At 44.2% G+C, this 288,358-nt stretch overlaps 4 protein-coding genes across 7 annotated transcripts; 2 read left to right on the forward strand and 2 right to left on the reverse strand.

The window, feature by feature from the left end:
• Positions 1-53,511: 53,511 nt before the first annotated feature.
• PDXK (pyridoxal kinase) lies at positions 53,512-98,395 on the reverse strand. Its single transcript, XM_066314106.1, has 11 exons — positions 98,259-98,395; positions 79,994-80,048; positions 73,503-73,607; positions 70,690-70,773; positions 68,913-68,959; positions 67,970-68,055; positions 67,093-67,138; positions 64,688-64,799; positions 63,567-63,703; positions 62,947-63,013; positions 53,512-62,213 (listed from the first exon to the last, which is right to left on the reverse strand). The coding sequence occupies exons 1-11, from the start codon at positions 98,343-98,345 to the stop codon at positions 62,101-62,103; spliced, it is 939 nt and encodes a 312-aa protein (XP_066170203.1). The 5' UTR covers positions 98,346-98,395; the 3' UTR covers positions 53,512-62,100.
• An 11,984-nt stretch (positions 98,396-110,379) lies between these two features.
• RRP1B (ribosomal RNA processing 1B) lies at positions 110,380-133,261 on the reverse strand. Of its 3 annotated transcripts, none has more exons than XM_066314107.1 (16): positions 133,080-133,261; positions 128,889-128,971; positions 127,905-127,962; positions 127,130-127,215; positions 125,796-125,857; positions 124,294-124,423; positions 122,828-122,892; positions 122,166-122,329; positions 121,847-121,944; positions 120,947-121,044; positions 120,500-120,519; positions 119,973-120,098; positions 118,563-119,299; positions 115,637-115,783; positions 114,833-114,899; positions 110,380-113,711 (listed from the first exon to the last, which is right to left on the reverse strand). In XM_066314107.1, exons 1-16 carry the CDS (start codon positions 133,210-133,212, stop codon positions 113,521-113,523), a joined length of 2,265 nt encoding a protein of 754 aa, XP_066170204.1. In that variant the 5' UTR covers positions 133,213-133,261; the 3' UTR covers positions 110,380-113,520. The 3 variants fall into 3 exon arrangements, with proteins under 3 accessions (XP_066170204.1, XP_066170206.1, XP_066170205.1); XM_066314109.1 differs by having other exon boundaries at positions 121,847-121,938; positions 133,080-133,260; XM_066314108.1 differs by having other exon boundaries at positions 121,847-121,941; positions 133,080-133,260.
• Positions 133,262-136,160: 2,899 nt separating this feature from the next.
• On the forward strand, positions 136,161-165,079 carry HSF2BP (heat shock transcription factor 2 binding protein). 2 transcript variants are annotated; one of them, XM_066314110.1, is made up of 7 exons: positions 136,161-136,525; positions 140,953-141,056; positions 144,830-144,979; positions 148,871-149,009; positions 150,342-150,459; positions 154,953-155,056; positions 164,860-165,079. In XM_066314110.1, the coding sequence occupies exons 1-7, from the start codon at positions 136,444-136,446 to the stop codon at positions 165,066-165,068; spliced, it is 906 nt and encodes a 301-aa protein (XP_066170207.1). In that variant the 5' UTR covers positions 136,161-136,443; the 3' UTR covers positions 165,069-165,079. The 2 variants fall into 2 exon arrangements, with proteins under 2 accessions (XP_066170207.1, XP_066170208.1); XM_066314111.1 differs by lacking the exon at positions 164,860-165,079 and adding an exon at positions 157,091-157,405.
• An 86,351-nt stretch (positions 165,080-251,430) lies between these two features.
• SIK1 (salt inducible kinase 1) lies at positions 251,431-264,787 on the forward strand. Its single transcript, XM_066314112.1, has 13 exons — positions 251,431-251,711; positions 252,490-252,606; positions 255,349-255,412; positions 255,614-255,775; positions 256,065-256,189; positions 256,305-256,428; positions 257,369-257,592; positions 257,825-257,974; positions 258,570-258,692; positions 258,941-259,166; positions 259,820-260,095; positions 260,627-260,858; positions 261,639-264,787. Exons 1-13 carry the CDS (start codon positions 251,559-251,561, stop codon positions 262,117-262,119), a joined length of 2,457 nt encoding a protein of 818 aa, XP_066170209.1. The 5' UTR covers positions 251,431-251,558; the 3' UTR covers positions 262,120-264,787.
• The last annotated feature ends 23,571 nt before the right edge of the window (positions 264,788-288,358 follow it).

The following is a 288,358-nucleotide window of genomic DNA, read 5'->3' on the forward strand; positions in this document are numbered from 1 at the left end:
TCATAACTCCATCTACTTTAAAAAAGTACACACAAGGAATATCTAAATATTTACGTTCTGTGTTTACCTGAAGTGCCATTAAATCCCTTTATTGCTGTGCTTTTAGTGCCATCACAGAACTCTCAACTGGCTCCCAGTTGCAGTAGGAGGCAGAGATTCTGCCCTGAGGTCAGGTGGGTGTGGTGCTTTTCCTTCCCTCTCTCTCCTCCAGCACAGCCTCCTCCTGGCAGTTCCTCAGCCTCATCTGATGCTCAGCCCACACCACCGTGGCCAACCACAAACCCTTTGGCTGATCTCCTGTGCTTGGTGCAGCTTTACAGGAGGCTGCCATAAATCCCAGCAGCTTCCCTGGCGAATATCACACGCGTATTTCAGTTCTCCCATGGAATGGAGACAGGACAAAGGCAATTCCTCTGAGATTCCTCTGAAGTGCTGAGCCTCCTCTTTGTCTTCGCTCTCCACACAAGTATTTGCAGCTCATTTTTTTTTTTCTGCAACTTTTGTGTTTGGACAAGGATGCTCATAGAGCTGTGCTTCATTTTTATTTATTTTTTCTTTGTGTGAACTTTAGTGTACCTCACAAGTCCTTTTCCAGATAAGAAATAGCTCATTCAGAGAAATGTTCTCATAGAAGTAGCTCATGGCAGTTTAACTGCAGAAACAAAGCATGATGTCATTCTTCAGTCAGAAAATACTCAGATTTTATCACCAACAGGATGACAGTTAACCTGCCTGACCTGTTTCTGGTCTTCCCAAATTTTAACTACAGCAAGGTATAAATTCCCTACATTTTTATATACTGGCAGTCCTACTTTGCAGTGCTTATTGTGTCCAGTGAGAGTGTTGTGCACATAAAAATCAAATTATCAAAACTAAAATCTGAAAGGATGATGCATTCATGGGATATTTTAGCATGAGACAGATAAATTTAAAAAAAAGAAAACAAAACCCAAAAAAAAAAAAAAAAAAAAAAAAAAAAAAAAAAGCCAAAGCTATGCACTTTTAAAGTTTAGAAATAAAAATGGTGAATACAGAAACAGCATTTAAAAAATGCTCCAAAGGTAGCCCTTACAAAGTTTGTCAAGGACTGAGTTTCCATATTCCTGCTCTGCTGTGTTCTGACATCTTCTGGCAAATGATATCTTCTCTTTCTCAGCACTTAAAGAGCTCTCTGAAGTTCTGGCCATTACCTCTGGGGTGAAACTGAGAGCAACTGTGCTGATATGTATCCATTATCATCCCCGGGATTAAAATAAACTCTTCCACAGAGGAGTTTGCTGTGTGCATGAAGCAAGATTTCGAATAAAGCACTACTAACCTTTTCAATTGAGCAAAATCCACTTAACATATCAAAGCAGCTGGAATCTACTCAAGAGCATGAGTGAAACAGTTATTTCAGAGAACCTCAACAGGTCTACAGAGTATCCTGGAAAGAAAGTCTCCTGCACTGATCTTCACACATCAATTTTTTCTGAAAGTGAGAGTATAATCAGAAATAGATTTTCTCTCCACCTGAAGAGACTCTTAGTGCCCATTTCACGTGTTAAAAGCCCCTCCCTCCCCAGATCTCATTCTGGCTTCTCAAACCATTGGTTAGAGATCACTTGGGAACATTTTCATTTTAGTTTTCAGTTCTGAGCTGTGTCTAAGGCATGTTCAACACCCCGGTGCAAAGGCAGCTCCTCGTTGTTTCCAATCAAGTGCAGAGAGGCCCCAATTCCCTTCCTGAGTGAGCAGAATCCAGGCAACCACTTGGATATTGGTACAGCAGGTGCTGCATGAGCTGCTGAAGGCTCAAGGGGACTTGAAGCTGACACTGAGCTGGGGCTCATCTCTTCTTAAAAATTCAGGGGTGCTCCAGCAAGAGCAGATACACGGCTTTGGTCACATGTGTGAAGCACAACAGCAACAACACTCATTTTCTGGTCTTGACACGTCCTCTTCTAAATTTAAGCTCTAATTGGTTTGAGGTCTCAAGAAAAGACACGTGCTGGCACAATGCATTAACGTGCATGTGATCCAAAAGATGGAGAAAGCCAGAATTCATCTCCTGAAGTGGTTAATGCTTTAAATCCAACATGACTGAATATCCGCTTAGCTTACCAAATGTTCAGCATTGCCTTCTACTCATTACTGCAATATTCCCTGTTTTGCTGTGCTCCTGGCAGCGTTGTGCTGTTGTTAATGACAAATGAACAGAAACCTGTACTGTGAGCACAGCTTTCTACCAGTTACCTGAAAACTAATTGCTGTTTGAGGTGAAATTGCTTAGTGCATATAACTTTTTTTTTTTTAATTTTTTTATTTGGGAAAGTGTAGTCAGCTTTCATTTGGCCATTTTTGAGTTACACAAGCATTAAAAAAAGTCCTATCACCATATTTACAAAGGTTTCCAGTATGGTAGAAGAAATGACAAGAAATAAAGTAGCTGCAAGCTAAAAATACATACATAGAGGGCATTTCAGAAGGGACTGCTGATTTGGAGTGCCTGTGTGTACTTCAAGAGCCCAGCTTTTCAAAAGCTGTTGAGTTTATATAAACAGTTCCCTTCCAGCTGTCTCTGTTATATATATATGCTCGTTATTTTTCTCTCTCTCTCCTCTCAGATTTAGCGTTAGCTCAATTAGGAATGAACTCAGAAAGTCTGGTAGAGTTGCTTATGAGACTGGAACACAGGAATTCCTGTTTTAGGAATGCCAGATGATTTTAGCCAGAGGTGACATCCCTAGATTTTCACCTCTATGCAGAGTTTAAAAAACTTCAGGCAAGAATTTAAGCAGAATTTAGGCAGGAAACTTAGGCACCTCTGTGAGGTGGGAGGTATGGAAGGCAGCTTAAATTCCTTTTGTGCACTTTAAACACCTAAGTGCTTAGCTGCTGTTGTGGTTGGAAATGGACTTTAAATCATATTAAATCCTAGTGTAGTTTAATTTGGATTTTCCTGATGCCTTGTACATTTCTTTGAATGAAATCTTAAAGAAACTACATACTGCCAGCAACAGATAGGTATGGGCATATGCTTTACTTGTCTGTATCTTTTGAAAAGGTGGTGACATTTAGAAACATAAATAAAAAGTAATGTAATGCTAAACTCTTTCATTGGGCAGAACTAAGGAAAATCAGTATTGTCTCTTTTCCACTGGAGAATTAATTCTACTTCTTTACAGAAGAGTCTTCCAATACAAAAGTCACATGATGCTGGGAAATAGGTCATGCTGCTCAGCAAAGAACAAAAACCTTGCACAATGCAAACACAAAATACACATTTTGCTGTAACTACAACCCCTGCACTTTCTCTCCAAATTTAATTTGTTGTCTTTGGATGCCTTGAGGTGAATTTTAGTTCTGTTCTTCTCACACGGCACTTGGAGCTGAACCAAACACTCTTGATTTATACTGAAATTGCATCTTTTTGCCCACAGTCTAGGGGCTGCGCTTTGTACATCTTTTTAAGGAAAAAAAAGGTACCCATTAATGTTAGTGGGAGCTTTTCTGTACAAAGGAAGCAGAATCACAGTCCTACACGTAATTGAATCTGAGGAAACACTGGAAAAACACTATTTTGGTTTAACCCCTCTCAGCAGTATTTACTCAGCCCCTCTCTTTGCAGTTTATTTTCAGCCTCAGGAGCCTGAGCAAGGCTCGCTGTCCCAGCCAGGCCTGTTTCCCACTGATAACACAGGCAGCCCAGGGAGTCTAAACATCTGTGCTTTAGATGCTGAGTGGGAAATGAATCCAGCACATGCTGTGTTGTGTGGCTGCAGAAACGTGGAAAGGATCCTGGAGATCACATAGCCCAGTGCCCGTTTATCTGGTCCAAATGCTACAATAACCACTTCAGATAAAATTAAGGGGTCCTGTAATGCACCCATAAAGGTTTTAATTTACCAATAGAAAGCCTTGGGTTCAGCTTTGAGTGACTCTTTACTTGGTTTCCTTTAATGATTTTCTTGTTTGCAGGCATGTAGGTTTGGTCTTGAGTTTTAGTGTCCTGTTCCATCACCCACCCTCTGACAGATTGCGAGCTGTGCACAGCCCCCAGATCACAGAGTGAAGAAAGAGTTAATCTATAGAAAATATCTATACAGAGAAGTAGGATGGGGTAATGAAAACCCTACTAAACACATGTGGTCAAGGAAACAGAGTGGAGTTCACTGGGGATTCTTAATTCTGAATTTCCTGGTGTTTGCCACAGACACAGGAAATTGGTTTGACACTGTTTGAGTCTCTAAAGTAATTCTGGAAGCTTAGTCAATTGATTTCCCTTCTCATTGCCGGAGTGGTGGACCTGGGCCAAAATGTGAATGCAAATTAGGTCCCTCAGCTTTGGGAATGCATCAGGAGATGTCCTCTGCCAACCACAGTGCCTTGCTCTCTAGAGGCACTCTCACACTGCTCGGTTTTGCTGTGTTTACAGTGGTGGTCAGCACTGCAGGCTGATTTACAGCTGAGTCCTGAGAGACCAGCACACCTATTTCATGCACTGCTCCAGTAAAAACTTCATCACTCAGAGCTAAGCTGTCTCTTCTGGTTTTGGCCAGAGCTGCTGGCAGGCTGCCCTGTTATGTATAAACATGTAAACCACAAAAAGATAAAAGACTGCAGCATGCCAGATCCCTAATATAGATGAACACTTGACTTCTTACCTCTGTGAGGAAGAAGTTGCTTTTTTCCTGGTTTTGGAAGCACTTGCAGTTCAGTAAGCTGCTGTTACATGGAAGGGAATGTGCTTTCCCATCATGGTTTTGATTTACTTCAAAATGCTTTTTCTGGAGTAATCGATTGCTTTGCCAGCCTGAAACTCAATAAACATGGCTTTAAAAGGGCAAAGACTTAGTGGTGCTGCAGTCTGCACCATAAATCTCCTTTGATTTATTAATGAATGAATGAAGCCAGAGATGATTGTCCAATATTATCTGCCACCATTGTTTAGAATCCCTGATTTATGGGCCTGACTCTTTTGTTTTCTCAGGTGTGGTTTTGGTGATGCTCGTGGAGTCAGACTGGCATTGTGACAATACACCCAAAAGGAAAACCAACCCCTACTTCTGCCATCAGTTAATGTAGGTGCAGATACTAGATAAATCCCCACAATACACCCAAGAGGAAAACCAACCCTTATTTCTGCCATCAGTTAATGTAGGTACAGATACTAGATAAACCCCCAAGCTCAGGTGGGAACAAGTAACCAGTTTGTGGCAACATTTCTCTTAGTCAGGCTCATTTGTATGGTTTTCTCTATGTGGTAATCTCTAGCATGACTAATTTTCCCCTCACAATGAAATGAAAATTGAATGTCACACTATCTGTTTGGTCTGTACATCTGTTACTGGTGCTCTGTTTTGCAGAATGGTGAATTTTTCTGCAGTTTTGAGTACATACATATTTTATTGCAGATTTCAGTGCCATTGTCACATTTCTGAGGCTGAGTGGAGAGGAGGAAGGAGCCAGTGGACATCCCTCCCTGCAAGAGCATGAAAGGCATTTGTAATTCACGCAGCCTTAGAAATCCCATGACTGATGTATTGCTGCTTCAAAGTCTACATTCACAAAATGCAAGTTTGGAGAAATGCCAGCTCCACAGTCATGTTACAACCTGGACTTGTCAGAGCTGGGAATGGTAGCAGGGAATGGCAGATTTGGTGTCATCAGCAGTGCTTCAGCACATCTACAGTTGGGAAGAAATGTTTGGGTGTATTTGTGTCAGAAGGGAAAAGCAGCAATTACTGATAGGGAGCCTCTGAGGCACATCCAAGTGCATCATCACATAAAGCAGACTGTCTCCTCTCAGATCAAAAAAAAAGATATAAAAATCAAAAACCCCAAAGTAACCATATTTGAAAGAACCAGGGATTCTTCAAGTTCTGGTATCTGTAATGCACAGTGACCAAATGCCTAAGTAAAAGAATCTCCTGGAAAGGAAGTGAACAATTGGTGCTTCCCAAGTTTCCTGTGAGAGATTGGGGCTGTAAAAGCCTGTTGTGATTGTACTCACTCCCATCTGTACACTGAGAATGAAGAGGTCATTAAAGCAAACTAAAAGTGAGACTGTTAGTCTGGAGTCTAGATTAGAATATGCTCCTTAATGGAAATATTTTCTGGTCAGAAATAGGATATTGATTCATCCAAGTATAAGAACCATGACTGAATTCGTGAGACTTATACCTCTGTGGAATCATAGATATGTCAGTATTTGGAGGATTCATGGAAGAAACACTTCCCATTATAAATGAAAGAATGGATTTGAGGAACTGCCAAACACCCTTGTTAAGACAGAAAAAAAAGTTACTTTTAGGTAACTTGTTTGGAAAATGTTTTCTATAGATAATCTGTTGGTTAAAACATAGCTGACATTTCAGAGCTCAAACCAAGCAAATACAAAGCAAGACAGAGGCAATAGATTCTGAGCAAAGCAGCATCATGGCAAAGAGCTGACTTCTCTAGTAACGCCCTGTGAATCACTGTGAGGAAAAGGACAGGCAGAAGAGAACAGGAGGCCAGCTGAATCCATCCCAGGAAATAACTGTGCAGTACAAACTGAATCAAATCAAAAGGATGAGTGGATATGTGCAGACCTTCCAGAAGTGTATTAGCACTCCAGAAGGGAAGTGGTAGATTTCACATGGCATTTGATATCTGCCAGGAGATACCAATAAAGGCACTGCAAGAAGCAAAGGAAATTCCTCTTCCCACAACACACCCTCAAGACACACAATCTAAGAACAGAGATCTTTTTTTTTGTATAGCTCTGTTTACAATCCAGGATTCAACAAATTATCACTTGAGGATAGAGAATATTCTTGTGAGAAGCTGCATGGCAAAGATCACTGAGATTCCAGACCTGGAACCTCAATCAGCCTCACCAAAAACCACTGAAAGGAAACTGAGCTTCTGAAATCAGCACAGGAGACACACACAGATGTGCTGCTTCCCACGTTTTCCAGGATGAGGGACCAAATCAACCCTCACTAAAGGCACAGAAGCCTTGGATTCAGCAATGCTGTGCTGCACTGGAATATTGAGAAACTATTGCTGCTTTCTTCGTGTTTTTCTGAAACAGTCTTGGGCAAGACTGGCTGACAACAATAATAACAACAACAAAAATACATGTTCTATGATGAGTGACTTTTGGGATGAGGCACAGCTTGCGGGTGTTTCTGCAGTCAGCAGAGCCTCAGGAGCCCTGCTACTGACAGACTTCTTGCAGGCTGGGATATCAGGGGAGTTCCCACTAGGAGCTGTGGCATTCCCACGTCACAGTGCAAAGTGCAGTGGCTGGTGCCTCTGGGCACTGCAAGACTCTGTGCTAAAAGTGGGTAGAAGTAAAGCTACATCTTGGGTTGCAATATGTAACCAAAAGTGTGTATTCTATTTGCATCTGTTGAAACTGGTTGGGGAGGTGTTTTTCTTTATGTCTTCTATGACCCCCTCCCCATAACTCCGGGAGGAGAGTGTGGGTGTCTTCTGTTCATGGTTCAGCTGTTAAACCAGATGGAGCAGTGTTCTTTCTCTCTTCCACCACTCATCCTCCCTCAGGGGATATCTGCTGTTAATGGGCCATCCAGGCTCACTGCAGGGCTGAGACAATTACATCATCCCATTGGGAGATGCTCCACCCAGGCGGAGGACCAAACATTCCTACCTGGATCAAACCTGGGATTCAGAACACCAGCACAGCCTGTTTGCACTGGATTCCCAGAGGAAAACTGGACCCATCTCACCACCACTGGACCTTTCTCCAGGATCCTCTCTGCTCCAACAGAACCACATCTGTCATTCCAGGAGGACTTGATTGGACTGCTGCCAACACCCTGACCAACAGGGTGTCAGCCTGTATTCTGGCTCTGTCAGGGTTTCTGGGATTTTTTTTTTTTGTACTAGTACATTTGTATTTTTTAATACTCCTAGTAAAGAACTGTTATTCCTATTCCCATATTTTTTCCTGAAAGCCACCGCAATTTCAAAAATCATTATAATTCGGAGGGAGGGGGTTTACATTCTCCATTCCAAGGGAAGATCCAGCTTTTCCCTGGAACATACCTGTCTTTCTAAACCAAGACAAGTCAGGAGAAAGGGATTAACTCCAGGCACTTATTGTCACACAGCAGTCACCACTGTGCCTGGAATGGGTGCTTGGAAGTGAGGATCTGGAGACAGCTGTGTACTGTGTGCACTGTTTATTTTCAATTAAGGTTTGGAGAAGAAGAAAAACAACAATATTGATGGAATTATGCATCTCACATCATAGCAGTGTCTTGCAGTGTACATTATGGGCATTCATCAAGAAAGAGTAATATTCCATTTGTTTGTGGTGCACTCAAGCAATGAATATTGGTATTTGTATTGAAACTTTATCTTCTAACTATAACTATGTGAAGTTCAAGCATTTTTGCACCAAATACATCTGTCAGTGACGGGAGGAGGTTGCCATAAATACATTTATTACTAACTGATAGACTGCTACAAAGAGAAGGTGGTTATATCTAAAAACAAGCCTAAAAATATAGATATCTCCAACAAAGCATCTTTAGAATTTGCTGCCTTCAGTGATTCCAAGAGCTGATATTTCCAAACTCACCTCACTGGCTGCATGACCCTTAAAGAGAGAAAGAAGCAGTGTGCTCTGGCTTTGCTGCAATTGTATTGTCATCTCAACACAATTCCATATCATCAAAACATGAAACAGGTAAAAAAAGTGAATACCTGCAAAAATATTAAAATCAGCAGCTGTTCAGTACTAGAATAAGTGTAGTTGAAAGATTTTCTTACCCAGTGACTGAATAAAGTCTTGGGAAATTTTAAAAATATTAAAAAGCCCAATTACTTGAGAAATCAGAATATCTGAAAAATACTTTCTGAAGCTTTTCAGTTAGAGGAAAGGAGTGAGTAATCATTTGTTTGTCTAATAGTTTAAATGCAGACAGGTACCACAGAAGGTTCTAGGAAAATAAATCACAGATGAGAAATACTGACTTCCCACATATTTTTCAGTTTCATTCTTCATCAAAAGTGCTTGGCATGAATTCATATCAAAATAAATTTCTTTTTTTTTTTTTTTTTACTGTCATTATATCAATCAGCACATTAGGAATGCAAAAATTAGGCATTTGGATAAATGTATGTTAGAGCAGGTAATTAATTTACTAAGTATATACACAGATCTTGTTTGCAAGAAAAATATCTGACAGTGTAAAATTAGATATGATTGCAAAGCGACCTGTTTTAATGGCTTCAGTGCAATAATAACCAACTTCTCCAAATGAAAATAGCAAAAGGATGAAGGAAAAAAAAAGTTTAAGATTGAGTATATAAATCATTGAATATCCAACCACTTAAATGATGATTGAAGTCACTGTGGATTCAAAATTTAAATTCTTGGGTACTACACTTTCTAATGCATGAAAAAAAAAATTGACTATAAGAAGAGGCTTTTTTTTCCTCACACAGAAATTGAAATGGGAATATTCCTCACAGCAGAGCTTTTAAAAACTCTCTAGCTGTTGAAATGTAAAGATAGGATGCAGGAACACACACAGCCCTGAAAATATGCAGGTACATTTTGCCTGACTCACAGCTGCCCAATTACTGTTCAAGAGAGAAAAAATATGCATTCAAGTGGCAACGAAATACAAAGGAGAAGCATATCCTTCTGGTTGGAACCTGAAGCAAACAAACAAACAAAAAAACCCACCATCAAAACAAAACAACAACCACCAAAAAAAATACCTCCTAATGTCATAGATCAGCATGCATTTGTTTCCTGAGTGTACAGACCATCTTTCCAGTCATAGGGCTGACTGAAAAGTCTGAGAAAGGAAGAGAGCAGAAATTAGAGAGCAAAAAGAGAGCAAAAAATTGGTTTTTCCTTTTTTCCAATCAAGATATTACCTCCTTACAATATATTCCATCCACCACACAGCTTACAGAACAAGTACTGGTGATTAGAGTGTTTCATAAGACAGTCTGAGCATGGCTTTTTGGGAAAAACTATAAAAGTTGCCATTTCCAACTGGGAGACAGCTCATTAGAAGGCATGAGATCAGCTCAAATTATGCCAAGAGGGAGAAAGAAGAAGGCAAAAAGATCCCAAGGTAGGCTGTTATAAGTATGGATTATTTGCCTTGCTTTAAATTTAAGACATATTTAACAAAGGGGATGTTTTCTGTTACTCCTTGGAGACTTCAAAAATAAATCTGCTCTGCTTTCTGTAATTTTTCCTTGGTTTTAATTGCTCGGGACTCTGGGGTTCTGCTGTGGTAGTCTTTAAATCAACGACTGATGCACACCAACCTCTCTGTGTTTATTTACCTACCTCTGAACTTGGTTAGAGGAAGGCAAACAGCCTTTCGAGGTTTTAGTGGGTGTTAATTATTCGATTGTAAAGCACAGTGAGGCATCTGTGCCTGAAAAAAAAAAAATGCCTCCTGTGCCTTTGGAGTGGCTTCTGAGTAAATCCTCCCACTTCTCCCTGGTGGGGCAGCCTCACTGGTTAAATGGAAAGGCAATCCTAAATTCACTCAAGGATGTTCAGTGTGCTCAACCCCTCCTGCCTTTCATTCCTAGCTGCTGCCAGCTGTCTTGTCTCACCAAGCAGTGCTTCCAGCCCATACAGACAGCCCTTGTTCACTGGGGGATAAAGACATTCTAACCATGGATGTCTGCATGGAAGGGTTTTTGTTTTTTTTAACCTTCCTTTACCTTTTTTTAGCTGCTTTTTACTCAATTTGCTCCTTGGCATTGACTGTGATCAGGAGTGCAGCAGGCTTGAGTGGCTTGGGTTTGGGTTTTTATTAGGTTTTCAAGGCTTCAGCAGCAATGTTGGACTATCAAGTGTTGCACCTGTGTTGAGAGTTTCTGGCCATCATCATCAGATGACACAGAGGACAGGAGTTTTCTTCCTTAAGTTATGCTTTTAAATGTCACGAAGATAAGGGAAAATTCCTGCAATCTTGAATTAGAGGTTTTTTTACACTCACTGTCTCAAGATCATAAGCATTTATGATCACCATAGATAGACACACTTAACTATTGCCTTTGCAGCATTAAATTTTACAGCTGCTGCTTGCAAAATCTGCTGTTCAAGGAGGTCTGAATTTATTAAGTCAAGGGTTTAAGGGCATCTTCTCTCCAGAAAAGAAAAAAAAAATCAAAACAACAAAACAAACCATCTAAAACCCAGCAATAGAGCCAGAAAATGATTAAGACAGGTCTTAAGAAAGCTTAATTCAGCGTAATTGCCTTGTCAGAGAGAGGAAGGGAATGTCATGTTCATGCTGCTTCCTCTTCCCCTAAATCAAGAAATGGAATTAAGTGAAACTGATGCAATCAGGGCTCCGATTTGGCCGTGTTTGTGCAGCTGTGTCAAGCAGTGGCAGCTCTGATCTCTGCCTTGCCATGACACAGCACAGGCTGTGCAGGAGGCAGCTCCAAGGAGCTCTCCAGTTCAACTCTCTGCACAGAAAATATTCCCCCTTCTCCTTTTCCTTCTTCTCCGTTTTGCCCACATGAAGGGCTTTGCATGGTGGTGTTATAGCCTATAACATGCCAGAGAATATGTAAAAGTATTTGCAGCAAATCTACACAGTGTATGGCAGTTTTGTTGCCATTTCCCTAAATTCACCCACTAGTTACAATCAAGATAAAGTTCCCTTTAAATGGAAGGGCAGAGGATGATTTCTAAGCACCAATGTCCTCCTGGATTCAAGGTGCAGAGGAATGAATCACAAAGAGAGGAGAGCAGGGAGGTGGCCTTGGCAGCCAAGGAGACAAGGTAGAGTTTTGATTGAGTTTTGAGCAGACCCCACACATTCTGAGGTGGTCTGGGGAATTCTGCACAGCCAGAAGTCATTATTAGGAAGCAGATAATAACTGGATGATACATTTGATCAAGAAGAGGGGAAGAGGGGTATGGGAATAAAACTGTTGATTGCTCAAGGAAAACCTTGAGACAGTCATGGCTCCTTTCAAAACAGCAATCTGACCACCCAGGAGAGGTGGTTGGAGTTCTCTCTGTGAATAAAGAAACCAGTTTTCTTCTCAAGACTAACACAGGTGTGATGGTTCTGGCTCCTTTTTCTCTGCCAAGGGATTAATTTGGGAGAGCTAAAAATTGTGTTTGGACTTGGATGTTTATTATTTCTTATCTATTTACAGACTCAGAAGCTGTGAGCTCTAACAAGTTAGAGAAACGAGATAAAATGGAGAGCTTCTCTATCATCACTACCAAGTCTTTTCAAGGACAACATGTCCAATTATGAAATGCCATCTAATTTTTTTTTATTTTAAACCCAATAACTAATTACTTGAAATCTGCAATGTGGACTCCATCAACCAGTTACAGAAAACCACCCAAACCCATGAAGAAGAAAGATGAAGAAGGTGAAGAAGAAGGACTCAGACAACACCCAAAATCCTCCATCTTTACTCACATGTATTACTACATACTAAAATCCCAAAATTTAAGTTTGCAGAATTCCAACACTCAGGGACCACAGAAGTCCTGCTCTCCCTCCCCTGGGGCTGAGCCCGTGGTCTAAGTCTTCCATACAACCTGAAAAGTTGCACTGGTACACACCAACAGTAGTCACACGTGACATGTACAAAATTTCAGGGCTTTTGAGGAATTTGGAGGGTACAGAATGAAAATAATTTCTGGATCAGGAACAGGAGTGCAGACAGCCACAAGCTCTGGAAGCCATGCACACCCAGCAAGTGAGGGATTCAGTTTTGATGCTCCAGCTTCATGCAGTCAGAAACCTGTGCAGAGTGGCTTTGTTGCAGCTGAAGGAGAACCTGTCCCCAGAGGAGGTAAACCTGACTGAATTGTTCAGGAGGGCAACACGGTATCAACAAATGGCAAAGAAGAACCACCAAATAAGCATTGGTTTAGCATAAATTCATATCTGAAGAGAAATTTAATCAAGGCACCAAGGACATGACAGGAAGAATGTCTCGTTTTCTACAAATCATCACTCGATGACTGGATAATAAATGAGATTTGGGATTTTTTAAGTAGCTCAGCCTGTTTAGCTTAATAAGGAGAGTAATAATTCTATGATAGGCTGTAAATATCTACCTACAAGGGAGCAGAAATCTGATTAGTGAGGGCTCTTCCACCTACCAAACAAAAAAATCCAGTTGTCTAGATGAAAGTGTAAACCCAAACTAAAAAGGACATACAAAGACTGAAATGTGAGGATAGGTAACAATTACCAATTACAAGGTGTACTGATGCTGAATTCCCATTTCTTGAATCCATTAGAAAGCTGTAGCAATGGAGTAATGGATTTCCTACTTCTGATAATCTTAAAACTAAAAAACCCCAAATATTATATTTCTTTGTTGTTTTGTTAGGATTTTTAAGTAGGTTCCCCCCCCAAATAGGTGATTTTAACAAGATTTTTGGGAAGGTGGGTTGTGTTGCAAAGATGATCATCCTACATAAGCAAAACTCCACATTATTTGCAATCTGCAAATCCTTTTTTGTTTTTTTGGGGGGGCAAACTCATCTTTTCAAGGATGCTTAGGAGGGTGTATCACAAGTTAAAGGAGTAAATTCTGGTGGGAACTGCTTGTCAGAACATTGGTAGCCCCTCAGCATGGCATCCTCATGGAATCCTCACTTTGAAATCACAAATGTGTGTGAGAAAAAGACCCAGAGCTGTGCAGAACAGCACCAGTAAAATTACAAGGTTCTGGAGAGATTTTTCTCAAGTGTATCTAAACAGACAGAAACTGAAGTGATTCACATGACAAAGGGAAATATCTGCAGTTGAAATTAACTGTCACATCCATCAAATGTTGGATTTAAGCCTGGCACTTTACACTAAGCGAGAATTGCTTCCAGATTTCCACCAGTCACGAATCGACAGTCTGGGCTAAACAGACCATAATGTGAGCACTAAGAGAATTTTGATGAAATTGGACAAAGGGTGAAGAGAATTCTAAAAGCTCCACATCTTGTGGTTTATGAAAATAAGAGTTTCAGCAGAGAGTAGCTTGATCCAGTCCTGTTGAACACATCCTTGGTCTCCTGTGGAAGATGCAGTCACACTCTGGGAGAGACCAATAGCACTGCCCAGCCAAAGTGTGAACCCATCTGGGATCTGCCTTAATTTTTAAAAATCAGGACAGAGATCCAATAAAAGAGCATTTCTGCTCCTATTCTCCCTCTCCATCTGTAGGCGAATCCGTGGATGGATGGGACAAGGAATTCTGCTGACCTGTTTATTCTAGAACACGTGGGTTTATTGCAAGGGCCGTGGGTAAAAGGGCCTGGCCTTCAGCCACCAGCCTCAGCTGGAGGGAAGTCCCAAAGAGAGAGGGAGAAAGAACAGCAGGGAGAGAGCTGAGAGAGAAGGGAGAGAGAGAGCAACGGGCGGGGGAAGAGAGCAGGAGAGAGAGAGAGTAGGGGGAAGAGGAAGGGTAAGTGATAAGAGGAGAGGTAAGAGTAAGAGTTAAGAGAGTTAAGAGAGTTAAGAGAGTTAAGAGAGTGAGGTCCTTGTTACAATACATTATATCTCCTTTTGTGATGAATATTCTAATTTACAGTGACCAACCAACACAAGACACAAAATCCTATAGAATCTACATACAGCCTGTAAGAACTACCACATTACCATACTGTGTTATGTTTTAAACTCTAAAAACTACTCTTTAGACTTTTCTGTTTTGCTGCATTGACCTTTGTATCCCTCAGCCAGCACAAAGGTATTGTTCAATCAAAAGGGATTCTCCTTCAGCTGGCTAGACTATTGTTTTTGGGTTATATAGTAACTAAGACTCAGTATCCTACAACTCAAAGTCAGCTTTCTTTTCTATTTCAATTATAGGTTTCATATTTTCAGAATCTTTTGCTAAGCAAACATATTTATAAGGTTTCCCTGATTCATCTTCCCCAACACCACCCAAGGCAGGCAGCAGAACTTTTCTACAGAGTCTGGAGCCCAAGGGTTTGGGCAAACACGAGTGACCATCACTGGGACACGAATTATATGTCCACATATAAAATAGACTACCAAGACATGGTGAGAATTCCTTGGGTTATTTCCACACCTTATTTTTGCAGCTTTTCAGAACAGCAGCAGAGTTTAATCACTTCCAACTAACATGAATAGCTTTCTTCTTAACATGGTTTAGGTCAAAAGAAAACTGCTTTTATTTGGGCTTTTTTGGGGGGGTGAGGAGGATTTCACATCTGAATTTTAGGGAAACTGATCTGAAGTCTCAGATTAAAGTCATCCTCTATGAGATTTGCTTCCAGACTTGAGGTATTATTGATTGTGTAGCTAGGTTTAAAATCAAATTAAATGCAGTAATTTGCCCCCAGGAAAACTGTGTACAAAAGATGTTTCTCCGAGCAAATCTCCTAGAGTAAAAAAAAAAAAAAAAGGTGTAAAAAAAAGAGGAAACAAAACAAAATAAATCCCCATTGCTTAATAAAATCTCTTCTTATGGGACAACATCTTTTTCTCTTTTGAGAGAATTATTTTTAGCTTTGATTGTGAGGAACACTGGTGGAAGAGCTCTCGTGTGAGCCTCAGCAAGCAGCAGCAGTGCCAAAAGCATAGCTAGGATTTTGCAGGGTTGCTGGGACAGCAGTGAAACTGCTGTTGTGACACCTAGGAAGATAAAAATGATGCATTTTTCACAAATTCAGACAAAAATGTGATTACAGTCAGATTTTGAGAAGGGACATTTTATCTGACTGAAGCTCATTTTCTACCCCAGTATACTCTGATGTATTTTGGGGCATTTTCTATTGTATCTTTTTCCCTCATGTCCCAGAATTGCATCAAACCAGCCAGCTTACAGCATTATACATCAACAGCCAAGGAGAAAAGAGGGAATAAGACATTTCTACCAGCTCCATTTGCAAAGCTCACACGAATCAAAATCAAACATTGTGGTACTTCTAAGCAGCCCTTGACTGCTGAACCCTGGAGCTTTAACTTGTCATTTAAACACTGGGGAGACTGCTTCTGTTAGCAATCATGTCTGGAATTTGAGGTGGGGGGAAAACAAAGTGAAGTCAAACTCCCCTTTTTCCTGTCTCAGTTTAAAAATGCTGTGATTCCCAGGGTGAGAGGCTGTTGGGCAATACCTTCCTTGTATTCGCTTTGTATTCATGGCAATTTGCTTTTCATTCGGCACAATTAAAAGTTAATTTACCTTCTATCAGTCATCTGTGCTGATGAGGGCAAGTTCTCCCTTGCTCAATGCCCCAGATCTTTCCCCGGGCACCATCCCTGTCTCTTGGGTGCTGAGCAGGCTGCTGTGGGGGTAAGAGCCATTCTTTCTCAGGGATATGGGAACATCTGCTCCAGCTGCCAGAAAAATCCCAGCTGGAAGGAGCTCTGGTGGGAAAGGGATGGGCTGGAGAGGGTTCCCACTGTGGGCAGGGCACAGAGAACTTTTTGGAGGAGACCTTGGTAGGAGAGCTTGTGATACAGTTTTTACAGGTGGTGAGAGTGTTATGAGACCCGTGTAAATGTATCAGTCTTTGAGAGTGTCCTGTGCTTCTCAGAATGGCTTAAAATAATAGCGAGAAGGCTCTTTCAGGGATGTTTTGTAAAGCAAAATGTTTAACAAAGATAAAATAACAAACAGTACGGAAACAAAAGGAAAAGCCGAGCATAGGTGTCAGAGAAGCCCCTGGCACCTTGCTAAAACACCTCAAAAAGCCCAGAGCATCTCTGTGCTCATCCTTAAGTGAGCCAGGAGAACCCTTAAGGAGGGTTCTGTTGGCAAACTGCTAATAGAAACAGCTACAGGTTTTGAGAAACATCCTAAAGATCCAACCAGCCCCCCTGTGCTGGCACTGGACCAACCACAGTGAGAGTACCACAGAAGACTCTAGTCCATTTTCCTTTTAAATTCAAAGGTGAACTGAAACCCTTTTCCTCCTATAAAAACACCAGCTTGGGTGGAGCAGTGCATCACTACAAGCTTCCATTTGGGAGCTGATGGATAAGGAGAGGGCAGGTGAACACACGAGGGGCAGATGCAGAATCACAGAGAAGTTTGGGTTGGAAGGCACCTTTAAAGGTCAGCCCAGGAGGGAGGTTCAGGGAGGACACAGGGGAATGGGTGGCTGATGTGGGACGAGATTGCTGTGGCATATTAGAAAGGATGGGGGAATGCACATGGTTTGTGCCCAGAGGCTGCCCAAGCCCTTGGCATTTATCCCTGCTCTGTCCCAACTCCTCTGGGCTGTGCCCTCAGCAGGGACAGTGCAGCACACCCAAACAGAAGGCAATTAAACTTCTGTACAGCAGCAGGGACTCTCTTTGTAGCTTTAGAAAGCTGCTCTCCAGGGCTTAAATTGAACTTCAGTCTACAATTGAGCAGCACTATGGGGGCTCTGCTCTCGACTGGAGTACCTGGGAATTACTGCAGTGTAAATAGTAATTTCATAATATGCATGTAAGCCTGTTGTTGGATTGCAGAGTCACATATCAGAGTTTAACATGCTCACGCATATTCTTGCAGAGGGTGTACTGAGAGGGCTAAATAGCTATGAAGGGGTTACTCTGACATTTCTGCTGAGGGTAATACAGGTTTCACTGCCTACAACTCAGTAGATCCATATGGAGGGTTCTGCTTTTAACTGGCTTTTATTCAAGGCCCTTCAGAGAATTTCCCTGCTTTGCTTCTCAAATGAAGTCACAAGAGGAAAGGAAAAATAGATCTGAAAAATATCACGTTGTGGGATTTTTTTTTTCTTTCGTTTTGCTATAGCTGCATATTATTTCCCTCCTTTGCAAAGTAGCTTTGAAATACACAGGCTAAAAGGGACAGGGAACATGTATTTTTATTTAGTATTACTATTTACTGCAGAGAGCTTGTAACTTGGATAATATTCCAGGTGCAACCATAGCCTTACAGAAGATAACAATATCTCTCCACTGCCTTTGTGGGACTGAGTGAAGGGAAAGCAATCCAATGGTGGGATACTGTTGGTGTCCTCTTTTCCAGATACACTACCCAACCCAAATCTAAACAAATCTTGGCTTGACTTTTGGTTTTATGCTTGAAGGTCACAAGTCTCAGTTTTGTTTAGGCTGCACATGGACCTGCTTCTAGAAAGAGTGGACTCTTCCCACATGTACATCTGGTGCCTTATCTCTGATGTCCAGGAAATGAGCCTCCCCCCTGCTATCACACTGCTGTGTTGAGAAGGAGGTTTTGTCATATATTGAGAGTAAAAACCATACAGGACTCCATTAATTCAAAAAGAAGATCTTGCACTGGGACTATGAATAAAATACTCCAACAGGGTATAGCTCATCCTCATGCCAAGAGATACTGAAGGACTGTTGAAATCAGAGGACTCCAGAGGGCACCAAAGTTATCAAACTGCAAATCTGATGGATGTCAGGATGATACAGGTTGGTCTTTTGCTTACCTGTGATGATGACTTTATGGTGGCAGATATTCCCAAATCTGAGTAATAAACTACAAAACCTTCCTGAACTGCAAGGACTGCAGCTGTAATTAGTAAAGATTATATTTCTACACTTTGCCTGTTTTGCATGGAAATAATTTTGCATTAATTTCTCTGACTAGTTAACTGCTTTTTTTAATTCTTTTTTCTAATAAGTTAATTCACCTAGTTTGGCAAAACACCCATGCACATTCCAATTTCTCCTTATTTACAGCACTGATCGTATAACTCCAAAAATGTCCAGCTTAATTTTGTGGTGAGTTATATGTGGTGGAGGCCACCACGAGAATTTCATTAGCCTCAGCTCTAAAGCAGTGACAGTAATTGCTGTAAGGCTATAAAGATTGAGCAGGATGTCATAAAAACACAGCAGTGGCAATAAGAAATGTAAATATTTTTGATACCTGGAGACCAGTTAATCTGTGCAGGCAATGTATCATGCTCTATATATTTGTAATATTTCTCTCTGTGCATCCTGTTGGCAGCAAGAAACTTTAAACTGCAGAAAACTTGACTCTAACTCTCAGCAGGCCACTCATCTCCAAAACTGCAGCATTAATTTTTGCTGCTAATAGTAAATGAATAACTCATGGAAGGAAACAACTGTCAACAGTGGAAATGCTTGAGTGGAGGCTGGGTAACAGCCCACAGCGACACCTTCTTTGCAATAATGACCTGTCCAGAACCTCTCTGGGCAGCGTGGGCCAGGGCCTCACCACCCTCACAGCAAAGAATTTCTTCTAAATACCTGATCTACACTTGCCTCTTTCACCTTCAGGTCATTCCCATTTGTCCTATCACTCCATACTCTTGTGAAAAATGGCTCTCCACCTTTCTTGGAAGGCTCTAAGGCTGCTGTCCTTAATGTAATTTGTGCTCTTCAACAGACACCAGAATCTCATCACTCCCTTTTTTATGAAGGTGTGTCAGTGGTAGTTCTAGACCCACACTGTCCTGCACAAGCCCTGACAAGTCAGTCTCTTTTTCGCAATGTGGAAAAGTGTCCTAAGAAAGGTGAAAATCCAGAAACTTGTTTCTAGTTCCAAACCTGCCATCCTACTGCAAGCAAGAGAAGCACTCCTCTGCAAGAGCTCTAGTGGTGCCTGCACGCATGTAGACAAACCTTGGTGCTAGAGACCAAACACGTCCATTTCAATGTGCCTCTGAGTCATTATCCTTGATGAGGCACAGGCTGTGTGGCTGCAGTTCCCTGAGCTGACATTGAGGAAAATAAACACTGCTCTGAGAGAAGCAGAGCGGAGGAAGCTCAGTTTTCTATGGTCCTGCATCTTACATCTTCTCTCTCTGCTCTTCACACAGTATCCCCTTCCACCATCCTTTGTCTCCTGCAATTCACCCTTTTTCTCTGATTTCTCCAGCATCCCTCACATCTCCTCATCACTGCATCCCATTGCTCATCCTGCCTCCAACCTCTTCCCATGGACTAGGTCAGGGGCAGTTTCTGCTGTGGCCAGGCCCAAGTCACAGATGTGCTGATTGTTTGGACATCTGATCTGTTTTGGGTTCAACGCAAGATATATTCTACTTCCCATCTGTTGAAACCAGTTGGGGAGGTGTTTTCTTTTGTTTTGTTTTCTTTATCTCTCCCATGACCCATTCCTCATAACTCCAGGGGTGAAGAGGCAGGTGCCCTCTGTTACTGGGCCAGCTGTTAAACCAGCTGGGGCAGTGTTCTTTATCCCTTCCACACCCATCCTCCCTCAGGGGATATCTGCTGTTAATGGGCCATCGAAGCTCACTGCAGGGCTGATACAATTACATCATCCCATTGGGAGATGCTCCACCCAGTGGGAGGGGCCAAGCATTCCTACCTGGATAAAACCTGAGATCCAGAACACCAGCACAGCCTGTTTGCACTGGATTCCCAGAGGAAAACTGGACCCATCTCACCACCACTGGACCTTCAGAGAAAACTACACCCTTCTGCAGGACCATTTCTGCTCTGACAGAACCACATCTGTCACTGCAGGAGGACTTGACTGGACTGCTGCCAACACCCTGACCAACAGGGTATCAGGTGTATTCTGGCTCTGTCAGTGGGGTTTTTTTCTGGTTTTTTTTTCTGTTTGCTGTTTTTTTTTTTTTTTGTACTACTACATTTTTAATATTCCTAGTAAATAACTGTTATTCCTATTCCCATATTTTTGCCTGAAAGCCCCTCAGTTTCAAAATCATAATAGTTTAGAGGGAGGAGGTTTACATTCTCCATTCCAAGGGAAGCTCTGGCTTTTCCCAGGCAGACTCTGTCTTTCCAAACTAAGACATGACCACAGGCTGACCTTCTCTCAGGTCGAACAGACCCAGTGACTGCCAGTGAAGGCTGCAGTCTTTCCCAGAGGAGGACACATATGGGAATTTCACTGTCTGTATCTTCAGCTCACCTCTCGAACTTGGGTGAAACTGGTTGGTTGTGAGTGGGCCATTGGCAGACAAGTGTGATCTCATGGTCTTTGGGAGATCTGTGGAGGGTTATAGGGTTTTTTGTTGTTATGGTGGTACAACTGGGCAACACGAAGGCCCAAGGCTGTGGGACATCACGTGGCCAACCTCTCTGGCTTTATTTTGCCTCTCTTGCTCTCCTTTTTACTATAAAACTCCAGTGTCCATACCAAAACTCCCCAGCCTCTGAGGACATGGTTGCAGAAGCTGCCCTTGATGCGATGTCTGTCCTTTTGTAACACCCCTCAGGCAGGGCTGACTCAAGTGTCCTCACAGCCTTGTAAGAGACAGAAACTGGAAACTGATTTGATGCAGGGGAAAAAAAAAAAAAAAAAAAGGCAAAAGGGGGGGGGTAGGCATTAGAGTTCATGGCAGTAATGCTTAAACCAGCACTGTTTCTAGGGAGTCCTTTGATACATCCTGAATTTAGGGTAGGGGCCACTGCAATCACTGCTTGAAACTGAGGTGATAACCCTTGACCAGGGGCAAAAAAAATCAACCAACCAACAACCCAAACAAACAAAAAAACCAACAGCAAATTCCCCCCAAAAATACAAGCCCAGGGACATTTTAATACATCTGCTGGGAAGTGGTAGGGAATAAAGTGTACACAGCATGTCTGCCACCAAGGAGAAGTTATTCCTACATGGAGATTTGTAGCAGAAATAAGCCTGGTTGGAATGAACACGAATGGAAATGTGTTTCTGAAATCACCAGTAAAAACCCCATCAAAACAAAGGTTGAAAGAGCAGCCTCTGCCAGTAGCCAAGGTCAGACAGACAGCTATGATAGACTAATGAAGGTGTTTATGCCAAGACCAGAAGGTCTGTGCTCAGATAAAAGCAGAGCTGGGAGGGTTCCTCAACAGCAGATCCCACAGGAGGAGGGCAACAAGATTACAGGTACCTCTAAGAATCCCAAAATAGGGAAGCACAAAGCAGGTTTTGCTAACAATCATGATGGGTGAAATGAGCAAAATTCTGAGGCAAATAATTGGTGGACATAATTGCTGGCTTCTGAAAGGAGTTAAAGGCCCATCCAAACCCAACTGGCCATCACCAGTGAAGAAGAGCTGCCTGTGTCTCTATTCTCCACACTACACAGGAGTGGTCCTTGGTCAAACTTGAGCTCACGCCTCTGCCTGCCTGTGTGTGACTGTGACAGGCTGTGGGTGTAGAGGGCCAAACCTGCCGAGCAGAAATCCCTTACATCTCCCTCAAACATCACTCTGAGCTCTGCTGCTCTGGCTTCCTGCGCCTGAAAGCACAGAGACAAACCAATAAAAAGGTTCATAGCTCTGAGACCTGATCTGTTCACAGATATGTTCATCCCCGCCCCTCACTCATGGTTTTATGAGCTCCTGAAAGGATTGCACTTACCAGCTGATTTTTTTTCATTAGCACTTATCTTTATCTGAAGTAGCTGAGCAGGTGGAAAGGGTTTAACAGCTGGCAGCTTTCCAAATCCATCTCGATCATCTTCCAGGTCTTCTCTTCTTCCTCCTCCTCCTGCTGCTTGACTGGAATGGGTGAGCTGTGTCCCTTGTTCCTGCTGCTCCTCCCTGATCCCAGCTACAGACCACTGTGTTTGGGAAGTGTCACAGCTATGAGGTAACTGATCCTTTTCTCCCAAGCACTTCTCATTCCTGCCTTCATCTGCTGACAGCAGTAAAATATGGAGCATCAAGAAGCCAGAATTCCATCAAGATGACTGAAGCATCAGGCTGTGACCTGTCCAGTGCTTCTGGAACCTTCTTTTATTGTCTTCAAGGGAAGCACTTCTCCAGAGTCCCTTCTTATGTTCAGTACCTTCCCTGTTTTCACCTGACTCTTATTAATGCTTAATGTCATTTCCAATAATCCATTCATATAAGACATGAATCTCATTTATTTAGTTATTGGCCTTTTTTTCTCCACTTAATGGGCACAGAGTAATCATAGATTCAGGGGCTTTTCTCTGTTCTTCAGGAAGTTGAAATTCAGAGCCATTAGTGACACAACTGCCACCTTGCTGGGCATCTTCCTATATTTTAATGCAAGGTATGAAAGGGATTTTACAATGAAGGAGTTATAGCATAAATGGCATAGCTGGAGCAGGGCAAAGGTATTTCAGAGCTCAGAACTGTCAAAATCCACTGTGCTGTGCCCTGCTGCTCACCAGAGTGACCCACAGCTCCCTGGGTCCTTCATGACTCTTTTTCTCCTCCCTCCTGCCTTTGAATGATCCAGAATTAACTATCTTTCTCCTCTTTTTGCTGGAGCTATGCCATCTCCCCATCCCTCCCTGCCCTCTTGAAGACTCCCATGACTAATTTGGGACCTTGCAGTTTCCTGCCCTACCTGTAAAGTTAAGCTGAGGGTTCCTCTTGCAGCTCAGGGGAGTACAACAGCGAGGAGAGGAGCCAAAGTCCAGGCAGAAAATCACACGTGCAAATCCTTGTTTGTGTACCTGCTGGGGGATATTAAGCTTTATATCTGTCTGCAGCTTCATTAAAATATAAATACTAGGAACAGGGGGAAAGGCTCCTGATTTGATCCCACCTTTTTCCCAGGTTTACTTTGTGTAGAATCACACCCATCTGCCACCCCTTTAGTAAGAAGAGAGATAATTCAGCTGCTTTTTGGTCTGCAACCAGCATGAGCTTGCAGAAATGTGAGCAGCCTGGTTAAGGGAAAGGTTGTGTAAGTGCAGACTTATGGTTCACAGTAGTCAGCCAGAAATGGTTTACGGCTTTACTTGCCAGGGGCTCTGTAGAAACAAGTTCTGGCCTTGAAGATTCCTGTCTCTGCTCAGAAGAAGAGGAGTGTTTCTATTACAATGATGAGAGATGGTCCTGAAAAAAATGGTAACTTTCATGTTTCATCTCAAGTATTTATATGCGTGTGTGAGAATACATCACTTCAGAAGAAAAGGTTGATAAATATAAAACCAAGGTATAGCCAGAGCTCAACTTTGCCTCAGCAAACTGAAGGCACTTCTACCTCCTTTTGTCTGAAGCTGGGTAAATTGTGGAATAGTTCAGCTACATAATAGAGTTACTGAGTTCTCATCAGCCCTATTATCACTCTGGTCCAGGCAATCATCTGTGTAGCTCTTATGCTTCTGGCTAAACTGAGATCTTTTTCCTTCACATATTATTCATGTTGTAGGAAGGGAAAAAAAAAAAATCTTCGTACTTCTCCAATAATTTTTAGAAGGTGAGAACTCCTCCAAACCACAAAAGAGAGAATCATCCTTTCAGCCCTCCCATTTCTGGAATAATAGCACTGATATTTTATTTCTTACAACTGTTTTACACCATGTGTTAGCAAACCCACACAAGTGGAAGCTGCTTGTTCAAAATATCAGAGACACGATGTGGGCTTGCTGATACAATGAGAGACATCTTCTGTGTCTGAGGGGTTGTTTTTTCTTTCTTTCTTTCAGTTTATTTTTTTTAACTGCCAAGCAACATTTGTATGCTAAATGGGAGACATCTTTACAGAGTGTTTTCTGCAGCTGAGTTGTTGGTGGCTTTGCTATTGTAGAAACCACAGGTGACCTGCAGGAAAATCTGTGTGGCAGAGGGTCAGTGACATTAAAAATCCTGAACACAGACATGCTCTGCCTCTCTCCTCTCCATGTGTTACACAGAGCAACAGAATATCCCACATTAATTTGCAACCCAAAGCAGTTTTCTCTCACTGGAGATTCACACTGGTGTTGCTCAATATTTTTTAATTAAAAGGCTTCTTCACTTTCTGGGAAGAAAAAACCCAACCCAACAACAAAGAACCAAACAAGCACCTGGGGCAGGATCTTTCATTTCCAGCAAAAATAAAATGCACCAATTTCTCTTTTCCCCACTGATTTTGTCCACTTACTGAAAGATATTAGTGTATGCATGTTTTATTTTACTTTAAATAAACCAAACCCATTCAATCCCAGCACCTTTTAACACCAACCAGTGGCTTGGTCTGAAACCACTGATTTATAGAATTTGGCCATTTCACAGTTTGAACATTGAGAATATCAGAGTGTTTCTGAGAATAAATCTGTGCAAGCCACACACAGTTCTCCAAAGAAAATGAGTACTTGGCTGCTCCAGCTCCCATCACCATCACAGAAAACTTCCCCTTTTACTAGCTGGGTTTCATCTGTGATCAGTCAAACTGGCATCTCAGAAAAGTCATTATTTTTTGCAAAAATTATATCCTCTGTAGAGAAGATAAGGTTTGGTTGGTTTTTTTTTTTTCAGGTGAAGAAAAAATTAAGAGAGACTCATTACATAACCTCTGAGCGTTTTCTCCATTACAGATAATTTTATCTTTTTTAAAATGCATCAGGAATTAATTAAAGCCTAGAAAAATGAACATCTTTGGCAAGGGACAGAGGAGCAAGCCTTATCATTTAGATTTAAAAAAAAAAAAAACGCAAACAACAAGCAGAGGCAAATCATGTGTGGTATTGCTGCGTATTATGGAAAAGCAGAACCACTTCAAGATCCTGCTGAGCTGGGTAAGAGAGACACCAGGCAGGGACCTTGAGAGCCAGCAGGATCAGCCTGACACAGTCAGCTAAGCAAAACACTGGCACTGCTTTCCTTTCTTCTGGGAAAGAAAAAAGCTGTGTTATCACATTTGCCAACATGTGAATGCAAAGCATAAAGCCTCGTGCTGTAAATGCTCTAAGGGGTTGGTGGTGACCCCTGTGATGTGGCCCCTGTTCTGACAGCTATTTATTCTCCAGAGCTGTCTCCAACTGGTGGAAAAAAAAAAGTCAAACGTGAAAGAATGGTAAAACATTTCTGCCAAGTTTTTATAGACTTGGATAGAGGATTCCTGAAGCACTATGCTCTCAAACCCTATGGCTCTTGGAAGAAATTCTTCCAGCCTTCTAAAATCCCTTCTAAAATCTTCAGTTTCCCCTTCAATCCATTGCTGGATTGAATCACTTTAAGTGCTGTGCACTGTAAGGTCAGATAACTCCTTTTTGCTTTGCCTTTGCCTTGAGGTGGGATGTTCAGAGTTTGTGTAATTTCTTCACCTACCTTGAACACTATGTTCCCAATATTTCCTGGAAAGTAGAAGTTGAGCAACTTCTAATTGCCTTTCATCTGAGAAATGACAGTCTTCTGCTCCCATTCCCACCAGTCACCCTGCTTGATTCTTCTTTTTATACCTCATTGGTTCTTCTGAGAACAAAAGAAAAATATTTGTATCATTCTGGTGACAAAGTGACTGTCATCTTTTCCATCCTGCCCTCACCATGTGACAGACCCACTTCTTCACTTTCCTGATGCCAAAAGTATTTAATATTGGGGGGTTTTCTGGGTTTTGTTTGGTTGGTTTGTTCTTTGTTTGGGTGTTTTCTTTCACTGTTTCTATTAAGATCCTTTGCAACATCTATCTCAGCTTGATTCTTGGCCATTTATTTAGCTGTTATTCTCTCCTGCTCACCTTAGCCTTTTCCTAAACACCCTTCCCTGTTTATTTAGATGCAAACTTCCCATTGTCAAGATGCAAAAACTTTCAAAGCCCACTCTTCAACTGAGCTTTTAAGCACACCATTACAGCCAACTTCACAAAGATTTGCTCTTTAAAATCAAAAGCATGGTTGATAAGCCTGCTATTCCTTTCATTTAGTTTGAAGAAATCACTCCATCCAAAGTTCATTTCTAAAACAGATGTATTATAATATTCTTATTTTTTACTAAATCAAAAATTTCAATGTATCCACATAATTTGTTCAGTAGCTGTGTGGGGAATAGTAGATTGATTTTTGCTTCCCAGAATATTTGGATCCTACTAAAATCACCAACATGTGCCTTAATCTGTCAGATTAGCAACAGTTCTTAGTAGTATTAATCCATACAGTGTTAGAGATAATTAGCATCATCCAGGTCTGAACCTGATGATATTTATTCCTTGGAACTTCTCTAGCAAAGCCCCAGAAGTTATTCTAACACTTCCCTCCATCCTTAGAGTGATATAGCTTAATCTGAAATTGAATTTTTCTTTACAACTACTTTTTGTTGAGAGTTCTTTATGTTTTACATATTAGATTTAAGACCCTCTAGTCCTATTTCTTATCATATTAATAAATTAGATCCATAACTTCTCTGAGAGAAAATAATACAAACAACAAAAATCAGCGTGGCAACAAACACTCACAGAATTATTGGAGGAAAATCTATTTGTCAGACTTATTTTTGATTCTGGGCATCCCACAGTTTTCACCCTGGCTACATCTGAAGTCACAGAGCTCTCAAGAGGCAGCACTGAATTTTGAGAATTCAAACCAAACTTGGTTAAAACGATAATCTGCAGTGTATCTTGGGAACCCATCTGTTTCTGACTGCCTTTTAGTCCTCTCATCATGCACACAGCACTCCGTGTGCCCAAGATTAGCCTCAATCAGAAAGCGTGAGCATCACTCAGTGCCTGAAAATCTGAGTTTGGACCTGGACATGACTTCTAAGAGGCACAAATCTGCCTTTCCTTGAGCTGAACTGAGTCTCAACCCCCACAGAGTCGTGCTGATCTGAAGAGAGTTCTGAATGAGTAAGGCACTTCTCAGAATAAAGGGAAGTAAGGACTGAAAGGAGATGAATTAGGTTAAAAAGGACCTTAAAAATCATCTTGTTCCAATGCCCCTGCCATGGGCAGGGACACCTTCCAGTAGACCAGGTTGCTCAAATCTCTGTTTTGTTCACACAACAATGCTTCATCCCTTCCAGCTATGGAAATCTTTATCTGATTTCAGGAGGTTGAAGCAGCACAAATAAAATGTTACTGAAAAAAACAAAACAAAACCAAACCACACAGCATAAAAACAAACCCCCTCGAACTGTCAAAAAAGAAACATTGGTTTCAAGACTACACAAGATAGCATCTAATGACCACAAATGCCATCAGACACTCTGCTTAAACAGGATTTCAGATTGCTGTTCTTGCTTAATAGGAGTCATAAACCACTGAACCTTAACAGAACAAACAAAAAGATCTATTCTGGAGACAACCTGCAGCAAATATTGTAATGGAAATACTTTGAGCAGTTGAAATCTTTTCCTTAGAAAACATGTTCTCTCCTCACTGAGTAGAAATCACACTGAAAATATGCAGGAAAATCAGTGGTGACCCTGTGAACCATGACTTTGTGGTGGTCACAGTGCCCTTCACAACTCAACAGCCTCAGTGAAAGCACCACTGAATTGCAAGAAGAGGGAAAAAAAAGAAGAGAGGAGAAAAAAAAGACCTTTGTGGTGCTGCTGAGAATGATGGTGTAGATCTGTCGGGGTGGGATGCTCTGAGTGCAGGGACATGAGTGGCTCTGATGCCTCATGGCCCCCAGAAACTGATGCTTCTGACCTGAAACAGAGATTGGACAGAGCTAGAAAATTTATTAAAAAGCCTTCAGTATCCACCCTGAGCAGGACAGGAGCCTGACCCAGCCTGAGCACCCAGGGTCGCCTGCAAATAGTCACAAAAAACGGCTGACTGGTCACAAGATCTTTCATTTTTATAAGTTTTGGTCCATTTGCATATTGGGATTTAATTGTCCAATTATAGCTTTGGGTTTTGAGGTCCCATCCTTCTTGTTTTCTTTCTTCAGTTCTTCCCCTGTTGTTTGTGCTGTTGGGCAGAAAGTTGTCCTTGGTTCTCAGCAGGAGAAGGACTTGTTTTTTCTCCCTACTCTATGAAGAGAGCTGACTGACACTTAATATGAGGCTCAGAAGTGCACCCCTGGGCAGCCCAGAATCTACAAATATAAAAGCTAAAGCTTAAGGCATCAGCTTCAGGGCAAAGGACTGGCAAACCCACCCACGCCTCTGGCAAGGGGCAGCATCACTGAATGATTCAGCTTCCAAGTACAGGCAGAGCAAGTAATCACTCCTTATCACTTCCTCTGTGGTGTGTTTGATTTCACGACCCCTGTCACACCTTCTCTCTCCAGCTCTCTCTATCAGACTGAATTCTCCCTGACTTTTTCATTTCTACTCGTACAGCAATTGCTTCAAAGCTCTGGGCAGCCCTGCCCCTTTTTTCTCTGGTTTTTCTGGTTCTCCTGACATCTCTCCTGTAGTGCCATAAACAACCCAACGCGAACCTTTCAAAAGGATAGAGCACTATGGGCCTACAGCATGGCAAAACATCCCACTTTATTCCCTCATTTCTTTCCAGCTGGTTTTTAATTATCCATTTACCTTTTTGACAGCTGCTGTGGGTTTAGCTGAGACTTTCTTGAACACCAAGATAGTTTCCTTCAGTGAAAATTCTTCAGGGCCCACCACTGTGCATGTAGAGTTATGTGCACTAAATTAGGTGTACTCCTCTGCACTTGGTAACACTGTCATCCATTATTTTATTCTCAAGCTATTCAGCCCTGTGAGACCTTTCTTTAACTCTTTACAATTAGTTTACATTTTGATTACTCCCAATCGCTGAAAGTTTTGGGCAAGTTTTGTCACCACCAACAATTTTTCGGGTGTTGTGGTTTGAAAACAAACCAAGTGAGAGGCTCTAAGTCAGAAATAAAATTTAATGAGAAGAAAAGAGAAAAAATAAAATAAAATAAAATAAAATAAAATAAAATAAAATAAAATAAAATAAAATAAAGGCAACAATACAAAAAGAAAAACCGCTGACAGAGTCAGAATACAACCTGATCAGGGTGATGGAAGCAGTCCAGACGAGGTGGTCTTCCTGAAGCAGTGATCCCATAGAAAGGTCTGGTAGCTCCAATCCTCTGAGAATCCAGTGGCTAAGGGCTGCCTGCACTGTCCCAAATCCCATCTTATATCCAGGTGAGAATGCTTGGCTCCTCCCCATGGGCGGAGCATCTCACAGTGGGATGATGAGTGATACAGGAGGTCCTTGATGGCCCATTAAAGAGAGATAACTCCAGGAGGGAGTTCTCTATGAGTCATGCAAAAGGCATTGATGGGCCATTAACTGAAGATGGTGATAGAATACATCCTAAACTACAACCCAGGACATCAGGTCACTTATGAGTACATGGAGCTGCCATGTGGCCACCACACATCCCTGAGTGACCCCAGGTGGTGACCATGTCCTGTTGTGCAGGCTGACAGGTCTTCTTGCTCTTAGTTCCTTTAAACTAGTTGCTAGTCCACAAGACAACCTTTATCCTAATGAAAACTTGGTTTATTTTAGGATGAGACTTCACCAGAAGCTTTGAGGAATCCAGGTACACGGAGTTTACTGGGTCAACTTCATCTATGTGCATGCTGATTCTCAGAACACCCCCTTAAAACAGGTTTATGAGCTGTGGTTTCCAGGCTGTGCTGACTCTTCTCCATTATTTCGTATTTCTCCATATGCCCACTAATTTTAATTTTCATAGTCCTTCTCACAGATCCCTCTAAAATGAAAACCAAAGTTACGTGTATGAAGTTGTTTGGGTTCTTCTGGGGACCTTTTCAGGAGTGGGCATCACGTGTCCCACTTCCTCTGACCTTGAGGCTAATTTAAGCAAAGCCAATTTCAGCAGTAGGTTATTCACCACAGTTAATAGTTTGGCAATTTCATATCAGAGCTGCTCTGAAGCTCCTGTGTGAGTGCCATCTGGTCCTGTTGATCTGTTGTTATCTGTTTTAGTGGTTTGTTTTAAAAAGGCTTTTAATGTCACTTCAGTTTGAGACCTTTCATCAGACTTGCCCAATTAAAGTTTTCAGTATGGCAGCTCCACTGACCTTCTAAATGGGAACAAACACCAGGACAAATTATCCATTTGGCATTCCTGCTCTTTCTTTGCCTTTCTTTTACACTTTGATCATTTAACAGCTATACTGAGTTTCTGACTGTGACCTTCTGTTTCTGACATGTTTGAAAATTTTCTTATTATTACTTATATGCATTTCGGGTGCCGATAGCAAGAACCTTTTCATTATCCATGGCTTTTTTATGGGTTTATATTTCCTTTCTCAGAAGGTGTAGTCTCTTCTATTTCAGCCATTTGTACCTTCCCCTCTATTTTGTAAAGTAACTCTTTTATTGTGGTTTCTTTTACTTTGATTTTTTATGTATTCTAACTTTGAAAGTATTTTTTGAACACAAAATACATCCCTACTCTGAACTTCCAACATCAGTAAGTGTGTCCATGACACCTGCATGTGTTTTACCTTTCTTAACTGTGCTGTTGATCTCTATAATATTTTCTCATTTGCACAGTTTGATCATTTCTGAATCTGTGCACTGGGGTCTTCGTGGGGTTTTTTGTTTTCCTGTGGACATGCTGCATTTGAGTGTGCTGTGGTCACCTTGCTAAGACATTTGGATGACACTTGTCCACAGCAATTCTCTGCTCATGGCTCTGTCAGAACAGGCATTGTTTTGTTGTTTTTTTGGTTTTTTGTTTTTGGTTTTTTTTTTTTTTCTCAGCTGTGTTCTCTGTTCAGGTGCTGCAAAAAGCATTTTTTTATGGCATCTGCCAATATAATCTCTGCCTCATCCTTTCTCATAACCTTCACCCACTCTGCAGGGCATCACTGACACCTCCAATCTCCTTTGTTTTCTGCCATTTCCCACTTTCTCTTTGCCCTTGCCATTTCCCAGTCAAGGTCACCAGCCTGGTCAGGTGGCTGAGGCATCCCTCTGTCCTCCCTCTTAGGCACAGTATTTCAAACCACAGGCATTCTCCATTACCTGTGTGCCACTCATGACTTATTTACCTGGTTTGATGCCAAGCTTTTGTCAAACACAGAGTAGCACAATGTAATCTGCAATTTCTTTATCAGTTACAGCTTGAATGTGCTATCCCCAGCCCCAGCTTATTTTCTAAGTTTCTGTTATGTCCATTGCATCAATAACTTAATTTAAAAGTCTGCCCATTTTAATTTTGAGCCTCTAGCCATTTAAATTTTGCACTCCCAGCTTTCAGAAAACCCAGCTCTTATCTGTTCCTGGCTTCAATAATCAAGATTTGGGTTTTTTTTAATTCATGGCTGCTCCTTCCTCTGGCCTTCATTAAATTAATCAGCTTCAGCCCCATCTTTTTGAGTTGCTGCTGGGGGTATTTTTTGTTTGTTTGTTTTCTTGTTTGGGTTTTTTTGCAAATAAGAATGTTATTGAGCACTGTATATGGTCAGGAAAGATCTTCAAGTAAATCGAGAGAGCTACAGGATGTTTGGTGATGGGTATCTAAAATAAAAGCCTGGCTCCTGCAGAGTGAGCTGTTACACTTTAGTGCTGTTACTTATTAATTAGTAACACAAAACCGGGCAAAATCAGTCACATCAAGAAGAAACCAAGCAAATCAAAGATACAGCTCATGCTTTAGCCTTAAAATGGGCTGCTAATGAAAAGCTGCTCACAAAGTAGAGCTGTACCCCCGAGGCCTCTGCTCCCAGCAGCAGAGCCTTGGAGAGCTGGCAGATGCATGACAGGGACATGAGCAGAGCTGGAGAGCTGATGGTTTGACAGGTCATCATCCTAAACAGGAGTCAGAGTGCTTGCTCAGTCAGAAAATCTCTCCGGAGTTGGGTCACTGGAAAATAAAAAGGATTAAACATCCAAGGAACCCCGACTTAGCACCAGAGACATGATCACAGAGCATTTGCTGCCCTGCCAGATCTCATTGCCCCAAGGTAAAAACATATTATTTACCCTTAGACGACGAACCCTACAGATTTTAACAGATTACTCTCTCTCCAGCAGCAGGAACTTGTTCTGAGCACCATCTGTCGCCTCCCGCCCGTGTGTCAGCCTGCTCACCCTGTCACATTACCAATTATTCATCTTCCATGTCACCACCACAGCAGTGACCCTCCCTCTGACCCAAAGCCCTCCACAATGGGGGCTGGATAAACACAAAATTATAATGACAGCCTCCCCCTTCTCCTCCCCCTGGCAAGTTTGCAAACTGTGAAGGATTCAGGCTTTTTTTTACGGGTCAGCAGCACGGAACGCCCTTTAAATTACACAGCTTCTCAGCTGGCCTTGACCAAACTCAGCTTGGGATGCTGAAGGCCCTGAGAAACTCAGCAAGAGCTCAGGGTGGTTGAACTGCACGAGTGATGTGGTTGTTCTGCTCAGGAGGAGCAGAACCAGCAGCTCAGAGCTGCCCCTGCTGTGGTCACATCACACCCAGCTGAGAGCACAACGTCCCTCCAGGCAGATGGTGCTCCATGGTCACACACAGGAGGAGAGAAGGCCACCAAACACATCTGACAGTCATCCCTGAGGTCCAGTTATCTGCTCGTTGTCCAGTCCACTTTTGGCTGAAGACACTTTGCAAAACACAGAATGCATTTGTGTGTGTTTTCTTATTGTGAGGAGAGTTATGGGGAAAAAGCCACATGAAGTGTGTTTATAAACTACTGAGATTAGGTAATGTCTACCAGCAAGTATCATGACGCATAAAATTTCATTAAAAATCTCAGAAGTTGGCAATAAGACAGTTTTCTATGGAGACAGAGAAGCTGAACCTGCACCTTAACAGGTTTTTCACCCTCCAATAATGAAACGATTCCTCCTTCAGGTCCAGACACTTGTGTGACCTCCACAGCTTGTGGAGTCTTTTTATGAAATTAATGACTTTTATAGAGTAAAAAAAGACAGGGGAGAAAGAGGGAAGAAGGGGGAGAGTTAAAGGAGCTGACCTTTTCTCATCCCACCCATCCTATAACAGAAATACCTCTGTGAAGAAAAACCACTCCCTGGGAGGATTCCAGCTCAGAGCTCTGGTGGGTGAGTGTTACCCACAGCCCAGCCATGGCTTTGGTGTGGAGGGACTTTCTGTCAGCACAGAATGAATCTGCTAAGGGACTCCTGGAGACCAGGACAAGCAGGACTTGCTCCAGGCTTTGGAGCTGCTCTCTCTCCTGTGGTGAAATTTCAGCCCCAGAGAGGGGCTTGTCCCAGCTCTGGTGCTGAGGGAGTTGTTTAATTGTAGGAAGATGTTTAACTTCCCTCCCCAAGCCATCATCCTCCCAAGTGCCTTGTAAAGGGACTGCTTCACATTTTCGTTTTTATGGCCAGACGTAAGCACAGATAATTTAGAGCCTTCCAGTTATCATTTCTCATTAGCTTTTAATTCAGGAGAAGAAGCTCATAGAATCTGTTAAATGCTTTACTCACCGCCTTGCTGAGACTCTCATCTGATTTACTGATGGGTTGTGAAGCCCTTCTCATTGATTTTTCTTTGCCCTTTCACTGTATTACTCTAACACAGGAGTAAAAAGATTAACTGGGATTGGTGGGTGGCAGGATGGATGTGCTGGCAGAGGAAAGAGAAGCCAGGCAAGGAGAAGACAAAGCAGCTCTGGGGCCACCAAGGGAATTGTCTGAGGCACCTCATGGCTCATATCATGTATTCCTGAGAGTCTATCAACGAGAGGTAGGAGACACCATGAAAAGAAAAAATCCTTACCTATTGGTAACAAAAAAAGGGAAAGAGAGAAGTCAGGGACTGGCCAAACCTTCAATTTACTGAAATGAATGATAAAAGCCTGGAAAAAAAATAAATCTGACAACCCTTTGAGGAAATAAAAAATTAATTAAATAAATTAAATAAAATTAATAAATAAAATAAAATAATTAAATAAAAGTACACCTCCACACACACCCCCCAAAATGTGTATATATATATATATATATTTAAGTCTCACAGCTTTGCATCATAGCTGTGGTTGTGAGGGGAGCATAAACCCTTGAAATCACCCCAAGTGACCCAAGGGTCAGAGCAGCAACAAAGGAGGAGGCGAGGGAAGGACCCACTTGGGGCACAGAAGGTAAACCTGAGCCAGTTAAAATAGACTTTTCCTCTACCTGGAACGGGCAGCTGATCCATAGCAACAAACCAGGAAAGCAGAGAAAAGAGGGAGAAAGCTTTTAGATGGAGGTAAATAAAAGTAAGGCAGTACTCTGCAGCTGTTGAACTCTCTGACCAAATAATGTTGTTTTTCCAGACTAATTAGTATTCTATTCATCACAACTAGCACTTAAAAAAAAAACACAACCCAACTCTGACATGCCCTCCACTTCAAGCTCTGTTTGGCTATTTATAGCCTCTCCATTTTCAAGAGTGCACCAATTACAGCAGTTCTGCCACAGCCTTGGAGTTTCAGCAGAGCAGTGAGGGGAAGCTGGCCAAAACACAAATCCTGCAGCTTTTGCTCTGCCTGACCCTTTTAGTGGGGGGCATATTTCATCCCAACGCTTCCTTGAGATAAAAAGTGCTTTGTCCCAACTCCGCAAGGCAAAGAAGGAGACCTGTCCCCTTGGTTTTGGCTCAGACTCTGCTCTCCAGCTCTTGCTCTCCATGGCTCAGCCCATCTGAAGGCTGCCAAGAGCAGCTGATGGGGAGCCAGGCCAAGGCAGCTGCTCCAGAAATCTCCTTTTACTCCCCTTTTCCCTCTTCACTTCCTTGCACAGCCCTAGAGATGGTGCACAGGGCCAGGGCAGCTGCTTGAAGCTTCATTGTTAAAATAAAACTAAAGAGAGCTCTGAGAAAGGCAGGAATTCTTTCCTATCCCCAGCCCCGGGCCAGAAGTTGGAAAGCATCTTGAGACACAACTGAAAGCAGTACAGAGCTTTGTAAATAAAAGTCTGGTAGACAGCTTCATTTTATGAGCATCTTGGACCTCAGAGAAAAGCAGCAGATACTGATATGGGGCAGTAACATTTCCCAGGGAGAAACAGAACTTGTTACATCTGACTTTTTCATCTATAGAACTGACCCCTATCTCAAAGGCAATGAGTTTTGCTGTAGACTCTGTGATTTAGGGTATATTTTTTTGTTTTGTTGTTTTGTTTTTTGTTTTTTGTTTTTCAGTGGTAATCTTTTCTAGGGTGGACAATGTGCACATAAACAGCCCCAGTCTGCAGACCTGTGAAAACCAGTTGCTCAGCAGCACCATATCCAGCACACCTTGGAGGATTAATACAGCCATGCCTTGACTGTGAGGGTAGCTACTGTTTTTCTCCTACTTTCAGTGGCCAGAGCACCCCAAAACCAGACTGTGAGTACTGGTGTTCATCTTTTTTTAGTCAGTTTTTGGGGTAGAATCCCAGGAGGCAACTTGATTCTACCCCTGGGGTAGAATCCCAGGAGGCAACTTGCCACGGAACCTTAGTAAAGATCACCATAAAATATGCAGCAGCAGTTCTCCTGCAGATGTAATATTTGGCAACAGGCTTTTTCAGCATTCCAGCTCACTCCAGCCCAGAAAAATCTGACTCCTTTCACCAAATAATTGTTAATTTGAGAGAGCCTCTTATGCTCACTTCATTCAGCATTTTGTGTGCTATTCACTTTGGAAAGACATTTTTCTTCTTTCTGCAGATGGAGAACCCTGTAGCCAAAGAGTTCTGGATGTTATCCCAGGCCTTTTCTTCTCCCTTCCTCATTCCCCTGCTTCCCTACATCTTCCCCAGATTGAAGCAGACTTTGCACAGTTTTGGGGTTTTTTTTATTTCATGGTGTGTTTGAAAAATAAGAGTGACTCAGGGGATATAAAACATATGCAAAGTTGTGATGATTTCAACCATAAAATTTTGAAATCCAATGCCTCCTTAGTCCATGCCTGCATTAATTTGGTTAAACAAATTACCAGCATTATCTGTATTCCAGCTATTCCTCCAAATGCCTCCCCATCTCAATTCCCAAGAAAGAGCACAAACAAGAATACATTTTCATTTGTTATTGAATCTACCTGTGCCCATCTCAAATTTCCCAAGGTCATTTCCTGAGACATCCCTTTGGAATCTTTGTATTCCAGGTGCATTTTAATATTTAAAAAGAAAAAGAAGTGAGAAATCATTTATCCATCACCTCCACATACCTCACTTAATGCCCTCCTCACTCAATTCTTTAAATATTGTATTCAACCTTGCTAAAGAATAGAGACAAACAAATTTTTGTCCAGTTAACTGACTCTGAAACAAAACAGCTTTTGCTTTCAACTTCTTCCTCTCTCTCTCTTTTTTTTTTTTTTTTAAACAGAAAATTGGCAAATCAGCCAATCTACAGGGAAAAATGAGACAAAGTGAAGGGGAGGGGGAAGTCTCAGAAGGACAAAGAGCCAAGAAAATACTTTTTACTAGAGCAGAGATGATTTTTAAAAACATGTTGCTGACATTGTCCAGCTCTGATTGGAAGACTGACACACAGGAACTGAGGGAGATCCTCCAAGGAATGCAATTAGACATGTCCAGCATCTGCAGCAGGAATCTGGAGTCTTTCTTGGTCAGTCTCTGAGTGCCTGCCTTGCATGCCATGACCATAATGCTGTCCTTGCCTGTTGAAAATAACACAGTGCAGATATTGAAAACCAAACCTCTCAGCACACAGAACACACCTCTTCCTCCTCCCTCCCAAAATTCCTAAAATTTAAAAGGTTTATCAAATGAAATCAGTATTACTTCTGGAGGTAGTTACTCCCACACACCTGTACAGTTTCCCCTGTAGGCGAATCCGCGGACGGCTGGGACAAGGAATTCTGCTGACCTGTTTATTCTAGAACACGTGGGTTTATTGCAAGGGTAAAAGGGCCTGGCCTTCAGCCACCAGCCTCAGCTGGAGGGAAGTCCCAAAGAGAGAGGGAGAAAGAACAGCAGGGAGAGAGCTGAGAGAGAAGGGAGAGAGAGAGCAACGGGCAGGGGGAGAGAGCAGGGGAGAGCAAGAGTAGGGGAAGAGGAAGGGTGAGAGTTCAGAGAGTAAGAGTTAAGAGAGTTAAGAGAGTTAAGAAGTCTTTGTTACATTATATCTCGTTTTGTGATGAATATTCTAATTTACAGAGACCAACCAACACAAGACACAAAATCCTATAGAATCTACATGCAGCCTGTAAGAACTACTACATTACCATACTGTGTTATATTTTAAACTCTAAAAACTACTCTTTAGACTTTTCTGTTTTGCTGCATTGACCTTTGGATCCTTTAGCCAGCAGAAAGGTATTGTTCAATCAAAAGGGATTCTCCTTCAGCTAGCTAGACTATTGTTTTTGGGTTATATAGTAACTAAGACTCAGTATCCTACAACTCAAAGTCAGCTTTCATTTCTATTTCGATTATAGGTTTCATATTTTCAGAATCTTTTGCTAAGCAATCATATCTATAAGGTTTCCCTGATTCATCTTCCCCAACATCCCCCTTTCAAAAACAGCTTTCCCCTGAAAGGACATTCCCAGATGCCCAAAATCCAGGACAATCAAAGCTCCAGTCTGTGCTTTCCTTATTTGTCTTCTTCCCTTATTTTCAGCAACTGGATAAATTCCTTTCCTTCTTGTTGCAAAAGCCCTGTCACAAAGGCAAGTTATGAACAGCAGGAGATGGAGATTGAATTGTGGCTGGTCTCTGTCCCAGGCCCCCTGTGCTGAATAAGGAGATAGAAAAGAGGGCAGAATGAAAAGAAAAAACAATGATTTTGAATTTACCAGTGACCACTACCTGAGGGAGAAGAGGGAAATGCAGACAAGCAGGTTGCTCTTTAGGAACACACCTTTTAAAAGTTGGTCGTGGTGGGAACCCTGCCTAAATGCCTCAAAATTTAGATAGGAAAAGAGGACCTGAAAAAAAGGTGATACTTCTATGTGTTCATCCTTATTTGTAAGTGTTGTAGTCGGCATTCAGTAATTTAAAATAGAGTGTGAGCTGCACTGTAAGGGCTTGCAGTGTGTGCCAGGCACTCCCTGCTTCTGGGATTTAAATGTCAAGAGTGGGTTCATTGTGCCTTACCAGGGACAAAAGTCACAGTGAGGAGGAGTTGTGGATTCTGTTGCAACCCCAAAACAGGCACCTGCTCACTCCCCTCGAGATGAGATGGGGAAGAGAACAGAAAGGTTACAGTGAGAAAACTCCTGGGTTGAGATAAAGACAGTTCAACAGGAAAAGTTGGTCATGGAAACAAAGCAAAACACAGAATTCATTCCCCACTTGTCATGGGCAGGTGTTCAGCCATCCCCAGGCCAGCAGGGTTTCGTCACAGGTAACAGTGACTTGGGAAGACAAATTATTACTCCAAACATCTCCCCCCAGTTCTCTATGCTGGGCACAGCCCCATGTGGTGTGGGACATCCCTGGGGTCCTGGCTGTGTCCCCTCCCCTCTCCTTGTGCCCCTGCAGCTCCCTCTCTGGGCTGAGGGGCAGAAAAGGCCTTGGCTCTGTGTGAGAGCTGCTCAGCCACAGCTAAAACACCCCTGTGCTGGTTTAGGGGAAATTTATGAGAAAAAACCTGAATAGGATCTCTCTGGGAAGCAAACCCAAATAGTCCCTCTCCTCAACTGGTCCAGGAAAATAATTTCCTCAGAAAAAAAGTGGAAAAAACTATTTATTTAAACAAACCAAGTGTCCACAAGCATAAAGAACAAATAATATGAAACAATAAAACCTTTTGTTGTTCTGAAGTGACATTAAATTCAGAAAGTCTTTGCTGTGGGTAGTTCAGCTCATACAGTCTCTTATCAGTCCCCCCAGAGGTCCAGGCTCTGGTGTGAGCTCCTAGTGCTCCTCTGGGTTTTTCAGTCCAGGGCAGGTTTAAACAGAAAAAGAAAAAGAAAAAAACAAAACAAAACAAAACAAAAAACAACACACCAGTCCAGAGAGCTTTTCTGCCTCAGCTAAAACTAAGAGCAAAGCAGGTATCTGTGCCTCAGATGAGCACAGTCCAGGAGCAGGAATGCAGAGGAGTGAATGTTGTTTTCAAAACTAACTCCACACATCTTTCTCCCACTTCACTCTTGGAACAAGCCTCCCAGCACTGATTCTCTCTCTCTCTCTCCAGAATCCTGCTTCATGAGTCTCTGCCTCGTGCTCCCCAAGATTGCTCCTCATGATGATCCTCCCCTCTACCAGCCAATTCCCTCTTCTAGCTCACTCATCCTTCTTGGATGTTAACATCCTTGGAGCTGTTACTCATCAGGGGCAAGGCTGTACTGGTTAATTCACACAAGTGTTACTTACCAAGGGTTACTTTCAAAGATACAGAACTTAACATGCAGCATAAACAGAACAGACAATTGGGGATATGAACAGGAAAATGCCACCCCAGGACAACACCCCTGTGCTATCAGCACTGCTTCCAGCACCAACCTAAAACACAGCCCCACACCAGCCACTGCAGAGAAAATTAACTCTGCCCCAGCCCAAAGCAGCGCAGTCACAGGAAATGTGTTGTTGTTGTTATCATGAGATAGCATTTCCCAAGGAAGCAGGACCAATCCTGGCAGTCCCAGATGAGTAAAAGCCCTGACTCCCTGTGTGCAGCTGTGGCCTCCTGGTGTGGTGTTGGGACCCTGGGCACTGAGAATTTTAGACTCTCTGTGCTGACAGGCACTGACCTCCAAGCAAACACTGCATTGACCTGAGGCTGTGGAGAAGGCTTCTAAAATTGAGTCATAGAACTGGAATTATGGGTGTGGAGTTTGAATAGAAGTGTGTGATATCACAGGGTGGAAAACTTAGAGTTTGAGGTTTTTAAATATAGTAATATATGTATAAAGCAAGATGGAGGATTTAGGGTGTAGGCTCAGTCCTTCTTTTTCACCTTCTTCTTCATGGGTTTGGGTGGTATTTTGTAATTGGGTAGAAAATTCTGCATTGCAAGCCACAGGTTGTTGGTTATTGGGTTAAAAGTAAAAATAATTTAGGTGTCATTTCTTAATTGGACAGTTTATCCTTAAAAGGTCTTGTAGAAAGAGAGAGATAGGAAGACATTTTTTAGTTTCTTAGATAGAAGTGCTGTAGAACTCATAGTTGTGAGACTTAATGTAGGTAAGAATTCATAAACATCTGAGTCCAAACAAGAAATACCATCTCAAACATTTAATCCAGACCCTGGCAAAAAGAAGATGAAAATCAACAGTGCAGGACAGAGAGAATAATTCATCCGTTTACAGGAAGCCAGTGTGGGTCCAAGCCTGGAGAAAGGATCTGTGTGGAAAATAACTCGCAGCTATTTTAATAAAAGCTTGGTCCAACACTTGCTGAGCTCTATGCTGATGGGAAAACAACCTTGTTCCCCCTGCATGCTGCCCACCAAAGAGCACAGCAAGGAAACACAGGATACCAAATAATTGTTTCCTTGATCTCGAGGTTTAATAGCAAAAAAAGAGCTTCTTTAAATGTATTATGCAGCCCTCTTCTGTTTTCCTGCCTTTTAAATTTTTTCAGGAATATTTATCTGCATCTACTCCATGGATTTCAATGCTGGGGAAAGGTGTCAGAGGAACAGCTCCAGAAAATTGGAGGGCAGTAGCTGTGTTGCCTTTCCCTTAGTGCGAGATCAATAAGTACCCCAAAGAATGGGTGAGAACCATCAGTGTCAACGAGGGGGACTCACTGCCCCTGCTCACATCTTCCTTGCCTTCCTACTTCAGATAAAAAAGAAGAATCTCAGAGAAAATCTGGCAACCAGGTTATTTTCTCAGGCCTGGTTTGCTGCTGGCTGCTGGAGTTTGCTGTTTGCTCAGGGGGTCAAGCCCTGGGTTTGCTTTTGGCAGTCACAGAACCTTCACGGGTTTTATCCAACAGCAGCACAGGAATTTTCAGGAAGTCACTTGAAATTCAAATGGCTTCCATTCCCCTTCCTAAATATTGTAGTAATGGAAAGGAGTATCAGAAAATAGTTCCTTCTGATGACTTGTCGTTTTTCTCAGTTAATTATACCAAGATTCCTGTACCTGATCAGTCAGTTTTGATCTTTCATTGTTTAGACAAGCATCCATTGAAACGAGTCAGTTTTGTGCAGTTGTGGCCACAGACACTCATGCAGAGCTTCCTGATCAAGTCAGGAGAGAGAAAAATCCTCTCCCTCACAAAACAAGAAAGTGCTGCTATTGAATCAGAAATTAGGAAATGTTTTTGAAATGGTAATTTGGTAATGATTTTACATTTTGTTTTGACATTCCTTTTTTTTCCCCTTCTTTTAAATGTGTTGCAAAAACCTCTCCTGAGATACACATTTTTAATCTTAGGAGAACAGTTACCTTTTGTTCTGGTGATCCTTCAGGAGAGCCAAAGGTGAATTTATAAGAATAGTTTATAACATATATAAAATCAGCTTGTAGTTACAGCACATCTAAAAGACCAAAGCCATCCGATATGCACCACATATTCACACAGGATCACATCACTTTTTAAAGTACATGATTTGTTTTGTTTCACTTAGCTAGCTCTCCTCCAAAAGCCAAATAATTTCCCACATTAAAATACAGCTCAACATTCCGGCCCCACTGAATCCAAATGGCAGATTTCCACTCCATATCATAATAGCATCAATATTTCATTTTCAGGTAAGGAAAAAAAAAAATCCAGCCAGCCTTTTAGTGAGCTAAAAGCACTTCTGTTTTAAGTCAGATGCTTTTAGGGACCCAGAAGTTTGGGGGGAAAAAAAGAAAAAAAAAAAAAACGAAAAAAAAAGTGACTACCAGTGCATCAGGTTTATGCCATGTGGCAAAGGTGATGAACAGAGCCTGTTGTGTCTGAGGCTGGTGCTTGAACTGCTGTGAACTCTGCTCATTCACATCTGCTGGAGATGCTCTGCAGGGGCATTCCCTGGGAAAAGGGGAGGGGAGTGTGTCCCTGTGGGACTGGCCTGATGATGGTATCTCCAGAGAGACCAGTTTATTAGGAAGGCAGACAGTGTGAAAATGCAGAAATAAGCAAAGAAAGGTCAGAGGAGCAGGCAGGGGTTGATGAGGAGAGACAAAACCTCTCCCAGGTCTCTAGCCTGGCCAAGCAGAGATGTAAAACCCCACAGATGTTTAAGGTATGGCCTGGCAGTGAGAGAAGGGAATTGTCCCTTTCGCTCCAGAGGACAGAATGATGTTGGCTGGTGACCAGGTGAAATGCAGTGAAGTGCACTGGAGGCTCCTGGGGAGGTTTTTGGAATTGCCAGACTTTGGGAGTTATTTACAGCAGGTCTGGGCACAGCCTTGAGCATTGGCAGCCTCAGTAGCCCCTGGGGCACAGAAGGGGAGAAGGGTGGGTTGAGGAGGGGATGGGGGCAGAAGCAGAAGCAGTTTGGATTAACCCTTTGCATTCCCTAGTGAGCAGCCATCCATTTATATAAACATAAATCATTTTGGTTTGCTCTGAGAGCAAACACCGCGGCTGAGCTTATAAAAAAAAAAAAAAAAAAAAAAAGGGAGAAAACCCCATATTTGGGCACACTGAAGAGAAGACCAGTTATTAAACATAGCAGAGGTCACAGGAAAAGGCATCTTGAAGCTGCTCAGGCTGTCCTGTTGTAAAAGCTGCCAGGTTTTTGCAGCGCTGCTTCTGCGACTGTGCCCGAGGCACCACTGGCTGAGCCTCCGAAGCTCATTTTGGGCAACTTGGCAGTGACAGGAGGTTTCTGGCAGGTCAACAAAGCTCTGGTGGTTGGCAGGCCTCTGTGGAGACTGTGGAAGCAGGGGATGTGAAAAGAAGGCTGATTTTGGATCATCTGAAGTCCCAGGTCTGAGCTGCAGGTCACCCTGCGGTGGGGGAGAGCTGCTCCCAGGGGTGCCAGCAGGAGCAGGGTGAGACATCCACTCTCCATGGAGCCTGGGCTGGGTCCCCAAGGGTCCTTACTAGGCAAAATAAAGAGAGAGAAGTCCAACATGCTTCTTCCAAAGTAGCTGATGTACCTTGAAATCAAGTTACGAAAGCACTCTCCATTTTATGTAACAAAACCTTTTACTTTAATCTCTTCATTTCAAAATGCCCGGGGTATAAAAGAATGAGCTTTTCGAAATTCTGATAAATGTGTCAGATTTCATGGCAGCTTCATTGGGTGTTTAAGTCCAGTTAATTTCTTACAAGGTAAGAAAATTTCCAGTGGCCCTGGATTCCCTTTGTTCCCCTGCAGGCACACAGTGCCCAGTCTGTGCTCTCTCAGTAAGAGTTTAGAGCACGTGTAAAAAAAAAAAAAAAAATCTCCTGCAGACTTGTGGGGGAGGAGGCAAACTTTGGTTTGAAATGATAATTTTTTTGTAAAAGGCAGCTTTTCCACCAGCTGAACCCTGAATCAGTTAGTGGTAGTCACCATCCCCAGCTGGCTGAAGAATCCCTCCTGGATGTGGGTGTATCATTGCCTCTGCATTATTTCTCTGATTGATATCACAGGAGAGGCTTGGAGTTTCATCACTGAGTAAAGCACACTGCTGTTAGCCTCCTGGATACCCAACACTCCAGTTTTTTTCCTTTTTCAGACCCTCATTTTATTCTAGTTGTGAGAAGAGAAGCAGACCAGCATCAGATGACTTTGATACCAATTTACTTGTTAACAAAACCACACAAAGTCCTGCATTGATGGAGAAATCATCAAGTTTTCCTGCTACCCATCTTAAATACCCTCGAGCTGGCATTCCTGCCCCTCTCAGGTCACAAAAGCTTGTTCAACCCCTTTTCACGTCCTCATGTACATGCACACCCCTACCCCCAAAAAAATACTCAGCTAAAAAAAAAAAACATCTGCATGAAGCAGGTAAGAATCCTCAACATTTACCTTAATGAAGCCCATCAATAAAACCAAACCCAGTTTGGCCAGTAAAGGCTGGATAACAGAGTGGGTTGAATTCCAAGTCAGGAAGCCACCCAGCCTGTAACAACACTGAATACCAAAGCTCTCCCCTGTTAATGAGCATATGCATCAATATCATACCTGCTACACTGCTGCTAATGAACGGATTAAAAGCTGTTCTCCTCTCTTCTGTCCATATTAACATTCTGAAGGAAGTTCCTCTAGTAAATTAAATCTCAAGTGAAATGATCGTTGGAGGGTGGAGGTCGTTAAAGTTTATTGGAAATCCGCTAAAATGGGGCTAGAGTTGAAAGTACTGTTAATTAATTGAGGGTCAGGTTGTCCCTGGGATGTCAGAATGGTCTCTCACTGCAACCCCCCCCGAAACTACACTTGCAGGAGATGGGTGAGAAAGGTGTCAGGATTTACAGGGTAACAAGTGGCAGGAGGTAATTAGCAGCTCCACTTGTGAAGATGGAGCAGGGAGAGCAGCACACAAACAGTGTCACCAGCACAAGGTGAGCCAGCACTGACAGCTGGGCTCTGTCTGCTCAGGTTGCCACAGGCTTCTTGCTTCAAAGCCTGTCAGTAACACTCAGGGTGCCAGAAGCTTCCCAGAGCTGCTTTGGGCTCACAGCACTCACCAGCCCCTTGGAGTGACCACAGCAATACAAAACAGGAGCCTTGAAATGGTAAAGAGCTGCAGACCTGACACAGTCTGCAGCCACGGGGCTCTCAGTATGTCAGGGGATGTGGCTGAGAAAGGGCCTTTTTCTTGCAAGAAAACCAGCTGAAATGATGGAAAAGCAGGAACTAAACCTGACCTTTCACCCCCCAATACAACCAACACTGCCTCATCTTCTCCAGGTATTAAAGTGATGAGGTGAGCTGGTACAGACTGCAGAAATTAAGCTCATCAATGATGCACGTTTGAGATCTGACGGAAAGATGATTAAAACGCCCAGACTTTTAGAGATTTGATGAAAGTAGCTGATCTTACATTGCAGGATAGAGTCTGGGTTACCCTGGGAACCTGCCTGAGTGAAGCCCAGTGTTATCTTAAGGAGCAAACAGCAATTTCTGTCCCAGGGCAGGCAGGGAGTGCTCCCATCCTGTGGTCCTTTACCCAGGTAACATATTAATCATTCAGGCTTTACACAACAGAAGGAATTGACTTGCCTTGCACTGATTATTGGGATATGCTAATGAGTTCTCAGGCATAGCTAGATAATTGCAGGAAGCATCTGAGACCTTAAGAATTGCATCTCTAAAACCAGATGTTTAGATAATGAGGTCCTCAAGAATCCCAGCTAACAGTAATTAAACAGATAACAAATTTAACATTTAACAGCATCAATTACTCTTTTTTTTCCCCTTAGCAAATTACCACTAAATTAGAAATCGCCATTTCTTTGCCCTGTGGCTATTTTTTAACTCAGAATGACAACGGGGGGGAAAAATACAGCATCTCACAGAGCCTTTACTCCTCTCTGTTTTCACCGTGGGTCCAAAGCAGGGGAAAGAGGGAAGGTAAATAAATGTCACTGAATTAGAAGTGAAGTGATGAGTACTGGGACACAGAGAGGAGTGTGTGGAGAAGATCAAATCAGGAATTTCAGGAACGTATTAAAGAATTGCAATAAATCAGCTGGTGGTGACTCAAGGAGAACCAGATCTAAATGTTCCTTATAGGAATTACCAGTGCCTGACAAGAAATGCATCCTCAACAGGCAAAGATGATTGCACAGAGGATCCCTCTGAGGCTGGAGAGAAGCTGCAATACACATCACCTGCTTGGCAGCAGGGTTTCAAATCCCTGCCCCAAAATACACACACTTGCCCTGGTAAAGCTGGGGGGTGGCCACAGGAGAGCAGGAATATAAGAATTCAGATTTAAATTCAGAATATATCACCATTACAAGGACAAAGAACAGCATTAACACTGCTCTCTATCGACAGATGAAAGCAAAACTCAGGGAACATGACTTGCATTTTTTTTTCCCCATTTCTGTAACTGTCTAATACTCTTGGGACCCCTCTGGGATGTTATTATATCATTGGAGGCTCTTACTGGAGAAGGTAACAAAGCTAGGGAATTTCAGGAATGAGGGAAAGGCTGTGCTGAACAATGGATTGGAGTTTTTTGCTGCTAAGTATCCCACAGAGGATGAGAAAGAAGCAAACACAAGCCCCTGAGTTAAGGTTTGAGTACAGCAGGGGCTGTTAATTAATGCCTTCAGCATGTTGTGATCCACATTTGCTGAAATGGGAATATCAAGAGGGAATATCATGCACAGGCTGCACACAGGCAGCATTTATACCAGCTGTGGAGAGCTCACTCAAGGATTTAATGTGCATGGACAGAGGCTCTCTCCTCTCCAGTTTATCTGTTCCACCAGCCCAGGATGTCACCCTGCTTGTTATCAGATTTCATGGGGTGAGGTTTGGGGTACAATTCTCCCACTCCACCCCAAGGTCCTGTAGATTCTTCTGGTTTTTTACTGAGTTTGGCTTCCTAATCAGTCTTTCCCCATTTCACTATTGTCAGGGTCACCCTGTGTGTTTCCATCCATTCTTCAGGGGATGTTATTTCTCTAATCTGTGCAGTGTCTGAGGGGTCAGGACACTGCAGGTTCATCACCTCAAACTTTCCTTGCAACTTTTCATTTCTTCTCCTTTTCTTCCTGTTTCTGCAGCTGCCCAATTTTTAAAGACAATGATAACTCTTACTCTTAGCTGCTTTCCTGCCTCTATTTCTTCCTTTAGGTGCTGTTCCCTTTTATTATCATTCTTCAGGAATTCACAGGCAGCTGTTGGGTGGCTGCCTAACATTTTACAAATAATTCCATTCTCCTCCTTGGCGACCTTTAGGTATTCTTCCACAGCTTTCCAGCTTTTCCAGCCATCACAAGTGCACTCTTCTGAGGGTTCAGGACTTGGATTCCTTCCCTGTTTTTTTTAAGGAATCAGGGACATCATCTGCCATCCTGCCCACTCTGCTTTGTCATGCATTAGTGGTTTCAGGTTGCTCGAAGTTTCACCATCAAAGGTATTAGCAGAGGTGGGTTAAACATGAATTTGTAAAAGTGGGACTTAACAAAATTTGATGGCAAGGGTCACTCTATTACTTACTGCACTGATGAAGCACACAAAGGAAAATTGAGTTGGAATTGATTCAGAATGATTTACACACAGAATGAAGATGCAAAAGGTTAAGGGCAACCCTCCCACTGATCAGAGAGAACTCTCTTGCTTTCTTAAATCCCTGATAAAGCTCAGGTGAGCCAGGTCCAATCTTACTCTCAGGCTTCATCAAGAGTTTTTATCTAAAAAACTTTATTTAGCAGCACTTAATCATCGACTAAACATTTATGGGGTGAATCAATAGGATTTACTACAGTCACAACAATGATTTAATTACAGATCTGAGATCCCAGTGTTTATACTATACTTGCTATAGGGATTTAAATCAATTAATACATGCAAACACACAAGGGAAAAAAACCAAAGAGAAATAAATGGATGAAGGATTAAATATATAAAGGCATTCCTGTTAAAATCTCCCCTTAAGTTCAGTGAAATACCTCAAATGACTTGGTATTTCTCAATGGGCAAGGGTGGAGCCTTGAGGAGTCAGGAATTCCATCCCAGGCCTTGTCAGCTTTTGATAACCATCCTCTGAGTATGGAAATTCTGAGGGTTGGAGAACGCCAAGAGGTGTCCTAATCTCTTGCTCTTCATGCTAATCCAGCCCACATTCCTTAGTCCTTTTATCACCTTTCTAACAGGGAGTTCCCATCTTTCCAGGCCTTTATCTCCTCTCTATCTTCTGGTTACTCCACCATTCTTGAAGGGTCATAAATTTAAGGTCCCAGATATCCAATTTGGGTCCCTTTGGCTTTGTTTATTGAAGCTTGTCAGGGTTAGTTTCAGGGTTAAGGTTTGGGGGATCTCATGACCAAAGTAAAGATAAAGATCTGTGAAGAAACTCCCAAGTGCTCACACAAGCACTGGCAAGATAATGTAAATTGGGATGAGCTCTGGCTGCTCCATCTTCCCTCCCCAGGGCTTATAAATGATTTCCCCAGGCTGACCTCACAGTTCTGAGGTGGGGTAAGAGCCTTCAAGAAAAATGATGAAAACCTCAGTCATTGAATAATAAATCAAGGCCAAAATCAATTTATAATCATTGAGGTCATGAGTTAATGCTTTGGATTGAGTCTCCTAATTTTAGAATGGGAACCACTTTGCAGATCTTTTCTCTCAGCCTTTCCTTGGCCTTTTGCAAGCCCCCACGGGCAGTGTAACAGCTAATCAAAAATGTCACTTAGGGATGCAAAAAGGATAAAAGGGCTTTCCAAGAGCCAGCTGCTCTCTTCCTCCCCAGAACTCTGGTTCTGTGCTGCAGCTCCTGTGCTCAGGACAGCACCCAGGACTGTCCTGTGTCCTCCAAATCAGCACTTCAGGGTAAGGCCCATTAATTGCTGAAGCACAACCTGAAATTCTTGACTACCCAGCACCCTGGGGAGAGATTCCAGTGCATTCCCAGCCTGCCACAGCAGCACCACCCAGGAATTGGGATGTCCCATGGGGGCTGAAGCTTTAGACAACTTCGTGCAAGGCTTTGCACAGCAAGGTCATGTTTGACAGACAGACTGGAGGGAGCTTTCTCAAAAGGAGGGGAGCCTTTTACTTTGTTCTGATTTGTCCTGCGTTTCTGCATCTCTATTATAGTGACAATTGGCCATTTTGAGATTAATTTCGTTTAGTCTGGGACAATTTCCTCTTATGGCTGGGAAGAGTCATTAACTTCTCAGGGGAAAACTCACCAGCTTCAGTTCAAATGTTTGTGAGAGACTTTGGGAGGAAGGAGAAGGGGTAGGTGGGGATGGCCTGGACACACCATTTTTAGCAAGGAGGGACAAACTCCATTGTCCTGCTCTGCTTTGGGAGAGTTGCCCAGCTGGGGTGCCTGGGATAGGAGCTCAGAGCCCAGGTCTGAGCGCAGCACTACCATGACAGACCAGGAAAATGCAAATAACTCCCCTGCTACATTTTCTACACCTATTAAATACACCACAATAAAGCTAATTTCATTTGGAACATTTGGAAACAAAACTCAGAGTTTTCTTTCCATTTAAAACTGCCTTTTTTTTTCCCTCTTTGCATTTTTGTCTAGTTGATACCGTTGATATTTTCCTGCTCGTTTCCAGTGCACCATGCCCTTGTTTCAAAAGGTTTTTCCTCACTCATCTTCAATAATTCTGAGTTTCCAAGTAGGCACCTCTTGGGGTTATCCAGAACCCTCCATCTCAGGCAGGGAGGAGCACCCCTCACCTCAGAGAGGGGAAGAGCAGTCCAGTATTTGGGGGGTTCTGGGGGGTCTCTGGGAAGGGGGAAACAAGGAGAAGTTCCTTCTCCCTGGAGCACTGAGAGCAAAAGAGGGAATCCATTCACCTGCCAGGGCTGGTTAGCCCAGGTTTGGCCACCAGCAGAACACTTCAGCTGGGCAAAGGTGGAGCCAAACATTTCCTACTGATATAATAAATCAGCAGCTGCACTATTTCCCAGCTATTGCATCATTATTACTTCATGCCTTCCTCTGCTCTGCAGGAAGCCTTTTGACAGGCAATGAAACAGCCCCTGTGGATTGTGCTGGGATAAATCAGCTCCACCCAGACCCTCTCAGAATATTCCCCAAAGGCAGGGCCTGGGGGACAAGTCACCTCCCTCCTCCAGGATCATTCCAAAATCACCATGTCCCTGCTCCTAAGAGAAAGGCGGGATTAACCCACTCCTTAATCTCATTTATCTGTCTGTGTCAAGTGAGGATCTCACTATCTGTCTTTACAAGGTCCCAAGCAATTTTTTAAATACCTGTGCCCTCCTTCCAGCCCTTTGCCCCTGCACTATTCCTGGCACCCTCGTGGCTCAGGGAACTGGTCCAGGTGAAAAGCAATCCCATTTTTGGCTAGCTGTGGTTTCCAGCAGGATCAGCTCCTTGGAACAGCTCACACTGGGCTTCCTTGGCAGCTGAAGGGAGACCTCTGGAATGCCCTGCCCTGAACCCACCCCCTCAGGAGCTCTGAACCCTGTGTATTTAACCAGCAGCACGTGGAAATTTCACCACACACCTGGAAACCTCATCTCTCCCTGTCACTCTGACCCATCCAAGGCACCTCTGTTGCAGCCAGTGCTGCTTCACTGTCTGCTAGGAGAACCTGAATTATGTCAAGGGAGTTAAAAAGCCTCAAGAACACTGAAGAATTACTCAGATACAGGGAATAACACAGATGACCTCTAGAAGTGTGCCTTTGATTATTTTGGGTGTGTTTGTTCTTACTGACAAGGACACCTGGGTTTTTTTATAGTAGTGACTGAGCAAACGAAATGTTTTAAATATTAAACAGCTCAGTCTTTTACTAGCATTAATAAAGTTGGTTTTTTACACTCAAACAGCTTTGTTGGTCAACAGCACAGCCCAAAAACCCCAGCTGGAAGAGCCCAGGCTGAAGAAGGCACCTGAATATGTTGATGCTGCATCATCACCGAGGACTCAGCTGTGAAATGCTGGATGCTGGTACCAGTGAAGGGAGATGTCAAATCCCTCCCTGCTTTCCCTGCAGCTGAGGAATTGCTGACAGCAGATTTAACTGCCTTTGTCCTAGCAGGCAGCTAATGAGCATCATGAATAATGCCAGTGGCTTTCCAGCCCTCCTGAAGCCATTTGTGGGACCTGACTCATAATTCAGCTGGAATCAAAAGGCTGCCAGCTTTGTGTATTACCCTTCTGTTCCTACTTTATGCTTATTATTCAGGCTAGTCTTTGGAATCCAGTGGGATAGGGAGGTGGTAGTGGCTTTTATTATTTCCCTAAAATTCGTCTTGGTTATGTGGCCTGGAATCATCTTCTGCTGTGTTTGCAACTAAACTTATTTGTCAAAGGAGAAGAAGGGTGAAAAAAAGCCCACCAGGGGTATCCAGCCTGCTCCATGGAGAGGGCTGGGCGTGGGGCAGTCACAGTCCATGGCTGGGACAGGAATGTGAGGACCCCAGCTCCTTTCATGCTCAGCAGCACTCCTGGGGCATGAACAGGGCAAGCAGAGCTCAAAGGCAGAACGTGGCCTTTCTGCAGCAGCTAAACTCCCTGTTCAGAAGCTGAGTTACATCCAGAAATTCTCCCCGGAGTCACACCCACCTCCTCAATCTTTTCCTCCTCACATTTTGTTGCCCCTGGCTGGCTGGTCTCTGCACACCACAGCAGCATTCAAACCTGAATGGGGCCAGCAAGAGCAGTGGTTTTCAGCCAGTTCCAGATTCTCAGCTCTCCTGGCTGACTCAGGGAAAGACCTGGCTGCTCCAGTGGCCTTTTTCTTTAAGGAGACACTCCCTTTTTTTTTTAGGACAGGTGAGTGCCAAGTGTCTCAGATCTCCTGGGGTATGTAGATAAATACAGATATAGATAGATACCATAGAATGGTTTGGGTTGGAAGGGAACACAAAGATAATCCTGTTCCAACCCCCTGCCATGGGCAGGGACATGTTTCACTGCACCAGGTTGCTCAGAGCCACATCCAGCCTGGTCTTGGTCACTTCCAGACTGGATGGAGCCCTGAGCATCACATATAGACGGATGGAGGTGGATTGAGCTCTGTACACATCTCTGTACAAACACTGACTGATGTGTGCATCCCTTTGTCTGAGTGCACCCATGTGAATTGATTGTGGTATCATTCTTAACGTGAATCTGTAATTAAGTCACCGTTATAATTGTAGCTAATCTTGAGTCACTTTTAAAATGTTAAATTAGGATTGATGGTTAGGAGTTTCTAACCTCTTCTGCACCCTTATCTTTTCATATCAATATCTTTTACCCCCTTACCCTCTGCATCTCTGGTCTCTGTGTAAATCATCCTAAATTGACTCAAATCTGATTTCCTTATGTGTGCTTCATCCATGTCCTAAGTAATAGAGTCACCTTTGCCACTGAGCTCTAATAAAAGTTGCACTCTCATAAATTCATATTAAAACCCACTTCTTGCCAACACCTTTGACAGTGGTTCTTTGAGTGGCTGAACTGCTCATTCTCACAGGGAAGAGGGAGCAGCTCCAGCACTTTCCCCTAAAATATTCACATCTTTTCAGACCCTTCCCCAGCTGCCGCTTGCTTGTATGAGAAATGGAAGAAACAAACAGGTGAAGTGGACGCATTGTGAGGCTCCCAGAGCTCTGATAATCTGGTTTTGGTGAGACCTGGCATGCATCCCACATTGGGAGTGCTGGGATGGAGGGTACAGACTCAGGAGAGGCAGGTGAGGTGTAAAGGAAGAGGTTGGATTGTACAGCCCTTGCAGTTAGTGATGATGTGGTTCAGAGCCTTGGAGTGAGGACTGAGGAGGATGGAAAAGACAGGAAATTTGGAGTGGCTGTGCATTACTGATGGCCCAGCATCAGCGAGTTACTCTACAGTCTCTGAGGAGAAATTTCTGGACCTTCATCCCTGTGGAAGATGATTTCAACTTCCCAGACACCAGCTGGGAATGTCATTCTCCTAAGATGAGCAGATCTCAGAAATTCCTGACTTTCCTTAGGAGATAACTTCTCATCACAGACACTCAGTGAGACAACTCACAAAGATGCCCTCCTAGACTTGCTCTTTGTGGGCAGCAGAGGACTTCTGTGGGATGTGGTGGTTTGTGGCTGCCTTGGCCCCTGGATTATGAAATGGCAGAGTATAAAATTTTCAGTGTAATGAGAAAAAAGGACAGCAGAGTTGCTATCCAGGACTGCAGGAGAGCAAATTTTGGGATATGCAGGGAGTTGTTTTAATGGATTACACTCGGAATCTGCCTCTGAGGGTTTAGGGAGCCCCCAAGTGTAGGTGAGACTTTAAGAAACACCTTTTAGAACCACTGGGGCAGACGATTTCACTGTGGTTTGAGTCAAGCACGTGGAGCAGAAGGCCAGCTTGGCTGAACAGGGAACTCCTCATGGAGCTCAAGAGGGGAAAAAAAAATTATGCAATCTCTGGAAGCAAGGTCAGGCTCCACAGGAAGAGCACAGAGCTGTGGTTCACATATGTAGGGAGAAGACACAAAAAGCCAAAGCTCCATTAGAGTTGAAAGAGAAACACCACCAAGTGAAAAAACAGACCCATGTTTAGGAAAGGAAATGTATTTTATTGAAAAAAAAAAAAAAGTTACATTTCACTTATACACCATGAAAATACTGAGTTGTGTGTTATTTTCATAAGAAGAGGTCAAGACTTGCACAATAAAACCACATTCTTTATTACAGCATTACTCCACGAGATGAGGCTCTGGTGGCATCTGCACTGGGCATTTTCACTAAACAGTAGAGCAGGGCTAAATGTGCTTTGGGCAAAAACCCTAAATATTGGCCTCTTCCAGGTGCTACTGCCCATTGAAGACATGGCACTCATTTGGTCAATACTGAATTATTTCTGAATTACAGACAAATCTCATCGTTTCTCTACTCACATAAGTCCTAGGCAAATTCATAGCTATCCCTCCCCTCCATTTTTTACAATCTTGGTTCGTTTTTCACATTCAGCCAGATAAAAGTGTGTTAAAGCAGTGTATGGGCTGCTAATCCCCCATCTCCCAGAAAAAAAAAAATCCCAGAAAGGGGATGCATTGCACTGACAACCACTGACAGCACATGGCAGGATCACTGGATGGCGCTGAATTCTCCAGGGTTTCCTCCCATCACTGAACTCCAGCAATAAGCCCAGGTTTCCTCCCTACTAAGGCATGGATTCACATCTAGCACATATCACGCATTTGCTGCACCAAATGCAGGACAGCAGTGCCTGCAGGTGGCATCCCAATGCCATCTGTCATAGCTGTGTCCCAAGGACTGTGCTCCAAGGCGGCTCTGTCACACCTCTGAAAACCCCTTGTGAACTAGAGACCTCTGGTGTGGAAAGTCTTACCAACCTGTCAATGAAAATGAATACTAATGCCACATCAATTCCCAGGTAACTGCCCTTATTTATTGATTGATTTATTGATATCATTTTTTCTTTGCTTAAAGGGAGCAGGAAGGAAATGAGCCAGACCTGGACAGCTCTCACACCATGCAAGTGCTATGAAAACAAACTTGACATTTTCTCCACCTGGATCTCCCTGTTACAGTCCCTATTTAGAGCACTGATTTATTCAATGCTATTTTCTGCTCTGCTAGGCACAAGCATCACACAGATCATTAAGAACAGCCACACCGAATTTTTTTACTACTGTAGTATTTTTGTGACACAGGGGATGGGATGGATTGAGAACACCAAACTCTGATTACTGAATTGCCAGCTCTTCTTTCAAGTACGTTGCTCACAAAGATTTCTTTTCTTTCCCATTAACTGTACAACTCTGCAATTAGGTCCTGCTCACCCAGCATCTGGCTGCCAGGGAGAGAGGCAACTCCACTCTCGCCCATTTTGAGCAGCTGCATTGTCCCACACCCTCTCTAGCAGCAGCACGGGCACTGATCTGTTCCCAGGACGAGGAGGGTAAGGGAACTAAAGAGTAAAACTTCAGGGGTTTTGACTGGATGAATTCCCCATCGATTTTAGCTCCTTCATGTCCCTTTTTATGGGGACAGGCAAATCAAGGACAGCAGAGATGATGGGAGAGGAAGATTAGGGCACAGTTTTATGGTGTAGCTGAGATGGACAAGTTAGATCTACCACAGCTGCTGATAATTCTCCACCTTTCTTTTCAAAAGCACAAAGGCCAAGCCTGAAGCATCTGAATAATCCTTTCCAGAGTCTGTTGGCTCTCCATGACATGCAGAAGAAATCTAAGGGAATTAATTACGCCATGGTCAGGAAAGCAGAGGGCTGTACACCAGGAGCTTTTGGGTGCACAAAGAGTTGTGCTGAACCCCAGCCTTGGTCCAGCACTGCCCAACAAACCCGACAGCTTCCCACCCACCTCAGCTCTCACTTGAGCAGAGTAACTCCCCCAGATTTCCCCCACGGGAGGATGCAGGCAAAACACTCACTCTGCCACCACCACGGGGATGCTGCACCCACAGATTCCCAGGAGAAGGAAAGCCAGGCACAACATATCCCCAGCACTGCTGTTCCCTGCCAGTCTCCCTCCTCAGCAATACATTATTCATCCCAGTGACATTTCTCCTGCTAACTTAGCAAAGCAGAAGTGCTTCTTTTTTAACACATCCAGAAATCAGGAACTGTGGGAAGAAAAACTCATGATAAAATCTCCTCTACTTTTTGCAGTGGTGATTTTTTACAAGAGTGGGGAGGATGCTGCCACATCATTTAAAAGGGACATAAACCACCAACTGCTCTGGTAGGTAATGACATTTACCATAGGACAATGCCCCAAAAACTTCTTTATGATGCAGACCCTTGTGCTTTTTACAGACACCCTGAAGTTCAACCAAAAAAATTAATCAGTATCTGGACAGTTGTGCTTTAGCCCTGGTCTCCCAGACATAAGAAACAAAGACTCAAGTGTGTTTTGCAAGATGAAAAAATCCTGCTTTGATTCTGAACCCTGTGAACTGCTTTGCCTTTTGGCTGAATGGGATTTTATCAGTAACTCTGCTCTCCTGAAAGATATTTATGAATTTGAATTCAGAACAAATAACTAAAATTCTTCGTGCTATTACAGCTGACAAATTACAAGGAAAAAAAAATCTTTACTTTCCCCATTTGTCTCTTCACATGTCTGGGCACAGGTTTAGCACAAGCTATGGATCAGCTTGATCAGGTCCTACAACGGGAACGAGCCATTTCTGTTCCATCTATTGGCTTGTCCATGTATATATTGCTATTAAACACTTTTAAGATCTCTCTGTCTTATTTAATTAAATAAACAAACCCATCCCCAATCTTTAACCTAACCTAGATGTATTTGAAACTTCGTTCCAATGCCAAATTTCAGGCTTATGCCACAAAGCTTACCTGATTTGAAAATGGACAAGGTAGCAATATTTAGGGTTTTCTTTTTAGACAATGGTTATCTACCATCCTATTGCCTCTCTCTACAATCAAGCGTACAAGCCTTACTGCAGGAAGGATACAACTTGTAATGGCCAACCAGAAAAATACACAAACACTAGAAAGCCTACAGTTTCATCAGAAATTAAAATCATTTGCTATTACACAGAACTTCATTGTTTTTCTGGCATAGAAGTCGTTGAATTACTACACACACCTCAAGGACAATCATTTAAGATGTGTAAACAGGTAACAGGTCCACCTAGTCAGTACAAAGCACCACACAAACTTTAAGTACATAGAAATTTTGCTCATAAATATTTCTTTGTTTAACAATTCAGCACTAAAAAAATATTACTTAAAAAGGCATCTTTTATTAAGTTATTCAGTTTGTCCAGGGCTGGTGGGGTTGTACTATCCCTACTATATTACAGCCACCTGACTCTCTTTCCAAACCATTTTACTTCTCTGGAAGAAAAGGCTATGTGTGGCTGGGACCCACAGCTTCAGCACAATCTATAAAAATAGAATTCTTTAAGACCTTCTGCTCACATCCTGAAGGCCTACTCAGCCAGCCCCCCAAATTCTGTTTCCCACCCCTACCACATTGCAAATAAAGCTTCAACATACACACACACACACACAGAGTACATAAATTACACTCTTCTACACACAGATTTTTTTTTCTAAACAGCAATGCAACCACGAGGGCAATAGGTGTGATTTTCAGTGGTAACATATGGCACAGCCTTCTCATATTGCTGGTTTTCTCTCTCTGAATAATGTGCTGCCTTATTCACTGCCCTGCACGTTGGGGGATTTATTACCATTATTTACACTGTAGGGGCACTGAGTCAGGGGTGCATGCACACTTAGGATCACCCCATCTGCCTCAAGGTCCTCTGCTACTAGAGCAGTAAAAGCACCAAACTGGTGGCACTGGAGCTGTCACCTGGCACTGGTTTCCTGGTGAAGCAGATGGGAGTTTTCCTTGGGTGTTGAATGCCACACCACATTCCTCCCTTCTGGGAAATGGTGAGAACTAGCTGGGTCTTCCCTGAAGCAGTGCCCTGACAGCAGCAGCCCTTTGCTCAGGGCACACTCCTCCAGTGGCTGAGTGAACCTCGGGGATTTACCTGAAATCTGCTCCTGCATGCATATATGAACTCCCTGGTTTACTCGTTTATTGACAACAACGCACTTTCAAGAGTGGTCATTTATTTGAAAGAACTGTTTTTGGGCTGTGATTGAACATCTCAAAGCTTGGTTTCCATGACTGACAAATGTCTTTAATGAACATGTTTTAGGAAGCTAAAGAACTGCTCAGTAGGCTCTCACTTAGCAGGAACATGAAGAACATGCTGCTTTCAAGAAGAACAGCTCTCTGGTTATCTAATCCTGGGATTCTGAACAGGAGTGGAATGACTACAGTCAATAAGCCAGCAAGGAGATGTAAAAGGGATGTATTTCCATTTATGAAGTATTTTAGTACCTGACTGATCAAAATATGCAACATGTATCAACTTTTAAAAGCATTCTTTAACTGGGCGAAGACCTTTACTTGGGAGAGGTGCTTTTCCTCAGTATAAATATAAACCAAACCTCTCCAGTGGACACAAGTGTAATGACACAGACACTTTCTGCTTCCTTAACCTGGATCCCTGCTCTCCTCCTCCTGCAAAGCATCAGGCTGGCAGGGACACTGCTGAGTGCTGGCAGAAGCTCTTGTTTCCCACTCCACAGCCCTGTGTGCTCTACCCTACACAGTGAAGGTAAAAATTCAGGGAGTGGAGTGCAGTTAAACGCTGCACAAAAGAGAGATCTCAAAATGAGTTATGGTTCTTATTCCAAGCCCTTCTTCTCAACCTTGTCTGCAGGAAAAAAGAGCACAACACAATGTGGTCCTGCACATACAAGTAAGAGGAATGCAAGGGAGTGGTGCAGAATGCCAGCAATTTTCTTCCCATTAAATATCTTAAAAACAGTAAAAATTAAGACAAGAAGGATGTTACTCACTTCCACACCCATATCTTACAGTAAGATGATTACAGGGCATAAATGTGCTCTCTTCTATTAATAACTACCCTTTCTCTATCCTAGGACATAACTAAGGAAACATTTAATTACATCCATTTTATTCAGCAAGACTATCAAACCATTCTTGTGCTGTTTAATTCTGAAATGATTAACATATTTAAAAATAGGATCTAACAATTTGTGTGTGCACAGTATAATAAACATAGATGCTTTTATTACAATCTTCCTTGCCACATATTTTAAAATAAAATTAATCAATACAATCACCGTAACAGTCTCAGACAAAAAAAAATTAACACCATCCAATCAAGACACAATTAAGATACTCAAAAGGCAGTATGAGTAGCTGGAAACCTTGGTCCTCCAATCTTTTTGTATAAACACACGGATTATAGATTTCTCCCCACTTGAGATAAAAATCAGCACACAAACATTAACAATTCATACTGCAGGTTTCTGAAGTGTTTCTATTGAGTGTGAATAGCACTGATTTTAGCACAATGTCTTTATGCACATCTCAATTCTCAGCATGTAGAGACTAATCCAGGCCCAGAGCAGAAGGTCTGCAAACAACTTTTGGTCTCTCCTGCTCCAAAAATGAATGGGTGGACTTAAGCAGTGGCCACAGGCCCTGCAAATCACTCCAGGAAAAGGGGATCCAACACTAATTCCAGAATGGAGAAAGAATGTGAGGGCAGTCAAATGGACACAAACACAAAGCATTCACCTCTCCCATGCCTCCATGTGCTGCAGCATGAGAAGCCTCTGACCTCACACACGTGGCAGTGAAGCCACCAGTCCCCAGCTGGTGAGTGCTGGACCACTGGGTTACACCTTCCATGCTCTCAGGATGGTCAGGGAAGATTATCCCTTATTACAGACTCCCCTCTCTGGGCTAAAGTGCTTGTTCTCCTGTCATCAATTAGGTCCTAAGCTAGTTTAGATTATTAACCTTTTATCTTTAACTAAAGATGTGCAAGTGAATCAGTCAATGCTATTCAGTGTCCTCCAAGCCCCTAAATAAACAGAGGGCATTGCCTGACACTGAGACACTTTCCAGCTCTGACAGACAGACAGCAGGAACTCAGGAAAAGATACAGGAAAAGATATATGCAGGAGGAGAGGAGGGAATGAAATATTAGACAGGACTGTGCTGAGTCTTTGAATTTTGTTCTGCACGTGAGCTTTGTGTAACTCTAAACAAATAAAAATGTGTACCTTGACATTCAAAAATAGCTGTCAGCCTGCTGTGGCTACAAAACATTAACTACAGAATATATTTACAGATAATTTCTGATGTTTGTTCCTGGCAAGAGATGTTAAGCCCAATTCTTCACTGAAGACATAAACCTGACCTAATTTAGATCAGGTCAGTGGGAGTTTAAAACAGGTATCACATGAGCAACCCTCAGGGACTCAAGCAGATGAAGTCAGCAGCCCATTGCTACAGGATCCAGCCACTGTGAAATAGGAACTTCTGCAAACTGAGCACATTAGTATGAATATTCTTTTTTTTTTTTTTTTTTTTTTTTTTTAACATGAGTATGTCACAGATTCCAAGGAAGGTGTGAATTACTGAACAGATCCATCCCCTGAAGAAGTGGGAAAAGATTACACCTGACAGATATAAACTGCTCCAACAAACGTATCACTTTGTCTTTTATGTCAAGATCATGGCTCATCATGGTTTACAATTAAAACCTTGTTTGCAAGGTAGCTCCAAGCTTCCCAAATTCCAGGCTTCTTTATTTCAGAGAAAACAGCTCTTGCCTTTCTCTCAATCCTCTTGTGAAGTCTGTTTACTCTAATGGCAAAAGAAAATTGTGCTGTCTCACACTTACTAAAAGGGCTTTGACCATTGTCTGTACAGGCAGTGAAGTTCAGGAAGAGACCTCTGGAGATCCTCTGGTCCAACCTCTGAGCAAACAGGGCCAAGCACAGCAGGTTGCTCAGGGCCATGTTCAGTCAGCATCTGAGTATCTCCAAGAACAGAGACTCCACAACCTCTCTGGGCAGCCTGTGCCAGGGTTTGATCATCTTCACAGTGAATTAGAGTTTTCTAATGTTTAAATGGATTTTCCCGTATTTCAATTTGTGCTACTGTCTATTTATCACTTCCTTGGGCACCACTGAGAAGTGCCTCTTCACTGCTTCCCATCAGACACCTGTACCCACTGTCAAGGTAGTTCACATCTTTTTACAGGTTGGGTATCAGCCATGAGCTCATAGCACTGTTACTGACTGCTAATTTTAGCAACTGTTCACACCAAATTATTATTCCCAGAAAGTTATTTCATGACAGTAGTTACTAAAAACTGTGGCAGTTGAGTCACATTTTGTAGATAAATTCCTGCTGGTTTTTTTTTCCCTAAAATTCTCAAGTAACATGATATTTTTTTTCACTTTCAACGCCAAACACACAGAAGGAAATCAATCAGAAATGCAATTTCCATCCTCTTACGCAATCTGAGACAAGAAAAGTTTATCAACTGGATCTGGATTTAACACCACACTAGACTTTATCTCGGGACAAGCAAGAACAGGGATGCCATACTGAAATCCTATGGAGGTGTGAGTGGTCAATACCTGTCAGCAGACCCACCCTGCTGCTTTAGTATGTGCCTGTGATCCACAGGACACTGAAATTATTAAAATTTCCATTTTGAAGCCTTATCAAGCAGAATTGTGCATTAATAATAATAATATAATGTATTTCTGTAATGTCTAATTGGTGTTGCTGGCAGAGACATTATGAATAAGTTAATTCTTCTGTTTCATTGCATTTGGTAAACACATGTAAATGACCAGATGCTACTAAACAAAAAAAAAAAAAACTTCCCCCCCATTGCTTCACTGTGAAGGCTGCCAGCAGTGCTCACTGATGTTAAGTGAAGTGCCCATGGAGTTTGTAACTACATCCACCCACAATGAACAAACCAAGGCAGCCAAATTCCAGGGTAAGAGCTTTCTCTTTTGCCTTTCGCTAAAAGAGAATCAAATCTGGCCTCAGAGGCCACACTTCCAACGAGTGCTACTGAATAAAGGCATGATCTTGCTAATGAAGATGTTTCTGGAGCAGCTTTTGGAGGAAAATCATATGGACATGAGAAGTCAGCAGCCAGAACCTGTGACAACTGAAACCGTGCAGCTGTTCATGGATAAGAGACAGGAGCAGAGATCAGCAACATGAATGACATCTCAAGGTCACTTCAGAGTAGTGAACATGCCAAACATCTTCAAAGTACTCCTACACACAACCAGAACTGTGTGTGTAGCTTTAACCCTGCTTAGTTTCATAGCAGCTGAGATACTGAATACCAGAGTAGGTAACCAGGTACCTCCAGGAAAAGGGAGCATGGAGCCAGCTCCATTGGCACTAGATGCCATCTTGAAATACATTTTCCAGTCAAGCATTCCATTAGCAAATTCACATCTACAGTCTTTGGCAAGGCAGGAACATTGCTCTCTTGCCCTGGGTAATCACACAGACTAAGTGAATCTGACAGACATGGGGATACCTGGGAATATGCTTCAATGCACACTAACTGTTCTGTTTTTAAAACTGAGCAAGGCCAGCACATATGTTTGAGAGTGGGTATCTGCCTATGCTGGGCACTATTTCATGAAAGTCAGGTTTCTGTCACAGATCTAAGGCAAATATTACAATTTACAGGAAAGAAATGAGGACATCGATACATTGTGCGTTATTGGAGACGTGGAGCCTTTATAACACGGTGGCTTTCACTATGATCTCTGGGTTTTCTATGTCCTTTTTGCTTTGGACCATTCTCAGTTCCAGGTGGGCTGAGTTTGGTTTGTTTCCTTCTCCAGCTTGCACTAAAAAGATGACATCAGAACGTCATTAAAAACAGCAGTATAAAAAGAAACAAGTCACATCATTCTGTTACCCCAGGATCTTCTCTACCTTCCTCCCTTCCCCATTCTCCCCTACTGCTCCCTGGTAAAGGCTCCCAAGGTGGAAAATCCAGGTCAGCACTGTGATTTCTTATCACCACTGGTCCACACCTCTCTCCAGGAAAGAAACATAGCTCTGCTGTTCATTAGGAAGTCACGCAGACATGCTCAGAGCACCCACGGACTCCCTTAAAACCGAAAGATGGGAACTCCAAGGGGAGAGAAGCTGAAAAAAATTGCTCCTCACACGGGCTAACACAGCAAAGAAACTATTATTGGTTGATGAACCCCTCTCAGTGCTAAACACACACTCAGAGGGACAGTGGGTGAGCTCCACTGAAGCAGGAGTTCTTTGGCACACCAAACTCAGCATCTCCTCACGTTGTGCTGGATTTGCAGAGCTGAGTCAGGCACAGTCAGCACGACTGTCACCCACCACAAGCTAAACAGTGACACCTGCAGTCGGCTCTCGTCAAAAACGGGCTTGCAGGACACAGTAGGAACATGCAGACAAAACTAAAAAGCTCTCATTCTGTAAATTCTCTGCTTCTGCAGTGAGAGGATGCCTTTAGTCAGGAAACCCAGAAAGCTCCTTGACTATTTCTTCTGATGCCAATCCAGACACAACATGGGAACGAGGTCTGGATGAATTTACCTTTTGCACTCTTAATGGTCCTTTGCAGAACATGCTGCATGGCTGACACTGTCTTTTCACACGCCACCTGCATCAACACAACATATTCAGGGTTTAGTAAAACTTCAGCTACCAAATATTACTTAATATTAATTAATTATATTTCAATAACACTGCTATTAAGAGGAAAACATGACTGACAAAACAAGCATGATGACAACTATGCAATACCGAGTTTGGAAATTATTTTTTTTTTACTTAATTCTCCCCAAACAGGTATTAGAAATCAACTGTATTGAGGACTCTCTGTCCTTAAGGGAAATAAACAGAAAAATGGATTTGAGAAATTATTTTCAGTGCTTATTATGAAGTGAGGATAAAAAATGTAACTATAAACATGCATGCAGTCTGCCTCTTTAGAAAGAAATTCTTATTTGGCAAAATTACAAAATCAATCTAACTGAAATATGATTGTTTAATGCCCCTTTTGGCTAAAGGGAAATTCTGTGGCTTTTTCTCTGAGGTGAGGAAAAAAAATCCAGAACAGAACACAGTATTGAAGTAATGTCACAGGTTTTTTTAAAAAAACTCAAGAGAAACGAGGTCCAAACTTGCAGAGAGATGAATAACTTCTCCCCCACCTTCAAATTGTTTGGGTGCTTGTGTGTCCATGCCAGAAGCATAGCAGCAAACAAATCTCCTGTTCCAACAAAGACAGCATCCACTTTTGGAGACTCCATTCGAATTCTTTGTGTTATCCTGGTACCATCTGCTTTAGCTACAACACAGATCCACAGTTAAGTGACACACTCGGAAACTAATAGCAGTGACTAGAATTTAAAAAGAAGTCTTTTCAAAAGTCATCATCAGATTTGAATTCCTTTGCTGTTTGGAACATAAAGGAGTATTGTAAACTTTGTACCAGCTCTTTTAAAAGGCACAGCTTGGGATAGCATTTACAACTTCTGTACTGTATTGTACATACTTCACTTAAGAGGGAGGAGGGAGCTACCACCTTCATTTTTCATCCCTCAGAACTGTGGCCTTCTCAGGTGGAAACATTGTGTGACAGTCTGAACACACAGTGAATCCTGGTGACAATACAGAAGGGGATACAGAGAAGAAGCAGGAGGGTATTTTATAACCTATCAACAGAGGAATGATCTGCTAACAGGACAGTGTGACTCTTCAAAAAAGCATTCAAACATGCCAAATTCCTTTTTTATATCCTTACTACCAGGTCACTGACAGGGGCTATAACAGTCCCAGTAAACCTTGCCTAGGACACTCTCCTCCTCCTCTGCCCAGGAGCTGCACAGAAGCTCAGGCCTGAGCACAAGCATCTCTGCCTGAGATATGGTCCAGATATTCCTGTGTACAGCCCTGCTGTCCTGATGTACTTACTGAATTTTCCAGCTTCATCTCAGCCCTGCCTTGTCTTCCCAACTCTGGGCTGTCACTGGGACCTGTCTGCCATCATCCCTCCGTCCTGCTCACCTTATTCAGGTCCTGTGGGTCTGTGCCCAGTGGTGGGGACAGAGTCCTGCCTGTGCTGTGACCACACTCAGCTCTTGTCTTCCCTCATGGAGCAGCCCCAGTCTTACCACTCCTGACATTAGTGTAGGACAAGGTGCTCCCTTAGGGAATCTATGCTCCTTCCATGCACTACAGATGGGCCTGATGAAACTACTTCTTCAAGGAGTAACTGCAAGCACAGACAGGTTAGAAGAGAGCACAGGTAAGGAAGGAGTTCCTGACTTACTTTTTCTGTGGCTTCCCAGAGCGATCAGGTAGTCGTTTCCTAGAGGTGCCTGCAGATCTGAGCTTGTGATCACCACAGTCTCTGGTCCCATGGCATGGAGCATATCCATGACCTTTCAGTGTGCAAAAAGGCAGGAATCAGTGACTGCAATATGTGTTGATTTAACTTGCATTCATAGTACTGAGAATTTTTAACCAACACCTTATTTTGGGATCTTTTGTAAGGAGGAAAAAACATTCTCTATTCAAATAATCCACTTGAATTAAGGGCATTACTTTAAAATAGGGGAATCAAAACATCCACATTTAAATGAAAACACTTGTTAAAATATACAAGCATTTCTGTTTGTGTTATCTTTGGATGCTTCTCTGGAAAGAACACTCTGTTTCAGCTGTGATCAGAATTTTTGCCTGCATCATGTTCTCAAAACATATTATCAAAAGAATAAGAGAATAAAAATACAGACATGTGTACCTGACCTGGCATCTTGAAGCATTTACTAGAAAACCAACAACTCCAGGTTATGAAATCTTACTTAGCTATTACATTTAGAGTTACCAAAAATAAAGAAACCTAAATCAGAGGCAAAAGTGTGTCTATCTCAATCCTCTTTCCTCATTAGGTTTCAACCTCTAAACTACAGCTGTAAATTATATACCTTTGCAGATGTATTTCCACTCTGTGTGTTCCTCACTTAAACTCATTAATACTCTATTTCTGACATCACAATTGGTTGTTACAGACAGAAGTGATTTTGATTTCACAGAAAAAAGAATGACTTCAATAATGAGTTTAGTATAAAACATGGATAAAATATTAATTCTCCCAAAAGAGTTGAACTAAAACCCCTCTCAGGCTAGCTATGACTCATGAGCAGCTGAATGATAAGGATTTATTTCTGCTATTTTTAATACTTTATTGCTTTTTCTTCTGGTCTAAGCCTCCAAGTTTCTTCAGCTGTTACACCTCTTTGCACAGACATCATCTGGGTTTGGAAGAAGCAGTAAATCCACCAGCATACACTTGACACAATCAGTCTGTGCAGTAATATTAAACTAATTTCTCAGTCACAATTCACCAAGATTCTAACCTCCTCTGTTTCTAGTTGTAGGACTTAGTCCTTCCTATGTTCATATTACATCATACCTAATTTTATTTTAGAAGACACTACTGTCATCACAGGTCTTGTTAAGAAAAGGAAAGCAAACATGAAATCATGGAAATCAATGCCAGAATTCCTGCCACCTTTTAAGGGGACAAATTCCAGCATGGATTATTACTCAGACCCATATATGACATGCACCTGGAATGACAGACAGATTAAAATATTATATCCTGCAAACAACTTCTTTAAAAATGTTTCTATTTCTATGTATAATTCCATCTCTTTGGCAGAGTTTTTTTTAAGCCCATCACAAATCAGAGCTATGGCATGAATCAGAAGACTAACTGGCAAAATAGTTTAGCACACTCAACTCGTGTTTGCAGCTGAAATATGCAAATTTAAAACTAATGGCTGCTCAGCTAATTATGTACATCTCAAGACTGATTCCACTGGTGAGGACGAGAACAGAAGAAGTGAGTTGCAGACTGCAGCCACTGGCATGAAGCACAGCTCATCACCCTCACCCAGCACAGTGGGGTAATGTAAAACTGGGGGCACTGGAAATTCAAAGAGATGAGATCTCTGTAGCTGTTTCCTGCTGTGGTGTTGGTCATGGGGATGACCAACTTATGTTGTTTCACGTTGCTACAGCAAAAAAAACCAAACATTTGGGCTGACAGACCCCCAGCTACTCTCCAGGGTGCCACTGCAGCTGCTGCTTGTTTAAAGATTTTGTGTTCTTTTGAAGTTCAAAGCCAAACTGGAGGGAATAACATCAGTCCATTATGAAAGCACTTGATTAGCCAACAAAACAAAGAGCTCAGCCCTTCTCAAGACATCAAGAAAATCGTATTTCTATTTTGTCCTTCACCACCAAGCCCTAGAGCTTTTTATTTTCTTCACTTTGTGTGAAAGAGCAAATCTTTACACCTCGATACAATATATTTGTAGGCCATCTATCAGCTCTATATGGCAATGACAGCAGCTGTCAATTATCTGGGAGAAGGAGGAAAAGCTGTTCTCACACTTAGCATCGCTGAATGTGGACAGCAGAGCCCCAGACAGGTTCCTAACACCCAGGATAATCCCTTTATCTGGAGCTCCTTTGGGTAGTTTTGGTAGTTTTTGGGTAGTTAAACAGGAAATCTTTTGTGCCTGAAGTGTACAAGCTTTAATGATAAACAGATGGAAAGGACAGAGGCCAAAGTGACTCCAAGGTTGAAGGCAAACTGCAAACTGCAGCACTGCAGGCAGGAATGCAGGAAGAGAGGTCACGCATCCCACCCTTTTGTCTACTTACCTCCAGTGCATCTTTTTCCGTGTAAATCTTCTTGCCTGTGAGTAACCTGAGAATGAAACAGAAACCTTCAAAGAGCAAAAGTTCTCCAGGCAGTGACTGTTTGTTGGCTCTTTCAAAGGAGGAAAGCTGGGACTGCACCAAACAGGCCAAACCCATCTGCAGCTCCACGGTCTGCTGGACCAGACCTGTGTGTTTAAAGGCTACGTGCACAGACACACAGTGCTGCTGGAGTGATCTCACACCAGTCCTACCCTGCCTCCTCCACAGATCTCTGCATCACAAAAATCCCCTCACAATTGTGTTCTCTCCCTCTCCTATGTAGCTGCTCCTTCCCCTCAAGGGGACAGCCTGTGCTGTACCACCACAGATTATCTCCTGACTGAAGAGTCACAACAATGCAGACAGGACAGGCAGGAGGTATTAAAATTCTTAGCTCCTATGAGATGTTGCCATGGTGGTATTTCTGAATCAAATTTTGGGGTTGGAGGGGGTTAAACCAAACTATTTCAGTTCTGATATTCTGGCATGTAATAAACATTTTCATAGTAATGGATAAGGATGGGGAAGGTACTTTTAAACCTGTCCTAGAAACAGGCTTCTGGTGATAACAAGGAATAATCATGAAAATGAGACACTGAAGAAAACAAGACTAATCTTTTCCTCACATAACTCCTGCATTTTTTATTGGTTTCAACATGCAGTGGTAAGGTTATCTGAAAAACATCACTTGAAACTAGCAGCTAAACATCAAACCCCAACACAAACATACAATAAGGCACTATTATATTGAGAAAATAAAATTAAGTGGTATCATTTAATCTTCTCTGCTTTTTTTCCCCACAAGTTTATTTGGCTAGAAAAGAAAATAAGCACTTACTCAGCTTCAAACTGGTTAGGAGTGATTATATCTGCAACAGGTACGACTTTGTCCCTGTAGACTGGAAGGAGATCCTTGGGCACGTACTGGGGAGAAAAAACAGTGTCAGAAGTTGTCAGCAGTGTCTGAGATGTGGGACTGCAACTCTCCTTCCCTCAATCACCACTCCTGCTGCCAGAGTCACCTGACAGCTCCAAGCTCTGCAACTGCAGTGGCAGAGCATCCTCCAGCTGGGGACACTGTCACCAACAGCTCTTTCTTCCCTGGAGGTGATGGGAAGCACCATTTTTAATCAGATGGACCTAAACTGGCAGCATGAAAAGGAAATGATGGCTGGGTGAAGAACTTTCAAGTTCTCTCCAAGGTGACACAGCAGCATGAGGAAATACAGTGTCTCCAGCTCACTCATGTCCTTACTTCCAAACCAAACTATTTTGTTCAAAAAGGAATGGTTTTTTGTCAGTGTGAAGCCTGGTACTGGCACACAGGACCTTTCTGTCACTGATCACAGCCCTGTGCCCAACAGCTGTCAGCTCCCACACGAAATGAATCATCCGCATTTAGGTTCCAGGGCTGTGTCAATTCCCAGGATGACTGACAATGGCAGCCAAGCCAGAACACAGCTCTAAACAGATGATGAGAGAACTCCAGAGGGACAAGGATGGGGAGCACAGGGATATTTTCCTGTGGACAGGGTCTGTCTACCCTCTGTTGTCTCAGGAGAGAGACAGAAAGAATCCCAGAGCTGGGCAGCTGGCATTCTTTCCAGATACCGATTTCATTCCAAACCAAGAAATTTAAGTACAAACTTCCTTGATGATAGGATCTAGAGCCACACTTAAGTAAAGCACCTTAGTTTTATTGTTTAAAAATAATAAATCTTTATACAACTTTATATAACAAACATGCACTACACAGAGAATCCAAACAGAAGAGTACTCACCATAGAGCCTTCTCCATTCCACTTGTCACCCATCACTGGATCACACACTGTAAAGAAACTTAGGTTTAGAAATAGGGTACAGTTATAAAGGATATGGTGGGAGGGAAAAATTTTAGGTAACAGTAGTGGCTACAGAACGAGCACCTCAAAGCTTGCACAAGAGCTCTCATAGCTCTTGTAGCACTCTGAATTTTGAAAGAGTAGGTCATGTGAATTAAAAAATTTGTCTGGAATGGTACTATGGAGGGGAGAAACATGGGAGAAGATAACAGCTCTAAGGAATCCTATTTTTACTTAAGTGTAAAAAAAATACATGCCAAATGTTCACACCAAAATGCTGTGTGTATATTAAATAAAGAAAGTATTATAATGAAACAATAAGAAAATTCATGCCAAAGTACTTGTTGTAATGATATTAACACATGTTTGGCACAGCTTCTGGATCACCAGCAGTACTAACAACACATTCCAAGTCCTCAGCGAGGATGGAAACAGCCTAGCACTGCACTTCTAAAAGGAACATTGTTCATTGTATTAAAAGATCTTTAAGCAAGATCAAAAAGAAACACAAATCCAAAGATACCAAATCAATGTCTGTATTTCAGGAAGTTTCTATGAGTAAAAAGCGGGCAATTTGTTTGACATTTAAAAAATGTTTTCTTTATAATATAATCTATTTATTAAACATGAAGGATCTTAGAAGCCTTGCTGTGATCTCACCACCTGACCACTTCCTTCCTGTTCTACACAGTGAGATGTCTCTTTCTGTTCATATTCCAGAAGACTCTTTAGCTTTCACACAAGGCTATGAAGAACTTGACAATCCAGTAGTGTAAAAAAAGGCCAAAAAGCAACAAAACTCAAACAAGATTTCTCTGCTACATTTTGCTAATTAAGACCTATGCTTTGTTAATTTGAAGCCAGATATCACTGCTCAACACCTTGCAAGTCCTGCCAATCATTCTAGATGTTTCTTGGCCACACTGTTTACTGGGTCTGAAGATGACAGCTCAAACCATCATTCTCAGCTTTTTATCCCACTAAATCCTCACTGACTTTACTCCATCACTCTGAAAGCTTTGCTCAATTCAAGCCCATGTTGGTTTATGTTCAAAATTCCAGAAACCCTCGGGAGAGGAAGAAAGGGAAGAGAACAAATCTCTTCTCACAAGCTAAAGCCTGATGTGACATATTAGTGACAACAGCTGCTGGAGCCTCTTGCTCCCTGGACAAGAGGAATATTATTCTAATAGTAATATAATAATATTATAATATTCCTTTCTAGGGAATATTAGAAAGCACCAGAGCTAAAAAAGCCCTGGAGTTCAAGGTAAACCATGAAACTTATGAGGCAAAGCAGGACATTTCTGGGATGTTACACAGAACCACGGAAGGACAACATGGGACAGCCTGTCCTGCTTTGGCTGACTTGGAAATCAAGGAGAGGCTTCATCTGTCAGCACACACAGCCTCTGAACTATCAACAGCAGCAGCTGGCTGGAATTTTTATCTTTTCCTGGATACAGACAACCAGTCCTCAAGGCACACTGTCCTTTGGACAGCAATGCCAGAAACACACTGAAAGGGAGCAAATAGAGAGCTAAAAACCCAACTCCTTCAACACCTAAAACTGAAATGAAACATCACTGAAGGCCCAGTTGCTTCAGACAGACCAGAAATGTTGTATAACACCAGGAACAGTGTTTCCATCCTAAAATGTGAAAATGATCAGCACACTCAACGAGGAAGCAGAAAGGATTATAATGCACATCCTTACCATACACAAGGTTAGGATTCTGTTGCTTCAACTCCTGGACAATATCCACCACCATTGCAAGAAATGACGTGTCTCTTGTATACCCTTTCAGGAAAAAAAAAAAAAGAAAAAGACACCTTTGAAGTCCAATTTCATGAACATTTTTGCTGGTTTTAGTTTTGGATAGGAATGCTGCATACTTCTTATTCTTTGGATAAAGGCATTTTTAGAACAAAGGCATTTCAGCAGTTGACTCAGGAATAATAGGTTGGAACACAAATTCAGACAGTGCTTGCAGAACTACAAGTATAACCTTAAAAATCCATTTACTAAGAGTGTTATATATGAAAGGCTCATATAACTTCAAAATAGTTGAACGTATATAAACAAAGGTCAGGCTAGAAGGAAAAAACATTCCTTTTAATAAAAACAGTATTTTGATCAGTATTATTTTTCATGCAGTAAATAGGAATCTTTTTAAATTTCATATGCTTTTCTCTGTCTTGAAGCAATTTTTTATTGACAGTGTTTATGCTGATAGAGTCCAACACATTAATTCAAAAGAGACTTAACCTTGATAATTTTAGAGCAATTTCCAAAATACCAATAAAGTTCTTATTTTTCAGGCTTAGCAGTGAAATAAGCTGGAAATAAGTTTTTCAAGGCCCAAATCACAAGCACCACAATATTCTTATTTAATAATTTTTAAATTTTATAGATGTTCCTTAATTTATGTATTTATGTATTAACTTTAGTTACAACATTTATGAATTACAATTCAATTTTAATTAATTGTAGTTCATTTCTTGGGGATGGAGATGTGCAGGGCCAGGAGCTGATATTTGTGGGTCCCTTCCAACTCAGCATATTTTGTGATTCTGTGATTGAACACTATTATTTTTAGCAAGGTAGCATCTTTCAATGTCCTTGGAAACTGCACTCTAATAAAATATTTTAAAGTACATTTAAAAAGTAGATTTTGGAGATTTTTCTTTTTTTTTTTAAACTTGAAAAATTGATCACTTCTTGGGTGCTGCAGAGAAATGGAAAAGATTTTTTACCCAAATGCTGGATTTTATCCATGACATGCTGATAAATCAGTCACAAGAGTCAAGCAAAGATTTTTTAGAATTACTAACAGCCACAACAGTCCATGCAATCTTACTCTGTTTAACTGGCCTAAAGATAGCAATTTTAATCTCAGCTATCTACAGTCATCAGACAATTAACAATCAAATCCCACCCGCTGATAAATTGCTTTTCAGTGTTTAAATAATCATACCCAGGTTGTTTGAGGTACAAGGTAGTTGTGCACTATAGTGAATGTCTGTTTGAAGAGAAAAATCTGACTTTTGGCCCTGAATGAAAACCAAAATGGGTTCAAAGTTCAGCCACAGTGCAGCTGAAGACTAAAACAGAGAAAGTGTTACAAGACTGTAAAACTAACTTGAACACACAAAAAATCCTATTTTAAAAGACTTCTATTAATAAATATTCCCTTTTTCTGCAAAATTCCTTTTTACTGAAGATTTCTATTTTCCTTCTGCTATTTTTAATCTCTTACACCCATTTTGCTACTGATAGGAAAGGAGTAGAGGTCTTTTCCAAGTGTTGGAAGGGAAATAAAAAAGGAACATTTCAGCTAAAAAATACTCAAATATTATTTATAAATTTTGCACACTAACATCTCCTGAAAATTCCTACAATACAGTGTGTTTTTTCTGGAAATGTCCTCTGTCTAAGTTCCTTCCAGGAAAGAAAGGTTATTTATCTATTTCTCAATAACAAAGAACCCATTTAGGCCAAAATTAATTTCTTAACTTTAGTTCAATCTATTTGCTATTCAGTGTCCTTTATCTTGGAGATATTTCTTGAAAAAACCCTGACAATAACCCTTTGGACATGCTACATCCTTTAAGCCAAAACAACTGCTTTGGAGTTATAACCCATGCACTTAAAATTTCCAGTTTTCCCTGTGTATAAAGAACTTTCCTACATGTGGAAGCTATGAAATCAATCAAATCTGCTGATGTATTTCTGCTTAGCTTTAAAAAGTCCCTGTTCACTGCTGTAAGAAATTGATACTGTCACCCAAACCAGATGCACAGCTCTTACTTAGGTGAAATCTGATCAGTAACCTACTTCTGAGAAGTAGGAATTGGGTGAGAAGAAATTTTTAATACAAACTTTTTGTAGAATCTTTATGAAGTATTCTACAAGAAGTTTTCTTTGCCTGTATTTATAGACATTTAGTACATGGTGCAAGCACAGGAAAACACTGCAAAACTGTATTCACTCAGATGACCTACACAGTGACAAGAGCAAAAAATCAAGATATATGACAGTCAAAACCAAAACCCAACTCTATTCATACTTTGCTCACTGACCAAAGCACTAAGCCTTAAAGATCAAGTAAAAAAAATCAAGGACAGACAACTGTTTATAAAATCATACTGCAATACCACAGAGTGGTACTGCAGACTTAGGAGAAAGGGTTAAACTCATGTCTTCCTGATAAATTTAAAAATAATACTCTGACACTCCTCATCCATTCTTCCAAGTAGAGGCACTCCCAAAATATGAAATGTACCTATACATGGCTGGCCTGAACAAGCCTGCAAATTATAATTTACAAGGGATCAATTTACCTACCCAGTTACAACCTCCCACCTGGAGAACTCTGGCTGTTCCAAATTAAACAGCATGAGCCAGTTCAGACTATAATATCCAGGCGACATTTGAATTTTTTTGTTTGCAACAAGGAGGGCTATGTGTTACATTTCTTTACCCCTGTTTACATCTCCAGGGAACTCCAGGGAACGAGCTCTTCTTACCTGTGAGCACATAATCGTACCGGTTGACCTTGTTCAGCTTAAGTCCTTCATAAAGTTCATGAAGCTCATCTGAATTCAACACCTGACCCTTCCAGTGGGCATAGCCTGCAAAGCAAACACCAGGTCATTATTCAAGAGATGGATTTTCTGTTTCAGATCACACAGATGATGCACATGGAGGGATCACATCAAACATCAGCATCAGGAAGCATTTTCATCTCCTCTCCTGTGAAATGCTGGTGCAGAATGAAAGCTGCTGTCAGCAGAACAGTTTATGTGCTCAACTTCTCCTTAGCACCTCTGCCTCCCAAAGGAGCTGGAAGGACTATACTGCAGTCTGAGAGTGTCTGTTTACAAACTGAGCACACACAAGCTCCTGCAAGATTTCCCATGGAGCTTTTGCAACTATCCCTTTCCTGTGTGGAGGAGGAAAAACATGTTTTAGACTTTACTGGAGGAGGGTGTCACTAGAATCTATTTTTGTTATTTTATAGTATATATATTTAAAAAAGGAAATATTGACAGTAAGATGACAATCTTAAGAGGCTTATAGATGTGTTTGGACACAGGTCTGCACCCATCAGACACAGCATCCACTGGGACCTGCACACCACAAACAGAGTGACCACAGCAGAACACTGCCATAGATGTTCTTTAAATGTACAGCGTCACCTGACAGACTCTCTTCCAAAAATAGCACACCTTCAGTGCTGAGGATCCTGGAGGAGGAAATGAGTAGCAGCAAGTCATTACAAACAGATAAATAATATCCATATACTCTCATCCTTGAATGATCTCTAACAATTGCAAGCAAATATGCTCAGCTGAGAGAAGCAGATGGAAGGTGGAAGTTACTTGGGACAAACTCAACTGATTTCAGCAAACAGTGGACCAAGATCCATGGCAGCCAACCCCAAAGAAAAACAAACAAACACACAAAAGAAATGTATTTCCCTTAACAGAATCTAAACATTTGTTGAAAAATGTAAATGCACCTTGCACCTTGTCATCAAAGCCTGCCCACCTAGATGGCACCCACCACTCCTTTGTATGTAGGAACGGGGCTTCCTCCAGGATATTAGATGAGCATCCACAATTTAACTCTTTCAATCTCCATAAATTCAGAGTTTGTTAAAAAGCTTATTTTTTTATTAACTGGAATTAGGAAATGTGAAAGGTTAAGTGAAGTATCTTCTCCTATATTTCCCCTGTGTAAAGACAGTGGCATTCTGTTTGTTTTAACTTCTGCTCTTGCAGTTAGAAAATTCTGTGATGAAAACTGTTGGCTTTGATTATCACTCTAAACTCACTTATTAGAGTGACTGCCAAAAGGTGCCTAGAGCCTGGGATAAGCACATTTTTCAGTTTTCCTTCTTATGAATGCAAATACACCCACGGTATGGTGAGCAGATGGATCATTTTGCTCTCCTCAGCTCACAAAGGCCAAGCCTCTAAAACACGAGGCGCTGCCAGCTGGCTGGGGGCCTGGCTCACATCAGCCACCACCACTCCTTCCCAGGAAAATGCTTTTCACAAAGTGAAGAAAGGCACAAAGTAAGGGATTTCTGTAGTTTCACTGCCCACCTCAGCACAGGCCCAGCCCCAAGTGTATGAAGAACTCCTGAGTGCACATAAATCCAGTATTTGGTTAACACAAATGCAGGTATCTGCTCTGTCACATCTGCAGCATCACAGAGAAATAATCTGCCTTCTCCTCTCCCCCAGCCTCTGTAGCACTGAAAAGCCATAAAGGGACACAACAGAGTCCTTCCATTGTGGCCACCAAGGAAACTCTTTTTCACTCCAAATCAAGGCTAAAAATGCTGACATTTATCTTACACATGGCCATAAAAATAACTATGATAGACTGCCCACGCAACCTGGATACTTTCAGGAGCCATTCCTAGCCAGACCCTGTAAATTCACTACTTAACCAAAAGTTCACCTTCCCACATCAAGCTGTCTTAAATGGTCAGTGCACAGGGTTCACATTACACTGATCCTCCACAGAGGGAGAGAAATAAATACAAAAACTCAACTTTAGGCAGCAGCCCAGCCTATCTCTGGAGCTGGTGTCACCCAGATGGGCTAGGGACATTGTCTGAACTCTGCAGCCATGACTTGTAACTTGAGGATCCTTTTAATTACCTGGTAACATGTAACACAACCTAAAGTCTAACTACACCACTGCCAGAGTTAAAAACAAAGCCCAAGGGAAGCTCTCAGGGAAGCCCCAGATATTGATAGATGTTTAAAAAAGGGAATGCCTTCACTGGAGCTGCAGAGGACTGTGATGTCACTAGGAACTGAATTCTGTTCACATAATAACCAAATCAAATCAAAACTGGCAGCAAGATGGGACCTCACTATGCCCTTTCCTCAGGGTAAATTCATGTGACTTGACAAACAAAAGGGGCAAATCCCGTGATCCTGCATTTATCCTACCTTCCTGGCAGAATATAACACCAAAAAGCAGAAAGGCAGAAGAAAAAGCCAGTTACTCATGCTCAAAAAGGTTTCATGAACTGGAGGATGGGGTCACAGGAAGAGAGATTATCTTGAAATGAGAAAGGCAAAAAGGAAGAAAACTGAGTGTTCCTCGTTTTGGGTACAAAACCACCAATTAATTCCCCCCAGTGCTGGTCTGAGAGAGCAGAGAGAACACTGCAAATCACGACACAGCTCTTCAAAACTCCCCTTGGCTCAGGCTGCATTAGTCTCCCATATCTGTAATAATTTTAAACACACAGATGAACATAAACACTTGAACAACCTTATAGCCCTTCTGCCTGTCTGTGTTACGGTCTTTTATTGCAATTACATGTTATCTATTTGCTTTTAGCAGATAAGGCAATGATAAACAACTAAGATAACAATGCCTCATGTCATTAAAATGATGAACATATTCATCAGTCTCAAAGGAAATGTCTTGGTTAATTCATATGAAAAATAAATAAAATAAATAAATTAAAAAACACAACCAAGAGGGATAGCTAATACTTCACACAAGATGAATTTACATATTTGCCCTTCTTTGCCTTTTTTTTTTTTTTTTTTTTACTTTGGGATGTATTTATAATCCTCTTAATTACTTACTTTCAAAAACAAGGATGACAGAAAATCAAAGTACCAGGCATATCAGAAGGAAAAATAAAACCAACTGACCAACACAGCAGAACAAAAACAAGCTACCATTTTAGTAAAGCAAATCACGTAAGATTCTTTTATTTTCCAACCCAGAACATTCTGTTCTGAGGTTTGAGTTCCTCCTGTGGTGCTCCCTGCAAAACTATTCCAAGTGGCTTCAGTAACAAAGAATTTCACATGGGAAAAAGGAAGAAAGTTGTAGTGTTTAAGGCTCGTGATGGGCAGGCAAGCTGGGCCCAGCTGTGTCACAAAATTCACATTGCAAACTCCAGCAGACAACCTGCTCTGAGCACATGACTCATCTGTATCTGCCAGGAGGCCTTCAACAAGACCACAAATTAAGCACCAAATTCCCCACTGGATTTTTTTACAGCTGGTCACAGAGTGGGAGTAAAATGCTACTGGTGTCAGGCACAAGTGGAGATCTTTTCTTTCTGCCCTGCACACACAGGGGTGAATGAATCACCTGGGTGGGCAGACTGTGCAGAATCTCATCAAGACATAATTGTCATTTTTCATGTGTTAGACCTACCAGCCAACCCAACCACCTACTACACACCCACTAAGTGGAAGTCAAACGTGCTCAAGAATAAAAGGAAAAGTAAAAGAAAAAAAACCCCAGGCTATTTGTTCCAGAGATGTTTCAAAGGTAGGATTTGGGGGCAGAGTAAGGACATTATTGCTTAAAATTAACCTAACAATGAAAAACAAAACTGGAAATCACCGAAGAATTAAAAAGACACCCCCGAAAAAAATCAACTATATCATTAAAAATAAATCTAGATTTCTGATTTTGCACATCATATGAGGAGATGCTTCTGCTTACAGTATGTTAATATAGGATAAAGAGCACAGTTAATAGGCTGCACGACAGCTTCTTTCATTTGTATGGGAAGCATGATGCCACTCAAGTGTGAGTCACTCTAATCACTAAAGTTCCTCACGAAGCAACATGACAAACTGTTCTCCCAGGGGCACTGATTCAAAGCACATTTTCCAAATTTCAGGATTATCAGAGACTAAAGAAAGCTGAATTTTCTGAGCAGGAGTCAGCAGAAAGAGGCCTGTGGTGTCTTACTAATTTGTGGACAGGGCAAAAAAAAGAGCAATAATGATTCACCAAAGTCTGTTAGTCATAAATTCTCTCTGCACTTCATTTGCTGCTAACTCCAAATTTAAAAACAAGGAAAGAAGGAAAGAAACTATACCATGTCCAAAACTCCACACATTCTTCCACCTGTGCTCATCTGGCATTCATTCAGAAACTAAAGTTCACAGCTAGATTTTGAAGGAGTTTGTCCTCCAGCTTTAATGCTGATGACAGAAATGGTTCTTGTAAAATTTTGTTTTTCCAGCAAACTCAAGTTACCTTCATCCATTCACCCAGCACACAATGCAGGACAGTGCCAGACACAAGCTCTGCTTCCCAAAATCGTGAGGTTGTGCAGCAAACTTTGGGATTTTTTAATAGATTTTTTTAAAAAAAAAAAAAAAAAAAAAAAAAAACCAACCAACCAACCAACCAACCAACCAAAAACCCACAAAACAAAAACAAAAAAAACCCCAACACCCCAAAAGACCCAAACCAACCAACCAACCAACCAACCAACCAAAACACAAACAAAATCACCACAACAAACCTCCCAAAAATGTGACTTGTAAACATCAGGAGTAGTTCCAGCATTTTAAAGAACTGTGATATTTGAGATCTTTTGGGGTTTGGGATGCTTATTTTGGTCTTCTTGTGGGAGGAGGAATCACTAATTTATTGTTCCTTCCACTGTCTGCCAAACCTTGAATGAAACACTGGCAACCTTCCCTTGGCTGTGATACTAATAAAAACAAATTTAAAATCTTCTCTCTTTTTTTGTTTTAAGAACCTGGTCACCCTACTGGTAATGTAATTTTCCCACCTTTAGACACATTCAGTTTATGGTCAATAAAACCTCTATTAAGCTCTTTCAGTGCCCTCTAAAGCTGATTTAATCTTGAAACAGAAAGCCAACAAACAACAGGTGTTCATGTATTTCAAGCACCGAATAATCTGACACGAAAAAATTGCTTAATTTCTGGAAGATTGCAACAGTTTTACCCAGCTACTGAAACTAAACAACAGAAAATCCCAAACTCCAAAACCAAATACATTCTTTAAATAAACAGAAGTCACACCTATGTATCTTTAAAAACCACAAGAGAACCTTTGTACTGTGCCAAAGCGTACAAGCAAAATAAGCAGATTTTTGCCTAAGCCAGGAAAGGCCTCATTCCCTTGTTTAATTATTACCTCTTTTTGTGCCTTTCCTCAACAAGTTTTCAAGCCACCTTTGAAACATTAATTTTTTGTTCCCAAAGTGACACTAAATTCCCTCCATGATGGGCACCTTACAACCTTTTGAAAGCTGCATGAAGTTCAGCAGAGTAAGAGTCTGATCTCTGTTCCAAAAGTTAGTACTTTATTAATAGAGCTGTACGTGTAGAGATACTAGAAAAGTACCTCAAGTTCTGTCTTCTTTTTCCTTTGTCAGAAACAACTTTTGCTCTTCTCCAAGATGTTAAAGCCAGAATTTGCTCCCAGACTATTTTCTGAAGACACCTGTAGATTTTCTCTGTCTGGAGTAGCTCTCCTCTCAAACAACCTGCCACCACTGAGACAGCATGGTGTGTCTCCAGTGATTCAAAAATAGCAAGTCACTTGGAGCTCCTTTATGGGTGAAAGGTATTGCTAAAATAAATTTCAGCTTTCTTTTAAAAAATCAACTCCTCTAGCACTGTTAGTATTAGGAAGTTTCAATATCTTAGGTGAGCACATTGAGTTCAGGCTTAGAGCTTAAATAAAAATACACCCAAATGTATTAACACCCTTCTTCCCATTAAAGTGAGATTTTGGGATATTAGATAGTACCTGGATGGGCACAAAGTGAGGAAACCTTCCATCTACCTCAGTATTTTTCTGAGGCTTGGGTTGGTGATGTGACAATGACTCTCATAGAGCCATAATTCACAGAAAAACATTTTGAAGACTCCCTTATTCACACGCCTGGCTGTGTAAGTGGCTGTATTTGTGTTATTTCACTATCTGACTTAATTAGACTACTGCCTAACAAAAGAAATTCACACTCTGAAGGGCAGAAGGAGGCATCACCACATCCATCATATCAACGCCCTACTGCCATATTCAGGCTTTCGAGAGATTTGAATCAAAACATGAAAATTACATTTCCACACGATACTGTGAAAATGTGAGTGAAAACACAAGACCAATGTCCTCTGGACTATCATGGGATGAGGTGAGCCCCATGCTGAGTGAGTTCAGTGACTGTGGAGTAGTATCTGTAAAATTTTACCTGTGTGGTTTGAAAACTGGACAGAGTTCACCGTATCAACTTCAAATCCCAAAACCTGTAATAGAACACAGGAATATTTCCTTTACTAACACGACTTCGTTAATACATTACCCACATCACAAAACACAGGGAGGAACTCCTTGCTTCCCAGTGCATACTTAAAAATTTTGGGAGCTGAGTCAACAAACACGCAACATAAACAAAGAGCACAGTGCTCTACTACAGGAACAAACAGGGAACAGAAGTGCAGCTGGCAACAGCACCAGAAAAACACAGCTCAGGATCCTTGGGCTGGAGTTCATCTGGGGAAAAGGACAGAGATCTGGTCCAGCAGCAAGCATTGAAACCCTGAAGAAAGCCTTGGCTGGCGTTTCTTGGCAAGAAAAGAAGTACAAGGTACTAAATTAATGCACAATATGGAGGGACGGTCCCATCGGCATTCCAGAAAATCAATTTTTCTTGAAGTTTTCTAAAAGGATCTTTAAAAGGATCAATATTACAAGCCATACTTGGATGTCACAATCAGTTCCCTTAAAACTAAAAGAGAAGAGAAAGAAGTCACGGAGAATTAATTTGGAGTATGATTGGGCAATAAAAGGGAGAAAAACCCACAGAATAAAAAAAGCATAAAGCATGCTCTGAAAGCCACCTGCTATATTGCATTACCAGCAATCCAAATACTGAAATACCCAATAATTTCCTAGTGCAATCAACAGATATTCTTGTTGCCCAAAAATACACAAATAATATGAAAATAAGAGCATCCAATCAGGAGAAAACTAATGAGTATTTTTAGCCTGACAATACCTGTTTAATACAGATAGGCACTGCTAGTCAAGCTGTTTTTAGACATTTTTATGTGTCACACAAGGAATTCTAATGCAAAAAGTGACATTAACAGTCTGACTCCGAGTCTTTGTTTCCACATCCAGCTTGCTCTGAGTAAGAAATCTCCTCAAAAGAAGTGCTGCTATGTATGGCTCAGTGAGTCATGCTGGGAGATAAGAGGAATGATGCACCAGTGTGTATGATGCTCTTGCAGGCAATTTGCTGGGAGGGGGGAGCGAGCGAACAAAGCTTTCCCAGTCTCGTTTTCCAGCAAGACTCACGCCTCTCCCTTTTTTGTCGTGAAGGCGACTCCTTCGCATAGATTAAAACCCTTTTGGGTGTCTGGTGCCACACATCAGGCTTTCCCTGTGCCTGTACTTTCCCTGTGATAAGCCCTTTATTCCAATACCTGGCTATAAGATGAAGCTACGTGCTGTGACAGGTCGTTCCTTCTGCCTGCAGGTGCTACTCTTCTGTTGTTTCACAGCTCACGTCCACACAGGTCTTCATAGACTGAATCTCCTATTTCAGTATTTAATAAAGGTTTCTGTTCCTTCCTCACCAGAAAGCAAAGCAATTTTGGATTAATGGGACACAGAATGGTGCGTTACCCCAACCTGACCTGGTTCAAATTAAACTCAGCGCCTACGCTCCCCCCAGGTTCTTGCTTCACCTTGGTGGGTTTTGTTTTAAAGTCCCAGGAACTGAATGGTTTGGGAACATGACAATCCTGTTATGACCTTAACCTTGATGTCTGGACGTGCTCTTCAAGGAAATAAATGGGAATATGGCCTCTAACCAGACTGCCACCTCATAGTCAATTCCCTTCTCTGTAATGAACAGACCTAAGTCATTACTTCCTTAAAGTATCTTGGCAATAACTGTGAATTAATCAATTTCTCTGCAATATTCAGATCACGTCTCTCCAACTACTTAACCCCTGAGACTACAGAACACAATTACTGTGATTTACTGACTAATCAGGTTTGCACTCAGTGCTTTAGGGAAGCAGAGCAGGCACAACTGCTGCAGGCAGGGCAGTACTGCTACAGTGGTCAGCTCTGTCCCAGATGATGGCCACCAAAACGAGCAGCCCTTCTTTTGCGCCTTCCCCAGCATTAGTTAGCATCTGATTTCTCAAACAGGTTTTCCACAGGACTAGGGATTTTTGGTTTGTTTAGGCCAGTTAATCTGCTTCAACCAAAAGATGGAAAAGTACAAAGGAGACCACCTCTCTTGGAGATAGACAGGTGCCAGGTTAGCTTGGCTGTACACTTGGTAAAACAGTAAATGAAGTGCTTTGGAGAGTGGATGAAAAGCCACAGACAGCTCAAATTCTGCAAAGGACCTCGATGTTCTCACTTTTCTCATCAGTCCAAAACAGGCTAAAAAAATCCTTTAAAGGTCTCCACAAAAATCACTTACTGGTGTTAGTCTACTCTGTCACAGTTTCCAATTTCCTTCCAAGTTTTGTTTTGAATAAACAGGTTTGACTGAAATCTAACACATCTAATTTTGAAACCTGATTCAACCCTCAAAATAACTGACAGTTACTCCAAAGCATTTCCTTTCATAAAGGTGCTTACCAAGGCCTAGGCTTAGCATCAGTAGCAGAATTATCAAAAAGAATGCTGAAGCCATGTTAAGCCAGGTTGCATTTAAGGCAAACTGCATTGAAAAGTCTATAGAATTGAGTCACCAGAAGACAACCTGAAAACAGGATTGAGGTGACAAAAGCAGCTTTTCACAGCAATCACCTCTTCTAGGACTAGAGAAAAAACTGTGTCTTTATTTTGGTTGGCATAATTCATTTTAACAACTTGATCATTTCTAGTGGATAAGGAAGTGTTGTTTTCTTCCTCTAACCAACAATTAAAAATCAGTGTTAGTGACTGTCATTCTTCACACCTAAAGGACATCAGAGACAGTTTCTGATGCACTGAATGATGGACACTTTCCTTGCTTACAAAGGGAATTTTGTTCAAAAGATATCTTGTTAAACCTTTTTCATACATACTCATACTTCTAATTCCTTGGGCAAAGCAAACTAAAACCACTAATTTTGAAGTCTTTTATAATGAATTAAACATTCAAAACAGGACTCAACTCAATATATAAAATTTCTTGCTTGTGTACATACACGTGTTCCTTGTACCTCTGTGTAAATAAACTGCAGGACTCACCTCACTTGGATTTTGCCTGTGGCAGAACGAGTCATATTTGATCAGCATCAGGACTGAGCTTACAAAGAAATGAACTTACAATGCTAAATTTTTGCTTTAGTCCATACCTGTGCTGCCTCCCCTTCTCCTTAGAACAAGGGTCCTGTGGTGATATTGCTGCCTCTGGTTTGAGAAATGTAGGTGACATCAGACACTCTGCAAGTGTCCAAGAGCTCCAGCTGCCAGGGACACACATCCCCTATGCTGCCACCATCCCCTGATCTGGATGATCTGCTCTCCTACAGGCCCTCCAGGAGATAGCAATTCCAAGTTTCCACGCTCTGCTGTCACCTTGTGTAAGTATCATTTGCTCACAGAACTGGAAACCTTGGGCAAATCTAAACCCAGACCAGTGTGGGTAAGGATGATAAGTGCTCTCCCAAGGAAAAAGATGACTGAGTCCATTCCTAAATCTCTCAGCCTGCAGTCTAAGCATATGTCAAGTGTTGTTTCTTGTAAGACCCAAACCATAAGACCCAAACCACAGTTGCCTGGATCACATCATACAGTGATATTTGCAACTGAAATCTTAAAGGAAAATGGGCAAATTCAATGTGTTTTTCAAGTATCTTCAAATGAAAGAGGCAGAACTGTTATACTTCTAAAATTAAATCACAAAACGTTAAAACTGGAGGAGCCCCTGTGCTTTGAAACCATGGCTGGCAGATCGGAGTGACACATTTCAGAAAAATATTTGCAAGACTTAATCCTAGTACACACAGCAGAGCAGAACACATCAGAAGAAACAATCAGCATGAAGCACATCATGCATGGCATCAAATTCAGCCGAGTTCTTCATCACAGGTAACTGAAGGAAAGGAACAAATGTCATCCAGTTCTTCCCCCAAGTGCTTTCCCAACCTTGCAAAGAGAAAATGGGACCAGGGCAGGGATGTGGTCTAGAGAACTATCCAAATGCACCTCTTCAAAATAGCAAATACTCAAGGGAAAAATCAACAAACAAGAAAGGAAGAGGCTTCAAAATACATGGACAACCTCTAAAGGTGTTGGCTCTTTTGGAAAAGATGATAGACAGCCTAGTTTTCCTAAAAGCACAGAAGTAATTTAAACTTATATCCAGCCATTATGCCCTAAATAAAAAGCCAAAAAATGAGTCTTCCTTCAGGATTAAAGTTTTACAAGAGATACCAGTTGTTTCACTAGTAGAGCAAACTAAATGCCCAGAGAGACAGAAAATGTCTTGAATTGGGTAAGTTACATAAAGAACTGGATCTCAGTTATGGTTCACCTCTAATCATGCAACCCTTTGGACTTTGCCACTGTGTTAATTACAGCTTTGTTTAAAATTTACAGTTTCTCTTCCCATTCCTTCCAGAAAACAGTTTAACCACACTAAAATGTGTTACTTCATCACCATGATGAACCATTGCCTAAGATTGTTAGAAATCAAATATTACAAACATACATTCCACAGGAGAGTCTCAGTTGATATGATAAGAGAAGGCTGAAAAACAAGAAGAAAAACATTTCACAGTATGAAAAATTGTCAGTGTAGCAACAGAGAAATGAGCAGGAAGATTTTGAAGCAAATGCAACATCTGAAATCCAGTTTTAATGATTGCCAACCTTTATATTTGTGTAATTTACATTATGTACCAATGGCCTGGAGGCAAATAAAGGTATTCATTTTTACCTCCTAATCCTATTTGGTATCTGATTATTAACACCACTTGAGTCAGAAAACTGTTAACTTCGAAGATTAGCTCTGCCTCAGAGTAAATATTAATATAATTTCTCATTTAATAATTTTATTTACTCTGAGAAATGTGAAAAGCTGTTATTGAACTGCTTCTGTTTAAATTTGTATTGCAGCTTTACTATGCTCCTGTGGGGGAAAAAGATATATTTCCAAAAGTGTCACACACTTTGTAGTACTCAAGAAATTCTCCTTTTTCCATTGTTTGTATCCAGTTTGGGGAGGAAAAAAAAATTATTTTTTTTAAGAGACAAATATCTAACCTCTCCCAAGTGGGTGAAAAAAAACCACACTTGAATTACAGAAACGTCAGAACTGAACGAAGTTTTAGTGGTTTCCCGGGTATTAAACATTAGAAAAAACAAATAAAAAGTCCCAATTTCCAATGCATTATATGTACATATTCAGAGAAAGGGGGCTGAGATGATCTGGGAATTGCTGTCATTGGAGGTTTTCAAGATCCAGAGAGGATAAACCCCTGAGTAGCCTGGACTGAACTTAAGTGCTGCCCAAGCTTTGAGCCAGAGGCACCTGAGGTTCCTTCCAGCCTGGGTCACTCCATCAGCCAGTGACACAATTATCTACAAAAAACTCAGTTTTATCCATTGTAGAACTCCATGTGTAAAATCACACAAAATACCACCACCAGCTCCTCAACCTAAAGTTCTGGTTCTAAGGATAAAGCCCAGGGTACTCTGTTTATACTATTAACTATGCCAGCTTTGACAGTAAAGATAATAACATCCTTTATTGTTAAATGATCAGTGGGCCAATTTAACTAGAATGCTTTAGTTTGTACTTAATTTAAACAACCTTAGAGAACAATGACCTAGTTCTGCAAGAATGAAATTCAATTAAAACCACCTCTCCATTCTGCAACACGACCAGTATATATTGCCCTCTTAGGGCACTGGCTTTGTGCCTCCAGTGGCATTTCATTTTAAGGTCTGAAATTAAAATCACAAAGCAGTAATGCAGCTCAAGCTAGAGGAAAAAAATGGAACGAGCAAAAGGCAGAAGGAAAAAAACCCCAACCAAAACACTGTAAGAAAAGAAAAAACCCGAAGTTTGTTTAAAGCCACACTGCATGCATGTTTCTTCCATGGTATTTATGTTCCTGATACATTTAAGCATAGTATTTACATTCCTGATACATGTTCACAGGTTGCTATCTACATTCCAGGGAATAAAGGCAAAACCTCCATCCAAACTCTCCAGTTCTTTCGAAGTTCTTAATTTTGGAAAAAGTTAACTTTACCATACCAGAACACATCAAAATCAATTTTCTCATGCAAGTCCCCAAACAAAACAGTTTGTAAACCTCAAATCCAGGGAAATTATTGGTACTGGAAATTGTTAAACAAGCTCAGCCAGTCATTCATGCAAATTGTTTTATTGTGAACACAAGGCACCTTGGGTTTTTTTATGATCTGAGCTACAAATGTGCCACAGATAAAAATCTCACAAAGATGAGTTTAAGGGAAACACAGACAGGACAAGGACACAGAAAAATCTTTAAAAGGTAAGAATGAACAAGGCTCTGCTAATCAGGAGAGGAGAACCTTTGAGACTCCACTTCTAAAAGAAGGATTTGACTTTCATGCACGCAGTTCTCCCCAAAATAAACACAGCTTTGTATTTATTTTAACACCTGAATTCCTTGCATCTCAACTCTTCAGCTTTGTATCAAGATACCTTTTTTGCAAGTAAAACTTTTATGAAAATAGGATAACTCTTCCTCTAATTAATATTCAAATGATGAAACATCCAAGCCAGGCATGTCCCGTCCTTTGTGCCAACAAATGGTAACAGACTGATGAGTTAGAGCACAGTAGGAGTAAATCCTAAAAAAAGCAAAAAGTAGTACAACAGATATCATCAAATGAACCAAAACCACTCAGCTCTCTCAGCCTGTCCTTGTAAGAGATGATCCAGTCCTCTAATCATCACACTGTCAATTTGTCTCTCATTTTCAAAAATGAATGGCAGCACATGACAAGCCACGGGGTTCCACAGAAAGAAAAACTCTTCAGGTTCAAAAGCCAGTCAAACTTTCCAAGCACTGGAGAGTACTTTGATTTATATCATTTAAAGAACACAGCAGTATTTTTTAAAAAAAGTGACTATTTAAGAGCAAATACTACATCTTAAATACATACAAAATAAAAATCTTCTCCTCCAGCCCAATTGTTAATTCCTAACACCCTATGAGGTTTATCCCAACTGTGGCATCAAAGGACAAATTTTTATAGCACAAAGATGTACATAAACCAAGGAGGTTACCAAGACTTAACTAGACATATATGAGGAATTTTCAAGAAATCTTGTGGTAAGACTCCAAATTGCTGACTTTTAGCAGAGCATGTGTACTGTTCACAAACTGAATTAGCCAGGAATGCCTGTATTTGTGGAAAAAAAAAAACCTGTTATATCACATAAACCAAATCCATTCTATTTTTTCCAACATTTTAATATATATTAAACCAAATCTTAATTGAAAGGCATTAACAGAATTAACTTTACTACTACCGTTAAAATTACCCTGTCAAACAAGGTAATTGAGGTTTGGGGTGATTTTTGCCAAGTAATGGCAGCAATACTTTCCAGTAAGAAAGTCTCTGTGTCAGGGCATAAATTGCTCTATGAATCCATTGTATTACAATCTGTTTGCATTAATGTCCTACAGTTTGGAACTTCATCTCACACAGCCATGACTGCAGCTCCAGTGAACACTGCTCCACTGTATTCCTCTGGAGATGGCATAGAAACATGTCTTAAAAGGCTGGATTTCTGTAATCAAACTAATTTGGAATGGGAGAAAAATTTCCCAGTTGCAGCTTGTGCCTCTTGCTGTGTGCCTGCTCTTTCACTTAATTGCATCTCCTTCCATTTGCTGCTGAATCAAAAAACATACATTGTGCTGGGTGCAGAAGAATAAAAACACTAATTCAGTTTGAGAAATAGGAACTAGGGAAAAAGAAAAGGCATGTCCTGACAATTAGAGAAGCAGTAATAATTGCTGGCGTGGGCTGATAAACTGAACTGAAACTGCTATTGGCTAACCAATATCTTTTTTCTCTGAGCTTTTAATAAGGCACATCAAATATCTAAAGAGAACCCTGTACTTATAATATTGTTGTATTTTAGTGCAGCATCTGACAAGGCACTGCAAAGAAAAATCATTATGATATTGGGGATTTTGTGCCAGGATAAAAAAACTAGACCAAATAAACTGGAGACGGGGATGCTGGACACATTATTGATGATTTATGAACAGACCACTTCAAATTCTGAGGTTAGAAATAGACAATTACAAAACAGACAGTAAAAATATACACCGGGTGACCTTGAGAAAAAAGGCACCATAATGGAAAAAGGATATTAAGCTATTAGTGAGCATCCAAAGAAGGGCTTCAAAGATGGTGAAGGGTGTGGAGGGGAAGCCTTGTGAGGAGCATCTGAAGGGACTGGGGTTGTTCAGCCTGGAGAAGACAGAGGGGAGACCTCACTGCAGGGAGGGGAAGAGGGGCAGGCACTGATCTCTGTGGTGACACTGACAAAACCCAAGGGAATGGCCTGAAGCTGTGTCAGGGGAGGTTTAGGCTGGATATTAGGAAAGGATTCTTCCCCCAGAGGGTGATTGGGCACTGGAACAAGACTTGTTTTTTTACTTGTGATCAACTGCATATCCATTTTCAGGATTTATAAGGTGACTTGAGCACTTGACACCACAGAGGACATTGTAAAGACTGGAGCAGAAAACAAATCCTCTCTCTTCTGCCAAAGCAGGCTACAGTTTTTGTCATAGTGCTCTGGCAAAATTGGTACTCACTGAGAATTTGCTGATGGGCTGATGTAGCTGTAATATCATGACCGACTGAAAAGACTAGAACAGCCTGAGACTGCAGTCAGTCTGCTCTCAAATAATTTCTTGATTTTTCTGAAAAGGCTTGCAGCAATGCAAGTACTTATCTGAATTGTAATTAGGCCAAATTCAAGATTATCCAGAAATGCCTTAAGGATGCTATTCCAAAGGAGCCTTGGAGACACAGGAATACTTCAGAGCAAACAGCACAATGTCACTAATTTTTCTCTGCACCTGGACAGACAGATTGGCATGCCCTACTAACTGTTCAATGCAACATACTCAGATGATATAAAATAGATCCCTTTATCAAAATTCCCCTCAGCCATTTTATTCAGTACTAAGAAATTCTTTGTTCTACATCATGACCATTTCCATAGGCTACTCAAACAAGCAGCCTCTTGTGCCTGCAAGATACACACCCTCCTCAGCACTACTCCCCACATCACAACAGTTCTAGTTTGGCACTGAGATGACTGCAGGCTCGAAAGATGTGTGGTAGAGCTGCTCTATTGACTTTCCTACAGACAGGAGGCTACTCCTGCCATCTGGAGTGATATTAAGTGATGGATCTGCAAGACACTCATTTATAAAGGTTAAGGCCACTGAAAGACAAGAAAAAACATGTTTCCGCTGCTATTTTCCCCTTCATTCTTCCCACTAAAGGACAAACATAAAAATAGCAGAATAAGGTGGTGCTGGGGGTCTCTGCCTGCCTTCCACCCAAGAAACACATTTCACCTGAGACTTTTTACTGTTAGTGACTTCAGATGCTGATTTCAGATGGAGAAGTAGGTTCACTGCAGATTTCAGATTCATCGTCCTCATGCTGCTTCCTTCTACACTTGGATGTAATTTGACAAAACACCATACTGTCACTGCAAACTCCTGCCAGCTGGAATCCTGCAGTGCTACATGAGGAAGTTTGCAAACACTGATAAGGAGAGGCAGACACAGACAGCAGCAATAGGTCCAACAGGCGTGGAAATTATCTCTTTTATTTTAGTGAATGAAATGGTGGAGGAGGATCCAACAGCACATTCTTTTCCTCTGATTTTTACTTTATTTTTAGCCCTGCTGTTCATATTTTGGCTAGCCAGGTCCCTAACCATCAGTCCAGTAGCAAGGTGTGGGCAAGCACATTTTGTACACCTAAGGTGGAGTTATCCTACAAGAGAGGTTTGTTTTATCCAGCACATGCTTTATGTGGACTTCTACCAAAGGTTTAGACATTATATTGCATGGTAAGAGATACTTTAAGAAATAGAACAGCAAACAGGTCCCTCAAGGAGGTGCCACATCATGTCAAGATCAGACCAAGGCCACACAAGGAAGAATCTGACACAAAAGAAGGAGGGTGGATGTCTCACCACTTCATTCAGAATAAGCAGATGTCTTAGAGAACAGTTTCCTTCAGCAGACACCAGCTGCAGGAGCTTGGGGCGTGCTCCTGCCCTGGGACCTCAGCTATGCCAAAAGAGCTGTCTGTGGGGCTGTTTTATAGAACTGGATCAGGAAACTGGCTCACAAAATAAACTCTCACTTTCTTCTTTTCCATTTTTGCCAAGTCATTTTTAACCTGGATGGTTTCTCAGAGCAGTTTAACCACATGGCCTCACAAAATGACTTTCCTTGGAGCATTGAAGTGGACACAAAATAGTACAGGTGGAAGGACCAGCTGGCAGCAGCAAGGCCAGAGCAAGCTTTTCTCAATCTGGCTTTTCTACTGAAACCAGCAGATTTCAGTACCCTAGAGGACAGGTGACAAGATAAAACTTCCCAAATTTAAACACTAGCTTTCCATGCATTTGTTTGGTTGTTGTACGAATGGGCAAACTTCCATTAACTACAGTGAGAACAACATAGCTGGATTTTTAAAACCTTAGGTTTTCATTTTTGTTTAATGCTCGGAGTTGTTTCTCACAGGTAGTGTGGGGCTCACCCCTGTGAGTCAGGGGCTTTATCCTGCCAGAAAAATTAAGAGTTACCACAGTGAAGATGGATGGGAAAAGAGTTTTCCTTCAGTGTAACCTTGAGCAGTAGTACTCACCATCCAAAAAACAAGTAATAAAACACATAGATTTGTAAAATATATACATTTAGTTTTTCTAGATTTAGGCCAGACTTTACTAAATACATGACCACAAGCTCCAGTGTGCAATTCTGCACAAGTGTTAGATTTTGTGAATTTAGCCAACAGGTTTTTTTTCTACTGTAATTGATTTTCTTTTTCTTTCCCCTTAGAGAAGATGGAGACAGAATTACCATGCTGAGCAGCTCTAAAGAAACATGGTAAAATTCAGGGAAAATCCAAAATTACTTAGTGTTAAAAATTAGGGGAGTATGAAAGATATTGGCTAGCAACCTGCCAAATGAAGAGAAAATTTGCTGTATTCTGATATTGTGGGACCACACTTTGGATGTTTGCACTTCTTTGGATGTTTCCAGTGTTCTTGAAGATTGTCATGGGTTCCTTCCTTCAGCTTATTAACATCATTGATAGCTGTGCCATCCTTGCTGGAGATTCCACACAGATCCTCTTCTGAGAGGTAAAACAGGAGTGGGCCCCACACTGGGGAGAAAGGGAAAAGTTGTGACCAGACTGGAAGAGTTCTGCAGGTCAGGAAAACCATTTACTGCTGTTTTTGGGAGTGACTGCATCCACAATAAAAAAGCAGCCCTCCAGCTTTGTTTTGCCACAGGGGAGAGACTTTCCATTTTCCAGTGTGTGCTCTAGCACCTCCTCAATCCCACACATCCAGCTGGCAAGAGGCGCTTTGCATTCCCAAGAGAGCAAAGTTAAACCACCATGCAAGGATTTCTACTCAGCCCAAACTACTCCATATGCTTAAAATTTACAAAGGATGACAGAGGGTGAAGAGAAGTTTGTTTTGTTTTTAAATGAACCACAGAAGAGGTTTTGGTACCTCAGTTCTCCCTCTTGCCCCATAGATAATTGTTCCAGGTGTTAAGGGAACTGGAGCTCAGAGGTGTCACGGATGAATTAACACAAACAAATACGAGTTCTGAACAAAGGCTTGAAAGATTTCAGGTAGTTCAGCACAGTGATGTTTTTCTAGCTATGATAAGTCACCTCACTGCTGCCAGGCCACAAGATGATGAACTAGTCTGGCTTCTCCTGGGGCTCATATTATCTATCAGCACAGACCTCCCTGGCATGTTTCAAACATTATGCTCTTCACATATATATATATATATTTTCTCCTCTGTACACATTACTATGCAGCTGAACACACTACTGCCTATAGTAATTTCAGGAGAATGGACATTTTATGTCCCAAGACTAATGTCCAGCTCCTCACATTAACCTTGCCTCACCAATTCCAGCCTGTTTTCCATACAACACGAGCAACTGAAGTGGAACTTCCACTTGCATCCGTTCAGCCTAAAGAAGCTAAAAATACCTGCCTGGTATGTGTTCAGTCAGCCATGGATAATGCTGTATCCCTTATCTAAAATGACTAAATATGCTTTTCATCACTTTTGGGATATAAATAGAAGAAGTGAATAGTAAAAACCAACAGTTTACTTAAAGGAAGATTCTAGAGAGTTATCAGTAACTCTGTCCTCTGTTTTTCTTAAGTGTACCTTTGTACAGTTTGCATATCTATATAATTAAAGATTCATTTTATTATTTCAAACTATACTTCTGTTTTTCCATACATTTCCATACATTTTAACATGAAATTAACTTGAATTTGAAGCTTTTTTTCTTACCCTAGAAACCTGATCACTCTTCCCTGTCATCTGTCCCTGTTTGTTTATACACAAAAAATATCCTCTTATCTGGAGATTTCATTTGGAGCAGAAATAAGACATCAAATACTGGAAAAATTTTGAAAAAAAAGCCACCTCTAAGATTAAAGACATAAAATAGGGCCATTCCTAATATAAAAATGCCTTAAGCAAGTAAACACTTGCTACTGAGTCTCTGAGTACATTATACTCCCCACACAAACAGTGCAAATCCACCTCTAGGCAAGGTTTTCCAGTCTTTTAATAAGATTTTCAATTTCTTGACAGCTCTTTTTTTTTTTTTTCCAAAGACAGTGGGTGAATCAGGGTAAAGTCTTCTTACTTCCTCTCAAGTCAAATATTTGCATGTACTTGTAGACACCAAATGGGATCCTCCTTCATCTTTTCCCTCTGCTGTGTTGAGGCAGATGAAAAGATTACATTTCTGTCAAAAACTATTTGTTCACTACACGTCACTACACACACTCTTGGTGTAACTACTGTGTCAAAGACCAGCATATGCATCATTCAAACTTTCACAATTTACTATGGAAAAAGTCAGCAAATTATCAGAATCATCAATCATTGTAAATACTGATCAACACCTTTTTTAAAAGTTAAAAATGCCAACTGGTCAGCCGGCCCCATACACACAATGCACAGTAACTTTTAACTCATCTTAAAATGATTTTTGGAGCTTTACAACTGTGTTACACCATCAGCCTGTGTTAACATCCCTCTACATTTCTGTATTTTCATGACCAAGGCTTATTTAACAAGCTGCCATTACTGAGTGACCAGCAGGAACAGTCAGAAACCCCAGAGTCACACAGACCTGACCCTGGATGAGGATGGTTCAGTCAGTCCCACTGTCTGTTCAGCAGAGGCTCTGCCCAGCCACTCAGAGTCCACAGCACATCTGCAGCCCCAGCTACACTTCTTTTAGGCAGGTTGAAATTACTCTAATTTTTCAAGCTGATTATTTTTCATTAGCAGCTGAAAAGGTTCCATTAGGAGTTCGAAGAGAAAATTGAGGTCTCTTTGTTTAGAGTTGTGCACAAACATAAACTCCTGTTGTTGGGTAGAAGTGAGACAATGTTAGGAGCTGAAAGCCCCTCACTGTGGTTGTATTTTGAGTAATAATCTACTTTCTTATCCCCCCCCGAGTCCTGTCCCACTCACCATCTCTCCCAGCTTACCATGCAGGTGGAAAGTCCATCTCCTACAATCTTCTGAGATGTTCAAAGTTCTCTCAGTGCCCCTGAGCTGGGTTCATCTGGACAAGAACTTCTGGAAAGATCTGGTAAAGCCTTTCCCCAGAAATCCACACTGCCAGGTGGGGGGAGCCCCCTTGTTTGGACTTTTTGGATGATAAGTCTTTTTCAGGCCCTCACCTTGTGCAAGTTATTCACCAGATTTTTGCAGGTACCTGCGCTGACATCTACACAAGCAAATGCTCTTTACACAGCTTTGAACGAGCCTTCCAAGAGGGGTTGTGAATTTTTTAATGTCTTGGGTTGTTTTTTATAAACTCATTCATCCACTTATTTACCTTTCTTAAAAAAACAGAGTCAGAGGGGAAATTGCATAGTTCCACAAGCTTCATTTGGAGTATGATTCTAGAGCAATAATTGTTGTTTCAGAGATGCAATTTAGGCCAATCTTTGGATATTACAAAGACCAAATGCATTCTTTCATCTTTGTATTTATTTTTTTTAAGGTTTAGGTTTTTTCAGCCTTTGATCTGTAACAAAAATAAGGACTACACAGTAAGAACATTTCTTATTGTTACTCTGTAAAGACTTTTCATTGATTCGTCCTTCTTCTGACTCATACTATTAACACAATAGCAGGGTTTGAAAAAGAGTCATCTTAAATAAGAGATGCATTTTTTTTTCTACAAAGTCTTTAAGCCATTTGAGTACACTTTTCAACAAAATAAAGGAAAAAAAGGTATTTTTTTTTCCCTAAGGCAGTAGATAATTAGCATAGATCTACTGATACTGGTTTTGGTCTCAGGACACACTGGACTAGGCAGCTCAAGACTACCCCTAAATATCAAAGAAATTACCACCTGTGCTGACCAAAGTTGGTTTCCCATTTTTCTACAATTAAGAAGGAGCTAAAAATGTAGACCTACTGTTTTCTTTCCAGAGGAGAATTACTGAGAACTACTCAAGAATCATAGTTCCTTTTTAATACCTGGACAACTATCTCCATTCAGCATGGGGGAAGAAAGTTTTAAAAAAAGTGAAATTATTGCATAGATTTCAAAAGACCATTTTATCCTGTACTGTAGAAACTGTTTATGGTTCTACAATTCAGAACAGACAATTCAATTTGAATTTTCCAGATTCAAATAATTCATGGTGTTTGTCTCAGATTTTAGCTCCGTCTTCAAGGCAAGCAGATATAAAAGGAAATCAGGGATCATATACTCAAAACAGAGGCAGGATTTTCTCGAATTCTATGAGTGTTAGGGCAGACAAAACAAACAAACAAAACTGCTCCAAAACATCAGTGTAACTGAGACACAAGCAGAGATCAACATTCTCTGGTTTGCAGACAAGGGTGTGAACAATTCCAGTGGCAATTGAATGTAAATGCAAATGTCCAGTGCCCAGGCAAAACTGGCTGGGATTTTCCCATGTCCCTTCCTTATAGTTCCAAAACTCTTTCTTGGAAGCTCATGGAGGCCCCAAGGACTGAGCACACAGACTGACACACTGACTGCCAAGAGTTGATGGGTGCAGTATATGAATCTTAAATTCCTCTGCCTACCAAAGTTTCCCTGTTGGTCAGAATGAGGTACCTCTGCAGAAATCGCCTTGTCCCTCTGGATTCTCTGTGGTTTGACAAGACTGTAACTCTCTGCTTGCCAGTTCTGCTCCCTTTACTCACTGCCTAAAAGGTGGGGCAGGAAGGGCAAGCTAAAATTACATTTAGAACTACCAGCTAAGAGATGTCTCTGAGGAAAAAAACCACGTACAATAAAAGTGAAATTGGATGTCATGGTGACAACATACATTACAAAAACTATGACGAATCTTAGTCAAGATTAGAAACATTTAGAAACTTAGAAACCTTTTCCGTGTTTTAAATAATTTATCTGACTCACAGTGGCAACTCCCCAAGTTAATGCACACCCTACTGCTCTCCTTGACTTAAATGCTGGACAATCCTGAACCACTTCTTGATACTAAAAGCTCAGAATACACAGCTGTGGAATAATTTAAGACTATTTAAAAAATAATTCAGAACCAGCTTCAGAACCTTTTAAAGAGATAGTAAGACCACACAAGTAAAAACTATTTAAACTCTTGACAAGGCAGAATTCAAAGCAGTGCTAAGGGCAGTTCACTCTCTGGCAAATCCAGGTGCATGTTCCCTCTATAACCCATTAGTTAATCTAGATTGTCGAATTACATGTATTTCAACCTGAAATGATATAAAGAGTTCTAACATTTCTCACTTAGCTCTATGACTTCCATTGTTATAGCTGCTCTAATATAATATATGTCTATATAATATATGTCTAACTCTCTTTTGCTGTGTTTGCCATATAGAAAGCATTTACAACACACTCCACAGAGGAAGTCCTTCCACATACCTACATTTTAAACACTTTTTCTCTAGTGGAAGCCTGACAAAATGCAACCAACTGATTAAAAAAGATCTTAAAGAATTCTCTTCTGTGCAAATCTCTGGCTGTTGATAGTAATGTCATAGATTGCCACCAAAGATTAGGTCATGCAAACACGAGTGATGTTTTTTGGATTAGTCTGCAAAGAGCAGGTGAAATCATGTCAAGTTTTCTGTTTGGCTGCTGCTGTCCAAATGCAGATTCCTGAACTGTTGTGTCAGGATTTCAGCCCATCAGACTTCACAGGCACACAGACACACTTATCTACATATATCCTGCCTGGCAAACTCAATAATAATGAGCTTCAAAAGGTGTCTCACTTAACTGGTTCAGAAAACTAAAGTAAAAAAATAAAAAGAGAAAGGGAAATAAAAGCATGCCAGACTTGCACCCATCTTCAAGAATAGATCCATGTTATAATTTTCATAGCTATATAAAAACAATACAAGAGAAAGACTCAGGGTTTTGTTTCTCTCCATAAAGAAAAGTGAAGTTTCACTTTGGGACACCTTTGCCCCATCTGATGTTCTAGCAAAACAAGGGTTTAGGCAACTCTCCAGCAAGCACAACTCCACTAAGGGCTGCCTACATAGGATTTGCAAGTGCAGTCAGTAGCGGTAGGAGTTTGACTGCTCCCCAAGTAAATTTCTTTTCCTCCCACTCCAGAAACTTCTTGCTACAATATACACTGAGGAATATTACACAGCACGAGTGCAACAGCCTTCTGACCAAAACCCAGCTACACCATCAGTAGGTTTAACTCCAGTAGTATTTTATACCATCATAGCCTTGGAACTGGTTTCCAAGAACCCATTTGCCAAGTTACACAGCTCACATGTCACAGAAAGGTTATGCTACATTAAAGGAAAGGGAACCTTTGACAGATCATTAGAATGGAGACAGAAAACAGTTTAAGAGACTGGAGATTTCTGCAGTAAGTACTACCGTGTACTCTTCTGCTACACAGGAATTAAAAGGGGAAGTACAATTTCAAGATCATTTTGTTAGGAAAGGAAGGATAGCTGGCCTGCAGTTCATGACAACCTTCTTGGCCTGAATCTCTGTGTACTTGCATTTTTCCACAATACCCGGATTACACACGTACATCACCCTTCACCATACATTAATTTTCAAGAGACTTGGTTACATTTTAATCGGATGGTGATACGGGGGTGTGACACTGGCTTGTTGCAGGCCTGACCTCACTCACATCATTTACCAGAGTACATCATCTCTCCTGTCTAGTCAAATGAGCTACACCATCGTTTGGCAACTACCAAAAATAAAAACCAAGATAATACCAAAGACAGAAACCAAGATAACCAACGTCACAACACAGCGTGTTCTGGTAATGGGGTTCTCAGACAGCTCCATACAGACACGCACGCATGTGTCAAGGCACAAGGAGCTCTTGATGGGGCAGGCCCCGAATTCGCCCTTTAGGATACAGACCCTTCAAGACCCAACTGTGCGATGTGCAAAGGTTCGCCCAGTGTTTTCGCACCACCGGCGAGATCCAAGCAAACAACCCTGCAGGCAGCACATGACAGCCGTGAAGGCCAAGATCCAATTACACCCTCCAGCCCCGGGCCACGGCAGCCTGCTTCTGCCTCGCACCCGCATTAAATGACCCTTACACCCCACTACAGCTTGTCCGGACCATGCGGGCTGGGGGATCACGCAGCCCCCGAGGGCAGGCAGGACTTAGCTGGGTGTCAGCACAAGGGCACGGCTGTCCCGAGTCCCCGGCACGGGACACGGCGATCACTCTGCCTCGAGGGGCAGGAGCCCGGCTGGACGCGCCTGCCGGCGGCAGCGGAGCCGCCCTCAGCCCGGAGCCGGCTCAGGCAGCGCGGAGCCGAGCAGACCCAGCAGCAGCAGCCCCGGCTCCCCCTCCCCTGCCGAGCGCGCCGGCCGTGCCCCGGCCCCGGGAGGAGCCGCGTTAACGGGAGCGGCGCGGAGCCGGCGGGAGGCGCAGCCGCAGCGGCCGCGGGGTGCGCGGAGCCCCGGGACAGGCACTGCCGCCGGCACCGGGGCCGCCGGGGAGGGCGCCAAGTGCGGGCATCTCCCCGCCGTGCCCCGACCTTATCTCGGCTTGCCAGCAGCCGCCCGGGCGCCGGAGCTCGCCGGGCAGCGCTGCCGTCACACCGCCCGCCCGGCTCCCCGCGCCGCCCCGCAGGGAACGGCGGCGGAGGGAGAGGAGGAGGAGGAGGAGCAGGTCCGCGCCCGCTCACCTGCAGGGGGAAGGTGGCCGCCTTGTTGCCCACATAGCCGCGGACGACGTGGCTCTGGATGGAGAGCACCCGGCACTCCGGCTCCATGGCTGCGCCGCGCGCGCCTGCCCGCGCCGGGCCGAGGTGGCGGCGCCGGGAGCAGGAGCGGGGGGCGGAGCGCGGGCGGCGTGACGCGCTGGCCCTGCCCGCCTGTCACACACCCCCGCGGCGGGGAGGCGGGCAGCGGCCGGCCCCGAATGGCCGCCGCGCCCTGTGCGCGGGGCTGCGTGCAGGACGGAGGGGACAGGGCTCCCACCGAGCCGCGGGCAGCCCCAGCGCGGCCCCGCCGCCGTGCCCTCACACCCACCGGCGTCACGCGGTCACGCGCCCCGCCGGCCGCCCCGCCCGCCAACGGCACCGAGCGGCGGGATCGGCCCCGGCACCGAGCGGCGGGATCGGCCCGCTCCGCCCCGAGCCCGGCACCGAGCGGCGGGATCGGCCCCGGCACCGAGCGGCGGGATCGGCCCGCTCCGCCCCGAGCCCGGCCCCGGCACCGAGCCCGGCCCCGGCACCGAGCGGCGGGATCGGCCCCGGCACCGAGCGGCGGGATCGGCCCGCTCCGCCCCCAGCCCGGCACCGGCACCGAGCGGCGGGATCGGCCCGCTCCGCCCCGAGCCCGGCCCCGGCACCGAGCGGCCCCGGCACCGAGCCCGGCCCCGGCACCGAGCGGCGGGATCGGCCCGCTCCGCCCCGAGCCCGGCCCCGGCACCGAGAGGCGTGCGCCTCGCCCCGCCACTGCGGGCACGGCGGGGTGGGCCCGCCTGGAAGGCCGGGCTGTGGTCACCGGGTCCTGCCTCCCAGCCCGGAGCGCACGGCACAGGGTTGTGTCCGTAAGGCTCTGGAATATGTCCCGTGAAGGACATTCCATACCTTCTCCGGGTGTATGTCCCGGTGCTCGGTCACTGCACAGTGAAGTTCTTCCTCATGCTCAAGTGGAACTTCGGACCATCAGTTTCTGCCCCTTGCCTCCTGGGCACCTCCAAGCAGAGCCTGGTCCGTCCTCTGACAGCCCCCTTGTAGATATTTATACCCATTAATTTATACCCTCTCAGTCATCTGTTCTCGAACAGGCCTCAGCCTTTCCTTGTAAGAGAGATGCTTCAGTCCCCCGCTCATCCTCATTGCCCTCTGCTGGACCTGCTCCAGGAGCTCCATGTCTCTTGTGCCCTGTGGAGCCCAGAACTGGACACAGCAAAGGAGCATTTTCTATCTGAAAAGAGACTGTAGTGAGGTGGGGGCCAGTCTCATCTCCCCATGCCTACAGTGGTAGCACTAGAGGAAATGGCCTTAAGCTGAGGCAGAGGTGATTCAGATTTTTTCACAGTTTTAGGGTGCTTAGATCTTGGAATAGGTTGTCCATTGAAGCAGTGGAGTTACTGTTCCTGCAGGTGTTTAAGAGATGTCTGGGTCTGACAGTGGGTGATGTGGTTATGGGGTTACAGTGGTACAGTGGGGTGGACAAAGCATGCTCTCCTGTGCCATGCTCATGTCCCACAGCTGCCCACATCCCTCTGGAAAGCCAGGACAGGCACAAACATTCCACCTGTGTGACAGTTTTCCCTTCCTCAAGTGTTCAGAAAGCCCTGTGGTGTCACAGAGGCTACAGGCAGCCCCACAGGCAGCAATGCCTGGAGGTGGCACGCTGGCCCAAGCTGTGGGTGCCCTGACAGAACACCACCCTCACAGCTGGGTTCTGAAGTGAGTGCAATTGTGTGTTATTGACCCAAAAGAAAAAAAAAACCCTTCAGAGAGCTGCCAAAGAGTAAAAGAAGATGTATGCGTTGGCTGGCAAGTGCTACAATACATCAAGACTGTGCTGAGATGAGACTTGGTAATGTGTTTGGGAATTTCATCTTCCTCTGGCCATCTGTCATTATTGACCCTCACAGGTTCAATCGCAGCTCGCAACAAGAAATGGCACCTGATGCCTCTTGTTCTTCTTCATTGATAGCTTTGAATCGACTCTTGAAAAATAGCGTGATTATTTCTTAAGGTGAAAGAGTGTTTTCCTCATCATAAGTAATCTGTTGGAAAATGAGGGAACATACTGTTCTCTCTTCAGTTGTTACTTGTGTTAAAAATCTTAAGGCTTATTCTAGGCTGGCCTGACAACAAACTATTGCTTCAGCCCTTCTGTTCTTTTTTTTTTTTTTTTTTTTCAAATTGTAGAAATTATTGCATCTCTGTGGAGGGCCAGAGCAATGAATTATCTGTATCATGTATGCTCCCTCTCCTCTAGCTTAGAGGACAATTGTTGGAATACAGATTTTTCCTCCTTTTCCCTGGTTTTCATCCTTTGCTCAGCATCAGTGCTTATTGCACCACTTTCACCTTGTAGAAGTTCTGTGTGGGTCGCTGCTTTCTTCCTGATACTCTGAAATGTCCAACAAAACCCAGTTCCTAGAAAATTTTATGTTTTCCCCAGAGGAATATCTGAAGCTTCTCTTGATGGTTTTTAATGGAATAAGGAGTAGAACCGGCCACAAAGAATGTCTTGTGACTCAACAGTATCCAGCCCTAACATTTTTCAAAGTATGGGGGAATCTATGTGTCTATACACTAAAAAAGTTGCCTTAAGTAAAATAAAGGCCGGAAAATGATTCTCCTTCCCTTCTAGAGAGCAGCTCATCTAAAGGTGAGTACACAATTTCTGAGCAGTGTTTTTTTTACAGACTTTGCCATATTAATTCGTTAAGAAGTCAGGCCTCTCCCTCATAAAGAGGACTATGTGTCTCAGAAAAAAAATTGGAGCTAAGCTTCAATTTCATAGTGATCATGTTTCCTATTGTGCTGTCCTTCTCAAAAAAATAACTCCCAGGTACTCCTCCAGATTTGGGCGTTACTAAGACTGTTCAAGGAGCAAATAACTGGTCAATGGATGACAGAAAGATTCATTAATAAAAAAAAGAAAAAGGCCAGGCAAGTTAGATCAAGATGTCAGCAATAGAGCAGCTGCTCTCAGCTTCCTACTACAGCTGCTGCTGTAGAGCTGCTTGGATGATACCTCCTTAAGCTCCTGGCCTCTCAATGGACTGTGCATGGAGTTCTATGGTTCTTTAAGGTAATCTGGTCTCTCAAACCAGATCTGCTTGATCAAAGCAGAACATTTGTTGGGAATAATGAAATTGAGAGCAGTTATCAGAGTTTGATCAAGAAAGAGTCAAAAAGACCACAGTTTATCAACAACTGGCAATCTTTCTTCGACAAATGTTCCTCCTACCCTCTCCTACAGCTCAACTAAATGTTTCTCACATCTTCCTCACTCTCTGCTCAGCCTGGCAGTGCACCACAAACACACCCTGTGGCAAACCTGAGGCAAGAATACATGAGAGTTGTCCAGCCAGCAGTTCTGGAAGATGCACATCTTTCCCTGCCTTCATTGCTCCTGGGCAGGCAGGACAAACATCCTTCTGGGCCAGCTGTTGCACAGGCTGCTGCCTTCCTATATCTGTGTTGTTACCCTTTGGAATTCCAGGTCACTATGCATGAAGAAATGGTGAGATTACAGCGAATAACAAGCTTAACACGGGTCAACAGTGTCACAATATTGCAATAAAGGTAATCACCTTTTGGACTGCATAAACAAGAGCATAGTATGCCAGATAGAGGAACACCCTGGATTCCTCGAGTCATACTCAGCACTGGTTGGGTCTCTGGGAAAGTACTGCCAAGTTTTTGGAACTGGTGGTGTTTTATTCAAAATGGAGCAATGGCACAATGCAAGAGGCTGTAAGAAGGGTCCAAGGCTCAGGACAAACAGCTTAGGAGGAAATGGTTTCTTTAGATTAATGAAAGCTCATCTCTAATGCCAGCCTAGAAATACATGAGACACAGAGCTGTGAGGGAGCAGAAGGGAATAAACCAATTTCCATAATGGAGGAGGTGGTGCCATTATGAAAGGGATTATGAAACACACAGGAAGAGATTGCTTTAAAAGATTGAAGAGATTTCATTTTCACTTTGTTTGTTTTTCATAACTACTGGAAGAAGTATTTTATAAATATCGATAGCTATGTGTAATTTGTTTTGGAACAGGGGACAGATCTAAGTCTTCTGAAGCCCAGATTTTCAATATAAGCACAATGGGAAAGATATAGGGCTGCCAAGAATATGATGCACTGAGCTTGATAGAAGATGCATAGAGAGGGCCTTAAATCAGATTTTGTGCATTGTATATGGGTTCTATAAATCATCATAGATGTGACAGAAAATAAAAAGGTCATAGTTATGTGAAAACAGTATCAATACCCACTCCTTTTCTCAATAAGCCTTGAAGGTGGCAGAATTGGACCATCAGAGAGTAATAATTAGAATCATAGAATCTGATGAAAATGGAAAAGACCATAATGATCATCAAGTCTAACTGTCAAGTCCACCACTAAATCATGTCCCTGAGCACCACATCACATCTCTTGAATACCTCCAGGAGTGGTGACTAAGCCACAAGCAGCCAGTTTCAGTGCTTAACCACCCTTCCAGTGAGAATTTTTTTCCCTAACATTCAATCTAAACCTTTCCTGTTGCAACTTAGGGCCTTTTCCTACTGTCCTATCACTTGTTCCTTGGGAGAAGAGGCAAATCCCCCTTCAATTTCCTTTCAGGTAGTTGTAAAGAATGATAAGGTCACCCTTGACCTTCCTTTTCTTCAGGCTAACCACCCTCAGGTTCCCCAGCTGCTTCTCCTAGGCCTCATGTTCCAGACCCTTTCCCAGCTCCAGTGAAGAGTATACCAGTCCAAGCCACAAGCAGCCAGGATTTTTCAGAAGAATTCCATGGGAAAGAGTGTCAAAGGCTTTGCTCGTGTCTAGACAACATTGTGCATTCCTCAGCCAGAAAACCATCTGGATTTAAGATACTGTTTTTTGCTTTTCAGTTGAATGTTTGCTAAGACAGATTGTAAAGTACCAATTTATGATTGTGATAATTGCCATAAAGTATTAACAACATTTGATGTAGGAGGGCACCGTTATCCTTGTTTCATGCTAAATTTTCACTTGGCCTCATTAAAGTGATTAACTTTGTCAGGAATTGTCAATATTAAGGGTGACATGATCAAAAGATCAAGTGGGCTGTGTATTCACTTACACTTGGACTCAAACCTGTTCTCTGTCACTGACTTGCCAAAGCTCCATGTATTTTGAGCATTCTTGCCTCCAAATGTCAGTCCCAGTCTTGCAACCCTCACATCCACTGTTTTACTGAGGTGAATGGAACTGCTTCTAGAATAGCATCCAAGGGGCTGGCTGTCAAGCTGAGAGACGAGCCAGTGATAACAAAGTTCTGTTTAAAATGTTGCATTGCTGTCACAAGTTGCCACAGCTGAACAGCACTGTATAGCCTGGCATTCTTGATCCTCATCTCCTTCAGAAACTAAAATGACAGCTTTTTATAAAAATGTGCAAGACCACTATGCTGAGCAATTCCAAGCTAGAGCACTCTTTATGCTGGTACAACTCCCCGTAACTCCCCGTAACAAATATTTTGGCTGATGCTGATGTCTGCACATATTGGTTCCAGTGTCCATTTAACGAAATAGTTGAAGTTGATGAAAACCAGGAAACCTCCTTTGCTTGGCCAAGGGAGCTAAAGAGCTTTGTATTAGCTTGCGGTTTTGTCCTGAATGCTCATGCTTGCACCCTCAGGAGCCAGTTCTATTGCACTTAGTATCCACTACTTAATACTGGGGAAAAGTAACTCATTGTCAGGAGTTTACTTCCAGTTACCTCTTTTTGATCTTGATTTTTAATAATTATAATTCATAGAATAATTTAGGGGGTAGTCGAGTAAGTGGAAATACCCCTTTATCAATAAATGTATTTCAGCAGCAGAGCAGAACCCTCTTCTGGAAAACAAAGTAGAAGATGCAAGCAGTTATGGGGTGACACAGTACAACATGTGGTCAGGATACCATCTTTAGAGAAATGCATACAGATGTTTTTGTTTTGCTTCATTTTTAAGGCACTTTTGGGGAAAACATAAAGAAATTGGTGATATCTCATTGTCTTTAATTCTTTGATTTCACAGACACTTCTGTACCTGTTTTGTGATGTTTAACCTTGAAAATTGTTTGACTTAGATTTTGGGTCAGAAATTCTGCACACACTGCATATTTGTTTTATGAAACGTGATAACAGCTAGTAAAGAACAAGGCAATGGAAATAAACCTCTCAGTCATGAACTGCATCTCTCAGCAGTTTGTCCTGTGCGTGTGTCTTGCATCACATGCTGTCGTCTTGCAGTCATGAGTCACTTGCTTCAGCTCCCACTGCTCAGGGATATCGGCTTGGCAAAGCTGCACAGCTTATTCCCTGGGGAAATCTGCACACAAAGCAGCGGGAAGCCAGGCCACTGCTGTGCTGGAAACAGAACAGATTTGCATTCGAGTTCAAGCTGCAGGGTGTACATGCTAAGTTGACTAATGCCACATCTATTTCTAGTCCTGTTACCTGGGTAATGGTAATTTCATTTTGTTCTTTTCCTTCAGTGGTTACAAAGAGATTTCCTACTTTAAATTAACCTTTAAAAATCTGAATGAAATACAGTAAGTTCAGACATGAGCTACATCATTTTTACAGCTGTTGCAATTTCACTAATTAGCAAAATAGCAGTAATAGAGGACAGAATTTCAGGAGTCTGAGATGCTGGTTCTGTCCCAGGCTGGAAATTCCTTCTAATTTGCTCTTGGTTTTGTGTGTGTTATTAGGGGACAACTCTCCCCACTCCTGTCACTTTGACCATTGTAATTAGTAGCAAAATCTATGTAGCTCTGAAAGTTTCCTGGGTTCTTCTCCTTAGTACAAAAATAAAATGGTAAAATGAAATCAGCAGACATTAGTAGCACCAGGAGTTAACACCAAACTTTGAAACTTGCATTCTCAATGATTTTTCTTCAGGACGACTAACAACCTCTACAATTAAATAAGCGAAACTGATAGAAAAGATATGAAAATTGCGCAAGATAAATAGGCAAAACCAAAGAGTTGTCATCTGGTTCTGGCAGATATTTGAGTGTCTAATGTTATCAGCAGCAGTGGCAGGTTCCTTGGGCAGATAACATCACTGTCCACAGCCAGTTAGAGATAATCAGCAAAAATGTGTGTGCAAGCCCTGAACATGCCAGTGGCCAACTGCAAATTCCTGTGCCTGGCATTACAATGCAGTACAATACTTCCTAGTCTTGGCAAGCAACTCTGTACAGCTCAGGCCCTCAGTGGCCAATTTTGCAGCTTGTGAACAACAAAGCAATTTCTTGCCCTCTTGCCAGAACAGGTTCCCCAGTGGATTTCCAAGGGAGAAAGAGCTGGCACACTCTGCTCTCTGATGCTCTACTGGAAGGCAGTGCAGACCTTGTGAATGATTCCTGTGCTCCTTTTCAAAGGGGTTCATTAAAGAGTTGAGGGCTTTATTTTCAGAAATAAAATTTTTCCATGACAATATTCTGCAAGGCAAGTACACATTATGAGATTAGAGAAATGTTTACAGTTTTAGCCTTCATTTTATAGAAGATGTTTCCCAGATGTTTAACATAGTGGCAAAGCCTATGAGAACATGGGTCAGCACTGGAAGGAGAGATCTGCTCCCTAAACTGAGACTGGAATTCATTCCTCTGAAGGGCCTAACTCTTGGCAGTTTTAAGTTTTTTTCACAGACTTGTCTCAGTGAGATAGGATTTAGTCAGGGACTCTCTCCCCATCCCCATTCCTTACGGAAAAGCAAAATTTCCTTGCAGAGAGCTATTATAGTATTGTGTCCTCGTCCGAGAAAGATCACTGAGAAGGGTCCAGGCTGGGACCTGATCAAACCTCCATTAATTGAAAGCATTCAACAGCAGAAGGAAATTTTAAGGAATGACACACTCACAAATCTTACTGGACTTAGGGAAGTCTGGCTTTTTTTTTGTCATTAAGAAGATCTTGAGCAATTATTTCAACCTTTTTCTGTTCAGTTTAATGCTTTACCTCACTGACCTTGTATGTATGTTTTTGTGCCACTCTGCTCACAGGAGAGCTGTGGGTTTGGAGGGTGAGCTGTTCTGGGGATGAGGAGTTGGCTGGATGGACGCAGGAGTTGTGGCAGTGGCTCCATGTCCAGCTGCAGGACAGGGATGAGGGATGTCCCTCAGGGCTCTGCCTGGCCCCAGGGCTCTTGCATGGCTTCCCCAATGGCACAGACAGTGGATCCAGCTCACCTCAGCACGTTTGCAGGGGATGGGAAGCTGAGCAGGGCAGGTGTGACACTGTGGAAGGACGGAGCCATGCAGAGGGACATGGACAAGCTTGGGAAGTGAAACCACAAGAACCTCATGAGGTTCAACAAGGCCAAGTGCAGAGTGCTGCACCTGGGCCAGGGCAGTCCCTGAGTCACAGAATCATCAAGATTGGAAGAGACCAGCAAGACCATCCAGTTCCATCATCATCCCAGCACCACCATCACCACCCTTAAAGCACATCCCAAAGTGCCAATCCATCCAGATGGCCAGACACAGGGGTGGGGGCCTACAGGGATGTGTGTGTGGGATGAGTGTGCTGAGCACAAGTGGGAGATGTAAGCAGGGAGTGTGTGCAGAGCAGGAGGGTGAGCACAAGTGGGGTGTGCAAGCAGGGCACCACGGCAAATGCACAAACAGGCAAGGCACAAACAGGCACCTTGTTGGTGACAGCTGAAGCAGCCCTGCAGTGTGGGGGTGTGCAGGGCACCACTGGGAATGTGCAGGGCACTGCCCTGAGCTTTGGATGTACTGGAGAGACTGGAATGTCCAGAGCTGCTGTTGGCAAAGCCTCTGGGGAGGGACTGAGGAACAAACAAAAGCAGAGGGTGTCACTGTGGGAGGCTGCTCTTGGCCACCCAGCCAGGACAATGACCCAACAAATTGTTCTTTAGGGACCAGGGGACACCTCCAAATCAGCTGCCCTTGTCCCTGTGGGGGAATTCACCTCGTGCCCTGGGCACAGCACACAGCTGGTCCAGACAGCCCCAGGAGATCCCCCAAACACCTGGGTAACAACTTCTCGGTGCAGGGACTCGGGGAGCGGCTCGGAGAGGAGCCCTCTGTGTTTGCTGCTGTTCCCAGAGAGGCTCTCGGGGCTGCCCTGGGATTGTCTCGGCCACAGCGAGCGAGTTCCCGACCTCTGCTGCTTCACCTGCCCCGTCTGGCCCCCGAGATGGGCCAGGCACAGCTGAGCATGGCTGGGAAAGCAGCATCTTCCATCAGGGTGTCCATGGCAAAGCTGTTGTCCCAAAACGGATTCTTCCACCCCCTGTGCAAGAAGCCAATCCCCACACTGAGCTCAGGAATTTCCTTTATTCACAGTGCTGCACAGAAGGAGGTGCTGGGTGGCAAATCCACAATGCCAGCACAGTGACTATCAAAACTTTTCACTATTTATACATTTTAGCAAACAAAGACATTTGTGTTCATTGGCTCCATTATATGGTTCTCTTACTAATTTCACGTATTATTTCCTTTTAAAATGATTTTCATATTTTTATAGTATCATATCCACTTAGATATTATATTCATGTATATGCAATATATAATGTTCTATATAGTATATATTATATATTTTATTATATTAAAATATATTTAGTATTAATAAAATTGTAAAATATTTTAAATAGGAATATTTAATGTTATAATAGTATGCATTTGCTATTTATTAAATATTAATGTAATAGTTTCTGTTATTATTAGCTAATATTAACTGCAATTGCTATTTATAATTAGATAATATGAATATCTTCATATTTTCTTCTATTTGATATAAGATTACTTTTCTTCTTATGCTAACCAATCTTTCTCTGTGCTCAGTCTTTCATTTCTTTGGAAGAGGTTCCTTTTTTCTCACTGGGTTTCTGGGGTCACTGGGCCAGGAGTTGGTGGTCACCATCTCCTTGTGCCAGAAATACCTTTTCCCCAGCTGGAGCTGATTTCAGCACAGTTGCTGAGTTGGCTTTATGAGTTTCTTCCTCATCTCATGGGAAGTTCTGCCAAATGTCCTTGTGGCTGCCACTCCTGCATCCCTGGTGGCCCCTGTGAGCCCCCTGTGGGTATTTGGGGTTGACCCAAATGGTGTGGATGGTGATGCATTCCCAGTTCTTCTGTGACTCCCTTTTGTCATTGTTGCCTCTCTCTTGGGACGATTCTGGATATTGTCTGACTTCTCCTTTGGACAGCTCTTGGTCAATGGAATGTTCCATTGGGGAAACATTTTGTCGCTGTTTTTCTCTTGGGCCAGCTCTTGGATTCCCATGTCCAGCCACTTGGATAGCATTTGGTGTGTCTCAGATTCCCAGTGGTACAGCTCTGGATCCATCTCACCTTCTGACAGATCTTGGTCTCTTCTGTCATCTCTTTTGTACAGTTCTTGGACATTCACATCTTGCTTGGGCCCTGGCCCCTGCCTCCAGCCCCATCCCAGTTCCCTGTGTCCCCTGTTCCTGCGGGGCTGTCCCCATCCCAGCTCCCTGTGTCCCCTCTCCCTGCAGGGCTGTCCCCATCCCAGCTCTCTGTGTTCCCTCTCCCTGCGGGGCTGTCCCCATCCCAGCTCCCCGTGTCCCCTCTCCCTGCGGGGCTGTCCCCATCCCAGCTCCCCGTGTCCCCTCTCCCTGTGGGGCTGTCCCCATCCCAGCTCCCTGTGTCCCCTCTCCCTGCGGGGCTGGCCATCACCTGAGGCCTCATGCACAGGCCCGGCTGTTCCATGGCAGAGGGCGTTTTGGGGTTCACCTCCTCCCCGAGCGTCTCCATCGTGCCCTACTCTGAGGCTCTCAGGGGAGCTACATCCTCCTGACAGGGCGGCTCTCCGGGGACTGGGCACCCCAGGGCTCTGTGCCCCTCAGACACCCCTCTGGCAGGGCAGGGCTCTGCCATGTCACAAAGGCCTCTGGGCACCACCATGTCCTGCGGCACCACGGGCCCTGACACCACGGGCCAGTGTCACAAAGGCCACACCGACATCCCTTTGTCACCGACCCCACTGGAAATGGCATGGAGCAGTCTCGGCCTTGGGCACTTGTAGCTCCTGATGTGCCCAGAGCCCTGTGAGATTTGGACAGGGCTTGTTCAGGGCACAAGCCATGGGGCAGATGGACACAGCCAGGAGTTGTGGGTGCTCCCTCCATGTCCAGCTGCAGCCTGGGGATGAGGGGTGTCCCTCAGGGCTCTGCCTTGGCCCCGGGGCTCTTCACGGCTTCCCCAATAACATGGACTTGGCCACAGACTGCAGCTGTTTCAGTTTCAGAATTTCAGATCTCTGCTGCTTTCCCTGGCCCTGTCTGGCTCCCGTGGTAGACCACGCATAGGTGAGCACAGTGGTAAAAGCAGCATCTTTTACTAATGTGTCCATACTGAAGCCACCCGCTGTCACTCCCTCGGGATGCTGCACAGGCTCTGGGCCAGCCTCTTTTACACAACTTTTCTTTGAAGGAATTTTGTTTCTGTTTTACTTGAGGACTCATGGTTTAACTTTACTAGTGACACTCATAGGGCCAGATAAGTTTTCTTTGTTTAAATAATTACTTTTGCATTCCTGAAAATTATATGCCTGTCAAAACGCTGTGATTAATTTTAATTGATCCTGAGCAGGTGCAGAGCCTGCCACTACCTGAGGTGGGGTCGCAGCACCCTGTGCAGGATTTCTCTGTACAGAGAAATTCTTTCAGAAATGAATTCTTTCAGATGTCCTGCTGGTAACAAGCAGGCCAACAGCTTTCCAAGTGTCCATCTCTCACCTATCCAGGCACTTTGCAGTGCTCATCTTGCCACATGATCACTTGGGTTATCAATCTTCATCACCAAGCAGTGACAGGGAGTGGTCTACCAATTTCTCCTGAGCAATCTTTTAGGTGCTATCTCTGACCCAGCTGCGAAGGTAAAAAGTTCAAGGTGTAAGAACAGCCATGTCCTGTCCCAAGCCTACTCCAAAGGTGTCTGAGTCTTCATCAGTTTGGGCTCTTTATACTATCAAATAAAAGGAAAAGGCAGATAGCAGGTGGCAGCAAGAACAATTTCCTTTGTGCTTTCAAGTGGCTCCCCCCTCAGATATTACCCTCTCAAAACCTCCCAAATTCATAGATGTACCCAAAATACAATGTCCACAAAAAATATGGTTTATTGGACTAGATTAAATGATGTAATGCTTAGACATCGTTTTAACAATGCTCTTGCAGAGGAACATAAAATGATACTTTTTTTCCTGCCTCTAATGAAATCTCAGTGCAGGTAATTCATGACAAAGGGCACTGGATACTTTCCAAGTCACACAGTTTTCACAGACTATAAGGCATCTTGCATATCCAATAATTGAAATAGAATTTCAACTTTTTGCCTTGCTGAATTAATTCTGTACTTTTGAGTTCTCTTGAAGCTATGAAGAATTATAAACTACTAGAGCTTGACAAAGTTGATCGGATTTGTAACAAAAATACTGAGACAAACATTAAAAAACACTGTCCTTTACAAGTTAGGCCACATTATTTTTGACTCAGAGCATGGCTGGGAGCTAGGGAGGTGGAATAACACTGAAAAAAACCCATGAAGTGACAGCAAACAGGTCAGATGAATTTTGCTTTCTCTTTTCTTACCAATGCATCTCTCCTTATAGTACTGTTGTGTCTGTGCAGTGGATACTGCAAGTTGCATTTCTTTTCTCTTTCTCTCTCTTTTTTTTTTTTGGTCTTTAATTTTTATGGATATCTTCACTATCCAAATATTTTGGGTAACGTATTCAAATGTAACCCAACAATGCTGAATAAACTGCACTGACAGTGGTCGGGTTTTGTTTGTAAAGTTGTCCTGAATGAATTTCCAGACACCACTGAAGACAATACCCACCTCACTGGTATATTTACATTGCAGCAGTTTTATGGCACAGGTGGATTATGGATGCATTGCGACAAGCAATCACATCTCTAAAATTTTAGATAAAAAACTGACTCCCATTTCTGCCCTCTCCATTTAACACTGTGGGCAACAAAACCATTGGACAAGCAACAGGTTCAGTGGATCTACAATAAAGAGAAAAAGACCCAGACAACCCACATATTTCCATAATAAGTCATATGTAAGAAAACCAAACCCCAGTGTGTCTGGATCCCGGATTTTTCTGTGCACACCAGATCCACCGAGTGATTTTCTGCATCTCTGTCCTTGGAGGAATGTGGCTTCTCCAACCTGAGGCACTCACAACCATGCACATACAAATGGTTCTATGCATATTCCACAGGAGACTTTTCACCCACAGGACAAAGTAACAGTACAACATACTGAACAGGCTGTTACACCCTACTTACCATCATCTTGTCAACAAAATCCATTATGCTAATATACAATGACCTTTTAAAATCATAAATGAACAGTACTTGCAAAAACAAGTATCATTAATTTATCAATGTACTCTCCAGAGTTTTTTATTGATCAAAGAAACAGATACAGCCTAAACCAATACCAAAACCAAATGAAATTCAGTCCTTCACTGAAAATGAGAAAAGACAAGAGCAAAATTAACTTCTCTCACAAACTTAGTGAGAGAACTGGGACGGATTAGAACTGAACAGTTGAGGCCAACCAGCCATCTGGAAGTACCCCCAGTATTTCAAATCAATTGTAGATGAGCTACAAAAAACCATTTTCTTATAAGGAAAATACAGTTGTTTATGAGGAGTAACCTGGCAGAGGACAGACAACATCAAGGACTGGTAAAAAACAGCACTGAAGTATGCAAATACATCACAAAATGTAATTCTGCTGGCTGAAGTAGCTAAATAAACATTCATCAGTTTATTTAACTGATAATCCAGTTATCCTAAGACAAGGTAATGAAGCAGGTTCATTCTCTCTCTTACAGGATCACAGGAATAACTGGTGTGAAGCTTCATGAACAGCTTTGCTCTGGCACCAGGCTGTGATTCCAAGCTGAGCTCTATTGTAGAGAGCTGCTGCAAAGCCTTTGCCTCATTCACATAAGGAAAATTTCTAAAGAAAGATTTCAAATCTTCCAATTGCATAAAGAAAGTTTTTATTTTAATTTACTCTCCCTCTCCTCACTCTTCTCATTCAGATTAAATGATCTCTAGCAGAAATGCACCTCAATCTTTACCAAAGAAGTAAATTAAAAACAAAACATGCACAGTAGCAATAAGATATCCAAATAAAAACAGAACTCCAAGAAATGCCAAGTGGACATCTGATTCTATATCAAAACCAAAACCAAGCTGCATGGGCTGCAAAATTTCACCCTGTACTTAGAGGCACCAAAGCTTTCAGAGGGATGTGTCCTACCCAAAGGTGCACAACACCCATCCAGCTCCCTTCAGTCCAGGCAGAGGTCCATGCACTGAATGAGGGCTGAGTTCTGGCACAATGTGGTGATATCAGCTGCTAAAGCAGAAAACCAGGAGTCTTGTCAGGCCTTCAGGAAAGGCAGCAGAAGGGGCTGGGGAAAGACCTGGAAATATCAAAGATTTCTCCTGCGCAAGAGCACGAGTTTCAGTTCAGTGACAAGAAGGAGCCAGCTCACACTGTGACAGGCTCAAGCCAGCTTTGGCACTTGCATTACTGAAAATAATGTGGTGACTTGTCCCTAACTCAGCAGGCAACCAGCTGTGAAGGTTTATTTGCATCAGTGACCACTTGAGCAACAGCTAAGAGTTTCTTATCCCAGGGAAAGTTCACTTGTTAGCTGCAAAACTACCCAAGTCCAGCTGTTATTAAACAGAGACACGAGGTAATCATTATTTCCAGAAGAATTAACAGGATGCCAGGGGTGACACATGAAAAATGAGAGAGTAGAATTTTAAAATACATGATCAAGTAGGCTTAAAATTTACATTGCCTTTTTCCAATTTAAACTCTGTCTAATGAAAGTTTAACAGCATGCAAGTTGTCTCACACTGGCTCAAAAAAAAAAAAAATCACTGGAACAATCAAACCCTGAACATTCCTTAATTAAATGGACAAGTCTCTTGGGAATGACATGGGCAGAGACCATACTTTTTGTGTATCAAACCTGAGCAGAGATTGGATTTTGTTTCTTTTCTGTAAAAAGACAAAACATGTATTTCAAGGTAAAGCTGAAGTGGTTTCAAAATAGCAATGACCCAGGTCATAATCAGAATTTTGTATATACAATTTGTATTAACTTAAAAAAATAAAGAAGCTCAAAATACCTCCAGAGAACATTTTAGGTTAGCAAAATGTCCTGTACAAAAGTAGGCCACATTTGTTGGTTTAAAAGAAGTCCACAGCAGTTGGTCTCTTCTTAGCTGACATTGTAAATGGTCTCTTCATTTGGGGCTCTTTTGCTGGGGTCACTGTGGGTGACTTCAGCACCCCATGACGAGGTTTCTGTTCAGGATTGAAAGCCACACGGGAGGGTCCTTCTGGGCTCACTAATATACTTTTGTCAGTCTTTTTAAATTCTGTTGAAAAACAAGTCAACAAGTTAAAAAGAAATGCAACCCCTGGAATAACTGGGCCCGTCAATCAACTGTAGGATTTCCCAGCCCTAGAAGCCTGAGTGAGACTCTCAAGCCCAGCAAGGATCAGAAGCCTAACACTTGGCAGAGAAAAGAGATGGTGGTGAAGCACATCTCTCAGCAGAGCCCCTTGGGGAACAGGATCTGCTGCAATCCACTGTGAACCTTCCTCGTGGCTCCACAGACCCCCAGAGACTCTGCGCCTTTTCCTCAGACACAAATGTTCCAGTTGTCCTGAAAACATCACACTGGACTTTACAAGATGACAGTGGGTAAGCAGTGTCTGTACTCTGTCTGCTGAACACCTCTAGAGACTCTTGGCCATCCCTTCAGCCAGCAGGGAGGCATTTCTTTTTCATTTTGGTCAGATGTGTTTTTTTCATTTTGTTCAGATGTGTTATATTAACATGAAGACATTTACCTAAATACACTGTTCTCAATTTGAACTTGACCTATTGCACACCTCAGAGAGGTAAAAAGTAGCTAAAATGAATACATGGAATATAATTCTGTGCTATGGATCAAGACATTTATTTAACAGGGAAAACACCACCTGCTTATAGAAGGGGAGTGACCTTTATCTCTTCATGACCATTACTAAACCACAAGCAGCCAAGATAAAAAGCAAACTTTGCTACTACAAAGTCTGATTTTATCAGCATGTCAGCACTTTTGCCTTGGCAAACAGAAGTGAGCAATGAAGACTGTGAGGTGCACGTGTTTCCAGAGGAGCCCTGCAAACAGGCAGCTCAGGAAGGTAAGTCCATCACCCTGCTGCAGTTTCCCATCCATGAAGCTCCTTCTACAGGTCACTAATGCAGCACCCTGGAATTGCTCAAATCCTAAACTTTACCATCTCCTCTGGAAAGGAACTTGAGGAGGAAAACTAAACTAAGTAAATAAATAAGCTAAATACAAATATTGAGACAGAAAAAAAAAAAAAAAAAAAAAAGAACAGAACCATCCTGTTTTAGAGGTGTTCCACAAGTGTGTGAGTGTGTGCAGCTTCCCCATTCCTCAGCTACCAGAGAGACTGTGGACACACACACACATATCAGACTCACCTGCAGTCATGTTTTTATTCAAGCCAAATGTGACTTTTTTGGAGTTGGGTGTCTGCAGTTTGTTCAGCTACAAAGCAAAACAAAGACATGAAATAAAATAAGATTTCTGAGGAAAATGCTTTGAGTTTTTTTCACCTGCACCCCACTGATGTAAAGCAGCCTATTTCTTCCTTCATTTGTTTCAGGACTGCCCCAATCCTCTGACTGCTGCTAAGAAGCACTGTTTTCCTAGCCAAAAGCAAACATTCCATTTGTGCAGAAATCACATACTCTCCTTATGTCATTACATAATTCAACAACAAACAAGAAGATATTTGTGTGTTAAACAGATTGGCCCAACTGCACTCAGTCTTCAAACTGCAAAGAGAACTTGAAAAGCTTTAAATGTTAAAAAGGTCTAGAGAAGAGGGCAGCCTTTTAAAGCCCTGCACTGTTGCCACTCCACAAATGAGAAGAAATGGTGGCTCAAAGTCCCTTTGAAAAACTGAAATTAGTTCAAGTTTTTGCTTTCTTGACAAATGAGCAGATTCAGAATAGTGTGTGTTCAACAAGAAGGCTGAAAGCAAAGGGGAAGGAAAAAGAGATTTCAGAGACATCTATAGCTCATTTTGAATCTCTGGAACCACGTGTGACTCTGTATATAACAGGGAAACACATCAGCATTCCCAGTTATATCTGCTCATGCTGGGAGACCAACAGGGAGTGGAAAAGACAGCAGGAGTGACAGCAGATCCCTTTGCTGGGGTGCTTGCTTGGGAAGACATTTGTCCCGAGGCTCAGCTGCCTTCTGTGAGATCACCTCACCTGCATGGATGTCCTGGGGGAAGAGATGGTGCTTCTGGCTTTCCTGAAGAACACTGCCTTTGGTACAGTTGATTTTTCAAATTTTACAAAATCACTTCCTGGTTTCACTTTCTTTTTCTTTAACGGTGACAGAGGAGCACTGCCTTCCTGTGAAGGAGGGAAAGGGAAAAATGCTTCAGTACAAAGTACTGCAGTTAGCTAAAACCCAGTGCAGTGCTGACCACATAATCACATCACTTAATCATCATTTTTAGCTCCCAGCAGGTAACTCTGCAATTAGCATGTCTGAAAGCAGAAGTTTAAGGCAAGCTCTGTGCAGAAGTAGGAAAGTCAGTGCAAAGCACAAAAGGAAGAATTTGTAATAGATTTGCCAACCCCAGCAGAGTGCAAACAAACACGTTTTCTCCATGTGCATGAGGATATTTTGCAATCAATCCACCTCTCCTGCATACAAGTGATAATTTTTTTTTCCTTCACCAAAAGCAAAAAGTCTCCTGTGGTACCTCCGGATGAATAAGATAACTAACTAATGAACAAACACAGCTTTGGGCTAAGATGGGGACAGTGAAGAAAAAATGGAGTATGAAATCTGACTATACTTTCAGCTATTGTGTAGTGCTACTGGTTTGCTGCCTAACATTTGTACTTTAATGGCATTTAAAGCAATTCTTGTCTCTAGTACAAGGCAATTCTTAGGACTTGCACTGGCAGAGCTTTCTAACCTGCTGTCTGTGAACTGTGGTGAGGGCAAGTTCAGTTATGCTTCTCATCAACCTACAGACATGGAATTCCAAAAGCATTCACTGATAACTGTGGAAAATGTACAGCTGATATGGCCTCTCTAGATTTAAAAATCAAAAGAGGCCATAAAAGGCTTGTTTCAAATAAAATGAAAAACCACAAGTCTTTTAGTTTTCTGAATTGTGGAGACAACTCTGAAATAATGCTGATCTTGTCTGTTTTTCCCCCTTCTCCTCCTCCTCTTTCCTCTGAATATTTGAAGCTAATTCTCTGGAGGTGTGTGTTGTCCTTGAAATCAAGAACCAAAACATGCTCCTCATTTCTGGGCACAAGGCCTGGATTACGTAACTAAAATCAGGAAATAAAACAACGTTATTTCTCAAGCAATGAAAACAAAATTAGCAAAGCTTAATTTCCTCTGCATTTGTGCTTTTTTAGCTTTACTCTGCCCTCTTCTTTTTTCCATCAGTATTTTCCCTCCTCCTGACTCAACTTCAGAGTTGTCTCCATCCCTCTCCTCCCTTTTAACACACACACTCACACAATTACGTGGAGTGAGCAGGAAAAAGCAAATGCCATAATTTCTTTGGAATTCCACACGCAGATTGACCCAGCAGCCCTTGTCCTGAGAGCCAACAGCCCAGTGCTGGGGTTGTGCTGCTGCCCTTCCCTCAGTGCCTACACTAAGCTGTGCCAGCAATTCCTTTCCATGAAGTCTGCAGGAATTTCTTATCTTGAATCTATCACAGGTCTTGTAACCTGTTGGTCACCTGCAGCAAAGTCTTGCAGAAAGAGATGAGGGTGTCATAACTGTATTTTCTTAGAAAGTAAACTTTTATAGCAAAGAAAAACCAGACAAAGCCAATGGTTTCTACTTTCTCACAGTGGGAGAAATGCAGTTTGAATAGTGGGGAGAGAGAAACCTTTTGGCTCTTCCCTCTCAGCACTTCATCAAAAAATAATAAATGTCAGCTATTTTATGACTATTTAAGCAAAGTTTCAGTATGATTTTTTTCTCCTGTGAAGGACTGAGTAGTTATATCTCCATATACAAGCCTGCACTATTTAACTAATCCTACACTTTTAACCTTATGTCAAACAGAAGTGAGCTCATAGGTTTGTAACATGCAGTTTTAACTTTTTTGTAGTCATAATCTCATCTGTGCTTTATGATTTTTTCTCCACCAAAGTGAGACTGTCAGCAAGATTTCCAAGAATGTAACTAAACCCCTGAATGTGTTAGGGTGAGTATGCACATGGGAAATGAGCAGTTAAAAAGAATTTCAGTAGCAGGAGAGGGAAGAACACCTGCATTCTCTTTCTTAGTCACACTATCAAAACTATACAGTGCAAAATGCTTTTTGACTCTCAAATCACTGAGAAAAATCAACCCTATTGTACCTATTACAAAGAAGATGAGAGTGGCGAGGTAGAGAGGTCAAAAAAAAAAGTAGGTTGTTCCCAAACTGCAAGGCATACATTTTTGAAGACATCAGACCTTCCTAGTGAACAAACACAGTATTGTCTTTATCAAAAACTGGACCATTCATAAATATGATCACACAGTCACCAATGAGATTAAAGGTCACAGTATCATATTGTCTATTTTGACGTTCCGGTGTCTATTCTCTCTCCCCAAATATTTTCCCCAGACAATCTTATCAGTTTTTTAAAGATGGAACAGTGATTGAGCAAAAGAAGCCACTCCTGAAATTCCTGTGGGCAGTTTCACAAGGAGCTGATCCTAATCCTGTGTGCTGCTGCTGCTGCTGCAGAAGGGATGTTCCATCTTCCCATTTTTCATTGTTTTGCCAAAATACGACGCCCTCTGTGAGCATGCTGTAAAGCTCAACCAGAGACCTAATGCAAAAGAATAATTAACCCGGCAACCAAAGAAAAAAACAGACAAAAAAAGACAACCCTATCTTGCCCCTAACATCTCATTTTTCAGCTAGATGGGTTCTTCCAGCTGAGTGCTGGTGCAGGATTTAGTGTCATTGTACAGGAGGGTGTGGCAATGTAGCAATGTGTGGATTTCTGGGGGATCAAGTTCTTTTTTGGTGACATTGCATGATGACATCAGCAAGCAGCCCCTGCAGCCCCATGCTCAGAAAGCTAAAGCCAAATCTGAAAATGAGCCTGGCAGTTCCTGAAGCAGGCAGAGAAAAGAATGAGATGTACATACCACTTTCCTGCTTTTCTTGCACACAGTCTCCAGAACTCCGTTGGCTTCGACAGGGATTAGCACCTCATTTGCTTTTCTCTTCTGTTTCAGAGATGCTGCTTTCTGACTGGAGACTTTCATCCCTTCCAAACCAACTAACTTTGTCTTTGTCTCCAGTGTGACCTTTCTGGAGGGTGCAGATTCAGCCTCTGCCTTTCTTGGCAGGGTCCCCAGGAAGCCTTCTTTGCTGGGTTTCAGGTCAGTCTGCTGCACAGGGGGATCCCCATTCAGCAGGACAGCCCCTGCCTTCTGCTTCTTTTTCACAGCCTTAGGAGGTAACAGCGTGACAGATGGGCTGACATCCTCTGCTGCACTGCCTGGTCCATTCTGACACGCTGGTTTTGCAGGAACATTCTGCACTTTTGGATTCATTTTCTTCAACTGACTCTTTTTACTCTGTTCTGCGTCAGTCAGGCTGTTCTGCACACAGATACTGTGATTTTCTCTGGTGTCAGTTGCTACATTTGTGGTCTCACTGGCCTCATTTACTAGCAATTTCTTTCTCTTTCTCTCCTTGTTATTTTCTGGCATCTTTTCCTGGCTAGAAGCATTAGATCCAGATGTTTCAGCTTTTCCCTCCTCACAATTTCCATCAGCTGTTCCAGAACCAGCACTTGGGCTGTCCCTCTTCTTCCTTTTCTTCCTCTTCCTCTGGGGAGCCGACGGCACCTTCCCACTTGACAGCTCTTCTTTGTCCTCTAAATCCATCCCCAAAAGAATGCCATAACACACATGTGAAACACAAAGGTAGTTACAACAACTGAATTCTATTCTATTTTTGTCCTTTTCTTTTAAAATAGGTGCACCATTTTCCTATTATCAGCCTGCACAACAGTTTCACTGTTACAGCTGCTCAGGACACTGCAGTCTGATGATGTCTGGCCCAATTAATGCTTTGCTAATTTTGCCTTGTCACAGGTAAGATCTAAACCATTCCCTGTGGCAACCCTATTTTTCATAGCAACATCCCTAAAAAGAGTTATTACCCACCTGTTAAGCCCATCAGACGGGAAGCTCAGGGGTTCTGTATTCCAACATCCCCAAATTCTTACATTCTAGCACTCTTCCTGTTTTAAGACTAACATATTTGTGCTTTCCTACAGTAAATGCACCTGCTCAAAAAACAGATGCTTCCAGTTCTACTTTTGAGTGAAAGTTTTGAGGTGAGGCTTGCCTCAGAATTGGGAAGAGAACTCCTCCCACTTTCAAAGAGAACTTAATTTTATATTTAACCTTCATCACGACAGGATACAAACCAGCACATCCTGAACAATAGTGTTGGCTTCCTCAGAACAGCTTCTATCTGACACCTTGCCAAACTGCACAAGCCACTGCAGATTGTCTCTCTCCCAAATATTGATCTTGCCTTACCTTTTACTTTTTCCAGCTCGTTTTGCTGCCAAGGCTTGACAGCTTTTTTCTTTCGCTTTCGCCTACCGGATTCATCGTCATCTTCATCTGTAGAAACATCTTCGGGAATATCTTGGGGGAAGATTCCTGTTGAGGAGGGATGAGGTATCAGAATCCTATTTCTGTGAACAGTTATGCTATTCATATACAGCATAACTCCCACAGAAAGATAAAACAACTCCTTTCCCCCCACTTAACCTTTAAGAAAAGCATACGACTGATTCCTGTTTCTTTAAGCAAGAATAATCATTTTTCATTTAAGGACAAAGTACAGGGTTGCTCAAATTATGAAAGAAATTTGGCCATCTCACAAAAAATGTGTAATGTGTCTTAATGAGATTTTAAAAACCCACAAAACCCCCAATACAATGTTCTTGAAATACACATTAAAAAAGAGGAAAAAAAAATTCCTGTACACATTGTATGGGAACATTATATATCATTTAATGGAAAATAACTACTGTCTCTGTTTGCTGCTCAGTCCTTACCTTCTGCTAAGTCCTGGAACCTGCAGGTGAGAGGAAGGAAAAAAGAAAAATCAAACCCTTACTATTCATTCAGTACCAATAATAACACTAACAGAACGGCATCACTGTACTTATTATGGTTTTGTCAAAATAGGAACAACATATTTGTGCATAGGAAGTAACAAACACCAGAAGAGATCTGCCTCAGAAACCTCCAAACTCAAATCAGATCTCTGAAAGTACTGAGAAAACAGCCATTTTACACTTTTCCTGCATCTGTTCCTTGCATCACACCCAACCTGATGTCACGTCCTGCAGCTCAAACCCACACTGTGCAGATAAGCCCCATCTGGCTGCAGTTGTCTGGTACCAATGAGCAACAGCACGACAACGTCACCAGGACAAGAGAGGTTGGGCAGAAAGAAAATCAAAATAGTTTAGGACAAAGTGTATTTCAGCAGAACTCACTTTTTGACCAGCTTGTACAACCGCTTTCTGTTCAGGGAAGGTGTATTTTTCTTACTTGCAAATTCGAATATTTTGTCAGCAACAGCCTTGTAATCAAACTGTTGGAGGAAAGTACAACACAGCTGTTCTTAGTTGATCCATGCAAGATAACCCAGGGCAACTCGTGTTACAAATATATCAAGTTCAATAGGTGAATTGTAAAGACACACATCTTGAAACAGACACTTCCTTTAAAACCCAAATGTTTTCCTCTGTTGAAATTTACGCCCCCTTCACACAGGGACTTGTACAGATGGCTGCTTCATTAACAGAACAGCTGAACTCGGCATCACTTTCTCAAATGTTCCTAACCTTAATGCTTACTCAAGAGAGAAGCCAACCCACTTCAGAACTCCCATAAATATTTAGCTGAATATCAGATTTAAAGTGTGCCATGTCCTAATTCTTGCTTAAAAGCCACAGATGCATGAAGTGTATCCACCTGCGTGTTTGATGGGAGGATCTGTCAGAATCACTACACTGCACTGGGCCTGGGTCTAGAAAACCCAAATTGTAACATATTACTCTCTCTCCTATATATCCCATGATCCACATTTAGTGAAAATTAGGCTGGTTGCTTCCCCACCCTCACTGACTTGGCTTTTAGCACACACATTTTTAGTCTCTTGAAACAGGAAGGGAGGAGCAGAAAACAGAAAACAGAAGGTATGGGAGAGAGGAAAGAGGAACTTAGACATCGATTTATTTTACTACCACTCACAGAATACACATTACATAAATACCACCTTACAATAAATCAAAGGAGATTAAAATTTTGTAACATGTTTATCCATTAACACCCTTTACTTCTGCACCTCTTGAAAGGGATGGGGGAAAAAAGAGAGTAAAAGAGCCACAAACCTGAAGAACAGGCCCAATCCCATCATCAGCATTTTCATGGATATCCTCTGTTTCTTCAGAGTTCTGTGCTGATTTTCTTGACAGACATCTGTCTGCTACTATAGAAAAAAGACTGAACATTAATGCTTTGTCTGAGATAGTGACTCCAAATGAACAAGCTTTATTAAGCACATCTGAAGGGAAGATAGGAAAACACAAATATCCTTACAACACCCTGAACGTGTGTGTTTGATTGGTTCAGAGCAGAAATGTATTTTCAGGAAACAGGATCTTCCATCCTAGCAACTCTTACCAGGGCAATTTAGAGTTTCCTCCTTACCTTTGGTTTTAAGCATCTCTTCATCTTCCTGTTTGCCTTCTTCAGAAGCATTCTCCTCATCACTGTTGGCCCCCAGCTCCTTCATCAGGTCCTCGATGGCGAAGGGAGACTGATCCACGATCATCTCAAAGACGCCGGTGGCCACAGCATGGAGCACACGACGACTGTGCCACAGGAGAGCAGGGTGAGCCCAAGGGCAGACCATTAACACCCTCCCCTCTCATGTTACAAATGTGGGAATTTGGGGGAAAACAGATGAGAAAGAAAGTGGAGGAACACCGAGCTCTTCAGATGATGAAAGTGAACCTGTTACTCCCTAAAGAGAAGTCCTTTAATTCAAGCAGTGTCCTGCTAATGTGCCTCTCTTAAATTTCACTCTTTATATGCTGAACTATATTATACTGCAAAGAAGCAGCTGAGCTGCTCTATGCATTAAAAAATTAACTGGACAAATTAACCAACAAAGGTTGATATAGTTCTTATAAATCCACAGAGACTATCTATAGCTTAGATAAATACAAATTATCTTCAAATGACTGTGCACATTGCTGGTAAAGTACTCTTCTTCTCTAAATTCTGAAATTATGATCCATTCATCCATTTATTACCATAATCAGAATTTCTTAAATCTTAAAAAGTATTTATCCTTTCATTAAACTTACTCCTTTGATTTGGCAGCAATTTTGCAGAAGGGTTCGATGAACTTGAGATTCTGGTCTGCTGTGAGCTGTTGGATTAAAAGAAAAAAAAGTGAGTACAGAACATGCTCTATATGTACACTGAAATTCCTTGAATATTCGTGTTTTACAGGAATTGGTGTTGAGGGATCATCTTTAACAGTCTTTCAGCATATTATCTAATTCCAGTTGGCAGAGGTATCCAGGGCCTTTTTGTTACCACTGCTACCTCTAACTTCCACATATTCCCTGGAAGTATTATCAAAACACTGACTGCCTTGCAGATTTTATTCTGATCTAATTTTTTATTGCAGAAATGCAACAACAAAACTTCTTACTTTAGAGAAGGAGGCAAAGAAAGCTTAAATAATTTTGTGTACTTTCCCAAAGGTCTGTAGCAGAAAAAAGATTTGGGTTTCTCTTAACTGGGCTGCTTGCACCAAAACCCTCTCAGCTATAGTAGAGCTAAAGATAAAATCCTTCCCTTCAAAATCCAATTCATGAGCATCATCTGTGATTTCAAACAGTCTGGGGGGGCTCACTCCCCTCTCCAGGATTTCAGTGAGTGGCTTAGCCACAGCTGTGTGACTGCAGAGCTGCAGAAATTATTTGGGCTCCAAGTGCTCACACTTTTCTCGTGCAGACTTCTTCCCCCACTTGATCCACAATCCAGAACCTGAAAACCTGCAGGCAGGACTGGTTTGAATACTGACTGCAAGGAATAGGAATGGAAAACTGCTGACAGCTTTGTCTATTGCAAGGAGAGGTATCAGAGGCCTGAGACAAGGGGAGGTAACTGAGGTGCCTGGGATGAACATGGGGCAGCAGGAAAGGGCAGAGGGACAGGAGAGATGCTCCTTGGCTTTGCTGCTGCAAAACTCTGCACCACTGGAACAGCAGCCAAAATTAAAGGCCATAAATTAACTGTCACGGCAACACACAGCAGAGCAAGACAGATGTTACCAGCAAAACAAACATCTGGATGTGGAGGGTAAACTGCATAATGCACAGACAACAATAGGCAAATATTAGACAACTGTGAAAGCTCACTTTCCTCCGCTATTTAGGTGTTACACAACGAGCAAGAGCAGGCTTTATGTCAGCCTTTGCAAAAGCAAACACTGGAAAATATGTTCACACAAGGGCAATTACAGGGAGTCCCCTCTGAAACAAACAAATGAGAATAGTCTAACTTTTCTATCACTGTTTTTCCAACCTCAATTTGAAGCAGCATAGCAGTACTCAGGAACTTGAGAGAAACTACCATATTCCCACTGTCAAAGACACGAATAAAAGCATAACTTGTAGTAAGTAACTTTCTTCATGCTTACTCAAAGTTCTTATATTTAAAACCATTAAAAATTACATAATCTAAACATTACATTTCTTTTAAGATGCTTCATGCCACTGTCAACATCAATCAGGAATAAAACGACAAAGTATTTTCTAACCTCCTTTGCACCAACTTTAGCCAATTCATCCAGATAGATATCAATGAAATGGAACTTTATCCCAGTGGGAGAATTGCTGTCTGGGTCCATAATTTCTTTCATTAATAGCTGCAGCAATGGTTCAACTAGCCTGGAAAAAATAATAAAGAGAAAAAAACCAGAACAAGATATTCATATTCAATTGCTCATGTCTTATTTGCCTTGAAAACAAACTCTTGTCTTGAAAACAAACTCCACTTCTTTACAGTTACAGACAGCTACCTAATTTGAATTTTCTTCCTTCTTTTTTTATACCCTGAGCCCTATCATTGCTATCCTTCAGGATAGTGAAGTTTTGTATATTCTAAGCTTTCTCCCCTGGCATTCTTTGGGCCCTGCTGCAGTTTTGCCCAAAACAAACATTTCCAGTCCCAAAGAGAATTCAAAACACTGAAAACCCATAAACATACTTTTACTTTAATACACCTTTCTTCAAAAGCATTTTTAAAAGACAAGAAGGAAGAAAATCACATTAGGCAGCTTCCCAGCTCCACTCAGGAGGGAAAGGTGGTTCTTGAGCTCCCTCAGTCTGCAAAGAAAGGAATCATGATCCTCTCATCCCACATTGCCTCCTTCCAGGGAAAGATGGAGGCCAAAGCCATAGGAAACCTCGGCAGAGATCAGTTTGGGTGACCATGTGTGTGGGAAGAAGGGCTTCAGCTTTATCAAACCTCCTCCCACACTTTCTGCTCCTGACAAGGAACATTTCCATCTCTTCAACCTGAGGGCATTTACCCAGTGCAAAGTTAAAGTGGAACAGGAGGGATGGGGTGTCGTTTAGCTCTGCATTCCTTTCTGTTTCCATAAAAACATGCCTGTGTGCATCCCACATTTCAGAGGGTGACAGAGAGAGAAAGGATAACCTTAGCACTGGGTTATCAAGCACTTTTAATTGAAAGATTTTAATCTCTTCATTAATTTGAAGACAACAAGCTTAGAAGTGGCATAAGAGCTCGAGACAGAGCAAATGACTGCAATTATTTGCCTTTTAATAGAGTAAGGAAGAAATAGAACCAAACCCACTGACGTTTACAACAGGAGGCTATTACAATTAAGGGGCTCTGTCTTATCAGAAGAGAAGTCATCATGATTAACCATTGTAAAATAAACACTTACAAAAACAGTCAGAGCCAATCAGAAAACAATAAACAAACAAAAAAATTCTTTTTCTGTATTTTCTGGGATCAAAGTTCCCTGTCTAGTCTTTCTGTAGGTGATATTTCATTGATAGCTCTTCTGGCTACAACAGAAAATGAAATACATTAAATACTGTATTTAATTTAATGACGTGTAACACTTTACTATGTTACTAAACAAAGTGATATGAAGAAAAATAAGCCTTTATGTTAAGACTTCATGACAGTGGCATCTATGGAGAAAAAAGAATCAATTAAATGCAAATATATTTGAATACAGGTATATTGGGTGACTTATGACGCAACAGCATTCAGAAATCTGCTTACCCCTCATCCCATTCACTTCTTTTCAGCACTTCAAAGGATTGCCTCAAAATCAGACGCATCAGCTGCAAAGCACAAAATCTGTTATTAAAAATGTTGTTTATGAGAACAGGTAAAGGAGCCACTGTGACTGCAATATGAACAGATTTCTTGGTAAACCTCTATAGCACAAAGTGGCAGCTGCTTCACATGAACGTTTTGACAGACTGTCTATCATGTAAAGCAACAGAAAGGTGCTGTGAAGCAAAAAAAACTCCAACAAACTATTTTCATATGCTAAGCACAAAAAAAATCAATGATCATTTCTACTATACAGCTTTCTCTTGATTCACAGCCCTGATTTCATTAAGTGTTGCCTTAATCTAAGAAAAGGCACAGCTTATACTGGACTTAACAATATGGGACAGATCGTAGCAATAATAATTTAATTTACTTGAAAATTGCACTAAGAAACAGTCACATGTAAAACAGCCATGTTCAGCTGGCTCAAAACACTTCACTTACTGAAATAACTTATATCTGATAATACTGGGAAAGAAAAACCATCAGTGAATGTGCCTGTAATTAACTTCTTTCAAAGAAGATGATAATGGGATTTTGTCCTTTACAAAGGTATGCTTTCTAAGATTTTAGTTCTTGTTTTAATATTTTGTTTCCTATAGAAAGAATTCTGACTACTGAATGTAGTACAGTGGATAATTTACTGGAGGAAATTCGGGGTTCTAGTGCAAAGTCATAAAAGAGTCTGATCTAAACAATTCACCAAAGAGTAACTAACAGAATGAGAGGACATAGTCTCAAGCTGCGCCAAGGGAAATATAAGCTGGATACTAGGAAAAAGTTTTTCACTGAAAGAATAATAAAGTACTGGAATGGTCTGCCCAGGGAAGTGGTGGAGTCACCATCGCCGGATGTGTTTAAACAAAGACTGGATGTGGCACTGGGTGCCAGGGTTTATTGAGGTGTTAGGGCTGGGTTGGACTCGATGATCTCGAAGGTCTCTTCCAACCCAGTGGTTCTGTGTGAAATCTGTGTTCTGTGTGAATTGCTGTTGATGGAGTGTCCTTTGAGACAGTATTTATATTCCAGTATAGAAATCAATGAGAAAAATTACTATGTTTGAAGGGAAAGCCCTTGAGCACGATATAAACTCTACTAGCTTTCAGATTCACACAGTGATGAGTGAAAGCCTTTAAAACAAACATCTCTTGCAATGTGTCAAGAAGACGATACATTGCCTTCTCTTACAATACACACCAATCCATGTGCAGATAGAGCTGCCTTCCAGCACCAACCCATTTTCCAGGAGAACACACCACCCAGAGAGGGATAATTACCATGTAGTACTTGTCCAGACGCAGATTGTCAATCCCGTTCCATTCCCGGTTCATCGTCTGCCAAAATGCCTGGATGAACAGGTGCCCTGCAAGGGGGCAAGGAAAAACACCTGCATGTCTGGCACTGTGGGCTGCTCTGCTAATCTCAAAGAACCCCAAGAAAGGGATGCAGTTCCCTGGGACTCTCTTAGTGACAGGGACAGAGCTGTGGGAAGACAGGCTTGACACTGGGACAAGAATCAATTAAACTTGAGAACAATACAAGAAAAGGCACACAGCTACTTTTAAAACAATTTAATTTACAGGGACAGAGTTGTATCTATTTTGTGTTATATACACACGAGTTTGAGCAAAATATCTATTCTGCACCCATTTTTTCCCATGCATTTTAGGCACTGACTGAATACTCCATTTCATAGGCATTTTGAATACCAGGGGTTAAACAGCTCATGAAACAAGGTTGGGTTTGAGCAGGAAATACACAGGACAGCCTATGCAGAATGAAGAAGTAAGGGGACAAGTTTGTTTTGTTACTTATCCTGAAAAACCTCACCTGTATCACGCTGAAGACACAACGGTTCTCCTGCACCAGTCAGAAAAAACCTGCAGCTCATGCCTCCCTTAATGCAACCACACAAACCAGATGGACAGAAAGGAAAGAAAAAACCACCAAAACAGCCCCTCTGTCTGTCTGTCTTTATTCTGGCACTGTGATAGTGGAATCACCAAAGAGGGAAGTACCCTACAAAGCATTAGGTAATTAAACAGTACTTACGAGCTTCTGTATTCTGAAACACGTGGATAAGCTGTGAGATATTGGCTGCAAGTTCCTCCTAAAAGTAAACAAATACAGTTAGTGTAGCATGTTTTAGAGTTTGGTCTTCTCACTAAACACATGACCAGCAAACAGCACGGTATAAATTTGATGAAACATCTCTCAGAATGAAAAACATTCTCTCAATATCTGCTTTAGTACTGCAGCTATCCGTGCACTGCGACTAGGTCAGCTGGAAGAGACGTTTCAAGGGTATCAAAATCTGTTCATTTTACCAGATCTCTGCACTAATCATCTTTCTGACAGCAGACGAAATTAAATTAGGAGGAGAAGAACCCTATGTATTTGAATTATTAAATGATGCAAAATTTATGGGGCACTGCTCTCACACAGGTCTCTGTGGAGGGGTGTGAGCTTTGTGTGATAGCAGACAAGAGATTTGAAAATTGAAGTTATTGAGAGCTGGTACTCCAAAACCAGTATCTTTGGAAAGTGGGGAGACAAACTAGTAGAAGTTGACAAAAATATGCAGTAGGGACAAAGTTGGTAGCAGAGGAAGTAGAGGAAGTGCTACTGAACTAACAAAGGAAAAGGAAGCGTGGAAGTTTCACCCTAAAATCTGCACAAATGTTGTAGTTGCAGTTAAGGGCAGCCTGCTGTTACTGCTTCAGTTACACAAAATCAACATTTCATGAGGCATCTATTTTAGCTCTCCTTCTGAAAGCTACACCTGCCCCTCAGAAGGAGACTCCAAAGATGATCTGTTCATGTTCAGATCACCAAGTTACAGCGTTAGAGTCACCTCTTCTCCTGCAGGTGCCACAGAAGGGCTGCAGGAAAACAAAAACAAAACAAATACCAAAAAAACCCCCCCAAAAAACCAAAAAACCCACAAAAACTAATTTTCCCCATTCTAAATTAGCATGTCCCTAAAGTGTATTTTGGAAGAGCCCCCTGAAGCAAATACAAACCCAGTTACTATACCTGAAGCAGAGGTTTATCCTGCATCCACATACAATAGAAAAGGCCCTTCCATATTTTCAGCAGTTCTTCCTGACTGAAGCCACCTATGGTATAGAACAAGTCTGAATGAAAGGAAAAAAACCACACATTTCCACCAAAATATTTTCATGCAGTTCCCTCTGCCCCCCGCTTTCTGCTTTGTTTTTGTTATTTTCTCTGGACTCCTACTGTAAGCACATTAATTGGAAGGCAATTTGGCATAGAAAAGTGATTCAATGACTGTAGGCTTCTACTGAAACAACAAAGATTTCAAAGCAATCACAGGTAAGATGAATATCAAGATAATTCTGATAAATGTCTCTGGCCCATTTATAACACCAAGTCTGAAAGAAATTTTTCATGAGAGTATCAGAAATAGTTTTACAAGAGACGTGATTTTTTTGTTTTGTTTCTTTTAAAAAAGTCTCACTTTATCAACAGTTTTACTCCTTACTAGGGGTTTGTTTTGATAGAATAAACTTCTAGCAATCAACACATTTATTTCTACATTAACCTTTTTAGTCAAAGAGCATGAGCAACTATAACAGAAGTATTTCTGATATAGTTAGTCTTGGGACGTAGTAACACCTGAATTTTAACAGCAAAAAAAAAATTTTCACATTCCAGAAGTAAAGTACTAGATGGAAAGTCACTAGCACCTGCGCAAGAATGGGATTTTTCATTATATCAGCTAAATACCTGAGAAATAAAACTGTAAAAGTACATTGTTACAAGGCAGCTACAATGACCTACTACTACAGCTATTTTCAAACTATGGCCTATTAAACCCCAAGCAATCTTATGAAACATCACTTTGAAAAGGTCATCATCTTCAGTAAGCTCAAATTTGCTCCAAAAAGATCACTGTCTCAGGGGTCTGCCAGTCAAAAAGCCTGAGACCCAGTTCAATATCTAAATTGTCCACTTTCTCCTTTTACCAAGTAATTTGAAAGCAATTATCCCTGAGACAAAAACACTGCAAAGACATTAGTCCTGCTCACTTAAAAATAAAGGAAGTGAGGAAATATGCAAAATACTATGTAGGAAGCAATGTGGCCAGTAATATTAAGCATGAATTATAAATTTAACTTAGATTTGACAGTACTGTTACAATGAAATATGAAACAATTTGATTCACTTATTTAATATGAATTGAAATATTAAAATTAATAACATTTCTTAAGGGAATGATATGTGACATATTGAGTGGTAAGAAGCAGTTTTAACCTCATGGGCAGCATTAACCCTGCAGAGATATCAGACAGAGGCCTATAAATGTGGCTCAGGAGTTCACAGAATTGAACCACAGAATTATTCAGGTTGGAAAAGACCTCTCAGACAATCACTGCCAAGGCCACCACTAAACCATGTCCCCAAGCGCCACATCTACACATCTTTTAAATCCCTCCATGGACACTGACTCCACCACTGCCCTGGACAGCCTGTTCCTGTGCTCTGAAGGAAGAAACACAGACTTTCATGAGGTTGTTTTTCACACACACAGGGCTTTTTAAAGTGTCCTAGGCATGTGTCTATTTGACATAAGATTCTGACCAAAATTTAGAGCAATTTCCTTATCCTAGTAGCTCAAAAGAGTAGTTTCAAGGTTGTTTTCTGGTTTTCAACTTCATATGCTGTCCCCAGCCACAGCTGGCAAATAATAACCATTAAAGTAAGGTTATTTTAAAACCTGAATGCATTGTATTAGCAACCACAGTGCCCAGAACTGAACACCTTCTATACCTTAAAGCCTATCCTGAGAAACAATTCAAGCCCTAAAGCCAAAATCTAACTGTCCCTATACATAGTAACTGTTCTAGTCATTGTGGGAGCTGGGATTAACACTCTACAACCACTCACAGCTACTTTAATGCAAGCCTTGTCAGCATTTCTGTTTGGGAGTTTGGCTGCTTTGACACTGCTATCATTGAATTTGTTACAATTTTTCCTATTCTAGAGAACTGCAATGGACCAGATCCACACAGGCACATTTCACTGGAAATTACATAAATCCTTTACAGGTCCAGGCCCAGGTAAGTGCAGCTCTGTCAGACAGGAAACCCTCCAGCAATCTTCCCTCTTTTACTAGAAGTTATCTCTGTTTATTATTCTTTCATCGATTCATTTGGTAATTCAACACCTTCCAGAGTTTAACTTCTTGCTGAAAATTAAGAGCTCTGGCTCTCTCAAGAAGCTCAGCCTTAGCACAGACCACACAGAGCACTCCTGCTATATAAAATATTAAAAAACCCCTATAAAACACCTGACACTGATGAACTCCAGCACATTCTCAACTCAAGTTAGGGCATTTTTACCTGATGTGTGAGCCTCATCCTCTCAGAACAGTGGATGGGTGTAAAGCTGCTAATTAATAAATAACTTTAAAAAAAAACCTCTCTCCTGAACATGCTTTTTCTCTAAGCCCAAAAGAGTTAATCTTTGTTTTAATACTACCAGTTTGGATAGTACTAACAGCAAGTAAATCTAAGAGCTCTGGAAATTAGTCACCCTGGTTTCCTACTCATTTGCATTCCATGGTGTGCTGATTTTAACACGCAAAAAGTTCACAGCCCAACTGAGCCATTTCCCTGTGATGGTTTCATGATGTCTTAAAGCAGTGCCTGAACCTGCAACCTTTCCCCTCAGTTATGGGCTCTTGTGGCTGCTTCCACAAACCTCAAGGAATCTGCATTTTGCAGCAAGATGCACTAAGCACTACTGAACACAGAGTCGCCCTTAGAAAGTCTCTAGAGGTAAAAAAAAAAAAAAAAATTAGAAAGTACTTGGGAGGTACATGATGTGCACTGTCCTAGTCCCCAGGCAATCCTTAGGTCTATGTTAACTGTCAGAAATGGGATAATAACTGTTTGCCTCCCTGGCCTGACCCTGTAAGACTGTTCTAAGTGTCCTTTCCTCTGTCAGATGTGGCTAACGGGTCAAATAATACTTGGAAAGGCAAGAAAAAAAATGTTAATTCTACAGTCTTTTCAAGGGATTCACTGAGGTCCAACCAGCACTCCAGCTGCAGTTCAGCTCTTGGGGTCAGCTCTAGGCTGGTTCTCCAAAGCCATGTATATAATATATACTAATATATAAAATACAGATGTAATATGCAATATTATATCATTTAAGTACATGCTAATAAAATAACATATAAAATAGCTTATAAAATGAATGTTTTATATAAATGAAACATAAAATATAGATCATGGATTACATTATATATAATATATATAACGTAAAGTATAGGAATAACACAAATTCATGTGGCATTTTCAGGTGCAGGAAGCTTCAGTCTGGCTTTGCCAGCCTCAAAATGACTCCAGGCACATCGCTGGACTCTTAGTTCTAAGGTGCTGACACAAGGCTCCAAGTAGAAGTTTCGGAAAAATGCAGAAAAAAACTTTTTGATACCATGAAGTGGAGGTAAACAGGTAACCCAAATGGCTTACACAGAATCAGCTGCAATTACACAAGGCCTGAAACATAACGTAGCTTTTCTCGATTCTCTCCGACGCTCCTGAATATCAGTCATGGAAACAGTCCTCATCTCACAAAACACCACAAAATAAAACTTTATGCCGCATATACGGGGATGTTTGCAGTCTGGAGCAGCTCAGAGCATTTTAACCCTGTTCCTTGGGAACGAGACACACGAGCCATCCTGCTCCCATCCCGGATTTATTCATGCTGCCACCAAAACCCTCCTTCAATGCAAGCTGATCCTTCCCGAGCCGCTCCGGGCTCCGGAGTCTCTTCCCGAGTGAGGATCCCCGAGTCCCCCGGCTCCCGGCTGCTGGGAGCGGCACCGGGGCAACACGTGCGTATACATGGTGAAAACATATATATATAGGATATATATATATACAGGAAAACAAACAAACTGACACAAAAGAAGAAGGAAAAAAAAAGGCAAAAAAAGGGCAAAAAGTGAGAGAGAAAAAAAAAAAAAAAAAAAAAAAAAAAAAAAAGCCCGAGAAGAAGCCCCGGGGAGGCGTGCCGGGCTCAGGGCGCACACGTGGTGCTGCCTCGCTTCCTTCCCTCCCCACGCCGTCCGTCCGCCGGGGCCGCTGCTCCCCACACCACAGGACCTGTCCCCGTCCTGTCCCCGTCCCTGTCCCCGTCCCCGTCCCTACCCCGGCCCCTGTCCATGCCCCGGCTCCCGGTCCGTACCGGCGGGGCGCTGGGTCCGCACACCGATGTAGCCCCGCAGCTTTTTGAGGGCGCGGTCTCGGATGCGCTTCTCGTTGGCGGCCAAGCGCTGCGCGAACTGCACCTCAGGCGGCTGCACGGCCGCGGGAGCCATGGCCCGGCCCGGCCCGCTCCTGCCCCGCTGCCGGCCCGGCCCGGCCCGTCCTGCCCACGCCGGGCTCCGCCTGATGCCGTCACGGACGCGGGGCTCTGCCGTCACCGCGGGGAAGGCGGGGCGGCCGCCGGGATGGCTGCGGGGATTCGCGGGGATCGCCGCTCATCGGCACCGGCGGGGCCGGGCTCACCCACGGGAGGCACCGGCCCGGGCACCGCACAGAGTCATTAAGGCTGGAAGAGAAGCTCTGAGATGATGGAGTCCAATTTGTGAACGATCAGCAGCACCCTGTCACCCAGCCCATGGCACTGAGTGCCGCGTCCTTCCTGAATCGAGGGGCCCGGAACGGGACACAGCACCTCAGGTGTGACCTCACCTGTGCCCAGTGCAGAGGCACAGTCATTGTCCTGGTCCTGCTGGCCACACCATTGCTGACACAAGCCAGGTGCCATTGGCCTTCCTGGCGCACCTGGCTCATGTTCAGCCTCTGCTGGCCACCGCCCCAGGTCCTTTTCCTCCGGGCAGCTTTGCTGACTCTCGTTCCCCAGCCTGGAGCTGCAGGGGATTGTTGTGATCCAAGTGCAGCAGGACCCAGCCCTTGGCCTTGCTGAACCTCACACCACTGGCCTCGGTCCTTCCATCCAGCCTGTCCAGACCCCCCTGCAGAGCTTCCCTGCCCTCCAGCACATCCATACTGCCTCCCAACTCGGTGTCACTCCCTGGAGCCTCCGGCCCCAGCGACACCACAGCAGGGCCGGGCTGCAGCTCCCCACAGCCCTGCCTTGCCCTGGCCGTCCCCGGCAGCCCGGTATTGTCCCGGTGTTGTCCCGGCGTTATCCCGGCGTTTGCCCGGAGCTGTCGCCGAGTTCCGCCGGGACCGCTCTGGGCGGGGCTGGGGGCGGAGCCTGGCCACACAGACCACGCCCCGATCGCGCCCACCCAATGGGAGTGGGCGTGCCCACACCAGGGGCGTGGCCGTAGCGTGCTCTTTCCCGCCCTCGCGCCCTTCTCCGCTCCCGCACGACGCCGCTGTCGCCGCTGTCGCGATGTGGCGCGGCGCCGGCCTCGCTGGCGACGCGCAGGTATCGCGGGCAGCCCGGGGCCGGCTCTGAGCTCGGGCCCGGCCCAGGGGTCCATGCGGGCGTGGGTGCCCCGAGGAGCAGAAGGCCCGGGGGTTTGTGTGGTGGTCCTGGGCCTGGCGGGGCCCTGAGGGGGCCTGGCGGGGCCGCAGGTGGAGAGGAGCGTGGGGGGGGCTGTAGAGCGGTGCCAGAGGCACCCTGGGCTGGTGGGGAGTGAGGGCGGAAAGGGCCGGCAGTGATTCCTTGCTGGGGCTCCATGGCCAGCCGGGAGCTGTGTCCTGATCTGGCAGGGAAGGGGGATTCCCTTCACTGCGCTCACACCAGGCAGGACAGGAGCTCGGGTGCATCACTGGGTGACCTGACCCCTGTGAAAGAGCTCGATGAAGACAAATTTCCTACTGCTGTTACGCTAAGGACTGGACAGAAAACTCCTCCCCTGTCTGTGTTTGCCTTTAATGTAATCTTGTAGAGCAGAGAGATATGGAGAGGCTGCCTAAACAGAGAAAATAAAAGTTGTCTACTCTACTGCAGCACTGCGAAGACCTGTGCAGTGGGAACTACAAATGGGAATCTTCTCCTTACTGCGTATTTCATTTCTCAACACCAGTGATTCACAGCGTGTTCTTTTTGAATTCTGCTTCTGCTAGTGAACAGGGTTATTTTTACGTACCAAATTTTGCTCTGTAAGTCTGAGCAACACTGAATTTTCTCTGTCATTCGTGGTTGCTGACACACACATGGCATTCCTCTAAGGACTTCTTTTCCCGTGTGTTTGTTCCATGCTTTCTTGAGACCTAGACGAGTGGAATTTTTCTAGAGTCACATCATGTGGTGCTACTTGGCCTTAGGAACCTTGCCATAAGCACTTCTAGGTGGAACTTCGAGCTTACAGTTCAAATTAAAGCAAAATCTTTCTTCCATACCTTCATTACAGCTCTGAACCTGCAGAGCTGGGACTGACCTGTCCCAAAACTCTTGGGATTTGAAAGACAGCTGGGAAAGAAATAGAATAGGAAGCAAAAGTGAAAGGAAATGTTCAATCTGAGGGGAGGCAGAAAGAATTATAGGGAATGGTTGGAGAGGATGACTTCCATTGTCTTGTGTGTCTGCTCTTGAGAGGACTCTGGGAATGGCACATTTTGGACCTGTAGGAGATGAGATTTTGGGTTGTTAGCCTCTACCCTCTGGAATAAGATGTGATACATAAAAAAATCTCCTTTTGTCAGCACTGTTCTCAGTGCAGTGCATAGCACTACTAAGATATAATTTTGCTTTCTGAAAGCTTATGAAGTGATTGATGTTTTAGTCAAAACATGTTAAAACTTTCTTTTTTGTTGGGGAGTGTGTGTATCAGCCTTTTTAACATCCAGCAGACTGCACGTGTGTGTGCATCAGAAATTGGATTTCGAGTTTTTTTTTTAACAGAAATGGCTTTGTAGTTTTAAAATTAACACACATTTTGCTGGAATATTGAAGGAAAATTATTCTGTAGCTATAGTTTGGCAGGAGAGGAAGCTAGCAAACATTTCTCTTACCTCAGGATTAAATTATTTACGTGAGATTTGGTTGCAGATGGCTGCAAATAATTCCTGCTCTTCCCAAAAGATAAATTGGTTTTAAAACTGTGCAATTTCCTCCAAAAGAGTTGTTGTAATTTAGGACTGAGGATCTTGCAAATGTTTGAATTAATTAAAAAGCTGAGTAATCGTATCCTTTACGACAGTCATGAAACAACAGCTTGGTGTATGCGGCTCACAGCTTAAAATGTGAGTGTTAATTTTTGCAGCATTCTCAGATGCATTGCACACATTTTGGGTGGAGAAACACATGCAGAAAGGTAATACTGTTTAGGCCACAGTGGCAGAAATTAAGATTACAGTCAAAGGGTCAACCTCAAACAGCCTTTTGGGTTTGTTTGCTGCATAGGTCTCTTTAAAAAGTTACAAAATTGAAATTAAATCTGAAATGATATTTTTTGTCCAAGGAAAGAAATTGAAGCAGAAAAGCACTACAGGACTGCAGCAGTGTCTTTGATTGGTTGTTGGTTTGTTTGTTTTTGTCTTGCTTTGTTGTTTTATTTCAGAAAGCTGAGGCCAAAGAGGAATTTGTAAAAGTTAGAAGGAGGGATTTGGAAAGGCTGACAACTGAAGTTATGCAACTGCGGGATTTCTTACCCAAAATAGTAAATGGAGATATCTTGGGGACATTCCAGAAGCTGGATGTTATTGAATCAAGTGAGTAGCACCATCTTACAAGCTCTTGCAGTGTCTGCCAGAACTGCTTAGAACAAACTGTTGTGCCCCAGAAATAGTTGTAGAGTTTGTGGAGCTATTCCAAATTCAACTGTGCTGTTCAGTGACTGCTTCAGTAAATTAATGTGTTTGTAGTGAAGAAAATTACAGGCTGCCTTAAGAATAATCAGACATGTCAAATTAATCTTTAAAAAAATTTTAGTGTGGATAAAAAGATGCATAGTTTAGGCAGTAAGGGAAGCTGTATGAGGAAAAAAATAGTTTTCCCTTTGAGAAAAGGCAAAAGCAATTTGTTTTTCAAAAGGTCACTTGGCACAAAAGAAAAGAACCCAACAAAATGATGGTAGATAGCAGTGGGTAAAAATTGGAGTGAGTTAATCCTGTATTTGGCCTGTCTTATTTTTTAGCTTGTATGCTTTACTAAAAAAAAAAAAAAAAAAAAAAAAAAGATTCTATAATAAAAGTCCTTTTGCTGCTGTCCCCAAAGTCCAGTTTTTCAATGTTGGGCTACTCTGTGCATTATTTTTTTCAAAGATTACCCCACTCCCAACATGCCACCAGGGCCACACAGGAGTCAGCTCCATCCCTAGCCTGCAGCTCACCTGCAGCTGTACAATTCACCTGGGTTTGGGTTGGCCTGAAAAGACATGGAACAAGCACTGAGACAGACTGCAGAGAGTGTGTCTGTTCTAGAATATCAAGTGATAAATGAGAAATTAATTTGCAACAGCCAGCTAAGAGCAAGGTAAGGCCTCAAGGCCTGTGTATGACAACGTAATGTATTGGGGCAGAGCTTCCAGCTGCCTCAGTGATCCACTCCTTGGGAAGATTCTTCCATGTCACAAGCAGTGGGTAGTCTGGAAGTGTTCTCCTCATGCTGTTGTAAGGCATCAGGGACTGTTTGCAGTTGGATTAAGTGTTCAAGTTCCTCAGTTAGTTTTTACCTAGTTGTCTTGAGATTCCTCTCACTGATCCTTCTTACATTCCTTGTGCCAGGCATCAAGGAGACACTGCTGGGGCCATCCAGAGCAGGCTCATGGCATCAACATGGGGAGTTTAGGACTCCTTGAAGTGTTCTGCTGGCTGCCCAGCATTTTCTGGGTCCTCTAGGGCAGGACCTGAAGCTGAGTCAGATTTTGAATTCTCTTGAATCCTTCTCCACAGTGGAGATTTCTCTTGCAGGTGATGAGGTCATTTAAATATTTATTCAGGCTCTGTGCCCCTACAGCTGGACAAGTCAAGTGGTGATTTTTGCTGCTCCAGTCTTCTCCTACCTCTGCATAAGGTAGACTGAAATAAGGATGCTTTGGCGCATACAAATCACTAAAGGTTGGGTATCACAGGGACACAAGCAGCCCTCACTCTCAGAATGGTGCTGTTTGCTACATACAGCCTCTGCATGTGGCCTCTGGAGCTCACAGCAGTCCTGACAGCTCCTAGAGATTTTTTTTCCATGTTGTTCTTATAGAAGCCTAATGTGTGATTTGTACATCTCCAGATTTCCATCAGCTGCTGCAGTTTGCTGGGTGCTGTTGGAGTGTGCTAGAGCAGCAGAGTCTCCTGCTCCTCAAGAAGTGCAGATTACAGTCAGGGGCTTTCAACACCCCTGGCACATTCAGTTGTGATGGAGTCTTGAACAGCTTTGAGAAGCCTTGAGATCTTTGCAGGTTTCACTGGTGTGTGTAGGTCAGTAGAACACCCATCTCCTGTGGCTTTCCTGGGGTGATGTCTGACATCTGAGCTGCCAATACTCAGTGCAGCCAACATCTGCTTTCCAGGCTGCTGTCAGTAAGATTTTTGCCAGGACAACTGTTCTTTTCAAAAAGAGGGTTCTGTTTTGTTCTTATTACCCTTCTCAGGAAGAGTGCTTGGCTCCAGGAGTCTTAAAAATACAGCTCCAGCAATTTCTCTGTGTTGTTATGGATATGTTTAATGGAACTCACTCCACTTGGGAAGTATTAACACCATTTAACATGCATCTAGTAGAACTGGAATTCCATCACTTGCTGGCATTCATCCGTGTTGTACTCTTCTCCACCTCCCAGAACTTTGAGATTAGATCTCTGGTCCAGAAAATCTCCTGGTATGACCTGTAACTTTCTGTGGATGAGAATGAGTCTACCTCACATCTGAAATGAGAGCCTTCTTTCCTGTGCCCAATGTCTTGTTCTGCTTTTGAGTCTCTGTCTTGGGAGCAAGTGCCCCTTCTTACCAGACTCTGATTTACCCCTGCACTGGTGAAGTTACCTATTTCTTCTTTGTGTGAAGATGCCATTTCTATTTTTTTTTCTTTTTTGCTCACTGAAGTTGGTAGTGAAAGCTGCTTCATTCTCTTCATAGCAAAGGCACAGCTGGGAGGGCTGACTGGGCATAGCAGGGAAGTTTCCACAAATGAGGAACAGCTAGAAGTAAGTCTCTTTTCAGCAGCTTCCACTATTGTCCTTTTTTTTTCCCTTCTGCATAAAACATTGTGATACCTTTGAGGATGTTGACACATCCTTCTTTTGTCTGAAGCCCTTCTAAAAGTCCGGGTTGCATTGTGTTAATACTCAGTAGTCAGTATCATGTTCCTGGCTCAGGTTTGGTTCCAGGACCTTTGGAGTTTGCTGGTGAAGAATGTGGCATCTTTGTGTGTCTGCTGGCTGGATTCAGGTTGAATCCATCCTCTCAAAGGCTGGCAGTGATTGTTCTCTTTCTGGAGAGCTTGTTTCCTTGCAGGGACAGATTTTCACTGGATGGATTTACCTGGCAAGACTGAACAGGTAAGTAAGCAGAGTGTGTTCTCCTCCTGCTCAAGACATCTAGGACTCACACCCACAGAGTAAGAAGTGCATGAGACTGAATTTTCTTCACTTGACAGAAGGGAAGTTTCTCCCCCTGACCAGAGTTATCCTCAAAAACTCAGTTAATCCATTTCTCTCTTCATTTTTTTCCTTTGGACTGCAGGTTGAAATGAAGTGAGTTGCTCATAGAGCATGTCCTGGCACAGAGATGTTTCTCAGCAGTGGGCCCTTGCCTTGCCTCTTTGCTTTTTGCTAAAAAGTGTTGCTGGCTTGGAATCACATAAGGGCAGAGTGGAAGTATGTTTTATCTCTTCAGATAAATCAGCCACAGACAGCTTTTCTCCTTTTATGCAGGCTACTCAAAGCAATGTGTGTATATTTAAGATGATAAATTTGTCAATTAGGACCAAAACAGGAAGATATTTCTTTTCATATTATGTAGAATTACTAAATAGAATGCCAGAAGCCAAGTCCTTTGTTTAATAAGAACATATTTGGATAATTTTTAATCATGTTGTCTTTTTATGATAGAATTTGGTATGATTTTTGGTAATTACATTAAAAAATACTGTCACATGTTGGGGGAAATATTTCAAGTGTGTTAAGCCATAGCTCAAACTGTCATGTTCAAGGGTATGGTGTTTGAAGTGAGGTGTAATTTGTTTTTTTTTTTAACTAACCAAGGTTACAGCAGATGCTGTTTGGATTTTACTTTTTGGAACTACTTAAACATATTTCCTTTTTTCAGTATAAATACTAAGCATCCAAGACTGTGGTGGTTTTAAAGTAAAATACAATACACAGCTTTTGTTCCAACTGTCCTTCAAAGAGATTTTTTTAAAACAGGCATCATGCTGGTGAAATGGAACACTTTTAACTTGATTTCTGTTCACTAAAATAAAGTGCCTAAATTAGAGTGAATTTTTGATAACATCAGAAATTCAGTAACATCAGAAATTAATTTTATAAGGGAATCATAAAATTTGCTTGTAGCTGACATAATTTTTAAATCGTTTATAATCATAGAATCACAGAATGTGTTGGGTTGGAAGGGATCTTAAAGATGATCTAGTTCTAACTCCTTTGCCATGGTCAGGGGCAACTTTCACTAGCCCAGGTTGCTTATACTACTTTATAAATATTAAAATATTTGGAATAGTTGCTGTTCCTTATAAATACTATTTTAAAATATTTGGAATAGTTACTTTTCATTCTTGCTCTCCATGTGAGTTGTAGATTGAAACACTTTTGACTGCTGTTGGTATTTTTCTCATGTTTTTAATATAGTCACTGACTTGGGTGAAATTTCACTCACGGAGTTTTCATGGAAACCAACATGAAAACAAAGTAGAAAACAGAGTAAATTTTTAAAAAATCTTCTCAACCCTCAGTATTTAAGAGCTAGATGTGATTCTTTTAAATCAGATGTGTCGTTTTGCCTTCTCAGAGCTGTTGCCACACAGCAGATTGTGAGATTCCCGTTTAGCCACAGGGAGGTGATCTCGCACAAGCAAACGGCTGAGGCACCTCGGTGAAGATGCTCTTGGTGGATTCTCTTTGCTTTAATGCAGGCCCGATGACCTTAACGTGTTCCTTCTTTCTTTTGTCTGCTTTATCCTGTCACAGACCTGGAGAAAAAGGAGGAGGAAATAGAGCAGCTGAGAATGGATTGTGAACACTTCAGAGCCCGGCTGGAAACGGCCCAGGCAGATTGCATGAGAGAGAAGAAGGTAGATTTGCTGCCAGGATATTGATATCTGTGTGTTTGAGTTTTAATAACGAAAGCAGTAATGATAAAACTTTCGTTTTCATGCCACAAAATGAATCCTCAGTCTCAAAAACAATTTGGGATTTCTATCCAAATAGTCACCCATATCCATATTAACATGTTGAAGTAAAACATGGGTATGTTTTTTACAAAATTTTACAAAAATCATGGGCATTTGTGAAGATTGTGGCATAGCTGGAATCAAAAAGTCCTTCACAGAATCGGTTCTGGTGACTTTAATGTTGCTGTAACATATTTGCAAAGAGGGCAGTAGAAGATAGTTTAAGCAGTGCAGTGTACAGAATGAAAGCAGCCTCTCTGGGTTTGCTGTGAGCTGTGTACCTTTGTTTAGTGTTAATAGTCTTTCTCACAGCACCTATTGATCCAATTGCCATGCACAGCAGAGAATCAAAGAGCAATTTCAGGGCTCCTCTTGCTCTGTCAATATTGTATTTAGTAATTATGAGAGGGGAGATTCTTAACAATTAAGGATAGCAAAGACACTGGCTTCTCAGGCTGTGAAGCCATTTGGGTTCAAATGAGTCTCTGTGAGAATCAGTGTGATTATTTGCTGCAAAAGTTCATTTCCTTGGAGCCATCATCAGCAGTCAGCAGTTGGGGTTGTACAGCTGGCATTTGCCAGCCTTGGGATTGCACAAAGACAGATGAACCACAAAACTTACTTCATTTTTGGAAAGGAATAACAAAGAGCTCAGAAATGCACTTTCAGTGCACTTCTGTGTAGATGAGACACTCTGGAATGAAGCTTGATGGAATAGTTGTCAATCTGGATATTCCTTATTTCAAGTAAATATCTTCTGGGATAGATGTTGCAGTTCAGCAGTAGGTACAGAGTTCATTTTGCTTTGCACAAAGGTCTTCAGTTGCAGGATAAAATCCCTGTAGAATGGAATGCTGTTGCTTTAGATATTTATGACTTGAGTCCCACCCATGATTCTTGTTAATACTACAAAGTAAAGGGCAGGTGGTTCGGGTTTGTGGTTTCTTTTGGATGAGTTTTACTTGAAGCATGGATAGTTTACTAGGAGCAGTTGTTTTGGTGTTTCTGCTCAAAGCTCTTGTCTTTGTGTCTTTGCTGTTGTGCAGTGTGTGGCAGTTGTGTGGCTGGGTTCTGGGAAATGCCAGCAAGGTGTACTTCAGTGGCTGGTGCTCATGATGTTGTGAAGTCCTTCAGCTCTTCAGGGTACCACAAGATGGTGTGTGTATATGGGTGAATTCTGTTCCTGTTAATCACTTTTCTGGTGTTTTTCATTTGGTTGCTGTTCTGCTCTTGGCATCCTTGTGTAGAGTTTCTGAATTATTTTCTACATATTTATCTGCTAAAGGAGAATACAATTATTCACTGAAACAAAGATGGAATAAATGCATTTCTGGTTGAGCAGTGTCCTTTTCTGAGGCCGTCATAAATCAACATTATGCATTCCAAATTCTCTCTGCAGAGCTGTATCCCTGATGAGGGAATTCCTGTGCTTTCTGAACCCGAGCAAAACTTGAAGTGCACATGTTATTCTTGGCTAATGTCTCCTTTGTCTGTCTCCTTGCAGTTCCATACTTGGGCACTGCTGTGCTCTTGTGCCTTGACCTTTTCCTGAAGATGGTGGTGTTGCATAGCACAGGGATTGCTGAGTGATGTGAGCTCTTAGGAGTGTTGCTTCCAGCCAGGTTATTTGCTTTTGCAAGCTCCGTTTATTTTCCTGGCTCTTGCATGTACTATTTTGTTTTCCTTGCCTCATGTCTTTGTTCTGATGTTGCTTTTGATCTATTAAAAAATCTGCCCTTTTTTTTCTGCTGGCTTTGCAGGCTTGTTGAGGGATCTAGATTTGGTATTACTGGGTTTTATGTCTTACTCGGTGTTAGCATCCAAATGCAAATAAAATGTATTAAAGATGCATTTCCCTAAGACCAGGACAGTGTGGAAAAGGCAGGGAGGATATAGGGATTAGGCAGGAAGATGCCTGAGGACATTTTGTGGAGGCACACGGTGGCAGAAAAGCTGATAGACCTGACAATGAGTCATGTAAAAGATGGAATTTGGCTAATTTGCTTAAAAACGATCAAAGTATTAAGAAATAAGAGACTTTTCCTGGGAGATTCTGCGTATGGAATCAGCAGCAAGTGTCAGTCTTTTGCATATATAACCAAGAGAGACTCCAGAGAGTATATAGAGACAGGAGACTACTTGAGAAATTGAACTTTAACTTTACAAAGTCCTCACCTGCATGTTCCATCAGCAGCAGTGCAAATCAGGCTGGTGTGTGTGATCAGGAGGCTCAGTAGGTAGTTTGTGACAGAGCACACACAGCTCTGTACTGGTTGACACCATATTATGTAAATTTTCAGATGAGTTTACATTTCTATTATTTACAAACCCTCGGCACGAAGCAATTGAAGTGAACCCCAAAACCAACAAGATACTTAAAGTCTTAATGACAATATATGGTTGAAAGTCTTGTTCAGTTTAGTTGCTTTCAAAATTGACATAGAAAAGATTCCTTCTGGTTTCCCCATGCTTCATCCTGACAGCCAAACACGCTGGGAAGGCTGAGCTGAGGAGTTTTCTGCAGAGAATATGAAAATACCATGTCTGTAAAATGGGCAGAGTAAGATCCTTCTGTTTTTTGACATTGTGCAATCTGTGATTCTATTTTAATACTTGAATTAGCATCGTTTTTCTGGAGTGGCCTTGGTCTTCTCCTGCAGTACTAATACCACCCTACCTGGAGTTAGCTGGGAGCCCCCACCCACCCTGAGACACAGACTGCAGAATCCCTGTCTTTATCTCACTGTCTGTACTGCCTCTAAACTGAGAAGTGCAGCAGCTTTGCAACTCCTGTGGCAGCTGATAGGAAGCCAGTGAAACCTAGAATCCTGCCCAGTTCCGTGATATTTTTCCTGCAGGCTTCCCATGTGATTGGAAAAAAAAAGTACTGCCAAATGGAAGTTGTGCTCTGGTTCTGTAGGGTTGATCTGTTCTCTCTTTATGCTTTGTGGCAAGAACCACTTAGCAGCTCACTTAAGTGATCATAGAATCATTGTGGCACAGAATAGTTTGGGTTGAAAGGGATTTTGGAGTTGTTACCTCATTCCAACCCCACTGCTGTGGACAGCTTTCACTAGATCAGGTTGCGCAGAACCTCGTGGGTGCACAAGGATGCCTCGGCTTTTGTGCAGTGGAAGGTCCTCCAAACTTCAAACCTTAGGTGTGTTTTTTGGGACTCTTGTCTTGCTTTGCCACTGCTGCTCAGGATTATATCAACAAAAAAGAGTTGGAAGAGACAACAGTATTTATCCTAGATATCCAGCAACTGTTCCATGTTAGCTAGAGCAGAAGCCTGTTTTGAAAAACAAAACAACCCTCCCCTCCTTTGTATCTTTTGGAAGGTGTCAGGGAAGGCTGGCCCCTGATGCTGCAATCCCCTCTCTCTTGAAGAGACATGGAGCTGTTTGCTCAGGGGGAGATGTCTCCTGTCAGGCTTTTCTAGGTGCCTCTTAGTCTCGGTGGGTCACTTGGCTTGACCTTGTGTGCAGTTTCTGGTTCCTGTCAGCCTGCACTACTTAGAGACAGCTCAGGAGAGAAGGAACGTGTCTGCAGCTGCTCTGGGTCACCCTCCATTTCAGAGATGGCCATGGTTGTGTTTCTTGTTCTGTCCCTTAGCCTAGAAACTTGGTGTGAGAGACGTGAAGTGCAACCAAAATTTCCTTGCACTGTTCCAGGAGAAACTGGACCTGCGGCAGCAGCTGAACGAGGCCAAGCAGCAGCTCCTGCAGCAGGCAGAGTATTGCACAGAGATGGGAGCAGCAGTGTGCACCCTGCTCTGGGGGGTATCCAGCAATGAGGAGGCTGTGAAATCCATCCTGGGAGCAGTAAGTATGGCAGGTGAATACTGACCCCTGGGAATGCCCCAGGCCTTTAAAACAAGGGCCTCTAAAATAAGGGCCTGGCTGTGGAACACATTTGTAGGATGTACTTCAGAAATTGTCTGGACAGCAAAAAACGTTTTCTGGTTTGCATGTTCTTTGGGAATCATCCATTCTCGTTTAGGAAGGGTTGGAACTGTGAAGTGTTATGAATAAAATGCAGTAATTACTTCTTTTGTTACCAAATGAGGGTTATCTGTTTTCCACCACACACAGCTAAACTGGAAGCAAGGCTACAGTTAGCATAATGTAAATAGCTTCACGAGCTAACAGAAGGAGAGAATAGTTCCTGGGCACATGCAGCAGTTTCCATGCCTGTGGAGAGCTTGGAGGAGCTATTTCCATGGAGAAAAGACAGATCCATTGATTCTCAACTCTTTATATCTTTCCGCTGCCTTAATATGTGAATCACTTTTGGAAATTTAGAGACCCTCACTGCTCGTGGATCATATTAAATCATCAATGTTAAACATGGGCAAGTAGACTATTTGAAAAAACAACAATAACAAACCACAAAACCAAAACAACAACAGCTAATGACAATGGTAATATTGCAACTATCACAATTTCACTGCCAAGTGCAGCTGATGGAATTAGGAGGGACTAGGGCAACAGGCCTGATAAAAAATATGATTTTCATTTTTGACACAGCCATCATGAGAAGGAATTACTGTTTTTAATCTGAGTGAACTGATGCCACAGTTTCTTTTGGCTTGATTTTTCAGCAGCATGATGAACAGCTGAGTGAATAGGATTAGCTCATTATAGTAAGTGAGAAACCAGTGTGTTTGTAAGAGTTGTTCTAATTGGGTGTTCCAAAATACAATTACAACTTAATATTAGATATTAGAAAGCTGTACAGTGATGCCTTATCAATGATAACTTCTGATGATTCCAAATCCAAGCACCAGCAGTTACTAAGAAGAACATCTGTAAAATACTATAAACAAGTAAAAATTTTTAGAACAAGGCTGGTTGTTGAAAGCAGTCTTAAGTATTAATATTCAGTTGAATTAGTTAAAAACATAACTGTTGCCTGAAGATTTGTTTGAAGGTAAAAAACCCAACTGTGAAAATGCAATACTTTGGGGGTTAGGCTGGTTTGAAATGCAAAATACTTCTAGTGATTTCCAGCAATCATTAAAGCCTGTTGAACTGCTGTACTTCTGGTGAAGATCAGAGCAGCATTTGGGGGCATCATTTTCTTGGGATGGTGCACATAACACTGTAAGAAACGTGCCTGGGCTTGCAACAAGACTCCTAGGAAAAGCATAAATGGATTGTGTGGCATTGTGTCAACCACAGATTGCAACTGGCAGTGAGTCAGGTCATTAAAAGATGATGGAGATTTGTCATACAACATAATTGGTTTGGGTTATTTTAGGACAAGTTGTACAGCTTGTAGCTTCTTCCCTCGTCCCCTGAGAAGGTGCTGTGAGCTACAGAAATGTAGGAGAACATCAAGGGTGCTTTGAAACTGTTGCTGATATTTAAGCACATGGGGGAGGTGGCATCAATTCAGAATCATGTCACACTTTACAGAACAATGGCCAAGCTTTTTGCAGTCTTTGAAGCAATTCAGAAGTAGATCTTTCTTCTAGTCCTGTAATGCAAATGGACTGAAATGGTGTTAGTGACCAACATATGTTTTGTGTCCATAAGGGTTGGGGAAAACAGAACTTAAGCAGCAGATTTGGAGTGTGACACAGGTAGTTCTCAAGGCAGTGGGGGAGAGATGCCTGCTGTTTTACCCATGTTCCTAGAGAGAATATGAAGAGACATCCAGAGAAGCACCATGAGAGGGTTTTCAGGGTTTCCTACCTGCATGTACCAAAAAGAGAAGTAAATTAATTCCCATGAGATTGTTTTGGATGTTCTTCAAAAAGCTTCAGCAGATATGACAGGCTTCTCACATGGAAATGCAACCTGGAGGTTTGATTTCAGAACAGCATCAAGGCTTGCTTCAACTTGAGAAGTTTTGGATCCTACAAGGTGTTTTTCTACTTCAGTTGTCTGATATGGTGACAAATGACTTTATAGTCTGTGGCAGCAATTTTTCATTGTTACCTGGAGCCTTCACACAGGAGTTCCACAGACAGCAGAGGGTTCACTGCACTATCTGAGCTCAAGCACCTCAGTGGCTGCTTTCAGAACTGTCCTTATCTCCATGTGTGTGGGTGAGACATTCTTCAGTCCCATGAAAATGCCGTCAAGTTAATAAGGGACTGTGCAGAGTGTGCAATGTTTGCTATTTATAAACCTGATGGATCTCTGCTGGAGCTCAGCACTAGTTAAGCAATGGCTGTCTGCAAAGGGTGATCAGCAGAGAGGACACCAGTGAAACCTCAAGAGGTTGACAGATAGAAGATTTCTCTTGTTTTCTGTGCAACATACCAACTGCTCAGGGTGCTTGGTGCCCTCATGTTCCCATGTGAATATGTATTTTCATAACCACTTGTTGGGCTCTTCATTTTCTCTAACACCCTCTTGCTTCTTGAGCTACAGTCAGTGCTTGTGTTAAAATTGCTGCATTTGAGGAGTGGTGTCCATATAAAAACTACATCCAGCACATGCAGAATTGCACTTCTCTTCCTATTCTTTTTCTATTGCTCCCTTCATTCCTGTTGTTTTGGGGCCACAGCATCATTTGTGAAGATACTGTGTTGACTGAGCCTTCTTTTTGTCCCCTCTTGCTGAAGTCACTTCACAGGCACAGTACATCTTTAATGTGGTGAATGTGCAGCAATGGAGCAATAAATCACTGTTACCACTAACTTTGCACATACTGTGAAAGCAGTAATTTTTGCAAAAATAATAAGATTTTTCAGTCACTTTACAAAATGAATAAAAGTTCAGCCATTTCTTGAACTCTCCCACTGAGTCACTGCTGAGGATGACTAAAAGTTTCAGCTGCTTTGTGAAACAATTGGAAATATTATTAAAGACACTGGGAAACCCAGCATTATGGGCTCTCTGCTACACTATTTTGGTTATGAAAGCCTTCATCCTCAGTGTGAAACAGAGTTCCAGCAATGTTTTACTAGTCAGAATTACCAATAAACAGAAACAGGTCTCTCCATCCTTTTTTGTGGACTCTGCACCTCAGGCCAGGCTCTTTGTCCTGCCCTGAGCTTTGTGCCAGGTAGTGCTCCCTCCTCTGAGATTCCTCCAAATGGAGCAGGATTACAGCTCAGGGGGAAAGACTGTCCCTTAGTTACCGCCTGTGCTCCTGTTTGTCTGCTCTGCTGTGGTGATTGGTTTTTCTCATGTGACATGGTTGACTTCTGTTCAACCTGAGACCTCCATTTCCTTTTCTGCATAGCCTGTTACTCTCCATGCTGTATTGAGCAATTAATGAGTCCTATTAGGATCCATTTGAATTCTATTGTTTTGGGGTTTTTTTCTGGGGACTTCATTGGTTTTTTAGGAATTTCATATTAAATTTCCAATCTTCAGCTGATTTTGACAAAGCTACTGTAGTAAGCCAGGTAAATGTGAAACACCCGATGCAACTATTACAAAGCAGATAGTATTCTCACTTCTGATAATAAGCTTTAATTCTGCTGATTGATTATATGTTCTTGTGTGCTTAGATACGAAGTAGTTCAGTTTTATGAATAAATGTAGCATTGAGTAGTTTCCTGTTTTTTTCTAAGGTAATGGTTTCAAATATTAGGGGATCAAGCATGTCACTCAGTGAATACCTGGTATTTTCAGTTGTTTATTTGAAGTAACTGGATGTTTTAATAATTTGGAATATTGACCAGTTTTACTTTAGCATCTAGTAAATACAGTTGCTGTAGTGTGTGTAATCTTTGTCCTCCTCCATATTTGCAGAGTAAAGCAGTAAAATTTTTCACAATCACTGCCCAGACCATGGAGAGCTTTGTAAAGTCATTAAGTGAAGACATGAAACAGCAGGATTTGGATTCTGAGGAAAATCAGTTTGTATTGGCTTTGGCAGGGATTGTAACAAGTAAGTTAATGTTGTATCTCAGAATAGCGTTCCACACCTACTGGGAATGTGTGTTGCCTCACAGAAGCTGCAGAAAATACAGCCTTTCAAATTAAGTTGTCAGTGGTGATATCTTGGGTGACTTTCTGGTTTTCTGAAGTTCTAGCAGATTTTGTTACTGACACTTCTGTTACAGGCACTTCTGTGCTGCCTGTGACATCATTAAGGATTAGACAGGTAAGAGCCATTGAGTTCTGAAATTCCCTATTGCATCCCTCAGTGTAGAATGAGACAAGGACCATTGTGCCAGTCTTGTACATGTTGAGCAGTTCATTTTGTGAATCACCAGTGATGCCAACATCTACAAGATGACAAATTGCCAATGCTGCAAGTAGATCAGCCCCAGCTTAAGGCGTGGACTAAGGATTTTGAAAGTGCTTAAAAATTTTGTTACTGTCAGATACACCTCACTTTCACTGTATAAGAAAAGCAGAAGGTTATAAACCTGACTTCCATATTAAGTATTTTTTTTAGGGCCAGAAAATAAGTAAAAAGCCACATATCTGTTGTAGAATGACTGTGCTTGGTTTGGGAGGCTGTGGGACATAAGGCTGATACATTACCTGAATTTCTGTGAAACTGTAACTGTCAAAATTACATTAAAGACATGATGCAAGATAGACTAAACAGTGGATATTGGTATAAATAAGTAAATCTTGAATGAACAGCTTTTCTGAATGTGGGATTTTTAGCTATTGGGATGTCAATAAAGATAAATAAAATAATAAAATTATTATGTGATGCATTGCCGTTATATAGAGTAGGGGGAAGGTATAAGGGAAGATAATAAAGGAAAATCGGCTTTGGAACAGTATCCCTTAAAAATAATTTTGTCTTTTCATTTGTGCTTGAATAATGCTACACTTGCAGAGAGGTAGGAAAGAAACTTTAGGGTAGATGTTCATAAGTTTTGATTGTGTGATGTGCCGGGTGTATTGAATTGAGTGGTTGTAAAACTCTGCAGTCCTGTTCCTTTAAAGTGGAACCTGTAATGATCAGCTTTGTTTCAGTCACACATTCCCTGTGCATGAATACAGCCTTTTGTTTCACAATTTACTGTGTTGCTGTTGGGACACTGGGCATTCTGAATAAATGCTTTGGTTACCAATGCAGGATTTTGAGGGAGTTTGACCAGGGTTTGTCGGTCAGTATTTGCTATATAGGTGAATGTAGTCTGAAGTTTATATCACTGCCATAGGTCATTCTTCACAGCTGGCTTATCTTTTCAGTGATAATTAGCATAAAGTTTTGTTTGAAACATGATTTTTGGTGATGCTTTGTGCTTTCCCACAGATGTGGCTGCGCTGGCGTGCGGCCGTGAGTTCCTGGTCAGTTCCAGTCGGGAATTACTGGACACGATGATGCATCTCCTGGGAGACATGAAGCCTGGACTCTGTAACAAATTTAAAGTGTATGTTGACTTTTTTTGCCCCTTTCAAATGAAATGCATTATCTTGCAGTGCAGCTCAAGTGATGACAGCAGTTTTTCCCCACTCTCCCATTATTCCTTTCCTGGAAAGGAAACATAATTTTTGGAAGCTCTTTTCCGAGTAGCATTCCTCGCATGTATACTACGGTTGACTACAAAGCTTTATCCAGGTTTTGTGTCTCTTGGGAAGTCTCTTAAACCCTATAATATTGTAAAGGTGAGCAGGGGTGCCCTCTTCTAGCTTGGGAGGGGTCATGAATTTGGTGTGAAGTAAGGAAGGTGTGAGGTCAAGTTTTATGACAGAGATGATGTGGGAAATGTGAACTCATTTTTTTCCCCTTGTAATATGAAGTGTAAAATGTCACATGTCCTTAGTGACGAAAGTGAGTTATGGATCTGCTAAGAGCAAAAATTAAATAATTTTAGGCTCTTTAGCAGCCAGACTCACCACACACTTCAGCTTGTAAGAGGCAATGCCTGTAAAGTGACCTTGCAATACAGCTTTAAAGGCAAGGCCCTGTTGCACAGTTCAGCCACTACAAAAGTGCTTTTCAGCTGATGGAGAGATGAAATAAACAATTGTCTTTGCCTTTTTCCCCAAGACCTCACAAGCTGAGGATATATAGCCTTGACTGAACAAATTACTGTGGCTTAAAGAGTGGCTCATCTGCTGAACTGTGGGCACTGGTCCTGTACACCTGATTCATTTCTTCATGAAGGTGGTTTGAGCCACTGTGGTGGTTTTTTTTTTTCATAAATACAAAAACAATTCATACCCCAGGCAGCTGTCTCAGCTCAGCTGACAAACAGCAGCCCTGTCAGCTCCAGTAACTTGACCACGTCCAGGCACACATTTAGGCAGGTTGGATGTGATAGTCATGAAATCAGGCTCAGTCTCACTTTGGAGAGGTTTTATCTTGCCTAACCTCAGCTGTCAGAGAGGGGGATGTCAAGCATTTGCTGACTGACTGGGCTCCTTCCCACAGTCACTGGGAGGAGATGGTGCTGTCAGGTGGTTGCTCATGTGAGGGGGAGCAAGTTGCCCTCTGAAGGTGTTTGCCTTCTCCTGTTGGATGGTGGGAGGAAAGCTGAACAGTCTGTGCTGTTGATGATCTGAGATCGTTGATTGTTGATAATTTGAGTCTGGCTTGATGCTTTGGGATCAGTTATTTACTCTGTTTCCCAAACACTGGGCTTGAAGGTGAGTGGTTGGGGTGTTTTGATGACATCCCAGTTGAAAGAATTGTATGAGAATCTCAACTTACAAAAGAAAAAGTGATTTGTGCCTTCGTGTGTATAAAAAAGCAAGCCAACCAAGCAAACAAAACAAAAAAACAACCCTGAAAAGAAGATCCATACTGTTTCATAATCTGTAAATGGGATAAAAATAAAAGAGGACTTTGAGAGGAGGAGGGAAGATGTTGCTACACACACACTCTGAATTTCAGGTGGATATGTGTCTATGGGTCCCGATAAACTATTCTTTATCATTTCACATTGTATTAATGTAATTTGATTTGAGGACCTTTCTTTTGAATTTGTGTCTTGGGTTGCTTGTTATTATACTTCAGAATCTGCCTGCTTTGCAGAAGAATTACCCATGGTGTTGTAAACTGGCTGCCAATACAGCCCTGCTGGTAAAATATACATAGAACAATCCTGTGAGGTGGCAAGGAATTCAACAGGGGCCAGCTTTGTAGGCTAACAAATGGAGGGGGGCTTGGATAAGAGGTTGCTCAAGGTGGTTCATAAGTGAGAAATATTAAGCATATGTTGCAATAGCTTGAATGCAGTGCAGCGATGATATTTTCTGATATCCCACAGAACCAACTTTTTTTTTTTTTCCCTTACTCTGAACTTGCAATTGGATTTTAAAAAAATTGCTGTATTCTGATATTAGAGCAAATGCCAGAAAGGACATTTCTTTGTGGCCTTGTCAGAGAATGAGGGAGCCTGATTTGTTCAAATGTTTTAGTGCAAAATGTTGCCCTGTGTTTGTCTTTCATGCCCATAATAAAAAAAAAAGTTCTTTTTTTATTAGCTCTGTATGTATCTTGTCACCCTTCAGCTCAAAAAACCTGTTACTAACTAACACTACATTTTTTTCTTATCCTTTTGGGGAGTTTTACTATTTCCCAGCCCAGAAAAGAAGGGTTTTGGGAAGTTGGTAGATTTGGTTTTAAATTATTCTTTGCATGTAAGGTTTTTTAGCTGCTGGTTAACCTTAATCAGCATTTTCACAGGCAGACGTGTCAGAAGAACTCCCTTTTCTCCTTCCATAGGGAGTATAAGACAGGACAAAATGAAAGACAATTGTGAGACAAGTTTGCCATAAATTCTAGTATCATTTCAAAGTTAGTTGAAGATGGACTCTAGAGTCATCATAAATAATGTTTACACATACATTTTTATATATATTCATACATATACATTTTTAAAACTACTCCTCACAGATGAAAATGTCTCTCCATTATTCTGGAAACTCAATGTATTTTTCTTAAAGCATTGCCATGGTGTTACATGGAATAAATCAACTTAAAATCCCATCAGTTGAAGAAAAAAAATTGGCTTTTAATTTTGCATGCTGTGGTTGTCTTTTGCTTAGTTCAGATGTTTTACAATTGTTTTCTGGCTTTTATTTTCAAAAGTGTTTTTCATTGCTGTGTGACAGATCAGGGGAAACTCTGAGTCCAATTCTACACAAAGCAATATCAAAGTAAGCTGATGAAAAGAGGAGTTCTCTTTTCTAGTTCTAGCAATCCTGTGTTCTATTTGGATGAATATATAAACAAAAAAATTACAGGCAGAACCTCTCACTTACTCCAAAAGTGCTGTGATATCCACTGTAGTCTGTGAGTATGGAATAAATATATCCCAGGCATCAACCTGAGTGCTGAGACTGAAATCTCAGGGGTGTCTTTGCCTTTCTGAAATAGCAGATGTGAAAGATTTCAGGTTTTCTTCTCATTGGTGTAGGGTTTGTTCAATGTTTGTAGCTGTTATACAGTCAGTAAACATTTACATAATGGTTTGTAGCTATAATTAAATGGTTAAGAATATTCAACTTTGCTTTTGTGGCAGTTGAAAGTAGTCAGTAAAGAGATATATTTAAACCTAATAGTACATTTTATATACTAATCCCATGTATTAACAAGACAAGAAGGGGCTTTAGCTGTGCCTTTAGTTCTAGGTTTTAAAGAAAGCATTGACAGATAAAGTAGTACAAGATGTTAATTAAATTTGGCTTGTCTAAGTAGGAAGATTATGAAGTGCATAATTAAGACTCACTCCACACTTTAGAAAAAAACACCAGAAAGTATTGTTTATCCAGTAATCATTTATGTCAGGTTTGCTTCAGTAAGCACTTTTGCAATTATTACTGCAAAAAAAAAAAAACCCTACTAAAATGTGCTGATACTGGAGGTGAAGGTGCTTATAAAGGGCCTAGAAATGCTTCTCTGTTGTGCCTAGGTGAGTGTGTTTAATTAAATATGCTGTAACATATTAATATGCCACTGCATTGGCTTGTGGGATGTTCCAGCACTCCAAAAACCTCAGCACTTCCCTGGATCACCACCACCAGTCCCTTTTGTCTGCACAAAGCAAACAAGTGAAATAAAAATACAAACACAGCAGTGCCTTTTTGCGTCATTTTATTTCTAACTGCAAATGTCAAACAGATTAAGGGTGAAAGACATTCTCAAGAAATGTTAACATTGCCATTATAAGATGATGGTTTATTGATCATTTCCATCCTGGCTGATTATAGGGAGTGCTGTGCTCTTTTGTCAGGGCTTGTTTTGGAAGCCCAGAGCTGCAGGGGCTGGATGAAAAGCAATGTATGGGCTTTACCAGCTGCAATTTCAGACCCAGAGCACCTCTCCCTGCTTGGCAGTGACCACTGATGCAGCAGATTTAATAAATCTGCTCTTCCTTCTTTCTCCTCTCACTCCTGAGGTGATCAAACTCAGAGCACATAAATGACAGCTCTTAAAGCTCAGTTTAGCCTGCAATGGGTCACTGCCTTTTCTGCTTTCTGAGGGTGTCCAAAAATCTGCTGGTGGCATAGGAGCTTAAGCCATGAGTCCTTGTTTGAGAATTGGATGTGAGGTGTGAAGTCCATTTGCAATTATCATTTCCCTTTTGTTTGGATGTGGTGGCAGTGCAGTGACACACAGGTTTATCTCAGGCATGAGAAGGAGCAGTAGCCAAACTGGCTCCAGAACAAAGAACGTTCCAGCCCCTCACTGAGGCCTTCTTACTCTTTTCCATGTGTTTGGAATGTGTGATTTAACAGTAGAAACAGAAGTTTTCAAAGCATTGCTTGTACATAATTTGAGATTTATCTCTGCTACCAAAATACAAATTATTAGCACAGGCTTCTGCATTGGTACATGCTTGGTAAAAAATGGCAAAAGATGCTGAAGCATGCAAAGAAATCAAAGGCACTCACATCTTCTTTCTTTCAATTCTAGGTTAATGCTAATGTCACTTTACAACGTGAGTATCAACTTAAAAGGCTTGAAGTACATCAGTGAAAGTCCAGGTTTTATTCCCCTGCTTTGGTGGCTGTTGAATGGTAAGTTGCTCTAAGACCCTTGTGAACTGTGACTTTCAGGATTTCATAGATTTGCAATAGGTGTTGCAAATGACAAGCCAGAAATTTATATCTGTAACCTGATTAGTTTTTGACAGAATAAAAGTAAACAGAAAGGCCAAATAGCTGCAGGGAGAAGATGTGTATTTCCCACAGAATTTTTGGCACTGTGTGCAGTATTCCATTAATGTAAAATTTAAAAGTGGATTTAAGAATAGGGAAAGGAGAAATTTGATGAAGTGGTTTAATAAAGAGCCACTTGTGTCTTCACATACCACGTTTAAAATAAACCTTAAGTGGAATATACATATCAGTTCACTACCATTAACAAAGGAAAATGTACACATTTTGGGGGAGGAAGCCAAGTCTGTAACTTCACTGACCCATTGCACAAGTGTCTCTTGCTGAAGAGAAGCCTTGTGCTCTAATAGGATTTAGGGCTCCAGGGCTGGAGAGCTATTCCCAGCTATGCCTTTGGCCAGTGCAGGGCTCCAAGGACGTCAAGGACTTGTGTTGTCACTGTCAGGTACATGAGTGACATCAAGGCTCTGCTCTTTGGGAGGCTTCAAATCCCTGTGCAGCAGCCAGCAGGGATTGACGTTGGCAGCGTGCGTTGGACTGGGCTGGCAGCTGCAGGGGGACAGAGCTGTGACACTGCCCTGCCTGGGCTGTCTCAAGATTTATGAGGAGATTTGGTGTTGCAGAAAGGACTGTGGAGGTTAATTATCCCCTTCTGTGCTGCTAAAACCTTGCTAAAGTACGACTGGTAAATACCTGGAGCAGCTGAAATGAGGGAGATTGCATCTGATTTTTCCAGGCGTTACTTTGATGCTGAGTTTTTGAAAAAGCTTTGGTTTGGGTTGGTAAGCTGAAAGCTGTTTGTCTAGTTCATGGTTCCCTTAACTATTTTACAGAAAATGTAGCTGCTCAAGCTTTTCATCAAATAATTTCCTGCTGTGGAATGCCATAGGCTCTCTTTTCCAAGGTCTCAGGAAATTAAGTAATCCTTGTAAGGGAAAACACCATTTCTGTAGGGCTTTTTTTAATATATTTTGATAAAAATGGGTTCCTTAGAGGACATCAAATACATGGTCTTTTGTTCAGCTCTGCTTTTAAAATTTTACATGTCTTAGTCCAGGTTTTCCTTTTAATCTATGATGGCTAATTCATACATAAGCTGTTCTAGCAAAAGATACCAACCCAAAACACCCTCAAAAAATCCTGTCTGACTATGAGTTCCCAAATATGCCCTTCCAATTGTTGTGATAACACAAAAAAGATAATAATTTGCTGCAGTCTGTTGTCTGAAAAAGGCTCCTAGGTGAAGTAAGAGGATGAGATGTGAAGCATTTATAATTAATTTGCAGTTACTAATGGAAATAAGAAGTAGGCTACTGTGCAGTTTGGAAGTGCTAGTTGTTTATGACTGGGTTGTAGAAAGAAGGATGATCATGGCTAATTCCTTGACTTTTTGATAATAAACTTCTCCAGTTACAGCAAGGGAGGAAGATTCTCAGATAAAGCAGTTCTGCAGGTTCAGATCTGTGACTTTGGAGGAAGTCTGCTTACTGTCAATAGAGAGAGCTGACTGGTTGGGATATCAGATGAGGGGTCACATCCAAGATCCAGTCTTGTTCCCATCATTTTGTGTGAGATCTCCATAGTTTTCCAGCATTTAATCTATTCCTAAATGTCTCTACTTGGAAACTTCAGTAGCTTCCTCCCACTCCTGCTCCTCTCCTATTTCCCTGACCAGCATCTTCAGGATTCAGCTCCTGAACGCCTGGAGCTGCTACAGTGTAAAGTCCTGTTTTTCCCATGCAGGAGAGTAGAGCACTACCCTGTGCTGGCAGAGTATCCTGGACCCGCTGCCTGCCTGCAGGAAGCTTCTTCAAAGCCTGTTTTGATTAAGGCTTATGACATGACTCAGCTTTCCAGTTTTGTATGCTTTTATCATCATTCCAACTAAGAGAGGCCTCAGAAATCATCCTCTGATTTATTTTTTTTTATTTTCAGAGAATCATCCTGTTTGCTTTTCCATTGTCGTTCTACAAGTGTGCACGACCTCAGCCTGTACATCAGGCCCATCTTTCTCCCACTGCCTTTTATGCACCTGATAAATCCCTCAAATTCCTTCTCTGAGTTCTCAGTGTCTGCCCATCCTTGTTCCCTGAAGAAGAATGTCCTTTCCATTAAATGAAGAGAGAAAATAATTGACTCAATTGTCTTTATTTCCCTTCGTTGTATCTGAAGCAAAGTGGGATTTGATTCAAGTTGTCTCACAGCATTTTTGGAGAGACAGAAATGTGCCTTGATGTTGAATACACTGATTGGAAGAGAAAGAAGGGAAAAAAAATCTGATAAAGGTTCCTAAGTACCTAAGTAAGGAGTAAGAATGTTAATAGCAAACTGTCCTACTGTCTTTGGGAAACTCGAATGAGCTGGTGTGACTTCATGTCCACTAACAAGAATTCTTAATAGCTCTTTCTGCTGGAGGCTGTACTGATGATAGGAGAAAAAGAAATGTTTTACACAGTTTTTGAAGATAATGCAGGTCTCTGTAGTCTTAACCCTTCATGAGGTGGGCTGTCTTTTTCTTCCTTTTTTTTTTTCTGCCTTTTTAAAACTTTCTAGAAGATGGACACTCTTTAATAACTGACACTGATCACTGAATCCTCTGTGTAGGTATCAGCTGTGCCTGCCTACACCTTCCCAGCCTGGTGCCAGCATAAAGCACATGAATGGTGACTCAGATTTCTGTCTGTGAAGCAGCCTGTGAGATCAATAGAGTTCTCCTCTTGTGGAGCACCATTTGTTAGCAGAGCAGCTGTTCCCATCTTGGACAAAACAGGCAGCTTTAGTTTCCTCCATCAGCTGCTGTCCCTGTGTTGGTGTCCTGGCTGAGGGTTTCACATAACTTTCAGATTTAAAGAAGCCCTGTCCTCAACCACAGAAAAAGAAGCCTATATCATATTGGGTAGAAATCCACCTGAGATTTGTCAGTATTTTTTTTTCCTGGTGTTTTCCATCTAAAGATGCAATAAGGCCTCCATTCTGTAACTCCCAAAGACATGGATTGGAATGTTACTCTGCCAAGGATCTTTGAAGAATAAGAAGAAACAATCAGCTCAGGTATTAATAATAAAGACTAAATTTAATATTTTTAGTTTTTGATCATGCAGAATCTGCCAACAAATGAGTGCTGGAGAAAAGGAGTCTAGAGTTTTCCTTACTTTCTCTGTTTGTATGAGATTTTTTGGTTGGTTGGGTTTTCTTTTACATCGTGTATCTTTATTTTGGTTTTTTCCCAGTTTGCTTTTCTTTGAATGGAGTTTAAAAAATTTGTCTCTGGATACTTGAGAAAGCATGGAATTCAGAGACACTTTGTCAGTGACATTTCTTGTCCAGAGTTGGGAAATTGCTCCAGGTGCTTCATTAAACAAAACACAAAAGAGACATAGGACTAATTTTAGATCTTGCCCTTCAGTTTCCTCCACCACAGTTCCATGTGGAAATCCAACCTTGTTTATCCAAATTCTTTGCAAATGATGGTCTCTATTAGAAATGCTTGTATAAAGCACATCCTCATTTTGCTGCCTGCACCCTCAATATTTGCTTTTCATGACTAACTCTGAAGGTTTCTAATGCCTTGCTCTTCTGTCTGAATTCCTTATGGCTGTGAGAGCCTTTGAAATTTCAGGTTATTTGCATGGCAGCATGTTATTTAAAAAACATCTGAACAAACAGAACCATCATATTTATAAACTGATGTCTGTATTAAAACAAATTTTGGTTCCTAAATCAAAACCTCTTTTTCAAGTGCTCAACAATTTCATCCTCTTCTCACAGAACCATAGAATATGCTGAGTTGGAGCGAACCCATCAGAATCACTGAGTCCAACTCCTGACCCCACAAAACATCTCAAGAATCCCACTGTGTGCCTGAGAATGTTTTCCAAATGCTCCTTGAACTCTGGCAGGCTTGGGGCTGTGACAACTTCCCCGTGGAGCTTATTCTAGTGCCCAGCCACCCTCTGGCTGCAAAACCTTCTGATAGCCAGCCTAAACCTCCCCTGACTCATCTCCATGCTGTTCTTCAGCTGATTAAATTAATCTTAAGGAGAGGATTGCCCTTTAAGACCACATCCATTTGGGTAATTGCAGGGATGTCAGCTCTGACGCAGAGTTCCCTGAGCCTCAGTTATCTGGGAGGCTGGAAGAGGGGCCAGGGCAAGTCTCATGGAATGTTTGCCCTTTTCCATGCTCATGCTTTTCCATCCTCGGCTGCCTGCCTGGATGGAGCTCTGGGCTGTCTTTGCCATCTGAGCAGGAGCTTCTTGACAAGGTCCTTGCCCTGCCTATCAACTCATGCAAATTGATGTTCTGGGAGGAGCAGTGTTACCCACCAGCTCTATGCAAGCTCCTGTACACTCATCCCCTGAGTGGAGGCAGGCAAATGGGGACTGAATTCCTGCTTCAGTTTGCATCCTGGGAGTCTCTCAAGGATTTCCCTGATAAAACCATGACAAACACGTGTCTGTAGGAGAGTGGGGAATTCTCCTTAGCTGAACTACATGTGGGAACAGCCAGGCAGGAGACTGATAGAAACCCAGCTGTAACACAGGAGCTGGGGCAAAAATTTTGCAGAGAGAAAGTGCATTTGTGTCTGTAAGAATTGCAGCAGCAAATCTTGGTGTTCTTCCTGCTCCTTCCCCTCAGAGCATTTTTATCACAACATTTCTTGTCTCCTCAGACCTATCAACAGTATAGAAATGTCTGGAAAACTGTGTTGCTACAGATGCTGCCAGCATCAGCAATGCAAAGGGATCTTACCCAGGGGAAGCCATGGCTGTGGCTGTCTCTGTTGGATATGCTTTGAACACAGATAGTCTGACAGGCTCATTACAAGAAAAGGCTGAGAGGCAGATCTCTCCTTCCTGCTGGAATCAGACAGAACTTGAACAGAATAATATCTACAGCAGTGATGGGAAGCTTTTTGGAAGTCATAGAATGGTTTAAATTGGAAGGGATCTTAAAGAGCATCTTGTTCCAATTCCCCTGCTGTGTGCAGGGACATCCTTCCAGTAGTTGCTCAGAAGATAGTTGGACTCCATCCAACCTGAATTTAAGCACTTCCAGGGATGAGGTATCCACATCTTCTCTGGCCAACCTGTGTCAGTGCCTTATCACACACATAGTGAGGAATTTCTTCCCGATATTTAATCTAACCCTCCCCTCTTCCAGTTTAAAGTAATTTTCCCTTGTCCTGTCACTACATTCCCTTGTACAAAGTCCTTCTCCAGCTCTCTTGGAGCTCCGTTAGGCACTGAAGGAGGCTCTAAGGTCTCTCCAAAGCCTTCTCCAGGCTGAACAGCCCCAACTCTCCCAGCCTATCTCCATAGCAGAGGTGGTCCAGCCCTCTGACCATCCTTATGTCCCTCCTCTGGACTCATTCCAACAGATCCATATTTTCCTTATATTGTAAGCTTGCCTGGAGGCAGCTCTGCAGGTGGGGTCTCACCTGGGCAGGGCAGAGGAGCAGAATCCCCCCTCCGCTGCTGCCCACAGTGCTTTGGATGCAGCCCAGGACACTTTTGGCTTTCTGGGCTGTCAGAGCACACAGCCAGCTCATATCCAGCCTCTCATCCACCAACAGCCCTGAGTCCTTCTCCTCAGGGCTGCTCTCAATCCCCCAGCCTGTGCTTGTGCTTGGAATTGTCCCGACCCATGTGCAGGACCTTGCACTTGGCCTTGTGAACTTCTGTACACAGGCACAGCTGTAAACAGTGTGCTGGCAATAAATCTTGCATTCAGGTGGCCAGGGGATGGTGTGGCCACGTGTAAATTGAGTTCACACAACTCCGAGCCAATTGTGGATAAGCTGTTCAGCATTGATGTAATGCAATTACTTAAACACTGCTGTAGGGGACAGTTCATCTGAGAGCCTGGTGCTAATGACAGATGTGACTAAAATCCCTCCACGTTATCAGCTGCCTTTTGTCAGTGACTGAAAGCCAGTGACATCAAACTGAGCTGGCAGCTTGCAGGACGTCAGCAAACTCCAGCAGTTTCAACACCTTGCTCAAATTACATCAGCACCTTATGATGGTGCTAGGTTTGCGCTACGCCTGTGATCCTGGCTGAGGCAAGCAGCTTGATTTCTCCCCCTCTTCTCCAGAAATAATGGTGATAGTTTGGAAATTGTAGCTGGAGATGTGTATGCTGGTGGTTGGGAGGATGTGATGCAGTGATTTGATTACAGCTAAAGGATTTTTTTGATCTTGTACAAACAAAATGTTACTCAGCTAGTGTAGAAATGACTAAATCTGGAAGCTGTTGACATAAATATAATGCTGAATAATGAAGATTCCTTACATTTCTCTGAGTGCTTTGTAGACAGGGCTTTTAGAAAACGTCCCTAATGATATTGGAGACAAGAGAAAGATTTCTCTGGTATTTTTTTTAAATCCTCTTAGGAAACATGATTATTCTCAATAAGTAGTATTCTCAAAACCACATGTAATCCTCAGGGAGTGTATTTTAAGGCATATGTATTTATTTAACTCAGAACGTCTCAGAATACATTCAAAACAATGGCAATCTGAGGTTAAATGTGTATTAAGTCATCTTCTGGTGCAGGATCATTTCCTTCCTTTGCTGGATGCCCACGTGCCTAATCTGTTCTTGATTTGAGTGACTCAAGCTGTTGAGCTTCCCTGGCTGCTGCTGGAGATTCTTCCTAGAACCTCTCTGCTCTTACTGGAAAACATTCTTGTTCATCAAGCTGGAAGTAATTTCCTGATCTCCTACAGATCCTCATTTTCTTGGCTCTCCTGCTGAGGCTTCTCCCCTGATCGATTCTTTAATTTCTACAGCCTTTAAACACTTGCAAATAATACTAATATTGATTCCTGTAACAGTATTAGTAACAAAGCTCTTTTCATCTTACATATGTGAAGCTTCCCAGCAGTACTGCAAGCCATTAAAAGTATTAGTGGCTTTATTTTGTGGGGGAATAATGTCACACAGAGGAAGACTGTAAATGAACTACATAGATTTCACTCCCCATAGCTTCTTTCTTCTTACCTAGTTGAGCTGTAGTTTGTGGTTGCTATTTCCTGTGAATAAATGTAGAATAATCCTAAGAACAGGAAAAGGGGGAAGTGATGTGTGCAGAGTTTGAGCACAGTATCAGGCAAAAAAATAGGCATTAAAAATACACAATGTTAAAGGAATGGAGGCAAGAAAGGAATGCAAGGGAGGACAAATTCAAGGGTTTTATGTTTTGATTAGGTCAGAATAAGTCTGAAAACCAAAGCTTGTACCCAGGTGTTTTTCAAAAGGATTCTGGAGTGCTGCTGTCCAGGAGATTGGACATAAACTCTTGCTGTCTGTGAGGCTGAGCTGCAGCATTTTCCCAAGAGTTCTGACTGCTCATCACTCAGAAAGTTGCACCTGCAGGTGCTGCTGGAGATGATGATGGAAAGAGACTCCTTAGGGCCTTCAGCCTGGGTATCAGCAATAAGAGTGGCTGTGCCATGGGTGTGCAGCACTAATCAGGGGGCATTTATTGATTTGACATGTTAAAAATTGTCCAGCAGGCCCAAAGCTGGAATTCTTGTTGCACAGAAAAGGACAAAATGCACTTTTTTGGGGGTTTAGACAATACCTCGTCCTCAGATTATACTCCACTCTGCTGGTTTTCCAGGAGAAAGAAGAACTCTTTTCTTAAGAGATTAACACTTGATTGTTTCCATTTATGATGGAAAATAGGAGGAGAGAGAGAGAGCGTGCTTGGCTTTTGGGTGTAGTTCAGATGTCAAAATGTTTAATATTGTTCGTCAGCCTTGTGCTGTTGGGAATTACTTAAAAACCCCATCTCAGCAGTGAGTTTTGTGCTGAAATCTGGAGTCTTCTTCAGTGTCCTGTCCTCTGCCCCTCTGGGTGCTTTCAACCTTTATGCTTTAATGAATAATTCTCCTCAGTCCTTTTTCAGGTCACCAGTGTTACGTGTGAAATAAGTCAGGAAAGGAAAGAACTTTCCTCAGCCCCACCAAATACCTCCTCCAAACTTAGTGCACTCTGGTTCATCACTACACTGGTTTTATGCTCCTTCAGTGAGATTTTGGTCTCTCTGGTGATTTTGTGCTCAAAGTGATCTGAATTAATTTTCTCAACCTTTCTGCACAACCCTTTATCAAAAGCTTGCTGAAGACTAGGTATGCTAATGAAAAACACATTAAAAATGCATGGCACGTGGGACAAATAACTGCTTCAGCTGTAAAAATATATTAGATGTTTTCATTTGGAATATGCAGAATAAGGAAGTCTTTCTACCACATGCTTTTGATGAAGCTGTAAACCACTAAATGCAAAACGGCCATTGTAAATGATTAAAATGTAACGATCCTCATGTTTCAGTAATTAAAAATGCATCCTGTGTTCTTAGCACTGGAGTTATTACATGTCTTCCTGGCTTAAGTCAGTCAAAGGTCTTTACTGCATTTCCCTGGCACATTCCTGAGCAGCAGTGCTTCAATACCCATTTCAGTTTTGTGCAGAATGAATTAAACACTTGGAAAGTTGATACGTGGTGGCTAGAAAATTTTATAAAAATTAATATTTTACTAAGCTTTGAGGAAGTTCAAAGTCTCATATAAAAAGAAATTAAAGAAAGGCCTGATGATTTACTGGAGATTTGATTTGTTAGTCTGTTTGTTTTTTAAGTCTGAATAATCATGGTATACAGTTTGTTCTGCTCTTAAATTGGATTGCACCCAACAGTACATCCTGGGTACTAACTGGATAAATTCAGGTTGATAAATTCCCTGCTTTACAGCAGTTTCAACATCTGGAAAACAAGAGAAAGGTTCCTGGTTCTCTCTCCCTCGCAAACACTGCTGGGCAGAAGCTGCTGAGGGAGGACAAAAATGTGGTTTTCAGGTGTCTTAGTTTAGAAAGACAGGTGTCTGCCAGAGAAAAGCCAGAGCTTCCCTTGGGATGGGGAATGTAAACCCCCTCCCTCTGAATTATTATAATTTTGGAATTAAGGGGTTTTTAGGCAAAGATATGGGAATAGGAATAGCAGTTCTTTACTAGGAATGTTAAAAACGTAGTAGTAGAAAAAAAGCAAATGACCAAAGAAATAAAAAAACCCCACTGACAGAGTCAGAACATGATCTGACACCCTGTTGATCAGGGTGTTGGTAGCAGTCCATTTAAGTCCTGCTGGAGTGACAGATGTGGTTCTGTTAGAGTAGAGACGATCCTGTAGAAGCGTCCAGTGGTGAGATGGGTCCAGTCTTCTTTGGGAAATCCAGTGCAAACAGGCTGTCCTGCTGTTCTGAATCCCAGGTTTATATCCAGGTAGAAATACTTGGCTCCTCCCACTGGGTGGAGCATCTCCCAGTGGGATGATGTAATTGTCTCAGCCCTGCAGTGAGCCTCGATGGCCCATTAACAGCAGATAACCCCTTGGAGGGAGGATGGGTCCTGGAAGAGATAAAGAACACTGCCCCACCTTAAGGGGGCCATTAACAGAAGGCGCACCCCCCTCCCCACCCCAGAGCCATGAGAGAAAACACCTCCCCAGCCAGTTTCAACACACGGGAATAAAATACACCTAACACTGACCCCAAGACATCAGGCACCTCCTAGAGCCACCCACCCACCAGCAAGCAGCACTGGAGCATCACAACCCTTCCATCATTCCCCATCTGCCTGATACACCCTTTCAACCCCTCTCCTAACCAACACCTGGATGCTTTTCTCCCCCCTGCTTTCAGACCCGGACACGGAGGTCTGCCTGCACGCGCTGCGGCTGCTGCAGTCGGTGCTGCTGGAGCCCGAGGTGCTGGCGCGGGCGGGCGCCGAGGTGCGCGACACCCTGCCCTTCCAGCGCATCGTCGCCCTGTCCCAGAGCCGCCACGCGGAGCTCCAGGCGCTCGCCAAGGAGCTCCTCGAGGATCTGAAAACGTTTGAGTGCGAGGCGTAGAAGAGCCCCACGGCACCCAACTGCTCGCGTCTTTGCTCGCGGGTTTTTTTGTGCGGCGGGAGTTGTTGGGCTTGACTGAAAAAAAACCAACCCCCCCCGAAGTTCCTCTGGTAAAATCCTTTTTGGGGATTGGAATTAACCCGTCTGAAATCGTACTTGGGGAAATTTGTTGGGTTTTATATGCCTAAGTAACACCTTGGGTGGGAGAGAATTAACCTGTACCTGGGGAAACCTCTTGGGTTTTATATGCCCAAGTAACACCTTGGGTGGGAGAGAATTAACCTGTACTTGGGGAAACTTGTTGGGTTTTAGACGCCCAAGTAACACCTTGGGTGGTAGAGAATTAACCTGTACTTGGGGAAACTTCTTGGGTTTTAGATGCCCAAATAACACCTTGCGGGGGAGAGAATTAACCCGTACTTGGGAAAACCTCTTGGGTTTTAGATGCCGAAATAACACCTTGGGTGATCTGGTAGAGATGACAGCCTTAATTTCTTTGAGCAGAATGATAACGGGTTCCAAAATGGTCTGTGGCTTTGTTGTCTATTTGCTGTCTAGATGGGGTAAAAATACTCTCATTCCTTGATAACAGTTCATTATTCAATAAATAATCCTTCTGGGTCCATCCATAAGAATTACTGTACTGTGAGGAAAACTCTTATGCCATTCATAACTCTTCTGTGTCAGAATGCACCCCAAGTTCCAGTTTTAATGTTATTATTTCTCATCTCTCTCTTTCTATTGTAATAAAAGAAAACTGAAATTCTGTAGCATGTAACGGATTCTGCTTTCAAAATTTGTATTCAGATTCACTCTTAAATGCAAGTCAAGCTGGTCTGTGGCTGCCAGGCATTCTAGAAAAACTGGGCTATGGTTTTTAGAAAAGCCCTGAGAAGGGAAATAAATTGCTGTTGTCTGTGGTACCCAGTTGTGTGCTGAAGAGGCTAAAATGAGCTGCCTCTCTGTTGTGAGCAGCATCACATCCCCTCACAACCCTGGGGTTTGTTGGAGTTTTGGAGTACAGCTTGCTTACCTCGGGGGTAAATACAAACACTTGGTGCTGGATATTGGTAGAATCTGTAATGTTTTTAGAAAATGATAGCATTCATTTCTGTGATGTCAGAAACAGAGCCAGTTACATAAGGCTACTCAAGGGAACAGCAAATGAGAAGTGCAGTGCTGTGGCAGCACCTTTTTCCATACTTTATTCCAGCACTTTATTCCATACAATAGTTATTGCACCTCATCTGGGAACCCAGTGTGTTAACAAAACACAATGCAGACTTCAAATTACAGAAAACACAAAGTAAACTTCATAGGATTTAAATATTACCATTGGCAGACAGCTTTAGAGGGAGACCACTGTAAAATGTGTAAGTTAAGGTATAGGGCATCTCCCTTTAGGCTGCTTGCAGAATGATGGATGTTCAGAGTTAGAAATGTAATAATTCAGCTTGAAATTACTTGGCTCAGATGCTGCAGATGGCAACAGTCTGGTTTGGGGTTTAAAATGAAGATTAAGATGGAGATCTCACATGCACAGGTGGGTTACCCGGGGTTCTGCCATGTCTGATTCAGCACTACATTGAACTTGCCAAGTGCAGATTTGTGGAAGGCTTAAAATCTTCTGTAAAGTGTGCTTTCTTTGGATTTGTTTTCTTATCTTGCTATCCTAGTTAATCCTCCCCGAGTTTAATCCTAAAGGGATCAAAATGATAATTGGTAGTTTCCTGGAATATCAACTCAAGAAAGTGTTTAAGAAACACTGAAGGGCATCATCCACTTTGCATTGAATTATCTGCTCATGAAGGTCTTTCATCAAGCTTTGAAAGCCAGTAAATAAAAAAAGAAAAAAGTAGTTCTGTGAGCAGAAAAGCTGATGGAGCCTCATGTCCTGTGGATTTGAGATATTTCCCTGCCCTTTCCTGCCTTTCCCAACCTGAAATCAAGACCTTCCAAGGGTCAGTGTGATGTGCACAAGCTGGAGGTGATACAGGTGCTCACAGCCAGGTCAGTAAACTCTGGTGATGGGCCAAATTCAACCTTATGGGAGGGACTGGCAGTGTGTCTGCACCTCATTTCCATGTGAAATCAGCAAACAAAGCAATCAGGACTGTTCATCTTAATTGTGTGTCCACTGGCACGGTCAGCTGTGCTCAAAGTGGTGATTTGAGATATAGTTTTCCCCAGCAAGCTGCTCAGATATGGTGGTAAGTTCTTTCAGTGTCTCCCAGATGACTTTATTTTCAGGTGTAGCTTGCCAGGACCATTTCTTCAGAGCCAAATCATCAATGACCCACCAACCTTTTTTCTGTACAAAGTGTTTCATTATGCAAGACAGAAAAATAAGAAAGAGTCACCACATCTGTGAAATGCAGTGTATATTTAAAAATACTAGAGAGAAAAAGTATCAGAAACATCAGAGAAGAACCTGTGTCAAACAGTTCTCTAGGAAAGTCTGTTTTCCCTAAGCTTTTCTAGGTGTTTACAATTAGCCGAGTTTATGGAAAATAAAAAGACAACATTTGAGGCAAACTTACCACAGGGAAGCAAATTCATATTACTTTTTTGGTTGGAAAAGAAAGTGTCACTGGAGTCAAATGATGCTGAAACAAGGTGAGTGGATAAAAGTCAGGGATAAGCCTGACCCTTTAACATTCCAGAGTATTTGAAGTACTCCAGGTGTCTCATACTTAAATGTTTTAGTGAAATGAAATGGACATTAGTAGTTGCAGATTGCCTGATGAGTTGTTAGATCATTCTGCTGTTTTTCAGGTTCCTTCCTTCCCTAAACCCCAATTTGTTGGAGCCCCTCCTGCTCCTCCACAGATCTAGGGCTGTGTACAATTAGTTGAACCTTTTCACTGTGGAGTGAAGCCTTCAGCTCTCCCCACAGGAGTCTGTTACACCCTGTGCATACTCTTGGACATGTCATGCTGGGATTCTCCCAGAATCTCCTCCTGGCATCTATCATAAACTGTTGATCTGTTCTCCCCCACCAGCAGCATCAACGTCTTCTTTGCTGTTCGTTTTTCCATCCTAAAACAGGATGGAATCTCATGCCATTGTGTGTAGAGGAAGCTGCAGGGACTTGTTGAGATGAGTTGTCAGCTATTTAGATGACAAAAATTAGGTGAGGTGCAACCTACCCTTTGGTATCTATTTTGTAATAACAGATAAGAGCAAGTTTTCAGATTGCCCTACTGTTTGTAGACAGTACAAAATTATAAAATTGATTTTATAATCTTGTGTGTTGATAAGCCTGAGAGATCCCTGTTGGAAGACAAGAATGTCTGAAGGCCTAATTTTTCTTCATGTATTTAGTGCTAGAAATTAGGCTATTAAGTGCCTGTGGATCTCCTTTGAGTCTCGTTTTCTCCTGAAAGACATGGTTTTTTGCAAGGTTTTGAATAGAAGAAAGTCTCTGAATAGCAGAGGCTCTGAAAACTCAGAGTGTGCCAAAGTTTTATGTATGAAGTTGAGCAATGGGTGGCACACAGGACACAGTATGACACAAGGGGCTGCTGCAATTAAAGACTGATGCATTGTACATTTCAGCTTTTATTTTGCTTCGGATTTGCTTAATTCTGAAACTCGGGACCGTTAGGAAGCTTTATTGGTTTAAAATCAAGAGTTCAGCCTGGACTGTAAAAAACACTGGCTTTGGAGTATTGCGTTTTTTGTATCCTTTAGAAAAATTTGGATTCTTCTGTGTAGTAATTGATTAACTGAAGTACTTAATTGATTAACTGCATTACTTGATTTACTAGATTGCTAGCTTACAGGAGTAAAGGGGGTTCCCACAGACAAAGCATGAGTTTCAGTAGCTGTGCCCAAAGTCCAGAGTTACTCCAGCTTTGCCATTTCCTCTGTTGCACAATCTCAGAATTTCAGTGGAGGAGAAGACATGACTTTGGTGTTGCTTTGAGACTATCAGTTACTCCAGACTTAAACCCGTGTAACTGAAAGTAAAGTCTGACTCTTAGGCTAAGCTGTCTCAAAACATTAAAAATCTGTTTTAACAACTTGTAGAAAAAAGTTCACAATACCAGCTGCACAATGAAAAGTGCACTTTGCTTCTCTCAATCTGTATACACCATACAGAGCCCTGGAATGATGCCTATTTGCTGGTGCTCCAGAGGAATAGTGGCTCTTCATAGTTGATGCTGGTGATAAATTAGATGCAAAGGAAAAATTCATGAGGATCCCCTAAACTTACTTCCTGCAGCTGAAGAAGTTTAGCTGTGGAATGTACTGCCCCACCAGTTCTTTGTGTGGTATCTCAGGCTGATGTTTAGGCTGGACCATGACCTGGCTGGAGAGAAACTGGCAAACCTCAGTAGAAGAAAGCAAACTGGTGGCTCTGTACCCTGTGCTGAGGGACAGGGCATGGCAGCAAGAGGGGCCTGGCATCTCTGAAGGGCAATGTGAGAGCTTGGGTGGGAACAGCAACCAGCTGTCCTGAGGGGAGGAGGTGTTTGGTTACATGAGGACACTGGCCCATTCCCAGCACTCATGAGAAGGGCAGTGAACTGGAGTTCAAGGAACATCATCCTGTTATGGTTACTTAAGAGAGGGAAATAAGTCCCTTTTAAGGAAGAATTGGAGGAAGAATGGAAGATGTGACAATTTGGTGTCGTGGCCACAAGTGAACTTTCAGATGATTCAATTTCAGCTGGTTGCACCAGTCATTTAGCTGCTCCTCTGAGTTATCGTTTGCGCTCGCGATACGTGCTGATTAGCACAAATTGGCTTTCAGAATTGATAAGATTTTACCAGTCTTGCAAATATTGTATGATTCATCTCCTCTAACGCCTCCAGTCCTGCAAGGACGCTGGAGGTGAGGAGAAAGGAGTTTTCCTGGGGAATAAGGAACCTCTTCTTTGCTCTGTTATCCCTGCCCAGTGCTTGTACTAAAAGTTATGAGGCATGCAAAGCGTGGCTGCCCCTTCATTTCTCTTCATAGCATTTCATTTGCAGCTGCATCTGGCTGTGTCTGTGTTGTTTGGAATTTTCCTGGTTTCTATGCAGGAACTTTTGCAACTGCTGCTTGCTGCCTGAATATGTGAGTTCCAAGTCACAGCTGATAAAAAGTCATTAGAGAGCTCTTGAGGTCATAGAGATTTAAAATTCTCCAATGCTTTATGATGACCTTTACAACCTATAACTTGCTCGGTCGGAAGCCTTGGAAAGACTTTGACCAAATTATAGTTGCACATGTCATTTATGGGAACTGTAATTTTTACTGTGGGTGTGACTGCAGTGAAAGCACTTCAAATGCCAGGTCCTTCCAAATGCACGTGTTTGTCTGTGCTGCTGGGCTGCAGGTGAGAGAGGCAGCAGCCACCAAAGGCAAGGCTGGCATGGGCAGGGGTTGTGTGACCTGGGCTGGATGGAGAAGGTCAGCTCTGACTGAGCTGCCTAAGTGGCTTTTGTGCCACCTGAGTCTTGCTTTGAACTTTTATGAAAAGCTTGAACTTTTGAGTCTTGCTTTGAGGCAGCAGATTGGGTTGGGTGTTAGGAGAGCAGGTGAGCTGCTTGAAGCTCTCTGCAGAAATAAATCCCTCCTTGCTTCTGTAGCTGTGTCGCCATCAGGGTCAAATAAAGTGCAGCAGTCACCCTCTACTAGCACAAAACAGAAAATGGAGAATGTAGGGGGAAAAAAAAGCCCAGTTCTTGGATCTGCACACCTTCCTCCTGAGCAGGATCTGTGGTGTCCAGAATCAATTTCACAGCATCCCAAATGTCTTGGGTTAAAAGGGACTATAAAGATCAGCTCATTCCAGCCATTCTAGTGGACACTTCCCACTAGACCAGGTTGCTCAAGGTCTTACTCAACCTGGCCTTGAACACTGCCAGGGATGGGGCGTCCCCAGCCTCACAGTAAAGAATTTCTTCCTAATATCCAACCTAAATCTCCTCTCTGTCAATTTGTACCCATCTCCTCTTGTCCTGTCAGTACAGTTTCTGACAGAGTTCCTCTCCAGCTTTGACCTTGCCAGACTGGGCCCTGCTGCCCAAGGATGGGCTGGGAGTCACCCCTAAGGGGAGTGAAGTCTCTGAGGCTGCTGGAGGCAGGGCTGAGAGGCTGGGGCAGACATGCCCAGGGTTTCAGCAGGGCTCCAGGCTCTTCTCCCAGCAGTGGGGCGGCATGTTTGTGCTCAGGCTGGGGGACACTGGGATTCGTGGTCCTGAGTGAGTGTCCTGAGGTGCCTGACTCCGGAGAGGTGACCAAAAGCACCAGGGTCTTGTTTGTGCCACAAAATGGTGCTGGCATTTAGTGGGATGCCTCTTCCAAGGAACAAACCTGGACAAAGGACAGGATGGCCAACCTGAAGGGCAGCCAGTCACTGAAAACCCAAGTGCAGGCTCTCCTGCCAGCCTCCCCATGGGTCCCCTGGCAGCTTTTGCTGACCCTGGAGGTGTGTGAGCAGAGCTGCTCACAGGGAACACGGGATTTCTGCAGGATCTGTAACACATAATGGACCCACAGCGTGGGTGGGCAGGTTACCTCTGCTTCACACGTGCAGACTGTCCAGAGGCTTGCAAGCTCCCCAGCAGACACACACAGAACATACGTGCTCTCCTCACTGTGCTCTGCCCTCCACAGCCTGGCTGGGTGCAGCTGCATTTTGGAAAATGCAGTGGATGCATCATCCCGTGGCTGACACAGAGCCAAGGGACACAGAGCTCTCCATGCACTGGGAAATGGTCGAGCAGCAAGAAGCTACCGACAGCGCCTGCTCTTCCCAAACATCCTCTGTCCTCTTAATATTGCAGCAATTGTTTCTTCCTAGGGATTTTCACCAGCATCATCGCTGCCCTGGTGCAGCAGGAGCGTGATCTCTCGGAGACAAGAGAGGCTGAGTGTGGTGAGTCACCCACATTCCAGTCAGGAAGCCCCTTCAGGAAGCCTCTCTAGCAATGATCCTGTGCAGCCCTGCTCAGCTCGAACAATGCTGACGGATTGTAACACTGCCCCGGAAACCTTCTGAGATTGCTTGTCAGGCACAGCCAGAGCCTCCAGTGCCCAGCAGCTCAGCCAGCAGCAGACAGATCCCGGGTAAGGAAGCCAAGGCAAAGAAAGGAGGTGCCCCCTTGGCTGTAAATGGCAAGGGACCAAACGGTGCTGGAGTCATTTCATGAGCACTGATGGCAATCTGGAGCACAGTCAGAAAAAAATAAAAAGAGATGGCCTCTGGGGATCCTGAAGTCAGCTGAAAAGCTGAGCTGCTAAAAACAATAGTGCTGCTGTCAGAGGCAGAGGGAGAGGCGAGGTTTCAAGGGCAGATTACAAGCATGAGAGCACAGTGACACTGATGAGGGAGCTGCCACAGAGCCGTGCACAGACCCTCAACGGAGAGCATTTGGTATCCCACAAGCTTTTGTCCCCGGAATGATACACATTTCTCAGGATTCAGAGAGGGAGAGAGTGCATTTGCCATTAATTTTTAATTATAATGGAGTGTTCTGTAGTGATAGGGAGCTTCTACTGCACAGGCTGTCTGCGTCAGGGGTTGACCCACTGGCAACCTTCTCACTGAGAAAGCTGTCACAAGAGGAGAACAGAGGGAAGGGCAGGAAAGTGCTACTAAGGCACTGCTATCGTGGCACAAAAAAAAGGGGAAACATTACTACACAAACTAAGCATTTCCTCTGAAGTGCCCCGCTGCTATTAAATTTCAGTTTCTTAGACCTGCATTCCAGTTTCTGTGGGCACAAGAAGATTGTACAGCTTGAGCTCCACCTGTAGCCAGGAGATGTTGTCTCCATGGCCCCCTGTTGGGGCAGGAGATGCAGCCCTGGAGCCTGAGATAAGCTGCTGGGCTTATCTTGGATTTGGGGGATGTGGAATCAGTTCCCTGTGCAGTCACAGACCTCCTGTGAACATAGGTAAACCACGTGGAGCAAATTTGCTGAGGGGCTGAGTTTCTGTTTGAGCATTCCTGATTTCAGAGGGAGTAGGCTGGAGTGTTCAGTCCTCCAAATCAGTTTTCTGCTTTGGTTCCCTTTTCGTGTAACTCCCCTCCTTCGTGCCTTGGCCTGATTACTTTGACTTGGATTGCAAGTCTTTGGGGTAGGTAAAGTGTCTGGCAGGCACAAGGAGTATGATACTGCAGTCTAAGTAATGAGTGGCTGAGGGAAGGAGAAGAGGGAGCCTGAGGTGTTGAGGATACCCAGTCCTGCTCCCAGCCAGTTGTGTAGCTGTGACCTGGCCTCTGCTGTCCTGATAACCCTCCTGTGGCAATGAGTGAGACCCCTGCAAGCTGCTGAAAGGACCCAGCTTAAGTCCTACAAGTCCTTTCCAGCCTAGGAGATGTTGCTCCTGGCAGGTCACCAAGAGCCCTGTGGAGAAAGAGGCCCTGGGCTTTCAGCTCCTGCCTGTCTGCAGCCCAGCTTGCTCTCAGCAGTCTCAATTTGTGTGAACTCTCTTTGGCTCATGCTAAGAAAGCTTAACGTGGAAGAAGCCAAAAGGAGCAGCCCCCCTATTGCCCAGAGTGCTTCTGCTCTCACCACCATAAATTATGGGAGGGAGAATTCCTCCAGGCCTCTGCTCCTCTGCCTCTCCAGATGGGAGACTGCTAAGATCCTAAATGAGGATCCAAAGATCCTAGATTAAATGCTAAAATCCTAAATGAGAACGAAACAATCCCTCCTGGAGATCTGGAGGGATGACAAAAGGACAAAGGGCATTCTGGAACTGAGAGGAAGAGAAAAAAGAAGCTTGCTCCCAAGGACTCAGCCCTTAAGCACAGTGACGTAGAAAGAAGGAGATTCTGTTTACTGAGGAAGTGAGAAAGGAAATGAGGGTGGGGGAGGGATAAGGAGTTAGCCAAGGAAGGATTGTCCTTCGGGACAGGGCAGAGGTGGCCTGTTCCCTGGGGAGCTCTCCCAGGAGCAGAAAGCTCTGTCTGTGGCTGCACTGCCTGTGGGCCAGGCTTTGAGGAGACCTCTGTGTGCTGTGCTCTCATTCCAGGCAGAGCTGGCTCCCTTCCCTTCCCTGGGGCTGGATGCTTTTGGAATACTGAATCTGTTCATTCTTGAAGACCTCAACTTCCCTGGAAAACAAAAAGTATAGTCAAGGAGCAGGTGACCTAAGATTTGGAGCGTGTCTTAGAAACTGGAAAATGTCCCATGTGTTTTGTTTCTGATGCTAGCAGGGGCCTGGAGAAGCTGCATGAGCTCACAGGATTGTTCTGCCTGTGGATCACCACCTCTCAGGCTTTGAGGCAGGCACAGCCTGTGTTAGTGCTGCTCCTACACCTCATCCCCCTGTCAGGTCTCAAAATTTTCCTTCCTTCGTCTCACAAGGGGTAACTTCCCCATCCCGATGAGCTGCTGTTCCCTTGGGCTGTGTCTGATCAGCTGGCAGCTGGGAAGCTGCAGTGATTCCACCCCTGAGGGGCTGCAAAGCCTCTCCAACCAACCAGGCTGATACTTCAGCTTCTCTGCATCAGCCATGAGCACGGGCTGCAGCAGGAGAAGAAGGGGAAACAGCAGTAGGAGTGCCCAGAGTGCTGCCTAAAGTTACCTGGCCTGTCTTGAGCAACAGGGCTGGGGCACCAGGAGCTGCTCAGATGTGGCAGGGTATCTTCTGCCTGCCCCATGGCCACAGCCTGCAGAGAGGAAGGCAGACAGGTGAGTGCTGTGAGCTTCTGTTTATCCAGACCCTCTCCCAAGGGCTCACTGTGGTTCCCTTCCTTCCTCTGCCCAGCAGAGGCTGCTTTGGTTTTTTTTTTTACCTTGAAAATCTCCCTGTCCTTGAGTTCAGAATAGTAGCCAAGGCCAAGGATACAACGACAGGGACAGGGAAGAAGGTCTTAAGAGTTGTCTGGTGATGAGAATATTTTTGCATTTCTTGCCCTTTTTACTCTTTTCCATAAAGGCAAGCATCTTCCTCTCTTTCCTCCCGTGGCCATTAAGCACTAGAAGATGTGGATGAGCCTTTGTATTGGAAAAGGCTGAAAAGTGCTGTATTGGCTCTTGTGAGCAGCACCTGATGCTGGTCTGATTAGGAGTTGGGCTTGCAGAAAGCACCTTCAGCATCATGCCCTGGCAGTTACCAAGGGCTTCAGGAGCCTGTGCCACAGGGGGCCAGGACACCATCCACCATGAAATGCTGCAGAAGTAGCACCTATTCTTTCCTGTTTAACAGAATTTCTGCCCAAAGTCAGAACTAATCTGCAGCTGAGCAGCAGGGGAGCTGTGTGCAGGCAGCTGGCTGGGTTCAGGGGTGACTCAGCTTGCTGAGCATGTGTGCCCTCAGATCTGGTCATTTCCCGCCTCCTGCTCGACTTCTCTATCTTACAAAAATATTTGAAGAACCAACTGGAAGTATGTGCTCAACAGCATGACACACAGGGTATGGGCTTCTGTGAACAACCCAGGTTTTCTCTTTAGAAAACCCGTGTGGAATGTCTGGGGGGAAAAAAAGTTGGATTAGGTTTTACTCTTTCTCTTTTTTCTCATTTACGGTGTAAGACGTGATACAGAGCAAAGCCAACAGCACAAAAGGACAGAAGTGGGGCTTTGCCAACAGAGAAATGAAGCAAAATGTAACCTCAGAATTGATGATGTCATTTTCCAGATGAGGAGCACTGAAAGGCATTCCCAAGCCATTACAAACACTCTGCTCCTCACCTCTCACTTAGGCAGAGCCAACCTCGTGTGTGAGCACTGCAAAGCAAATCTCTGCCAGTGCTCCTGCTGTTCCAAGGCTTCTGCACTTGCCTGTGCACCCTGGAGTGTATCTCTTGGCTCTTGGGGCTGGGATGCTCTGGAGTTCACTCCCAGGCAGTTAAAAGGAAACTTGCCTGTCCTTCCAGGAAAGTATCAGGGAAAGCAGTGGGAGGGTTTGAAAACTGATTTCTTTCCACACGTTCTCTGTGCAGAGCAGCAGCTCAGGGCATCACTGTTGCCCTTGACCAAACCACCAAGTGGAATTTCCCTTAGCCAGAGTCCTTCTATGTGGAAAGGTAGTGAGGTAAGAATGAAACTTGTCTGTCTGCAGAGAAGACAGTTACTGGTGAGAAATCCACCTTTTGATGGGCAAATTTTCTCCAAAATCAGGCTCCTTAGCATTTTTCATAGTAGGTAGAAATATATCCCTGTGCAATAATTACAAATTACTTCTTGCACCTCTAAGGTGCCTCTCCCTGCAAGTGAGGAAGAATTTGAAGGCCTCTGTAGTGTACCTCAGTGAGGATGTGCCACTGATCCTTGCTCCAGCAGAATTAATATTTGCTTCATCTATTTAGAGATGAATTGGAAATTCCAGCAGCTGCCATCTCAGAGGAGCACTGCAGAAGGGTATGGTTAAAATCCAGCATTATGTGGAGCTCCTGGGAAGGCATCTCTCCCCTAATGATGACATTTTTAAAACCACTCTGAAGGTTTGATCTTGGTCCCATTGGGCGTTTTGCCATGGATCTTAATGGCTCTGTGGCTGATCTCTTAATCTCCAGTGCACCTGTGCAAACTTGACAGTTTATTGCAATTTCATGCTTTTTGGAAATCGTCTCACACTAACGCCATCAGAGAGAGCAATTTTTAAGGTCATTAGCTCAGGACATAACAAATACGTACTGAGAGAAAACAATCTGTAAATGTCATATTTGTTTAACACACAAAGTAGCTCCTGAAGAGCAGTTATCCTTATGTCTAGAGACAGCATGAAAATTGCATTCTGTGGCTTGAAAATGCGGATCTGTTGAAAGAGAGAGGAGTATATATTACATGGCTGTTTATCTTCACTACTCTCTTCCTTATCTCCTCATTGATCCCCATGCATCTGTTGTTTGACTTGTTCAACAATATTCTTAGATTTTTGGACTATAGACCAGGGCTCAAGGAATAAATAAAGACCTCCAGGTTCTGCTGCTGAGATTTTATAACAGGTTTGGGGTGTTATTTTTTTTTTTTTCTTGCAGGGTAAATAGTACTTTTTAACTGCTATTTCCAATAAAAGGAATTGTGGTGAGTGGGAAGTGTTTTCCCTTCTCCACATCAGTATAAAAGACAGGTCCACTGATGTAACCTGATGTAAATGCTCTCTGGGAAAAAAAAAAAAAAAAAAAAAAAAAAAAAGCAGAAACAGGTGAGACTTGTATCAACTGAATCAAGCCTGTGCCATCAATAACTCTACTTTCTGTATTGTGTCATGATTCCCTGGATAAGAGGCTTTGTTCTCTCTGTCACCATCTATCTTTCCTCTCTCCCCTTCTCAGCACAGGATCTGCTTCCCAGCAGTACTGGAGCATCTGCCTGTGAGACACCACAAATTTACTGATTTAAGAAAAAAACCCTGACTTTTTTTCTGGGTAATTTTTGGAGTATCTGTGGGAAGTCACTTACGATGACTTTCCCGTTGGTGAGACTGGAAGAGGGCAACCAAACCTTCAGCTCCTGAGATGAGTATTTAGTAAGTACTCACCTTGCCCTGCTTTAGCCATCTGACTTGATATATTTTTCAGCTCTGCAAAGGCTGACTTTAGCCCTAAGTGAGTCATTTGAAGCACCCAAGTGTTTCTTGGTTTATACACTTGGGCCTCCTTAATAAATTATTAGTTATTTATTAAATACAGTGGTGTCCAAGATAAATGGGGTGAATTATGCACTGCTTTATGTGCTACAGGAACACTGAGCTATCAGCAAGCCCAGATAAGCTTCAGTAATGGATAATTATTACAAGGCATTGTGTCACACTTGGGTTAAGCATGACAAGAATTTCCTCAATGTAAGAAGGTGTCAACGTTTGCTGAAAGTATGTGCATTTTTCTTGCCTGCTTAAAATATTTGTTTGTTCCTTCTGGAGTAAGTTAACAGTGTAAATTTACATTTTACAATGTCAACATTAGTCCACTAGCTAGTTATTCTTTTTTTGGCCAAGTTTCTTTAAATATTAGCAACATGTTTAATGGTTGCTTTATTCTTTTCAGTCTCATACGTTCCTTTAATTAATCTTGTAACTCAGCAGGGTGGTTGAGGCTTGAAGCAGGGCTTCACTCCCGTTATGATGACATCTGTTTGCTTTTATCAAGCCCAGTGACTCAGTTTCAATTGATTTGTACACCCAGAGTTTCAGCCACTCCAGGGTGTAGATGCAATTTCATATAAAGAGACACAAACTGAAGAGAATATTGGAATGCTCTTGGTTTTGTCATGGCAGGGGATTCGGCCTCTTTGAAAATTCAGCTCCTGCAAAAGGCTTGAGCTTCTGTCCAGTGGAAGTGTGAAATGCCAGGACTGGCTGTTCCAGCATCAGGTGCAAGAAGTCAAAACCTTCTGGATGCTGAATGACCTGACCACTCTGCCATAGCTCACCTCAGCAGTAACACAGACACTCCCACCCAAAATGTGCAGTCCATCAGCGCTGAGACAACAGCAAGAGCAGGTCTTGCACAGGCAAGTTGTTTCCGTGTGGTGGGACTGTGCAGACAGGCACGGCTGTACCAGGTGGAATCACACCCCAGATTCCTGTCTCCAGCAGGGAATACCTCCAAGGAGAATGCTGGAAGTCTGGGAGATAGAAACTTTTCTTAGGAAGAGGATAGGACACTTGTTTGCTCTGGAGCATGAGCTGACTCCTTGGCTTTCAATGAACATTCCTGGGTCACTGCCTCACGCTCTGCCAGGAGAAAGCCCCCCAGTGTTTCTCCTGCCCCAAAACAACCCCCACCATCACCCAGTGGAAGTGATGCCTTTTTGGGCTACCTAAAAACAGAGGCCAGACAAAAAGGAGTAAAAAGCAGTTATATGTGTGTTTCTTATCTTCTTTTTTTCTGTTGTTAGGGCCAGAGTTAATACTCAGGAGACACACTGTTAGTGTTTGGACTCAGATGTTTATTAATTCTTATTTATAGTACAGTCTCACAAGTTGTAAGTCCTAGCTAACAAGGTGAAAAATGGCTCTGTCTCTAACTCTTTTCAAGGTCTTCTAAGCACTAATTGTCCAATTATGAGATGACATCTAAATTATTTTTACTTTTAACCCACTAACCCATACACCCGTGGGCTGCAATGCGGATTTTTTCCTACCCAGTTACAAAATATCACCCAGACCCACGAAGAAGAGGGTAAAAAAGAAGGACCCAGTCTATGCCTTAAATCCCCCATCTTGCCATATATATATATATAACTATATTCTAAACCCTTAAACTCTAAGTTTTCAGCCGTGTGATATCACACACTTCTGTTCAAACTACACACCCACAATCCCAGCACCATCACTCAATTTTGGAAGCCTTTTCCAAGGCCTCAGGTCAAATGTAGTGCTTGCTTGAGGGTCAGTGCCTTTTAGCACAGAAATCCTAAAATTCTCAGCTTCCAGGGTTCCAACAGTTATATTTATTGAAGGGTCTTCAGGTACATTTAGGGAAGAAGACATCCCCTAAGGGGCTACACCCAAAATGGACAATGTGTCACAGAATTTCATACTTTTATAAGTTTGTTCCATTTGCACACTGGGGGTTAATCTTCCAATTACAGCTTCAGGTAATGAAGTCATTTACCCCACGTTTGCTCCTCCCCAACTCACTTTTGTTTACATTTCTCAAAGCGTGAGACAGTGAGGTGTCCTTGATTCCCAGGCCTGGAGAGGAATTGTGTAGTCTGACCAAAATGGGAAAGCAGTAGCTAAGGCTGTGTGTGGAGTTTAGAGTTATATACTGAAGAATTGCAGGATTACAAATGTATGAAAAACACAAAAGCTAAAGTGCTAAGGCATCACGAGGTGCCAGCCTGCCCAGCCCTGAGCAGGGCTTTGTGAAGCCCTACCAGGAGGTACAGGAATCTCTGTTCCCTGCCTGGGCCCACCTCTGGCTGCTCCCATGTTGCTTTAAGTTTTAGCTTTCATGTTTTTCAGATTCTGTGCTGCCTAGGTGTGTAGTTCTGAGCCTCATATTAAGGTGTTTGTAAGCTCTCTTCACAGAGTAGGTCAGACCAAGCTTGAGACCAAGGACAAGTAAAAGTTTCAGGCCCAAAAGCACAAACAACGATGGACTGAAGAGAAAAAACAAGAAGGATGGGAGTTCATAATCTGAAACTGTAGTTGGACAATTAATCCCAATATGCAAATGGACCAAAACTTATAAAAGTGTGAGACCTCGTGACCGGTCATCCATTTTGTGACCATTTTGGGTCCACGTTGGATGTAGCTCTGATCAGGTTCTTGTCCTGCCCAAGGCGTACCCTTAAAGGCCTTTCAATAAATCCCTGTTTTATTCTCTAGCTCTGTCCAGTCTCTGTTCCAGGTCAGCTTTCCCAAGGCATCACCCATCCCATGACTCTGCCATGAGGCAGCTCTCTCCCTTAGGGAGGTGTTGTAGGTGCTGAGGAATTTGTGTGGATCCAGGAGGACCTTAAAGAGCTTTGTGGAGGGAGATCCACTGAGCATTGCCAGAAGGGCTGCGGACACTGCAGGTGGCTCAGGAAAGCTGGGACACAAGGTGTGCTTTTGGGCCAAAAGGGCATTCAGGAAAGGCACCAGGTACACCTGCCCTGTTTGTGGTGGGCCAGGAGAGCTCAGCCAGGCTGTGCTTTTGCACTGTGACATCTCTGGCAGCACAGAACCTCAGCTGCTCACCTCTGCCTCTTCCTGTGCTGCCCACCTGCTTTTGTCCAGTGCTGCCAAGATGCCTGAGCTGGTTCAGACCCCAAGGATTCTTTGCTGTGGGTATTCTGCACAATTTCCCTACTGGCTTTTCTGCTGGATCCATGCCCTAAGCCGGTCCCAAACAGACAGCTGTGCTTGGTGGTGTGAGGGAGTGGCACAGGGGACAAGAAGGGATGGCAGTGTCAATTGTCTGAGCCAGAATTGCTGCTGATGACCTCATGTTGTGGAACCATGGCCTGTAAATCCTGGTCCCCTTCTGTCCACAGGGACCTTTGCAGATGAAACCTCTGCTGATGCTAACAGCTGTCTGGTAAAGTTAGAAGAGTTATACTTTGCAGCAGCAAGCAGTGATTTTAGAGAATATCCCATAGCTCCAAAAACTCTGTATCAATCCTACCCAGCCTGAAAACAGGGTGTCCTGTGGCAATGAGCTCTGCAGGCTGCCAGAGCTGTGCTGCATCATTTGTAGTCACACAGATACAGATCTGAAAAATTACTTTCTCATTCTCTCATTATTCACATGAATAAAGCTAAAAACTGCCATTTTTCCAGATTTGAATCCAAAGTTTTTAAAATGCCTGTGGCTTTTAAAAAAATTTAATTTCTCTGTTAAGAAAAGAAGAAAGTAGAAAATATATTCCTACATATGTATAGGCATGTGAAAATATGTTTATATAGAACTGCTGAGAAGAATAAGTGCTGCTATCGTAACCATTTCAAGCAAGAAATGGTTCTGTGAAAAGCAAAGAACAACACATCAGTGAAAGAAATGCTGGTATAAAACAATTGCACAGACTCCTCTATGAGCTCTGATTGCTGTGCAGCTTTCTGGGAATTCAATATCGCCAGAAACTCAGCTTATGGTTGGCAGTTTATGGCTCAGAACAGTTGCTCTGAATGTGTAGCTGGATTGGCAAATTCATTTCCATAAAATACAGAGGATTTTCAAGCGCTGAGTGCAGCCCCTGCTGCTCCCAGGTGTTCCTGTGTGTCCTGGGGAGACCACAGCAGTCGACACGTGGGAGCAATCCTGCATGGGTTGTGTTTTTTGTCTGTTGAACACTCTGCACATCTCCCCTTCTGCAGCCTGACACCCCCGTGATGCATTGACCCTTGGGGCCAAAACTTCCCTCTGGAAGTGGGGCAGCTTTCTGTGCCTCCAAAATCACCTCTCACTCTGGAAAGCTGAGAAGCGGCTCGCTGAGGACAACACAAAGGTAGGTCTGAGGTGTTTGTTGCACCTGAAAACCCCAAACCAAGCAGCCACTTGCTGTAACAGTGGTGGGCCCAGCGTAGGGGGACAGGGTGGGACTGACATCCTGGCAGTACATTCCTCACTGAATTATGGGCCTGAGGCAGGGACCTCATTTTCTCCAGATGACTCTCAGGAAATACCCTCCCCATCAGCTATTATTGCTTAAATAATAGGGAGGGAAGTGCAGCCGGCCTGAGCTGTATCTGAGGCACTCCACAGGGCACATCCCAAATCTGGTACAGGGCAAGGCAGCCGAGACAAGTGATTGTAAAGTCACTCAGTGGGTGTAGACAGTTCTCTTTTTGCCCCAGAGTTATGAGGTCATGTGGAAAAATTCAGATAACTTGTTTAGAAATAGGCAATGCGCTGAAAAGAAACGTTACAAAATCTGTTCCTGGTCAACATTTGTGCATTGATCTGCCTTCAGTGATGGGGCCTCTAGGTAGGAAAACACACGTACAAATGTTTGCAGGATTAGAATCTTAAATGTTAAGTTTCCAGAAAGTCCAGTCCAGGAAGGGAAAAGCCTGTGCAGGGAGAGGTCTGCTGGGATTTGATTTATGAACAGGACATCCTGCTTAGTTCTGAGATCTTGCAGATACCATTCTAGTGAGGCCGCTGGGTTATTGTGATGGCAAAGAAAAGGAGCTCACCCTCTCCCTTGTCTGCCAAAGGCACTCAGACCTGTCTGGGCATCGTATCAGTGCTAAACATTTGGCATTTTTTATCGTGTTTCATCACCACTGTTTACTGAGCGACGTTAAAAATGCACTGCTTGTGTGCAGCTCCCTGCTGGGAGGATGACATGGCTGTCATTAATTAGTGACGTGCCGTCATCTCTGCAATTAAGATCAGGGTTGATTCCATGACCCAGCCACAGAAGGTGACTGGCCAGAAAGTTGAGGCAAAAAGCAAGGTGAGATAGAGCTCCTGTGAGAGTGTGTGGAGAGGCAGGGCTCCTAGGAGGATATTTCCCAGTTCTTCTGGATCACTGCAGCTGCATCTGCATTTTCCACAGGCTGTGACGTGGGTCTAGCTCAGCCTGTGCACTCAGATTTCCTCTGTGTGGGAACCAGGGTGCAATGGGGATGTGAGAAAGGATGTTTCACTCCCACATCATTCTCTAGTAGGAAATAAGAGCCCTCTAAGACATGCCGTGGGGCAGTGATGTTGATACATCTTTAGAAAGCTGCTTTGTTCTCTGGGATGCTCCAGCCACTGAAGGGCTGCCTGAAACTGCCAGGGGCTGCCTGAAACTGGTCCCCTGGCTTTGGCTGGAGCTGCAGCACTTCAGCACCTCAGCACCTCAAGCTACTTCTGTGCTACTTAATTAAATGATGCCAGGGCACATTCCCAGACATTAAGGCTGAGTCATCTATACTGTCCAAAGCACGTCTGTGGTCCTTCAGATGTTTCCCAGGCAAGGATGGGAAGCCAGAAGAGCCTGGAGACCATTCTTGGTAGACATTTGAGATGAAACTGCCTTATTCTGGATGATAAGGAAGTTCAGTAGACTGGAAGCATCTCATGCTGGCTGGCCTTGGTGCCAGAGGACAGACCTGGGCACGTCTGAGACACCGTACTGGACATGGTCTGGGTGTCTCCAGCTGCCTGTCCTTAGGATAGAAGGCTCTTTTGTTTACAGAGTGGCTGGAAAGGATTTTATGGTGCTTTAAAGGTCAGTGCTGGAGCTCACTGTTCAACTCAGGGTAATACAGTGTAGCTTGGTGCGAGCTGTGTAAACTCACTTGTCTGTCTGCTCCCTCATACACCAGGGAAGGAAATATCTGCATTGGAAATGGCTAAACTGTGCTTATCTGTGTTTCCTTCTGGCCTTCTGACCACTGGCAAAGCTAACTTTTTCGCTCGTTTTATTCCTGATATGTAATTTATTCACCTCATTCCTTTCTACCTGGCCTCACGACCCCACAGACAAGTGCTGAATATTGTACTTTGTTGGACACTGCAGAAAATCTCGAGCCCACCCTGCTGCCAGTGGGTTATTGGGAGTCATAATTCATCCAGCTGCTGATGAACAGAAAAGTCCTCCAGGGAGAGTATCCTCCCTACCTCATTCATTACCTTGTCACTGGCTGAATCCCTGCAGTTCATCTTGGTGCTTTGTCATTTTCCTGGGAGTCCTGGCACTTCACTTTTACCTCCAGATGAAGGGAGACCAAATCAGAAACCCCAAGGCCATGCCTCCCAGCTGCCTTCTGAAGCTCTCTCTGTCTTCCCATTGCCAGGGTCCAGTTATAGCCATGTCACCTCTGGAATGAAGAAACTCAGGGTGGGTCTGGCTACCCACAGTTTTCACTTGGAAATCCCCTGTTTCTAACCCTGTAAGTAGCCCCGAAGGTATGTGGGGCTGCTAAAATTAAGAGTCTGACCCAGGACTGGGGCGGGTGACGTGACAGCTGCAGAGTGGCCTTTGCAGAGGTTGTTAATCTAAGGGAGGGTGATTGAGCTGTGCCAGCCACACGAACACATCACAACTGCAGCAGTGCCTGCTTGGGGTGTGATCAGAGACCCTCCCTCAGTGCAGGGACCCCTTCCCAGGGCTGTGTCCAACGTGGGCACAGCCTCAGCTGCAGGGCCGTGTGTTGGGGAGAGGGCAAATCTGGGTTTAGAGCACTCTGTCCTGGGTGAAAGAGCACTGCAGCCGTGTGACACAGAGCGTTTCACAGAAATAACATTTCTTGGCTCACTCAGAGAGGTGTGAAAAATTCAAGCTGGTGTTTGCATTGCTCTGTTCCTTCAGGGCTCTTGACTCTTCCCCAGGATTTTGCCCAGTCATCCAGTCTCCTTTTCCTTCTCAGCTCTGCAGAGCCATGGCTACAGGAGTGGCCCACATTCTTTAAGCAGGTTTGTGCTCATACACATCTTCTTCCACTCTGATGCTCCTCTGACTCAGGTAATCCCTTGCTTCCAACTGTTTTGTGCCAGCTTCCTCTGCAGCCCAAAACGTGGCTCTCCTGCCACTTGGTCTCATTAGACCCAAACTCTGGGACACGTTCTGGTGTCTCTACCCAAATGTAGGCACAGGGGTGCAAACCACCTTTGCTTTAAAGGCTCCAAAGGGAGGTTCACACAATGAGTTGGGATGGGGTAAGATCCCATCAGGGAGGCCATGCAAAACCCCTTATGTTCCCAAAATGGGATGCACTGGAGAGGGGGTGGATGAGAGGACAAGCAGTGGTGTCAGCACTGGGAACAGGCAGTTGAGAGCCAGAGGGCTCAACTGTCAGCCCTAATCTCATGCAGGGAGCCCGTGGCAAATTGAAAAGGCAACTCAAGCTTCTCATGTCTGGGTCCCAACCACAAAAGAACAGCTTTTGGTGTGATGAATGGGGAGAAAGCACAGCACATGTGCTTTATCAGCTGTCTCTGTCTGGGACAGAGTGAATCTGGCCCCACACAGGATGTCCTGGGGCAGTGTGGGTGGGAGCTGCTGTGGGCTGGGTGGGAGGCACTGGGCACTGGCAGGGACACATGTGACTGGCCACAGGCAGAGGAGCTGCCCCTTTTTGTTCACAGGCAATTTCAAGGTGACTTTGAAGTGGTCTGTGGGATTTTGAGCAGCTTTGTCTGATTTCTGAGAAGAAACTTAAAGTGTCTGCCAGTGGAGACTCCAGAAGTGAAATGACATGCCCGAAAGCAGAGCTCCCAAGACAGATCCCCTGTGGATGTAAATCAGCACCTTCCCCTTGGTCCCATCAGAGCTACTCTGGCTCCCAGCCCGTGTTCCCAGCCATCATCCTGGGCAGTGAGCAGCACTGGAACAAATTCAGGTGTAATTGCTTCTCACAGAAACAAAACCAAACCCAAAACGGTTAGGAAAGGCAGCTCGCTTAGTGAGGATAAATCTAGGTCTCACTGTTTTCTTTTCCTTGAAGGAAAGCAGAGCTGTGATGCAGAGGCAGCAAGACAGGAATGCCATAAAACAAGCAAATAAGGATGGAAAAAGATTTGCCATCTCACAGTTGCTTGGTTTTTTTTCCTACATCCTCCTGCCACACAGCAGCTATCCAAAGGGACTTGAAGAAAACCAGGGGGAATGGCTGCATGAACAGCCTTTGAAAGACCCTGGGCTAGTTCTCATCCTCATTATGTTGGGTTTTTTTCACCAGTGCTACTCCACTGATTTTCACTGCCATGACACAGCTGTGAAACAGGCTTAATGTAGTGGAGAATTAAACCTTATGTATCTAGATTTGTTTTTCAGAGCTGTTCTTTTCTTACAGGGAAAAAGAGAAAAGTGCCTCGAGTTTAAAGGTAAGCTCCAAATCTTCATCACGCCGTGAAGATTTGCAGATATAAATCCCATTTAGATGACTTTTATAAACCACTGGCGTGCTCCACAGCAGTGGAGTTTAACCTTGGGATGTTCACTTGCTGTAATGTGATTAATGAGCCATTGCCCATGCATAGCAGATATCTAAGCAATTTTTTGTGTATGGAAGTGGAACAATTGTCCGGCTTTACGCAAATGAGGAGCTACTTCAGGGTCTGCCCTGTGAAGAGACTTCAGTTTCAATGGGCTCCAAGATTGCACTTTTGTGTTAAGTGGAGCTGTGATCTTTTTCCAATGAGTGTTGCTATGCAGGGCCAATTTGTGACGTCCATTATTCTAAAATAAGTAACTTCTGCACAGCAGAAATATGCTCCACTTGCACTGCTAATCTCTCACACAAAGGCGTGTTTGGAAGAAAAGTTATTTATTGCAAGTAATAAATGCAGGTTCTCAAAAGCATTTATAACTTAGTTTCCAGAGCACTCCAGTTTGAAATAATTTCCTTTCAATTTTCTGTATTTTCAATCTCTTTCCTGGCTGTTTTAGACCATATATTGCATACTTAATTATTCTCCGAAGGAGCATCTCAGCCATTGAAAATGGGATGTACTTAACAAAATTCTTCAGGCAAGAATCTGTTCTTCAGGATTCAACTATGACCTGTTATATGAAGGGGAACGTGACTGTGAAACATGAGTGTTATTTTGAGGTCTCCTGCCTCACAAATGGTTATAGATCTCACCTGTGTAGTTTATGAGCTCTTCTCAGCCATTGATAAAATTGTCCTTTAAATGTCCTCTAGTGGAAAATGCAAACTGTAGTTAACACTCACCCAGTTTTTCTGAAATTACAGAGAGCTGGGGTGCAGTGGGATTTGGAGTTAGCTCGTCTGGTTTTTTATACTTTATCTTTCCCTCTAGACAAGCTGCATTGCTAAGAGCAGAATGGTTTAAATTTGTCCCAGAAGGACCCAGAAACCTTAATTTCATTGGAAACCATGTAAGTTACCAGCTACTGAGGACTCCACCTACTTGAGGAATTTGCATGGGGTTTTTCAGAGTGTTCTTCAGCAGGTAAAATGTAAATATATCAATATTTTGGAGAGTTTCTATGATTAGTTTGACAGTTCTTTGTAGCTTCGTACCATCAGGTGCCCTGGGACTGGGAAGTGCAACTGAATAACTTCATGGTGACAAAAAAATGAGTGTCTTGCACTGTTTAACTCCTGTGTGAGGCTGGGTAAGAGATCCCTACCCTTTTCCCTGCCCTAGCAGCAGCTGGCTGTGCTGTGCAGCTGCACAGCTCTTGCAGTGGGACAAGGGCTGACTCCATCCTGGTTGTGCAAAGGGTTTGCATACAGGATGAACTACAGCTGCATCCCTCTCTTGTTTCATAATCATGAACGAATTTATAGTCATCCAAGTAGGTCTGAGGATAATTAGCCAAGTGGAAATGAATTTTTCTAGCAAATAATTCATGTGCTTAAAATCCCTGCTTGTCCTGTGTGTTTGACTTGCTGATGCCCCTTAGGAATGGGAGGAACTGCAGGTGTTCCTGTCATCTCTCCGCCTTTGGAGGAAGGGAGAAGAGAAAGTTCAAAGGAGGAATTAAACCACTTTGGTTATACTAAAGTCACAAAAAATTTTTGTGTCTGTAGTGGAAATATCCACAACTCCCTCTCATTTTCAAAATCCTTCCAGGAGTTTATTCTTTCTGGCAGATTGTGTTAGTCAAAAGAGGTTTTTCTCTGTTCTCTGAAAGACCTTTTGTTTGACTGCTCTGTCATCTGAGGAAATGCTTGTCCCTAACAAGTTTTACCTGAATTGGTTTGGTTTGATTTTTATTTCATCTTTTAACCCACAACAAAACATTTACCCCAGCATAACCATTTTTCACAAACTTCCCCATGAAATAGAGGGCAAGCTATGTTGACTGCATGCTGTGAGAGTGGGAAATAAAAGACATCCAGTCCCTTAGCACCGTGTAAAGCCTGTGTGGGACTCAGCTTCAGCAACTGAGTTCATGGACTGCAGGCACTGGGCTGGGAGATGGGAATTGTCCATAGCAGAGGGACAGAATTTCCATCTAGCAGAGCCCGAATTTCCATCTGCAGCAAATTCCAAGGCACCCATACATTGCTGTTTCAGCCCATTTCAACACGTGTGATGTCGCATTGGGCTGGGAAGTGCTATTACATTGCTTTTGGAGGCTGCTGGGTGCCTCTGGAAGCCAGAATTTTCTGGGGATCGTTCCCTTCCCAAAAACCACGCTGCTCTGATCACGGTTTAACGGGAGGCTGCAAAAAGCTGTGAACTAATCTGTAAAGTCGTGGCTTGCTTCTCTTTGCTCTCCCTCCTCGGGGCACGTCTCCATGTGAAGCTGGTATTGGTGCGTGTAGTGCCTGTGCCTGGGGGAGGCACCCCTTAAGTGAGTCAGGAATTTGCTGTGTGCCTTGCTTAACACACTGCAGCCGTCCTCAATTTCCATTTCTGCCTCTGGGAAGAGAGAAGAAAGCTCTTCCCCTGGTGCTGTCACAAGTAATATGCTGTCCAGGCTGGCTGCACGCAGGAAGAGGGGGAATGCCTCCCCTCCCCAGGGCTTGTGCCATTCCCTGGGGTGCTGATCAGCATCCATGCTGGCCTGGGTACCTGGGAATGACACAGGGGACAAACCTCGCTGAGGTAACTGAAAAGAAAAAATATCCTTTAAGCGCCATGCTGTGGTCACTGTTCCAGGAGTGGTTTGAACACTGTGAGTGGGGGTTCCACACGCCCCCACGAATATCTGCAAAATTGCTGAATTCCCCCATCCTGCCAGAGTTTGAAGGGAACTCACCAGAACGTTTTGGGGCTCGTTCTGGAGGCTGGGAATTCAGCTCTCAGATTCTACACTCCCAGAAATTCTACACTCTCAGAAAGCTTGAACTCTTACCTAGGGATTGAGTTAACAGGTATAAAGAAGGGTTCAAGTTAGTTGGCTGATCCATTGGAGAGGTGCTCTGGTTTTTTTACAGCTATTTATGCAAGAGTGTGGACACATGTATATACACACAAAGAAGAAATAAAGGCCGTTCCCTTGGCCTCATCCCACTTTCCATGAGCAGAAGTGTTGCCCTGGAAGCTGTAGCCCTTCACTTCTGCAATCTGCCACCTGTCAGAGCAATCTGAGATTTGCTGGTGACAACTGAGTGCTAATGTCTGCCATCCTTGCCCTGCAAATAGCCAAGGCATTCCAAGTCCCAGGCCCCTGGCCCCTGCGTCAGCTCTCCTCCCTGGGATTAGTTCAAACTCAGCCAATCACCCAGTGGCCATTTGGAGTGATTCACTCTTAGCAGTATCTTCAACACTCACCGAAACTTCAGGGGGAAAATGAGTCATTCCACATTATAGAAAGTCATATCTTGCCCTTGGTATTTCTATGTATACATGAGTGATAATCATTTATTTTTAGATCGATTTCTCCAGCGTAAACGCTACTTCCTTTGAGAAAGGCCATCTTGAGAGCCACTGCCAACATTCTGCTTATTGCAGAAAAGCTATAGGTGTTCATTTATTTATTCATGCGGTTGAATGACAGGGAGCCACAGCAGTGGCTGATTGTTGGGAGTCAGCCTGCAGACAGGGGCTCTGTTGCTAGGCTTATCTGCCCAATATGTGTTCAATAATGCAGTGAAATCATCCCCTTTTCTGGCATTTGCTCGCTGCTTGAATCACTCGGGTCTGCCTCCGAGACCGTCTGGCGATGACGCAGAAAATCCTGGCTTTTCAGGGGGAGCCATTAGACAAGGTATTTGTCACGGTGTCCTGGAGAAGATCTTGGCATTGGATAACCAAAACCAAGCAAAGGGATAAAGCAGAGCCTCAGGCCTCATTAGCTCCTGTCAGCATCCCGAGAAGCCAAAGCGTTCACCGCGGCGGCTGTGGGTGGACGTGGTTTTGGTCCAAACACATCCACTGTGCCTGTGCCACCCACAGCACGACTGTGTTGGGACCTGTGGCTGCTTTGGGATGTGCCAGGCCTGATACTGCACCCAAAAGCTCCACCTGCAGCACCCTCTGGATAACAGCCTGGCTGTTTTTGTACCTAATACAGCAGCGCTCCTGCCTCGGGGTCACCCTGGCTTCACCTTGCCCAGTTTTACCCGTGGCAGGCCCATCCCCTGCCAAGTGTGAGAAGGGCAGCACAAATTCCTTGGTAATTCCTGAGAGGTCCAGCTCTTGGGCAAGCACAAATTTCCATCACTTTGTCATCCATCAGCAGAGAAAGGCGGGGAATACCATCTGGCCAAGAGAGGCATTTCAGAGCCCTGCCTGAAGGGATGTGGGACAACTTTCTGCTGCACTTCAACGTCTTTACAAAAAGTCTCTTGAGTTTTATACACATATGTGTGTAAATGTGTTCTTCCATTCCAGATAGCATGCAAAATGAGATTTTAAAATCCAAGTGCATAGTTATATGTCACAGTGAGGAATTTTGCCATGTGTTGAGATTTTGCTTGCTGCCCCTGCACCCCCAAACTGAAGAGAGTTCTGATATAATTCCATAGTGAAGCCTGAGATAATTTCATTAATGAACCTCAAATAAGAGCAACCTTTACATGAGGGGATCTGTGTGGCTCAGTAACCAGTTGCTGAACACCTGGGGGAGTTCCCCCATGCCCATCTGGCCCCTGGAAGCAGGGATCAGCCCCTCCAGCTGCAGTGGCAGGATCCCATTTCACAGCCCACACAGGGAATGTGTTCCCACAGTTTGAAGCCTGCAGAGGGGATGTGCAGTGTCCTCAGGCACAGAGGAGGAGCAGGGGGGAAGCTGGGCAGTGCAGGCAGTGTGTGCTGCCTGTGGATCAATTCCTGTCTCCTCCCAGGGAGGCACAGTGGGTCGAGCCGTGCCAAGCTTGGCCTGTGCCTTTCTCATTTGAACCTCCTGCCCTGTAGCATATATTTTTTGGGAAATTCCAGCTGCCTTTGCCCTTCTGTATGGGGATGTTTTTCCCTCCCCACTCCTCTCCTGCCTCTCCCCTGACCTGCAAGGCCAGAGTTCATCCCTGCTCTGGAGCCTCTCTCTGGGTCTTGTTCCCCACGAAATTCCCCAGAGGCACTTCCCTCTGCAACCCATTAAACCTGGTCCAAACTGTGACTTGCCCTCCTTCCCGTTCTCCAACTATTAAATGCAATTTTGGATATAAACTATCTGGATTAAAGAGACAACTGAGACATTTTACTATCATGCTGGCTCCTAAGTTAGATAAATATTATAAACTGTGGAGCCGGACTCAGCTCTGACTGAACTTTCACATCCAGCTTTAGTTTGATGTTGAAATAAGGTGACACCCCGATTTCAAGAGTACTGACTTATCCCCTATTGGTGTTTATGTAAAGAGAGTTCAGCTCATGGCCTTCTTCCTGCATCATGGAAATACTGCCAGCGTGACTCCAAGTGGTATTTTCCTTCTCTGTCTCTCGCTGTTCCCCAAATGTTTGCAGGGAAAACGGGGCTCAGGCAACATCTGTCTAGAACCTGTTTGAGCACAGATGTTACACCACTTTGGCTCAGGATGACAGAACCTAACCATCAGAAAACCTTTCTGGGTTACAGGCTCATTGTCAGCTCTGTTTAAAATGATTTCTGGCAAATGATCCTATCGCAGGCAAAAGACCAGCCATCTTCTTATGGCAGGAGAGATGTGTGTGATGAATATGCATGGGAAGGGCCCGAGTGAGAATCAAGTCTATCTCCTTACAGAGAGGCTTTTTTGCTACTTTACAGAGAAAACAAGGAAAACCAAGGGAACAGACAGGCTGTGCACGATGAGGATGTGTGCCTGAAATGTGACATTCAGTGGTTTGGCCGTTTTTACTGCAGCAGCAAAACACGTTCTCAGCTGGCTTAGGAGAGGAAGTAAGGCAAGTGCTCTGCATGCCTCCATTAGGACATATTTATGTTTTATGTGACTGGATGACATAAACCACTGGTTCTCATCTCTTTCTGGAGCTGTGAAATCTGGCTGCGTTCACGCTGCACCAGGCCTGCTGGAAGTCAGCACAGATCAGTGAGGATCTCTGTTGTTTGGCAACCATGGCCATAGAAATTACCAAAACAGACAGCGCAGTGTAGTGCTGCTTGATATTTTCCCTGCCTGCAGTCCAGCTGCAGAGCACACTTTCCTGTTCTCCCTCTCCAACACTTCTGGCAGAGACAAAAGCTTTTTGAATCTTTTAAATTATTGTTTTTGTAGTTTTCAATGTTTTTCGATCCTTCACAAGTGGAACACGTTGCCCAAAGAAACTGTGGGATTCCATCCTTGGAAATGTTCAAGGCCAGGGTGGACAGGGCTCTGAGCACCTGCTCAAGTGGAAGGTGTCCTTGCCTTTGGCAGGGGGTTGGAACTGGGTGATCTATAAGGTCTCCTCCAACCCAAACCATTCTATGATTCTGTGACAATTCCGTGATTCTAAGATCACCTTCCTTGACCTTTGTACAATGGTAAACTTTGAATGTTAAGCTCCAGTTCCAAAAGCCAGGTGGGCTTTTGGTTGAAGAGCCTCTTTTGTGGAAGTTTTGCCAGATGTAAAGGAATTGAGTAACAGCCTTGTTAATGAGTCCCTTGACTGACTGTGCTCAGTGTTGGATGTCTGCCAGAACACAGTTTTCCTCAATTCACTATATCTGCTCCCTTTAGCAGTCCTTTGCCTGGTTTGATAAGGAACTATCTCCACTTTATATGGCTACCTTGGCAAGGCACCTGGATGTTGGAACCCTGGGCACTGAGAATTTTAGACTCTCTGTGCTGACAGGCACTGACCACCAAGAAAACACTGCATCTGACCTGAGGCCTTGGAAAAGGCTTCCAAATTTGAGTGACAGCACTGGGATAATGGGTGTGTAGTTGAATAGAAGTGTGTAATATCACACGGCAGAAAATTTAGAGTTTAAGGGTTTAGAATATAGTAATATATATATATATGGTAAGATGGAGGATTTAGGGCATAGGCTGGTCCTTCTTTTTCACCTTCTTCTTCATGGGTTTCGGTGGTATTTTGTAATTGGGTAGAAAAAAATCTGCATTGCAGGCCACGGGTGGTTGATTATTGGGTTAAAAGCAAAAATAATTTAAATGTCATTTCTCAATTGGACAATTTACCCTTTAAAAGGCCTTGTAGAGAGATAGAGAGAGAGCCATTTTTACTAAGTTAGCTAGAAGTGCTGTAGAACTCACAGCTTGTGAGACTGCAGTATAGATAAGAATTAATAAACATCTGAGTCTAAACACGAAGTACCATCTCGAGCATTTAATCCCAAATCTGGCTGAAAAGAAAATAAAATGCAACACCTGGACACTTCCCTCTGGGGAGCTGGTAGAGATCCTGACTGAGCTCTAACAGGTGACATCTTTGGACAGGGACCTATTCCCAGCACAACTGGACAGATCAGGGAGTGTCTCTGTGACTGCAATTCCACAGAAGGTTCCATGTGCAAGTTTGTGTCCTTAGGGCTGGCCCTGGCAGGTGCTTACTTTGTCTGTGTGCTGTGGACACGCTCACCTCCCATCAAAACATCTGCTGGTGGAGGATATTCCGTGTCTCTCAGGCAGCCTTGGGTGGTCATCTTGTGCAAAAGGAGTTTCCTGACACTTGCAGTGACCTGTCCCTGCCAGGCAAAGGGCTGCTGTGCTGAACAGGCCACCCCAAGGGTTACCTCCTGGCCAGCCAGCAGCCAGTTTGAAGGCAATTAGGGAATCCTGGGCAAAATTCAGATTATTTTCTGGGCAGTTGTGATGGAGTAATAGGAGGGAAATGGAAGGTGGGAAAGAGGACAGTACACACTTAGAAATCATTCATGCTATTTATTTAATTACAGCTTGTTTGTTGATTTTTGTTGTTTGGGTGGGTTTTTTTCTCTCGAAAACAGCTCTGAAAGTCTTAATTGTAAAGAAGCATGATGTATTTATCAACAGCAGAACACAGAAGTGTTTGTTGAGCTGCGGCATTTTTAGCTTCTGCTCCCCTGAGCTGCTGCTGAGATGTTGAGAAATACTTGTTTAGTGGCCTTAGAGTTGTGTAAATCATTTTAGTCAACAAACTTGGCTGCTCTGTCAAGTTAAGGTGACCTTAAAATGCAATAACATTAGACTATTTGTTTTTGCAACATTAATGTAAGTACTTTTGCTTATAAACAAGGAGCAGCTATAAAAAGGACTCAGTCAGTCCTGAGTGTGCAATAGTGCTCCTTCCACAGGGACAACTTTTTCCAGAAAAAAACCTAAATTACCATCTGGCTGAAGCCTGTGGAAATATTTCCATTCACTTCACCCAAATCAAGATTTGGCACAACAACAGAGTAAGTTCTGGGTGTCCACATTCCCCATCTCTCCCAGATGCACAGACATGAATGTTGGCCTTCTTTATTGATTATTAATATAAATCACCAAGCACTCCTAAACTCTACAATCAGAAAATGAAGGTGCAAACCCTAAAGCTCTCCCTTTAGTTCAGATTTCCTTTTTCCCATGAAAGACAATTGCCTGTGCCATGGAAGCATGTCAGCAACTTCCCTGTTGTGTGGATTATATCCTCTAATTTGCATAAATATCCTTAAATTTAGATCTCTTTTCCCATTAAAGCCCTGAGAAGAGCAAGAAGGAGAAAGAGGAGGAGGTCTCAGGACTCCAGTGGCCAGAGCAGAAAAGCAAAAGCGGAAACAAGACAGGGAAATCTATTTCCCATGGAAAATTATCAAAATAAGTTTTCCAAACCCGTTCCTGATGCATCCATAGTGACTGTAGAGATAAGAGATGTGTGTGTGAAGGCCTTGGGAGGACTGAGATAAAAAATAAACAAAACAAAAACCAAAAAAAACCCATAAAAAGCCGTATGCAAATGATTTCAGAGCTATTTGTGACACTGACAACATTTCTTTACTCCTGAAACAATAATGGGAATAAGGGGGAAAGTGGGAGGAAAAAGAGGAAATGAAACAAATGGAATTTTGGCAGTAGAATATATCAGGAGCACTTAGGTACTTTTGAAAACGTTATTCAGATTTCCCAAGTAGCTGAAGCCGTGGCTCAATGAGACCATAAATCAACTTTCAGGGCACTTAGCACTGACCCAAATCCATTACAACCACACAGCACAAAACACTGAGCTGCTGCTTGAATCCCTTTGCTGCATCTCATTCACCAGACAACTCAGCTTTGGATGGGTTAATGTTATTAGAACAGATTTCGAGAAAAAAAAAATTAAAAAAAGAAAGAAAGACACAGGTGCTCTGTGTCCTCCTGAAGGTGGCACAAGGCCAGGGTGACAGGGTGACAGCTGCAGAGACACTGGGCCATGGGTTGAGGCTTATGCAATGGGGAGGCAACAGTGTGAGGGTGACAGCTCAGCTTTCTCCTGCCAGGGGAGGGCAATGGGGCTTTGGGAAGCTCCTTGGTCCCCAGCCTCCCCTGAAATAAGTGCGTTGGGAAAGTGGGATCTCTGGATGCCCTCACAAATGTGCCTCCTGGTGCTGAATTCTCACCAGAAACCACACAAATTATGAAATTTCTCCATTGTTTCCATGGCCTTGGACATCACCTTCCCCTGTGGTCCATGTCCCCGTGGGCTGGACCAACCTGCTCGTCCCCAGGGATGCCTCTGACACTTTGGAAGATGCCATGGGGAAAACTTAGGACTTCCCAAATTCACAAGCACTTCCAATTCACAAGTTCCAAGGATTTTCCTGGTGGAAAGGATGAGGAACTCAGGAAGCTGCACCTGACTGAACCCCACACTTCCCTGGCCCAGGTTCAGGGCTGTGGAGCACAGGGAAGGCACCACTGGCAGAACTTGGATCCAAATGTGACCCTTCAGCCTGGGACAGGCACTGTGGAGCCTCAGGGAAACTCAAAGAGGAAAAAGAGGAGCCTCTTTAATACCTGTCAGGAGGTGGGCAGCCTCAAGGTTTCCTTCAGCAATCTCTAGATCTTGGAAACTGGTAGGATGAATTTGGGGGTGCTCTGCAGAGCAATTATGTGGGTGGAAAGGGCCTTGGGGTAGGAACTTCAAACTGAAAGAAAGTAGGAACTCTAAACTGAAAGAGAGTAAGTTTAGATGAGATGTTAGGAAGAAATTCTTCCCTGTGAGGATGGTGAGGCCCTGGACAAGTTGCCCAGAGAAGCTGTGGCTGCCCCATCCCTGGCAGAGTCCAAGGCCAGGCTGGATGGGGCTCTGAGCAACCTGGTCAAGTAGAAGGTGTCCCTGCCCATAACAGGGGGTTGAAATGGATGATCTTTGTGGTCCCTTCCAACCCAAACCATTCTATGATTTTATGATTCTGACTTGGTTGCTGTGAGGAGCTCCAAGGACAATGAGGCATAGAATGAAAACAACTCCTTCTGAGGAGTTTTCTAAAAGATTTCTTGCTCTACAACAAAAAGATTTTTTGCTCTACAACAAGGTGAGGACCTTGAAAGAAGAGTTTCAAGGCAGGAAGCAAAGGCCCCAGAGGTCAGCTGAGGTCTGTAAGAGACATTACTTTGTGCTGTGTCAACGTGGCAGTGATGCAAGGTCAGGTGAGGTTGGCTCTAATGGCACACAGCTCACAGGATGCCTCAGGAGCCGACGTGAAAGGGGCACTCCAAGTTGCTAATGCCTTCAACTGGGTCAGCAGCTAATAGTCAGACACTGATTCACAGAACTTCCCTTCCCTGAGAGGTCCTGTAAATAGATGTATTTTTTTTTTAAACAGTGAGGAAGTGAGCAGCCCTGCTGAGGATTAAGTGCTCCCCATGTCTGACCTCAGGCATGCTGGCTTTGCCCCAGCCCAAGCAGCTTCAGGCACTCCTCTCCAGCTTTCTCCACGTTTCCTCCTCATCCTTTCCCCCACTCCCTTCTCCTCTCTCCTCTCCTCATGTTGGGGCTATCCAAAATTGAATTCCTGCTGGAGTAGGGAACAAGTGTTGAAATCCATTTCCCCCTGCCCCCCTTTTTTTCTGTGAAATGCAATTCTTGCTCCCTGATCATCTTATTCTCAGAATATCCCCTTCTGGATGGACCCCTTGCCCCTTTCCCTGATCCCAGCCCTGCACAGCTGCACAAAGAGGTCAGTGAAGTTGCAAGAACAGCTTTTCCCCCAAGGTTTGGTCTGGCCCTGAAGACCCCTCACTGATGCCAGTTCCTGTGCTCAGGAGATTCCTGCTCACCACAGCTCCAGCTGGCTGGTTCAGAGGTTGGCTGGAGCCCACTCACATTTTCTAGGGGCTATTTCAGTTAGGACCTTAAATGCTGCAAAAGGTGCTCAACAAATTTCAGCAGGATCCTTTAATCACAAGCATGAAAAAGTGGAGTTTTCAGTTCTTGGAGAAGTGGGGAATGGGATCAGCAGAACTGCCACTTTGGATTTCCAGAGGACAGGCTCTGGTCTGTTTAGGAGTCTGGTGGACAGAGTCCCTCAGGAGGCAGCCCTGAAGGTCAAAGAGGTCCAGGAAGACACAGAGATCCTTAAGCAGGAAATCCTAAAGGCACAGGCCATCCATCCCCATGTGCCAAAGGATGAGCCAGAGGGGGAGAAGGACTGGCCTGGCTGAGCAGAGCTTTGGCTGGAACTCGGGGAAGAAAGGAGCATTTATGGCTTTTGGAAGAAGGGGCAGGCAGCTCAGGAGGACTACAAGGATGTTGTGAGGTCATGAAGGGAGAAAATCAGAAAGGCCAAAAGCCCAAATAGAACTTAATCTGTCTACTGCTGGAAAAGGCAATGACAAATGTTTCTATAAATACATTATCAGCCAGAGGAGGACTAAAGGAGACTCTTCATTCTTTCTTAGATTTGGGGGGAAGTACAGTGACAAAGGCTGAAATACTTAATGCCTTCTTTGCCTCAGTCTTTAGTAGTAAAACCAGTTGTTCTCTGGGTACCCTGATTTGGAACACAGGGACAGGGAGCACCATGAAGACCCTTAATCCAAGGGGAAATCACCAGCAACCTACTACAAGACATACAGACATTCACAAGTCTGTAGAGGATTCATCCAAGGGTGCTGAGGGAGCTTTCCAAGCCATTTTCCCCATAATTTACCAGCAGGTCGATTGAGGAAGTTGCAGTTGACTGGAAGTCAGTTAATGTGCTGCCCAGCTAAAAGAAGGAGCAGAAGGAGGATCCTGAGAACCACAGGTCTGCCAGCCTGACCTCGGTGCTGTGAAGGTCATGAGGCAAATCATCCCGAGTGCCATCCTGTGGCACATGCAGGACAACCAGGGGATCAGGTCCAGCTGGCATGGCTTTGGGAAGGGCAGGTCCTGCTTGGCAAACCTGATCTTCTGTGACTAGGTGACCTGCTCAGCAGGTGAAGGGAAGGCTGGGGATGTTGTCTTTACTGGACTTCAGTGAAGGCTTTGATGTCATTTCTCACAGCCTTCTTCAGGAGAAACAGGCTGCTCATGGCTTTGGAAGGTGCACTCTTTGCTGGGCTAAAACTGGCTGGATGGCCAGGTCCAGGGGTGGTGGAGAATGGAATTACAACCAGCTGGTGACCAGGCACAAGCAGTGTTCCCCAGGACTCAGTACTGGGGCCACTTCTGTTCCATATCTTTATTAATATCTTTATTAATTGTCTGGATGAGGTGATTGAGGCACCCTCAGTCAGTCTGCAGATGACTCTAAGTTGGGCAGGAGTGCTCTGCAATGCAGGAAGGACATTGAGGGACTGGAGTGTGTCCAGAGGAGGGCAGTGGAGCTGGGGAAGGGTCTGGAGCACAGTCTGATCAGAAAGTGCTGAAGGAGCTGGGGCTATTCAGTCTGGAGAAGAGGAGGCTCAGGTGAGACCTTGTCACTCTCCACAACTCCCTGACAGGAGGCTGTGGCCAGGTGGGGTCACTCTCTTCTCCCAGGTAACAAGTGAGGAGGAGAGGAAATGATCTCAAGTGATGCCAGGGGAAGTTTAGGTTGGATATCAGGGAAATTTCTTGATGGTCTTGATGGAACAGGCTGTCCAGGGAAGTGGTGGAGTCACTGTCCCTGGAGGTTTTTAAAGGATGTGTAGATGTGGTGCTTGGGGACACAGGTTAATGGTTGGACTTGATGATCTTGGAGGTCTTTTCCAGGCTACACTGTTGTATGATTCCTTGATTTAGGTCTCACTATTTCCTTCTCATCCCCAATCTCTGTCCTCCAAAGCTTGGCCATTTCTGTAAAGGACATGTCCTTCAGGGCAATATTTTATGCCTTTCTTGATGTCTTTTATTTTTCCATTAATGTAAACGCTGTCTGTGACAGGCTTTTAGCATGACTGTTCTTGTGATAAGTTGTTTACTTCTTTTTCCTTTGGGTTTTGCCTGTAACAAAAATGATTTACCATTGGGAAGCCTTTTCTTGCCTGTTTTTTATCCCAAATTTTCTGCATCTTGTCATCTTTTTTTTTTTTTTTTTTTTTTTTTTTTTTTTTCCTGGACTTACCTCTTTGTATGTTTGCCACTGCATCAGTCTCCTCAGCCAACCTGACATTTTTCTGGGCAAAAGCAATTATTTCCCAAACCAGGTTAAGTAGATCAGGAAAGTAAGCAGAGTAAGCAGAATTTAGACCAGCAGAAGAACACAGCCTTATTTTATTCAGCGAGAACATTAAGATAAATCTTCCAAATCACCCCCCTCTAAATATAAGCTGAGTCTTCTGACATAAATCAGCCAATTTAGCTGCTGGTAAAGGCTTTGTAGTGTAGGCAAGTGTTCCCAAGTGGAGCTGACTGAAGTGCTGCTGGTTTGACTCAGTTGCTGCACATCAGGTCCCTGATAAGGTCACTGCTCCCCTCGTGCAGCTTTTCTGCAGGTTCATGCAGATCCCCAAGGGAGAGATGCTCTGCAGTGAACCTTCCTGCATTTGTTGTTCTCACATCCTGGGTGTCTTCTGGCAGCACTCATCATGTGCATCATTGCTCAATTCAAGGCTCTCGTGTTCTCAAGTCTCTTTGCAGGCAGGGTGGGATGTGGCTGGTGGAGCTTGGGGTTGTCTGGGCTTGAGTGGAGTGAATCATCCTCACCGAGTAATCTCCCTCTGCCACTGATGCTGAGCTGCTGCAAGCTGTTCCTACTCAGCAAAGCACATAAGCCAATTTCTGGCTCCATTTCCATTCAGCAGAACACTTCACTGTGAGTTTAATATTAAACTCATGCTCAAATCCCCGAGCTTATTAATGGGTTTAGGTGAATGTCCACTCTGCACTGAATGAGACAGGGATTAATAAAGAGAGAGGAGCTCTGCAGAGCTGGGTTCAGACAGAAAACTGATGCAGTCCCCCCCTAAGGCTTCTCTCCCCACCAGCTGTGCATCCAACAGTTCATTCCCAGGGTACAGTGTTGATACTTTAATCTTGCTCATCAAGGGATATTTTTATGGTGTTGGATCTGCCTGGTGAAAAAGCCTGTGAGGTGGCTGAGGACCTTGGTGAGCCTCTCAGCTCTGCTGGAGTGAGGAGGGTGATGGCAGCTGGGTGATCTCAGGTGGCATTCACAGGCCATCCCTCTACACACTTGGCCCTTCTCATCTCCAGCTTCAGACAGCAGAGGTGGAGGATGCACAGAAAGCACCATGGGCTGAGGTGGCAGCTTTCCCATAGCAGGTGGCACACAAGCTCAGAAAGGGTAGAAGCTGAAATGCTCACTTGCTGCAGTGTGTTTTCAGAGGGGAGGAGGTGACAGCTCCCTTTGAACACTGCACAAGAGCAGACTGGGGAGGGCACCATGTGCCTGCTGGTCTCTGTGAGGGGGATCTTCATTTCTGTAAAGGAGATTCCTGCCTCACCATTTTCTCATTGTAGAAAATGCTGAATTAAAAATGGTTTTAGACTTTGTGTCTTCACAAAGTCCTATAATTTAGACATATCCATTCCTCTGTTGCAGGATGTGACATAATATTTATGAAAGCCCTGGCATGTGTTGTCCAGATGTTGTGGATGCTCCATCCCTGGAGGTGTTCAAGGCCAATTTGGATGGGGCTCTGAGCAACCTGGGATAATGGAAGATGTCCCTGCCCACGGCAGGGGGCCTGGAGCTGGATGATCTCTAAGGTTCTTTCCAACCCAAACCATTCTATGATTCTTTAATTCTATAGTTGATGAGTGTCAGTCCCCCAGTGTTGACAAAGACCACAACTCTGTGGGCACAGATCAAGCTCCCAGTCTTTGCACCTCATTTTCCCCACTTTTATAATGGGAATAATAATAATAATAATAGTTGTTGACCTCACAGCAGCGTGGTATTGGCTGTGTTTAAACAGAAAGTCTGAGCACACTTGGTGGAACTCCATTTAATTGTTCCTGGATTAGAATGTGGGTTTTCCAGTGTTCCCATTCTATCCATTTGCCTGGACACCCTCTGACATGCAGTGGCAGTAGGGGACTGATCTGTGACTTCCAGGTGACAGGGTGAAAGGGAATGGCCTCAAGTTGCACCAGAAGACTGTAGATTGGATATGAGGAAAAATTCCTTTACTGTGGAGGGGTGGCCAGACATTGGAACAGACTGTCCAGGGAAGTGATGGAATCACTATCCCTGGAAGTGTTAAAACATGTGGTGCTTAAGGATTTAGTAGTGGAGTTGGCAGCACTGGGTTCATGGTTGGTCTTGATGATTTTAAAGGTGTTTTTCAACCTTAATGATCCTCTGATTCCAAGGGTGCAAATCAGAAGCCTCTCCTTGAACTGAGTGGAGCTGTGCCATTGCCAGGCTGTGGTAAGGAGAGGATGTTTATAGCAGACTGTTTTGATTTGTAGAGTAAAAACACAGAGCTTAGTCATCAAAAACAGGGGTTAGTCATCAAAAACAGTTTACCTTCCTCTCAAAATATGAAAAGGCTTAAAAGTTTGGTGAGCTTTACAGGGCATTAAACAAACACTGCTATTACAATTGCCGGTGTTAATTCCCATCAGGTAGCCTTCCTTCCCCACTCGAGGGGAGACTCAGAGCTCCTTGTCTGCTGCCAAGTGCTGTGACCCTGGTGCCCATAAAAGGTTTCTGCTGTAACTGTCTTGTTATCAGCCCATCAATGTCCTGACACTTCCTAGTGATTAATCCTGTGTTGAAATGAAATTAAGTTTCCATATATTTGGCCAGTGACCCCAGGACTTCCTATTTGGGGAATACAAAGAATAAAGCATCTGTAGCCTGCAGGAAGCCAGAGTCTCTGATTTCCTGCAGAGGCAGAACAAGAACAAACAGGGAACACATTTTTCACCGCGGCAGTCGAAAGCGCACGTAAGAGCCCCGTCGGCCCCCATGATGAAAACAATTGGAAGGGGGAACATCCCTGGTCCCAAAATTATTTGTGGGTGGTTGGTTACGTACACAATATGCCATTAGAAAACAGTTGTAACTCAAGTTAATGCTTTTTCCAGGTGACTATTAAGGTTTCCTTTGGCACAGGTCTTTTGGTTTCCATCAGCGAGATTGTGCCTGTCAGGCAAGTGAGTTTTACTTTGCCTTTTGTTGTACTGGGCTCTATAAATCCATTTGAGATTAGGAAAATGCAAGGAATTTTTTTTATGGCTTTTTTAAATCAGCCAGGCCTGATTCAGGCTGATGTAAATGCCAGTGGAAGGGGCAGGAGGAGGTCATAAGGCAGCAAATGATCCTTGCAGCCTAACTCTGACTTGTGATGAAAGGTATGTGGGGAAGTAGAGGCACCAGCCTGCCTTCTGAGGATCCCCGAGGGAGAGTCATTGCTGCCTCTACAATCCAATCCAGCTGCTCTATACCCACAGAAGGAAACACTTCTGAATGCTTCCAAATTGTTGGTTATGCCTTGCACTAATGGGCCTCATCAGCTTGGAATCAACCTCTCTCTGAATAATGCTTCTACCTGAGTACATGTAATGGCACATGTGGATCTGCATATACAGATCTGTGTGTGTATTTACAGAGAGAGAAAAAGCTGTCCTGTTTACCCATCACCTTGTTGAGGTTGTTTTGGCTGATGGATCTGCCAGATGGGTCTCACTCCTCTTTCCCAGGGTTGGTGGTGCTGTTGTTCCTGGTTCTTGTAATAAGAAATTGCCTTGTTTCTGTCCTGCAAGGGCACCATATTACCATAACTACTGTATTTGAGAATACCCTATTTCCTACCGTTTTCCATCACTAAAGCCTCTTCTCATGCTTTCTAAACTAGACTGGAGTGAAGGAGGAGACCCAGGCAGAAGGTGCAGGATGTTTGGCTTGGTCTGAATGGTGGCTGGTTAACACAGCTCTCCTCCACCAGGCAGAAATGGGATTCCCTGGAAAGTTGCTTGTCTTGGCATTTTTAATATATTGCTGCTTACAGGGAAAATGCAAAATGTTGCTCTCCTTGAAACCGTGGGGGACTGGCTTTGAAGTTTGGACCTGAGAGAAGACTCAAAGTCTAACCATGCTATTTGTCTGAAAGGGCATCTTTAACATTTTGTGTGAGTTGTCAGCCTTGGAGTGGTTCCTGTAGCCCTGAAAGTACCAAGTGCCTGAGGAGCACAGGATGTGGCTCACAGGTCCTTATTGTGGTGACACTGGGATGATCATGTTTTATTAAACAAGTCCCAGGAGAACTACAGAGAACTGTGAGTGAAGTAAGGACAAGTTTACACCACAAAATGCTTCTCACCACTGGAATGCCAGAAGCAGTGGGAATCAAAGCTGGTCTGCAGCATTTACTGGATGCAGTCTAGACACATTGACTTGGCAAATGCCTGGAGTTAATCAGCTCTTTTCCTTAATTCAGGCTCTTGTCATACGGCCTCTGTTCACCCTACAGTTTGGTAGAAGGCTCAGTGAGTACCTGTTTGTGATGAAATCTGCAGGGATGTGGGAACACAGCAGGGAACATGGGCTGTGACCAGAGAGAGACTGGATCCACAAGGCTCTCACACTGAAATTCTGTGTCTGCACTACTTTTTCATTTTGTTCTCTGCCCTGAGTTTTAAAGGCACCGTGTGTCCCTGTCTATGCCAGCAGGCCTGTTAAGTCTCTTCTAATTATTCTAGAATGAGTATTGAACAGACAAATCCGGGCAGTGCTGCCAGCTCTTGTCATTTTGTCAGCCTTGCAATATTTGCTTTTTGTTCTCGTGGCTTTTGCTCCTAGATTCACGCAATGAAATTCCACTTTTCACTAGCAAACAAGAGGAGAGGTAAAGAAAAGCACTGCAGGTGTCCAGTCTACCTGGCAGGGAAGGAAAGTCAGGACTCATGACACAGGAACTCCCAGGCTGTCAGAACTGGGCTCAGATTCCTCAGCCCCACTAGAGCTCCATCACTGCACCATGGACATTGCAAATAATCCCTGCTCAATAAATCAGCTAAACAAACAACTGCTCCTCTCTCTTGCTGCTGCACATCACACTCCACATTATCTCATCACTCTCTTTTCTTACCGTTTTCTTTCCTGCTGAGAGCTGCTTGTGGTTTTCTGCCCTTCCAGGGGAAAGCTTGCAGGGAGTGTGCTGCCTTCCCTACACTGAGCTGCTGGAGCCAGATGCAGCAGGGCTCTGGCTGAGCCAGGGGAGAGCAGCCAAGGCACAGCTCTGATTCCTTGGCAGCTCTGGCCTGAAGAGAGCCCAGTGGAGAGAATAGATCCATGCAGGATCTTTCCTCAGCAAATGTGGGGTGGACAGGTCCCCCCAGGAGTGTCCTGGTGCTGTGGGTGGGATCCACTGCTGGTGCCTCATCCTGCATGGGACCAACACTCCTCTGCTGTTTCTAGCCATGGACATCCCTTCCCCATCAGCCAGGGCTAAGCCACCCCTTTCAACACAGATTTCCTGCACTACACCCTCAAATTCCATGGCCTGTATGAGAGACACATGGGACACAGCTTTTCTTGTGTTCTTTTGCCATCTGGCCATTGCCTGCAGCACAGGCTCTCTCAGCAGCCCAGATGTCCCAGATGTTTGCAAACCCTTCCAGCACCCTCCACTACCCTGAGCCTGGTGCACTTTCTTCCAGAGTCCCCAGGCTGATAAGGCTAACCCTTATCACAGCAACACTTCAGTTTTGGTCAAAGGGAGCACTAGCTCTCATGGGGGGCCACCTTCACCTAAAGATTTAAAGAAAGAGCTTTAAGAAAAAAAAGTAGTTGGATTGCAAAGATTGCTGTATACAAACTCAAGATTATCTTGTTCAGAGTGTTTATTCTTGCTTTTATTCTACTCCTTCCTGTTAAACCCCACCATTGTCAGTGAGTTATAGACATGATGCATGTCTGGAGATGGAGAAATCATTTTCCTGCTGCTTGTGTTGGTCAAACCCTGCTCCTTCTGTGAGCACATCAGGTCTAAGCATCCCTTTCTCTGTCCCCAACACCAAGCTCTCCTGGCTGTGGCTCCCAGCTTCACCTGATGGAACACAGAAATCTGAGCTCTCCTGCTTCTCTTCTACGCTGGGATAACCCCATGGAAGTAAGTCATCAGCACTGGTATCTGCTGTGCAGCACACATGGAAAATGCTCTAATTTTTTTTCCAGTGGTGTGACTCTCCTGATGTAATCATTACCCAAGGATTTCACCAAAACCACCGCTGTGTTGCAAAGGTGTCAGTAAACACAGAATCTCCCTGATGTTTCAGAGGTGATAACGTTTTCCCGATACAGCACATAAATTGCCAAATTAAGTGTTCTCATTTCCATCACTTTTACCCCAACACAACTCCATTAATTTGACATGAGGGATGTGGCTCTCCCGGAGGGAAGCTCATCTTTGCAGTCTTTGAAATTGATGATTCCTGGGTTTCCAGCCGCTGAGCTGTGTTTGCTCAGCAAAAACGAGCTCTACACAGAGCTGATGGAGCTGCAGGGTCATTCACAGGCAATGACCAACCAGTTCGCATCATTTCAGAGACCATTTAGGGTTGGAACTGCACAAATGAATGACAAGATCCTTAGAGGAAAGAGTGGGTTAAACTTCCTGTCCTTTGGCAGGCACTAGCCTGAGTAGTAGTAGGAATTTTGGGTTCTCTCTGATCCATCCTGTGCCCAGTGGCAGAGGGATCAGCTCAGAGGCAGGTCTGACCTTGTTTTCTTATCCAACCCCTCTTGCAACACCATGCAAAGGACATTGGTGCTTTGCTCTATCACTGTGTGACTGTATCACTTGTACTCATTTTCACACCCCTTGGGTCTGAGAAGAAGTTCCTTGTGATTTTCTGCTTGCAGTCAGAAATCTGTAGATCACTTTAAAGCCTTTATCCTAGGAAAAAATGCACTCTAGGAGCCAAAAAGGTTGCTGGCTCTTGTGTGAGGTTGCTTGTAGTTTATATGATGCCTGATGCAAATTGAAAAACTTTGACGTTCGAACAGGGAAACTTTTGGTCTGCACTGTAGGTTTGGCTGATAGGAAGCCCTTCTGTGCTTCAAAGCTTTCCTAAGATGTCAAACATTTTGAGTTAATTAGGGTTAGGAGCCATTTCACTGTTTGAATTTGTGACAGCAGAGAGTTAAATAAAGCTTTGCTTACAAAGTCTCTCACTTGGAAACACACACAAAGCTGTTCAGCCTTGATTCCCAAGTTTGCTTTACGGTTTTTGGGTAAACATTGTCTCTCCTCTCAGCCCCTGTGAAGGAGCTCTTGCAGGTCTTTGTTTGCCTTCCTTTCACAGCAGAGTTTGTCTAGGCTTGGTGGGGATTGTGCTAACTTTGCCACCAAATCTGCAGGAAGACAAAACACTTTCTACTTGTGCACAGACCCTTTGAGATGATTGCTGACAGCGGGCTGGGACTTCAAACACACTAACAGCACTGAGATGATGACTTAGAAGTTTACAGATGACTTCTGACAAAGCATTCAGAGCAGTAAAGGAGGCTCACCACTTAGAAGTTGAAAAAAAGCATTCAGGATTATCACCTGAGCAAGCTGGTGGTGCCTTGGTTAGGTTTATTCTTGCCATTTTCACTAGCCCTGTAAGAATTTTGCAGAAAAGATCTGCAATCTTTAGGATTTTGTTAGGATGCAGGACATTCCTCCTCGGGTTTGTTTTTTTTTTTTTTTTTTTTTTTTTTTTTTTTTTTTTTTTTTTTTTTAATTTATTTTAATAATCACTGAATGAGATGTTAAGGTTTTATCTACACTGGAGAAAAAACACAATAAACTGTTTTAATGTCAGAGAACCAAAGCAGGCAGCTTCATGCAGTCTCTACGATACGACATTGGAATCTTTTATCAATTTCACTTATGCCTCTTGGCAATTGCTCACATTAAAAGTTAAATATAAAATGTCATTTTTATACTGGGCTAGGGGTATTTCCATGGGGAAGAGACGATGGTGATAATGCACCATATATGTTATAAGTAACTTCTAACACTTTGATAAGTAGACAAGGTCTTTGAGATTGCATGAGGGAGTGATTCCAGACCTAAATCTTGGCCCAAAGACAGGCTTGAGGCTTATTCCTACACAGCAGGGTTCAGGCCCTCAGCTGATGCCTGAGGGTAAGCTGATGCCTCTCTATTGATTTCTGAAAAGCTAAACCAATTTCCAGCAGAGGAGAATCTGCTCCAGATTTCCCAGCTGCCCTATCAAAAATCTTCTCAGGGCATTGACTGAGGAAAGAAAAAAGGCCTCAGCCTGATTTGAAAGAACATAATAGACCTTTAATTTAATTGACTTAATTTTATTGGCAGCCATTGAATGGTGAAATGAAAACAGATGATCTGGATGAACAAGAAAAGGTTAGATGGGAGTAACCCATTAGTAAATATCAAGGCATCATCCTATTGTCCTCATTTAATAAAGGAACGGGTCAGTAAGTATGATCATAAACATTTTTACATTTTAGTGAAGATTTATTTGACATCATTACTAGCAGAGAGATGGATTCTTGGAACAGCAAAAGATGAAACAGTCTAACAGATGAGAAGTTAGTTCCTTTAGCTGGCAGAGAGTGGCACAGCTCTACAGCCTGACCTATTTAATTCCACCTTTTTAGCAGCTGAGCTATTACTTTGGACTGCTGTGGGATAGATGATATTTTAAAAATGTTTTCTTTGACAAATCTTCCACGCTTACATCTCCTCTGGACGATTAGGTATTGCTCTTGTGGGCTCCTCAGAGCCAACAGCTCATGAAGTTGGACACAGGGCTCTGTGGAATGGGCCAGCAAAGCAGATTTCCCACAGCCCCCCAAGGTCAGCAGGGCAGGGAAGGGCTGGGCTGCTCTGGAAACCTGCACAACACAGCTCAGACCTCATCTGGAGAAGCAGCTTCTCCCCAGGCCTGCTCCACATCCCAACAGTCCTATCCTGCATTCTGTGCAGCCAAGCTTTCAGCTGTCTAGGCTGGCTGGAAGTCCATCCAAACAGGGTTTAACAGCCACACTAAAACCTCATCCAAGGACAGGAGTATCCTGAGGGGTAGAACAAGTATGATATGATGTCAAAGAGAGAAAATTCCAATTAGATGCAGGGAAACCAGACATGACTCCTCACTCAGTTCCTTCCACTAGTGATGGGTGCCCTTTGTGTGGGAGTTCTAACAGAACATTGTCCAGACCAACTCTGAAGAAACTTTTCTGAATTACAACCTGCAAATAAATAATTAAGCAAACCCTAAATTTTTTTTTTTTTAAAGATGAAAAGCTTAGTGTTTTCTTTCATTTCAGATGAAGTTGGTTAGAAATGTAATACTCCAGGAGTGCAGACTTCTTGCAAAGATGGGACTGGGTTACCCAACCTGGAGCTCCCACTGAGGATCACCAGCCTCAGTTTCCATCTCTGGCAGGTGCCTGAGGGCTGCTCTACTCTTTTTACCTGTAGAGACAGCCAAATTCTCTATGAGCACCCTGGGCACTTAGGAAATCTCCAAATCACCTTACACCACCCCTCCTTGCCTTGGTTGCCTCAGTCCCATGCCAGTGGGTGATGATGGATGTCCCTGTGCCACAGGGAATGCTTAGGCTGTGCTGGGTTCTGCCTTGGTTTTCTTCTGCCCTCTTCCCTCAGCTCCACTGAAGTGGCCACACCTGGCTCTGTGCTGCCTCTCCAGCCAAACTGAGGGGCAAAAAGGCAGAGCCACCGATGGTAAAGGACATGGCAGGCTGATGTCACCATACAGGCTGGGACGGCACTTCATAGAGCGGATCACACAGCAGTAACTTCTTTTTGCAGTGCTCCTGTTCTTTCTCCCAGCATCTTTCCCTTGGGTTTAATAAGCAGAGCCCTAACAGGCTTCACTGTATGGTGGCTTACAGAGAGCTCACAAAAATCAGTGTTCATCCTTTGGTGCTATGAGCAGCAGTGAGGAGAGGATATGAAGGGCTCTGGTTTTGGGGAGGGACACAGGCAGCTCCTCTTGTCCCAGGGCAGTGCTGAGTTACAGACATATCCTCTCCTCCTGGGGGGAAAGACTGCTGAGGGCAGAGGGGCAGAGTCTCTAATACTGCAGGATACACCTGCTGCTGTGAGACCAGGGCTCAGAACAAGCCAGTTTCACCTGAAAATCCAAACACTTCCTCTAGACATAACCCCAAATCCAGCCCCTTTGCCTAAAGAAAACCCCAAATACAACCAGCCTCATTCTAAATATTTTCGGTTTTGGTGCTTTTCAACAACAACAAAAACAAACAAAAAAAAGAGGTGAAAAAAATTAAGGTCTTCCTGGGAAACCAATTCTTGGTGAAATTTTTCGGTCTGGTCCAGAACAGAACATCTTGCAGGGGATCTCCCTGTTTGAATTCCAGCACCACCACCAGCCTGTGACTCAGATTCCGGACTGCTTTGCTTGGCTCCCAGGGCTCTTGAAATCCATCTCAGCACCACAGACTGTGCCTGGCGTGGGGTGGGCTCTGCAGAGGGAGGGCTGTTCCCTGCACTGCGCTCTGCTACAGGGGAAAAGCAGCTTGTATCTTAACACGTTTTGCCTGGCAGGCATTTCAAAGGCTTCTCCTCTGAATCTGGGCTGTGGGCACTGCCTACATTTCCTACTTCACAGAAACTGGAAGGTTGAACTCGGCAAAATTCCGTAATCCTGTTTATCTGCTGTCTCCTTCCAAAGAGGCACAATGCTCCTGTGGCTTCTCTGAGCTTTCCTCTGCTCCATTTCCAGAGTTACATTTGCCCATTTGAAGGCCAAACACAGGCAGGATGAGAGCAAGGCAACCCACAGCCCCTCAGCGCATCAGAATTTGCGATTTCAGTGTGCAGTAAGGAAGACAAGTGCAAAGGTACTGTGCCCATTTAGCCTTTTCTGGATTAATGAAGTCCACAGGGTCCAGAGCAGATGCTGAGCACATAAAAATTATCCATTCTGAGCTACAAACAAGCTCAAATCTATGACCTTAAGAGAGGAAGAGTGGAGGTCACAGTCCTCCTTGCCTGCTCCTCCTGCCCTGCAGTTCTGATGGAGCAGGAGCAGGGTGGATTGAAGATGCAGGCAAGGGAGCCAGGGTTACCTGTCTTCTGGGCCAAACTATTGATCTCAGTGCTCTGAGCTGCTCAATGCAGGGATGCTGTTCTGTGCAGCTGAACTTTGTATCCCCGAGGGCAAGGAGAAAATAAATCAGCTCTGTCCTTAACCTTTGCACAGGGAAAAATTACTTCTCTGCTTGCCAGGGAGGAGCAGTGGTCTGGTCCTCAGGGGTTCTGCTGGACTGGGTGTCCATGGGGGATAAAGAGTGACCTGGGGAGCTGAGCTGGGCCTGAGCTGGGGATGGTGACACTGGGTCAGGTTGCAAATGTGGGAAGTGAGCCACTGCTGGAGTGGAGGAAGAGGAAATGCTCAGGCGAGGCGAGAGGCTCCAATCAAACACCTTGATGAGCCTTTTAAAAGGACTTAACTCTGGTTCATGTACTCTGAGTTGGATGCACAGGAGAAATATCAATGAGATATTCTCAAGGGGTCAAAACAACACAAAAGACTTCACTGACAAAATTCTGAAAATCAGGTGAAGTTTGACAAAAGGTTCGGTACGACATTCAATCAACATAAAACACTTCTCACAGCATTAACTTGGCCCATTCAACTTAGCAAACTTTAAGCCTGTTTGATGTTAAGTTACTCAAAATATTCCAAGAAGAAGGAATTAGAAGAAGGAGAAAGAGAGACAGAAAATATGTGGAAAAGCACACATATAGCTACCAGCTCCTGGGTTCCAGTGATGATAGAGGAGAGGAAGGGTCTTGACAAACATGATGGCCTCATGCTCAGCCTTAAATACCCCTTGGCCTTCTCCCAGGTGGGACTTCTGGTCACTTTGGTCACTTTGCCCCTCAGGAGCTGTGTCAGGGGCTCCAGGGGCAGGTGTGGAGCATTGCCTCTGCTGTGCCCATGACTGGCATCACTGCAGGGCTGGGAGACAGGCTCCAGTGGGGTGGGGTGTGAGGAGCAGAGCCCCACCTGCCCCTGCCCCACACACCCGCATCCCAAAACATCCCGAGGCATCAATCTCTCCCGACTCTGACACAAGGGCAGCAGGAAGGAGGAGGAGAGAGGAGAGGAAAGGGTCTCCCTTTTGGGAATGCCCATGCCATGTGGCACAGGGAGCCATGCTCACCTCCTTGGCTGGGGCTGGAGTGATGAACGTGGCTGCCGTGGGTGAAGACGTGTGGAAGCCCCTGGCCAACTCGTGTCTCACATCATTCTCCCTTCCCGGTGTGTGCAGGGATCCCTCACTCCACCAGCTCCACGATGGGGCTCCAGTGATGAACCTGAGGGTCTGGATCCTGCTACTGAGTGGCTCAGGGCAGCTCCTGGAGCAGGGGTGGTGGCACAGGCGTGTCCAGCTGGTGTTGGTGCCGAAATCTTGGCTTTGCAAAGTTTGTGTGCGGGTATCGACTGAGCCGGGATTGTGCCTGGATATGATTCACCTTCCTTCCCCTTCAAGGGAGGTACATTTGGGGACCTATGACCAGGTTGGCAGCAGCTCTGTGGAACACTGACTGTCTCTTGTGGGGCTGAGGAGGGAGGTCACCTCAAGCTCATTTCTAGAGTTCAGCCTCTTTCTGTTATTTACGACGTAATTTTGCATAACGAGGGCTGCTCGTGAGCCTGTTCTCTAGGATGGCAAACTGAAGGACCATATGTCATGGTTTGGACTGCCAGCACATCAACATTGCAATCATTTGCAGACTGTTTTATATTTCTTTGATTTGGGAATCTGTGTAATTAGCTCCTCAGAACAGCCGGGTAGAGGAAGCGCGGTCTGTTATTTATGCAGAATTAACATCCTTGTTCTCTGCATTGTGATCCTTAGTTTCCTAGTGCTGCTGCCAGAGCAGTGGAGAGATCAGTGCTGAGACATTGGTTCTTTGAGCCTGCCTTCATTGCAAAACTATTTCTGCTCCTTTTCTAGGCTATCCCGATGACCTACAACTGGCACAAGAAGTGCTGGTGCTGTAATTAGTAAATACCTTCTGCAAGTGGCAGCAAAAGATTTATAGCTACCATTTTCAGCAAAAGGAGAAGCACCAAAGAGTTTGCTGCTGTTTACTGCATTTATTCTGCAGACTCCCAGCAGGGCCCAGCCAGCATTTTGTGCTGCAGGCCTGCTAAATAAATCTTTACTGACCTGTGGCAGAAGCCACAAATGAATGTGCTGGTGGGGCAAGAGTTATGTTATTTTAGTAGGTTAACAAACCCATACAGACTTCTGCACTGTAAGCATTTGGCCTCCTACCAGGGGTATGATCATTCTGTTACGCTTTGCAGTCCTATCCTGGTGGTTTATGCAGGTTGGTTTTTAGCAGTGCCTATGCACAGCCAAAAAGCAGGAGAGCAGCCATGCCAAATGGCCTCCCAGTCACTTGTGCTTTGGAGGCATGAGAGAAATGGAGAGGGAAGGATATCAGACAATTTCATTGCCCTATTTGCCCTGCCATTGAAATCTGGGGTGCACATGCAAGGAAAAGGGAGCTTGTTTTTTGACATTTCAAGTAGAATGTCTTCCAAAGAATTTACCAGCTCCATACTGTGTCTAGTGTTTTACTGGCCTCAATCAAGAGAGCTTGGCCAGAGCTGTTTCTGGTGTTTGGATACCTCTCTTGCCCTTTTTCTTCCTCACCCCTTCAGAGGCTTGTGCACCCATGGGTTCTCTGTTGCTTAGAAAATGGTGAGGTTATATTGGTCTCTCAAATAGGAGAAATTCTCTTCTTTGCCTGGCCTGACAAACTTTCAAAAGGATGATATCTTTGATATCATTGCCCCTTAATAAATTCAGTCAAAATTGGCTGATAAGTTCAAAAGTTATTAAAGTCAGGGGGAGGGGTGAGAATTTTTTTGTTTCCACAGGAAAACATGCAGAAGGGGGTAATGTGTGTGACACACAGGAAAATGGAAATGGCTATTTGCAATCTTTGCACTTTGTAACTTATCTCCTATCTGTCATTCACATTAACATGTAATACAAATGTTTTAACTGATCATTTTCTCTTCCCATCCACCATTTCTACTCCCTTGGCCAGTGCCACAGGCAGCATGGACAGGCTCCTTGGGCCATTTGGAATGCCTTCCTCCTCCCAGACACTTTTTCTCCTTGGGATATCCATCCTTACTGCCCAGAGGGACACATTCAGCTCCTCATCTACAGATGCAGCCAGGTTAGAAGAGGGGCAATATTTGTACTCTTAATACCTCTGAGGGTCCAGTCCTTGCAGAGAAAGTGGCTAAAATCAATTAGCAAGATGGCATGATTGAGTGCATCTTGAAAGAGTCAAAAGGTTTTAATAAAGAAAAAAAAAATTACAAACACAAAGGCAAAGCCAAACACAGTATAGAGATAGGTCTCATACTTGCTGTAACATCTGGAAAAGAGTGCAGCTTCTTTGTTCTCTCCCTTTAGTACTTAATGATTGAGGCAACTTGCCAATAGAAGGCGGTACAAGCTTTGAGAGACTGCAACAAACTCCAACAAGTACTTCTCTCTCAGTACTGAGCCAACCACTGTCAGAAAAGTATGAAAAGTTCTAAGTAAACTTCCTAAGACGTCTAGAAATAAATTGAAACCCCTTTCCTTACACACAAACGCTGGCTGGGGGTGTATGCTGCCGACAGGGCAGCTTGTCAGGTACCACCTCCTGGCTCCTGGCTCACAGTGCTCCTGTTCTGCCCTCCCAGTGATGCCCTAGTCCCTCTGAAAGGTGCTGCTGGAGGGCTGGACACCGTGCTGGGAGGGATATCCAGGGGACAGAGCCAAGGTTGGGTCAGCTGAATGAGCTGGAACACGTCCCCTGGGAAGCACCTGACTGGGCTGCAGGAGCTGGCCTGGAGCTGACCCTCAGTAGCAGTCCTGGGATGTTATTTTGATGATGTCTCTGCAGATTCAGTGTCTTTCTGGCCTTGCTCCCACTGACATTGTGGCCGTAGGTCTGGACATCAGCTGGCCACAGCCTCTCCTCTTGCTCACCTCCTTTGTGTCCTCAGCCCTGGGCTTTGCTTTCTTTTGGGAAAGGGCTCAACAAACTGTTTCTGCCTGCAGTTACTCCATCTCCCCTCTTCTCCCTCAGGCTGCTACTTTGGTTCATAAGTATGAGGCGTTTTCAGACTTCAGGGAATCCTTATGTTATTTATTCCTGTTTCTAGAGGTGTTTTGAGGAACTTGAGGTGGTTACCCTTCCTGCTGAGAATTATTCTCACCTTCAGCCACCATCCCTGTTTCAGTCCATTTCTTTTCCATTTGGCTGCCATTTAACCATCCAAAGGCTTTGGCAGCTGTAGTGGTATAACCAGGCATGAGTTTGACTCCTAAAAAGGATTTGGAAAGAATTGGGGTCTCGGTTTATTTAGAATTCAGCTGATCAGTAGAATAGAAAGGGGAATTATTTGCTGTCACCCAGAGGATGGCATTGTGATTGTAAATAGTGTGAAAGGCCAAAAGCACTAATTGTGATGCATTAACTTGTTTGAACAGAATCTGCTTGGAAGATATAGAGGTTTTGGTCAGGTTTTTTTGGTAAGAATGTGGCTGCTGCTGATACCTCTTTATAGATGACTGTGACCCTGAAGGTTTCTGGTAAGATGTTTGCAAAGCCACTGCTATCCCGTGAACATTCATGTAAATGAGTTGGCATCTTCCCAATGATAGAAGGCCAGCTCCAATATAGAATCACAGAACTATAGAAGCATTTGGGTTGGAAAAGACCTTTAAGATCATTGAGTCCATGCATCTGATCTCTTCCTGACTACATGTTGCAGGGTACTTGCAAATGAATGTAGAAAATAGATATCTGGGGTCATAAAAGGGCATGTCTGAGAGATTGCTTCTGGGGCTTTTCCCAGGGTGATACTGGTCTGCCAAGCAATGGAGGCTCTGAGCATGGAGCTGATAGCAACTCACTAATGTGGTTTGTTTTGTAAAAAAAAAAAAAAAGCCCCTTTGAGTCAGTGGTTAAAATGCTCCCTCTTCCCTTGGCTTCTGCTGGAGCCAGCCAGTGACTCTCAGTAATAACTTTTATCTGTGTGTTCAGAATTTAACCTCGAAAGCATAACTGCACTGCATTAATTAAGCTTTATCTAATCTCCAGTTAAACTGACAGTCAACAAACAAACAGAGCTTTCTCAGGATGGCATTGCCTTGCATTTACGTGATGCACAGCACATTTTCACCTCTTGGGCAGTGCTGTTCCCCAGTCATTGTGTGGTGCACTTTCTGGGAGGAATGAATCCCCTCCTTACAGCTTATCTCTGTCCACCATAAAATATCTCGAAGCCTCTTGTTCGAGGAAATACGGGGGGCAAAAGAGTTCCTTTTGGACTGCACCTCGTCCTCCAAGCATCCACAGGGTGTGACACCTCATAAACTGCTCAGTTTGTAAGCTCAGATCTTATTCTACAGTTTTATATTTCCCTTGTTGCTGCATGTACTTGCTCAACATACTGCCTCTTTGAAGAAGGTATGGATGCGCACTTCCATCATATCCAAGCTGGAAAATATTACTAAAGCCATGTCTTACACAGAGGTGTTTACACAGAGTTGTGAGCGCATCCCCAGGACTGATCAAGACTGAAGTTGGTTTGCTGTTTGTTGGCAACATAGGCCAGATGGGCATTTTGAATTGAAATGGAATGAAAGACAAGAAATGAGGTAGTGACTATTAATATATATATATATATTAGTGGATGCCTGAGCAGGTTTTCAAGGAATTCCAAGCTGCTATCACAACTGTTTTCATTAAAATTAAGCCCATCGGGACGTTATGTTTGCACAACAGGATTCTTAGGTTCTTTTTGTCTCTGAGACAATCTCACTGTTGTCCGCATCTGAACATAAATATCCCATTCCAGTCTGATTTTAGTTCAGTAGGAAAGTCATGAATGATCTGGTTAACTCAGGTGTTCTCCCTGTCTGTGAATTCTAGTGAGGGAAAGCCATCTGGTTTTCCCCTGGCTCTTGAGTCAGGACTGAGCAGCTCTGCTGCAGGGAGACAGAGAGAAAGGGAAATATCCAATAATAAGGCCCATGGGTGTTGAGAGAGCTGTGAGAGAACCTGAAATCATAAATGAAAAATCTCTCCTGATTCAGGAGGAGATGCATCACCTTCTTCCAGTGACTTCTCACCCTTGAAATCTTCCACGGGAAGAAACACAGAAGGAAAAACCTTTCCACTTGTACTTAGTGGGATGCCAGCAAGTGGCAGCAGCTTCCTGCCTGACAAAGAGGCTGTCCACATCTCATCATCTGCCTGCTCCCTTGTTTATGTGAAAACAAAGCAGAAAAAAAAAAACCCAAGTGCACACCAGAAGCTCTTCTGACACTGCTGGAGTAGCTTAGCCCAGGTCTGGCTTGAGGGGCTGCGAGAGGTGAACAGAAAGCTGGGGGAGAAGTCCTGCTCTGATCCATCTGTGAAGAGCTCCAAGGAGACCAAGTAGTGTGGAGGAAAGGAGGGATGCGGGGTTTAGGAAATGTGGAATTCCTTTTCTGCAGGAGGAGCTCCTGTTGCTATTCTGGTTTCTGTGTCTTCAATCATGAAAGGCAGCTTTTGTCTTTTGATAGGACAAGGAGGAAAGTAGTGTACAATGGTATTCTGACAGCCTGGCACACCCCGAATCTGTGGTTTAAAGCTTTCTTTGTGCCAAATTTGTTCTTGTAGTGCTAATGACCAGGTTGCCATAAATAGCCACTAAATGGGTCTGACACAGTAAAGGAAAGTGAAGGTCAGTGTTGGCTCTCGTGTTGTATTTTAGATCTCTGCATCAAAGAAATTCATAAGGAAGGGGAAGGTGCATTTTCAACTTGGTTTTTCCTTTTAGATACGGAGGGGGAAACTGAGGCATGAGAATGACTGCTTGTCAGAGCAGCATGGGGATGAGAATGGAGGTGGGCTCTGCCTGATGTTCTGCAAGGTCACAGCCAAGCCACAAATCATCACCATACAGGGCAAAATTAACTCCCCATTGAAATCAAAGGTAAAGCTGCCACGGAATTCAGTGGAGGTGGGACTTTGCCTGCAGCCCAGCTCCAGCAACCTAAGCTTTGAGCCAGGTATCCCAAAGGGAATGCCTGTGTGGGGAAGGAAGGTGTATTTGGGATGCTGGGATGAAGGTGCTGTGCTGGCCACAGTGGCTGCACGAGCAGGGATGGAAGAGGACATGGAAGGTGCTTGTGTGTGAAAGCAGCTGCTAGACTTCATGGCCCATTTAGAGCTGATGCCTCATTTTAGGGTCCTAGCACCTGACAGTGTGTTTTCATGACGGCTTGGGCACTGAGCCTGGCACCCTGAGAGGACATGACCCTTTCCATGGGTGAGAAATGCATCCTTGTGAGAAGCCCAAGTGCCCTCCCTCTCTGCCTCACTGACAGGTGCTTGTCCTGCACCTTGTGTGGGGAGCATCTCATGGGGCATTTTTAAAGATGGGCAGTGCCAGAGGTTTGGTGGCTGCATTTCCTTAACCTGCCCTAAGCCAGGCTTTGAATGTTACAGCTTGAGAGCTGAACCACACCACTCTTTGGATGTACCAGACCTCACTGCTGGCCACACAAGCTCAGTTATGCCTCAAAACCAGGGGAATTTAGGGTGTGCTTCCCTTTTTAACCTGCCACAACAGTGAGACCATCAGGTCTACAAGCTTCCAAACTGGTAGGCATTTCACAGAGTGGAGATAAGCCAGGGTCTGGCTTGGATGCAATCCCTTAGTAAGACTCTGGTTGCACAAAACCAACAAATTAGGCAGGGCAGAATTCCTCTGAGACTGGAAACACACTCTTCTGGGTACCAATGGTTGGATGGAAAGGAGTGCAAGGCACAGTGCAGCACCAGCAGGGAACACCAGCTCTGCTCCCAGTGACTGTGGGGCCAGAGGGCTCCTGGATGTCTCCTGCAAAATCAAGTACAGTTCCTGCTGAGGATGTTGGTTTTCCCTTCAAGGCTGGGTGAGACTGCTCTGGGTTGGCAATGCTGGCCCATGCTTCACTGCCACACTTTGGGGACCACACTGGCACCATTCCCCAGGGCTTTGTGGGGCTGGGCAGAAAGCATCTTCACTGCTGTTGCTGCCAGGGGGATCATGGATGGGCAAGGGACATGGAGCTGTCTCACGGAGAGCTGGCACTTGCTTTATTACATGATAACAGAGCAATTTGTACTGGTGGGAGGACACAGATATGACAGGTTACATCCATGGGGGCAACACTAGACAGTGATGGCACCTGCCAGCCCCTGAGGATCTGTGTTTAGTTTGCAGCAGCTCAGGAAAGACTCCAAAAAGAAGAAGGAGAGGGAGAAGTTGTCCTGCAAGAGAGGCTGTGGCTGTGCTGAGCTCATTTCTGGGCTACTCTCAGCAGCCACTGCAGTTCACGTGTTTGTGAAACACCCTGTACTGGCTGGCCAGCCCTAGAGTGACCTGTTCCTCTTCTCTTTCTAAGAAATCACCTCTTCCTTTAGACATCTCTGTTTTTCCCTGCCACCTGTGCATGCCCAGAGCTTCCCTGCCTGGCATCAGCCACTCTCGGGGGCTCGGGTGACAGAAGCTGAGCCTGAGAAGGCATTTTCCAGAACAAACCAGTGCCCAGTACAGAGCTCTCCTTCCAAGTAGGACAGGCTGGGTTGGAGCCCAGGGAATGACCTTTTCTGAGTGGCATTCTCCCACGTAGTGTGACCTGATGTCACTCAGCTGCCAGGCAGCGTTGTGACGTCGCAGTCCTCCCCCAAATCCAAATCCAGGCACTGCTGGTGAGCCACACAGGATGCCAACCGAATTTTGCCATTCTTCACTTAATGTTGCTTAGGGTGAAAGTATTTGACCTTAAATTACTCTTCTGTTCTTTGAGAAGGGAGCTTGTTTCTCAGGAAAAATGGGTTTGATTCTTTGGTTTTGGAATAAACTCGGAATGAATCCCCACATGGTTTCATGCTGCCTGTCCTTCTCACCCAAACAGGGGCACTTCTGTAGTGGCTGGCATCAGATGTTCAGGTAGGGAGTCTGAACCCTGCTCTGTGCTCTCAGACCGGGCTCAGGCAGCCACCCAGGAGCAGGGACACTCCTGGCTGCAGAGCAATGAGGGCTGTGTACCCAGGGTAAATGGAATTCACCACAAGCTGGTAAACAGCTCTGTTTAGCACGTCAGCTCAAGTGGGAGAAAATCCAGTGTGAAATGCTTGCACTGAGATGAAATCACTTCTTTTCCGCTATCTGGCTCCATCCTGATACTACCCAGCCAGGCTTGAGCCCGTGCTAATCTGTAGAGAGGGTGAAATGCAAAGAGGTAGAAAATAAAGCTCTGAATCTGCCACTGCCTTCCCTGATCTCATCTTTTGCAGGCTTCTTGCTACCAGTGCAAAGAAGCAGAGAAGTATAAAAAAAATCACAGAATGGTTTGGGTTGGAGAGGATCTTAAAGCTCATCCAGTTCCAGCTCCTCTGCCATGGGCAGGGACACCTCCCACTATCCCAGGCTGCTTCAAGCCCTGTCCAGCCTAGTCTTGCACACTTCCAGGGATGGGGCATCCACAACTTCCAGGGCAACCTTTCCCAGTGCCTCACTATCCTCACAGCAAAGAATTTCTCCCTCATATTAAATCTAAACGTAGTCTCAGTTTGAAGCCATTCTCTCATACCCTTGTCAAAATTACCACTTTATCTGCAGGCTCCATTTGGGTACTGGAAGGCTGCAAAATGTAAAACATGTTCCTCCTAATTTCCCTACCCCACATTGTGCATCCCTTGTGCATTGTCACACAACAGGTTTCTTTTGCTTTGGGTATTAGAGAAATAAGATGGAAAATGACAGAGATCTTTGATAGAAGTGTAAAGATGGGAATACCCACAAAATCAACAGAGTAGGTCAAAATTCAAGATTACTGCACTCAAGAGTTTAGGACCTGTTGTTGCTCTAGTCAAAGGTAAGTTTTTGGACTTAAGAAGAAATAAAACAAAAAGGGACCAGCCAAATAAAATAACATGACTTTTGGAGTCTGTGAGGTCAAACAATAGTATTCAGTGTTAGTATTTTGACCTAAAAGGAATCAATGAATAAAATATTTATTTTATATATATGGCCAGTTTCTAATATTTATAGATCTTCCTTTCCAAAGTCAGCTCAGCTATTGGGAAGAAAGCTTACTTTTTTTTTTTTTTTTTTTTTTTTTTTTAAATTTATTGCTGCTCTCCCTTGTGCAAATTCTATCTGCAGCTTTTTACTTTTCAGTCCTAATGATGGCTCAGGAAGCAACCTGGCTGGGCTCTGAGAATGCAGGTGGGGTTTGCAGTTTAGCAGACCTTCCTCCTGACCTCCCCATGCAATTAGCTGTGGTCTTGCTGTGCTCAGAGAGCCCCCTCTGAGTGCAGCTGCAGTGAACAAGCAGGGAATTTCTGAGGCAGCACAAACTTGCAAACCCTTCCACGAGATGATCAAATGACAGCAGGTTGGAGGTATGCAAGGAGAAGCACGGGTTCACTGACTAAGCATCCCTAAAGGGACTGCTGCTTAATCCTTTCGTACACGGTGCCCTGTCCCCTGCTCTGAGGGAGCAGGAGGGGGCAAATGTGCCCTGCAATTGAGAGGAAGGTTCATTTACTGCTAAATGAGAGTAATACAGGGTTTGCCTTCTCACTGATGTGCCTGCAGAAGATCAAGGAGGCTGCTCTGTACAATCCTTGGTTTGTCCCCACTCCTCTCCTTTGGGAGCACACATTTGTGGGGATTAAGCTGCTCCTGCACCTAAGCAAACCCATTCCCCCCAGGATTAGCAGCTCTGGCTGTGACAGCTCCACAGCAGGACATTCATGTGGGTGTTTTAAGGTAACCCTGAGGGTTTTCCACGTGGACAGCACAGGGACAGGGGATGGTTTGAGTACCAAAGTCCTGCCCAGGTTTGTACAATCCATGCCAACAGGCTTGTGTTAGCATTTATCTCACTGATGTCTCTAGCCAGGATAGGTCTTATGAGACCAACATGTGTGTAGGTATGGAGCTGCATTCCATCACACCTCCTGGCTGCAAACATCACCCTGGCATCGTGCCAGTGCCTCCCTGGAATCTCCCTGGCGTCAGCTCTGCCTCACCCCTGCATCACCCTGGCATTCCAGTGACTGCACAGCACTGCATTATTTCCCTGGCTGCTGGGAATGTCCCGAGAGCTGAACGAGTGGCAGCTGCTGGGGGATACTGTGAATTCCTCCTGCCAATGTCCTCTTTTCTCTCTCCTCCTTGCCCTGCCTCACCCCTGCCCCTGCCCTCTTGTTCTGTGGCAAGGGGGATACATAGCACAGGAGGCATCACACGGATTTGTCTGGCAGGTTTGTAATGAGAGGAGTGTGATGACCCTGCACATTCATCAGATGGTTGTTTTCAGCCTGGACCCATCTGTGATGTTTTTATTATTTTTTTCCTCCCTCTGCTCAGCTCAGGCTGCTCCGGGAGAAGTGGCACGTAGGCACACACGTCCTTGCGCACACTATACTTGTGTAAACTCCATCAGGAAGTCATCTGGCCAAACTTTCCAGAGCTCTGCTTTTAACTCTTCCCTAGGCAGGCTGTCCTGTCAGCCAGGGGATTTCCAGGGAGCGTGGACATGGGCCTTCATCCCTCTGTTCTCTTTGCTGATCCCCACCGCTCTCCTTCCTTACGAGCCCCGAGCTACACGAGGCTGAGCAGCTTTTGCATCCATCCTACTCTGAGCTCCCACCAGAAAAAAAGCCCCTTTAGCTTCTGTACCCACAGGGCTTTGAATTAAAACACTGCCTTGGCTTTTCTGGAGGGTGAAGTAGCAGAATCAGTAATCAAAAGGTGCCCCAGTGGGGCAGGAGGAAGGAGTGTTGGTGGGATAAGGCTTGTTGGCAGGCACAATTCTCCCCTTGCAGTTTTTATCTCAGAAGGGTGTCCTTACTAGGCACACGAGTAGCAGAGGAAGTTCTCACAGCCCTTAAATGTCTTCTGTGGTCAGGGAATGATTAAAAAAAGGCAGCCCCTTCAGAAGTGACCATGTGTTCAGTGGAGACGTGTCTCACTGTGCGTCCCACTCTGCAAAATTAAACACCCACCAATGTGCACAGAGATGTTTCAAAGGTCTGAGAAAAGCCCTGTGAGGTGGCTCACGTAGCAGAAAGGCTGCTATTCTTCCCCAAGACGTGTGTGGATTAATAGCTAATTGTTAAATGCAAAATAAGTCATCCCATTTTGTTAGGACCTGTTAACTACCCACTGACAGGTTTCAATGGCTCTTACAAGATTTATCCCTGGAAGTGTTCAAGAAACGACTGATGTGGCACTCAGTGCTGCAGTTTAGTTGACAAGGTGGTGATTGATCAAAGGTTGGACTCAATGATCTCAGAGGCCTTTTGCAACCTCAATGATTCTGTGATTCTGTTCTATTTTGGAGCCTACTGCACAGGGGTGAATAACTGGGATTGCTGGAAATGTTATGCTCTGCAACTGGGCATGGAGCAGGGATGTCTGAGCTCATTTGCTGTTTGGCCAATGGCTCCAGCCACTTTTTGCTTATTCTTGCCCTGGAGTGAATAGAAAATATCTGTCAGATCAGCACTGGAGATGTGCCACCAATGGTAATGCTGCCTCTCCTGACTTACACCACTATAACCAGCCCAGAATGTAACCATTTATCCATGAAGTTGTTCACAGGCTTTGTCCTTGCTTTACTGCATATTAATCTTCTCCAGTGTCACAAAACCATGACATGATAAAACGGATAGTACAGGTCTTGATTTTTCTCCTGGGTGCACAGGTGAAAATAAGAAGTGGCTTAATTGAAGTTAATTCAGTTATCCTGGCATTAATTTTGCCTTCTCTATCAGATTTATGGGCATCTCTATGGAACAGAGGGGTGTGAGTTTGCACTCAGCCTGGCTCAGACAGCTGTGGAACAGAAGGGATTCTACCACCAGAAATTCACAAAAACTTAGGTGTGACTTTTATGACAGGCTCCTGCAGACGTTTCTTCTCTCAAACATCTGTTTGTGTGCCATAAACAGCAAAGGAGCCTCTGTTTGTCAGACTCCTGAACTTCATGAGGTACAAACCACGGCTGCTTACCAGCTGGAGTCAGGGGTATTTACAGTTTTCCTTGGTCACCTCCTCGCCTGCAGTTGGAGGAATCAATCAAGCTCTCATGGTCCCTGAAGGAGGTGGAGAAGCTGAGAGCTGAGGAACGAGCAGGCTTTTGATCGTGCATGGTGTTTTCCTTTTCTCTTAATTCCTTTCTTCAGGTCATTTTCAGCACAGGTTATTCCTCTGTCTCCTCCACTGGAGGATCATAACTCCAATTTCTGCACTTCTACTCCCAGGAGACCCGACCTGCACACAGCTCTGGAGTCCTGGGCACAAGAGGGACAGTGACCTGCTGGAGCAAGCCCAGAAGAGGAACACGAAGATGATCAGAGGGATGGAGGAACTCTCCTATGAGGAAAGGCTGAGAAAGCTAGGGTTGTTCAGCCAGGAAATGGGAAGATTTTGGGGTGCCCTAGTTGCAGCCTTGCAGTCCTCAAAGGGGCTACAAGGGAGTTGGAGAGGATCTCCAAAGGGCTTGTAGTGATAGGACCAAGGAACAATGACTTTAAACTTAAAGTGAGTAGTTTTAGATGAGATATTGGGAAGACATATTTTACTGTGAGGATAGTGAGGCACTGGAACAGGTTGCCCAGAGAATTTGAGGATGCTCCATCCCTGGAAGTGTCTGAGGCCAGGTTGGATGAGGCTTGGAGCAACCTGGAGGAAACCTGTAATGAAATGGTTGATGGTGCTCACCAAGGCCCTAATTTTTGTTTGATGGGCAGGAGCAAAGAAATTACTGAACACCTAAATCACAACACCTCCCTCTGCCACCTAAGGTAAGCCAACACTCACCAAATGATGAGCCTAAGGCAGCAGAGATTTTCCTACTGATTTTAATGCACTGCATATTAATCATGTGTAATCACTGTGAGATTGTTCTTAAAATGTCCAGCAAAAAAGGCAGACCTGCACAGCTCAGGGAATTTGAGCTGTATTAGCTGTGAGTTGACAATGGCACCTTGTGTGGCCCCTGGTCACCCCAGGGTCTGGTTGTTTAGTGTGTCTCAGAACTCCCTGGGATAAGCCAGCACAAGGATAAATCCCTTCTCACTAAGCCTTGAATATAAACCTGAAGCAGGAAGAAACTGCCTCACATCCCATGTGGCTGCTGGGTTTTGTGCCCAGAGGTAACCTGACAGGCAGACTGGAGAGAAGGTATCCTTGTAGGTGCATTTCCACCTCTGGGACAGAGCCTTTGGGATTAAGTGTCCAATCTTTAGGACACAGAAGGATGTACAGAGCTCAGTCCTGACCTTGCTGTAACCTGTGAAGAAGCATCAAAGATTCTCTTTAACCATGTATGGCATAAACAGCGAGCAATGCTCTTGTAGCAAAATCAGGAAGGAATCTGATAGAGAGAGAGCTCCAAAGATAAATGCCACTTTAGGCAATGTTGCTTTAAGCTGTTGACAGGAGCACCATCCAGAGAGGAGCTGTGAGCTTTAAGTGCTTCTCTGCTTCTGGGTGGGATAAGGTGTCATGTAAAATGCATTTTGTGTTCTTGTTTCATCTCCCTCTCTCCGCTCTTCTCCTGTGAGAGCGCACACACCGAAAGCATTAAAACCAGGCTGCGGTGAGTTTGCTTCACTAATACATCTCCACATCAAAGGCCTTGCTGGAATCTATTGATTCTGGCACAGTTGCAGAAACCAGTGACGTTTTCAGTGAGAAATCATGCACTTCTCGGTTGATTTCGGGAAAGGTTACAAAAAAAAAAAAAAAAAGGGAAGAAAAAAGCTCTACCATGTGCAAATATTCACCCTACAGAGAGGCTGATAAACCGTAAAATGTTTGGTCTGGCTCCCTCGGTGCCAGCAATTACTCAGGGATGACTTTATTGACAGACAGATGAGCTTTAGCTTACATGATGTTACAAAAACCTGTCCTATTTAAGTTTTGTTTTCTCTATTTGTGAATAACATGTGACAGTTCTTGTCTGACGTATTCTTCCCTTCCTATTTCTGAAGCAATGCACCCTATGCCAGTGAATAGCACTGGGACACAGCCCCATGACTTTTCTCAAAAAGTCCAGAGATTACCAATGGCCCCAGGTCAGAAGCACAGGGCAGGTTGTTGTTATGCTTTGTCTGCCCAGGGAGATTCACCTCCAACACAGGTGTACCTTGACAGCAGTCTCATTGGAAAATCTACTTCTGCTCACAAGGTCCATCAGCTAGTTCTACTGAAAATACTTTTGCTTTTAGCTTAGCCTCACAGACATGAAACCATTGTATTTGTACGTTACTTTAACTGAGACTACTCATTTTGGACTGAAAATGTCTCTCTGCTCTAAGACCTGTATTACCCTTGGGTTTTGGTGCAAAATCTGAAAATTACATAGATTGAACCACAGAGTGGGAACACAGAACACAGAACAGTTTTGCTGTCTGGTTTTGGAATTTTAGTATTTCTAGGACCCTTTGGCTCTACTTCGTTTGCATCCTGCCCATGAACAGCTTCCAAACTGCAAAAGCATTAAGGTGTTTCCAAAGGTGCCTGCAGACCACATTTTCTCCTTGGAAACATCTTCCTTGAGGCCTTTCCCAGTCCCAGCCACTCACTGCTTTCTTCAAACAGAGCCCCTAAACACAAGCCAGCAGCTGCAGCCCTCAGGTGTGTGGGCTGTGCTGGTGGCACCGCTGTCACCACCAGCCACAGCTTGTCCTGGCAGTGCTGTCCCTCTGCTCACCGAGGCAGTGGGACCTTCTCCTCCTGCCTTGCCCACCAGCTCTGGGCTAGACCCACAGGGCACAGTGAAAACCCACCCTCACCTCCTCAGCGGGAAGAGTATCCGCCCGGGCACCTAATTATAGTGAGATGGAAAAAACGCCCACGAAAGGATGAGGTGAAGTTTTCCAATACGTGGCACAAGAGTAATCAATACTTGCATCAATACTTAATTTATCCGTGTCAAGCGGAACAGCTGCAGCAGGAGGGAGTGAGATCATCTCTCCCAACCCGCCGTGTGCCCTGGCCCAGTCACACGGGGTGCCAAATGATGGTTTTAAATCCCTTCACTCTCAGGACTTAATTCTTAAAATTATAAAGAAAAAAATTTATTCTCAAAATTATAAAATGGATACGAGGGTGCTGCTGCCAGCAAGACTTTGACAGGGTGCACTACTCTTATCTCCTGCACAGAGGGAAGATTTAACCCCTCTGCAAACCTAACCCCAGACCCCTAACCCCTGAATAAAAAACCCACTGGGATCAGAGTGAGTCTTCTTTGATCTTGGGAGAGCTTTCAGCTGCCTTCTGATGAAAGGCATTTGCCTCACAGCCACTGAGCCAAGCCTGGGGAGGACTTTTTCTGAAGCTGCAGTTTCAGTAAGAGGCTGCAGCACTCCCCAGCTCTCATCCCCCATGGATGTGTTCCCCCTTGTGCTGCACAGGCTGCTCAGCCAAGGTATTTGCAACATTCCCTGTGAGATACTCATTTTTGGGCACCTCCCCGCAGGGACATCCACGGTGTGACTCAGTGACACTGAGAGTTTGCTGGGAAGTGGGGGAGAGCTGCCTGCCACGCACAAGTGGTGACATAAGTGGTGGGCAAGTTAGAAACAACAGCTCCTCTGTTGCAACAGGAGGTGAAGGTTTCATCTCTCCTGTGAATGGTTCTCCTCGCAGTGACTAAGCTGTTCCCCTCATCCAGCTAATGGAGAGACTGTGCCACATGCTGTGTATTCCTGTAAACCAGCCAGTTTTGGGTCATCCCATCTCAAGCCTTCTCAGAAGGGATCTCTCAATGTGCTGCTTTCATGGAAGGTGCTGAATGAAGGCAGAATTGGATTTCAGTCACTATTTCCTTCCTTGTTAAACACTTCCTGTAGGAGTTGCAGCCCCTCAGTTTAGCTGAGAGGAAGGTAAGGGTATCTCCCTTTTAATCCCTGTTCATGTGTTCACACCTTGGGTCTTGCTCCTGAACTGTGTTGTGTGTTATTACCCCTCTGCCTGAAACACAAGATGACCATCAGCATTTTCACCACACTCTTGATTTTCACAGAAAATCTATCTGTGTAAGTGACAGGTGTGAACTTTGAGCACAGTGTCTGCTCCTGGGTACCCCAACCAAAACTGAAGAATTGAGTCGTGCACTCCGGGACAGGGGTGCTGGCACACAGGCCTGCCCAGGAAAAGCTATCCCAGAGCAGTTCCAGGAATCACTGAGGAAAACTGAAGAGGAGAAATTGGTCCCAGCAGATTCAGCAAACCTCAGATTGCAGAGAGATTCCAAATTAATTGACAATCCTTGTCTCTTCAAGGGTTTGTGTTTCTAAGCTTTCAGTGGACCACGAGTGTCTATGTTCATGATCCCTTTGGGTTTTGACCTTGCTCTGAAGGCCTGTTTTATGACTATCTCATTATCTGAGATGGGTGTCCAGCACCCAAGTGAGTGTCTCCTGCTGCCCAAGCCATTGTGCAGGCTGTCCCTCCTCTTTTTGGGGCCAGGGCAAAGGGAACGTGCCAAACATCCATCAGACAGGCGAGTGCATTGCCGGAAGGGGCTCAGACGCTGTCATGATAAGGGAACACAACAGCCTGCTCAGAACACAATAGAGTCTCCAGTTTATTCCTAAATTATGAATGTTCCCTGAGGAGTGGCTTTACACTGCTGCCTTGGGCACTGTGGGAACACAATCTCCTCCCAGGGAGGCAGTGGGATCCTCCCCCCAGTATCTCCAGGTGGGATCACAGTGCAGCTTGGCTCATCCCAGGAGGGTTTTCCAAGGGGGCAGGACATGTCAGTGCCAGCTGGGAGAGGACACCTGCAGCGTGGGGTGGCAGCTCCATGGGTGGTTCTGTGGGTGGCAAATGTCCTCTCCCCTGGTTAGCAGGCTGGCAGCACCTTTCCCAATGGAAAATTAACATCGTTCACTGCCTTGGGGTTTGTCATCACCACTTTTTTCGGATCTCTGCTGTCTGCTCCGTACACAGGAGGATGACAAGGACAGGCCTTGGGCTCCCTCACCCCACAGACTGTGATTCTGCTGGAGGGTGACACCCCTCAGAGGCTTTAAAGGTGTTTCAGTTCAGTCTCACTGTAGCCTGGTGAATGCATGAGCACGGACACAAAGCTGTGGGACACCGTGCACACCTCTGAGGGGAGAGGGGTGGGGGAGCTCCTGTGGATTCATTCCAACTCCCAACTGTTTTCCTGGCAATCCAGATACCTCCACCCTCACACAGGAGCTCTGCCTTTCCCCTGGTGTCCAACACAGGTATCTTCCAGGCACCCCAAGGCCAGGATACTGGGCTCTGGCAAGACAAGGGTCTCTTGGAGGAGAGGGAATGGCACAAAATGGTCACAGCAGGGATTCCCTCTGACGGGCCCTGGTGCTGATCCTGGCTGTGAAGGGGTCCTGGTTTGGCTGCTGGAGTGAAGAATGATGTTGGAGAAAATACCTCTGAGCCTTGGGGAATCATTGCTAAAGCTATCAGGGAGCGAAACCCATCCTAAAAACCCACCATGACAAACAGGCTGGCAAGAGGGAGAAATAAGTGAACCCCCACAGACAGGTGCCAGGATGAGCTAGAGCAAGTGGGGAAAGAGGAAAGGTGGGGAGAAGGTATTGAGACAGCCTCTACATGGTTCCACTTCCCCTTTTCTCAGTCGTGTGGCAATGCCATTCATTAGGAAACATGAATCAGGGGCGTTTCCCTGCTCTGCGCTTCCCAGAGAGCTGCTGCAGCTCTCCACCAGACCTGGAGCATCTTCTCCCTGCTCCTGCACTGGCACAGGCTGAGGAGATGGAGCCACCAAGGACTCTCCCTGCCGTGGCTGAGGCCAGAGGTTGTCTCACAAGGCTTTTGGCAAATGTCAGCAGGAGCAAGGGCTGGCACAAACACAGCGCTGCAGTAGAGGAAGTTGTGCTCGTGCATCTTGCCCAGAAAAGGTGGAGAATGGCATTTGTGGCATTCCAAAGGCACACACACAGTTTTGGCACCTCCTGTCAGCCAAAGAGCTGTCATTGCCACAAAACCTCCAGCAGCTCAGGGTGTTAGCTTCACCAGAGCTCTATCACACCTCCTCTGCAAGGAGCCAGGCTTTATCCCTGCTCTCAGGAGGCACAACTTCTCCTGGCTCATCAGCTTCCTGGGGAACATGGATTTACACCAACCCTAGCCATGTGTGGTGAAACGTGGATGCCGTTGGGCCTGGAGACTTTTGTCACCTTCTGTCACCTTCTGTCACCTTCTATCACCTTCTGTCACCTTCTGTTGCCAGCTCCTCACTTCGATGCAGAGCACAGCGAGAGATTCAGCCTTAGTGATTATGTGTTTGAGTCACCAGCATGGGCTCTGAACCTGGCTGTGTCCTCTGGACACTGTGGGCCATGACAAAATGTCATGTAGGACATGCTGTAGTTGATAGAGAGGTCCTCCTCCTTGGGCACTTTCCAAAATGACATTGCCCCGGGCAGATCAGGCACTTGAGTGCCAGCTCTGGAGATGGATGACAATCACACAGAAGAAGGGGAACCATAGGCAAGGTCACAGATTTGAACAGCAAATGGCACAAAACTAGAGGGGGAACAGGATCTGGAGACTCTTCCAGCACCTTGAGAGTGAGCAGAGGAAGAGGAGGGTGACCCCATAGAACTCCCAGCCTCCCCAGCTCCCCTGGCTCTATGGGTGGGTAGAAAAGTCACCCCACTTGGTGTCACCTCCAAGAGCATCTCAGTCCCCATCAAGTGGGTGCCACAGGACTGTCCCCACCGGTCACACCCTCCCCTGCACGAGGGCCCTGCAGGGTTTGGTGTGACCACCAAGGCTGCTGGAAAATGACATTTCAGTCCTGCTGGCAGCCTTCCAGTTTCAAATTTTTTTTCTTTTTTCCTTGAAAAAAGTCAGAGAGAAAAGCAAGTCCGGGAGGGGTCAAAACAGAGGCGAGAGGGGCTCAAACCAATGGCTTCTGACACTTTGTTTTGCTCAGGCCTCCTAGAAAGGCTTGTTTGGGACTGGGACATTGTGAAATGTCCTATTTAGATGAAAAATGCCTTATCTAGTAAAGAAAGTTAACCTCCTTCTTGTCTGAGACGCCTAAAAGAAATTTCCCTTGGCTTCCTTCCACAGAGCTGAGGGACGACCCCATTCCAGCCTAGTGCTGGCTGCACTGTGTCCTGTCACAGGCGCCGTGCAGGGGGCATAGTGTCACTCCTCTGGGGCCTGGGATAGCAGCCAGGGCCCCTGAGGGTGGTCCTGCTTCCCCCAGCAGGGAGCTGAGGGGATGGATGCTGCCAGGGGCACAGGGCAGATCCCTGTTTGCCTCCTGCTCTTCATCCCGATGAGTTTTGGCAGTAACAGCCTGCAGAGTGGAGACAGGCTTTAGTTAAAGGGCACTCACATTTCCATTGGTCATAGTCAGCCTGCTTCATCTCATCTCCACCTCCACCTCCACCTCCACCTCCACCTCCACCTCCACCTCCACCTCCACCTCCACCTCCATCTCCATCTCCACCATCTCCATCTCCTCCATCATCTCCATCTCTCTCCATTGCCAAGGCAAGCCCCTTCCTTCCTCCCAGCAGCACAGGCGTGTCCCCAGCTTCCTCCCAGTGCCCCTCTTCAGGGATGGAGTTAAACTGGCTGTCCTCTCCCGTCAGGGTAATGACTGCCACAGTTCTCTGGCTGCCTGTGCTCTGTTTGCCCGTGATCCACCTCTCACAGCTCCGTTTGGGGGTTCCAAAGCCAGCTCCAGACAGTGATGGGCAGCACAGCCATCTGTCCCAGCCACGATGCACCACCTCAGCAGGTCAACCCAGATGGGCAGAGAGGGACCAGCCAGGCTCGGGAGGGTCTGATCCATGTGTGCAAACACGGCGTGATCCCTGCTGCTGGGAGTAATAAAGGGCTTTCTGCAATTACCCCGCGTGTTTTGGAAGGCAGGATTTCAAAGCAGCAATCAAGCCCTAATTGATTAAATGCTCACCGCATTCCCGGGAGTGAGCTGCTGCCCCCCGGATAAATGGGAATAAGTCACAGGCAATTAGCGATTTGCCTGAGGTGCTTCTGCTTGTTGGTAATGTCTGGGCTCAGACTCCTCTGGCCCTGTTAGTCATCAGACCACACATCCTCCATCCTCTCCTGGTGGCATCCCGACAGCCCAAGCAGGATGGAAAGAGCAAAATAATCTAACATCACGTTTATCTGGGGAAAAAAGTTTCCCACAGTCCCTTCTGGCTCTTTTTTTGTTTTGATTCTGAGGTTTTGTTTTTCTGCAAAGTTAAAATAAATCTTGAACTGCAACTGCTGGGCTTTTTTGAACACAGTTGGTTGCTAGAGCATCGTTTGAGGGAAACACATTAAAAAGCAGAACAGTGTGTTTACTGCCAGAGCCGGGCTGGCTGGACGAGGCTGATCAAGTATTTTAAGCACCGTGTGACATTTAAGCATTGCAGAAAGCACTTGTGGTCTCCCTGAGCTTGTGGCCGCTGCTCCTCTTCCTTCTGGACAGAATCTTACAGCCTTTGTTTCCAAGGTTTTGATTTGCTATGCAGTGTCACAGTTTTCTGTCTGCTTACCCTGTGCTGGAGTGCAGGGAGACCGGGGACATCTCCCACCCCCCTCACTCCCCACTCTTTTGCCCACATCAGCAGTGCTGAGGGCACTCAGTTGGTATCAGTGTCCAACAAGCACTGAAACACATCCCAGTCATCCCCAGGCCCAGCCTGGGATTTGGGAATCAGAGAAGAAATCTTTGTTCTTTCACTCTTTCTTTCCCATTAAAGCCGCTCTGAAGCAAATGCCGTCTTCTTTAGGAATGCGGTGTTTTTGAAAAGCTTTTAAGATTGTTTTCATCCTTCTCTTTTTCCCTTTGCTATTCAGTACTATCAAAAAGGGACTGGAGTGACATTAATGGAAGTTTAACAGGGTTTTGACCTCCAGAATGTCTAAACCAGCACTTAGTGTCTCCATCTTGCTGCACATAAGTGTGTTTTGAAAATCCTTCCCATGTGATGATGGTTGGGACGAGCCAGCTGGAGGGCTCTTTCCAAGAAAGCCCCCAAAAAGCACTCTCTTTGCAGGAAAATGGGTCTTTGTAGGTAAAAGCAGCCCTTTCCCCCAGACTGGCTATTTTAAAGCTGTGCAATAACCACCTAGAGAATTTCTTCAGCTGCATGCACACTGCTGGTCTGTAAAACCCTGAACTTTGCTTTGACTCGGTGTCTATTTGTTTGAGAATATCTTGACCTGCCATTCTGGCAGTGTGGGATGGAAGTGCTCCACTGCTGACATCTGGGAAGCTGGGAGGAAGGGACTCTGTCCTCCCAAACTATGCTGCCCACGGTGCTCTGGCTGATGTTATCCCACTGTGAGCTCTGGGAAAGGGCAAAGCTCCTCCCTGTCCAGAACCCAGGCTGGGATCGTGGCCATCCAGCACTGAAACCCAGATTCAAATGCTTCTCCTGAACAAAAGGATCTAATTAAGCCCCAGACTGCTGAACATATACCAAATTATCACTTTGTTTTGGGATGTTATGGCTTTTTCAGACAGAGAAAGTTGTGTTTCACTTGAAGACATGGCCTTTAAATTGCAATTAGCATCTTCACTCCAATCAAAGTCGTCTCATAACCAACTGATGTCCTAAGAGCTGATAAAGCAGCATTCCTGACCACTGCACACATTTTTTGAATACCTCAGTGATACGGATTTCATCCCTCGCAGTCAGCGGAAAAACCTCCAGTGACTCACAAGGGATAGGAATCCTTACAAAAATAATCCGTGCTGGAAAACCAACACTTCCCCTGCGCTACCTCTGCCTGCTGCCAGCGGGGGTGAGAGCAGCACAGGCAGACAAGGACTTCTCCTGCCCGCACCGGCTCGGGTTACACTGCGGGGTAAGGGAGGCACCCGCAGCCCTGCCTCCCCTGCCAGGGCAGCCCAAAGTGCTGGCAGCAGCCCTCAGTGTCAGCATCACACAGCAAACCTGGGGGGGACTCAAAGGAAGGCCCTGTGTGACTGCTCCTCAAAAGCATTTCAAGTGTGATTTCCCCGTGGCATCATTTACCACACGTCACCTGGCCCCATACACTGGGACACGGGATGGAGAGGGGACCCAAGGGAGGTGTTCCTGCTGGGAACAGGCAGCTGCACTCCAATCTGTTCACATTTTCATGGTGCACCCTCAATTTGTGTCTTCTGTCATCTTCTCCTTTGCATTGCTGCTGCTTGTGTACAGACAACCCTTTTCATGGCTCCTGTCCCCATCCTGAGAGTGGGATTGGATAAAATGGGATGGGATGGGATGGGATGGGAGGGATGGGATGGGAACAGTGCAAGCAGAGGAAGCCATCCCAAGGTGTGAGTGGCACTGCCACCACAGTGACATGGTGGCTCCCTGGAAAATCACAGGAAAATCTCCTTTAGTGTCTGGGGTGTATAGTGAGGCTAATCTCAAAATGCTGAGGGGGGATGTCCTCCTGGGGGGTTGAGAGGAGGGAGGCTTGTGGCAGTAGGACCTGAGCATGGAGGAAGCACCAGTGTGACAAACAGGGTGGGGAGCTGCACCCAGGCTCCTCCACATCACTTTACATGGTGCTACCTGGCACAGGATGCCAGTAGGATCTCCCCTCCATCCATGGGCTGTGCTTCCCTCAGGACTGGCTGCTTAGCTGCAAGCATGGCCTGGTGCCTCAAAGACAGAGGAAATCTCCCTTGAAAATAAGTGGCCTCTCTGGCTGCAGCTTTATCTTCTCCTTCCTGTTTATTGTAATGTCCCTGAGAGGGCTGTTTGTTCCCACCATCACAGGGCCCAGCTCCTCTCAGGGATATCAGGATGTCTCTCCTCGGCCTGGAAGCCCTGCATTGGCACCTTCCTTCCCCTCTCTATCTGCTCTCACCGTGTTCTGGCCACGGCAGGTGCCCTGGAACAGCCAGCAGTGCCAGTGCCCTCCCAGCCTGCAGGGCTGCCCTTCCCTCCATTGCCATCCCACTCACTTCCCTTCCAACATTTGGTCAAGCTCTTCATCCTGACATTTAAAACTCTGGGCTGAGCAGCCTCTCCTCACATCTCTGCTCAGCTTTCCTCCTGCTCTTCCTCTCCTCATGGTAACACCACAGCCTCATCTCTTCTGCCATTCTCTTCACCTCTGGATCCTGCTCCTGCCTCCCACTCCCCATCTCTCCAGGCTGCTCCCTCTGGTCTTGTTTTCACCTGTCAAACAGCTGGCCCATCTTCCCCACACTGCCCCAGAGCTGCCTTCCTTCAGCTTGCCTTTTACCCATGCTCCCTGCTCACTATTGTTTGTTCCTCTTTTGGGCCCTAGGACAAAAATATCTCCTGAGCCAGGCAGCCTGTGCTGCTGGTCAGATTTCCTCGTGAGTTGTGTGAGCAATGTTGTTTCTGTGATGGGTAAATATACTGACCTAAGAGCAGGCAATTCCTGTGAAAATGTGTTCTTATGTTACTGCTTTTCAACTACCTCTTTTTTTTTATTTTTTTTTTTTATTAATAGATCATTCTCACTAGTTTAATGCTTAATTTTTATTTCGAAGCACACAGCCATGCCCCTCCCTCTGTTACTGAGTGCAGGAGGTTATTGCAGTGTTGCAACTCTGTCAAAGAAAACTGCCCCCCATATAAAGCAAAACGTGCTGAAAGCCTCAAGGTCACAGCCATAAATCCTGCTCCCCTCCCTCTCTCTTGTTTGCTCTCTGCTTAAGGTGTGTCAGGCACTGCTGTGCCCCCATTCCCTTCCTTCTGGAGGTACCCATTGGTTTGTTCTCCTGGCAGTAAAACAGAGCAGTAGGTTTGGCATGGGATGGAGACCCTTGTGTGCTCCTCAGCAAAGCCCCAGCTGTCTGTCCCCCTCCTGCTGCAGGTGTGGCAGGACAAGGGCAGGGGGTGAGGGCTGTGCCACAGGATGTGGGAGATGCAGAGCCCATGGCTTCACCCCTCAAGGGAAACTCACATCTCCAGCCTCCTCTGCAGCATCCTGACTGTGTCTCTGTGTCCTGGGGGGTGGCTTACTCCCAGCCCCTCATGCTGGAGTTCCACTTTCCACAGGCTCTTTAAATAGCCAGGAGCAAAAGAATCACGATCAGAATCATTAGGTTGGAAGAGACCTCTGAGGTTATCAAGTCCAACCCAACCCTCACCTCAACTAAACCATGGCACCAAGTGCCACATCCAGTCTTCTCTTAAACACATCCAGAGATGGTGACTCCACCACCTCCCCAGGCAGAGAGGATGACCTGGGGGCTGAGAGGCTTCCTTGTGTGATTGGACATGTCACTCCCACTGCATGGTCTGAGAGAGGCAGATGATTTCCCACAGCTCTCTGCCCTGGCCACAAAGTGCTGCTTCTGGGTCCTGGTGGCTTGGTGACTTCCCCCTGAAATGTCAGCTGCTCAGCGGGAGCTGCCTGTTCCATGGCTGGCTGGAACTGTGTTTCTTGTGGAGGAGCTCTCAGCCGGAAGACAAACCTGTGATGGTTTTTGGTTTCTTTTCAACTGCTGCCAGAGCTGAGATTGAAACACGGGAGATGCAGTTTTCGAGTTCAGACTTGGATGTTCATTATTTATCTATTTACAGACTCAAGAGCTGTGAGCTCTATCTGCCAAGTTAGAGAAATGAGGTAAAATGGAGAGCCTCTGACTCTTTCCAAGGTTATTTAAGAGCTAATTACCCAATAACGAGGTGACACGTATATTATTTATATTTCTGACCCAATATGACCACCCAAGGCCCACAATGAGGACCTTTTTCACCTGATTATAGAAAACCACCCAAACCCATTAAGAAGGAAGAAGAAGGACTTGGACAATACCCAGAATCCCCCATCTTAACTCACATGTTATTACTATATACTAAACCCCCAAATTCTCAGTTTCCAGAATTCCAAGAGAAACCCTGTGTTAATGAAGTCGTAGCTTAGAGACAAGCAAGAGCAGACACAGCCTTGAGGGTCCCTGATGCAGAGAAGCTCCATGAAATCCCCAAGGTGAGTGAGATGATTTCTGTACTGTCTAATTTAAGAGTTATAAAGCAGAGGAGAATTCAGCTCAATCTCCATCCTCAGGGTGCCTTCTTGAGTCACTGTGACTTGGCTGGCATTTGCCACACTATCATAAAACCATTGACTTTAGTGTGCCTGGCAGGTCTTTGGATGACATCTGGTCCCAGCCCCTGCTCAATGCATGGCCAACATAGTTCAAACATCTCAGGGACTTGTCCAGCTGAGCCCTGAGTATCTCTAAAGCTGCAGATTACACAGCATCTCTGGTCAGCCTGATGCAGTGTGTGACCACCCTCACAGGGACAGAGCTTTTTCTAAGACCTAATCAGAATTTCCCTCTTGCTACCTATTTCTGTTGCCTCTCCTCCTGTCCCTGTGCACCTCCACCATGAGCCCCCTGTCTCCCTGCCAAAGGACTCCCAACTCCTTGGCTTGTGCTTTTAAAGTTCTGGCCACTGAAAATGCCAGCTGTCCATGTGATATTTGCAAAGAACCAAGACAAGCTTCACTTTTTGCCTATGAGACACAACCCTTGGCACAAGAAGTTTCTGGTTTGGAAGAAAGATTAAATTCATGAGGCTTTATGCCCAGCCCACCTACCTGACATGTCTATCCCATTAGGGAAGCTTGCATGGTGCAGAGGTCTGCCCATTTCATGTGCCAGTCCTCCTGGAGTATTGCACCAGCCATGCTGTATTTCATTGCCCATTGAAGTCTGGATGTTATTAATACACCCATACAGGAATATTTTGGGCATCTCTATCTGCACTGGGTTCACTGGATTCCTGAGAAGCTATTGAAAACATTGCAATGCTCTTCAGCGTGGTGGTGAAAGGACGGAGCCCTGCAGAGTGGTGTCACAAAGAAAGAGGTTGGGCTCTTGCCATGGAGGAAATGGGAGCAGAAGGATCAAAGTCTGTGACTAACAATTCAAGCTGTGTATCCAAAGGGTACTTCTACCCCGAGAACACAGGCAAAGCAATAAGCCTGGCCTGGGGTTCAGACCAGGCACAACTTTGTACAAAAAAGGGAAAATAAAGGATGACAGACCCAAAATTACAGCCCTACTGGGTTCTCTCTGCTCAGAGCCGTGCAAGATCTTCACAGCTTGGACCCCAGCTAACAGCAAGATTGTCTTGGAATTACCTCTCCTTTGACTCATGGTGTTCCTGCAGGATGCCTTGACTATAATGTTACTCCTTCCCGAGAGCAATTATCAGGGAAGTGTTCATTTTCTCTGTTTAACACAAAGCAGACATTAAACACGCCTCGTGTGCAGAGGAGGGGAAATCAGCACTCAGTGCTGGGTCTGCTGAGTCAGTAAGAATGTTCTCTGGGATGTGCCTCACATCCCAGGGGCCAGACTGAAAAAAAATGGGTAGTTGCCCTCTGCTTTCAGCTAGTGAGAGCACCTGAGCCCCTGTGGCATTCATCCTGACAGACAAGAAAAGCTACAAACAACATCAAACAAACAAACAAAACAAAACAAAACCCCACAAAACCCTCAAAAATACAAGAAAACCCCAACAACAACAAAAGAAACACCAAAAAAACCCACCATTAAAAAAAAAAAAAAAAAAAAAAAAGCCTACAAACTGATTTTATAGAGCACTTGCTCAGTTGTTTTTCCACTGTGCAGAATTAGGCCCCTTTCAGGGAGACCTGGGTTGGAGACACCCAGCTGGAGCAGTCCAAAACAGACCCACAGTGAGAGCCTGCAGATGGATTGGCAGGTTTGTGTGCCTTTCTTCACCTTTTAATGCAGGTAACCTCTGGGTGCTCATCTGGGGCTCATTTACTGCACTGGGCTCCTCCACACAACCTAGGACTGAGACACTCATTCCTTCTGCACAGACTGTGTGTCAGGGAAGTCTGATTCATGAATCAGTCTTCTTCATGACTTACTCCTTCTGGAGTAGAGAAAAAAAGGATGTTCCTCCCCAAGACATCTGTGTCAGTCCCTTGAGCCAGCAGAGGCTTTGATGTTGGGGTTGAGGTGGAAGCAGAGGGCTCATACTGCTCTTCACCTGTATTTGTTCAACTCCCTAGTCATTAAAGCAGAAATTCAGCCCGTTTGCACATTCCTACATCACTGCTGTTTACTGACCTGGCAAACACATCTTTGTGGTGACATGACTGCTTGATATAAAGGCTCTTTCCCCAGGAGCTGGGAGAGAAGGGAGGAGAATGCTGGAACACAGTGGTGAGAGAGGTAAAAAGTGCCCATGATGCAAAGTCACTGTTTATTTGTTCCTTTGTCTTGTTTTCTTTTTGTGCATAGATTAATTGAAGTCAAAAGCGAACGCTGGTCACCGAGCAGAACATCCAACCCAGTGGGTGGGTGGGCAGGCAACCCTCTCCAGGCTCACCACACCCACCCTATGAGGGTCCCCAGAGCTCTAGCAGAACTTGTCCAAATCCTGTGCGCACACTCTGCCAGATTTTGCAGGCACTTCATCTTTTTAGCAGAGTGAATAACGAGGGTGCACCGCTCAGCTGCCTGCGTGGGGCTGCTTACGCAGAAAGGCAGCTTTGGAAACTGAAGATCACACCACCACAATCTGTTCCCTGGTGGCGATGTCCACCTTCTTCCATTACCTCTGGACACAGGATGAGGCTGGAGCCAGAAGCTCAGTGGCCTCAGCTCAGGCAGAGTACCCTGCCTGTGTGCCCAGCAGTTAGCATTCCAGAGCAGGTAGGGGATTTCCTCGGGTTCGAGGAATGGAGACATCAGAAGCAGCTGCACTGCTATTATCACCTATAAAAACCAGCTCTCAGTGATTGCAGGAGAAGAAGGATGATGAAGTAATTATGGTTTTGGCACGGTTAGCACTGGCTGAGGGCATTTTGAGTCAAGCCAGGACAGAGAGTGTGTTGTTCCTTTCCAAGGCAGTTGAGACAACTGTCCACGTTACCAGAGCCCCTTCTCCCCTTGGGAAATCCAGCTGTTGCACAGCACATGGAAACACTCAGCAGCTGCTGGGGGGCATCCACAAGAACCTGCTGGGCACTTTTAGGTGGACAGGATGCAGTTGTCCTAAACTATTTCGGACCTGGAGCACACCAAGGATCGTGGCTCCAGAGTGAATGAAAGACTCGACAGCTGCGAGGGCTTTCAAGGATAATCCACAGCATCAGCTAGGGAGCCACTGGGAGACAAAGATGAGCCATTTGGGAATTTTGGGAAGAGCCATTTGGGAATCCTGGGGGGAACACTTCCCCTCAGACTGCCCCCAGGGTCAGGAAGGATGGAAGAAAGTTGGTTTGCTTCTGCCTGGACACCCAGAGCTGGCTTTAAAAAATGTTAGTAAAAGGAAAGCTTAGGATCCCTTCCAGCAACCTGCATGCCTAAGCAAAGAGTCCTGCTGTGAGGAGATACTGGAGACAAGGGCAAGGACTTTTTCTGGGAGAAGCAGCTGGCAAGGTACACAGAGCTTCCCGTGCTGGGCCTTGGCAGGAGTTAGCAGAGCTCACAGAGGCAGCAGGCAGTGAGGGAAGGGTCAAGGCTGCCAGGAAAGGGATCCTCTGGAGCAGGTCCCTGCTGCTGGGAACACTGGGCTTGCTGGCAAATGGCAGCAACAACTGAGGTGGAGGGGGAAATGTGAGTTTCCATAGAGCTCTGAAACACACAGAAACCGGGTAAATGCTACAATTTTAACTTTTAACTATTTTTCCACTTTTTTTTTTTTTTTTTTTTTTTTTAATCAGTCTGACAGTTGCTATCCCTTTCCCAAGGCCTTCAGCCAGGCACACATTCCACTGGCATTTCCTCTTGGAAGCCCAAGAGGAATACCTGTGTCTGTGTCCAGCAGGGGTCACTGATGATTTTCCTGCTTTTAAAGCTTTCCCCCCCCCCCCCCCCCCCCGCTTCTTTCTATGTTTTTTGGGAGACGTCTGCCATTCCAAGAAAGCATCCATGTCGTGGGTAGGAATGCCCTGCTGGAGCCAGAGAGTGATGAAATGTCCTCTCAAGGACACGTTGAGCAGAATTGAAGCAGTGGGACAGATGCAGGAGATGACCAGTGCAGCATCCCCCTCACTGCACTGGGACAGTGTCTAGAGGTAAACCCATGGCCCGTGCACCAGCTCTGGCTGGGCAGGTCCTGTCAAACAAGACACACTGTGCACCCAGCACAAGTCTCCAGCTCTCTCATGCTGCTCCAGTGAGGAAAAGTTGCTGCCATTCCTCCAGGACAGAATCCAGACTTTTTTGTCTTTGTTTATTAGGATGACTGGTTTATGGCTCGCTGTGTTTTTATTGTGTTCACTAATGGATTTTATGCAAAACAATTCACTGATGAGGCTGTAAAGTCCAGCAGCCTGTGCTGGTGATGCTTCTACAAAGTTTCCCTGGTGATATTTGCTGGGGCAGTGCAGGAATGTTGCTCCCTCTGTGCCAGGACATGGTGAAAAACTCCACTCTGCTCTCTTTTAATGCCAGGAAAACAGTTTGCCATTAACAGTGTGACCAAGAGAAGTTGTCTTTCTGTCTGCTGATGAAGCTGGATGTAGAGAGAGTTTGTTATCACTGGAAATTTCTCAGTGAATGGCTTCAGTGGCTGGCACTGGATCACCCAGTGAACTGCACTCTGATAATGCCTTTGCTATTCATTTCCCATCAGGTCTGGCCTTGGCATTTTTTTCTGATTTCCAAACCAGTATTTCCTTTCCATGAATGCTGCTGCATGAGCACATTCTCTCTGAATGCTCCTGTGGCTGTGGTGTTATTTAACAAGACTCCTGCTCATGAAAAACAGGAAAAAAATAAAAATAAAATAAAATAAAAAAAAAAGGAGTTTCTGAATACCTTTCTGTCTTGTGAAGATGCAGTAATAGATGTTTTCACCACAGCCCCATCCTGCTTGTGGTGATGAGTGTTGCTCCTTCCTGTACTTTGTCCCACCTATATTGCAAGTTTGTATTTATCCAATTCAATGCATGTTTTGTAAGGCAGATTATTCCAGTTCCCCCAAAGCATTCCACTTTTCCCAAAAGTAATTCTACTGCTAACAGTGAAAGTACATATCCCTTTATGGCTTATCCCTTTGATTTCAAAGGTGAGAAACTTCTTTGTCTGAAGAAAATATTTATCAATATGGCCAGCAGGCGAAAGCCTCAAATCCCAGGTTAGACTGCCTTTGATATTACAAACCAGCAGAATAATCTCATGCTGTCAAAGGAAGGAACATGAAAATATATTGACTTTCTTATCTAGTATCTCTTATTCACAAATGAGTCCATGGAAAGGTTTGGCCATCATGTTGGTTTTTATTGGCATACAGTGAAGCAAAAAGATGTCTCTGGATGCCTGGCAGACTATACACCTTTTTACCACCAATTCCCTCAATCCCAGATCGTTCCTCCTGATGGGATGTGCCATCTGCAGCTACAGGATGGGGTGTCCACACACAGACCCACCAAAAGAGGTTTTGCAGTGAAACCCACAGTAAATCTATGCCCATTTTGTTCTCTTTCTTCACAGTCTTCTTCCTTCCATTACAAATGACAGAATTTAGAGGTTTTCAGCCCAAAACACCCTGCTGCTGACATGAGTGACACGACTTACCAAAGTAGGAACATGCTGACTGGAGGAATTCACGTCACAGATCTCAGCTCCTATGAAAGCATCTAACCAAAATTTTCAGATGAGTTCAGTTCCTGACTTTCTCACCCTTGCTTGCAGTGAGAATTTCTGCATAACTAGGTCTCTTCCTAATCTGACTCTCTACCTCTTATGCATCTAGAAGTGTTATTCTTTAAAATAAATACCCACAGAATATGATCTTGCCACCCTCACGTCATTAGATGTCCTTCCAAAAAGGCATCTCATTAGACCAAGACACCTGCCTATCTTCACCACCAAGATGAGCAATGGCAGATTTCACTGTAAGGGTTTGCTCCTGGTACATCCAACAAGACTGGGGAGCCATCTGCCCAACTGAAAAGCATGAATTAAGCAGGGAAAGGGAAATCTGTGTCACTGATCTTGTGAGAGGTGATGGGTATCGACAGAGAGGAAACAGTTTGAGCCAACTGGAAAAATTATCACGAGTGTGCAACAGGAAGACTTCCTGAAGACAGCATGTCCTGCTGAGTGTGAGGACAAGGCCGTGTGCTCTCTGGTTGTATCAGCTGTGTAACAAGGGACACAGCTCTAGCTGAAGCAGGAACATCTGGTTCCCTATTTGAGAAGTCACAATCAATCTGCTCCAGTAGCACAAACTGCTTACTTCACCCCAAACTTAAAAGCTCTTGTGAAACCATCACTGGAGAACCATCTGGTTTTGAGTCGTCTTGTCAGTAGCTGTCTTGTGAAAGATATTTTCAGGATGTCAACAAACAACCCCATCCAAAAAGTTCTTCCATGTTTCTTGTCATCCATGATGGCATATATTTAGATGCCATATGCCCTGTACTTTTCTTCCCCTGGAAACTCAGGGCTGGCTTGTGCCAAGAATTGCAGATAAGACACTTCCCATGTGTTATTGTTCATAGGTTCTTGCTCAGCCCCGGGACTGGAGCATAACACACGTGTGCACGTTTGAAAATAGATTGTCTTGGTGTCCCACTCACAAACTGTGAGCTTACCCACGTCCCCTACTCGTGCTCCACTGGAGTCATTCCATCAGTTGGGACGCACAAAGCAGGAATTCTGCTAACCCTTTGCCCTCTGAAATGTTATTTATTGTCTTCCCCTCCGTCACAGCCCACATGCACAACCAGTGTGCAAGAATGCATCATGCATGATTCAACACCACACCAAAAACTCTGCTGAGCTTCTCCCACCCGGCTCCAATGGGACCCTTTGTCTGGCGTGTGACTGCAGAATGCCAACCTCCCTCTCAGTGTGCAAAATGCACTTGGTTCCCAACAGCCCACGTGCACACCCAAAACACCAGAGGACTCCTTACATTCGTGGTCCACAAAGTGGTGGTTTTGTTCTGTGTCCTGGCTCTGCCTGACTCTGGGTGAATGCAACTGGAAATGCCAGGGAGCAGCTCCTAAATAACGTAGGAGCAGGATTACAGTTTTCCTGACACTGGAGGGGGGTGACAACAATGCAGCTGACGTAGGAGGGGACGGATTACAGCGCATCTGACAGATCAGCAATTACAGGGAACGCACTTGCAGGCATGGATGGGTGGAAAACAAATGGAATATGCTGTTCCAGAGGAGGACAATGAAGGTGTGTTGCAAGAGTCCTTCCCCCGGCTGGAAAAGCCGCATTTCTCCCTTGTGCACTGGCACAAACAATCTGTGCTGCATGGCAGGAAGTCTCCGACGCAAATATCAATCTCTGAGGAAGGATACCTGTTTTGTAACTCGCTCACTGACGAAGGGCTCTTGGTGGTGCCTCAGACAATAGGTGGATATATCAGGTTTTCCCTGTGGAATCACTGTACCACCGGCACCGTGCTGTAAACGCAACTTTTCATTCTGTTTCTGGTTTCTTTCAGAGTGAGCAAAGTGGAGAAGGGGAAGGGGGAGGGGAGAAGCTCCTGATTTTTTTGGTATGCAGCAGATAAATGCCATTAAAACCCTCTTCAAAGGAGCCTGTGCACATCCCCTTGCCTGGCAGAGGTACAGGCAGGCACAAGCAGATGAAGCAATTACCTGGGACTCCAGGGATGAGATTGCCTTTCCATTTCGAGCTGCAGCGAGAGCACGGTGGATCTCAGACTCTAATGCATGAATATAGAGGAGAGGTGAGGGGCCCCTTATTAATTTTGTCCCTGGGGAATGATTTGGAGCTTCCCTCATGAATCACTCACCGAGCGAGGGGAGGGGAGTGGAGGCTGCAGCGAGGGGACATCAAAACTGCCTGGCTCAGGTCACCATTTCCACCACAGCCACCAACAGGGAACATACGTGTGCAGTGAATTCCATTGTCTCAGGATGCTTCCTGTTGGGCACGTGTCCATGGAGCCTACAGCTGCATGGCCGGGGCCACCCCACATCCTATGGAACTCCTGTAAAATGCAATAGGACACTTGGGACACTCAGTCCAGAAGGAACGAGGCTGAATTCCCTTCCTGCCCGCACAGATTGTCCCTCCAGCCCAGCATGGGAGCAAACATCCAGTCTCTGCACTGGCTGAAGGATAACTGGCAGGTCTTTCCCAGGTGGGAACACCTCATGGCAACTCCAGCAGCTGTAAGGAGAAGGGTAACAGCCTTCAGCCTCCTGGCCTGCCCACAGGAAGGTTCCCAAAGTCATTGGACAGGGGCTGATTCTCCACCACTCCCATCAGCCTGGCAGAATGTCCCCAACTCTTTTGTACACATCCCAAAGAGAAAAGATCCCACACAAGAAGAAGGAGAAGGATAATGTCACAGGAATGAAAGCCCCCGTCAAATGGATCATGGACGTGTGTCCTTCCCACCTCTGCTCTCATCTGAAGTCTACTAGGCATTTATTTTTTTGCTTTGGAAGCTGGCAGCTTCCAACAGATCTTACACTGCTAAACTTCCCTGATAAAGTGTGGCCGAAAAAAAACACCCAAACAACAAAGCAACACATGAGCTACTACACTGTGTGGGATGTTTCAGGGAGCAGTGAGAAGCAATACACACTTTCAACAGAAACTGCTGGCAAAGAGTGGCAAAGCTTGGGAGTCCCAGAAAACAACTGCCTCTGTTTGACCTGCTCCCTGTCCACGTTTTATCTGGGAGTGGGAGGATAACATTGAACTACAAGTGCTAATCTTACAGAAAGTCCAGCCTGATAGAAAAATCACATAAACTGTATTAAACCCAGTATGCACATAACTGTATTTATACCAGCCGTAAGATTAACATTAATCACCTAATTTCAGTGTGAAGGATGGAGTTAAAGCAATTTGCCTGAGCTCAGGACACACAAAGGTATTTCCCAGCTGTGTCACAGACTTGCCTCATCACCACTGTGGGCAAGACACTTCATTCCTTGTTGTCTTTTTGCCCTTCCAGCTGTAAAGCAGGTAAAGTGAGGGAAGTTACATCTTTTATGCCTTTTGTCTGTGAAGATTGTACGGTCTTGGTGGGAAAGTGCCAATTCCAAGTGTTGGTCTCTAGGCATTTAAAGTCCAGGTGGTTTTGCCCCAGGAAGGTCCCTGCCTTCTTCAGGATCTGCTGATCCTGATGCCAACAATAACAGTAGCTAAACACAGATGTGCTCAGACCCAGAGAATTTTGGTCCTCTTCAGTCAAATTTTGGTAGAACAAGTGCTTTACCTTGCAGGATACCTTGAAGATGGATGTTTTAAGAGATGTAAACAAAGTGACTTTCATCTAAATTTAAACAGGCACAGTTAGATTACAGATGTGTATTCACTTTTACTACCACCTTTGGTCATTAAGCTTAATTGGAAAAAACCCTAATTCAAAAGCCATTGTTCTATGTTGGCTGTTTAGCTTCTGCGTTTTTTTTTTTATCCTGAGCAATGGAAATAACCTGTCCCATTTCTCCTTTTCTGCATATTTCTTCATGCATTTGTTGCCAGTTGTCCATCAGGCTCACCTGTCCCAGCACAGTGGAGCACTGTAAGAGTGACAAACACGGAAGGGAAATAATTACAGTGAAACAGAGACTCTCTCAAGGGCACAGACCACCTCATTTGTTCTGTGTTTATACTTCCCTTTACACAAATAAAGACACTCAGAGCCTCAGCACGAAGGCAGGTTTTGTACCCCATTATATTTAGGAGAGTGAAGAGCCCAAACACACCCGGTGGTGACCCCTTCAGAAGCTATTTCCTATCCCTAGATAAGGAGGAATGATGAAGAGAAGAAGGCCTGTGCCCCTTTATCCTGCAAGACAAGCTCAATGCATTATGTCAGTGAGATGTCATCGCCTCATTAATTATGAAATGTCATAAACCTTAATGACAAAAGATCGTTGTTGTGATTGCAAATTATGTAACCGTGATGCAATGTTGTGACCAAAGACATTCCAGTGGTCTGAAGTACATTTGTGGATACCATTGTGGTGCCTCAGTAAGGGCATCCTAGCTTTAAAGTATTTCTGCCAAAACTGCAGTGGCAGCCTGGATTTTTTTCAAATTCAAAGACACTTTGAAGTCATATTAGAAACACTCATGCACCCTTTTTTTTTTCTCCAGGATAATTCTTTTGTCTTTGAAATAAGTTTACAAGTGTTTTAGTTTATTATCTCGTCTTCTTTATTTTGACTGTCACTATAATTTTTGTAATGTGACACCTTCCATTTCTCTTCTTTTTAGGCCAGAGTCTAACTTGGTGTGACCAGAAAAAACTCTATTGACTTCAGCAAGGTTTCACTCAATTAAAATTTGTAAAATAGTCAAACAAATTTGATTTTTAAAATAATCACCCTGGTACTTTCTGGAAAAAGAAAAACCAACCAAACAAACAACCCCAACAAACAAACAAAAAGTACCAAACCAATCCAAACAAACAAACAGAAGATAAAAGAAACAAAACCAAATAACTACAGCTGGACTGCAAGTAGTGCCCCAGCAAATCTGCCACAGAAATCCAGGCTAACTTTAGCTATGGAAGGTGAAATGGGTAGAAAGGAATGCCTCCACTTCTTGGTTTGTTTTCTTTTTGCCAAGTGAAGAAAGTTGCTATTGTTGTTCGTTTGTTTTGAAACCGATAGAAAATGCTGAGTGAAGTGACTAAGGACTGAATTGCTGGAAATATCTGCGAGATGAGTTCTGGAAGGCATCAGTCTCCGTGTGTATTCCCATACACAGATCAGGCTGCCCTCAGGGAGGGAGCACAGAGCTGCTGCAATGGAAAAACTTAGCAGTTGTGCCCTCCCAGTTTCTCCCTCTTCCTAGAGGAGTAAAGGAACATCCTCCTGGATATGCTCTTAAAAGTGCCTCTTCACTTTCCTCGCTTTTCTTCCCTGATTATGAGCGAGGCAGCTCTGTAATTACACCTCTCCCGACCACGGATATCACGGAATCATCCAAGGTGACTCCTCGTCCCGGATATCTAAAACACCAGAGGGCAGCAGAAGTGTTAAAGCAGAAACTGCAAAAGCCTCAACCTTCTCAGCAGCAGCACCTCTCTGAGCTGATAAAACCCGATTGCATAAGAGGTCTGTGATGCCTTCACAGCATTCAGAGTGAAAGTGGCAGAAAAACGATGTAATTATGACACTGCCAAAATTGTGCAGTGCTGCTGGAAGCTGTTTTTACCTGGATGAATGAAAATGGAAGAGAAACACCAAAAGCTTGCTGAGAATCATAGAGGTAGAGAGTCTTTAATTCCCAACAAATGATACAACAGTGGTTTAACTTTAGAAATTATGCCAGATGCCCTGGAACAGAGATCGTAAGTACCTTCCACAGGGAGCAGCACTTGTCAGTCCTTCTTGCCTCTTCCATCCAAAGCAGGTAATCAAAATCAGGATGGTGGATTCTCCTCTGGTGAGGTCTTACACTCTCCAGAAAGTCCCATGGCACAGATGTCCACCTCTCCTTGGTATGGGAAAATCGTGAGATGCTCTGGAGAGCACCAAATCCAGTCGTCTTCTTCCCATTTTGGAAGAAAGAAATCCTGAGTCCTTTAAAGAGGAATAAAAATGTACCACTCCTAGCTGGGGCTGGATGTCTTTGAGTGTTCTTTCTAAAAAAGACCAGCTCTGTTTGCCATCCTAAAACACTTAATCAATTTCAAATGAAAACAGCAACTATAATTAAAGGGAGGAAAATCCCACCACAGCAGAGGAACCATTATTAAGGTAATTTTTTTCTTTATAACTCCTGGGGCACTGTTCACATGCAGCTGCTACTGTATGTGCTGTTTGTGCGTCACCTCCTCTCCATGAGCTCCACAGAGAATATACTGTTAGCTTAATAATAACAATAATAACAATAATAATAAGTCAGCTTTTCATGTGAGTTATTCAAGGCACTGTGTAAGCACTAATTGAATGCTACAATAGCCCTGGCTGGCTCTGTGCTGTTCCCCTCTCTACAGCACATGCCACAGCAGTCCCGTGACTTGGGTCACACCATGGAAGCAGCTCCTGTCCTTCAGCTCCTGACCACCAGCTCTGTCCTCTCCTGGCTCCATTCAAGCCCTGAAGAATGCCAGCCTGGCTGCTCACAGAGAGCAAGCATTGGGACAGCGTGGGGTTTGTGTATTAACAAAGTCTGGGAGTGCATTTAAGGTGTTATTTCTCCATTTTTCTAAGAGAAAGAGCCTGTAGTGTAAACACTAAAGCTTCACTACAAATCCTGACGGATCTCTCTCAAGCATGTTGATGATACACAGCTCATGGATCATGTAATTTGACTTATGCAGAGCACTGCATCTTCCTCACCCCACCTTTAATTTTACAAAAGCTGACAAAAAGCTCGCTTTCCTCCCTTAGTGGGTCCCTCTTGAACCGTCTAGGGTCATTCAGGACCTTAAGAGGAACATCCTCTACAAGTGAAAACAATCTCAGAATCACAGAATTTTCAGGAGTGGAGTGATCTCTGGAAATCACCCAGTCCAACCCCCTGCCAAGGCAGGGTCACCCAGAGCAGTGACACAGAACACATCCAGGTGGGTCTGGAATGTCTCCAGAGAGGGAACTCTGTGTCCTCCCTGGGCAGCTGTTCAGAGCTCTGCTACTCCATGTAAAGAAATTCTTCCCCCTGTTGAGGTGGAACTTCTTGTAGCTTATTTCATGGCTGTTCCTCCTCATCCTGATGCTGAGCACCACTGAACAGTGTGGCACCATCCTCTTGTCTCCCACCTTGGAGATATTTGTATGTATTGATTAGATCCCCCCTCCATCTTCTCTTTGAAGGGATTTTTACTGAGTGCTTTGAAATTTTCAGCGTGAAGCAGAGCTGTAACTTTTCCACCTTATTTCCAGCAGTCTGGCAAATCCAATTTGCATGGTGCCCCTGGATGGAAGAGGAGGGTCACCTCCCAGTGTGCCATGGGCTGGGACGGTCAGGGGAGAAGCTCAGACTAAGAGGGAGAGTTTTCCAGTCAGAAACCCATCTCCTGACTGAAGAATTACCTGTCTGAAAAGAGCCAGGACTGACTGCAATAGAGAAGATAAAGCTGAAAACCAGATGTGGCAGGCATCATTCAAGACTTGCTTTTGAGACTAGGTTGGAATTTGACTCCAAGTGTACCAACATTCTGGTCACCTGCCGTGTGGAGGCTGAAGATCTCCCTGTTTGAACCCTGTGCATCTGCTGTTTCACACCTGACCTTGAGAGGAGTCTCTTGGCTGAGGTTCAATCCTAAACAACCTCCTTATGCCTCAGTGTGCCAAAGGGAAACTTCCCAAGCCTCACTGCCAAACTGACCAGAGATAATGGCACTGCAGGTGTATTCTGAGTTAGAGTTGCAATTATATCCCAGGGCTGCCTATGGATATGGGACATGGACCTATTGGAGAGCCCAGAGGAGGCCACCAAGATGATCAGAGGGGTGGAGCACCTCTCCTACGACCAAAGGCTGAGAGAATTGGGATTGTTCAGCCTGGTAAAGAGAAGTTTCTGAGTGACCTAATTGCAGCCTTCCAATACCTGAAGAAGATGGGGAAAAAAGAAAGATAGAGAAACACTATTTACAAGGACCTGGAGTGATAGATCAAGGGGGAATGGCTTCAAATTGATGGAGAATATGTTTAGCTTAGCTACTAGGAGGAAATTCTTTACTGTGAGGGTCCTGAGGCACTGGCACAAGCTTCCCAGGAAAGCTGTGGCTGCCCCATCCCTTAAGTATCCAAGGCCAGGCTTGATGAGGCTCTGAGCAACCAGGTCTAGTGGAAGGTGTCCCTGCCCATGGCAAGGGGTTGGGACTGGACAGTCTTTAAGGTCCCTTCCAACCCAAGCCATTCTGTGATTTTATATATAGACACTCTTTATTATTACTTTTGTTGCTGTCGCTGCCCAGCTGGTGGACCCAGAGGGCTGCTGTCCTCAGACCGGGGTATCCCCAGCCCTTGAGGGGATACTCTGCAGCATCCTCTCCATCACACCCCGGAAAGCAGGGACAGGGAAACCGGCCTTGCTCGGGGCCCGTCTGCTGCTGCAGGCACCAGTGCAAAAGGTGCAGCGCATCCACGGCCCCCGTGCCTTGAGAACAGGGAGAAACGCTCCCCCGCAGGGCTGCAGCCGCACTTCTGCCAGCGGGACTTCCCCCATCACACCGCGCTGGAGGTGCCTCGGCGGCTGGGGACAACTGGAGCTCGGCACCGCCCGCCGGCAGCGGCGGCGGTCACCGGAGGGTCACCAGCGCCAGGTGCTGTCGCCGGGGCGGCGCCGCAGTCGCGACATCCCCGCGCCGCGGGGACGCCCCGTCGGGAGCCCGCCGCCGCTCCGGGGAGCGACCCCGGCGGGAGGGCCGGGCCGTGCCGGGCCGTGCCGGGCCGGGGGGCGGGCAGGAGACCCCCGGACCCCCCCGTCCATCCCTGCCGCCCTCCGCCCTGACGTCACCGCCCCCCCGGGTCTCCCGGGCGACGGCTCCATCAGCGCCCGCGTCAGCGCCGCCCGTTCCCTGGCAACGTCCCGGTGTCTCCGCTCCCCTTCAGCCCCGCGCCCGGCCGCGCGTCTCGCTGGCGTCAAAGTGACGTCAATGGGCCCGTCTCGGCTTTCGGCGGTGGGCGGGGGGAAGAGGCGGGCGGGGAAGGGCGGGCGGTGCGCGGATGGAGGCGAGGGGCGGGCAGGCCCGGGGGCCGGGACATCCCGCGCGGTGCCGCCTGCCCCCCGGCGCTCGCCGGCCCCGCCGCACTCGGCCGCCCGCCCGCCCGCACGGCGCTGCGCGCACACCGCGCTCCGCCCGCCAGGTAGCAGGCGGCTCCGGCGGGGCTCCGCGCCGGGCTCTCCGCGGGGGGAGCGGGGACGGGGCGGGCAGGGCCGGCGGAGGAGAGCGGAGCGGGGCCGCGGCTGACGGGCGCTGCCGTGCCGTGTCCGTGCAGGTGCGGCGCGGATGCTCCGGTCCTGAGGCGCTGCCCGCCCCACGCCTGAGCCATGGTGATCATGTCGGAGTTCGCCTCGGCGCCCGCGGCCGCGCACGGCCAGCAGCGGCCCCTGCGAGTCGGCTTCTACGACATCGAGAGGACCCTGGGGAAAGGCAACTTCGCCGTGGTGAAGCTGGCCCGGCACAGGGTGACCAAGACGCAGGTGGGTGCCGGGGGCCGGCGCTGCCGTCGGGGCGCGGGGAAAAGGAGCGCGGAGCCCCGCGGGCGCTGCTGCCTTCGCGGTGATGCCGCGCTCCCGCAGCGGGCTGCCGGTTTTCCCGCTGTGCGAGATTGAAACTCGGCAAGGATACGTGCAAAAATTCCCAGCCCGGCTCCCGCCGTTCTGAGCGTTGCTGTACCTTCGTTGAGTTGCTCTCAGTTTGCTCAAAACGCCCTGCAAATTGATGATCTCTATAAGACCTCGGACTTTTTGGTTTTGTTTTGGTTTGTTTTTTCATTCAGTGTTCTTCAAGAACAAAGAACCTGGGGTCTTATTTGCAGAAATATTTTCTTTTTCCTGGGCGTGCAGCCGTATTTATATTTCTGGTGCATGTCAAAACCGTCTCAGTCAGTCCAGTAGGAGATAGTCTCTTACAAGAATCTGTTTTTCACTGGCATGGGACGGATTAAAAGATTTACGGAATCCTGTCCAGTGCTAATTTCTGCAGTTCTGTTCGCTACCTTACGTGTAATCCTTTGACGTAGAAAAGAAAAACGAAAATGTTCTGTGCCGCGAATTCTGTGCGGTTCAGAAAAACAGAATCAGCTTTGTCAAGTCTGTGCTTTAAAAGCTACTTTAAAAGCTACTTTACTTGGATTTTGTGAGTGCTGTATTTGTACGGGGGTGTGTCTTTTTTTTTTTTTTTTTTTAAGGTATCTTAACAGTGAGACTATGTGTTTTGTAATACCTGGGGTTGTTTTGTTATTATTTAAATTTGCAGGTTGCAATAAAAATAATAGACAAGACAAGGTTAGATCCAAGCAATCTGGAGAAGATTTATAGAGAAGTTCAGATAATGAAGCTTTTGAATCACCCCCACATTATCAAGCTATATCAGGTAAGAGTCCAGCTTTGAAGTGCAGCAGTGTAGATAAAATATGCTTGTGGTCTTCTCTTGCACGGGATTCTTGCATCTAATATTTGCAGAGAGAATGCATATTGAAATGCTGAAATACTTTTTGAGAAATGTTTGAAATAAACCGGGTGTCTTCAAAGTCATTCTTCGTTCTTTGAACGAGATTCTGGTACAGAATTAGACAGCTTTTTGACAAAATGCACTGTAAAATTCACAGCTGAAACCAGGCTGACGTTTGGTTCAGACTGAGGAACGGGTTATCTGAACTTCTGTGATTAACTTGCCTTTCCTATCTCCTCTGCTTTTCCCAGTTTAGAGGACTGGAACTTCTTACGTGCTTTAGATAAGAGGAAGACTTAAACTCACGTTGGGTGGTAGAGGAGGAAGCACTAAAGTTGAGTTTGCCTTAAGCGGAAGGGATTTAAAAGTGCCAACAATTAAACCAAATTAATCGAAGTAGAAAACCTAAGTGGAAATTTAATCGAAGAATTAGATCAGTGAAAAAGGAAAAGGTGGTAAATGCTGGTATCTTAGATTATGTCCAAAAATGACCTGTTTGGTTGTTGTGTTGCAGTCTGTGTAGTTTTGAAAGTGAATCTTAAGTATCTTTCCCCCGCGGAGTTTCACGACATGAATTTTGGTTTAAATTTGTTCAGTTGCTGCACTGATGGATGTTTTTAACCGTAGGAACAAATTAATGTGCTGTGCAGAAAGCAGGATCACATTTTGTCTTGTGAGCAAGAACTGCTTTGCAAATCCTAAATGTTAGATCTAAGTAGCCTTTGGTGTAAGTTGCTCTTAATAATTTGAAATAATGCCGTGTGGATTTAAGAAGGAGATGACAGAACAGTTTGGGTTGGAAGGGACCTTTAAAGGTCATCTGGTGCAAGCCCCTGCCATGAGCAGGGCAGAGGTATCAGTCTCTCTGGACCTGTCTAAAAGGGCAGAGGGGAGAAAGGTGGAAATGATGAAGCAGCAGCAGGTCTGAAAGTCTGTGTGCAGTAGTAAACACTATTATCAGCTGTGATCTTATTGCTGGATTGGTTAGCTTAAAAAAAGAAAAAGAAAAAAAAAAAAAAAAGAAAAAAGTTTAATTAACATGTGAGGCTGAGGAGCCAGTAAGGCAGGTGCTTAGGCAAGGCGTTATTTTAAAAGACTTTGACACACATGAAGTGTTTGTATTTATTGTGTTACCCGTCATAACAAAAATGATTCTGTGCTAAGGGCTGACGTCAGGGTTGCCCATGGGGCAGTATAGGACACACAGAAACATTCTAACAGTCCGGTTGAGTTCATTTCAGTGGAATGATGTGGGTGAAAATACTCTTTCGGAGCATTTAGAGAAGCAGGTTAAATTCCATCTCGTTGAACCACTTCACTTGATGCAGCAAATGACGTTGGTAGTGGACCATCATTTCTTTTCAGTGAAGTTTTCTTTTCTTTGTTGTTGTAACTGATGCTTTACCTGTTTGGTGGAGGCTGAGAAGCAGGGATGGAATTAGATGACATGCCAATGTAGGGTGTGTGTTCATGTATTATTTCATCATTGTTTTAGTTTCAGCACCGCGTCTTAATTTCATCCAGCTGGCAATTTTCCCAGAACACTTTCCTTCAGTTTTTTAAACTGGGAACCTCTCTTCCTTTGCTCCTTGTTTGTTTATTTTCATTTCGTGTCTGTGTGTACTTGTAGCGAGGGGAGGACAAGAGTCTTTGAAAAAGGTTACATGTTGGGAGCCTGGAAGTTACAGCCTTTGAAGTTGAATTGAGGCTTTTTGGATTGTTAACCTGTTCTGACCCTCTTGCTTCCAAAACAAAGTATCTGCTCCTTGAGAGAGGAATGTTTCCAGGGAAATGTTGTATTCTGAAATCTGAACTGCAACATTTCAAAGGTGTGCAGTGGCAACTGAAGATAAACTTGGAAACTGCTTAGCATCTCTCATTCATCATTTGTATTTTAGTTATTCTTTTTTATTCTCCTCTAAAGGCAAATGTTGTGAAATACCAAAGCAAGTTGATACTAGATTGATAGGCAATATATTGACAGTTGTTGATGTGCATCAAGCCCTGCTGTTACACCAACAGCAGCCTGTTATCACTTGTACAGGAGGATTGATAGGCAATATATTGACAGTTGTTGATGGGCATCAAGCACTGCAGTTACACAAACAGCAGCCTGTTATCACTTGCACAGGAGGCTCCCCATGTCCCAGACAGCTCCAGACAGGAGCAGGGGATCTGAGACCACTTCTTGCTTTTGTCCACCTTGCTCAGATCTCACCTCTGCTGATCTGAGCCCCCACTGGCCTTGAAACAATGACAACTTTAGATAAACTTTTAAGTTTCTTCGCATGTTCAAAATCTGTCGCGTTCATCGTAAATATATACGTGCATATTTTAACAAAAGGAGAGTGTATGAAATTATCTAAACATCATCTGCTCTCTTACAGAGATTAGGTAGCTTGATAATGGAGAGAAGAACAATGGCCTGGGAATCCATTGTATAATGTAGGCACATAAGCCTTGATTTGTTATCTTTTTCATTACCAGTTTGCTTGGAAAGAACTCTGTGGTGCAAAATTAGATGCTTTTACTGCCAGCTGCTGGAGCAAATATAAATTTGAATGGATATGTTTGAGAATTCACATAGAAAAATAAATGAAACTGTAGAGTTCTGCTTTTTTTTTTTTTTTTTTTTTTTAATCATGTCCTCTTGTGTCTTCACAGGTTATGGAGACAAAGGATATGCTGTACATTGTTACTGAGTTTGCGAAGAATGGAGAAATGTTTGGTAAGTCCTCACTGACAGAGCTCACAGCTCCTTAGATGTAGAAACCATGGCTTTGTTTTGTAATTCCTGAGTAACAGATATATTCTGATTAAAGACCTAGGGCTGGTGTTGTCAGCTGTCAAACAGCAAGTGCAGCACCTGCAGGATTATGAGAAAATTTCCTCGGGGTGTTTCTAAATCCTCTCTGATTTTGTCTGGCAGATCACCTGACCTCCAACGGGCACTTGAGCGAGAGCGAAGCACGGAAGAAGTTCTGGCAGATTCTCTCAGCAGTGGAATATTGTCACAGCCACCACATCGTGCACAGGGATCTCAAAACAGAGAACCTCCTGCTGGATGCTAACATGAACATCAAATTAGCAGGTGAGAGGAAACAGGAGGTCACTTTTTTATAAAGAACATCAAGCATGTTGTTTAGACATTGGATTTCCCTAGGATGAGCCTATAAATGGATTTTGTGTTTGTGTAAGTGAAAATAAAACAACAGTCACAGATATTTCTCAGAACAGATTTTGTGAACAGAAGGGAATAGCTTAAATGAATATGCAGAAAACAAAGCAACACATCTGTTCCTTTCTCTCCATTTTCTGCTACTTCTGAAATATGTGGTCGAGTGTTGTTGTCTTACCCCAGATTTTCACTTTTATTTCAGACTTTGGCTTTGGAAACTTCTACAAGTCAGGAGAGCCCCTCTCCACTTGGTGTGGAAGCCCACCCTATGCAGCTCCAGAAGTTTTTGAAGGCAAGGAATATGAAGGACCTCACCTTGATATATGGGTGAGCTTGCAATTCCTCAGAAACTGCGTTTCACACTTTGTGAGGGTCTGTGGGCCTTCAAAATCATTGTTTTTTCCTGGAGTCACTCATGTGCTGTGCTGTTTTCTGTTGGCAGAGCCTTGGGGTGGTTCTGTACGTCCTTGTCTGCGGTTCTCTGCCTTTTGATGGACCCAATTTACCAACTCTGAGGCAAAGAGTGCTGGAGGGGCGGTTCCGCATCCCATACTTCATGTCCGAAGGTGCTTTTTTTCTTCTACATCCCTAATGTTAGAACAGGTGCTAGAAAGGAGTAGCTGTCCAGTTTGCAGCTGGCAATTATTTTGTTTTTACGTATCCAGTAGTTTCTGTAAGGCAGAACACGTTTTCTTTTCTGGGATCTCTGCTTTATGGTGCATCTGAAAGGCTGTAGTTTCCTTTCTTAGAGTGTCCCTATGGATTACAAAAATACTTGACTCCCTAGCTGGAGAAATAATCACTCAGAAAAGAGAGAAAACAGGATTTTAATGAGACTAGCCTGCAATGCTGACATAGGTGTAGTTCTCCTGAGATATTTTAGCTATGCAGAAAGGGTGTATTCCAGTGTGGCTGTGCTGTGAAGGAGAGCGGGAATATTGGGAATTAGCAGTGTTTCCTGGAAACTCCAACAGTCTGATGAGAAACATGAAACTGAAGAGTGTTATCACCTCTCTGTGATTTTCAAAACCAAGTGCACGTGCCTCTGTTGTCACATGGAGATTATCTGCTGAAGTCTGAAGTTTATCAGTTATAGCCATGAACAGCTTTATTTCCTGGTTATAAGTAAATAAGCAGTGTAGGACTAGGACCAGGAAGTTGTATGTGATGGGGTTCTGTACCGAGTTCTGACCTATTTTATGTAGATGTAATGCCATTAAACCTACATTCTCTCAAAACCAGCTCTTGTACAAGGTGCAAGGCCACCTGGTATCCAGTGCAGCTTCATTTCCTGTAGTGAGATGTTGGTTTTGTAATATGTATGTGCACATCTCTTGTGCCTTCTGAAATATCTGATAGTCAGATCAGGCATCAGCTGCTCCCAAACCTTTAATTCCTGTTTTCATAGGCATCTTACCCTGTTGCTGGGAAGTGTCCTTAGCAGTGACCTGGGGCTGGGCTGTTATTTTTTTGCCCCTTGCTCATGGGTTTGTCTTTGTCACCCAGACTGTGAAACACTAATCCGACGGATGCTGGTTGTGGACCCAACCAAGCGGATAACCATCTCCCAGATAAAGCAGCACAAGTGGATGCAGGCTGACCCCTCCCTTCAGCAGCAGCAGTCCTTGTCCTTCTCCATGCAAAACTACAACTCCAACCTGGGTGACTACAACGAGCAGGTCCTTGGGATCATGCAAACCCTTGGCATCGACAGGCAGAGGACTGTAGAGGTGAGTCCTTGCCCTTTAGATGCATTTTCAGTGACCACCAGAATGCCAGTGGTGCAGTCATGGGTCATTCAGTGACTGGCCTTGATCTGGTGTCACAGCATAAAACCTTCACTGCCCTTCTGGATTTTGCTAGGTTGTTTTGAGTGCACTGCTCTGAGCCCTTAGTGATGAGTTTTGGCTGCTTCCATCCCGAGTTACCTGCAACTCAAAAGTCTTTTCCAATGTCTTCCAGTCTCTGCAGAACAGCAGCTACAACCATTTTGCTGCCATTTATTACCTGCTCCTGGAGCGCCTCAAGGAGTACCGGAGCAGCCAGGTGTCCACCCGGCCGGCAGCCGGCCGGCAGCCGCGGCCCAGGAGCTCCGAGATCACCAACACTGAGGTGAGGACAGGCTCCTTTGGATCTCCTTTCCATGTGACTGCCAGGCTCCTGAAAACCAGTTCTGATAGCGGTGCCCTCTGACAGGACACGGCCTGCTGTTCTTCAGCAGGAGGCTGAGTGAATATTAATGCCCTGTTTCCTAGGAAGTGACCGTGGGTCATGGTCCAAAGAATAGTCTGCCTCCAGTGCAGGTCAATAATGAGCCACAGGATTAGACTTCTCGTGGAAATCTGCCCTCTTAGGCATGGCTTGGTTATGCTTCTTTGCTGCATATCCTGTAGGTTCCTCAGAAGTACTCCATGAGTCACTTAATGTGTTTTTCTGACATTCTCTTTATTTTCTTCGCCCCCACCCCCTTTCAAGTGTGGTTTGGGTGCCTTTGCAAATTGCACTTCCAGTTAAATTGCCTAACTTAGGAGGAGGAGTTCTGTGTTTGTGTTGGCATTGATGGATTAGCTTTGTTCATTTTCATAGAAAGCATGAGGAGACAGCTTGCAGGGAAGGTGGCTCTGAAATTCTGTGACTCTCCAGTATCTGAAAAGTCACGTGGAGCTGCAGTGTGTGTGATGGCTTCTGTGCATCGCTCTCTCTCCAGATGCCTCAGGACACTCTCACTAGTGAAACCCTGCGATCATCTCTGCTTTACCAGCAACCTCAGAGCCTGATTCAGCCATCCTTGCAGGCAGAAATGGACTGTGACATAAGCAATCCACTACAGGTTGGTGTTTCCAGCTAAACTCTGTTTTGCCTCTTTTATTTTTTTCATTGTTCTGCCAATCCACAACAATGGGGGTTGTGACTTTTGTTCTCTCCCTCCTGTGTTTTGTTTGGCATTGGGCATGGTGTCACATAGCCTCTCAAACAATATTCCTACTGAAGACATGCCACAGAATTGTGGAGAGTATTAAAAGGCAGTGCAGAAATAAGGAAAAGACCCTGAAGTCTGTGATCTGGTATGTTTTCCAGCCTGTGTTCTTCCCTGTGGATACCAACTTCAATGGGCTCTTCAGGAACCGCTCCATCTCCCCAAACAGCCTGCTGGAGACCACCATCAGTGAGGAAGTGAGGCAAGAGAAGGAGCTGGAAGATGAAATCAAGGCATATGACCACCCCATCTGCATCCCTAGCAACACCAGCAGGAGGCACACCCTGGCTGAAGTGACCACCCATTTCTATCAGCACGTCCCTCCATGTAAGTAAGTCTGGGAGACATGAAGGGTGTCTGCAGGTAGAGAAAAAGATCAGAGAAGGAGTACCACAGAGCCCAAATGCTGAGAGAGAGTGTGCTGATTTTGCCTTGACTGGGGTAGGAAAGCCTAGAAAAGAGGTTTGTACTCTGCCCTCCCCAGTTCTGTCTTCCTACAGATAAGCAGAGCCCTTAGGGAAGAGAAGTTGTGCTCACAAGCAGGACACAAACATGGTCTGCTTGCTTCTGCTGTTATACTGGGGGAGGAGAAAGTGCCCGAATTTAACAAAAAACACCTCACTGATTGTGTTTGGTACTTACCCAGACCCGGTGAACTAACCAAATAAGCACAACTGTTCACAAAACAATCATCCTGGTTGTGCTAAAAGAAATGCTGTGTGCCTGAGCCAGCACAGCCTGGTGATGCTGGCGTTGCTGGCTGAGTCCTGTCAGCTGGACAGGAGCCCAAACTGAGGTTATTTGTTGATGACCCCTTGCTGGAGTCAAGCCCTGGGACAACACGAGTTGCTGGACACCTCTCCAGCTCGAGGCTGTTTATTTGTGCCCAGTGTAGGTGGGCAGAAGGCTCTGATGTCATGTTTGTTCCTTCCTGTACTCATCTTGGGAATGTTCTCTCTCTCCTTCCTTCCCCTCCATAGGTATAGTCATTTCCTCCTCTGCCAGCCCCACAGAGGGAACTAGCTCAGACAGCTGCCTTACTTCATCTTCAAATGACAGCTCAGTGGCCCTGAGCAGCTGTTTGGCAGGTCAAGTAATGACGGGGAGCCCGGCCACAGCGAGGATGACGTCGCCTTTCCTCGCTTCCCAGTCTGACGCTCCCGTGTTACAAGCCCAGGGCTGCATGGGAGGTGCCTCTCTCCTGCCTGTCAGCTTCCAAGAAGGAAGGCGAGCATCTGATACCTCATTAACTCAAGGTAATGTCTTCCTGCCTTCGTTGCTGAGGAGTTGCACCCTCCCAGCAGCCACTGGGAAAGGGGAGGGTGCAGGGAGACTTGCTGCCCGTTAGTGTTACACTGAGGCTGGACATCTGGATGTTCTGCCTCTTGTGTTCATGGGCCCTGAGGGAGGGTGGGATGCCCTGGGGAAGGTGCCTGGAGGAAAGGTTCTCAGACACTGATTCAGCCTGCCCATGGAGATATTTCTGCTGCCGTGAGTGGGATGGCAGGCTCCACCTTCCTCCGAAAATACAGAGTGCACAACGTCATGATTCCTCTCTGGCTTTTCCTTTGCCATGCATGTCCATCTGCACAAGGGTGCAGCTGTCCCAGTCCCCGTTTCACTGCCCGAATCCTGCTCTGACCACCAGGCAGAGGGTGAACATGAACTGGAGTCTCTTCTAGCCCAGTTCTCACACCCAGGAAGGCAGTGCCCAGAAAGGCTGATCTGTACTTGTAGGCAAACGCTGAGGAGGATTAAAGTGCATTTCTTTTCCTCGTGTCCCACAGGCTTGAAGGCTTTTAGGCAGCAGCTGCGGAAGAACGCTCGAGCCAAGGGGTTTCTCGGCTTGAATAAAATCAAAGGCTTTGCTCGGCAGGTGTGTCAGTCCTCCTCCTCTCGGGCAGCCAGGAGTGCCATGAGCCCTTTCCAGCACACGCAGCCCAACACCTGCATGTACAGCAGCAGCGGGAGCAGCAGAGAGGGGAGAAGCCTCCTGGAGGAGGTGCTGCAGCAGCAGAGGTGAGGGAGGAGCTTTGGCGTCTTTTCATTGGGTTTGCTTTGGGTTAAGGGTAAGCAAGGAGGGGTAAACACAGCAGAAGAGGTTGGGGGTTTGGTCACTGGGGGTTCCTGCCCTCCATCTTTGCTGTGTGGCAGTGGGTAAACTGCTTGGCTTCCTTTGTGGCTTCCTGCCCTGGCACATGTAACACAGGACGTGCAATTCCACTCAAAAATCTCGATGTTCAAATATTTGGAGGTTGCTGAATTGAGAAGCAGTTTGGTAATGTGGAGGAAAACATTGCTTCTCCCTAGTGCAAGCTGTGTTTTGCTTTGTTAGTTTTGGGAATGATTTCTTTCCTCCTCTGCCTTCTCCTGTAATTTTCCCATGGCAAGGAAGTGAGACCTTGTAATTTGGATAAGTTACAGCCCACAAAGGAGGCACAGTTCCAGTGGCCTCAAATGTCATGTGTGGTTGCACCTCTTCATTCCCATAGAAGCAAGATGGAAAATTGAGCTTCCGGTTTATCTGCACACATTGTCTCTAGAACATCTATTATTAGGTGGCCAAATTGTGTCCAGATAAACTTGCTTGTGATAGTTGCCCTCTACAGAATGAGGGAAAGCCTGGCATGGGCAGTTTGCTTTGATTGTGCTGGCTGGAGCAAGGAGAGGTTTGGTAGAGAGAGAGAAGGAAGCAAAGAGGAAAGTTATGGCCAAGGTGAGGGGCATGAAAGGAAGGAATAGAACATGAAATTTTCCTAGCAATGCCAATTAACCTCTTCCCCCTCGGATTTTGTTCAGAATGCTCCAGTTCCAGCATCACCAACTCCTCCAAACAGCTTGTCCCCAGACCTCCCAGACACCTGCGGCGAGCGGCATCCCCTCCTCTGACGCGCCGGGCACCCGCAAAGCCTCCAACTCCATTCTGCTGTCAGAGCTGCAAAGGGAGAACTCCTTCGAGCTGGCCTTTGCTGGCAGCAGCCAACTGCTCCAACCTCATTTCTTCGGCGTGAGCGTGTCCCCGGTGTCGTCGGCCGCTCACCTGCTGGACACTCACCTGTACATCAGCGGCAGCAGCAGCCGCGTGTCCCCGCTGGCCGCCGCCTTCTCCCAGCAGCAGCAGCAGCAGCAGCAGCAGCAGCAGCAGCAGCAGCAGCAGCAGCAGCAGCAGAGCTTCCCCAGGCCATCCCCAGGCTACGACACCGTCACCCTGCAGCACGGGGACTGCGAGATGGAGGACCTGACTTCCAGCCAGCTGGGGAAGTTTGTGCTGGTCAAATGAGAGCTCCAGGCCGCTCTCGTTGCGGGGAACTTTGGCCACTGTTGCGTGGCTGGCTGGCGGCGTGGGGGACGAGTGACTCTCAGAAGCAATAAATTATGAAGTATGTGAAGAGGCTGTCTGGCTCAGAAAGCTGGCAACTTTATAGGACTGAAACAAGCAATATGTATGTCTTTTTGCTTCTACTATTCTTGCACTGAACAAATACGAATAGAAACTGATTTTTTTTTTTTTTTCTAAAGGAAAAAAAATAATGATGGGGCAGATGGGTGGGGCATTTGTGGGGGCAGGGAGGGATGTGGTTGGGGAAGAACTCTTCGGTACTGTACTCAAGTCAGACCAATACAGCTCTGCTGTTATGCAAGATTAGCAGCTGTCAGTAGTGGTGACACAGCAGGGAGAGGCTTTTCAAAGAAGGGACCAGAGCCTCCCTTTTTTCACAATATTCATTTATGGGTTTGTGAAGATGATTACCTCTTTTTAAAAAAAATAAACAGAAAACCAGTGGCATGCAGCATTATGCATTCATAGGAGACAAAAATGGAAGCATTGCCATTTGTTGTTTTTCCTTTTCCCTCCTGTTAACACTCATTTTATTTAAAGGAACCAACATCCCCATTCCACACCTCCCAGATAGACATACTTTAAATGAAAACTGTGAACTTCTTGCTTGATACATCAGCTGGAAAAGCTCAGCATGCCCTCCTAATTAGTACAGAAGCAGTAACTATTGGAAATGTATCCCTTGATAATCAGGATCCAAATTGCATAATGCCTGGTCTTTTGCAGGGATGTTTGTTTGGGAGTGGTGTGTGTGTGTACATACACACAGGTACACACGTGCCTGTATTTTGTTGGTCTGAGTAATCTTTAGGAATCTTTTTATAAACTCTTAAGTTTGTTCATATTCTTGCCGAGGCACTGAGGAGGGAAGCAGCAGCACCTGTGGGGTAATGGGAAGGGTTTTCTTTTTAAAAAGCCCTCCTGGAGGTTGCCTACAAAGTTGCCTGAGGGGTATTTCTTAGTGCTGCACATTGTTATTTCCGCTGCTAATTATGTTTTTATGCATTTCATTATCAGGGTCCAAACAGAACTGACTCTTGGGGAAATGTGCAATATTGAGGTTATAATTATATACTGACAAAGACAAAAGGAATAGGCTAGAACAGAATTCTACTCTAACGGAGTACAGCTTTCTCTGAACAAAACTGTATTAAAAGTGAGTAAAACAGCACAATCTTTGGGTGTTTGTTTTTGGTTGGTTGGTTTTTTTTGGCATATTAGCAAAACGAGGTTTTGCATTAGATAGGTGGTTTTTTTTCGTATGGTTTTTAATGCTGTATATGTATATAAATAGGAAGCAGAAAACTATATAACACTAGTTATTTTTTATATTTTGTAATATGCTTCTGTTGTGTTTCTGGTATAAACCTCGACTCCCTTCCCGAGGCAGACCATGATTTCTGTTGGTGTCAATAGAGGTTGTGCTGAGGTTATAAAGGGGAGGACAGGCTGTGCTCCCACAGACAGGAGTTGGGGAGTGCATGCAAACTTTGGAAGCAGGTGAGCAGACAGTGAGACAGCTTGGTTGGGAGCTGCCCTCCGAGTGTCAGAGCATGGCTGCATTCTGTCTAAATGCTTAAAGGACCCATCTCCCTAGTGTGACACAGGGTGCCTTCAAGTTACCTTGGCTTCATGCAACCTGCAGTATTACACATTTGCAAATAATATAGAGACCTGTTTGGGGGGTTTTTTTTGGGTTTTCTTTTTTTTCGTTTGGTTTGTTTAGTTGTTTGTTGTTTTATTTTGGTTTTTTTAAGGAAAAAAAAAAAAAGAAAAAAGCCAAAGATTGACCAGGTTAATTGGTGGGAGTAGGAAGAGTTGAAGATGTCACGTGGCTCTGTCTGTGGCTCTCCATAAACAACCTCTTTATCTGTGTGTTGTATCTGTGTGTCTGTATCGGTGCATCTCCAGCTTGCCACTGCTGCTCCATGGTCTGGAAGGTTCAAAGTGACAGAAATTTGCTCGAGTTGTAAACTCCTGTTAATGAGTGGTGCCTTGCAGCAGAGAAAACACCAAAGTCTCATGCTCATTTGTAGTGTGGGTTTAAAAGAAAACAAACAACCCCCCAAAAAACCCAAGCCAAAAAAAGAGATTGCATGGAGATGGCTGGAGAGGAGGGCAAGAAAAAGCCAGCCTGTCACAAAGCAGCAACTTGGCCTTCAGTTTTCTAAGGGGTAGCACATGTACTTAAACCACAGAACTTCCTCCTCAATTTGAGTTTTGTTTAATGCCATGGATCTAAAGGCCACAGATTCTTTTGTTTCCTGTCCTGAGCAATGACAAGCACTTTACTTTCATAGTATTTTTTTTTTCTTTTCCAATTGCTGTAGAACCTCTTTGGAATTATTGCTGGAGCAGAAGAGGTCATTTTAAAAGTCTGGGTTGTATTTTTTTTTTTTTTTTGTAGATATCTTGACAGTGCTGTTCTGCAGACTGCAATGCAATAGGGTATTTAAAGACACTACGTGACTGGTTTAATTGAGATGTATAGTTTATTTTTTATCATGACTGAACAATCATTTTATTTCTTATGTTAAAATGAGAGGTGTACACCAAAATGATTAGTTGATGTGTTTTATTTAATATTTAAATAAAAAATGTTTTAAAATTGTTGTCCTGCATGTGATTCTGTGGAGTATCTTCACCCAGTGCACTTATGACTTGCATAGTCAAGACACATTTTCAAGCCAAAGTCCGTAGGACATTACTGACACTTTCTATTACATCCTAAATGAAGAGGGATGGCGGGCTCACAAATCTGATAATGGGATATTGAGCCTTTTGCTGGTAGGCAATCTGTCTGAATTTAACCCAAGTCTGTGGTAATCGGGTTACAAAATGCAGCAGGACCAGAGGTCTGGGCAGCGAGGACGGCCCCGCGGTGGTGGAGTGTCACCAGATGGGCACCCCCTCCTTCCCTCCGGGTCACCTTCAGCAGAGACAGCCCCAGCCAGATTAGGGCACTCACTGAAAGAGAGCAAAGGGAAGGATGGGGAGGGAGAGATTCACAGGGGAGAATGGATTGTGGCTTGTAAAATATAACCTGAAAGTTAAAAAGAAAATACTGATAAGGGTTTTTATTCAGCTCGTGCAGTCACAGTGAAAGCAAGGAGGGGTTTTGTCTGCAATGGGACCTCTAAATATTGATGATCTTTAGTTTGAGCTGACAAACACTCAGAAAGAAAACCCCAAAAAACAACAAACCAAAAAAAAACCACCTCAAACCAAACAAACCCCAAACCAAACAACAATCACTGGTTGTTTTTTAAAAGAAATTAAGGATCAATTTTTAATCTTTTTTTTTCTATCCTGCAGTTTTTATTTTAAAATCCACCTATCACATTTTGAAGGAAAGGGAGAGTGATGGAAAGGTAAATCCAAGAAGTTAAACAGAAGTCTGGGGGGAGACAGAGATAATATTTACTTATTTTGCTTTCTGAAGTAGTTGTTTGCTGAGCTGGAATTTGTAGAGCTCTTTGTGCATTTGCTGTGACTCCTGTACTGGTAGCAAAGTGTCACACACATGTTTTTCCAGGGTTGTGCTTTCAATGTGACCATCCAAAGTTAGGAATTTTGAGACTCTTAAAAAATAATGGATGCATTGTAAATAATCTTTAATTAGGTTTTAGTATGACCTGACTTAAGGATAATCCTAACTGTTGTTTTCAGCTAGGTTCTCAGGGCATTATTTTAAACTCCAGTAATTCCGGGAAATTTAAGAAAGTTGCTTCTTGATGGATACAAATCACTGCAGCTCCACCAACTTTCATTGACATCACTGACCCTTGGGTATAGAGGGATCCCGCCAGCATTATGATTTCTGTGAAATGGTAGGAAAAACAAGTACAAAGAAACTCTGGGAGTCTGGACTCAGTTTCCATGTGTACACTGTTTTCACTCTTGGTGCTTTAGTCACTCTCTTCCTTCCTTTCCTCTGAAATCTGTCTCTGCTCCTGTTCACAGCATTTGTTTTTGTCTTTAACATCTCTCAAGATGCTGTTTTTCTTGCTTTCATCTCTCACATTACAACTTGATACCTTCCCTTTCTCTCCCAGTCCAGGACTGGTGTTTTTCCCCCGCTGTTCAGATGGAACAGATGCTGGCAAGTTTAGCAAAACCCCAGAAGTGAATGATCCAACCTTGGCTGTTTTTTTCTTCAGAAAGGAAATGCCTAGAGCTGGCAGAAGATGCCAAAGTGGTAGCAGTGAAAAACACAGGCTGTTTTTGCTCTGAGCAGGCTGAGCACAGACACCCAGCCGAGCACTCTGGTGCCAGTGTGGTCCAGCCACGGCAGCGAGGGATTCTCCCCTGCCCCTCTCCTCCTGCAGGAGATCCATAACTCACCCCCACGACCCTCTCCTTCACTGTGCCCAGTGCAGCAGCCACACCTCGGCAAGGAAAGGAATCCCTCATGGCAAAAGCCATGGTTGTGTAATCCTGGCCTGTGTCAGCTGGAAGGGGGAAGCAGCAGAAGGGAGAGCAGTTGAGAGAACAGAATTATGGTGCAGGAGATGGAAAGTGATCCATGCTTCCTTTTTGCTCATCCTGCAAAGTGAGAATAAGGCACACGTCACACAATGAAGGAGAATTAATTTAAGACTGATAAAAGGATATATGTGCCTTGGGAGGACATTGCTTCAAATGCACTTGCTGGCTTATTTCATGACTGCTAACTACTTTTAGTGGTGACAGTTAAATCAATGATAAAGGTAATCCACTGTCATGGTTTATGGATTTAGCAGAGCATCTGTGGGAGATCAGGAAGGAGCTGGTCTTTGGTACAGACTGCCAGAGGCATGATAGATTTTTTTAGGACAGAAATACTTTTCTCCCAAAGTATCAGATATTAGCACCTGCCAGAGATAAAATTTTCATGTGAGGTGAACAAACTTGACTATCACCTGCAATAAATACTAATTTCTTAATAAACATCTTATGTTATGTGTAATGTGTCTTATGCAGTGATAGTGACTCTGAGCAAAGGTCCAGCTGATTGGGCAGCTCATTCCAGCAGCACACTGTGAGGTAAAGGGTGTAAGGACAGGGCAAGCATAGCACAATTCCTTTGTGATATTACCAGCTCAGTAGAGAGCAGACTGTGGTTAAGAGAATTTTGGACTGGCATTTGAGTCATTGTGTTTAACAGCTGCAGATGGGTCAAGCCTCCAAGAATTTGGCTAGCCCTTTTTGGAATTCTTTTATAATTCTGGTCTTCACAGCATCCTGTGACAAGTGTCATAATTCAATTTTGCATTGTGTGAAAGAAGTACTTCCTTTTCTTCGTATTAGACCTCCAGCCCAAGAGATTGGGTTGTGCTGCCTTTCCCTAGTGACAATGGGCACAAATAATGCTCCTGATCATATTTCCATGTTGACTTGTCAGGGTCTCTCTCACATTCCTTCTCAGTTGAGGTGGACAAGAAGAAGGACTCTACTGTAGTTTTCATGTCTTCTGTGTCTTCTGTATGGGTTGATCTATTTCCTCCTTGGTGGACATCCTGTGTTTGAGGCAGAGGTCCTAGATCATTCTCTTTTAATTCTGTAGTCATTCGTAAGGCTCCTTTTTTGTATTGTTAGCACCTGTTGAGGAGTAAGCTGGAATTTTCAACAAACTCACTGACTGAGTTTTCCTTCTTGCTTGATCTTAATTGAGTGCCCCTGCTGGTCTTAATATGGCTTGGGTTGGTGTTTCTCACAGTCCTCACTTTTTATTTGCTGCTGGTGACTTTCATAGATTATTTCATCGACCTGTCATTCAGTTTTCTGAGATTACTCTCCACCTGGTTGCAGCTGGATCTTTTACAAATACGCCAAATTGCCCAGGTCTTGACACGAATGGATTTGCAATGCCTGAGCTCTCACTCAACAAACTTTGCTCTCTCCCATTCCATCACACTTTTAGCTAACCTGCTTTTTGTTATACTTTCTGTCAATTTGCCTTGCCCAGCTTCCCAGCCCACAGGTTTCTGGATGACCTCTAAAGGCCCTTTTTAAGAATGAATGTAACATTTGCCACCTTCCATTCCTGTGGTGCCTCGCCACTTCAACAGCTGCTGTGGTATTGTACTGAATAGGTCAGCAATTTCTAGCCTGAGTTCCCTCAGAGCTCTTGAGTGAAACCGTCTGGTCCCAGCAATCTGTTAATATCACTTTTATAGTTTTATCCGAAAATCTCTTCTACTTGGAGTTTTGGAGAGTTTCTGAGGCTTGTTCCCTGTGCAGCTGGAGTAGGGTACAGCTGGAGTGAAGTCAAGCAGAACTGCCAGGACTGGATGGATGTCTGCACAGCCAGAGGCTGAGCCACACAGACCACATGTCCCTTTTGCACCTCAGATAGGTGACAAAGCTGTGACAGCAGAGTGGGCACTGGGAAGTGCACAGGTCAGTCCAGCAGTCCCCTTCTTATGTCCTCCAGGGATGACCAAGCCTTTCTTCCTTCACTGTATTTACATTTGTGGAGCTGAATTTACAGACGGCTTCCTCAGCTGATGTAAACTGGCGTTGCTAAATCAAAGCTAATGCAGCGACGCTGCTTTATGATATAAACATTATTAGCAGCACATTAAGGCTCCAACATCCAGAGCCAGACACTCTCATCCTTTGTTTCTTCAGCCACTGAGGCAGTGAATTCAGATTCATTTTTTTTGATGGAGCTTTTCCTGTATCATGCCGGGGTGCTTTTTTAGTTCTTCTGTCTTACATCCCTTTCCGCTACCCTGGGCAACTGTGTTTTTTTAAGAGTCCTTGGTTTATTCTGTGACAAGAAAAATATCTTAGTCAAGAGCTGGAAGGGATTTCAGAAATTCTAGCTAAGTACCTTTTTCCCCCCCTTATGTTGCTGATCATTTCTTCCCCATTTTCTGGGAAGGTAACAAGATGTTATCATTTCATGAGCTTGTCTACACACTTGATAGGTAGATGGGTATTTAGGGCTTCTCACAGCCATTATCTCCAGGCATCTGCTGGATTTCCAAACAGATCTGCTCCTGCAAGAAACATCTTGCAAAAACTGAGCTTTAAACCTTCCTGTTCATACCACATTAAAAAAGAAAGGGAAAAAAAAAAAAGAAAGAAAAAAGAGGAGTCATTAATCATTTGATTTTAGCTGCTTTTTCCTGGTTGCCTAACAATATTACTCATACATTTGCTGGGATACATTCAACACTTTCTGCTCTTTGGACCCAGTGAAGCTAATTGTGCAGTGGTCAGCTAAGTGTCTTCATGAGTTTTTCCTGTTAAACTCTTGTTTGGTAGCAGATGATTTTATTGAACATGTAAAATTAGATTTCCAGGAACAGTTATGTGCACGCCTCTGAAATCCATTTTCCATGAACATTTCTGCTTTCTGCTCATGAAAAGTGAGCACAACACGGTGAGGACACTGAACCACCAAACTGACTGCAGTGCTGGACAGATCAGACAATTATTTATACGACCATTGCTGCTTTCCCTGTATTGGTATGCCTGAGAAAAACTGGGGTATTTGTCTTACTTTTGGGCTAGGGAGGTTAAAAACTCTCTGCACACTTTGAATTTTGGGAGTGAAAGGGTGCCTCTCCATCCCAGAGGGAGGAAAATCTTCCCTACGGATTAGTTGAGGTAAGACAGTTTTAAAAGGCTACAGCAATGTCTTCATAACAACTTTGACACAGAAATGTAGCTTTGGCTCTTAATTACTCAGGTCTCTGTTGCAAATCTCCAAAGTCAGACACGATGAGTCGCGGGCATCCAGAGGATGTGGCCCCGTGGGTTGTGTTCCCACAGGAGGGGCAGAGAGGAACAGGAGGTCTGACAGGACAAATGACTTCAGGCCACTCAGCCCACCTTGCTGACTGCTGCTGGGAAGGAGATCCCATTCAGGTGTCCAGTGAGTGGTGGGAGCTGTGCTCTCCAGAGAAAAGCAGGGAGATGCTGTGTTTCAGCCTGGGAAGATGAACATCAGAGTGGCAGCAGGGAAACAGGAATCCTGGTTTCCTCCTCGTGCCTCTTGTTTGTGGAAAGAGGCTCTCTGGGCAGTTTTGGTGCATTCAGTGCTGGTGTCCCTTCTATCCCTGGCCACCTGCCATCAGTGGCACAAGAAGTGGGAGATCTGGGATGCCCCAGGCAGCAGGAGGGGGTCCTGTGATAAAGGTGTTGGTGCAGCCAGGGTACAGGTTTGTTCAGGCTGCTGGACTTGTGGGAACGGGGGGGAAATTGTCCTCAAAAGGAAATGAGTTATGTTGCTGCTCAGAGGCCCACCTGAGCACACTTTGGGGTTAGTCACACACTGCAAAACCCACTTTCTCCCAGCTCCAGGTAGCAGACATGGTTGTTCTTCAGCACAGATTCTGTTTCACAAGCCCATAACCACCCTCCTGGTCTCCAGGTGGATCCACTTCTGTGCATGCAGGACCCTACCAATTGGATTCAGTAACTGGCTTAACACTGCAAGTCACCGGCTGCACTCAGCCCTCGAGCCAGCAGGATCAGCCAGTTCCTCAGGGCAGGATGTGCCCTTAGACCTCGATTCTCCACTCAGCAGAGCAAGAGCCAGACACCCCAACAGCACCTCTCCCACTGGTTTAGCTGGCTGCTGGGTTCCAGCTGCCGTGGATGCCTGCACTGCATGTCACAGCCACATGGGCAGACCACAGATTGGGTTTCTTTTTGCTGCTGTGTGTTGTGTTTGGGTTTTTCCTGGTGTCCAGCACATTTGTCCAGGGCTTAGGCTGCTTTGGAGCTGATTGCAGCGAGGCTGACGAGCCAGCACATGGCTTCTTATGCCACCACCAAGCCTCGCCTGTGAACTGGGCTCGCTTTCACCTGAGTTTGTGATCTCTGAGATCATACTTTCAGGAGCATGTTGTTTGCTGGAGGAGCTAAAAGGATAAAAGCTTCCAGTGTTACCAGTTTTTTCCCCTGTCACGCCAGCCGTTACCAGAGCTGATGAGGAAATCACAGCAGCTCCTAATTGCTCTCTGCAGAAGACCTTGCGTGTCCAGACCGTCCCAGTCACTCCCTTGCCTGCTCAAGCCCAGTTGCATCATCAAAATAGGACTTGGCTCCAGTGTCAGAGGGGAGCTTTCTTTCTCTTTGCATAGATGAGCCGTGTTTCTCCTGACATCCTCATGTGCCAGCAGCAGGGGCTGTGCTGGAGCAGGAGCCAGGGAGAGTTCCCCAAACTCATCTTTCTACATCTCACCCCTGGAGCCAAGTACATGCCTGGTCTACAAAGGACTGCCTTCCGAAAGGATTGGAGCTCTTAAAATTGCAGACAGGTGGGAATTTTGGAATGAGCTAACTCAGGCAGGTTAGGGGTGCAATTCCAAGGGGCTCCTGAACTGTTTTTTAAACATTGCAGGAAGCTTTTCTGTTCCCTCAGGTACAGAGAAGGGAAGGGCTGAGTTTTTGATGCCCGAGCAAAGCGGTGTTTGTGTCCTGGTAGCAGGAGGGGGCTGTGGCAGGGAAATAGGAGAGCTGCCACTGCAGGATGCTGCTCAGAGCTGGTGTCTGGCAGGGCAAGGTGAGGGATCAGGTGTCACTCTGTCTGTAGATGTGCCCAGTCCAGCCAGAGCAGTACAGACTAACTCAGCTCCTCCCCCCTGGCTGATAGGCATCACCAAGAGTGGGAATGCACATGTACATCCACACCTGTGTGCCCGAACACATGGACCCATGGAGTGCTTTGAACTCCCTGGGTTGTGCTCAGAGCCTGAATCAGTGCCATTTCTCAGTACCACACAAAATCATATTCCCAGAATTAATAATGGCACTCTCAATAACTCTTTCTTTGCCTAAAAGACTAGTTGATTATTGCTTATTGTCAGTCCTGCCAGGTAATGAGGGGCTAAAAACGCTTTTCAAGACTCACTAACAACGAGGGAAACTTTTTTCTGGGGTGGGTGATGGGAGGGGGAACCACAGGCAGGATGGATGGATGCCCTTTGCTGGTGTGTGATGGGCAGCTGTAGGCACCCAGGGGTTCCTGATGTTCTCAGATGGGTGGAGGGTAGGAGTGATGCTGAATTGTGGTGACACAGAGCACAGAAAGGCTTGAAGTGAGGCACTCCATCCCTCTTCCTTGGAGAGTTGAAGGAGGGTGGGAATGGGAGCATAGAGAAGTTGTTGGTGGGTTTGAACCATGACTTCTGGCTGAGCCACCAGATGGGATGTGTAGGCATGTGCATGCATGGATATGAATGAGAATTTCATTTTTCAGGCAATAAGGAAGAGAATGTCTCATGGTTGCTGTCCCACATCCTGGGAAATAGGTCCCTGCTTCCTCACACTGATATTTTACTCATGTGAGAAGAGGAAGGTTTCTTTGAGAATTGAAGTCCTTGAAGGGATGAAGTTGATACTAAGAGTATTAAAATCTAGCAGGTGGATTGTGTGCAGTATTATAAACCAAAATTATCCCAGTTTTTGTAACCATTTAATCTTTGTTGTTTGTTTCTCTTCTTCTGTACTGTGTTTTTTTTTTAATTTGTGGTGCTGGGAGGAAGGCCTACATTTTGTTGATCCTGGATTAAGATCAATAGACTTGTGGGCCCTTCCTTCCCACAAAAATTCCCAGATGGAGGTCCCTAAAAGTCAAACACTGGAAGAAGAAAAAAGGGAATTTGGAAGGCCCCAGAAGCCACTAAACCTTGTCTAGATGAAGTATTTTAGCTAAGAAGAACAAGTGACACAGATGTCTCAGGTTTCTTCCCTCACCCTGTAAATAGGACATGGGCTGGGTGGTGAGGTGCACCCACAAGTCAGATCCCAAATCCATGGGTGATGGAAAGCAGTTTCCACACTAGAATACGAGTTGTCATTCATGTTAACATGTAGGTCAGTGTGGTCACCCAAAGCTCCCACATACATGGACATGGGTGTTTCCATTTGTGATGTTGCCCCAGCCCTCTTCTGGCTCAGGTCTTGTCACAGAATCCCAGATTTATGGGTGGAAACAACTTATGAGGTCATCTGAGACGTCCCTCTGCTAATGCAGATTTATTCCCTCCTGCCCATTTTCCAGCACTTGGTCCAGTCTATTGTTCAAATGACTCAAGCATTCGCTGCTTCCCTTGAGGGACATTTGGGAGCCTAACAGACCTTGCTGTCAGGATTTCGCTTCCCGTCATATTCCTCCTAAAGGTTCTTCTGCCTAATTTAGTTACTTACTCTCTCTGCAGAGCAGTGATGAGGAACAGGGCTGTAGGAAGAGGACATTTATGTCTCACTTATTCAGCTAATTCTCCTTATCCTATTTTTGATGGCTCTGCCAGTCCTGTTCTCCCTGGTGTTCATCACCTCACACTCCTCTCCCAGGAGCGTTCCAGCTTCACCTGGGATGTGTGGTAAAGTGACTATGAACTTTGGAGGGGGCAGAATGGGGCCAATACCTGCACAGATGCAGTTTTCCCCACCTCATTTTCATTCTGAACAAATCCTTTAAGCCTTGGCATGAACGTGGTGCATCTGCAATGATATTTTAGAGTGAGACTGTTAAATTTGAGTGGAAGTCAGAAAATAACAACCATTGGTTAGGAATTTTGATGCTGTGTTGAAGTTAACTTTAACATTTCCCTCTTCTCCCATTCATTAGTCACAACTAAGTGATGGGAAAGAGAGAAAAGGATGCAAAGTTCAGGCTGGAAAAGGAGCCATGAGGAAGTCAGGAAATTTAAAAGGAATGTAATAATAATAATGGGGTTTCCCAAACAACATGAACTTGGAGTTATTCCACAGCCCAAGTACTTCATGTTGTAACAAGAGCTTCTATCTGATCCTGGTTTTTGCAGGATGAGATCCCTCTGCAGCCAAGACATTCAATTTAAAAGGAAAGAGAATGTTACTTGCTCACTGGGCATTTTACATTATCAAGGCAGTGAAAAAGGCCTCCATGTAGAGGACAGCCATGTCTCTGATGTGTAGAGGTTCAACTTTTCTGAGTGACAGAATGAGAATTCACAATCTGATCCCTTCTGCTCAGTCCATGCCCTCTCTTTGCCGGCATTTCATCACCACTCCTGTTTCCAAAGGTAACTCCCCAAACCCTCTGGTGCACCAGCCCAATGCCTTTGGTGAGCATGGAGGGAAAAAAAAAGCTTTAAATTGTCTTAGCTAACTAAAACTCTCACCAAAAAACCCCAGTTTTTTTGTAAACCAGGTCATTTTTCAAAGTTATCTTAGAGCAGAGAGAGGGAAAACAGAGATGGTCACAGATGGATGGAGGGAGCTGCATGTACAGCAGAGAGGAGAGAGCAGGAGGGCACCTTTCAAGTGAAATCTGCTTCCCCAGCAATTGTAATACAGAAATATAGGCAGAGTTGATGTTGCCAGGTCAGTTTTAGCTTTGGGGGATTTTTGTGGCTTCTAGGTATTTGATATAATGTGGCATATTGACAGTAGTAATTTCAGCATACAGAGCGTCCTGGTACAGCTCAATGTCCACTCTCGACTTATTTTCTAGGCTGCAGGGTTAGAGAAGGAAGGATGCTCTTGGAAAGGCTTCGGGGAAGGCAGTGAGGAGAGGGGATGAGGTTACACTGCACAGGGTCTGTCACAACTGACTGAACAGCCACGGAACAATCCAGGTTCTTGATTACGCCAGCGGCGCTAAATACAGTAATTAAGGAAGAAGCTTGTGTGAAAGGCTTTAGTTATTGGCTTCATACATCACCAGCCTTTTTTGTGTGCTTTCCTTTGTTCCTTTTGTCTGCATGCACCACAAGCTTTCTGTTCCTCCACCTGTGCTCTGTAGGTCTCTGCCATCTTGTAGCCAAAGGAACACAGAAAGGTGAATGGAAAAGGCAAGCTTTTATGGGGAGGGAGGGCTTGGGGGAGTTTTCAGCACAGATTTGGACTGTTTCAGACCTGCAGTAAAGCAGGTTTCTGTCCATCTGGTCCTGCTTTATGGGGCCATGTGATCTGACTATCTCTATTCCAGCCTCACTTTTATGTGACCCTGCAGTCTTGGGTTTGCATGTTGTCCTCCCTACAAATCCTAGTAAAATTTTTTGTAGTGTCTATTTTTAATGTTATTTTCTCACCTTGTCTTTTTTTGGTTTTTTTTCCTTTTCATCCAAGAAAAAGAAAAAAAAATTAGCAAAAAGGAAACAAAATGTTGCTTGTTCCCTGGAGGACATTTTACATTGTCAAAGTGGTGGAAAAGACCTCCACATAGAGGACAGTCATGCTCCTGATGTGAAGAGGTTTAAGAGTAGCATTCTGAAAAATGTCCCTTTGGGGCTTTTTGCTAAATATATCCTAGCCTAGTTTTGCCCCAGAAGTTTTCAACTAGAAAAAATTTCATTTTCTATGTACCTGTGCACGTGCCCACAAGGAAGCTAATCCTTTTTAACACACCACACAAAGTCATCAGCTAAACAATCTTCGTAGCACAGCCTGGTAAACAGAACTGGAACCACCATTCTCCAGCACAGACTCGAATGAAAAGAAAAAAGCTTATGCATGACCTGTCTTGGATCAGACTGTGAAGAATGAAGCAGATCTGATTGATGCAAGCTCCACGTGAGAGGTGGTGAATATGTATTAGCTCAGTGCATTACCCTGTTCGTGGTTCTGAGCTCCCCTTTGTCATTACTGCAGGCTTGAAGTTGGTTTGTGATTAGAGCTTTCGTTAGGCTCCTCGGAGAGATTTCCTAAAGTACACATGCAAATGGCTTTCTCTCCAGCTTTTCAAGGTCGCCTGCACAAAGCTTCACCTCATCTTTCCCAGCCTGGTGTTGTCAGTTTGGTGTGGGCAGCACTCTGGGAGTGGGGAAGGTGTGACACTGCCTGTCCAGAGCCACACGAGTGGCTGGATCCATTTAGCAGCTGTGCCCCAGACCCACAGATACCCTCTGGGATGGTGGCACCTCGTGAGCTGTACTGAGCACACCAGTGCTGGAACTTTCCTGCCAATCCCAGCAGCCACAATGAAATCGTGAGTGGTGCTGCAGGCATCAACCCACCACACTCCTCTCACTCCCCACCAAAACACTCTTTTTCTTTCAGCCACTTTGCTTTGGGCTGCCAGCACATAGCTGCGGTAGAGCAGTGTACCTGTGACTCCTTCCCACTGGCTTGGCTCAGGGGTGGGCATGGCAGAACAGTGAGATGGGGCTTTCTGGGTGGCCCAGAGCCAGGTGTCAGCATGTCCCCCACCTCCTCAGGGCTCCAAGGGCTCCACACCAGGCAGAGAGGGTCTTTCCCCAGGAAAACAGGCTGCTGGCGGAGTGTGAGACAGCCTTGCTGCCCTCCCTGGGCATGCCATCGCCAGGGACAGCACCAGAAGGAAACCCTCACAATAAACCACCTCTACCCAAGAAAAGATCAAAAAAACCCAAGCCTCCTCCATAGCCCTGAGCCAGAACACAGATCTGGCATGTGGATGTTTTGTGCCCTTCAGAAAACATTTATTAATGGGATGAGATACACAGGCTTGTGCAGGAGCTGGCTTCTTTGGGATTGGGCAGCAGGCTTGTAGATCTTGGCAAGGTCCCCCTGGAGTGGAAAGAGCACAGCTGCCCAAGGGATTCCCGAGGGAGAGGATCTGGGCTCTGCCATTCCCACCTTGGAGCTCCTTCCCCAGCAGATTCCTGCTGCTGTCAGGGGCTGATTAGTCAGGCCTGGCAGTAACAGTACCCTGTTGAAGGAATGAGCTTGTTTTCCATTTTGTTTGTCGCTACACCTGCGGTGACAAAAAAAAAAAAAAAAAAAAAAAAAAAAAATCACCGTGCTGAGCACCTCAAATAACGTGCATTTCTCCAGAACATACCGTCACTTCTGGGAAAACAATAATACAAATTACAGGGGCTTTTCAGGACAACCAGGGCAGCACAAAGAACCCTCTGTGCTGGTCTTCTGGTGGGTGTTGATGCCTGGCATGGCAAGACCAAGGAGGGCACAAATGACTGTGGAGACCCAGGTGTGAAAGACCCTGCAGAGCCACATCTACAGCAAAAGGACAGCAGTTGAGAAATAGGAGATTTTGTCCCTGTTTGACTCTGGATCCTGGTAGCATTTCCCTTACCAGCTCAGAGAGTAACATAGCTCACTGCTGGTTTACAGATTTCTCTGTGGCTCTCTCCCCTTTCCCATCCTTCTCCTCCAGGGAAGGGTCTCTCCCCAGTGTTTTTCTCCAGGACTGATCACTCACATCATTAATTCTGTTTTCAGCTGCCCCTGACCCTCCTGCAGTACTTTGAGGGAGTTGTACTGCTCTGTACCCTCCTGGCAGATGGGCTCACCCTACCCCTTTTGCCCTGCAGTATTTTCAATGTTGTTTCTTATGACTCCAGATATTTGAGTTGCTTGATCTGACTGAGGCACTGGAGAGAAACAAGATGTTCCTCATGATCTCTAAAAGTCTTTCTCCCAAGTTAATACTGTTACCTAAAGGATTTCTACCAGTTTGGCCCAGCCAGAAGCTCAGGAATCTTTTCTGTTTGCTTTCCCAGCCTTCACTGTGTAACCACTGAGCATGTATTATCCAGGTCCTTTCCTCAGAATGTTTTTATTACTGAGGAATTCACACAAATATTTTGTGCTGCATTAGTGCCAGACTAGTATCCTTTCTGAGGAAAGTCAATTTGATTGCATGAACTGATTGAGCTGGACAGGTCAGCCAAGCAAGGTGAGCAGGCTCTAGGTGAACGTGTTTCTCATATTGTTTTGGCTCAACCAGAAGCCCTGAACACAATGACTCAGAGAAAAGGAGGAAACAAACCCAACTTTGTGGTGACCCTTTCAGCATGTGGACTGTCTGCAGATCAGCTAAGAACACTATTTTATCTGCACTCATCATAAAAGCAGGATCAGAGCAAAAAAACAGGTCCTTTCTTTCTTCCATCACTGCTTATTTCCTTCCTGAAGCGATAATCCTCGGAGCCATCACAACTGGTTGCTATGGAAGTGACGGAAAGCACAAAGCACAAAGAGAAGATTATGGTTTCAGGTGAGAAAACAGCAGTGGGTACAGACAAGCTCCTAAAATGTAGTTTGGCTCTGAGGAGCGACAGTGCAGAGAGGCATTAGAGGACTCTCTCTGTTTTGTTTGCCATATTTATGTGTTAGCTCCGGCTCCACAAGAGCAAAGTAGCAGATTAGAGCTAAAGAAGTCACACGTAAGTAAATAGAGAGGGGGCTGGAAGGGCTGAGGGGAGGGCTCTGTGGGGAAGCTCTCTGCAATGTAAAAGCACTCTGGAAATCTGGACTCCTTTCTCTCACACTTAGATCTCACAAACAAAACAGTTAGCAACTCCTTCAATCCAGCAGGTGAAGCTAGATCCGTGTTTTTTTGCGGAATTCCTGAAACTGATGCAATGACAGACATCCATTGCTGTGTCCTTTGCCACCAAAAGAAAGATCTAAAAAAAATCTTGGAATCGTAGAACATCCTGAGTTGGAATTGACCCACAAGGGTCATCAAAGTCCAGCCAAAAGGAGGCGGCTTCACTGAAGGAGTGCACTTTATTCCACTAAGGGATGTACTTGAGAAAGATCCCCAAAGAGTGGTTATGTGGGAGTGGAGGACGTCCTTACCAAGCCCACAAGCAGAGCAGCAGCCATGCAGCCCAGATGTGGGGCAATCAAAGAGTTTGGGCCAGGGATTCGGGATAGGCAATAAGGATGGGCAAGCACAATCAGCTGCTCAAAGAGCTTCACTTCTTTCCTTTCAGCTCCATCCCGCCTCGCCAGGGCACTGCTGTGAGCTGCGGCAGGTTGATGAAAGGGGCACAGGCTCGACATTTGCGCACAGTCCTGTCAGCAGACATCCCCCCCAGACACTTGGCGCTCCCACCACGGCGGTACCCGAGGGGCAAAGTGGCGCAGGCAGCAGGGCCGAAGCACCTGGAGCCCTGTCTGTGTTCTGACAACGTGTGGTTAAGCCCAGGTCAGAGGGTAAAACCCCGGAGATTATGGTTAGAAGTGCTTTAGGAGAACTCAGGTCATCCTTCCTCCTCCCCACAGCCTCATCCAGGGCCTGTAACGCTACACCCGTGCGTCTAGGTGGAGAATATAGCACTCCTGGGCTAGATGGGGTCTGAAAATATATTTGTTGAAAAAAAACCCAAAAAAAAAAAAAAAGAAAAAAAAGCAGCTTGTTGGCACAGCTCAGGGAAACTGTGCTAGAAATAACTGTGCTTATGCAGAGCTGTCAAAAACAGGCTGTCGCCGGTGCCGCTCGGACGGGAGCGCAGCCAGGGCCGCGCTGCCCGGCGGGAGGAGCAGGCCGCGGCCCAGCTCTGCCTTAGTCTCCACACCGAGGAGGAGAGGTGGGATTAAAAGCCGGGTGAGGTGTTTTTGCTGCGTGCAGAGGAATTTCCCCACTTGGCAGGTCGGGAGGTCGCAGCCCTCGATGGGGCCGGAGGTGGGAGAGGCGGCCGAGCCCCTGCTGCCGAGGCCCAGCAGAGAGGTAACCCCAGATGAGCCCTGCGGGGGACATTTGGCACAAAACTCCTCCGTGGATTTTTCCACTTGCACAAACTGCGCTTAATTAGGCCGGACAATTTTAGGAACTCTCAGAGGTTGGCTGGCGGTTTTCTTTGGCCAGCAGCGGGAGGACCCATCTTGTGAAATTCCCGGTCGGAAAAAGCAGCTTCGGGGTCTTAAGTGCTAAGCTGAAAGTAGGGAAAAAATCCCCAGAGCGGCCTTGTAGAAATTTGAGTCATGACATGGTTAATTACACAGGCCCAATAAAATAGTTAATTAACACTACGGTTGTGAAATGGATAAAATAAATAAGGCTGTTTGACATTTATGTGATTGCAGGAAAGCAAAGGCTGATAGACTGTAGCCGTTCACATGTACAGTTTCAGGCTAAAAAAGTGAGACCCTTTTCATCTTCTGGGTCTCACAAAAAAAAAAGTCAGAGAGAGCAAAGATGACTGTGACTGTATCCCAGGGTACAGGCTGTTCCTTGTTTCCCAGTGCTGACATACAGTCGTGACAAGGAATTATATATTGCATTCATCACGCCTGCTCTCCAGGCATGATCCCCAAATAATTAATCCTTTTAGCTTGCAGTAGCTGCCATCTGGCCAGTTTCCAATCAGCCTGGCTGGTTTTACTACGGAGTTGCCAGTTGCCTGTGCTCATGTGGGCATGGATTGCAGTTTGCTTGCCTCAGGTGCCTGGGATTTGTATTTTTTTTTTAAATTGTAAGTTTTAGATGTGCCACGTGCTGCCCCAACACGGAGAACAAACCAGCCTTTGCCTCAAAGCACTTAATGTCCAGAGGGAGAAGGAGGGGGAGTTGCTGTACATAGTACACAAGGGCAAGACTCAAGCAAACCTTTTTTGTTTGTTTTGTGTTGAAAAACTGACTCTGAATAAAAAGCTCAAATAAAATCCAGCTGGTTTTTTTCTCAGTCCTCTTGGTCCTACAGTGCAAACATGGCAAAGAAATTAGAAGAGGCGAGAAAATTATTTTGACACTACAAGTCTGCAGAAGGGCGATGAAATTCAGTTTAAAAGAAGCAAAGCTGCCTTTGCTTCAACATGTCTGAGCTGCCTTAGGTGTGGTGGGCAACCCTGTGGGTGGAACTGATGTTCTGCTGTCCCACAATGGGGACATCTGGAACTTCTTGGAAAGCGATCTCTAGAGTCATTCTCAGACCCCACACGACAGAGGATCCTCTCAGGGCTTTGCAGGGATCTGTGATGAAGCTCTAACACCCATAAAGAATGGATGCCTGTATGTTCCTGAAAATAATCTGCTTTGTGGAAAGTTCATCGTTTTACTTCCATTGTTTCTGTAAGATCCATAGTCTCCCTCTGCTCTGCCACTGGTCCTGGGTCAGGCAGAAGGTGGAGGTGACCTTGACTCTCAAGCTGCTGCCTGCTGTGGTCAGTGTGCAGCCACATTTGCTTGCTGTTTTAGAAGAACTGCACAGCAGACCTAGCAGGTTTAGAATGCTCTGTGGAGCTTTCCAGCCTGAGCTATCAAACTGCTTGGATCCAAAGGAATTTGGGTAGCTGTCCAGATGAATATCTGCCCAGTGGTGGCATCTACCATACTTAAGCCAGAATCTTGGTTAAAGGGTACTGAGGGAATGTAAAAGTGAAGGAGTTATGGAGAAATGTTTCTGAAAATCTCAGGATTGGAGGAAGAAAACATAAAAATGTAGCTGAATTACAGTATGTTACAGTATATATAGGGGTAAATTGTGAATGTACCCCCAGGTGAATATCCTCTAGCCTCCATGACTGGAAAACACGCTGTGGTTCTCCATGGTGCAGTTCTTTTCTGAAAAGAGGCTTTTGATACGAAAATTAGGATTCTGTAGAGACCATTTGGGTGACAGGTGAAAATGGGTGTATTTTCATAGCTGCTTTTCTGTCTCAGACTAAAATTAGAACCTTACTTACCTTACTTCCTTAGGCCACCTGGCCAGTGGTAAGAACCAAGGTACTGCTGGATAAATCAGGCTTCTGGTGACACCTGAAGAAGCCTTTGCCATCAGCAGAGATTCTGCTAGGGCAGGGCTGCTGTGGAGGATTTCAGTAGGTAGTTCTGTTGGGATGCAAGTCAAAGAAGAAATTTTAGCCCGCTGTCTCTAGGGTATTTTATTCCTCTGCATGGGAAACAGAAAAGAAACACCCAAAGCTTTGCTCTTCATTGCATTTTTATAATCACGGTCTTCTAACAGCATTAATTCCCATGAGAGGAGATGAGCAAGCATCTTTGCAGGTCTGAGTGACTGGGACAGAGCAGCTGCGTCAGAGTTCAGATTAACAGCTGCTCTGCCAAGGTAAACCCCCCTCTGAAGTTAGCTTATAATTGGAATAGTGGGGGTAGGTGGATAAAACCTCCAGATACAGTAACCTTCTTTTTTTTTTTTTTTTTTCTGAAACTTTTTGTATTTCCATTGAAAACCATGAAACCTTTAACTTTTAAAACTTCTCAGTGACCACCAGTCCATTACCTGAATCTGTATCAAAGCTGTTCAACCTGAGTTGTCTCAGAAACTGACTTGTGATGTTCATGGGCTTCCTTTGAAAAGAAACAATGAAAGATTACTCCCCTTACACACACACACACACACACACTTGCATATTAGTATGTGAAATTCCTGGTTGCTAAATCCCAAACTACACAGCAGCACTTTATAGCTATCAGATGAACTGTTGTGTAGCTGGATAACAACATTTCTCAGCTCAGGAACTCTGTTGGAGTTGGGTGGATGTCGGATATCCTTGGTCTGAGTTGGCTGCCACAATCTTCTCTGAAAGAGATCCTTTATTTTTAAGGTTATAGAGGAACAGGAATAAAAAACTAACTAGGAGCGTGCTAACACCAGAAGAGCAACACATTCTTTCAAACAAAGACATGAACTGGTCAGATCAGCACTGCCATTAACTCTTTTCTCCTTCTGACTTCCAGGTTCGTGCTTGGTGAATCCTGTGCTGCCAAGAGATGTTTGGAAAACAGCCTTAGGATCCAGGGCTGCAGAAAACAGCTCACAGACAGGACAGAGCTGCCACCCAGACCCTGGGGATGGCCAGGCTCCCTTTTCCAGCTTGCCCATCCTTCTACCCAACATCTGATTTGTCTGCTTTTTTTTTTTTTTTTTTTTTTAATTATTATTTTTTCCCCATGGAAAACTTTATTTTGTAGTTAAAATAAGCCTCAAGGGTTAATTCTTTCTTGTTTTCATGATTCATCTCCCAAATGTGGGTGTATTACATTGTTTTCCCTGGATTGGGTACTCCCTTCTTTTTTCCCCAAGCAGAGCTTTGCTGTCATTTCAGTCCCCCACTGCCACAGTTCTCACAACATGTTTGTTCACCTAAAAGTAAATGCTCTGTAAGGAGCAGAAATTCTTTTTCAAGAAAACAAAAGAACAAAGAAATAGCGTTTTACAGAAGTGAAGGTAAATTATATTTACTAAAGGGCCTCACAAAAAATTTGTTCACCAGCACAGTGGTCTTGAAGTGCAAGACATTTTTTTTTTTTTTTTGTAGCTGCTGTTATGTTGGTTGGAAACACCTTTATGCTCTTAAAACTTTAACAAGCACCTTCAAACATCTCAGTGGCTTGTCAGCCTACTTTGGTGTTACAGATTTCTTCAAAACTACTGATTTTTCTGGTAGAAAGAAGCATGCAAGGTGCAAACCCAGCACAGCCAGAGGAGCAGGTGAGAATAGAGCTTTCACAAGTTATGGCTTATGAACACCCAAGCTGTGAGAGAAGGAAAAAAAAAAAAAAAAGAAAAAGAAAAGTTTTGGGATGTTTTACAGTATCTAATGAGATCTCCATCTCTGCCTGAAGGTAAATGGGTCACTGCTGGATGAGGAATTTGGCTGCATTTTTGCACAGTCTGACAATTAGGAAAGCGCTGCGTGCCACCCCCTCACCTTCCCAGACCTGCTCTTCTGTAAAAAACATAAATGTAGGGGTGAGAAGGGGAGGTTTTCAAACCTTCTCCATCTCCTTTTTTGGGCAATCTCTGTCAGTAATCTCAAGCATGAGCTCCCTTCTTTCCTGAGAAGTCTCACGGAGAGCCGAACTCGTCCTTTGGAAGGAGGGGGAGCTGGAACCTCTTAGCAGCAGATGAGCTGCTTTATGTTTTGCATGAAGTAATGAAGGGGTATAAACAAATTAACATCGTTGTCTGGGGCTGTTGTGAGGCTGGGCTCTCCCCATAAGGACAGGCACAGGCGGAATACCCGGGCAGCAGCAGGAGCAGACAGACGTCGCCAAATCCGTGAGAGAGGGTGTGGAGCGCTGAAGCTATGGGAGCAGCAGGAAAAAGCACTAAGGAAACGCTGAGGCTGGCCTGGATATACAGATTAACCAGCCAGGAGCTGAGTGTGTGTCCAGGGCTACAACCCTGGGGTAGCTGCAAGAACTTACTGAAGTACCGAGTGATTTCTGGGGAATGGTCAGATAGCAGCCTGGGAATATTTCTATAACTGACAATCCCTTGTAAATAACTCCCATTATCCTCGAATACTAAGCTACCTTCCTTCAAGCCTAATTGAACAGACATTTAAGATGTTTAATTTAGTCTTTTCCCCATATGACCACGGGATATTTTCACCCTCTCATTCTCTGGGGGAAGGAAACTGAATCAGCATCTTCCCTTTCTCCAAAGCAGTTGCTCCTGTTTATAAAGTGTCTGGAGGCCACGAGGAGTTTTCCCGGCAAAAAATGAAAGAGCTGTTGCTACAACAAACAGCTTGTTCCCTTTTTGCCTGCTTAGGCCCTTGGATACACTTTGAATATGAAAGCATGTGGCGGTGATGATGATGCAAGAGGTCACTAATAATGCTCATACCCATTAATTACAGCAGTATAAATAACATGTAATACGTCCTTGATCTGGTAGCCGAACTGCAATAAAGAAAAAATAACAAGAGCAAAACTCTGGTGTGAAATGTTTCGGGGTTTGATTTTATTTTCCTCCAGTGTGACCCCTTCACACACACACTACTTTGATCTGAGTCAGCAAAAGGCAAGCTCAGACCAAAGACTCTGTTTCATCTTCAGGGCAAAGTTTTTCCCTACATCTTTCCTATTTAACATGTAGACAGTGTAGAACAACAGCTCTATTCTAAAATTAACACGCTGCCTAACCTTTAAAATATCAATACCTTTCAAAATGTTTTTCTCCCTCAATCATTTTTTAAATATAATTTGTCAACCAGATTCAAGCTTGTAAGTATTTAAATATGTAAATACTTATCTCTCCCATCTTCACTTCTGCTATTTGTCATGTTCAAAAAACATTTTTGTTTTTTCAACTATGACTGCTCATTGCTCAAGTTCTTGTATGTAGATGAGGTGGTCTACTCCAGTACAGAGTGTCCCTTGGTAAGAAACAAAACAGGAGGTCTGGCTTTGCTTTCCCTACATCAAATAATTTCACCCCAATACCTGACCTTATTAGCCAGTGTGTGTAACTCATCTGATGCAAAAGAAAGAGAAGGGAAAAAATAAAATTAGGGCTTTTTTACTATTTTTCCCTACAAAGAAGTTTTAAAAATAACACATTGGATGCTTCAGGGGGTTTCAATCAAACACAGAAAATCATATCCTGAATGTTGACCTTTCAGAAAAGTGTTGGTAATAACAAAGCACTTTTTGCACAACTGACAGTTTGGGCCAAAAGAAGTGTTTTCTTTGTTTTGTTTTGTTTTGAATCCAGTTGTAGAAAATGTGGAGGTTTGATGACCAGTTATTACTTCTTTTTTTTTTTTTTAGATTTCTATCAAGGCAACAGTATCTAGATCAGTGCTTTGCAGGCCACAAATCCCACTATTGATCCCAACCTCAGGCTTTGGAGAACAGCTGTAAAGTGGAAGTCCCAGAGGAAGGTGCTGACGGGTGCAGACAGATCAGAGGGTCCCTGGCTGAGAGAACATTTGAGTGGTGGGCTCTCTTTTGCCAGACACCAGGGAGAAGTGAATTGATTGCACTGACTAGAATTGTGGGGTTTGTAGAGAGAAGGGGAAGCCTCTGAGGCTTGGGAAAGTGCAGGAGCCCAGTGCTGACACTCTGGAAGTTTGTGAGCATTGGGCTATCTTACAGAATTTCCCACTCCACCAGAGTAAAAGTGCAAAGGGGAGAGAGAAAAAAACAAATGGGTGGTGCAGATGAGAGGGGGTGGAAGCCAGGATCTGTGTCAGACCAGCAGGAGCAAGGCCAGACGTGGTAAGAAGTGGGTGCCCTGTAAATTCCCCATACATGTGTTTTGGGTAGGTTAATGGCTTGACTCAGCACAGAGGACAGACAGATTTCCTTCTCCATCACAGCTTATGAGCACAGACTGAGCTTTTGATTCACACTTTGAGTGGGTTAGTTTCACAAGTCTTCTAGTGAACCTTTGAAATTGGATAAGAGCAAAACCATAGTAAAAAAGGGCTCCTTGCATTTCTGAGCACATAACTGCTGCTGTTTCATTATGATCTAATGTTTCATTGACCAAACCTTGGCTTGGGAAATAGCAGAGAGACGTGGCAAAATACGATCCCGGAATGACTGATATGTCGGGAAGAGAAAAAAAAGCCAGAACTGTGAAGCAAAAAACTTGGTATTTTTGTAATTAAAGTGTGACCTTTTCCCTTTAAATTTATTGCTGCTCTGAACCTGAAACTACCAAAAACTAAACAGTAGCAAGCACAGTGCCTGGGTGCCCCAGGAATGGAAATGTGATGCCAAATCCTTCATCCCAGGCTGATTTAGTCCAGCCTATAAATCTGGGCTCTTCATAGGTGGGATATTACTGGCCACATCCCAGGCAGCCCTTGAGGACGCTGAGAATGGAGCAGATGAGCTGCATGGGCCACTCAGATGTGACCCATCTGCACAAAAGACTGCCCAAACTTTAGCACAACTCAAACTTTTTCTGCTTCTGAGTTGTTCCTGGTGGTGGCCTGTTTCGCAACGGGGATTGTCACCAGATACCCCAGTCTGAACAGCTTAAATGCAGTCCAGAAAACCTACCCGCTGCACCTCTGGCTTTTTAAACAACAGAAAGCTGAGACTCTGCAAAGGGCAAATGAGGACAGGAGAGCTGGAAAGTGGCTGTTTCTTGATGCCATTTTACTGCTAAATGCCCGTCTCTGGAAAACCGGTAGTGGCCTCCATGAGTGAGGCACACATTCCTTTAGATAAGCTGAGAAAATAATCTTCCTGAAACCTGGCCAAACATGTTGCAGCTACTGCCTTGGCTGGTGTTTTAAAAGCTACCTGTGTTTAAAACTTTCATGCAATTCCTTCACAGAGCAAGAGCCACCTGCAGCTGTGTCACTCAAGAGGGGGGAGCTGCAGAATTAAACCAAAAGCTGCACGAGTTTCCAGCCCTTGTGACCATGACTGGGAACTTTAGAAATTTGATGGCATGCATCTCAAGAGCTCAGAAACTGGAAGGTAAGGAAATGATCTGGTGCTTGCCATCTTCTAACATTTCCTAGCTTTTAAACCAACGAGGAGCCTTGCTTATGATTTTGCAGAGCTGTTTAAAACTCTTTGATGAACTTTAGAAAGTGGCTGAACCCACCAACAAACTTCACACATGTCTGAAGAAATAATGAAATAAATCAAGAGCATGCCCATGTTGAGGCAAAATAACACTTACAAAAAAAAAAAAAAAAAGAAGAAGAAGAAAGTCTGCAAGACTGAAGTAATGGGTACAGGAATGCTGTTGTTGTTTTTTTGTTCCTACGCACATGCCTTTGGTGTGAGGTAGTGTTTGTACTTCGCTCACGATGGCTGGGAACGTCACTGTCTGGCACCGTGCAGGTAATGAATTCAGGGCAGCTTACAGGTGGTGGCACAAGGCTGCACTTGTTTTTCTTCCCTTTTTGATTAAGTGTGTTCATTCTGCCACCAAGGTCACGGCGTGTGAGAGAGGGAGAAAAATTAAAGGGGGAAAGAACAGGCAGTGAGAGGTGGGAATTAAGGAGTTTTGGAAACTGTGTGCAGCACGGTGCCTGCTCGAGGAGCTGACTTGGTGCCTGGAGAACTCAGGAGTCCTTTCACTCAGGGAGCCCTCCCTGCCAAAAGTCAGGTGCTGTCAGATCCTGAAGGATGGAGGTTTTCAGGGCGGTGTGGGGAAGAGCCAGGAATGTAGGTACATGGTGTGGCCATGGGCTGGGCTCCACTTGTGTTTCCTGGCTGCTCTTTGCTGTCAAAATTGGGATATCAGATCACAGAACCACAGAATATTCTGAGTTGGAAGGGACTCAAAAGGATTGAGGGGTCCAAATCATAGGTGAATGGCCCATATGGAGATCAAAACCACATGAACCTTATCAAAAATACCCAGGTGGGGGTGCAGAGCTGGGGTCAGTGACTGTGCTACTGCCCCCACCCAATTTACAGCCCTCACATGTGACTCCCTGTGACACAGGACTTCACACTTTTAATGTCTGAAACCTGTAAACTGTATGTGGAGTTTTCCACATTTTTTTTCCCAAATATAAATCTGTTTTCTTAATAAATACTCTTTTGGAAGCTGGAAGGTGATTTTTACTGAGATTTGTGTCCATGGTTGAGTTGGGGGGAAAGGCAAGAAATTTTGCTCAAAGAGGGTGAAAAAGGCACTCTACTTTTTCATTAGTCCCTGACCAAATCCAGAAAGTTTCCTTTAATCCAAAAGGTGCTCATGATTTCGCAGTAGTTTCCCTGTTAGCAAATGGCTTGCTTCCTGCATGAGTTTTGTTGTACTGAATTTATTTGTTTAAAGAGTACAGAGCA

Source organism: Sylvia atricapilla, chromosome 2 (assembly GCF_009819655.1).
Source record: "Sylvia atricapilla isolate bSylAtr1 chromosome 2, bSylAtr1.pri, whole genome shotgun sequence".
Classification (NCBI taxonomy): Eukaryota; Metazoa; Chordata; class Aves; order Passeriformes; family Sylviidae; genus Sylvia; species Sylvia atricapilla.

Coding starts and splice junctions, on each gene's coding strand:
- PDXK (XM_066314106.1), bottom strand. CDS start 98,345: ATGGAGCCGGAGTGCCGGGTGCTCTCCATCCAGAGCCACGTCGTCCGC. Junction 68,056..68,912: donor GGAATGGAGAAGGCTCTATG/GTGAGTACTCTT, acceptor TTTTCTCCCCAG/TACGTGCCCAAGGATCTCCT. Junction 63,704..64,687: donor TCTGGGAAGCCACAGAAAAA/GTAAGTCAGGAA, acceptor TCTGTGTTGTAG/CTAAAGCAGATGGTACCAGG.
- SIK1 (XM_066314112.1), top strand. CDS start 251,559: ATGGTGATCATGTCGGAGTTCGCCTCGGCGCCCGCGGCCGCGCACGGC. Junction 255,413..255,613: donor GAAGAATGGAGAAATGTTTG/GTAAGTCCTCAC, acceptor TTTGTCTGGCAG/ATCACCTGACCTCCAACGGG. Junction 257,593..257,824: donor ACAGGCAGAGGACTGTAGAG/GTGAGTCCTTGC, acceptor AATGTCTTCCAG/TCTCTGCAGAACAGCAGCTA.
- HSF2BP (XM_066314110.1), top strand. CDS start 136,444: ATGCAACTGCGGGATTTCTTACCCAAAATAGTAAATGGAGATATCTTG. Junction 149,010..150,341: donor TTTGGCAGGGATTGTAACAA/GTAAGTTAATGT, acceptor GCTTTCCCACAG/ATGTGGCTGCGCTGGCGTGC. Junction 155,057..164,859: donor GCTTTGGTGGCTGTTGAATG/GTAAGTTGCTCT, acceptor CCCTGCTTTCAG/ACCCGGACACGGAGGTCTGC.
- RRP1B (XM_066314107.1), bottom strand. CDS start 133,212: ATGGCTCCCGCGGCCGTGCAGCCGCCTGAGGTGCAGTTCGCGCAGCGC. Junction 125,858..127,129: donor GTCTGGACAAGTACTACATG/GTAATTATCCCT, acceptor TGTGCTTTGCAG/CTGATGCGTCTGATTTTGAG. Junction 115,784..118,562: donor GCAAGAAAAGCAGGAAAGTG/GTATGTACATCT, acceptor CCTCCTTCACAG/GAAGGCAGTGCTCCTCTGTC.